Source organism: Sturnira hondurensis, unplaced genomic scaffold (assembly GCF_014824575.4).
Source record: "Sturnira hondurensis isolate 20B ecotype Veracruz unplaced genomic scaffold, ASM1482457v3 Scaffold0005329, whole genome shotgun sequence".
NCBI classification, from domain to species: domain Eukaryota; kingdom Metazoa; phylum Chordata; class Mammalia; order Chiroptera; family Phyllostomidae; genus Sturnira; species Sturnira hondurensis.
In genome coordinates this window covers 11,296,520-11,525,921 of record NW_028077960.1, presented here as the reverse complement: position 1 = coordinate 11,525,921, position 229,402 = coordinate 11,296,520, and the positions used below count along the sequence as shown (strand labels likewise).

Genomic DNA, 229,402 nt, shown 5'->3' with positions numbered 1-229,402 from the left:
CCCTACAAAGGTAATTTATTCCCAGCAGCAAATGAAGATGAAAGATGAGCAGAAACCCTATAGAAATCTTCAGTACTGGGATAAGCTAAGCCTTCTTATGCCATTGCTCATTAGCTCGCTGAATATGTCAAGCTAAGACAAAATCAGTTAAGCGCTGTAGTATTATCATTAATGATTTATAGTCTGATGATGCATACTGTAAAAGGGAACAAACAATTCATACTATGGGCAGAACAACGGGATAAGCTGAGATTTAAAGTCAATAAAGTAAATTGCAGAGTTAGCAAAATATTCTTTAAAAAACTAGTAGAGCATGGAAGGTATGAAACAATATTATGCACGATGATGTTAGAATGATCTGGTAATAGCAAACTGTGACCAATTTTTAATGAGGTTTTTTTTTTTCACTACTGTCTCTGGAATAGTACCTTGGCCTGTACTGGGTACTAAATAAACAGTACTTGAATAAAATGGTGAATGATACATAAGCTTGAAATGTATTCTGGAGATAGGAAGCATGTTTTCAAGACTCGAAAGGGTGTATTTAAAATAATTTAACCTGTAGCAGAGAGATAGTTGGGCGGAGCAAGGAAAGGTTATATAGACAAGAAAATCAATTTGGAAGCACTGGTGAAAAGCCACACCTGTGATAAATGGATTTCATCAAATGTTCCATCCTGAAGGGTTGATAGTGTATGCCTGTGCAATGTTTTGAAAAAGTGTGGGGTGATTTCCTAGCTAGAGCTCAGAGCTAAACTCTATATAGTTAAGGTCTAAACTGTAGCAGAAGCAGTGAGAATTAAAAGAAAGGACCTGGAAGGTATTGTGGGGCAGGACTGAACTGAATTGATGACACACTTTGATTAGTAGGATAAAGGAGTCAACAGTTAAAGTTCATTACACTAGTCAGTTTCTCTAGTGAGGGTTTGCTTTTTTATTTAGGAAAGAAGGCCCTTCCTATCTACTTCTGTCTACATCTCTTTAGACATGCTTAGGTTCAAGGGAGGCTAGGAAATTGAGTACTTAATTCCTAGTCTCAATAGTAGAGGACGGTAATAGGAACATTGTGGGGACGGATGTGAGTGATCTAATCTATAATCTATCATAATCTAAAACCCCCACTCTGTCTGATGGCATTCTATGACTCTAAGACTTGGTATTAGTTTAGAACCAGTGTCCAGTACATTCTCAAAACTAAGCACGATTTTGCCCTGACTGGTGTGTCGGGCATCATCCTGCAAAGCAAAAGATTTGATTTGATTTGATTTGATTTGATTTGATCTGGTTTGATTCCCGGTCAGGGCACATGCCTAGGTTGTGGGTTTGGTCCCTGGTCAGGGCACCTGGGAGAAGCAACTGATCAATATTTTTTCTCTCACATTGATGTTTCTTTTCCTCTCTCTCTCCCTTCCTCTTTCTCTAAAATAAAATCTAAAAAAAGTAAGCACATTTTTTCCAGTGTGAAGCTTCTTTGATAAGTATCCAAAGGTTTCTTTGTAGGAATAGGAGGAATAGTCATAGTGATATTACCACAGAATTTTTTCTCTAGGGTTATTTGCCCTCATCTTATTTCAAGGGGTCCTAGGAAGGTAGGTGAGAGATTGTGGCTCTGTTTGCTAGTTTGGAGGGGGTTTTAAAATATAAAACAACTAAGACTTGAGTATTTCACTCATCTATTTTGATCTATGATCTATTAGATATTACTAAATATCCCTGCTGGTCAGATCATTCAGTTACCACAAGGTCCTGCTCTTTATTCCTAATCATGCCCATTTGTCTCTGATAATTGAGTTTTCTGCCATCTAGGAATCTGTATCACCTTTGAAATCATGGCACCTGTACCGATTGTAGCATCCCCAGCCAAAGAGAACCACCACTAGTACTTTTCAAAGATCCTGACTCATCCTTTATTATCATTGATATTTAACTAATCATTAATTAAAAGATGGGGGAGCAAAGGGACTAGACATTCAGCTTAATATAATGGGGAGCATGACAGAGCCATGCTCTGCATGGGGAGCCACACAGTGTTCCTTGTTCCCTTTGCCAGGAAGCTGTAGCTCTTCACACTCCAGGTGGTTATAACGTTGCTCTGCCAAAGGAATTAGTACTCCTCCTTTCATCCCTCCAGCACCTAACTGTTGGGGGCAGGGGAAGGGGATGGAGGGGCCACAGAGGGAACTGCTGAACTACAAAGGCCTGTCTAGTCTAACTACGGAGTATAAATCCATTCAAAGCCCACAAAAACTTGGGAAATTTATTGACCAATTTAGAAAAACTTCTAGTCTTTCCCAAGCCCAAACTAGGGAACAAAAAGGAGCTCCCTGCTTTCTCGCCCAATAACCCTCATGTGCCTGTTCTGTCCATGGCCATATGGCCCTAGCAGCAGCATAGCCATTGCTGTATGGGCTCCGCACACAGTGTCCAGGAGAGTGTCTGAATACTTCAGCACAGTGATGGACTACAGCTGGAAATACATGCTAAGTTAGCCAGATGCTGGACCGGACTGTACTTTAATATGGAGCAGAAACTCTGGGCAATAGCCTTTATTCTGGCCCTACTGTAGACAAGATTGGACATTTTCCCTGGTGAGACAGAGATGGGACATTGGGAAGTCAGGAGGGGAACCCTTTAATTTTACATCATCAATAAAGTTCACCACATAAACCTATTCTACCACATGGGTATTAGGAAATTCTTTTCCTCCAGGCACTGCAAAAACTCTTTAACCATTAACACCTTCACCTGTGTATTTCTTAAATTCTTGGTGAAGGGAATGTACTTAGCACTCTAACGACACATGGTTACAGGTGAATTACACTGAATTTAGTGGTAAATTCATAATATAAATGGACAAATTCCATATTCTGCAAATTAAGTGAGCCATGCAGTGTTTTATGCACATTTTCATTGTATGTTACATTTTGGAGAAATAAGCAGGAACCTTATACTGAATAGCCCAGAAGTTGTGATTAACATTGGGTATCACAAGAAGCGTTTTATTCTTTTATGAGTCAGGATCCCAGAGGGAAATAGAGGGCATATCAACATCAGGGTAATTTGAGAAGTGGTTAATAAGGCACTATTTGCAAAGGCAGGGTTTAGGGAAATTTGAAACCTAGAAGAACTTGGTAAGAGCTGAGATCCTCATGTAGAGAGAGCTTGAGAAACAAACATTCTCATCTCACTCCTCCCTTCCACTCTTCCAGGACTCTGTGTTGGCTAGACCCAAATAGAAACCAGGGAGAAAGGGATATAATTCATAAGGATCAATCTGTGGAGAATGGAGCATGGAGAAGGGTGGGCTATTGATCTGGAGAGGCAAATAGAAGAAACTAATTATATTAATAAATAATATCTTTCCTCATCTGTCCAATTTATTTGTTCTGTCTGTTTCTGAGAATAACTGACTTTACAATATTTTAGAACTTACCACCCTCTAACCTATAGTATTTGTTATATCATTTCCCCCCCAGAGCTTATATTTTGGCGTACAATTTATTTTAAAGTCAACAAAGGCTAAATGAAAAGTTTTAAATTGTTTTCAACAGTGGTAAAAACATTCTAGGCAGAGGGAAATGCAGACTGAAAGGTTTAGACATATAAAAAGAACAAAAAAAACCCCCACATAAATGGAAACATTGGATTTTGTGGAACTATGGGAAGTCAGAAACCAGTAAAAAGGCTAGCACGTTTATGAAAGACCTTTCAATGCCAAAAATTTGAGGTTGTTCCTATAAGCAGTAGGGAAAACCAGAGAGTAAAAGCAGTATCACTGGTTTGAAAGGTAAGCTGTAGGAAAATAGATAAAGGCAAACAATAAATTTACAGTAAATAAAGTTGAAGCAGAATGAGTTTTGCAAAATGACTATTAGAGGGGGATGGGGTCTCAGAGCTAGCTAATCTTATTTACTGATGAAGAATTTTAGATGACTTTAGAAAAGGTTGAAAGGACCAGAAAAGGAGTGAAGAAGGCAGTGGCACTTACAACCCGCTGCAAACTCCGCATGCCTTTCCAGGTTATCAGCCCTTCACAGCCCCTTCCCATAGGAAACATCGAAAAATGACTTTAAACGAGTAAAGCATGGTTGCATTGCTGGAGAATTAGAAAAAAAAAAAAGTGCGCTCGAAGAATAAGGGAAAGCTGCAATTGGATGCAGTTTGATGAAAGTGAAATGCAAACGGTAAGAAGATTGATTATAATATTTGGAAGCAAATACGCTCTTTTGGAGATTTCTGATGAATGAAACCGAGGGTACTTATGACTTTGGTTAAATTTAACTTTAAATCCTAGATCTAGAAATCATATTTTGTATGTGCCCTGACTGGTCGACGCACTGATGAACTGAGCTATCCACCCAGGGATCTTTGCAAGGGTATTAGGGTTTAGTTTGTCCATTTTTCAGGTCGAGGGATAAAACCTGGGCAATTGTTGGGAAACCTGAGATTTGTCCAAAAAGAATAACAATATTTTTCTCTGGGGGTAGAGGAAGAACGCGACGCTGGCTGTGATTAAGATAGGGGCGTCAAAGAACCAAAACAACCTGTCAGCACGGGAAGTCCTCACAGATGGAAAACAGCGCAGAAGCAGCCGCCCCGCCTTTAGTGCCCCGGGACGGGGCGTAGTCTTCTCCCTCCCTCGTAGTGTGCGGCAGGCGCGCGGCGCAGCCACGTGACTACGTGGCCGCCTGGAATACCGACGCATGCGCGCCGCGCGTTCTCTTCCGAGGAGGCGGCTGAGGCGCTGGTGGCGGTGTTGCGAGGGCTGTGAGGACTGAGACCGTAGAAGTGCTATCTTCGGCTCTGTTAGCCCCGACTGCGGCTTATGGCATACCGTCGCATCCACCGTCAGGTCAGTTGGGGTGAGCGCGTTGGAAATGGCTGGAGGGGGTGCCTCGCTGGGCACGGAAGACTTGCCTGGTTTCAGGCCGCACTGGGGCCGGGTCCTCAATCTCCCGCCGGGGTTGCGGCCTGGCCGGCCCTGCCCTCCGCGCCCAGCTGCCCGTTCCTTTCCCCTTCCCACCTGTTGGTGGAGCAGTGCGAGGTTTCTTTCCTTGGGCAAACGTTTCTCTGAGAGGCGGGGGAATGTGGGCCTCCACCTTGGTTTAGGAAGCGATTTGGGGGTAAGTCTGAAGCCCTTGCTCCCTCAGTAGCTGGAAACAGTGTGGCTGGGACGACTGGAAGTGGAAGGAGCTGACTACTAGCCGACAGAACCTTGTGAAATATAATACAAATTCTTGTTAATAAAGCTTAATTTGGGCGTCTTGTAAGACGCATTCCGCATTCTGACCACATAAGCCGGATTTTTGGGACCCTGAGGCAGAGCCCTCCAGAGGTAAGCCAAAGCTTTTGCCAGGGTAGGATAGAAGCAGGGAAATCTAGACATTGAAGACCTTTTGAAGAAATCTGTTAAAGAATTATGTCTACTTTAAGTTAATAAGTGGTACTGCTCTTAATGTATGATTGATGATGATACTAGAATACTGCATTATTTTATGCCATTGGATTGTTACTTTAAGGTGTTTTGGCGACTGATCCAGTTTGTTCAGAAATACGTTAAACTTTTTTACAGCTGGAAAGGCTGAAGCTTAAAGCAAGTTTCGTACATGGAGATGTGAAGCTTAGGTTGGAACTTAAGTGTTTTGGGTTCTGTAGGAGACTAAGTGGCTTGAAAAAAAACAAACAGCTACTGTTAGGTATTCCCCCACCCCCACCCCCCACGTACACACACTTAGAACCTCATTCTAGGGTTGCAAAAGTTGGAACTTTCCACTCTACAGCCTTTGGTAGGGAAAAGGTGAATGAAAGGAATTTTACTGAAGAGGACTAGTTCTTAGATTGTGAACTCTAGAATAATTAGGGTTGGCCAAAGTTGGCTAATTATTAGTAGATGGCATGAGATATTTGAACATTGAAAGGCGTAAATTTTTAGTGTCACAGTATTTGGTAGTATTTTTACTTATTTGAAGAAGAAAAATAATTTTGTAAATCAAATGATAAAATTTGTGTTTGTGTGTTTCAAGCGAAAGAACAGAACCATGGTGTTAGCAATCATAAAGCATAGGATTTTTGTTTTAAATACCCAAAGGAGCGGGCCTGCGAACCAGACGATCGCGGTTCGATTCCCAGTCAGGGCACATGCCTGGGTTGCAGGCAGGTTCCTTGCAGGCTAAGTACCAGCAGGGGATGCACAAAAGGCAACCATACATTGATGTTTCTCTCCCTCTCTCTTTCCCCTCTAAAAATAAATAAATAAATAAAATCTTTAATAAATAAATAAATAAATAAATACCCAAAGGAAAAAGTAGTAGTTGCAACCAAATGTTTTTTTTTCTAAAAAAATTCTGATGAATCCAAGTTTTTGTAAGTGTGTATGTATATTTTATTCTTGTTTCTTGAACATAATAAGTGTTTAATAGGTAGAAACTTTTAAAAGGTCAATCTGTGACCATTCTACTTAGTTTCTGAATACGGTTGCTAAAACTGTTTTTTATGAGAGTCTTTTTTTTTTTTAACAGCCTGAGTCTTATCTGTGGAGAAGGCACAGAGTAACTTGTAGGTTGCAAAGTTTGTTGATTTGTATTGCTCAAACTCCTGACTTTCAGTCCTTAGTGATGTCTTCAGATTTTTATGTGTTGCTCTGATAATGAGGATGATCACTTAACTCTATGGGCGTAGAGTTAATATAGTGTTAAAAAAGAAAGTATGAGACCCATTTTTAATTATGTATGGGTGTATTCATCCTCCAAATTTTACTATGGCAGGTTGAATTGTTAGTCACAAGTTTAAGTATGTCGCCTAGGCCAGGTGGCTCGATTGGAGTGTCATTCCTGTACACCAAAATGGTCTCTGGCCGGTGTGGCTCAGTGGATTGAGTGCTGCCCTGTGAACCAAAGGGTTGCTGGTTTAATTCCCTGTCAGGCCAGGTACCCAGTCAGGGGCATGAGAGGCAACCACACATTGATGTTTCTCTCGCTTTCTCCCCTCCTCTCTCTCTAAAAATAAATAAAGAATTTTTTAAAGGTCTCTTTAAAAAAATCAATAAACATGTCCTCTGGTGAGGATTAAAAAAAAGTTTAATTTATAGCATAACTAAACTAAAAGTTAAAGGCATGCTATAGAACTGCATTTTTTCCTGTACTGCATATTTATTTTATTACAGTCCCTTTTGTGCTTGTAGATTTTATGCCTCTCATGATTTTATAAGAAAGTACAATATAGTAAAAAGGCATTGGTGGTTTTGGTGAGTTGGGTAAAGTAGGAAACTTTCATTAGTCTCAGAGTAGAGCATGAGTCAAGGCTCAGGCTGAAGAATGTTTTGGGTTCTGTAAATGCCAGTGAGGAGGAATACTGCAGGATTAATACATTTGAAGAGTTAAGTTGGGACCAATTATAGCACTCACTTTTTCAACAAATTCTTTCATATACTGTTATACACTAGACACCACTTTAGGTTCTGGGGACACCGTAGTGAACAAAACCAAGGCCCCTGTTCTCACTAAGTGTAATATTCTATTAATATAAATTTATTGTAGTAATAGTATAGCAGTGAGTTTCAATTTTTTTTTTACTGCAACTCATAATGCAGGATGGGGCAAAAGTAAGTTTCAGTTCATATGGAAAATAATACCATGATTAATAAATAATATAATCATAGACTCTGTTTTGTGTACTTACAAATGTAAACCTAATTTTTTCCCCACCCTGTGTTATATGCATGTAACATTGCAACCCAATAACAGTAGTTGAATTCTCTGTATATTTCAACAATATGCCCATAAATGTGTATGCACTATGGTGTATTTTTTTCTATTCTGTGTGTTTTCATTTAAAAAAGGTGGGCAGGGGAAGTTGGTTTGAAGCAGTCTGAAGTTTGAAAAAGATTCAGGAGGAGGAGAGATGATAATTTCTCAAATTGTAACAAGAGCAGTGTGAATGAAGAGAAGAGGATAATCTTTATAGCAAGGTGTGTGTGATTATTTCGCAGATGAAGCATAGAGAGGTTATGTAACTTGCCCAAAGTTCCCTAATGAGTAACTGGGCCAGATCCTTAATTCAGTTCTATAGGACTCTAAAACCCAAGCACTTTATTATGTCACTTCTCTCTCTTTTTTTTTTAAGATTTTATTTATTTATCTTTAAAGGGGAAGAGGAGGAGAGAAATATCAATGTATGGTTGCTTCTCGTGAGTCCCCTGCTGGGAACTGGCCTGCAACCCAGGCATGTGCCCTGACTGGGAATCAAACCTCGATTGTGTGGTTCCCACGCCCGTGCTCAATCCACTGAGCTACACCAGCCAGGGTGTCACTTCTCTCTTGGTTGTGAAGTATTATGCTAGGTTTTAGTCTGATAGTGGTGGGGTGGTGACTAAGGACTCTGATGCTATTTGTTTGTTATTTAATGAATTGAATGGGTTCTAGGTCTCCAGGTATACTATATTCCTGGTATTGACAGGTCTGGTCCTTACTGTCAAGAAACTTGCATTCTAGCAGGGAAGAGAGACATGGAACAGATATCACAAATGTGATGTGTGCTATGGGGAAAAAGACTGATTGTTGTGGCAGCATCCTTGGGAGAACCTAACTAATTAGAGGGGTATGGGAAGACTTTTCAGAAAGTGATGTTTTAACTTTGTCCAGAAGAATGAGTAGGCTTCAATTATGTTGGAGGTTCTGAGTGGGTATCTTGGTGGGATAGAGGTGGATACACAAAACTGCATACACAAAGACTGTGAAGCTGAAGGGAGCTGAATTGGAAAACAAAACAAAACCTCAACAGAAATAGAATATCTGGGTTGTAGAATTTATTAGAATAGGCAAGAGTTTTTGTGTTAGAGAAGATAGGGTTGGATCCTTACTCTGTCTCTTACTACTCATGTAACCTTGGACAAGTTACTTAATCAATTTTGTTTTCTCCATTCTTAAGAATGGGAAAGTGGACGTTAACAAAATACTTGTTCACCAAACAGTGTCTCTTACTATTGTCACTAATAGCTAATTGAAGTCATAGTAGTACATGAAGACATGCTTTCTTTCATTCATTCTTTTAAAAATAATGAGTGTCTTCAGTGCACCAGGCAGTTCACTACAGTTTACATACAGTAGTTGAATTGCATGTGTATGTTAGACGATTTATCATTTCTAACAGGGAGAAGAGGATCAGGGATGTCCAACCTGTATCCCATGGGCCACATGCAGCCCAGGATGTCTATGAATATGGCCCAACACTAAATTGTAAATTTACTTAAAATATTATGAGTTTTTTATGTGATTACATGTTGCAGTATATTTAATGTGTGGCCCGAGACAACTCTTATTGCAGTGTGCCCTAGAGATGCCAAAAGGTTGGACACCCTTGAAGCAGTCTGTCATTTGAAAAATACTGGTCTAGTGGGGAGATATGATTACTTATAGGAAGAGTAGTGTGAATAAAAAGAACAAGCTCGTTAGTTCTTATGTCAGGGTATACTAAGTAAGTAAATTGTTTACTATGTAAGACTAGTAAGCTCTATGGGTAAAAGCAAAAAGTAGAGGAAGGTAAAGGGGATCAGGCATACTGGGGATGGGAGCAAGTTATAACTTTAAATAGTATAGTCTAAGTAGATCTTACCAAGAGGGTGACATTTCAGCAAAGGAGGAGGTATGGAACGTAGTCACCTGGATATTTGGAAGATCACTCTGGGTGGAGGAAACAGCCAGTACCAAGGCTCTAAAGCTGGATAGTGTGTTCTGTCTAGAGACAGCAAGATGTCAGTGTGGCTGGGGCTGAGTGAGAAAGGGTAAGAGTAGTAGAAGATGAAGTCAAAGAAGTAAATAGTGGAGGGGGGAGCAATGGGCCATTGTTAGGACATTGACTTTTTCTCTGAGAAGGAGCAGTGGAATTACATTGTCTGATTTATGTTTGAAGAAGAACACTATCTTATGTGTTGAGAACAGCCTGGAGACAGGTAAGAAGGGGTGGAGTAGATCAAAAGAGAATAATCAGGAAGCCTATGATAGGTTACAGAGGACTGTATTAGCATTCTAGGTGAGAGATCAGTAGCTTGAACAAGGGTTGTAGGTGGGATTCTGAGTATATTTGAAAGATTCCATAACAGATTGGTTGGTTGCGTATGAGAGGAAGAGAAGAGTCAAGAATGACTCCAAATTTTTTATTTGAGTGACTGGAAGGGGAGTGCATTTCTATCAGCAGAAATGTGAAAGGCTGTGGATAGAGCAGGTTTTGGTGGGGAGGTCAATGCACGTAAGGACATTATATAATTTGAGTGATTGTATATGTGCAGATGAGGTGAAGTAGCAGTTGGGTATAAGAATCTGGGGTTTGGAAAAGAGGTCTAGGCAGGAGATGGAGATTAGGGAGTTATTATTAATTAGTATTTAAAATCATGTGAGATTGGGAGTTAATGGAGATACGATACATAATGACCAAGGTCTAAGTCCTGGGGCACTCGTAACATTAAAGATCATGCAGGAGAAGAGTACCCAGAGTCTCAGGAGACTATCACTTAAGAGGAGTGATAGTGAGTTAGGAAGGAGTAGCACTAAAAGATGCTATGATCCAATAGCTAAGTGAAGAAAATATATCAGCTCTGGCAGTGTGGCTCAGTGGATTGAATGCTGGCCTGTGAACCAAGAGGTCACTTGTTCATTTCCCAGTCAGGGCACATGCCTGGGTTGTGGGCCAAGTCCTCTCCCTGGTTCAGGGCATGTGACAGGCAGCTGATAGATAACACCTCTCACATGTCAATGTTTCCCTCCCTCCCATTCTCCCTCTTTTCCCCTCTCTCTAGAAATAAATAATTAATGAAAATCTTAAAATATATATATCAAAGAAGAAGACATTTTCTGCCCAAGGAGTGTGTTGTTGAGAAAATGAGATAGCTGAGGACAAAAATCTTTGGTGCTACCAAAAATTTCAGGACTGGTTGAAAATCTGGTATAGTTTAGACCCTAGACTTTCCTTCTCCATTTAGTATAACCAGCAAAAACCTGGGTGTTCCTTATTTGAAGAGGGTGGCGCCATGAAAGTTTGGCACATCTGATGGGAGATTGAACGTTGGTGAAGAGTCTTAATGAAAATGGGAAATTGAGTGAAAAGTTTATTTATCGAATGGTGAGATCTCTAACTCCCTTTTTTGCTCCCAGAATGCTTGTTGCCTTCCTTAATGTATTTTTAAATTGATATATTCTCTTTGGGAAAACAACCCAAGGGGAATGATGTAAAGCACTAACATTTACTGAGTTCTCCCCACCTTCCAACAGAATGTCATCCTGCACTGACCCCCACAGTTGCCAAACTTTATCTAGTTTCTGATTTGTTTTATGATGCCTAATACTTCCTCAATACAAGTTTGAAAATCACTGTACTTGAGAGACCCAAACAAATAGTCAAAAGGCGCTCAGAAGAGACAGTGCTGAGAACAGAAGAAAATTTAAAGTAAATTATAGAGACATAACGGGAGATATTGTACCAGTGAAGCAGGAATAAGAGAATATAAAATGGATTATTCAGAGAAATTAAAAATAAAATTTTGAGCCCTGACTGGTATGGTTCAACAGGTTGAGCATTGTTCTGCAAAGCAGAAGGTGCCAGTTCAATTCCTTGTCAGGGCGCAACATGCCTGGGTTGCAGTGCTCCGTCCTTGGTTTGGGGTGCATATGAGAGGCAGCCAATTGATGTTTCTTTCATATGGATGTTTCTGCCCCTCTCTTTCTCCCTTCCCCTCTTTCCAAAAAAAAGGAATAAATAAACTTTTAAAACAAATTGTAAATTGGTTTCATATATTAAAAATCCAGTAAGAGGGATATGTCAGAATAGAATGAATCAAAAATGTGGGAAAATATAAGAAAAGTATATGATCAATATAGGAGATCTAACACTTGACTGTTGTGAATTTGATCGACAGAGAACAGACAACCACGGAGAGAAAATTAGCAAATAAATATAAAACCTAAGAATTGAATGATGTAGATGTCTAGATTAAAATAGGCCCATAAAATGAACGATAGAGACTCATCTTAAGGCACATCATTGTAGAATTTCAGAACATAATGAAGAAAGAAACAAAGCTGCTATGGGAAAAAAATACAGGTCAAATGTAGAAGTGAGAAATAAAAATGGCATCAGCTTTTCTCAACAGCAACACTAGATACTAGAAAACAGTAAATAGATTCTTTCAAAACTCTTAAGAAAGATTATCTTTCATTCTAGAATTTTATACTCAATCTATCATTCAATTATGAGTATTTTGGAATTGGAAAATTTTAATTTTTCATCCCCACATACTCTTTTTTCAGAAAGCTTTAGAAATGATTCTGTAAAATAGTAAATTCAGGAAGTAAATATTTTGGCTGTTATAAATAACGTTTATCCCAGGAGATAAGTGAAGGAAATTTTTTGGATCAAAACGAACAGACAAATCTAGACAAATCAGTCTGAATCCTGGAGAACGTTTGATGGTTTTAGAAAGGATGTCTCCAGAAGAGAACATGGAATTGATGAGTATGAGAGCCAGTTGTTTTTGAGGGCATTCTATAAGAGCTCTCCAGGGCTGTGGGGTCAATTTTCAGACACAGCCAAACATGAAAATTAATGAGGAAAGACTTAAAGAGGTAGTAGTAAGGAAATGTAATTATAGTATGAGTTAATGAGAAAAGTTATCTAGGCATATAAAAGTTTATATAGGCATACTAATGTAAGTCAGAATATTGATTTAACTCCAAAGTGGTAGAATTATATTGGGAGCACAGGAAGGGAAATTGTGCACATATATTTGGTATAACAGTTAAATCCAAATCTCTGATAGAATTATATTAGGAGCACAGAAAGGGAAATTGTGCACATATATTTGGTATAACAGTTAAATCCAAATCTCTGATAGAAGGGCAGCAAAAAATGTCTAAAATTGGAAGGAAAAAAAACCAACAACCAAGAAATAATATACCTCCAGATCAACTCTGTGTTGACTACCAGGTTTTTTGAAGTCTTTTTTTCCCTTCCTTTTAAAACTTTTCTAATAGATATAAAATGCATTGTGAAGTTCATCTTGTTTTCCTCGCTAATTTTAAAGTGTATCATCATAAGTTTGGATAGCACTTTCTAAAAAATTCATTGTTTGCAGTGATACTTCCATTTCTGTGAATTTAGAGTATTTAAGACTTTCACATGCTTTTACCTCGCCTGATGTTCTAATAGCCCTATGAAGCAGATAATTCAATTCTCATTAGTCCCATTTAATATGAAAAATAAGACTGGCTTAGGATCAGGACTTACTCCCCACCAACGCCATTTGTTCGTTGTACTATTTACCATACTGTACCACTTGTGATGGAAGAAGGATATGGAAATTCCTAGTGTTTTGTACTTTATTTTTTGTAATTTACTTTACAATTTAGCTATTTCCCTTTTTGTTTTATTGTGGTAAAACCACGTAACTGCACTGGCTGGTGTGGCTTAGTAGATTGAGTGCTGGCCTGTGAACCGAAGAGTCCTGGGTTCAGTTTCCAGTCAGTACATGCCTGGGTTATGGACCAGGTCTCTGGTTGGGGGCGTGTGAGAGGCAACTCGTCGATGTATCTCTCTTGCATCAATGATTCCTTCTTTTTCTCTCTCTGCCTCTCTAAAAATAAATAAAACCTTTATTTTAAAAGAACATGTAACATGAAATTTACCTGAACTATTTTTATGTGTACATTTCAGTAGTGTTAGGTATATTCACATGGTTGCAAAACAGATCTCCAGGATTTTTTCATCTTGTAAATCTGAAACTATATCCGTTGAACACAACTTACCATTAAATCATGACCCCCTTTCTTCTGTTTCTAGTACCTAGTAACCATCATTATACTTTCTGTTTCTGTGAGTTTAACTGTTCTAAGTACTTCACATAAGTACTAGTATACAGTATTTGTCTTTTTGTGAATGGCTTATCTTACTTAGCATAAGGTTCATCCAATCCACATAGCAAATGACAGGACTTCCTTCATTTTAAAGACTGGATAATATTCCATTGTATGTACTTGTATATGCCAAATTTTGTTAATGGACATTGGAGTTGCTTCCTCTTGGCCTTTGTGGATAGCACGTCTCTGAAATGGGTTTGCTTTTTGAGATCCTGTTTTCAGTTAATTTGGATATATACCTGAAGTTGGATTTTTGGATCTCATGGTAGTTCTGTTTTGAAATTTTTAAAAAAGATTTTATTTATTTTTAGGTAGAGAGCAAGGGAGGGAGAAAGACAGGGAAAGAAACATTAATGTGTGGTTGCCTCTTGTGTGGCCCACATTTGGGGACCTGGCCTACAACTCAGGCATGTGCCCTGACTGGAAATCAAATCAGTGACCCTTTGGTCCTTAGGCTAGTGCTCAGTCCACTGAGCCACACCAGCCAGGGCTATTTTGAATTTTTTGAGGAACCTCAGTACTGTTTTCTGTGGTGATTTGACAGTCCCACCAGTAGTTCCCAAGAATTCCAATTTCTCTTCATCCTCACCAAAACTTGTTATTTTCTCTTATTTTGTTGCTATTAGTCATTTTACTGTGTGTGAGGGGATATCTCATGCTTTTGATTTGCTTTTTCTGATGATTAGTGATGTTGAGCATTTTTTCATATGCTTATTGGCCATTTGTGTATCATCTTTGGAGAAAGTGCTTTGTCTGTTTTCTAATTGATTTTTTTTTCAGTTGTTGAGTTTTAGTAGTTCTTTATATATCCAGGATATTAAAAGATTTGCAAGTACCTCCTATTTGTGGATTGCCTTTTCACTTTTGATTGTGTCCTTTGATGCGCAAAAGTTTTAAGGTGTGCTGTAGGCCCGTTTGTCTACTTTCACTTTTTTTGCCTGTGCTTTTGGTGTCATATCCAAGAAACCATGGCCAAGCTTAGTATCAGTGAAGCTGTTCTCCTATGTTTTCTAAGAGTTTGGGGTTTTTTTTGTTTTGTTTTTTAATTTATTTTATTTATTTACTTATTTTTAGAGAGAGGAGAAGAGAAAGAGAGGGAAAGAAACTTCAGTGTGTGGTTGCCTCTCACATGCCTTGTACTGGGGACCTGGCCTGCACAACTCAGGCATGTTCCCTGACCTGGAATTGAACTGGCAACCCTTTGGTTCACAGACCCACGCTCAATCCACTGAGCTACACCAGCCAGAGCAAGAATTTTTGGTTTTACATTTAGGTTTTTAATGCATTTTGAGTTAATTTTTCTATATGGTGTTAAGATAAGTGTCCAACTTCATTCTTTTGCATTTGACACCTTTGTAAGAGAGCATTTGCCTATGTATGAGAAAGTGTCTTTCTGGTAACTGTTCTGTTGGTTTTGTTTCATTTTACTATCATATGTTGGCTTTCTCCTTTTGATAGATTATTTCTATTTTACCCATTTGTCATTTAATGTTAGTTGAAAGTTAATGGTTGTTAAGAAAAACTGGTTCTAGTAATTGCCACATAATGAAGAATATGTTGGAATAACATTAAAAAATAACTATTCTTTTGGCTAGTGATTTTTTTATGGGTAAGGCTGATGTTCTTAATTCTTTTTACAGTGCTGTAATTGCAGTGGAGTAATTGATAATCTGAAGATGCAGGGATGTGGTAAATTTGCTGATTCTAGAAGAAACCCTTACATCCCATTTAAATATGCAATTAGAATAGGGTAGGTAGTAAATGACTCAGAATATATCAACCAGCAATCTTCTTTTGCTTTTTGATGAAAGACACAAAAACAATGACCAATTTGCATTTGGAAATTACAGACGCATTTGCAAATGCACAATCTTCAACTGTGTCTTTAAAGAAGAATGAAGAAAGGGAAATAAATGGAGAAGCTTTTTTGATGTTTTGTTGCTAGGGCCTCAGATGGTTTAAACCTGGAAAAGAAGTGTATGACAGTCAAGAAGGGAACCTGTTTTTTTCTGGTAGTCTAATGCTTTGTATTCTCCTTTATTATGTTCCAACTAGATTTGCTTCTTGTATTTTTTCTTTTCAAATTCCTTTGTAGAATTTCTTCTGTCATTTCTTCCCAAACCTCTCAAAACCCTCTGTAAACTTTCCTCTTTTAACATTTCTTCTCAAATGCCTTTGGCTTTACCCTGCTTATTCCACTACTTACCCTTCCACTTCTGGAATGGAGACCCTCTTCGTTCTGTTCAGTCTGTCTGGTCTTTGAACTGATCCTAATTTCTGACTTCTTGGGAACTGTCAAGAAGATTTGAACTCATAAGTTAAATGGGCGGTTCCCTATTCTGTGGTAATTTGTTGTTTTTTCTATTATTTCAAAACCTATAGTTTTTCAAAATTAACAGTTATATATTTCATGAAGCCTTTCTAGATGGTTATAATTTTCAGTTGATTGCTCTAATCTTTTTTGTTTCATTTGAAATTCTTTCTTTCTCTCTCATTGTTTTCCATGTTTCTCTCTTTCCAATGAATCCCATGGCCCAGGATGACTATGAATGCAGCCCAACACAAAAACAAATTGACTTAATTTTATAACTAAGGTTTATTACTTAGGTATGTACATTTTCTATATTAGTGGTCACAAACTTGGGACCTGTTTGATGATTTTAAAAGATTATCAGAAGGGCCACTGAATAATAAAGATTATTATGTGAGGACTTTTTTGCTTATCTGTGGTGGTAGATATCACAAAAATTATGCATGGACTTTTTTTCTCATCAGTTTTTGTTGGTGTTTGTGTCTTTAATGTGTAGCCCAAGAGAGATCTTCTTCTAGTGTGGCCTAGAGACACCGAAAGGTCAGACACCCCTGCCTTTGAGTGTGAACTTATATTTAGTTGTTTTCTACAAAGAATGTGGGAGGGTGCTAGATAACATCAGGCATTGAAAACTTTTTTGTCCTTGCTTGGCTTCCTTTATTTTTCTTATTTTTTTTTATTCCCTGGATTTACCTGTTTACAACTAATTTTTCCTGGGGCATTCAGTCTCAAAAGGGCTCTTGATTGATTTATATTTTAAATTTATCCTATGCAACAGTTTGCTTCATACTACATTTTGAAGTAATAAACGTTTAAAGTCTGGATTTCACATGTACTTGACAATTTAAAAGATGCCCTTTATATACACAAAATAACCTAAAACTAGTAAGAAGAAAAACTAACAAAAATGTTTTACAATGTAAATCATAAGAACCTGATTTCCTTAGATTACAAAGAGCATGTACAAACCAGTGAGAAGAAAAATTAGTAATGCAATAGAAAATATGGACAAAGGATGTGGAAAGGCTTTGAAGAAAAAAAAGAACTAGATATTCTCCTCATAGGTGGAGAAATGCAAATTAAAATGAAGTGCTGCTCTTATTTACTCATTTTTTAAAGATTATTTATTTATTTATAGATAGAGGAGAAGGGAGGGATAATGAGAGAGAGAGAGAGAGAGAGACATGTCAGTGTGTGGTTGCCTCTCATATACCCCCTACTGGGGACCTGGCCCACAACCCAGGCATGCGCCCTTACCGGAAATTGAACTGGTGACCCTTTGGTTTGCAGGTGGCACTCAGTCCACTGAGCCACACCAGTCAGGACTACTTATTTATTTTTAAGACAAATGAGCAAAAACTAAGTTTCATGGTACCTAGTGCTGACAAGGGGAGATGGAGAAATGGATGGACGTTCTCATGCACTGGTTAATCAGTTAGGAATGCATTTGTCTTTAAGTAATGGAAAACCTGTCAATTGATAGTATTTTAAACAACTAGGGGTTTATTTTTCTCACAGAGTATGAATCTTGCACTATGTTATTAATATGTTGATGATGTCAGGGCTGACATTCTTAATTTTTCTGGCCAGTCCCTATTGACTGCTTCATGTACATAGGTTATTTCAGTTATGCTCACATTCAAGGTAAGAAAGAGTGGTAGAACATACCTGTATGTTATTTGTGGCTCTCTGTTTGTCTCTCTTTTTATCCTCACCTGAGGACTTTTTTTTTTTAAATGATATGTAAGAGACCAAGTGTCCCTGGCTGCTACTGAAGTATAGCAGACAAGTATAGTTAAGACACAACTTTATTTTGAGCAGGGGGAACGATAACACAGCACTTCACAGCTACATTGTTTGAATCCTGCTAAATGAGGACTTTTTTCCATTGCTTTTAGAGAGAGAAACATCATGTGTGAGAGAGAAACATCTATTGGCTGCCTTCTCATATGTGCTCTGACCAGAGATTGAACTCACAGCCTTTCATTGTACTGGACAGTGCTCCAGCCAGCTGAGCCACACTGGCTAGGGGCATGACTCACTCACTCTCTCTTTTAATTTTTTAATCAGGAAAGCAAAATCTTTTCTCCAGAGCTCTGCAGCAGATGTCCTTTTCCGCCTCCTGATCACTCCTTACATAGGTTAGCTGTCTTGCTTCTCTGAACAAACGCAATGTTCATATTAGGAAGATGGTGAGAAGGAATAGTAGATAGGCAACTAAAAGTCTTGTCAAATGGCTACTGCAACTTTTCCAGAGATAAATTTTCAGCATCCTCCCAAATTTAATATACATGTATTTTTTGATGCAATTGTTCTATTGTTCACAGTTCACTCATGAATAAATTTTGTTCCCTGAATTATTTAGAGAACTCGATAGAAGTATAATACAGCCTTCTGAATGTAAGCCTAGACCTCAGAATCATTGGATTTGGGGCCAAGGAATCTGTATTTTTAACTTACTAGGTAACTGTTGTGGAGCTGGGTTTGAGAATTTCTGTGTAGACTATAATGAAACCCAGGGTTTTAAAGTAGGCATAAAATTGCAAAAAGGAAAGAAAAAATAGCCAGCCAACCATTGGTGTACTTTAGCTGGCTTTTCTTAAGGCAAAACAAAACCCTCCTTTTTCCCCCTTCACTTCTGTTAAATAATTGCAGATAAGCCAAAAGAAGAAAGCATCAGCCCAGAAATTTGAGGAAAACAATTGTTAACAACAATCAACATTTTTCTTGTCTATAAAATACTTTATTTGGTATAAATCCTTACAGATACATGTGTTGCATATATATATAGCATAATATATAGTGGACATCTTGTATAGACACGGATATACATATTTCCTTTTTAATTATTAATCTGTACCATAAATATGCCATTTACTAAAGCATTCCTCTTTTTATTTTTTAAAATAATTTTATTGTTGTTTAATTACACTTATCTGCATTTTCCTCTCACACCCAGCCAAATCCACCTCCCTCCCTTGCTTCCACCTTCCCCCTTGATTTTGTCTGTGTGTCCATGTGTTCCTGAAAACCCTTCCCCACATTGTACCCTGTCTCCTCCTCTCTGGTTATTGTTAGATAGTTCTTAATTTCAATGTCTCTGGTTATATTTTGTTTGCTTTTTTCTTTTATTGATTGTGTTCATATAGTATTTGTCCCTCACCTTGGCTTATTTGTCCCTCACTGCCTGGCTTATTTCATTTGGCATAATGCTCTCCAGTTCCATCCACACTGTCGCAAAGGGTAGGAGCGCCTTCCTTCTGCTGTATAGTATTCCATTGTGTAAATGTACCATAGATGTTTTGTCTGTGTTTTTTTTTAAAATTTTATTTATTTTAGAGAGAAGGGAAGGGAGGGAGAGAGGGGGAGAAATCTCAATGTGTGGTTGCCTCTCACATGGCCCCTACTGGGGATCTGGCCCACAGCCAAGGCACATGCCCGGACTGGGAATCAAACCAGCAACCCTTTGGTTCACAGCCTGCACTCAATCCACTGCGCTATGCCGGGTGAGGCTTGTACCATAGTTTTTTGATCCATTTGTTTACTGATGGGCACTTAGGTTGTTTCTAGCACTTGGCTATTGTAAATTATGCTGCTGTGAACATTGGGGTACATAGGTTATTTTGAATTGGTGTTTCAGGGTTCTTAATCCCAGGGATATAATCCCAGCAGTGGAATTGCTGAGTCAAAAGGCAGTTCCATTTTTAGTTTTCTGAGGAAACGCCATACTGTTTCCCACACTGGCTGCACCAGCCTGCATTCCCACCAGCAGTGCACTAGGGTTCCCTTTTCTCTGCATCCTCTCCAAAGCTTGTTTGTTGATTTGTTTATGATGGCCATTCTGACCTGTGTGAAGCGGTATCTCATTATGGTTTTAATTTGCATCTCTCTGATGACTCATGATGCTGAGCATCTTTCCATATGTTTGTATATACTCCTTGGAGAAGTATCTGTTCAAGTCTTTTGCCGATTTTTTTATTGGGTTTTGTGTCTTCCTGGAGTGGAGTTGTGTGTGTGAGTTCTTTCTATATTTTGGAGATCAAACCCTTGTCTGAGGTATCATTGGCAAATACGTTTTCCCATATAGTTGGTTCTCTCTCTCTTTTTTAAAAGATTTTATTTATCTTTAGAAGGGAAGGGAAGGAGACAAGGAGAGAAATACCAATGTATGGTTGCTTCTCATGTGTCCACTGCTGGGAACTGGCCTGCAACCCAGGCATGTGTCTTGACTGGGAATCGAACCGCGATCGTGTGGTTCACAGGCCCACGCTCAATCCACTGAGCTATCCTGGACAGGGCTAGTTGGTCCTCTTTTCATTTTAATGATGTCTTCTCTAGCCATGCAGAAGTTTTTTAATTCGATGAGGTCCCATTTGTTTATTCTTTACTTTATGTCCCTTGCTTTAGGGGACATATCAGTGAAGATGTTGCTGTGTGGAATGTCTGAGATTTTCCTGCTGATGTTTTCCTCTAGGACTTTTTTTTTTTAATTTTTATTTATTTATCTTTAGAAGGGAAGGGAAGGAGAGGAGAGAAATATCAATGTATGGTTGCTTTTGGTGCATCCCCTGCTGGGAATTGGCCCCTGCTGGGAACTGGCCTGCAACCCAGGCATGTGCCCTGACTGGAAATCGAACCGCAGTCTTCTGGTCCGCAGCCCCATGCTCAATCCACTGACCTACACCAGCCAGGGCTCCTCTAGGACTTTTTTGGTGTCAGGATTTATATTTAAGTCTTTTATCCACCATGAATTTATTTTTGTGTACAGTGTTAGTTGGTGATCAAGTTTCATTTTTTGCATTTCATTTGTAGCTATCAAGCTCTCCCAACACCATTTGTTGAAGAGGCTATTTTCACTCCATTTTATGCTTCTTTTCCCTTTGTCAAATATTAATTGAACATAGAAACTTGGGTTTATGTCTGGACTCTCTGTTCTGATGTGTCTGTTCTTATGCCAGTACCAGGCAGTTTTGATTATAGTGTCCTTGTAATACAATTTGATATCAGGTATTGTGATTCTTCCTACTGTGTTCTTTCTCAAAATTGCTGCAGCTATTCAGGGTTGTATATGGTTCCATATAAATTTCTAAAATGCTTGTTCTATATCTGAAATGTGTCATTGGTACTTTAATAGGGATTGCATTGAATCTGTAAAATGCTTTGGGTAATATGGATATTTTGATGGTGTTAATTCTTCCAATCCATGAGCATGGTATATGTTTCTGTTTGTTTGTGTCTTCCTTGATTTCTGTCTTCGGTGTTGTGTAGTTTTCTGAGTATAGGTCTTTTACCTCCTTGGTTAGGTTTACTCCTAGGTACTTTATTTTTCTTGTTGCTATATAAAATGGGATTTTTTCCCCTGGTTTCTGTTTCTGATATTTTATTTTTGGTGTATAAAAATGCCTTTGATTTCTGAATATTGATCTTGTATCCATCTGTTTTGCCACATTCACTTATTAGGTCGAGTATTTCTTTGGTGGAGTTTATAAGATTTTCTGTGTACAACATTATCATGTCATCTACAAACAATGATAGTTTTGCTTCCTCCTTTCCAATTTGTATGCCTTGTATTTCTTTTTCTTGTCTGATTGCTGTGGCTAGGACTTCCAATACTATGTTAAATAGGAGTGGTGAAAGCTGGCATCCTTGTCTTGTTCCTGATCTTAGCAGGAAAAATTTTAGTTTTTTCCCATTGAATATGATGTTGGCTGTAGGTCTCTCATATATGGCTTTTATTATGTTGAGGAATGCTCCCTCTATTCCCAGTTTGCTAAGTGTTTTTATCATAAATGGGTGCTGTACCTTAGCAAATCCTTTTCCCACATCTATTGATATGATCATGTGATTTTTGTCTTTGCTTTTGTTTATGTGATTATTACATTTATTGATTTGCAAATATTGTACCGTCCTTGCATCCCTGGGATGAATCCCACTTGGTCATGGTGTTTGATGTCTTTAATGTATTGCTGGACCTGGTTTGCCAATATTTTGTGGAGGATTTTAGCGTCTATGTTCATCAAGAATATTGGTCTGAAGTTTTCTTTTGTTGTGTGTACCTGGTTTTGGGATTAGGATGATACTGGCTTCATAAAAAGAGTTTGGGAGTCTTCCATCTTCTGAATTTTTTGAAATAATCAATCTGTAAAGGATAGGGGTTAGCTCTTCCTTAAATGCTTTGTAAAATTCTCATGTGAAACCAGCTGGTCCAGGGCTTTTGTGTGATGGGAGTTTTCTGATTACTGCTTCAATTTCATCAGCTATTATTGGTCTGTTCCAGTTTTCTGCTCTTCTTCATTGAATTTTGGAAGATTACATTTTTCTAGAAATTTGTCCATTTCACCTAGGTTTTCAAGTTTCTTGGCATATAGTTCTTTATAGTAATTTCTTAAAGTCCTTTGTATTTCTGTGGGATCAGTTGCAATCTGTCCTCTTTTATTTCTGATTTTATTTGGGTCCTCTCTGTTTCTTGATGAGTCTACTTAAAGGCTTGTTGATTTTGTTTATCTTTTCAAAGAACCAGCTCCTGGATTCATTGATCCTTAAAATTGTGCTTTTAGTCTCTGTGTCGTTTAATTCTGCTCTGATCTTGGTTACTTCCTTCCTTCTACTTCCTCTGGGCTGTCTTTGTTGTTATTCCTCAAGTTCTTGTAGGTGTAGGGCTAGGTTGTTTGTTTCTATCTTTTTTAGGTAGGCCTGTATCCCTATGAACTTCCCTCTCAGGACTGCCTTTGCTGTGTCCCATTAGTTTTGGATAAATATGCCACTTACTAAAGCAGTCTTCTTTTTAATACTCCCCTCTTTTTTTGCTGTAATATGGTGTTGTAATGAATGTTCTTAAACTAGTAAGTATTTTTGTTTGATTATTTTCGTAACATAAAATATGCAGAATTAGTAAACCAGTCTTACAGTCTGTTTAGTTTGGAGAATAATCTCTCACTTGAAAGACATGCTTATAATTTAGTGATTCACTTTCTATTTAAGCTGATAGTAGAATAGATGAAGTCAATTATCAAAAAATGTTGTGGTACTACCTGATAGCATAAAAGTATAATCCCTTATTGTTTTATGGCCTTAAGAACAAGATGACTTAATTTAAATGACTTTATACAGTTACTATCAAGATAGTAAAACTTTCATTTATTCACTTTAGAAACCACTACTGTGATTTTTTAAAACTTTCCTTTGTATCTTCTATAGTAAAATCAAATTTAGCTACTAGGATTTAAATTTTATTATACGTGTGTAGCTGTATTTTAACAGTACAACCTTTTATTTTGTAAAACTTTATCCTGAACTAAATGAACTTCCCTCTAAAACATTTATATCCATGACCAAAATTTGTTTTATTATTTTACCTTTAGCCTTTGGAACAGATATTAAAGATCTGCTGTTTTCTAGGATTAATAGCAAGATAGCATTCAGATACTGAATTTTATACTTTTAACTAGCTAAGAATCATTGAATTCAGATAGGATTGCTTCTTTAGGGAGCAGGCACAATCCTAACTTGTTTTATGGATGAAGGACATAAGCCCTTAGTTATTTTATTTAGTTCTTATTCAGACACCCAACAATAAAGTTGTAGATTTTTAGAAAATTTATGTTATAGAATTTCATTTATAATATAGAAATTAATTAACATAATTATGAATTATAAGAGAGATCAATAATCAAATTAATGTTTCTTTTATAGCTAATAAAAACTTTTTTTAAATGGTTTTGATGATGCCAGATAAGCTTTTGGAATGTGTTTCTCTTTATTTGTGTTTCTACAGATTATTAACTGAAGACAAAATAAACAGCTATGCAAAATTCTCATATGGACGAGTACAGAAATTCTAGTAATGGAAATGGCAGCACAGACAATAGTTCAGAGGTAGTGGTAGAACAGTCTGCTGATTTCACTACTGAAATTATGAATGTTACGGAAATGGAACAGTCACCTGATGGATCTCCTAATGTGAATGCAACTACAGAAGAAAATGAAATAGCAAGTGCTGTGGACCTTCCAGTGACAGAAACAGAAGCAAATTTCCCTCCAGATTATGAAAAATTTTGGAAAACTGTAGAAAATAATCCTCAGGATTTTACGGGCTGGGTATATTTGCTTCAGTATGTAGAACAGGAGGTTAGTAATTTTTTTAAATGGGGCTAAAGGGGTAGATTAATCAATTATTAGACTGGGCCTTATTGTTTTATAATTAAAGTTGCCTTTTAAAAATAGTTTTCAGATTAAATTGAATAACATTGGATATATACATTTTTTAGCTTCAAAAATTATGGCGCTGTGGGGGCAGGGTAAAAGGAAAAAATCTTATGGCATAGTACAAAGTCTAATATTTGTAATAATTGGTTTGTGTGTGTCTGTGTATCAAATCTTTGAATGAAAAGTTACCTTGTAGTTTGACAGAATTAGTTCCTTTTGTTTCAAAGGATAAGATTGTATTTGCAGATAAAAGGACTGCTTTGTGCATGGTTTTTATACCTGTCATCTATTTTATTTGAGATATTGTAATTGAAAGGAATAATAAATATACATGTGACAAAAACTTCCAGGATGTTTAAACACCTTATTTTATTTTCATCAGAATCACTTGATGGCTGCCAGGAAAGCATTTGACAAATTTTTCATACACTATCCCTATTGCTATGGTTACTGGAAAAAATATGCAGACCTTGAAAAGCGGCATGACAACATTAAACAATCAGATGAGGTGCGTACATCACTGAACAAAGTTATTTCCATTAGGTACTGTAAGCCAAATAACAAAACAAAAACTTTTTTTGGCTGGCAGTACCTACGATTTGTGGTCAAACAATTTTATAGGGTATTTTATTTGCATTTGTCACTCTTGTGGCATTTGTAGCTAATATTTTCTCTCTTTGTTGGCAGGTGCGTTAAACCTCTACAGTTTGTCAAGCTTTGCAGTGCAAGCCTCTGTATTACACTGCAGCTTAACAAGTAGGGCAGGGCTTTTCTCTCACTTACATTTATTTCTCATTTTCCAAACAATATAGTTGGTTTGCTAGTCACATTTGCTACGTCTTATTGCATTTTTGGTCAGACGCTGTCATTGGTGCTCTAATGGGTCTGTGCCCTATGGTCTGTAACCCAAAGCCTGCCCACACAACCCGGTCAGAATGCAGGGACTGCTGCGCTTTGAAGATCAAGACTCTGCACGTGGGGATCAGAACATTGCCATGTTCTATCCAACCTCCACCCAAATGGTAATGGTAGATTATTTAAACAAAATTCCAGTAATTAGTATTTCTAAGGTTCACCGGATAACACAGTGTTGCCTCTCTGTTAATAAGTAATTAAATATTTGAAGTACAGTTTTGTTGTTTTCTTCTTAGGTGTACCGCCGGGGGCTTCAGGCAATACCTCTTAGTGTTGACCTTTGGATACATTATGTAAACTTCTTAAAAGAAACATTGGACCCTGGGGATTCTGAGACAAACAGTACAATAAGAGGGTATGTGAAACTCTGATACTCAGATGTGTTCAAAGATATAAATTATAAGTCAAGTATTTTTATGTTGATAATAGAAGTATTCATAAATGTTAAACTAAAAGTTTGACTTCCATATATTTTTCACTATTCAAAAAGAATGATACATTTAATAAATGTATGTATGATTGTTAAAAAAGCAGATAATAAAGTTCCCCTCCATTTCATACCCCCCTGTCTTTATGTCCCCAATAATACTCTCCTGGTTAACAGCTTGATGTATGTTCTTTCAGATAAACACAGATGCACATGTATTTGTACACAATATCCTTTTTTTTTTAACAGAATGTTTTGGAATCTTTACCATAATTTTTTAACCATTGCAAAGTATTTTACAGTATCAAGAATTTGGTACTATATTAAGGTACCAAATTCTTATTTGCAGGAAATAATCAGTGCTTCACTGAACATCTCTATAAGAGTATTTGTGTAGAGATGCTCCAAAAGGAACTCTGTCAAAGGGAATACATAGCTATATTTTATCGAATTTTTCTTCAAAAATGGTATTTTAAACCCTGCAGTGTGTGAGGGTAGTCATTTCCCATAGCCAGAACACATTTATCTTTAACCTTTCAATGGTATCACATTTTTTTTTACATGTTCATCATACCTCTAGATCATTTATCCTGGTTTTTTTTATATACCTCTAGATCATTTATCCTGGTTTGCCTTCTTATCATATGCTTGTAAAAGCTATTTCACATTGCCTATTCATATGATTTGCTCCTTTTACCTTTCAGTTATCTTTTTCTTACTGATTTTAGGGATTTTTAGTTTTTTGGTTTTTATTTCTATCCAAGCATGTGTTTGTAATTTGAAAAGTGAGCATTGAACTGTTTGTAACAAAAAGTAATCCTTCCACTCCTCTTCAAGTATTTTAGCTGTTTCTTCTGGTATTTTTCTAACATGCTTGTAATAGTACCTCTCTACTGCTTTTTCTCTGTCTTCATTAGCTGAGGACATTATGAGTCTGTTGTAGTAGCTAAGAAATTTAGTTCATTTCTGTCCTGTCATTCCATTCCTCATCTTTCCAAATGGGTAGGCTTCATAGCCTTTTGTTTTTCCTGGAGTTAATTACTACTCTGCCCCACCCCCTTTTTTCATTTACCTAGATTTTTTTTGAACATTTAGAAATTTTTCGCCCTCTCCAGCAGCTACTTAAGTAGTCAGTACTAAAACTACTTTACATAATGTACAAATGCTTTGTAAGTTATTTTGGGGAGTTAAAAATTCAACCTAATATGAAAATTTTAAAAGAATTGAATTACACTCTGAAATCTTTAAATTCCATTTTTCCCCTTCCCTGTTGGAGCTGTCTCTCCTAGAACCGTCTCTTCTGTAATCTGGACTGGTGGTGGTTCTGTTCTTTTTCTGCTTTACAGCAGCTGTTTGGGATTTTTAAAAAAATTTAAATTATTGTTCAATTAAGTGGGGATTTTTTTTAATCATCATGATTCTAGGATGTGTCTTTACCTCATTTTTGGTTTCTGGTTCTATTAAGAGTTATTAGATTCTACTCTTTTTCGGTTCATGCCTACCTTTTAGAGAAGTACATCATGTTATTTGATAAAGGGTGCTTGGGGTAAAAAGTAGAAATCAAGGCCTGTGTGACTCAGACACCCAAATTGATAATCCATTGGGATGTACAGTTGAAGGTAATTTTTTCTGTAGGGCTTTGAAGGTAACTCTTCATTCACTTATAGCTTTTGGTGTTGCTGCTCAGAAGTATGATATCACTCTTCTGGATTCCCTTAATATGATTTCTTCTTTCCTCATGGAAGCTTTTAAAATGTTCTTACCTTTGATTTAATGTAGTTTTCTAATGATGTGCTTTGGTACGGATTTTCTTTTTTTCCTAAATTGGTTTGTGTTTTCTTAGCGGGCCTTTTCAATCTGGAATGCTTATGTCCTTCAATTCTTAGGAATGTTATTGTGTATATTCATATTTTGATAATTTTTTCCTTGGATTTTGCTATTGTTTTTAATACCCGAGACTCTTTTGTGTTCTTTGTTCCTTTTCTTATATTTTCCTATTATATGGCTGCATATCTTTTTATTATTTTTAAGATTTTATTTATTTATTTTTAGATAGAGGGGCAGGGAGAGAGAAAAAAAGAGAGAAACATCAGTGTGTGGTTGCTTCTTGTGTGTCCCCCACTGAGGGCCTGGCCCGCAACCCAGGCATGTGCCCTAACTGAGAATGGAAGTGGTGACCCTTTGGTTCACAGGCCCGTGCTCAATCCACTCAGCTACACCAGCCAGGGCGCTTTTTATTATTTCTTTGAGGGTATTAAGGATACTGGAAGTTTTACTCTTCTCCTAGCATTGTTTCTCTGAAGTTTTGGGGGGGGTTTTGTTTGGTTTCATCTCTGACATGTCTGATTTCAGGATTAGATATTAGTAAACTGAATGGAAGCTCTGTATGTTTTGTATTGGGATCCATTTTTAGCTGGCCTGGAGGATCCTCATGGTAAAGTGATCAGATGGCTGCTCATCACTGGGACTGAGCAGTCCCAGTGATGGCATCATCATATCTTACTCCCATGCCAGCTGTTTCTTCATTGAAGGAACATCTGAATTTCTTGGGAATGTGTACCTAGTTTCTGAATTTCCGGAGTTGGGCAGGAAACAAGGTTTCAGATCTCTGACCCTTCATTAATCAGATCTTCTTTTTTTAACATTCTGTGTTTTTCTTATCTTTCCTCTCTCAACTTCCTCCACTTTCTTAGTGTCTGGTGCATTAATTTCCTGAATTATTTTGGATTTCTGCAGGGGCTGTGACATGTATTTTACTCTCTTAAAAACCTTACACACAGATATATACATGTATGTATGTATATATACACACTCTTAATCCTTTATCTGTATATATTAAACATATTTCCTGCAGTGTTGGCATATCTTTTGATTTGTTTAGGGTATGCTTTTATCATATAGAGGTTTTGTTTTTGTTGCTATTGTATGGTGTTCAGTCTTTTATTGGTTTGTGAGTTTTGTGCCTATCTTGCCAAGAGTATATGTATCTGTATTTTCTTCTATTTTTTAAATAGCTTTTAATAAATCATTCATCTGGCATTTTGTATGTGTCCTTGTGAAATAGAGATTAACCTTTTTAAAATTTATTAAATAGTCCAGCTTTTCTGCGTTGGTTTAATTACCTTCGTTGTCATATGCTGATAACTCAGTATACATTGATATGTTCTTTTGAAACATTTTTCTGTTCCCAGGCCAGTGCCATACCTTTAATTACTATAGCTTCCTAATTTCTTTTGATTATCTTTCAGGAAAACTCCTACATTGTCCTTACACAAAATATTTTACATTTTTGTAATCTAAATGTATGTTAGAAATTTCTTTTTTGCTATTCACCTAAAATTTCTTAGAGCTTTGATTGGGATTCTGTTCGAGTTATAGATTAATTTAGGTAGTATAATTGGAGACTGTTAAAAATCCCTCTTGATTCTAAAATACTTTGAAAATATGTATCTAAAGGTTTTATCCCATTTGGGTTTCAAATCTAATGATTAAAATTGTTTACAGGAAAGTCTTGATATGAGTTAGGTATTAAAATATATATATTTTTATAATAAACTATAGTTGGGGAAATAAATTTATTTAACCCTTACCCTAGGAGATGCTTATTGATTTTAGAGAGAGGGGAAGGGAGGGAGAGAAAGAGGGAGAGAGAAATGATCCATTGCCTCTCCAATGTGCCCCAACCAGGGACTGAATCTGTAATCCAGGCCTGTGCCCTGACCAGAAATCGAACCCACAACCTTTCAGTTTGTGGGGTGATACCTGGCCATGGAACGGAGCTATACTGGCCAGGGCTGGGATTTTATTTGTATTTCTTTATTTATTTGTTTATGTATTTTAGAGAGTTGGAGAGAGAAGAAAAATTGATTTGTTGTTTCACTTATTTATGCATTCATTGATTGACTCTTGTATGTGTCCTGACTAGAGGTTGAACCGACAACCTTGGTGCATAGGGATGATGCTTTAACCAACTAAGCTACCTGGCCAGGACTAATTGTGGAGTTTTGAGAATTAGGAAAGATTTTTGAGAGTTTTAAGATATATGTGTACTTTTCATTATTTTACAAGGCAGCTGGATCCCTTTTTGGAGAGTTGTTTTGCCTGAAAATTATTTCTTAAATTGATAATAATTGTCTGTATCTTCTGCCATAAATGAATCCATTCAGCAAACATTTCAAGTTTAACAAATACACGTTTGCAGTGTGTATGTTTTGAATTTTAATTTTATGGTAAAACTACATATAAGTATATTTATGTTTTCTCACATTTTTAAGCAGCTCTTGCACACTTCTTGATTATTCCTTCTACTTTTTAATCTTGTATAGGAAGCAGTTAAATACCATTTTTAATTTATCATTACCTATTTTATTTTTAAAGTTTTGTAAATTGAATTTAATTGATTATTATTGTAGTAGTGGCCCTCTAATCCACAATTTTGCTTTTCACAGTCTCAGTTCCCTGTAGTCAACCATGGTTTAAATATATTAGTTGGAAATTTTCAGAAATAAACAATTCATAAGTTTTTTTTTAAGATTTTATTTATTTTTAGGGAGAAGGGAAGGGAGGGAGGAAGAGAGAGAGAGAGAAACATCAATGTGTGGTTGCCTCTTGCACAGCCCCTACTAGGGATCTGGCCTGCAACCCAGGCATGTGCCATTTATTGGGAATTGAACCACTGACCCTTTGGTTTGCAGTCTGGCACTCAATCCACTGAGCCACACCAGCCATGGCACAATTCATAAATTTTAAAGTCTGTGCTGTTCCGAATAACATGATGAAATCTTGTGACATCCTGCTCTGTCATGCCTGGGATGGGAATCATTCCTTTGTTCAATCATACTCAACACTGTATATGCTATCTGCTTGTTAGTCCCTTTAGTAGCTGTGTAGTTTATCAGATTGACTATTGTAGTATTGCAGTGCTTGTGTTCAAGTAACCCTGATTTTACTTAATATTGGCCCCAAAGCGCAAGAGTAGTGATTCTCGTGATTCAGATATGCCAAGGAGAAGCCATAAAGTGCTTCCTTTAAGTGAAAAGGTGAAAGTTCTCGACTTAATAAGGGAAGAAAAAATGTCGTATGCTGAGGTCGCTAAGATCTACGGTAAGAGCAAATCTTCTATCCATGAAATTATCAAGAAGGAAAGATAAGTTTGTTCTAGTTGGCTGAGAGACCACATTCACGTAACCTTATCATAGTATATTATGATTGTTCTACTTTATTGTTAGTTAATCATTGTGCCTAATGTATAAATTCAACTTCATCAGAGGTATGTATGCATAGAAAAAAAATAGATAAGACTCAGTTCTGTCTGTGGTTTTAGTTATCTACTGGGAGTCTTGGAACTAATTCCCTGTGGATAAGGGGTAGCTACTGTGTATCAGTTTGAGGTATACAACTTAATGATTTAACATTTGTATATATTGCAAAATATAGAAATAATATTTTAAAGTGCATTTATCTTGGAAAGATAATTTAAAGGTAATTTAATTTTTCAGAACTTTTGAGCATGCTGTTCTAGCTGCAGGAACAGATTTCCGATCTGACAGACTGTGGGAAATGTATATAAACTGGGAGAATGAACAGGGAAACCTGAGAGAAGTTACAGCCATATATGATCGTATTCTTGGTATTCCAACACAGCTGTATAGTCATCATTTTCAGAGGTAGGTGGAAAAATTAGATCATTAAAATATGTGATTAACCAGGCTATTAATTCATAATATTAGTGTTTATAATTCTCTCAAAATGTTAAGTCTGTTAGATGCAAGCAGGAATATTATATTTTTTTCCAGAATCACAATTTATATATTTTTAAATCAGACATTTTCCCATGTATCTTATGAATTGGTTAGGAATTGTACTGTTTTTAGACACCAGTTGCTCCTTACATTTTATAGATGAGGAAACAACAGGAATCTTGTCTTTTGACTAAGGTATTTCAGAGTAGTGAAGGATTCAGTAAATAGAATCTTAGTTTAATTATTCTTTGTAGTACTAAATTAACCCTGTACATGGCACATAATAGATGCTTGTTTAAAACTTACTGATTTACTAAATGTATATGCTTGTGATTCATGTAATACCTATGTCCAAAATGGTGAAGTATGTATTTTATGTAGTAAGCCCTATCTATAGTCAAAGCATCAGAATAATTTCATTTCAGTTTTCTACTATGATTTTCTTTTAAAACTGGTATTTCATTTTAATTAGAACTGTTGAAACAACTATTTCTGTGTACAAATTCTGATGTACTCAAAATATCCAATTGAGATAGACTCACGTCTTTCTGATCAAGACAGTATAACTGTGTTGATAAATATGTTTCTTTAAACTAAGATTTTCTCCATTTTTGTCTTATTTTTATAAATATTTTTGTATTAGAGCCTGTAAACTGATATACTTTATAAATAAATGTTTTTCAGATTTTTTCTTTACAAAAAGTAGACTTTATGAAGCATATGAAAAGTACTATGGGTCAATTTGCTAAGACAGAAGTTAGCAGACTCAGGTTAGAGTCAGGATGCATGTAGATCTGAATATACTGACCCTGTATTTTATGGAATAGATGAGGTGGGAAGGTTTCTAGTGTATAATGACCAAGGAAGACACTTGCCATATTGCAATATAAACACAAGGCTTGGCATATGGAATGCTAGGAGACTATTTCTTGAATGAATAAATATGAAAGTTTTGGGTTTTTACTTTTAATTATTTTTACTTATTAAAGTTATTTTTATATATTTTTTAAACTTAGTTTTTTCAGTTACAGATTACATTCAGTATTATTTTGTATTTGTTCTAGGTGTACAACATAGTGGTTAGACAGCCATATTTTACACACTCTTTGCCCCAATATTTTCTGATACTTATCAGATATATCGGTGAATATGTTCTCCCATTCTATGAGTTATCTTTTTATTTTGTTGACATATCCTTTTGTTGTGCAAAAATATTTTAGGTTGCTATAGTCCCATTTGTTTATTTTTTCTTTTGCTCCCCTTGCCTGGGGAGATATACTTGATAAAATATTGCTATGAGCTATGCCCAAGATTTTGCTTCCTGTGTTTTCTTTTAGGCTTTTATGGTTTCAGCTCCAACATTAAGTCTTTAATCCATTTTGAGTTTATTCTTGTGTGTAGTGTAGGAAAGTGGTCTAGTTTCATTTTTCTGTTATTTATTTGTCAGCTTTTCCCAACATCACTTATTGAATAAACTGTCTTTCTCTCATTGTATATGTTTGTTTCCTTTGTTGAATATTAATTGACTATGAAGGTATGGGTTTATGTCTGGGATCTCTGTTCTATTTCATTGATCTGTGTCTCTGTTTTTATTCTAGTGCTATTCTGTTTTGATTACTATAGCATTATAGTATAGTTTCATATTAGGTAGTGTGATTCCTCCAACTTTTCTCTTTTCCAGATTGCTGTTGCCATGCAGGGCCTTTTTTGTGTGTCCATTAAATTTTTGAAATATTTGTTCTAGTTCTGTGAAATATGTCATTGGGATCATATAGGAATTGCACTGAATCTATAGATTGCTCTAGGTAGTATGGATATTTTAATGATGTTAATTGTTCCTATCAGTGAACATGTTATGTACTTTTACTTATTTGCATCTTCTATTTTTTTCTTCAGGATCTTGATAATTTTCCTAGTACAGGTCTTTTATATCCTTCATTAGATTTATTGCTAGGTATTTTATTTTTTTTGAAGTAATTGTGAATAGGATTGTTTTCTAAATGTCCCTTTCTGCTGGTTTATTATTGGCATATAAAAGTGCAACTGATACCTGGATTTTAATTTTGTATCCTGCTACTTTGCTGAATTCATTTATTATTTCTAGTAGTTTCTTGTTGGAGTCTTTGGAGTTGTTTGTACACAGTATCATGTCATGTCATCTGCAGCTAAAGACATTTTTACTTCCTTTCCAATTTGAATGCCTTTTATTATGGTCTGATTGCTGTGGCTAGGATTTCCAGTACTATATTGAATAAAAGAGGTGAAAGTGGACATCCCTATCTTCTCCAGTCTTAAGGGGAATGCTTCTAGTTTTTACCTATGGAGTATGATGGCAATGGTTTGTCATGTAAGACCTTTATTATGTTTAGATGTGTTCCCTCTGTTCTCACTTTGCTGTGAGTTTTGGTCATAAAGGGGTGCCGGGTTTTATTAAAAGCTTTTTCAGCATCTATTTATACGATCGTGTGGTTTTTATCCTTCACTTTGTTTATGTGGTAAATCACATTTATTGATTTGTGAATGTTGTACCAACCTTGCATTCCTGGAATAGGTCCCACTTGGTCATGGTTAATCTTTATGCTACATTTCTATATTTGGTTTGCTAATATTTTGTTGATGATTTTAGCATCTATGTTCATCAGGGATATGTCTATACTTTTCTGTTTTTACATTGTCTTTATTTATCTGGTTTTGGAAATAACATTATGCTGGCATATAAAATGAGCTTGGGAGCCTACCCTTCTCTTGAAATTTTTTCAAATAGTTTGAGAAGAGGTGTTCTACCTGGAATAATTTGTAAAAATTCATCTTTGAAGCCTTCCTGTACAGGGCTTTTGTTTTGGGGGAGGGGTTGTTTTACTACTGCTTCAAATTAATGAGGTGTAATCTGTCTATTCAGATGATCTGATTCTTTCTGATTTAGTAATGGAAATGGTATGTTTCTATGATTTATTCCATTCGTCTAGGTTGTCCAGTTTGTTCAGTTTGTTGTCATATAGTTCATATTATTTTCTTATAATTCTTTGTATTTCTTTGGTGTCAGTTATTTCTCCTCTTTTATTCCTGATTTTATTTGGGTCTTCTCTCTTTTTTTCTTGATGAGTCTAGTTAAAGGTTTATCATCTTAGCTTTCAAGGAACCGCTCTTGGATTCACTGATCTTTTTTGTAGATTCCATTTCATTTATTTCTGTTCTGATTGTCATTATTTCCTTCAATTTACTCAGTTTGGGCTTTGTGCGGTTTTTTGTATTTTTTTAATACATTTTATTGATTATGTTATTATAGTTGTCCCATTCTCTGCCCTGCACACCCTCTCCCACCCACATTGCCCCCTTTAGTTCATGTCCATGTGTCATAAGTTCTTCAGCTTCTACATTTCTCATACTATTCTTGCCCTCCCCCCTGTCTGTTTTCTGCCTACCATCTCTGCTACTTATTCTCAGTACCTTCTCCCCCCTCTCTTCCTTTCCCACTCCCCCACTGAAAACCCTCCATGTGATCTCCATTTCTGTGGTTCTGTTCCTGTTCTGGTTGTTTGCTTTTGTTTTTGTTTTAGGTGTGGTTATTCATTGTGACTTTGCTGTCATTTTACTGTACATATTTTTTATCTTCTTTTTCTTAGATAAGTCCCTTTAACTTTTCATATAATAAGGGCTTGGTGATGATCAGCTCCTTTAATGTGACCTTATCTGAAAAGCACTTTATCTGCCCTTCCATTCTAAATGAAAGTTTTGCTTTATAGAGCAATCTTGGATGTAAGTCCTTGCCTTTCATGACTTGGAATACTTCTTTCCAGACCCTTTTTGCCTGCAAAGTTTTTTTTAGAAATCAGCTGATAGTCCTATGAGAACTCTTTTGTAGGTAACTGTCTCCTTTTCTCTTGCTGCTTTTAAGGTTCTCTCCTTTTCTTTAATCTTGGCTAATGTAATTATGATGTGCCTTGGTGTGTTCTTCTTTGAGCCCACCTTCTTTGGCACTCTCTGAGCTTCCTGGACTTCCTGGAAGTTTATCTCCTTTGCCAGATTGGAAAACTTCTCCTTTATTGTTTGTTCAAATAAGTTTTCAGTTTCTTGCTCTTCCTCTTCCCCTTCTGGTACCCTTATAATTCAGATGTTGGAATGTTTAAAGATGTCCTGGAGATTCCTAAGCCTCTCCTCATTTTTTTGAATTCTTGTTTCTTCATTCTGTTCTGGTTGGATGTTTCTTCCTTCTAGTCCATACCATTGATTTGAGTCCCAGTTTTCTTCCCATCATTCTTGGTTCCATGTACATTTTCCTGTATTTTACTTAGTGTAGCCTTCATTTTTTTTTTCATCTAATTTGCGACCAGATTCAATCAGTTCTGTGAGCATCCTGATTACCAATGTTTAGAACTGTGCATCTGATATGTTGGCTATCTCTTCATCACTTAGTTGTATTTTTTTTCCTGGAGCTTTGATCTGTTCTTTTGTTTGGGCCATTTTTTTTTTTGTCTTGATGTGCCTGTTACATAGTGAGGGGTGGAGCCTTAGGTGTTCACCAGGGTGGGGTAATTGCATTGTGGTGCTGTATGTGGGGGATGGGTCTGAGAGGGAACAGTGCCACCTGTTCAACTATACCAGTTTTCAGTCATTTACCCCACTACCCACAAACGAAGTGGACCTTTCTTGTGCTGATTCCCCCTGGGTGGGTAGGGTTGTGTACATTCTAGGACCCTGTGAGTCTCTCCAACAAACTCTCCTCTGAGACTGGGAGTTTCTTTTGCTGCCTCCATCCCCAGAGGTTTTTTTGGTGGGTGGTTTGAGGCTTTATTTCCCTGTGCTGGGACCCTGGGTTTCGAAGTCTGTATGGTTCCCCATTTGTTTCCCAGGGTTATCTGCGTGTGAATGTGGTCCTACCCAGTCCATAATCTGCACCTCTCTGGGTCCGCCCGCTGCTGTCTTGCTAGCCAGCTGCAGTCTTGTGCGCCCCGCTCCACAATCTGCTGCCTCACTGAGTTGCCAGCCACCCCCTTTGCCCTGAGTCCTCTTTGCCCCACTGCCTGTCTCCACCCTTTCTACCTGTCTTTTTTTTTTTGTAATATTGTATCACTGCACCTTAGATCTGGCACAGACTTCTCTTTTTTTAACATTTTTAAAAATATTTATTTATTTATTTAACTTTAAAGGGGAAGGGAAGGAGAGAAGGAGAGAAATATCAATGTATGGTTGCCTCTCGTGAGTCCCCTGCTGGGAACTGGCCTGCAACTCAGGCATGTGCCCTGACTGGGAATCGAACTGGGAATCGAACCACGATCATGTGGTTCGCAGGCTTGCGCTCAATCCACTGAGCTACACCAGCCAGGGCTCTGCCTGTCTTGATGAATGTGTCTTCTTTAACTCCGTGGTTGTCAGACTTCCATACAGTTTGATTTTTCTGTCACTTCTGGTTATTTTTTGTTTTTAAATTGTTGTCCTTTTGGTTGTTTGAGGAGGCACAGTGTGTCTACTTATGCCTCCATCTTGCCCAGAAATCCTCACTTTGGGCTTTGTTTGGTGTTTTTTTCAAGTTCCTTGAAGTGTAAAGTTAGATTGTTTATTTGGGCTTTTGCTGCTTTTTGAGATAGGAATGTTAATGCTATGAATTTTCCTTTTAGGAGTGCTTTCTTTGTCTCCCACAAATTTTGAATGGGTGTGTCCTCATTTTCATTTATTTTAAGGAATCTTTTGGTTTCCTCTGTGATCTCTTTGTTGACCCATTCATTGTTTAATAACATATTGGCTTCCATGTCTGTGTTTTTTTCCCCAGTGTTTTTATTGTAATTGATCCCTAGTTTTATAGCAGTTTGGTCAGAGAAGATCCTTGGTATGATTTCAGTCTTCTTAAATTTATTGAGACTTTTTTGTGTCCTAACATGTATATCCTAAAAAATGTCCATGTGTACTTAAGAAGTATTATATTCTGCTACTTTGGTGTGAAATGCTCTGAAGATACCAATTAAATCCATTTGATCTAGTGTGCTATTTTAAGGTCACTGTCTCCTTGTTGATTTCTGCCTGGAAGACCTATCTTTTGAAGTCAAATGGATGTTAAAATTCCTGACTATGATTGTATTTCTGTTGATATCTCCCTTTATGTTTATCAGAATTTGAGAGTTATGTTTACTGGGGTTTTTCTTCTTGTTGGATTGTTCCCTTTATCATTATGTGTAGTGTCTTTCTTTGTCTTTTACTATAGCCTTGGTTTTAAAGTATATTTTGTCAGATACAAGTATTGCATCTTTTTTTAAATTTCCATTTTCATGAAATATCTTTTTCCATTACTTTTAGTCTGTGTGTATTTTTCAATCTGAGATGGGTCTCTTGGAAACAGCATATATATGGGTCTTGTTTTCTTATTTGTTCAGCTACCCTATTTCTTTGAGTTGGAGCATTTAACCCATTTACATTTAAGGTGATTATTGATAGGTATGTATTTAGTGCCATTTTATTGTTAGACTATTTTCCTTTGCTTTTTTTCCCCTCTTTTCCTTTTTCTTCTTAAAGTAAGCTCTTTAACATTTGTTGCAACACTAGTTTGGTGTTAACAAACTCATTTAGCTTTTTCTTGTCTGGTGAGCTCCTTATTTCTCCTGTGATTTTAAATGATAGCCTTGCTGGGGTAAAGTAGCTTCAGTTGTAGGTCCTTTTCTTTTCATCACCTTGAATATGATACAAAACTCCCTCTGGGCTAAAATATTTCTGTTGAAAAATGCGATGACTGTCAAATGGTGCTTCATTTTAGGTAAACCTGCTTTTCTCTTTGCCTTTTAGGATTCTCTCCTTATCTTTAGGCCTTGTTGTTTCAATTATAATGTGTCTTGGTGTATGCCTGTTTGGATACAACTTTTGGGGGACTCTTTGAGCTTCCTGGACTTGTGTGTCTTTTTCCTTCACCAGATTAGGGAAGTTTTCAGTCATTATTTCTTCAGTTAGATTCTTAATATCTGGCTCAGTCTCTTCTTTTTGTGGTATTCCCATGATGTGGATGTTGTTATACTTGATGTTGTATTTTAAGCTGTCCCCATTTTAAAAATTTGTTTCTTTTTCTGCTGCTCTTCCTGGGTCTTTTTTTCTGTTTTGTCTTTTAAAACAATGATTTGATTCTCTGCTTGATCTAACCTATTATTTATTCTTCCAGTGTGTTACTTATTACAGATACTGTGTTTTTTTATTTCTGTCTGATCCTTTTTTAGGGTTTCCATTCTTTCTTCATGCTGTTGAGTATCCTTATAATCATTATTTTAAACACTGTTCGATACATTGCTTGCCTCATTTTCATTGGTTCTTCTAGAGAATTCTCTAGTTCTTTCATTTGGGGTCTGTTTCTTTGTCTTCTCATTTTTGCTTCCTCTTTATGTTCGTTTCTATTTAATAGGTAGATCCTTAAGACTCTGGTGCAGGCCTAACTCATACCCTGTTTTTGACTGGCCCTGGGCCACCTGTTTGGAGGTATCAGTGTGGGGGTGACTTTCCTCTCAAGTCCCCCCATGTGCCACCAATGAGAGTAAACATGACAGATGTGATGTGATCTGCTTGGGGACGAGAGATGGCCAGTTTCCCAGAGGAAAACGGTCTTGAGCAGTGGCCAGTTTGTCAGGGGTAAAAGGTGTTGAGCCCCTTCCTTCAGGGGCTTTTATTGGGTTGTAATACACAGGAACACAGGGCGGCAAGGATCAACAGTAGATAACATTTCAGAGAAATCTGAGGGCTTAGTCCGAGTCAGCGTCTGTCAGGAAGAGTTTTAGGGTTTCTTGCTTGAACCCTTAACATATGAATGAAAGCACTCTTTAGCAGAGCAGATTTCACAAGTTTATCAGGAAGTCTTTGTGATGCCAGATTTTCCCCCAGTACACGCTCTAGCAAGGCAAGGAGCTGCACTTCTCCCCATCAGGTATTCAGGCTTAAGGGGATTAGAGCCTGGAAGCGCTTCTCCCAGAGTACATGGGGACTTGGGCTTTGTTAAAGCCCCAGGGGTGGAGGTGGGGGCAAGAGTCCATTGCTCCCTCTTTGTCGCAGTCGTCCCATTATGGCCTCCCAGGTGGTTGTGTCTGACCCTACTCTGAAGGGTCTTACTTGTCAAGGACTTCCGAACAAACTTTGAGGGCAGGGAGGAAACTGAGGCAGCATTTGCTACCAGAGACAAGCTTTGTCTCTTGTGGCTTGCATTCCAGAGGTCACTTACTCCTCCTTAGCCACAGGGGTTAGAGTTACAATTCCTAGAACCAGGCAGAGCATTCCACAACATATCAGTGGTCCACAAAGTGTGGCCTCCTCTCCTGGGCTTTTGTGTGTATGGAAAGAACCTGGCTGCACACTAAGGCTGGCTTTTATCATCACCAGGCCTGGGGAAGATTTTACTGAAGTCTTAGAGCTCCCAGCAATCTGCCTCTGCCTGCAGGCTTTCTGTAGCATTAGTCAGTTTTGCTGTCTTACAGCTCTACTCATCAGCTGCAGGACTTAAGCACCTCAAGGTGGGCAGAGTAATTCCTGTGGGCAGGGCTAGTGTTGTCCTTCAGGCTGATGCATCTTGGAGGGGAGTACTCTTCCTGAGATGGCTCTGGTAATATAGGGAATGACTCAGCACAGGGATCCTGATGGCTCACTGTTCACTTCTCTTCCTAGAATCACCAGTCTCAGACTCTACTCTCTACTCTCTAGTCCACTCTGACCTCTCTTTGCTAGAGCCCAGGGTAAATAGTCTCAAATGGCATTTTGTTTGTTGGCCCTTTAAGACACTCTGCATCTCCAGCCATCTCTTCCTGGTGGACAGAAACCCTGCCAATTTTTACAACAGTATCTTATTTGGGTTCCTTTCCTGATTCTCTTGCTGTAGGCTGGGTAGCCCAGTTTGGGGTTTAGATCCCACACCTCAGGGGGAATCCCCTAGCTGCTGGAGTATTCCTCTTGAACTCTTGCTGCCATTGGTGGCAGCCCAGCCAGTCCTTTCACCCCTACTCTGCACTCCTTACCAATCTCATTGTGGTGAAGTGGCTTCCTCCGTCTGTCTCTGTTTATAATGCTTATCTCCAGCTGGTGTTCAGTTGGTTGTTCAGGATGATTTTTCTATAACTTAGTTGTAATTCCAGTTTTACCCTGGTGTAGGTTAGTGTAGCTTCTACATGCTCTGCTGCCATCTTGGGTCCTCTCATATGGTGGTGTCTTTCTCTGACTGACTTAACTAAGCATATTAATTTCTAGGTCCCTCCATGCTGTCTCAGATGATAAGATTTCATTCTTTTTATGGCCAAGTAATGTTCCATTTTTCATATTTACCCCACATCTTTTTTATCCTCTTACCTGTTGACTGGTAGTTTGGCTGCTTCTGAATCTTGGCTACTGTAGATAATGCTGTAGTAAGCCCTGGCTGGTGTGGCTCAGTAGATTGAATGCTGCCCTTCGAGCGAAAGGGTTGTAAGTTTGATTCCTAGTCAGGACACATGCCTAAGTTGTAGGCTGAGTCTCCAGTTGGGGTATGTGAGAGGCAACCACATGTCGATGTTTCTCTCCCTCTTTTTCTCTCTTCCTTCCCCTCTCTCTAAAAGTAAATAAGTAATAATCTTGGGGGGGGGAGGGAAAATACTGTAGCGAACATAGTGGTGCACATATTCTTTAAAATCAGTATTTTGGTTCTCTTTGGTATATACTGAGAAGTTGAATTCAAAGTTGAATTTCAATTTTGAAAAAGATTTATTTACAGTATTTATTTTTAGAGAGAGGAAGGGAGGAAGAGAGGGAGAAAAACATCGATGTGCAGGACAAACATCAATTGGTTGCCTCTTGCATGCTGCGAATTGAGGACTTGGCTCACCACCCAGGCATGTGTCCTGACTGGGAACTGAACTGACCACCTTTTGTTTTGTGGGAACAACTCCCAACCCACAGTCAAGCTCATTTTTAATTTTTTGAGGTAACTCCAAACTGCTTTCCATAGTGGCTGCTCCAGTATACATTCCTACCCATGGTGTTGGAGGGTTCCATTTTCTCCACTTCTTTGTCAACTTGTTTGTTGATTTTTTTTGTTGTTTCAAACAAAGACATATCGAAAGATTATTTTACAAGAGTGGGTTACACATATGCAAGTGGTAAATTATAGGGCAATTTTAAATAACTTGATCAAAACATGAAAGATAGAAAAACGAATGGCTAGCTGTATTTCACTTTTCCTGCTGGCCTGTGGATATTGATTTATTGATGATAGCCATTTTGACAGGTATGAGGGATATATCATTGTGGTTTTAATTCACATTTGTCTGATGGGCAATGATGTCAAGCATCTTTTCATATGTGTAGTTTGGCCATCTTTGTGTCACTTTTGGAGAAGTGTTTCTTCAGGTTCTATGCCCATTTTTTAAATGGATTGTTTTTTGGTGTTGAGTTGTATGAAATCATTGTAAAATTTGCATGGTAAACTTTTATATGTATTATTGGGGAATGTGTTCTCCCATTCAGTTTTTTTTTTTAATTTAAAAATGTTTTTTAATTTTTATCTTTTTTTCCTTTTAATTTTGTTGATGGTTTTCTTTGCTGTGCAGTAACTTTCAGCAAGAGCGAAGACCTGGCTGGTGTAGCTCAGTGGATTGAGCCCGGGCCTGCGAACCAGACGATCGCGGTTCGATTCCCAGTCAGGGCACATGCGTGGGTTGCAGGCCAGTTTCCGGCAGGGGCCAGTTCTCTGCAGGGGCCAGTTCTCTGCAGGGGAGGCACAAGAAACAACCATACATTGATGTTTCCTTCCTCTCTCCTTCCCGTCCCCTCTAAAGATAAATAAATAAAATATTTTTAAAAAAATTATCTTAAAAAAAAAAAACACCCTGGCTCGTGTAGCTTAGTGGATTGAGCGCGGGCCTGCGAACCAGACGATTACGGTTCGATTCCCAGTCAGGGCACATGCGTGGGTTGCAGGCCAGTTCCCTGCAGGCCAGTTCCCAGCAGGGGATGCATGAGAAGCAACCATACATTGATGTTTCTCTTCCTCTCTCCTTCCCTTCCCCTCTAAAGATAAATAAATAAAATATTTAAAAAAAAAAAAAAAACAAGAGCGAATCTTTTTCTTTTAATTTATTGACTTATTTTATTTTTTAGACAAAGATGGTGGGGCATACTGACAGACAGACATCTGTTTGTTGTTCTACTTAACCTGTGTATTCATTGGTTGCCCTGACTAGAGATTGAACCTGCAACCATGGCTTATCAGGATAATGCTCTAGGCAACTGAGTTATCCAGTGAGGGATGTGTAATAATAACTTTTTTGTCCAGTGTAGTCTCACTTATTTTTTAAAATATATTTTATTTGTTATACTATTACAGTTCTATTTCCTCCTCCCTTCATTCCCCTCCACCCTGCACACCCCCTCCCCCACCATTCTCCCCGCTTTAGTTTATGACCACGTGTCTCAAGTTCTTTAGATTCTATATTTCCCCTACTATTCTTGCCCTCCCACCTATCTATTTTTTTGTAAGATTTTTTATTTATTTATCTTTTAGAAAGGGGAGGAGAGAAGGAGAGAAATATCAATGTACGATTGCCTCTCGTGAGTCCCCTGCTGGGAACTGGGCTGCAACCCAGGCATGTGCCCTGACTGGGAATCGAACCACGATCCTGTGGTTCGCAGGCCCGCGCTCAATCCACTAAGCTACACCAACCAGGGCGCCCCTATCTATTTTTTACCTACCATTTATGCTACTTATTTTCTGTATCTTCTCCCCCCTTCTCCTCTTTCCACTCCGCTATTGCTAACCCTCCATGTGTTCTTCATTTCTATGGTTCCACTCCTGATCTAGCTGTCCTCTTGGTTTGCTTTTGTTTTAGGTGTGGTTGTTAGTGATTGTGAGTTTGCTGTCCTTTCACTGTTCATATTTTTTATCTTCTTTTTCTTAGATAAGTCCCTTTAACATTTCATATAATAAGGGCTTGGTGATGATGAACTCCTTGAATTTGATCTTATCTGAGAAGCACTTTATCTGTCTTTCCATTTTAAATGAAGGTTTTGCTGGATAGAGCAATCTTGGATGTAGATCTTTGGGTTTCATGACTTGAAATTCTTCTTTCCAGCCCCTTCTTGCCTGTAAGGTCTCTTTTGAGAAATCTGCTGACAGTCTGATGGGCACTCCTTTGTAGGTGACTGTCCCCTTATCTCTTGCTGCTTCTAGGATTCTCTCCTTCATTTTAATCTTGGCTAATGTAATTATGATGTGCCTTGGTGTGTCCTTGGGTCCAACTTCTTTGGCACTCTCTGAGCTTCCTGGATTTCCTGGAAGTCTATTTCCTTTGCCAGACTGGGGAAGTTCTCCTTTATTATTTGTTCAAATAACTTTTCCACTTCTGGCTGTTCTCTTCCCCTTCTGGCACCCCTGTAATTCAGATGTTGGAACGTTTAAAGATGTCCTGGAGGTTCCTAAGCCTCTCCTTGTTTTTTTTGAATTCTTGTAAGTTCACATTTTTCTGTTTGGTCATTTCTTCCTTCCTTCTGGTCCACCCCCTTGATTTGAGTCCCAGTTTCCTTGCCGTCACTGTTGGTTTCCTGTGCATTTCCCTTCATTTCAATTAGTTTAGCCTTCATATGTCCCTCTAATTTGTGACTATAATCAACCAGTTCTGTGAGCATCCTGATCACTAGTGTTTTGAACTGTGCATCTGAGAGGTTTGCTATTTCTTTTTCGCTTAGAGTTATCGGCTCTGGGGCTTTGAGTTCTTCTTGAGCCATATTTTTGACTCTTTGTGCCTGTTATGTATGAGGAGCGGAGCCCTAGGTGTTCACCAGGGCAGGGCAACTCAGTTGCTGGGGTGTGGCAGTGTATGTGGGGATGGGGTCAAAGGATAGCAATGGCGGTTCCCTGTGCTGCCTCCTGCCGCCTGGGCCGCGTGGTCCATCCCACTGCGTGTGAATGTGCGATCTTGGTCAGCCTGCCTTACCACCTTATGCCCTCACTGGGTTCGCCCCTGGGGCCTGCGAGATCTGTCTCACTGCTCCCCCTGCCCCCGCTGGCTTATTTGCACACGAATGTGTGACCGCAGTCAGCCCCCCACCCCACCTCCTCACTGGGTCTGCCCAGTGCTACCCCGGCTGCCTGGGGTCGGGGGAATCTTTCCTGCCCGAACCTGCTCTGCTGCTGGTGCCGCCCCTCTTAGCCACCCCTCTTACCCTCCCAGTTGAACGGTTCATTGTTGTCAGACTTCTCTATAGTTCTATTTTCTGTTCTTGGGCTGCGTCTTTGTTTACTAAACCTTTGTTGTATTCAGACTTGGTTGTGCTAGAAGGCACAGTGTTTCCACCTACGCCTCCATCTTGGCGGAAGTCTTATTTTTTCTTTTGTTTTCCTTGCCTAGGAGATATTAGGAAAAATAAGAGAAATGTTTGAGATTTTGCTGCTTATGTTTTCTTGTGATTTTCATGCTTTTGAGTCTTAAATTTAAGTGTTTAATCTGTTTTGAGTTCACTCTTTTACAAGGTCTTTCCAGGAAAAGTCCATCCATTGTTAACATGACAAGAATGCTTTGCACAATTTCTATATAATCTAGCAGCCAAGATGGTATGTGCATGCATTCAGATGATTCAGAAGGCCACACCTATGGGGAACTGGTGATTAGCAACTTCATCATGACAACATGCCTGCTCATTCATCACATATCATACAGTGTTTTTGCAAAACATCCAATCACCCAAGTGACCCAGCTACCCTACAACCTAGGTTTGGCACCCTGTGACTTCTGGCTTTTCCTCAAAACCAAAATCACCTTTGTAAGGGAAGAGATTTCAGACCATAGATAAGATCAGGAACATAACACAGAACAGCTGATGGTAATTGGCACAACTGTGTGAGGTCCGAAGGTACTTACTTTAAAGGGGACTGAGGCATAATTGTCCCATGTACATATAGAGTTTTTTGTACCTTGTGCCTTCTTCAGTAAATGTCTCAATTTTTCATATCACATGGCTTGATACCTTTTGGACAAACTTCTTATGTGGTATAAGAAGATGGTCTAGTTTCATTTTTTGCGCCTGTCTGTCCAATTTTCCTAACACCTTTTATTGAGCAGTCTGTCTTTACTCACCGTATGTTCTTGCCTCTGTTGTCAAATATTAATTTACCATATAGGTGTGGGTTGTTTCTAGACTTCTATTCTACTGATCTATATGTCTGCTTTTACACCATTACTATGCTATTTTGATTCCTATATCCTTTTAGTATAGTTTGATATCAGGTACTGTGGTACTTCCAGCTTTGTTCTTTCTCAAGATTGCTGTGGCTATTTGGGGGCTTTTGTGGTTCTATATAAATTTTTGGATTGTTCTAGTTCAGTGAAATATTCCATTGGTATTTTAATAGAAATTGCATTGAATCTATAGATCACTACAAAGATTTTAAATGTGACAAAAAGGGATGCTTTTTCATAAACCAATTTTTCTACAATCTAAAATAAAGCTAAAATCTATGATTATAAAACCCTACTTTGGGCAAGAAAAATAAAATATGACTAGGAGACATTGTTCTGAGTGCCCTGTAACTTATTTAATCCTCACAGTAAGTCAGCAAGGTATAGGTACTGTTAAAGATTAAAGTATTAACATAAGGTCATAGCATTAGTAAGTGGTTGGAAGCTGACTAGAAATTAGATTGTGTTGCCCTGAAGTTCTTGTACAGTCTCCTCTAAATCTGTTTTTTTTTAATGAATCACTCCACTAAGCTTTTTTCTTTAACTTTAAATTTTAAAAATTATATATATGTATGTATTTATAAATTTTAAAATTATATAAAGTATATATTTGTAAATATATATTTTTAGAGAGAGAGAAACAAAATTCTGGTTTGTTGTTCCACTTCTTTATTCATTCATTGACTGACTCTTATATCTGCCCTGACCGGAATCAAACCTGCAGCCTTTGCGTATTGGGACAGTGTACCAACTAAGTGAGTTACCAGGTCAGGGCTCCCACTAGACTTTTAAAAGTGCATATATGTTTATAATAGAAGTTTGTTGATTACATTATACATAGTGCTGTTTGATGTGCCTTTTTTTCACTTAGTATATTGAGAACCACTGCTGTTTTTAATGTGCTTTTTCACTAATATATTGAGAACCACTTTTTTTATCAGTATGTAGCACACTCATAAGTAGTGTTTATGTAGGTAATCTTGTAGTTGTATAAATAAATTAGATACTCATGACTATCTGCCTTGAGAATCACTGCAATATTTTCTTTTGCATAATATACTCATTCTATTTGTTAGCACTTGCTGTGTAACACATAAGCTTTTTATGTTACAGGAACAAAGTCTCAAATTCCTCAGCTATGTGTGACTGGGCTTGGCCTCATGGAAATGAAATATGTTAAGAAAAGTACTTTAAGTGCTACAGTAGAAATATTTGTTACACAGATGTACATATTAGATATACAGTGTTGGTCCAGAAGGTGTCCAGCCACGTAATATGAAAAGTATAGACATTTACTGAAGATAAACCAAGAAATATTATACATAGGACAATGATGCCTCAGTCCCTTTTAAAGTAGGCACCATGGGACCTCACACAGTTCTCCCCGTTGCCATCAGCTGCCCCATCATATTTTCCTGAGTCTCTTCAAGAGATTGAAATCTCTTCCCTTTCAAAAGTGATTTTAGTTTTAGGAAAAGCCAGAAGTTGCGGGACACCAAATCTGGGTTTTACGGGATCTGAGTCACCTGGATGGTTTCAAGTTTTGCCAAAAAACTGCATGAGATGTGATGCATGAGCTGCATGAGTGGATGTGTTTCTGATAAAGCTGCCAATCACCAGTTGCCCATAATTGCCACCTTCTGAATCATCCAAATAGTTTCTGCAGAGGAATGTTCAAGCTTAACACAAAACTTGAGGCAGATTTGTTGCTGTACTTGCTCATTTCAAATGCGGCAACCACACAGTATACATGCTCACTCAACAGCGTGTGCCATCCCCAGAGGCTGATACAGTTAGGTCGTTGTTTACAAATGCTCATTTCAGTCCACTGTCCTTGGGTGTTAGGTTACACTGATGTCACACAGACTGTTCTTGTTATATTAACAGCGACTAGTCCTTTTGCACACAGGCCTTGTACACTGAATATTTAAGAAAATATCTAATAAAATCTTTCTTAGCATGAGGATTTTGTAATGTTATCTTTCCCAGATCTGGTTTTTGGAAGTTCCTAAGCTCTAGGAATACCTTTGTACTGATAATTTCCTAAAGGGTGGTGTTTTGTACTTTTGTGGCTAATTCCTTTTTCACTTCCATTTTTATGGTGAACTCCTATTTCCCAAGAACATATAGCTTATTGTCTTCTCTGGGAATCTTTCCCAGTTCACCCAGGTAATAGAAAATATCTTCTGTTATTTGTGACACCACTTTACCTATTTATCTTAGCACTAATAACACTGCTGTGTCTCCTGTATCTTTTACATGTCCATTTTTGAAGCTTATTAAATCTTTTTATTCTTAACACCTAGAAATAGAGAACAACATATACTAGACACTCATCCATTCTTTATTGAAGGAAAAGCTGATCGAAAATTACTGCTTAGTATTATGCATATTTTATCACTATTTGAAAGATTTTTCTGTATAATGTAGCACTTATTTTAAATTCATACTCTATAATCTTTGATTTTATCTTATTTGAGTTTCTTGCCTGCATTTTGTCCTCAATTTTGAGTTTTAACATCTGAATATTAAGTTTGTTTATTTGGTTACTACATATTTGAGAGTTACCTCTTTATTTCTGATGTTTTTAAAATAGGGCACTCTACATTTTTTCCTCCCAGTAGTGAAATGGTCCAAGTTAAGCTTTTTATCCGTAGATTTTGCATAATTTAAATTATTTTCTTATGTCATTTACACACATTTGTGAAAGTCTAAAAATCCAGGTGTGTCAATAGCCTAAATCAATTTTAAGAGACTTGGGAAATTCATAATGTTGGAATATGTGGTATATGTACAACCATGTCCATTACTTACATTGAAGACGTGGGTTGATTCAAAGGCTTGGTCACAATATCAAAGATTTATCTGAGAAGATTGGATTTTAGCTTGACTGCTAGATAAATGTAGTGAAATTATTTTGACAGGAGGGGCTTATGATTGTGTTTACTCTTTTGTTTTTCAGTTTTAATTTTTGATAACATTTTTGGTGGTAGTATTGGGGTGGGCATAAGAGTTCTGAGACTAGAGGCAGGAAGACCAGTTTATCCAGGTGAAAAGTGAGCAAGGCATGAATTTATTAGTAGAACTAGGTATTCAGTGGAATATACGTGTTAATTTAAGTGGAAGAGATTGGGAAACTGATTTACTAACTACCATTAATCAAGATCAGAAACGTGGAGGGTGTTGATTTGTGGATGAAGAAGGTTTACATTTTGTATATAAGTTTCCAAATTGAGATAGTATAAATATTTAGCTTTTAAAATTAGTGTATTGGGTTAAAATTTGTGTATATATACAAATTAATTTGTGTGAATGATATGAAATATTTTTTCAAAACGATCTTTGCTTAAAATTATTCTGTATTTTGCCATGTATAATGCACACCCACATTTCTGGCCCTTGTTTTCAGGAAAAAAATGTTCTAATTTTTTAATTCAATTTTTATTTATATTTAGATACTTGTCTTATAAAGAAAGTTTAGTGTTTATTTTTTAATATAATATGGTAGAAGAAATTTTATGTAACAAATAATTACAAAACCCAAGGACAGATAGACACAAGCTATTTCAGGTACCCATGTACAATGCTCATCTTTATTTTTCCCTTAAGAATTTGGGCAAAAAATTATGCATTATACATGGTGAAATATTGTGTATTTTTTGTGCAGAGTGTTGACAGTTGGATATACTAATGTGAAATTTAGGTGAAAAGTTTGGGCTTGATTTATAGTTCTGAGTCATAATGAGCTTATTATTTAACTATTAATAATAAGATTGGTCAGAGAAATATGTAAAAATAGGTGATAACAAAATGCAGAGTTGAATCCTCAGGAATACTTAGCCTTTAGGGACAGATAGTAAGGGGCAACCCTCAAAGGAGATCAAGAAGCAGTCAGAGACTTGGAGGAAAACCAAAGAAGTGGTAACTCAGGAGTCATGGATGCAGAATGTTCTTTCTAAAAGGAAGTTGTGCTTATCAGCTTTAAGTACTGAAGACATCATTAGAGTAGAGGCTGTATGTATTATGAAACAAGTGGCCATTTAATTTTGCACGTAGAAGATTCTTCATTACTTTAGGCTAATTCTGTTTGATACGGACACATGGATTCATGAGTAATTGGGAGGTGGGGAAGGAAATGCAAACATTGATCATTTATAAGTGATCATTTATAGTTTAAATATGGATAACTATATTTAGTTTTACAGTAACTTTGCAAGATAGGGAATGTGCAATTTTATAGAAGAAGAAACCAGAATTTAAAGAAGGGGGAAACGTTCCTTAAGTCAAACAACTAATAATGGACAGAACTGGGATTGACTTTATGCCTGTCCATGCCTTCTCCATACTATTGCAAAGGCAGAAAAGAAATGAAGATGTCTGTAGACGGTTTTGTCAAGTAGTAGGGTGTAGTTTTGGTTTCTTTCTTTAAATCAGAGGTCATTTGAAAGAGAAATGTGTGGTAGGAGTTAACAGCATGTATTTTTGTTGTCTTTTAGATTTAAAGAGCATGTACAGAATAATTTGCCTAGAGATCTTCTGACTGGTGAACAGTTTATTCAGCTTCGAAGGGAATTAGCTTCTGTAAATGGACATAGTGGTGATGATGGTCCACCTGGTGATGATCTGCCATCAGGAATTGAAGACATCACTGATCCTGCGAAGGTAATTAGACTGATTTAAAAATCCATTGAGAAACTAGACTTTATATCATTTGATTGTGTATGAGATATGATTTGTAGTTCATGTAAAGTTAATTTCTGATTAAGGCAAATGGGAATTCCTTAGCTGGTATAGTTTAAATAGAGACTTAAGTAGAGAATATATTTTACTATGAGACATCTGGAAATAGCTTAGAAAGAATATTTCGCCTAATTATGCTGTACAAGCCCTATTAAAAAAAACAAATTAGAAAGTAGTTTATAAGGAAACTCTTAATAAGTTTTAGTACTATTAATTGTACTTACACACAACTGATAACACTTTAAAACCTACCAGTATTCCAAAACTAAACTATGTATAGATAATGGTAAAATGCAGTGACATTTAAACATTTCAGTATATAACTTGTGTGACTTTAAATTTTTTTCATTTTCTTCCCAAGCTAATTACTGAAATAGAAAACATGAGGCATCGAATTATTGAAATTCATCAAGAAATGTTTAATTATAATGAGCATGAAGTTAGTAAAAGGTGGACATTTGAAGAAGGTGTAAGTGCTTTTATTTTGTAATTTTCAGTTTCAAATAATGCCTATACTCCTTTTTTTTTTTTACCTTTTTCTACTACTTTCTATACTACTTTTTCATTTTTTATTTTTGCTAATTTAAGTCATGGTGTTTGTCCCATTTGTTGCTACCATTACCAGGTTTATCATTTTCCATGATCAATTTCAGAATCTTACTAGATTTAGACTTCCTTGAATTGCAAGGTATCTCTTTAATGAATACAATGTTTTTTATAGTTTTTCAATTTTAGAAATCAACTTTATTGAATTGTACTTTACATAAAACAAAATGCACCCATTTTAGGTATACAGTAAAATGAGGGTTTTTTATAATTCTAATTTTTTATTTTTATTTTTAAAAGCTTTAGATATAATTCACATATATAGTTCACCTCTTTATATAATTCACTAGTTCATTAAATATTCACAAATAACTGTAATTCAGTAGAGTAAATTTTAGGGTATTTTTTTCACCTCAAAAAGAAACTTTACCATTTAGATCTCACCCCTCTATTCCCTTACTCACTTAACACTCCTCCCATCCCAGTCCTAGCCCTAAGATACCAATGATCGACTTTGTGTTTTTATAGATTTTCCTATTATGGCCTTTTATATTAATGAAATCATACAGTACAGTTTTGGTAACCCTAGAGGATTGGTTCGAAGGCCCCCATGGATACCAAAATCCTTGGCTGCTCAAGTATCTTATGTAAAATGGCACAGTATATATATAATCTATATTTGCATGTAGGGTAGAGCAGGGTATGCCTATGCATCATTTCATTCATGGGGATTCAGCCTAGTGCTTGGAGTGTGGTAAATTGAAGTTTTGCTTTTTGGGAGTTTCTGGGGGGGTTTGGTTTTGTTTTTAAGTATTTTCAATTTGTGGTTGGTTAAATCCATGGATGCAAACCCATGGATGTGGAGGGCCAGCTGTGTGTAGTTTTTTTGTGGCTGGCTAGTAAAATGCTTTTTGACAAATATGTGTGCACTACAGTCACCATAAAAATCAGGATGTAGAACTGTTCATTCGTCCCCTTGGCCCCTTTTTAGTCAGTAGCCCCTTCCTACTCCTAGTCCTGGAGGTAACCATCTGCTTTCTGCTGCTAAGGTGTAAGTGCTTAATTTTAAAATATTCAATAAAGAATGAGATTTCTTGAATGTAAAAAAAAATTGTGTAGTTCTGTTAAAATAACTGAGTAAATGGAAAATACATTAATTCTTCCATTTGTAAAGCCTAAGGAGTTTTAATGTTAAATGTTTTTTTATCATGAAATATAGTGATTAAAGTTTTTGGTTTATGAACATTTATAATTTAAATAATACTATTACTGTACTCATGCACATTGTGATGTTGGTGTTGGTTTACTTTCATTGCCATGTCACTTTCATTACAGATTAAAAGACCTTATTTTCATGTGAAACCATTGGAAAAGGCACAACTAAAAAACTGGAAAGAATATTTAGAATTTGAAATTGAAAATGGGACTCATGAACGAGTTGTGGTTCTCTTCGAAAGATGTGTCATATCATGTGCCCTCTATGAGGAGTTTTGGATTAAGGTAAGAAAATTATATGCTCTAAAACTTGAATATATTATAAACATTGATCTAGTGACTAACCTTTATTGTACTTCTGTTGAATGTTGTTCATATAACTATATCTGTTGCATTAGGAGATGGTCTGCTTGCAACCAGATTTGACTGCTGCATATGCCAACCTCGTTGCCTCTCTTCGTCCTTCCTTACAGAAACTAGTCTAGTGGTTCAATAAAGGTGCTGAATGGGTTTAAAAATAGAATTTTATCGTTCTGTCACATATTTAATGGCTTGCTCAACTGTAAATTATTCAGTATTTCCTCTGTTTCTGTACGTAGTATGCCAAGTACATGGAAAACCATAGCATTGAAGGAGTGAGGCATGTCTTCAGCAGAGCTTGCACTATTCATCTCCCAAAGAAACCCATGGTGCATATGCTTTGGGCAGCTTTTGAGGAACAGCAGGGTAAGAATGAGGAAATTCAGTTGATATTTGGGGAATTTTAAGTTACCTCTGGATAAAGATAAAAGGAATTGAACCTTAAGGGATAGTGTAAAGTAGAGGTTGGTAAAAATTTTATATAAAGAGCCAGATAGTAAATATTTTAGGCTTTGTGGGCCATATGGTCTCTTTCCTCACAACTATGCCATTGTAGCCCAAAAGCTGCCATAGACAATACATAAACGAATGAGCATGTTACATTTGGGCATAGGGCTGATTTTAGCCTGTGGGCTGTTGCTTGGCAATAGCTGGCATAAAGGATATTTCAGAAGTTTAAACAAAAGCATAAACATTTAATTACTATTTCTAGGTAATATTAATGAAGCCAGGAATATCTTGAGAACATTTGAAGAATGTGTTCTAGGACTGGCAATGGTTCGTTTGAGAAGAGTAAGTTTAGAACGACGACATGGAAATATGGAAGAAGCTGAACATTTACTTCAGGATGCCATTAAGAGTGCCAAATCAAATAACGAGTCATCATTTTATGCTATCAAACTAGCCCGACATCTTTTCAAAATACAAAAAAACTCTGCAAAATCAAGAAAGGTGCTTTTGGAAGCAATTGAGAGAGACAAAGTATGTATATATATTTTTTGGAGTGTCTTCCTTAAAATACCAGTGGTCTTTTTTTTTCCTTTTTGGCAACTATGATGAAAGATTTGGTCTGTATGTAATATATTTACTAAATGAGGACAACAGTCCCTCTAAACTGATGTTGCCATTTTTTAAGCTTGCAGACATCGTGGCACTTTTTCTCCATTTTTAGAAACTTTATAGCAAATATACTGATTTTTAAGTAGAGGGCCTGGGAGAACAGAAGTATGGCACTCTCCTACACTATAGCAAATGTAGCAGTGACACTAATTTTCCTTTTCCAGAGTATTTCCTTTTATATATCAATTGATAAGAGGTAGTGTATAGGAACTATCTCATTTTTTTTCCCTATTTTTACCTGATCCCAGGTCTAAGAGGCAGGCTTATAACAGTTTGCTTCCAGCTGCCGTTTAAGATGATTATCTACATTGTAAACTTGAATTTATTGGGAAGTATAGAGATAATTTTTTAATGTTTTACTTAATATTTCTTATGGTCGGTCAAGTCACATTAAAATCAAGGTAGGCTATAAGGTTTTAATTTATTGACATTAAACAATTTGCACATTGTTGTGGAAATACTAGTACGATGTGCTCTCAATTTGCTGATTACTTTTTTTCCCATTTCAGCGTATGCTGAAAATGTTTAACACAATTTAATATGGCATAATTTTCCATATTGAAATTTTCAAATTGAGACATAAAAATTAGGGCATTTTAAATATCTGTGGTCTAAACAAAATGTTTTAGAAATATTATTAATTGATACTATTTTTTACACAGGAGAACACAAAGTTATACCTCAATTTACTTGAAATGGAATATAGTGGTGACCTCAAACAAAATGAAGAAAATATCCTAAATTGTTTCGACAAAGCTATACATGGTTCATTACCTATTAAAATGAGAATTACATTTTCTCAGAGAAAAGTGGAATTTCTTGAAGATTTTGGTTCAGATGTTAATAAGTAAGATTTTAATTCTATATTATCTATTTGAATAGTAAGTGAGCATTGATAATTCTGGTTTGGAATTTGATGATTAGTACAAATTAATATATTGTTAAATTTAAAATGTTTGCCTAAGTTACTTTTTCCTCATGTATATGTAGGGTAGATTCAGTTTGCACATGTGTGTGTGCTTAATGGTGGGACATACGGTTTTTATTTCATTCCAGATTGTTTTTAAAATGTTAGCATGGCAATAAAAAAATGGGTGGTTAAGAGAAGGCAGGAAGCAGCAATCCCATTGAAAAGGAAATGGGTCAAGGATTGAACCCTGAAACACAGAAAATTTTAGTATGTAGGCCACTAAAGGTGCATTGATGGGCTAATATGGGATAGGAATGTCATCATATTTCAAATTGGAAAAGAGGATGGACATGGTTCTACAGATGATGCCTAATGGCTTCATCCTTGTGTATTGTAAAAAAAGATGCAAGTTGAGGGTGGTAGAAGGGTTTACTCTCAGGGATTTGGGAAAGGGCAAATTTAAGATTTAAATTTGCAAATAGAAGACTAGAAATTTATTAGAGCATTGCTGTGATTAACTGATTTTTGTAAGGAAATATCCCAGTTGCTGTTAGGCATGTGTCTTCTCTGATTTAGAGATAACTACTGAAACAACTGTTGATAACGTAAGAATTACTTTTCTGTCTGTGTATATATATGTGGGTGTATACATTTGTGATGGCTGAGTAAAAATCTATTTTTTATTATGCCACTGCATTTTTCCCCACATTTTCCCCTCTTTACCCACTTCCACCCAGTCTCTGCCAGCCCTGAAATCTCCGTACTGTTGTTCATGTCCCCCAGGACGCCATCATCATACTGTTGCTCAGGTCTATGGGTCATGCAGCTTGGCACTCAGGTTACTTAGATAATCCCTTTCCTTCATTCTTCCAGCCTGTGTAATATTTTAATTAAACTAAAAAAAATTAATGAGTTACTTTGTAATACAATGACATATATATGTGTGTGCTTGGTTTCAGTTAAATGTTTTGTAAGAATTATCTAATGTAAAATACATAAAAGTCTAGTGAGGGGTATGGGTACTGTTATTCTTTGAATGGATGAAGAGGGTTAAAGAAAGACTGGACATTTTTTCCGAGGTTACTTAGCTATTATATTGTGCAGTTGGGTTTAGAATTTACTTCATAATCTGCTCTTAACCATCTCATGTCCTATATATTTAGTGTCTACTGTTTATTTTGAACTGAAGAAAGTATATAAAAATGGGATATGTAATTCCAGCTTTAATTCTCGTTCGATGTTATGGTGATTACAGAAATATGTGTGTGAAGTAACATATAATTTAAGATTCAGGATCAGAATGGATTTGTTGTTGTTCATAGGGGAGGTGGGGCTTCATTTACTTAGGTACTAGATACTGGTAAGCTAAGGAGAGGATAAAATGTAGAAGCAAGTTAAAGTTTATATAACAGCAACATCTGCTTGATTTGAAGGGTTTTCTGAAGTTTGGAAGTGATGTTGATTGCTGTGCTTTTGAAAGCTAATCTCAGTTCAGAGAACAGGCAGTGCACAGTTGACAGTAGGAAGCTATCAGAGTTTTGATTGAGGTTAATGACATTTAAATTTGGCAATAATATGCAGAGTAGAGGCTCAGTACAAAAATGCCAGTTAGGCCCTTGCAAATACAATTAAGGAAGGTCTCTAATATTAGACAGTATTTTGTGTTAATTTACAAAAAGGAGTAATATGAAAAGTGAGCCACTTAAAAATTTAGGTAGTGGTATAATGAACTGATAAGAATGTTGAAGTCAAACAAATATAGGCTTAAACCCTAGCTCTGTCACTTAATGAATTGTGTATTCCAGTTTTCAAAATTTTTCATGTGGAAATTGAGTCTCTCTTATCTGTACAGGTTGTTACAGGACTTAAGGAAATTAGCCCATTTAAAGTGCTTGATAATGAGTAAACATTCAACCTGAAATTACTGGTATGAGCAGTTTTATAGCATGTTGAACATTTAGGGAACAATATTATTTGTAAATATTATTAAATATGGTTATATGCAAGAGGCTCAGGGAAGTAGTGTAAGCATGTAAAATATCAAGGTCATTTCTACAGAGATGTTAATTATCTGTGTTCAGGCTTATGGTTACTATAAAAAAATAAGGTCATCTTATAATAAGTAAAAACAATAAAGAAACTGCAATAGGCCATCTTTGTCTTTATTAAAAATATTTCAGGAAGTTGCAAAAGCAAAATGAAGTCATACGATTTTAGAGGCAGTTTGGCTTCAAGTGACATTGTTTATAAAGTTCTATGTGTCACATCAGAGCTTTGTTAAAACTTATCTTTTTTAATCAATAACCAATTGTACTGCAGTTTTATTTTATCCTATGTCCAAATTTTAAATACTTTATCCTACCTGGTAGCAGGTGTCTTCAACATTGTTAAATTAGATTCAAAAGTACACATATTGTAAAATTGTCAGGTCTCATGTTGCACTGGACAAAAATATGAAGGTTCTTGTCTTAGTTGTGTCATAGATTCTAAGACAGGTTCTCCCCATGTATTAGAAATGATAAACAAAGGTAGCTCTTGGCCATCATTCCATCAGCTTTAGCTAACTGTACTACAGAAAAGTAGTTCCTCAAAAATTATGGGACTCCTGGTGTGGGTCATATTCTCACCTCTAAACCAGCCATTCATCAAGGGTATAATGTAATTAGCCAGGCCTGTATCTTTGAACCACACAGAGTGAAGAAGGAAAGTACATGGCAGTGTGGTTTCCCAAAGGAAATAAATCAAAAAATGTATCTGGGGATAGGTTTGCCTGCTGGCTTATTTAAAAAAAAAAAAATCAAAGGATGTTCTTTTGTTTTCCTAAGTAGTAAGTAATTAAAAAACTTGAAAGATTTAACATTCTAGTTCTTGTATATTCCAACGGTATGTTATTTTAATTTTATCAGGCTTTTGAATGCTTATGATGAACATCAGACACTCCTAAAAGAACAGGATTCTTTAAAAAGGAAAGCAGAAAATGGGTATGTACATTTTGTTGAATCAGGGAGGGATGCTTAAAAGACATTTCATTGTGGAGATGCCTTTAAAGACAAATATTTATTGTTTTTTTTTAAATATTTTATTTATTTATGTTTAGAGGGGAAGGGAAGGAGAGAGGGAGAGAAACATCAATTACGGTTGCCTCTCATGAGTCCCCTGCTGGGAACTGGCCTGCAACCCAGGCATGTGCCCTAACTGGGAATCAAACCGCGATCCTCTGGTTCGCAGGCCCGCGCCCAATCCACTGAGCTACACCAGCCAGGGCTTAAAGATAAATATTTTAAAATGTTACCTTATGTTGTGGTAATTCAGATACTTTCATGATTTGAAAAATTTACATACAACTGAGTGGCTAAGAACATGAGTAAATACATACAACTGAGTGGCTAAGAACATGAGTAAAACAAATGTACACAAGTGACATTTATTTATTTGTTAAAGTGCCTATCTATAGTTTTTAAATTTCCTTTTTACCTTTTATTTAGATCAGAAGAACCAGAGGAAAAGAAAGCACATGCAGAAGATACAACTTCATCATCTACACAGATGATCGATGGTGATTTACAGGCAAACCAAGCTGCATATAATTACAGTGCCTGGTATCAAGTGAGTTTTATTTAGCCATAAATGAGTTTTTTGTTCATAGTTGTTATTTAAAAGGCATAAATTAGGATAGTATTTTTTAAGTAGAAAAACAACTTTTTTTCAGATTGTATTATATATCATTATTTTGTGGTTAAGTCTTGAAATTTCAGCAGTCAACACATATACCTGTGTTATTTTTTACAAACTTAGCCATAGTTCTAGTATGCTAACATGTTTGCCTTTTTCTTTCAGTACAATTACCAGAATCCTTGGAATTATGGACAGTATTATCCTCCCCCTCCAACTTGATGGGAAAACACAAATATCAGATGGAGTGTGCAAAAAGTATGAGACTATTTTTTTTTTAATGAGGGATGTAAACATAGCATAAAGCTTGTCGTATTTGATAACTTGTCTTCCCTGTTTCTGTGTAATATGATTGGTTTAGTAATAGGGGAAAATGTCACTTAGTAGCAAACCACAGATACTATTTCCTACCATTTATAAAGTTTACTTTTTATTGGAGAACTATTTTTTGATTTTTGCATTAAGTGGTCTAGAATTCTTTTGCAATGCATTTGCAACAGAGTTTTGTAGCCTTAACGGTAGGAAAAACACTGACTGCAAATAACGTCAGTGTTTGCAGTCAAATAACGTGGTAGTACAAAATTCTGAAACTACGTAAGGGCTGATTATTAAGGATTTACGTCCTGTAAAAACAAAACAAAACAAAAAAAAACCCACCAAAAATGGATTTTTAAATCTTTCCTGACCAGGTTTTGTCTGTGTTTCAGTTATCCTTGTGAATTTTGATCTAATTGCAGAAAAGATATACTATTAAAATATCCTGTCTTGGAGTAGAGACAAATTAGAAATCAGAAAATGGAATGTTTGCATCCCTTTAAGAAAAATGAAAATCATATCAAAAATGTTGTTTCAGGAGACTTTGTATGTACAATATTCATGTAAACTTGTGAGCAAGCTTTCATTTTGATCAAACTGATCATCTTCATTTTTGTAATAAAATTGAAGACTCATCCACTAATTGTTATGAATTTATTTGTGGGATCACCTAGGTAATATTAACCACGGTTGGTAGTTTACTGGTTTTGAACTATGCTTTTCTTGAATTCAACTATTATCTTCTTGCCAGAATTTCTTAGACCCTTTATCTTTTTGATTCCTCTTAATCTCTGTGCTTTTGCCTTCTCACTGTATAGGAATATTTAAGGATTTTAAGATGAGTATCCTTGGAAAAGCCATCTAGACAGTGACCATTACTCCGTGTTTCTTAGTGATCCTAATCAGAACATTTATGTTCACAGCAAACAAATCAAGGTATGGGTAAATTTTTATTGAGCCTTTTACCTACAAGATAAGGTAAAAGAAAAATGAGTTCTCCTTAATCAGTATTTTACACAAGCTGTAGTAAAATATTTTAAACTTCAGGGATTTATAGTGGATTACATTTCTTAAAAGTTTGGGGAGAAAGTAAATGAGTTCTAACACAACTCCTTGAATTTTCCAGTTGACTCTATCCTTACAATAGTAACCGACTGTAATTACGTAAGTTTCTTCAAGGCCATTGCTGACATCTTTAGATCTGAAGCATTGCTATTTCAATCAATATCCACTAATTCCACTTCAAAAATGAGTTTTGCATTTGGTGGAATCCTGTTGAAGTTGTCAAGGTAAATTTGATAAAAAATTGCTTCTCTCCTCACTTCCAATAACTTTACTCTAAAATTAAAATTATTTAGGCTGTATCTTGGCAATGAACTTCAAATAATAGGGCATTGTGGCTGATTCAGAGGTGAATACATGTCAATTTAGTGGTTCCAAACAAGAGGTATGTTTGTGAATGGAAATTATAGGCTGACTAGATAAGTTTAGCTTGGACTAGGATCTTACATGGATGCTTAACTACTACTCCCAATTAGCCACCACTTAATGAAGACTGTTATGTTAGTATGTGAAAAAAGGTATCAATCTAGCTGGGTATATATTAAATCAAAGTTCCCATCAGGTGGTACCTGATACTTGCTGTGAATTTTAAGATGCTGACTTTATAGACGAGTGTGAATTTTGTCAGATTGATCTTAAGGTGCTTCCCATGAGAGAGGGAACTACAGTTGGCCATCTTATTTTGACAGGTTTAAAAGAGATTATATTTCCAAATACTTTTAATTGGTAAGAGTACAGAGGACTCCCCCCCAGATTTTTTTAAAACTTACTAACTGGTTCAACTAATCCAATGGGAATGGAACCAACAACAGAAAAGACTACTTTGCTACACAGCTCTTGGATTTTTCTGGTTGGAATGGTGTGAATCCTGGCTTAAAAAAAAGTTCACAAACTGGGCCTATCAGAAAAAAAGTTATTGTCATTAGTACTAATCACAAATGTTTAACTATGTTGGACCCTGATCACCTTCATTTCACAACTGATAATTCCCAACTGGTAATGCCATTTTTAATTTCCTAAAAGTATACTGTAACAAAAAATTACCACGAGCCATATCTGCATCCTGTGGTTAATTTGCTGTAGTTGTCTGTATTGGGCATCTCTTTAACTCCTTCAAATACACCCATCAAACATTAACAAGTGCCTTTCAGAGGAAAACTTAAACCTCAAAGTTTAAGTCTTGAAAATTAAGAGCATGAATGACAGCAGATTCCAGCTCAAGCTTGAATCACAGAAAATATTAACTGTTGTCTATATTGGAGGTGCTGACACAAAAACATCTAAATATCAGGAATACTGATTTGAACAGGATTCCTGACACAGAGGTTAACCTAAACACCATCTTTTATATCTTCAGGTGATCTTTCTTATTACTGTTTTATTTATTTTTTTCCTTTAGTTACAAAGTAAAAAAGGATACTTGGCATCAGGCTGTCCTTTCTTTCCATAAGCCCATTCTGGTTCAATCTCCAGTCGAGCCTTTTCTCCTTTACTCATAGTCAAGAGTGCTTCATCCCACTAAAAGCAACAATATTAAGTTAGAACTTATGATTCTCATAAATACATGCAAAACCAGAAGGCAGGCAAGTGTATATACCAAAAAAAAATGTATATATATATATGTTGGATTTCATTATGTCCTATGGTAATACCCTTGGGTGAATCCTCAAGTCATTGTCCTTTATTTCCTCAATGAGAAAAGGATATCTCACACAGTAATTTTTCAGTGTAACACCTCAATGATATAATATGAAAGCACCTGTGTAAACTGTAATGTGGAAACATTATGGAAACTAGTTTATTGGCATTATCATAAAATTTTTTGCTCCACTTTTGTATCCTGGGGGAAACTTGTGAATTTATTTTTATAGGGAAAAACTAACAAGTGCTCACTGTAAAAACTATCTTAAGATCACCAAATTTTAATAGTTGAGTCATGTTGGTGCCTACAACAAACTATATGCTAGAGCATTAATATTGCAGAAGATAAAACTACTCAAAGAAATGATGGAGGTTTCTGGGTTGTCCCTACATTTTGTCCAAGCTTGGATCTTAAAGCCATTGACCAAAAATAGGTAAATAAACACAATGAAAGGATATAAAATATATGACTAATACATACTCTCTTGGAATTTAAGTCACATAAAGTTCAAAGGATAATTTGGCACATACTGGAAATGAGGATATGGTTAACTAGAAGAAGTACACATGTAAGCAAATTTAGTTATAATAGAAAAATAGCTCAACTTGACAAGTATTTGCTATCAACTTAGTATAATCAGGTAGCAGTAAGATTAGTTTCAATTAAACCTTAAGTTTCAAGTTGTATTTTGAGTTCTGGATATGACTAAACCATATTTTAGGCCTTAGTACAAAGAATAACCTATCAAGGATTCTCATAAGTAACATTTAAAAATGTGTTTCGGTTATTAATGTTTGATGTCCTAAGTGAAGACAATTCAAAACAGACAGTAAGTGGGCCCTAGCATAATAAACCAATTCAGTGAAGCTGATAATCAGTTCTATTATTTTACCTCTTGTACACTGCAGTGGTCTGGTATATCTGAAGCCTAACTTCCCTTTTTCACCTAAAGTTTTCTTCTGTTATCTCTCATAGGTAAAAAGGCATACTTATATTTGAAAGGTTTTCTGGTGTTTGGGCCTAGGTATTGAGTGGTGAGGGCTACAGAACACTCTTGCTTTTATTAGTACTTGGGTGGAACAGATATCTTACCCTTCTTCATGTTATAAGTGGTACAACAGTCAAGTAACATCTAACAAGAATCTTTTTTTTTAAGGGAGAGAAACATTGATTGGTTGCCTCCCATGTGCCCTGACCAGGTATCAAACCCACAACCTTTTATTATACAGGCCTCCAACCAACTGAACCACCTGGCCAAGGCACATCTTACAAGAACCTTAAAAGACAAATTTAAAAAGTCAAATATTCTAAGAACTACCTTACAAAGAAAAAAGTAATAAAGGGGTAGGCTAGAAGGAAATATTTGAGTGTCTGCTATATTACATGGTTTAACTGATGTTTATATAGTCTTTGAACTACCCTGAGTAGTTCAAATACTGTATTTTACATATAAGGAAACCGAGACCCAGAAGATCTTACTAACTTGTATCAGAACAGTCAGTGGTGATAATACCAACTTGTCAGACTTCAAAGACTGTTCCATGATATCCCCAATCTTAATGCTTTTTGGCACCATGCCACAAGTAGCATGTGCCAAAATCTCTAATGATACATTACCACTTTTTACTTACACCTCTGATAACTTTGCCTATTCCAACCTTAAAGCTTAAAGGCTTGGCATTTTTCTTCTTCTTTGAACCTGTAAAGCAGATTTTCCTTATAATTAATGATGAAGTTCCAACGAAAAAACATGGATTTAAGTCTTTTAACTTGATTTCAGAAGTATACTATGCATTTGAAAAAATTTCAGGAAGCTAGGTAATTAAGAGCATTCTTAATGCAAAAAGGGAGAGGGTAATAAGGACCTATATTTACACCAACCACTAAAATACACAGTGTCCTGCCTTTTACATTAACAAACTAAAGTCTCACTTTGGGGCATTAACCAAGTTTAGACTTTTTTTTTTGCCCTTTGTAAAAATATTTTTTAAATTTATTTTTAGAGAGAAGGGAAGAGAAGGAGAAAGAGAGGGAGAGAAACACGTATATGTAGTTGCCTCTGGCACACCCCCTACAGGGGTCTGGCCCATAACCCAGGCATGTGCCCTGACTGGGAATAGAACTGACAACCCTTTGGTTCACAGCCTGTGCTCAATCCACTGAGCTACACCAACCAGAGCTATTTTTTGCTTTTCAATAGCAAAGAGGTCTTTATTTACACAGCCAATAAGCAGTGAATTGAAGACCTCTTTCAAGTAAATCACAGATGCAAAAGACTTCTGGAAAAAGGTGACAGCTGAGAAAAAGGTACTGTGAACCATTCATCTACAAATACACGGTCCAGCCAAAGTGATGCCCACTTGAGTGTGGTTGGTGGGGCGATGATATGGGTATAATAATTTACAGTTTTAATTTGAATATTTCACCTAAAATGTCATGGTATGCTTGAGCTATATTACAGAATTACATTCTTATGATTTTAAAATTAAAAGGGGGCATTATTTGTGCTGGACCTCGTGTTTTGTAATGCCCTGAATCCAGACAGAGACGATTACATTCAGACTTACTTGTTTGAATATTGGTATCAAAAACAGTTCCATCCTGTAGTGTTCCTGTATACCAGCAGTGAACAACATCTCCCTTTTTGGGGAAGTTAGTTTTGTCCCCCTTTTTAAGAACAGATTTTGTATATTTTGGTGGACCCTAAAAACAAAGACAGAAAACACAGAGTTCTGAACTCATGTCCTCCTTTTAGAAGGACAACAAAGAGCATACTTAATACAGCCACGTGATCTAAGTCTGGTCACAGTTTCACAGATGTGGTAATAAACTATTTTGCCTTTATTTAGCTCACTTTAGGGTTAAAAAAAGTCACTATCTCATTTCAAGTCTGTAGTGAGAATACTAGTAACTACAATATATATATATATATATATATATATATATATATACACACACACACACACATATATTTATGAGCAGGAATGGCTTTATTGGAAGGAAATGGGAGCTTAGGGGACAGATTGGGGCTAGAGGAGCAGGAAGCATCATAGATGCATTTTTTATTGTATTTTTTCCATTAACATTTATGCCCCTTACACTACCTGCCACCTCTACCCCTCCCCTCCCCTTCCATGATCACCACAGTATTGTTCATGTCTGAGTCCTTTGCTTCATTCCGCCACCCCCACCCTTTGCAGAGCTGACAGCCTGCTCTATGAGTAATGATATTTATAATTTAATTTACAAAAACTTCTAGCTTCTTTGAAAACCAATTTCCTTCTGACAAGATTCTGTTAAATTATTCAACAAACTATAAAATGAATTCAGTTATTTCCCAAGGTTAAAATACTACTATCCCTAAAAAATCATAAGGCATTAAATAAAGCATTGTGACATTTTCTCAAAGATTTGAATGGTTTTAGCACCAATAATTGACATTACCAAATGTTTTTACTATATCTAATTAGAATGAATACAGTAAATATGCATTTGTTTCTGAACTTGAAGTTCACACAATAAATGGAATGATCTATAGACAGCACCATAATAAGCATATTTCCTAGAACAAAGCAGGATAATATGTAGACATTTAACAGTGTAAAACATTTAGTAATGGGAAAGGAAATAGAGAGATTAAACATCTATTGTTTACCAGTCACTTAAAACATTCCATCTAATCCCAACAATCCTCTGAACAAGGTATCCCTTGCAGTTCTGCAAATGAGGACTTAGGTTCAGGGAATTTATACAACAGAGCTGGTGAGTAGTAGAGAATGAATAGACTTGGATTTGTCTGAATCCAAAGGCCCTGTTCTTTCCCCTATACCAAAACAGCTTAAGAAACAGTAACAATGAAAATTTACCTCTACTGATGTTAATAGTTAATATCTACTGAATACCCTTATGTGCCAGGCACTATTCCAAATACCTTATATAAACTAACTTCTTTTGTGATCACTTTATTTTTTTCCTCCTTTTAAAAAATACTTAGTTTTTAATTACAGTATACATTCAGTATTATATCAGTTTCAGGTGTAAACGAAAGTATATAGACAATCACATCATTTACAAAGTGATCTTCCACCTGACCCCACACAGTTACTACAATATCACTGGCTGTATTTCCTATGCTGTATTTTACAACCCTGTGAGTAGTTTGTAATAAATTGACTTTTTTTAAAGGTTTTATTTATTTATTTTTAGAGGGGAAGGAGAGAGGGAGAGAAACATCAATGTATGGTTGCCTTTTGTGCATCCCCTGCTGGTAGTTGGCCTGCAAGGAACCGGTTTGCAACCCAGGCATGTGCCCTGACTGGGAATCGAACCGCAATCGTCTGGTTCGCAGGCCCGCTCTCAATCCACTGAGCTACGCCAGCCAGGGCTTATAAATTGACTTTTAATTTTCACTTCTGCTTGAGACAGGTACTGTTATACCTACTTTGTGGATAAGGAAACAAGGACAGAATTGTTAATTAACAGCAATCTGACAGTCTGTCTCCTATCTTTTATATAAAAAGTAAGGCCTGGATAGGGTAAAAAGCCCTGTCCACTTTAGAGTAAGAATTAGCGCTGTGCCTGGCTGGTGTAGCTCAGTGGACTGAGCATGGGCCTACAAACCAAAATATCACAGTTTGATTCCCAGTCAGGGCACATGCCAGGGTTGCAGGCCAGTTCCCAGCAGGGGACGCACGAGAGGCAGCCATACATTGATATTTCTCTGCCTCTCTTCTTCCCATCCCCTCTAAAGATAAATTAATTAAATTAAAAAAGAAAAGAATCAGCACTGGGAAGTACAGCAGGGCTGCCATCCCAAATCAAAAGTAAATCATATCTATGGCTTGAATACAATGTACATTGTAAAAGCAGGCATTAAATTCCTCCCTGACAATCCCACTGCAGTCTTGCTTTATGGTACTATACATGGTCAGGTATCTAGCGGTAGCAGTGTGACAATGACAGGGTGCAATTCTTCTGGAATGCAATTTGAAGATGTTCAAAGTGCTATAATTATGCTCAAGAAGTAATATGAAAGTTAGGGAAAATATTTATGTAGCTACCCAGTACACTATTCTCTGTAATGGCAAAAAACTACACATTTTATGGTAACATAGTATTGTTTTTAATAATATGGGGAAATCCATACATAATACGAAAAATCAACAAAGTTCTAACTACAGTAAAATTGTAACTTTAAAAATATATGCATATAAAAGAACATTCTGGATGTTAAATATGTTCATTTTTAGGTGTTAAGTTATATCATTCTGTTTTGTATTTAAAGATAGCATGTTATTTTTGTATCAAAAAATGAATACTGTAAAAATATATAGTAATGTGACAAAAATCTAGTAACATTAGGGTCCCAAATTTGAAAATAATTTTAATTTAAAAATTCAGAAGCTACAAAAGAATGACTACATATATTTATGTGAGAATATCTTCAAGAAATTACATATAATTTTATGAAGGGACAATATATGATTAGTGAACAGTAACCACATTTAAATATTGTCATTCCATTGTTTCCCTATTTGTTGTCTCAGGTGGCATGGGCATGTTGTACTATCTACATTAAAGGAGGTCCTTGAATAACAACTCAAACACACATTAAATTGGTGGTTATGGCTCAGTCTTAATGGTGAATGTGCCAGTCTGCCCACTGATAGCCTCCATTTCAGTGTTTCACAAAGTATCTTTTATGGATCACTCATTCCTTGGCATTAACATTGTTAGAAAAAAAGGAGTCTAATGTAATTAAGTTTGGAAAACACAATGTCAAAGTTAATTGCAAGGATCTGGTTGGTTCATAGTAAGAAGTCACAGCAGTTCCGAGGCTGTCCTTCCTGGAGAGTTACATGCTTGAACCTAGCTTTTAGATAACTTGCTGGCTTTGCGGCAATTTCTTAGTCCGAAGTGGTGGAAAGAACTATATTCCCAGGATGGGGTCTGACCTAGGTACTTCCAGACCCAGAGATAGAGACTTCGAGAATAATCATTCAATTGCAATGAAATGGATTACATCATAGCCAATGAAAATGAGACTATAGTACATAACTATTAACTCAATAAATATTTGAGCATGTTCTCTGTGTTAGATACTAGAGATATGTGGGTAAGTTAGCAGACTTGGTCTTGGCCCTCCCTCTATTGCACAATGTAGATAGACATGTATAATTACATACGTTATGAGACCTGTAGGGGAAGCAGAGGGTGCTGTGATAGGAATGACAGTGACAACCTAGTAGAGGCTAGAGGTGGTAGAAGTTACTTGGAAAGAGTATCTGAACTGTATCCTGAAAAAAAAGAGGTTATTCAGGCGATAGAGGGAAGGTTTACAACAGAGAACAGCATTTTCAGAGCAAGAAAATAGTACAGTGTACAAGGAAGGAATGGAGAAAATGGTATGAGATGAGGCTGGAAAGACAAGTAGCACATGTTAAGAACCTGGGATTTCATCCTCAGGTCACTAAGCAGCCAATTAAGAACTTCCAGGATGCCCTGGCTGGGTGCCTGGGTTGGTTGGAGTGTAGTCCTGTACACCAACAGGTTGCAGGTTTGATTCCCAGTCAGGATACATACCTAGTCTGCCTAGTTGAGGGCCTGATCCCCAATCAGGGTTTGTAAAGGAAGCAACAGATCTATGGTTCCCCCCCCCCCCCGCCTTCCTCTAGAATCTAATAAACATATTCTCTGGCAAGGATTTTTTTTTTTTTAACAGCTTCTAAGAAGTTAAAGAATTGGATTTGCATTTTAAACAGATCACTGTGATCCAGTGTGAGGAATAGATAGGGAATCAACAGTGGAAGTGAGGAAAAGGCAGTTAGTAGTCTAGGTCTACACTGGGATGCTAAAAGTGAGGATAACAAAAAAATGTGTGGTTTTGAGATACATGTATACAGAATCAGCAGAATTTGGTGATAATTAAATGTGAAAAGAGTTCTAAAGGATGAATCTTACAGTTTTCTGCTTGAATACTGTCACAGTCATTTCCAACTGTTGAGTGTGAGTTCCTCCCCCAACTTTTACAGGGGTGGGCAAAAGTAGCTTTACAATTTTGAGTACACAAAACAAAGTTCTTGTGTTATTTTATTAGAGTTGTAAACCTACTTTTGCCCACCCTTGTACTTTCTCTCTCATCCAATATTCATTCATACTTACAAACTTTCCTCAACAATTCCTAGTATTTGTGATGAGGAATTGAGTGAAGGATACTGTAAAAGTTGCCAAGTAGCACTGAAACTAGAAAACATGCTTGGCTGATATTAAGCATAACTTTATACCAACCCCATTACACCTATCATGATTATTTTTCTTCATAGTGCCTGCTCTGTACTCCCAAGGCATGAACAGAGGGAGCAGATAGCAAGAATCAGCAAAGTGTTAGCCAAGAGGCTATGGAATCCAGGTGTTAGGAAGCCAATAAGAGCACATAATTGGGCTCAGGCTGGCCAGTTAAATGAAATAAAAGGATCTAGTTTAGGACCCTCACAAGATCTCTCTAGGTTGTCTCCAGCCCTTACAGCCTTTTACTTTTATTTGTAACTCTCTTTTTCTTAACTTCTTAATGATATGCATACTATCTGCTGCCTCATACCTCCCTTATTCTAATTTTCTGGAAGGTAGACTCTGTTGCCTGTTGCTTTTGCAACCCTTTTAAGCCTCTACTTTCCTTACTAGCTGCTCAGTATTTGCCTACTATAACATTTATCAAATAGTATAGTTGTGGTAAACCTCAAAATTGCATACTTTTTGTGTGTGCATACCCATAAACATTAATATGTGCTTTTCAGTCAACAGGAAGAGATCATGCAAATTATCTAGCTGTAGTCATAAAACATTTATATTTCTTTCCACTAATACCCAAATGTTACCTCTTATCAATAGGTTACATCTTTTTACAACTACTACTATTATTATTAGATTATTATCACTGATACTAAGATTGCTGGGAATGAATGAGCTTAGTTAAGTCATCTTCAGAAGTGTCAAGATTTTAATCAGCTAAGCCCTATGGAGGCAGTTCTAAGAGCTGTCTTTGGTTGCACAAAGGCTGTCCATTTGCAGAAATAATTTTTATCTGGTTCTTCAAACCTTTGGGAAAGATGAGAAGATGAACCCACACCCTGCAGTCAGACTTGGACTACTTCTATTGCCAAGGACACCATGCACATTTGAAAAAGCTAAAAATAATCAAAATGAAGTGTCTTTCACTCAGTCCAACTTGGCTATAGAATCAGGACCTTAAAATAGCTTTGACGGCTTGTAAGTTCTGACAAGACACAGAGGCAATATAAAATACAAAGCTAGAGTTATCTCCCAAAAGGCTTCATAATGGTAAAGCACTGGTTCTTAGGTTTCCCCAACCCCCTTTAGGCCTTTCTTCTGATTCAGTTACACCTAAGGGAGATATATTCCAAGCCAGCATTTAGCTCACTGTTAGGTCACCACACTCACCTATCAACTATGAGAAATCAGCGCTATAAATCAAATACTTTTCTCAAACTCCCATGAGAGCCAAATAAGAAAATATATACAAACCTCATCCAGAGTCTCTTCAGACTTGGTTTCCTTGGGTTTATCTTCATTAAGCTTCACATTTTTCACCTGCTCAGACACTTTACTTATACTTTCAGTACCCTTGAAACGCTGTAAGGGAAATATTCTAATGTTTTTCATATTCGGGCTAAAAGCTAGGAGAGACCTATAGATATTTAGGCTTTCAAATAAATGAACATTTATCTGCACCAATAGAAACTTCGTAAGAACAAAGGAAGCATCTCATGTTAAGCATTTTAACCACCAAATTATGACTCTCAGATCATCTCACAAGATAAATTCTGAAACAAGAACCTGAATATGAATCCTGTTCAAATAACTCTTTAATAAAAATCCTTTTCTGTGGAAGATGGTCATTTCATAGTGAACACATACTGGGGAATTTCTTAAAATTTGTTTATCTAAAGGCTCAGCATAAGTGTAACAAAGACTTCAAGCTCATTAATGAAATGGAACTGCCCTAACCCATGTGGCTCAGTTGGTTGGGCATCGTCCTGCAAGGTGAAAGGTCACCAGTTAGATTCCCGGTCAGGGCACATACCCAGGTTGTGGGTTCAGTCCCTGGGTGGAGCACGTATGAGTCAATCAATGTTTATAGCATTAACGTTTCTCTCCTCCCTCCCTCCCCTTCTAAAAAAATAAGATGGAACTTCAGATTTATAATTTCTCTGTGCCCTTAAGAATTTGTTGTCTTAAACTACTAGGGAATTATTTTAAAAATCTGGTCCCTTTCAAAATATCAAAACATCCTGCTAAACTGTAGACAAAACTCACTAGATTTGACTACCAGCAATTATGGCTACAGTTAAGAAAAACTGCAGGTGTAAAAACCTTGAGACATATTCTGCAAATAAATGCATTCAAACTTATTTTTGGGAATATGCAAAATGTGATATTCTGGCAATAATATATAACAATACTCACCTTACTTTCAAAAAGGTGGTTATAGGCTGTAACCAAATGGTCCTTGTTAGCTGTCTTGGCCACATTTTTAATATTTCCTAATAACTTATGTTCTGCAAGAAACTACCAAGAAAAAAAGCTGGTCAAAATAATTTCTCACATGAGAGTATAAAATTACAAAATGATCTTTTCTGTAATTGTTTTCAACAATACTATTGTTGACAGAAAAAATGAAATACTCTATTTTATATCCTACTTCATAACAACAACAAAAAATGGTTTAAGGCCCTGGCTGGACTGGGTCAGTGGATTGAGGATTGCTGGTTCGATTCCCAGTCAGGGCACATGCCTGGGTTGTGGTCCAGGTCCCCACTAGGGAACACATGAGAGGCAGCCAGGCATTGATGTTTCTCTCACTCCTTCCCTCCTCCTCTAAAAATAAATAAACTTTTTAAAAAGCTTTAAGGAAGACTGAAAAAACCGATTGGGTACATACAAGAATTATGAGACTGGAATTGTATTTTGTAAGGGTCACACTGGTGTGTACTATTTTTCTGTTACGGAACTCACAGAAAAGCACATTTATACAGCAAGCACACTTTGGTAACTGCGCGAAGCTGCTCCTGGCATAATGGAAGCCTCCAGCAATGGACACAGCTATATTGAAATATCTGTAACCCATTCTTGGTAGACTAAGAAGCATTGTTACACAATGCTGGATATAGAGTGGTTAAGTTTAAGGGCTGTGGAGTTACCTGTATTTTTTGGACTGTAAGACATACCCAGGTTTTAGAGGAAAATAGGAAAGAAAACTTTGAAGCAAAACATGTAAAATATTTAATAACATAAATAACATTTTACCAATGTAAATATAAACAACTCAACAGCATTAACAATCATCATTTCTCCCAAATGGTTGGGGGGGTTACATCTTATAGTCCGAAAAATACAATAGATTAGACCATCTGGGTTAAAATCCTAGCTGATTTCAGACAAGGGACTAAGTTTTCCTAAAGACTCAGTTTCTTTATCATAGTGGGAGATTAGTAACACCATGTATATCAGGTGGTTATAGGGATAATCCACACCAGAATTACCTCTCTCTCAAATTAAGACTAAATTGGCAGATAGAAACCAAAATACTATTGAAATATCAAGTTATCAAAATAACTTCAAGTCAAAATCATGTAACTTGGAAATTTTAATCATTTTATTATTCTTTTTTTTTTTGCCTATGGTCATTGCTTGATTCCTCATTTTCATACTTTCTCAGTTATTTTTTTTTTTAAGGAAACAGGAGAAAGAGAAGTATCAATGTGTGGTTGCTTCTTACATGCACCCCACTGGGGATCTGGCCCACAACCCAGGCATGTGCCCTGACTGGGAATCAAACTGGCAACCCTTTGGTTCACAGCCCACACTAACTTAACCTTTTGATAAAACAATTAGAAATTTTAACACTATTGTATTTTTTCCTGCTTTTTCTTTACCACTTCTAAATGATAAAGGCTGATACAGAAAGGCTATTTTGATTTTTAAAAAAAGTAATGTTACTTTAGCACTCTTGTGATTTCTTTAGCAAGATTCCAGATAAATATCCAAAATATAAGCATCTTTTTGATATGTCAGCAATAAACTGGTGACTGTCAAATATATTAGGTTTAAGTATGTGAATGAACACTGGAGAATATGCACTTAAAAATGTTATAAAAATATTTTGGGCCCTAGCTGGCTTGGCTCAGTGAATCGAGTGCTGGCCTGCAAACCACAGGGTCGCTTGTTCCATTCCCAGTCAGGGCATATGCCTGGGTTGTGGGGCAGGTCTCCGGTTGGAGGTGTCCAAGAGGCAAACAATCTGTGCCTCTCACAAATCGGCGTTTCTCTCCCTCTTTCTCCTTTCCTTCCCCTGTCTCTAAAAATAAATAAATAAAATCTTAAAAAAAAAAAAGAATGGTGACAAAGTATTTTGATACTCTACGTCTCTTTAAATTGGATTTTACATTAGATTCCACATTGGGATGATTTGTTTCATAAGAATTCGATGGAGTATTAAACGTTAATAAATAATGACTCTATTCTAACGTTTAATTAAAGTATGACTTGGCTTAAAACAATTCCACTAAAATGGTATCCCTGAAGCATGGTCTTTCCAGTTCCATCCTTGTGTTCCCATACACTAAGCATAGTTCTTGCTATAGATACATGTTCGCCGATGTCAACATGGTTATTCAAGAGCATGGAGATGCAAGTCGGAGAATAACTACTATCTCCCCTTCAAGACCCCTCAAAGTGAAAAACTACAATCTTCTTAAAGGAACCCAGAAACACTCTTTCTAAATGCTAGTCTAGAACTTAAATTTTAAAAACTGCAGAGAATAAGATGCAGACTGCTGCTTCTATTTCTGATAGTGGGCAATGCCTCGGGCATAACAAATTGCACAATCGCTCAACAATTTAAGAGGTATGAATGATCTTAATTTCAGAAGGAAAAACATCTCACAAAAATAACTTGTGACAACAGACTGATAGTTAAGATGGAGACTGCTGAAAAATACACGGCGTACTACAAAGAATGCCTAATAGATTTCTTAGTTTGTAACAATGGGAGACAGCTGTACATGAAGCACTCATGTAACTCCCCAATATAAAAGTGAAAAGGTCATTTAAACGGTTTATATTTTTAAAACGTTAAGTCGAAATCTACGGATTTAAACAAATCACACGCATTACTGTTCAGTATTAGAATGGATGAGAAAGGGCGCGCACACATCTCTCCCACAGAAATCATATCCTTTCCCATTTCCCTAACAGCCCGCACTCCCCTGTCCTGGTGGTGTTATCCAAGCCCCCGGGCCTCCCCCCTCTCCCCTCCAACGCCCCCACCCTTCGCCTCAGCCGCCAGTATCTCCAGGGTTCCTTTATTTCATGGCCTCCGTCCTCATTCAAGGATCCCAAAGTGGTTCTAATTCTGCGATTGCTGCCTGCGAGCCGCAAGCGGTACAGCTCCACTCGCCCAAGTAGGGCCGGCCCGAGGGGCGGGAGCGTGGCTCCGAGACCACGCGAGGCCTCTCCGGCCTTCCAGGCCACCGGCTGCGGGACAACGAGGGCGGGGGATCCGAGGAATCCAGAATGTACGGACAGCTAAGGGGGGGATGAGGCGTCCCTCGGCAGCACCAGCCCGGCCGCCCCGCCGCCTCTGGTACCGAATCTGAACCGTGGTCCTGTAGAAACTTGATAATGTCCTTCTTGGGTAGCTGCTCGCTACGCAGCTGCTCCACGGTCCAGGCCCGCTGTGGAACGGCTGCCGCCATCTTCCCCCGCTGCCTCTGCTTTACTGAGCCAGCCCGCCTCGGTTTGGCATCGCCCCGCCCCCGGGGCGTGGGTGACCCCGGTGCGGAGCTGTAGGGGGTGGAGTCATAGTGCTACCGCTCCGGATTGGGGCCTGTTTTTTGAGTGACGGGAAGGCTGTGCTTGGAGAGCTGCTTTGTTAAGTCTGGGTGAAAGCTTACAGTGGCTCTTGCCTGACTGCAAGATGTCATCAACTCTTAATTGGAACCCTTGTAATGGTAGTTATATTTACCACTGATTACACGCATTTGTTTTTTACCTACAGCTGTTATGCCTTTAAAGTCTATATCCTGAGATACAGAGTTCAGTCATCTAATCTCATTTTATCAAGTTGTAGCCCAATATTCACACCTAAATGGACTCAGTCCTTGTCCATTGGAATAACCCATATCCAACCATCTCCCTTTTGAGACTACACGAATGAAAATAAAATGCAACCTGTCCCTCCCCCCTAAAAATACAAACAAAAGAGGAACAGTGTGTCTAAAAGCAAATTTAGAACTTCATCAAATAAAACAACTTGGTAATGAGGGTGACGTTATTAATGTTCAAAACGCCTCATAATATATTTGTACTTTCCCTCAAAATACAAGAAAACAGATTTACAGAGGTTAAGGCCTAGGTTTGGAGTGGAGTAGTCTGATGTAGAAAGCTATGCTAGAGCACTCCCACTCTGGGGAGGTGCCCTTGCCTTTTCTGTTCCCCTGCTCTTTCCGTCAGGGGACATTATCTTTACCTTTCTCTCTTCTGAGTTCCAGGGGCTCCTTCTTTTGCCTCTGCTTGTTTCCTGAGCCCATTTCTCCCCTGGTTGCAAGTGTCATGGGATCCTTTAGAGTTTAGGAAATGGGATCATGCGGAGGATTAAGAGAAGGGAGAAGAGAGAAAAGGAATTGGCTTGCTGCTCCCCAGAGAGAGAGCTCACTAGGTCCTTTGTCTTGAAGCTTTTATCTCTCTCTTGCAAGTTGGAATATTAGGGGGGGTCACAGGGGAGGATTTCAGCAGAGTATTCATCAGTTTTCCAGGTGTGCCCTTTCAGAGTTATGGTCTCCACTGATTGGCCTATGACAGGGCAAGGTGTCTTTAGTCATTGCAGCTTGTCCTGGCATTGCCCACCTGGTTTTTCTGCTTTTCTGTGCCTGGAGCTGAGATACAACTGAGTCCTACATGTTATCTCTACGGAGGTGACCTTCCATTTGTGGCTATAAACTACTTAGCCATTTTGTTCTGTTATCTGTCTCAGTTTCCCTATTCTACTTGCCACAGAATGCCTAGCCTCTTTACCATCCTGACTCAATTCTACCTGTCTAACATGCTGGTGCTGTTTTTACAGCCTCCAGCAAAGGGAACATATAATCTAGTTAATCTGCACCTTGCTTTCTCTCATCTTCATGTAATCTTTCTTGTGTTCCCTCCATGACTCCAAATATGTACAAAGAAACCACAAAACTGTCATTTTCTGCAGAATTTGAGATCTTGCTTTCTGGCATGGCATCAGTTTGGCTCACATAAACTTAAACTTTCATTTAAAAAAAAATGAAAGAAAGAAAGCTATTTCTAGAGTAGACATACTGAACCTGGAAAAGCTGGTGTTTGCGCTGCCTGTTGCTTACCAGACCCAGAGACAGAGATTGAATCTTTATGGGCGCCTTATTCACACGGTTGGTGATCTGAGATGGCGGTTTTATACCATAACACACCATCTTGAATTCCATATTAAAATGGTCCTTTTCATAAGGAAAACAAAGTGTAGGTAAGGGGTTTGGAATTCAGGGGAAAGTTAATTTTTTATAAGATTTTATTTATTTATCTTAGAGGGGAAGGGAAGGAGAGAGAGAGAGAGAGAAATAACAATGTATGGTTGCCTCTCATTTGTCCCCTGCCGGGAACCGGGAACTGGCAACCAGGAACTGGCCTGCAACCCAGGCATGTGCCCTGACTGGGAATCGAACCTCGATCCCGTGGTTTGCAGGCCCGGGCTCAATCCACTGAGCTACACCATCCAGGGCTGGGAAAAGTTAATTTGATTAAAAATAAACTGCAGCATTCTCAGTGTGGTCGGTAGTCTTTAGCTGTGTCCGGGGTAGTGGTCATCTCACCCTGGAATGAAATGGCTCAGATACCATCTTGATTGCCTGTAGTCTTCCTGAGGCATAAAGGTGGGACTACTTAGGGTCTCCTGCAGTCCCGGTGGGTCTTACCTTCAGTTTCTGGAACAACAGCTTTTACAGGCATCGATTCCTAACCTTATCAGTTATTACTTAAGGTAAAAATTTCCAACTTTTGAGCCCCTCGTCAATATCATACGAATTCTGAGCATCAGAATGCCTTTTTCTTTAGATATGTTCAGTGAATATCAAGACCAAACTGTTTACTTCCCTTTTAACAATGAAAATATTAAGATAACGAGTTCCCCTCTAATGATGTGAAAAAAAGAACTGACATTTTGTTTTCTCAACCTGGACAAAGAAATAAGATATTTAATTCAATTTAAACAATTTCGTGTTTCACCTCATCTTCCCATTTAAAAACAACCAACAAGTAATAAAGCCCATTAGATGATCAATAACGTTAAGTTTACAAAAATATGGGTATCTATTGCTCTGGGGACCTCAAGGTTACTTTTATTATTTTAAGCGTTTTGACTTTACCAATGACGCAATGACATGTAGTCATTGGAAAAGGAACTAAAATTTAGAGTCTACAAAATTCTGAATAGGGGACCAAATTTAGAGTAACTCCAAAACAATGCGCATGCCTCTTCTGGAGGGCTGCTGAGGGTTTCCGGGGAGCCAGCCAATCATATTCCCAACGTAAACTCAGTGGCGGCATTTTCAAGTGGATAAATTGGCCTCAGTCCCGCCCTCTGGTTCCACGGTTTTGTGCGGAGGTAACAGATGGAGATCGAATGGGTGGTAGTTCAGCTGCAGCAGCTGCTGGCGTCTGGGAGAAGCCCTTGGTGATCGAAGGCTTAATGAGCGGACGGCAAAGAACGCTTTTCCAGACATGGGGCGCAAGCCTCTCCCGATCCTCTGGGGCTCCCGGTTGCAGCTCTAGAACTGAGCGGCCTCACAGCCCTGGCAGCTCTTGGGCGTGTTTTCCTGCCGCCGCGGAGGCTGCAGAGGCTGCAGACGCACAGCCGGAGTCGGATGACAATGTGTTGCTGGTTGCTGTGTACGAGGCAGAGCGGCAGCTGAATGTAGGGAATGGCGGGTTCTGCACCTCAGCGGGCGCCCTGTGGATTTATCCTACTAATTGCCCAGTGCGGGACTACCAGCTGCACATTGCCCGGTCCGCTCTATTCTGCAATACCCTGGTGTGTCTGCCCACCGGGTTGGGAAAGACCTTTATTGCCGCTGTGGTCATGTACAATTTCTACCGCTGGTTCCCGTCTGGCAAGGTAGTCTTCATGGCCCCCACGAAACCTTTGGTGACACAGCAGATTGAGGCTTGCTACCGAGTGATGGGTATCCCGCAGTCCCACATGGCCGAAATGACAGGTATTTCAGAAAGAGTGGGCTAATTTGAAATTAAAGAGCTGGGTAGGACAAAGTACACGCTCTGTTGGAAATTGAGCTAAAGAAATTCCTAACCCATGTGGAATAGTCCAGATCATATCTTCATCTTGCATCCTTTCCTCTAAAACATCACCTGCAGGCACACGTCGTTTCATTGCCTTTGGATTTGTGCTTCACAGATGTTGCACTTTTTACAAATTGAAAGGAAGAGATTTCAATCCAGCTAAAAGATTACCATCCGCTTTATTGCCGTGGTCTGGAGCCGAACATGCTGTGTCTCTGAGGTCCTCCTGTACTTGTGGCAAGTCCAGCCCGAATAAATAGGATCGCTTTCCTCAGTCTTCAGAGAATCCTTGTAGCTTGTCAGAGCATTTTGAAGCTATTAAGTGTGTATATATACCCCATCAGTGACCCAGTGTCACTTTTATTTGCAGGATCTACTCAAGCTTCCACCAGGAAGGAAATATGGCGCAGTAAGAGAGTCATTTTTCTTACACCTCAAGTCATGGTAAATGATCTTTCTAGAGGAGCTTGTCCTGCTGCTGAAATAAAGTGTCTAGTTATTGATGAAGCTCATAAAGCTCTTGGGAACTATGCTTATTGCCAGGTAATATTTCATTTAAAAATAATTTTTAGTGTAAAATTGTTAATATTTTGGAGAATAATTGTTAATCATGGAAGTTAGGATAAAGTTATTATGAAAGGCCTTATCTACTACTATCTTAGAACAGATAGTGATCTGCTGTCTTTTTTTTAAAATAATGGTTAATGAGGCTATTAGTGTCAGATGTAGATGATGAAAGCTTAGTCATTATTGAGGTAGTGATTCACAGCAGGGTATGAGTGGAGTTTTGGAACTAAGATAATCCCAAAATTGATAGTGGATACCCAGTGCCACTTGTTGGCAGGTAGGTAAAGTTATGCTTAACTGTTATGGTTGTTTTAAGGATTAAGTCACATAATGTATGCAACACACCTAACACAGTGCCTTCCAGTTAAGTACTACAGGAATACAAAGGACAAAGGTGAAGAGGTGGGCTATGGCCTGGTGAGATGCTTTAGGACCAGGTCATGAAGGCATTTGTATTTTATGCCAACCAATTTTATGCCAACCAATTTGCTCTCTCTTTGTAGAGCATAAGGGATCTAGGTGGTGGAGACTCAAAAAATGTTTAGCTGGAAGATGCACAAGATTTAAAAGGGATTAGAGGAGAGAAAGCTAAAGGCAGGGTGTGAAATGAGGGATCGGATGAATTTATGATGACTCCCAGTTATTTGACTTGGGAGATTGTGAGGATGTTTGTGTTACTAGTCAAGATGAAGAGTTCTGGGAGCAGAGAAGATTTGGGGCATTATGGAAAGATAGGAATGATAGTGTCATTTTTGATTGTTGAGTTTGAGGTGTCTATGAGAATTTAGCTGTAAATGTGTACTAGGCAGTAGGTGATGGAAGTGTGGATCTCACCGGACAGTTCTGAGCTGGAGATAATAGATTTGGAAATTGCCAGCATGTAGGAGGTAGGTACTTAAAACTGTAATGCTGGTGATACTAGGGAGAGTATCAAATAGGATAGAAAGGAACACTCACTAAAAGAGTTTAGTGCAAACGGATGAATTTCACTGTCAGTTTGTGAATTTATAATAAAGTAGTTTCTTTGGGGAACTTTTAAGTATCATTGTGTTATATCTCTGTATTACCTTCTGGAGAATGTCATTTTTCTTAGAGTTGGTCTTAGCCAGGAAATGGATATATTTTTCCATTCATTTGTATTTTTCCACATTAAATTTTTTTGATGAAAGCCATGATCATTTATTGATTATTGGTATTTATCAAACTTTAATCTTTAGGTTGATAAACTATTCTTTCAGGACCTTACTTTCATAAGTTTCCAATAATTTATATCATAAGAAGAATCAAAGGTATAGAAATACAGATTCAGTAACTACAAATTGATTCACTAGTTTTTAGAGGAGAAAGAAATAGCAGGAGAATAAGATGAAAATTGTCTTGTTTCATTCTTGTACACTTCTTTCTCCTAATGGTGCTATACATTATTGGACTTTGATTCTAGGTTTTCTGTTTCTCAGCATAGAAAAGAAAATAATGCAACATATGGACCGCTTCACGAATTTGTGTGTCATTCTTGCGCAGGGACCATGCTAACCTCTGTGTCGTTTCAATTTTAGTATATGTGCTGCAGAAGTGAGCACTACATTAAATTAATACCCAACTGTGTTAAGGTTTCTGCTTCAGGGGCATTTACAAATTTTTATTCTAGCTGTGGAATTCATTTTGTAGTATTTAGCTTGTATTTAGCAACTTTAACTCACTTATTTTTTTCCTTTTATTTTAAAATATTTTATTTATTTATTTTTAGAAAGAGAGGAAGGGAAGGGAGAAAGAGAGGGAGAGAAATAGTGATGTGCAAAGAAACATTGATCGGTTGCCTCTTGCATGCCCCCACATAAGGACCTGGCCCACAACCCACGCTATCCCTGACCAGGAATTGAACTGGCGACTCTTCGGCTTGCAGCCCGTGCTCAGTCCACTTAGCCACACCAGTCAGGCAACTCATTTATTTTCAAGAAATTTCTAGGCATTAGGTGATTTCTTGTTTAAACTACACGGCTTATGCTTGTATTTAGTACAATGAGACATGCATTTACTCCATTAATACCAAATAGCCTTGAGAGTTTATATTACATTGAATGTTCCAGGTGTAGGTTCCAATAGCTCCATGAGGAATGTAGCTTCCAGGATTTCAAACAGAACACTATTTCCTCTTCTATAAAATGCTTGAGAATCCCCTTGGAAAAAGTCATGTATTAGGGACATTTTGTCTTACATCAGTTTTTAATTAGAACAATTCAATTTAAATCTCCGTTAAGTATAATGTATCTTCATATTCATTAGATATAATGTTAAAAAACATAACTCCAGAATTAACATACAGCCCTGGCTGGTGTAGCTCTGTGGGCTGAGTGCCAGCCTGTGAACTAAAGGGTCAATGGTTCGATTCCCACTCAGGGCACATGCCTGGGTTGCAGGCCAGGTCCCCAGCAGGGAACGTGTGAGAGGCAACCACATATTGATGTCTTTCCTTCTCTTTCTCCCTTCCTTTCCCTCTCTCTAAAAATAAATAAAAGCTTTTAAAAACTCCAGAATTAATTTTTTGAATATTAATCAAGATTTACTGTGAGTCTCATTGAATTCATCCTTGACATGGGTTGAAATTAGAGCAGTTTTAAATAATCTAATTAGATTATTTAAATTATTATTTACTGTTTCCATAGCTAATGGAAAACGGGTCCTAAGAGCTGTTTCTGCAGCACATTTACTTAGCAGTTGTTTTGTCTTGTGTTGAGGACTTGTGGGAAGGGGCATGTGAGAATCTGGCAAATTATCCAGTATTAATTGTACTGGAAGTGGTGTTGAACTTAAAGTGGAGAGCTTAGACTGGTGCTTTGGTGCCACTGAGAAAATGTTTTAGGATTTAAAAGGAAAGTTAAAATTTTAAAATAACTCCAAATTAAGCCCTGGCTGGTGTAACTCAGTGGATTGAGCATGGGCCTGCCAAAAACAGGGGATCACGGTTCGATTCCCAGTCAGGGCACATGCCTGGGTTGCAGGCCAGTTCCCAGCAGGGGACACACGAATGGCAACAATACATTGATATTTCTCTCCCTCTCCTCTTCCCTTCCCCTCTAAAAATAAATAAATAAAATCTTTAAAATATATATAAAATAAAATAACTCCCAATTAACCTTATTCTTTTATGAATAAACTTAATTGACAAATTGTGAGCCTTCCATATACAGTCTAACTTCTTAAAATCCGGAAACATTTTTTTTCATTTCAAATCTACTTTTACATTAGTATTTAATTTTTTCCTATTTTTATGTTGCTGTGTATCTGAATCTGATAAGTGTTCGTATGGATATGCTGTGAGGCTGGATTGTGGTCTGAGCAATGGAGAGTGTACTTTCTCTTCTTCCATTTGCCACTGTGTCAGGCCTGATGTCATAGCTTTATATATAGAAGAAACCCTAAAGTGTTTTTTAATGGTGTAGACTATAAACCTAAATTATTTGTTCTTTGGATGTAACTAATGATCGTTCCATCCACTAGACCATCAGTACTCTAAATAAAGGAATAATGATAATGTACCAGATATATTGGTTTATTTAACAGAATCATTGTTATTTTTGTACTGGATGTATGAAATTAAAGAACTTCTTTTCTTTTTTTAAGGTTGTAAGAGAACTAGTCAAATATACAAATCACTTTAGGATATTGGCTCTTAGTGCCACACCAGGCAGTGATATAAAGGTAAGTAAAATGTTTTTCCATTTATTAACAGTTACAAAATTAAGAGCTTTTGTAAGTGGCTGGATCAGTTTTCTTTTTTTCTCTCTTTTTAAAGATTTTATTTATTTATTTTTAGAAAGGGGAAGGGAGGGAGAAAGAGAGGAAGAGAAACATCCATGTGTGGTTGCCTCTCAAACAAAACCCCTACTGGGGACCTGGCCTGCAACCCAGGCATGTGCCCTGACTGGGAATCAGACTGGTGACTCTTTGCCTTGCAGACTGGCACTCAATCCACCAAGCCACACCAGCTAGGGCAGTTTTCTGTTGTAGTATTTACTTTCAGTTTAGGACTCCAACATTTTTTATAATATGCCTCCCTTCTGTTTGCAGGGTTTTTTCTACATTAGTTGTTTTCAGACTTAAAGTGTGCATGAGAGTTGCCTAAAGCTGTTTGTTAAATTGTACTGTTTGCTTTAAAAGTTTTCTTTAAGCCCTGGCTGATGTGGTTTAGTGGATTGAGTGCCGCCCACCTGGGGGCCAAAAGATCCCCGGTTCAATTCCCAGTCCAGGGCACATGCCTGGGTTGCAGGCCAGGTTGCGTAGGGACCATACAACAGGTTGGGGCCACACAACAAGCATCCACACATTGATATTTCTCTCACTCTCTTTCTCCCTCCCTTCTACTTTCTCTGAAGATAATAAGTAAAGTCTTTTTAAAAAAAGGTTTTTTAAGTTTTATTTTGAAATAAATTCAAACTTCAGAATATTTGTAGAAATTGAAGTCTTTGTGTGTCCTTTGCTTAACTTTCTCTAATGTTAATGTATTATATAACCATGGTAAAATTACTGAAAGGAAATTAACATGTGTGCAATACCAGTAACTAATCTGGAGACCTCATTAGGCTTCCTGCCAGTGTCCTTTTCTGTTCCAGGTTCCAGTTCAGGATCCCATGTTGCATTTAGTTGTCATGTCTCCTGGGCCCTTCTATCTGTGACAGTTCCTCTGTCTTTTTCGGTCTTCCATTACCTTATCTCATTTTTCATGCTGTTTTTGCAGGGTGGACACCAATTATTTTGCAGAATATCCCTCAGTTTAGGTTTGGCTGACATTTTCTCATAATTAGAGTGAAGTCATGCATTTTTGGCAAGGATACCCCAGAAGAGATATCTTTTTCAGCACATTTTATCAGAGAATACATGGTATTGATATACCTTATTGCTAGTGCTGTTAATTATTATTTTTTAAGATGCCATTTTCTCCATTGTAAAATTACAGTCATTCCTTGTATCCTCAAGAGATTTGTTCCAGGACCCCATGGATACCACAATCCACAGAGGGTCAAGTGCTTTACATAAAATATCATGGTACTTGCTTATAACCTATGCACGTCCTCCTACAGACCTTACCTCATCCCTGGATTACTTATAATACCCAATACAATGTAAATGCTATGGAAATGGTTGTTTTACTGTATAATTAGGGAATAATGACAGGAAGAATAAGTCTGTACATGGTTTAGTACAAATGCAGTCATCTTAGGCCTAAATACATAGTACCTTTTAGCAGCAAGGTAACTTTTTAAAAAATTATATATTACTGATTATGCTATTACAGTTGTCCCAGTTTTTACCCCTATGTACCCCTCCACCCAGCACCCCCCACTCCCTCAGGCAATCCCCACACCATTGTTCATGTCCATGGGTCATGTGTGTAAGTTCTTTGGCTACATTTCCTATGCTGTACCTTACAGCCCTGTGGCTACTCTGTAACTACCTATTTGTGCCTCTCAGTCCCTTCACCTCTTCATCCTTTGCCCCACACCCTCCTCCCGTATGACAACCACCAAAACCCTCTCCATATCCATGATTCTGTCTCTGTTCTTATTTGCTTAGTTTGTTTTTTAGATTCAATTGTGGATAGATTTGTATTTATTGCCATTTTATTGTTCATAGTTTTGATCTTTAAGATTCTTTATCTTTAACCTTTGGCATTTTAATTATGATGTGTCTTGGAGTGGGCCTCTTTGCATGCATCTTGTTTGAGATTCTCTGTGCTTCCTGGACTTGCATGTCTATTTTCTTCACCAAGTTAAGGAAGTTTTCTTTCCTTATTTTTTCAAATAGATCCTCAATTTCTTGCTCTTCCTCTTTTCCTTCTGGCACCCCTATAATGCGAATGTTGGGGTGCTTGGAGTTGTCCTAGAGGCTGCTTACACTATCCTCATTATTTTAGATTCTTTTTTCTTCTTGTTGTGATTGATCATTTTTTGGTTTCTTATGTTCCAGATAATTGAGTTGATTCTTGGCTTCACTCGCTCTACTGTTGTTTCCTTATAAATTATTCTTTTTTTAATTTAAAATTTTTATTTATTTTTAGACAGAGGGGAAGGGAGGGAGACAAAGAGTCAGAGAAACATCAATCTGTGGTTGCCTCTCATGCACGCCCTACTGGAGACCTGGCCCACAACCCAGGCATGTGCCCTGCCTAGGAATTAAACCAGTGACCCTTTGATTCTTATGCACTCAATCTACTGAGCCACACAAGCCAGGACTCCCTGTAAATGATCCATTTCAATCAGCGAGGCCTTTGTTTCTGACTAGATTTTTTTTATGATTTTGATGTCTTCACTGAGTTCCCCGAGCATCCTTATACGCAGTGTTTTGAACTCTGCACCTGATAGATTGTTTATCTCCCTTTGTTTAGTCCTGTTTCTGGAGTTTTGATCCTTTCTTTCATTTGGACCATGTTTCTTTGTCTCCTCATTGTGGCAGCCCCCTTGTGTTTGTTTCTATGTATTAGGTAGAGTTTCTGTGACTCCCTGTCTTGGTAGTATGGCCTAATGTAGTAGGTGTCCTCTAGGGCCCCCTGGCACAGCCTCCTTTGTTACCCAAGGTGGGTATTCGAGGTATGCCCTTCAAGTGGCTGAGTACACCCTCCTCTTGTAGTTGAGTCTTGGTTGCTGGTAGCAGGTCAGTGGTAGGGATTTAACCAGGCTAGTCAGGTGCAAGGACTGGCTGTGTCCACCAACCGTCACCCTCCAGTCTCCATGGAAGATCAGCTGTGCAAGAGTGGCATGGTGGTGCTCCATCTGTAGCTGTCCACTGGGTGAACAGGCTATATGGTTTCCTGGGTGGTGTAGGCCAAGGTCATCTCCCATCTGTTTTTTCTCCTAGGCCACCCTGCCTGAGCTATAAAACAATCTAAAGTGGTTGATACTTATGTTGGGCTTGGAGACTCCCAGGGGAAACCAAGCTGTGAATCTAGGCTGACTGCTGCTAATACTGGGCTTGGGGCCATTTAATAAGAAATGAATGCTGAGGGCTTACTGAGGCTGGACTTACTGGGTCTGCTGTTGCTTGTTTAATAGGATTTAGCAAGTTGTGATACAGGAGCCAAAATGAGCCGTCCATATGAAAGAGACTCTGTTACAGCTTCATGTGTGTCTGTAAGCTAGGTGGGACAGAGTCCTAAGGACCTCTAGGGCAGGACAAACAGCCTTAGCCAGGTTGATGGAGTCTCAAATATGGTACCTATCGGCTGGCTCTGTGGCTCTGTGAGGGGTGGGATCAATGGCCTCTGCCCACCTTTCTGTCTGGGAGAAAGCTCTCCCCCAGCTCTTGCCTTGATGCCGGAAACTTCAGTTCCCCCCCTGTATGCCACTGATGCCTTTCAAGCTGCCGCCTTGGTGCTGAAGCTCAGAGGCAGTGAGTCTGAGTAAGTCTGTTCGTGAGTTCTTTAACAGGAACTGCTTGGGACTCCAGAACTTTCTTCTACCAACTCAGTCCCTGCTGTTTATTGCAGCCAGAAGTTATGGGGATTTATTTTCCTGGGCTGGGGGCCCTTGTGTGGGACTGGGACTCCTCACTTCCAGGGTATCCCTTCTGAATTTTTATCCACCATGTGGATGTGGGACCAGCCCATTCTGCATCTGCAACAGTCCCACACCTTCTACCAGTCTGGACGGATTTAGTTTCTTTAATTTCATAGTTGTCAGACTTCCATTCAACTTGATTTCTTACAGTTCTGAGTAGTTATATAATAGTTATAATATACATAATAGTTATAATAGTTATAATAGTTATATATTTCAGCTGTAATTTTGATGTGGTTGTGCAAGGAGGTAAGCAATATTTACCTATGCTGCCTTCTTGACCCTAGTTCAGCTCTTTATGTTAATGTAGACTAATAGATTTTTTTATGGACTATAATCCAATACCACCATTAATTTTGTTGCTCAAATTGATCCAGTTTTGATTGTTGGAATATCCTTGAGATGACTTTTGTGTCCATTAGAAAACATTTTTTTCCTACAATTTTTTAGTTTTGTTAAAATTTTTTTTATTTATTGATTTTTAGACAGAGGAAGAGGAGAGAGAGGGTGAAACATTGATTAGTCATTATTTGACTTATTTATGCATTCATTGGTTGATTCTTATATATGTTCTGATGGGGGAATGAACACACAGCCTTGATAAATTGGAATGATGCTGCAATCAACTGAGGTACCCTGCCAGGGTCTAGAAATCACTTAAAACACACACACACACACACACACACAGACACACACACCCTTCCTAACTTACTGGCATCAAGATATTTTATGTTCATTTGGTATGTTCCTTGTTTTAGCCATGGAAACAACCATTTGTCCAGGGAGTGCTGGCATCTTTTATTGGAGGCTGGTAAAAATGCACATTTTGGGTGCTATCCATTGACATTCTGAGTGTAGTAGCTCTGAGAGAGCTTCTGTATTGGCTTTGGATACTTTCTAAGATGACTCTGCCAATCTGCAAGACTTTCTTTTTTGGGGGGCATAGCCTTGATGATTTTTTGAAATTTCTATTTTATTTCTGGTCTTTCTCCTAACTTTGTTTATTGTCAGGTGAATTAGTCTCTAGTAGAGACTTGAACTTTTTAAGTCTGCTTAATTGTCATCTCTTCAGAGAAATCCACCCTAAGCTATGACAAGTCAACTCCCGTCTTGTGATTTTCTTAATATTTATCATAATCTGTGATTCCTTTGCTTGTTCACTTATTTGTTGACACTTTGATCCACTAAAATAGTAGCTACATGAATGCAGGAATTCTGTCTGTCTCGGTTACAGCTCTGTTATCAACTCAATACCTGGCAGGTGGCATGTGGGAGCTACTCAGATGTTTGTGGAATGGATGAAAAATGTTGAAGTATTACTCATGTTTATAGAATGGTTACAAATTTACTCTAGATTTTAAATTTATGTGGGTTAAATTTATTAACTCCATAACTATAGTAAAGTATCTATTAGGCCCAGGTATTGGGAATACAAAGGTGATTAAAGATGTGATTTTGTCCTTGGGAATTTTTTGTTAGAAACTAAGACCATTAAGCTTTTCTAGTTTTTTTTAAAGCTCTTAATTTTTAAAAACGTTTATGATTGACTCTTTCTTTCTCCCTCTTCCCCATCTCCTACCTCCTGCCTCCAAACTCCAACCTCCTACCACTCCCTCCTCTTCAGTTCTTAATTACACTGTCAATACTATAGTCTAATGTTATAGTCATTATTCATGCTAACAGGTTTTATATTTTTGCTTCTATGCTATATTTTTATAATTAAGTTCCTTTAGGAACTTTGGGTGAATGAAATTCATCCCTGGAAATAGATTCACATCATATATATTGTTTTAAATGAAAAATATTCTGCTAATTTATCAATACTTGATTTAGTATAGGTCTTGTACTCTCAAATTTGTAACAGGTTGATTTTATGGTATTCCTTACAAATGTAAGATACATTTTTATTCTCTCTCTTTTTTTTTTTTTAAAGATTTTATTTATTTATCTTAGAGGGGAGGGGAAGGAGAGAGAGAGAGAAATATCAATGTATGGTTGCCTCTCGTGTGTCCCCTGCCAGAAACTGGGAACTGGCCTGCAACCCAGGCATGTGCCCTGACTGGGAATCGAACCGCGATCGTGTGGTTCGTAGGCCCGCACTCAATCCACTGAGCTACACCAGCCAGGGCATTCTCTCTCTTTTTTAAATTTTTATTTAACTCTTGTTCAAGTACGGTTTTCTTTCTTGTATTCCCAGCCCTGCCCCCCCATGCTCCCATTTTTATTCTCTAATAATAACAAGACTTCTCTGTTTTTCCTACCAATATCAGTGGAAAGTATTTGCCAGGAATCAGGAAATCTGGATTCTAGTTTTGGCTCTAAAATTGGCTGTTCTAATGTTTTAGGGATTTAGTTTGCTGATATGAAACTTTTGTTGTCTGTGTCTTTGTAAAAGGTTGATGGAATGCATCACGGCTATTGGAAAGTGCAAATACCTTTGATTAACTTGTTGGGCGTCTATTAGTTGTGTCACTTCTGATGGTTTTTATAGTTTTTTAAATAAACACTTAATAGTGTGAATTTTTAATGTTCCTTTCAAAATTTTGCTACCTTATTTCTGTTAGTGACAAAGTAAAATATTTAGTAGTAATATATTTATAATAATATTTCATTGGTTTTGTGTAGGCTGTGCAACAGGTTATTACTAACCTACTCATTGGGCAGATAGAACTTCGTTCTGAAGATTCTCGGGATATTTTGCCATACTCTCATGAGAGACGAGTTGAAAAGCTTGTTGTTCCCCTCGGTGAAGAACTTGCAGCCATCCAAAAGGCATATATACAGGTAAACCATTCTTACCTCAATTCAGTGTTTCAAATAAATGAACTGACAATGTAATTATTTTACTTAACAGAATCTGGCTGTGAGAATATGTGGCAGTCATTTTATAATTAACGTGTTGACAACTTATTTGAAACTAAAAATTTTGGATATAGCACCATTCTTTACATGTACTGACAAAGAAGAAATACAAAATGATATACCATTTCTAAAGCCAATAGTAGCTTTATATCATTTTGTGTTTTTTTAAGTAACCCTTTTCATTATAGTATGACCCTCCCATGTACACATACAGCAGAGTTCTCAAAACGTGAGTGTGCAGCTCAGTGACTTTTCACGTAATGATCACACCCATAACACTTATCTAGATTCAACCAGACGTTTCTTTGTAAGGAAATATATTTTCAGTATTTTCCTCCTTGATCAACTGGAGGCAGTCTTGCCCATCTGGTAACATTTGCCAATGTCTGGACACATTTTTGGTTGTCCTATCTGGAGTGGATGGGGAGTGGACTTGCTACTGGCATTCGGTGTATAGAGGGCCAGGAATGCTGTGTATCATTCTGCAGTCGACAGGAGAGCCTGCCCTTCCCCCCCAACAACAAAGAATCATCTAGTCCAAATGTGAATATTATAGTTATTGAGAAACTCCTTACACTGTTATCACTTTCAGTGGGAGAAATTTGAGGTAACACAATGTTTTTCCTATAGTTAATAATTAATATTATCCTAGGAGAAAACTTTGTTTTTGTATCCTCATTGTTGTAGATTAAAGTGGCTTCTTTGCCATGTCTCTCATTGAGAGACATGATACATTTTCCCTTTCCTAGAAACTATGCTGGCCCTGTGACTGACTTTGACCAATAGTTGTGATGAACCTCAAGCTAGCCATGTTGAAGAGAAGGGGGAGAAACCAGCAGTAAGTAGCTAGAATTGAAGGTGCAGACATATGGCCCCAGATGGGTATTTTCAGCTATGCCCCAGCCATCTGAAGCTCTATCAGGAGCAGAGAAAAGCTATCAGCACAGTGCCCTGATGGCTTTTTTTTATTTCTTATTTTTAACAGTTGCAGTAATTGTGGATGTCAGGAAATTTGCAAAAATAGCATAGAGAGTTCCTGGCGGAGACACTTTAAGAATATGCAAATATTCTGTTCTCAACATGTTTTGCCCACTGATTTTAGCATAATAATGGTGGTTCTGGCATTACAACAATTTCTGTAGTGTTTACCTAATCATTGTTCCCTTTTTCCCTTATTTCTTTTACATTTGTTAATTTGAATTCTTCTATAATGAAGTTGTTTCTTCTCTTATTAATTCAGTTCTTTGTATCAGTATAGACTAATAGACATTTATTTTTCTTTGTGGGTTAAACCCAGTACTGTTGTTACTAATTTTGTTGCTCAGATTATGCCAGCTTTGGCCGTTGGGACCTCCTTTAAGATGGCTCCTGTGTTCTTTAAGATGTACTTTTTTGGGAGTGTGGTTGGAGGGGGGAGAACTTCCTATCTCTCTGGCATCACAAGATATTTTATGCTCATTTGGTATTTCTCTTTTCCCAGCCATAGAATCAACCATTTTTCCAAGGAATCTTTGTTCCTTTTAGGGAAAAATGTTGTGTAGAAACCAAGATCTAGGCACTAGATGTTCTCATTGTTGTGGTGGTGTCATAGTTCCTAGGCTGTCTCAGTGAACTGCTTGAATTCTTACCCACAGAATCAGAATCATGAGCAAATAAAATTATTGTTTTAACCTATGATGTTTTGAAGTAATTCTTGATGCAGGAATGTATAACCAAAACATTCACTATCATTTAACCTTCAATAAATCTTTCTTAAAGTGAAGTTTTAAAGGAATATGGTTTATTTTTTGTGTTTAAATTATTTGTAACAAAGTTCTCAGCATAATTAATAATGCAAGACCAAGTCTTTTCAATAATCATCTCCTAAATACTAATACATTTGCTTATGACCAAAATTATTTTACTTACATCCTGCCTTGTGTGGCTCAATGGATTGAGTATCAGCTTGCAAACCAAAGGGTACCTGGTTCGATTCCCAGTCAGGGCACATGCCTGGGGTTGTGGAGCAGATCCACAGTGGGGGCACATGAGAGGCAACCGTACATGGATGTTTCTCTTCTCTTTCTCTCTCTCTAAAAATAAATAAATAAAATCTTTTAAAAAATGAAATTATTTTACTTATAAGAATTTAAAAATGGTAATTTGTGTGATCACTATAACAGGAATTTAATTTTATCAGTATTTTTTAGAGTGCTTTTTTAAAAAAAAATTGATTTTGAGAGAGGGAGAAGAAGGGAAAGAGAGAGAAAGAAACATCATTTTGTTGTTCCACTTAATTATGCATTCACTGGTTGATTCTTGTGTGTGCCCTGAGCATGGATCAAATCCTCAACCTTGGCATATTGGGCTGATGCTCTACCCAGCCGAGCTACCAAGTCAGGGCTGAGAATGCTTCTTTAGGCAGTGTGATCAGCGAAGTAGGAAGGGAAGAAAAATAAAAAATATACTAAAATGGCCCTGGCTGCATGGCTTAGTTGGTCAGAGTGCTGTGCCATGCGCCAAAGGGTTGCAGGTTTGATTCTTGGGCAGGGTACATACCTAGGTTGTATGTTTGATCCCCAGTGCGGGCACCTACCGGGGCAACTGATCAGTGTTTCTGTGTGTCTCTGTCTCTCTCCTTCTCTTTCCCTCGCTTTCTCCCTTCCTCTCCAAAAGTCAAACATATCGTTGGGTGAGGATTAAAAATAAAAAACGAAATAGGTCTATTTTAGGAAGTAAACATTAGGCAAAAATTTGAATACTTTATTATATGTTACTGTAGTACACCTTCATCTGAAGGTCTCTTTTCTCCTACACTATGGTATTAAGCTCATTCCTTCATCAGGGCCTTTTGTCTTCTGTTTCCTCTCTCTGGAATGCTCTGTCCTCAGATCCTCTCATGAGAGACACACCTCATCATTCAGATGTCAGATATTATCGTTTCAAAGAGACTGTTGTTGTCCATCTTATTTGATAGTGACTTCTTTCCCCTCAAAGACTCTGACATTACTGTATTTTAGGTTCTTAAATGCATTTACCATAATTGAAATTCTCTACTTCCTTTTTTCACTTTTTATTCTTTACCTACTTCCACTGTATATAAACTTTATGAAAGTACAGGTTTCATTTGTTTTAGCCACAATATGTCCAGCATTGAGAGCAATGCTTGATGTATAATAGATGCTTCATAAGTATTTCTTAAAATAATGAATCAACAAATGAAATTAAATATACTCAAATCATTTGACTTAGTCACCAGTCTACAAATATTTGCCTATGTGTCAGACCTCATTTGAGGCACTGAAGATGCAACAGTGAAGAAACCAAGGCCATCCTTTCATGGTGCTTAGGCTGGGGAAAGAGAGAGTTAAGAAATAAACAGGTAAACATATATGTCCTTCAGTTATAGTTGGGTCTAAAAAACGGTTGTTAACTGGGGGTAATTGTCAATCACTTTAAAATTTTTACTTTAACATTTTATCATCTTTTCAGTGTTTATTTAAAAATTCACTTTAGGATAAACTTTAATATATAGTTTATAACTCTTGTTTTAGTATGTGATAAAATGATTTGAAAAGGACTTTAAGAAAAGATTAAACTAAATTTCTTTGAAATTTACAGATTTTGGAATCATTTGCCAGTTCTTTGATTCAGAGGAATCTTTTGATGAAAAGGGATATCCCCAATCTAACAAAATACCAGCTAATTCTGGCAAGGGATCAATTTAGAAAAAACCCACCTGCAAATTTTGTGGTAGGTATTTTAAAATAAATTTTGATGATAGCTATAAGTTTTTAGTCAGCCTCAGGATAAAATGGAAATAATGATTTTGGGGGGGATACATATATTGTGAGTTTGTCAAGAATTGAGATATGACTTATATACTTCATAAAAACGGAAAAATTGAACAGCAAATGAATTTTATGATTTCAGTTAAGATAAATGTATCCTGACACTTTTAATTGAGCATTAGTCTTTTAGTTCATTTCTGTTTTGCAAAGGCAAAGGGCCATGCTAGAGGGTAGGTCCTAACTTTTAGTCCCATAGTATTTTGTCTTAACTGTCAATACTGAGGCTGGATGAAGCATCACAGTAAGCTTCTTATTACTAATTGCCATAGAAAAAAATAGGCTGGTAGGAACGTAATCATCAAGGTAGGTCCAAAGTCAGATGTTTGCAAGCACAAAAAGGCACAGTCTTTCATGGAACTGAAAAGAAATTCGTGTGCAAGAGAACAGAGGTGAATGAACGAAAGAAAGTAAGAAGACAACAGTGAGTGAGCCAGTTTGCCTCAGGAGAAGGATGGAGGAAGTCAGAGATGAGAGTTCATCTAGGTGTGACCACTTGGGAGTAGCTGTAAGTGCAACACAAGAAACGCGGACTTTATAGTGTCTGGGGAACCAGGAAAGGAGCCCTTTCTGAGCAACTACAGGGTAATATACTGAACTTTAATAAATGCTTTAAAATTTCTGCTAAAAGTTGATGATTCATTGAAATTTTAAATAGTAAATCTAAAACTGTTTAACTGGATTTTACTAACAACATTTTATATTTTATAGAAAGCTGATTTCACCCCTTCAAGTAATTAGGCTGCCATTTTAGGGCATTTATTGCTATCATACAAACATTTAAAATAATTATCACTGATGTTAAATGTGACTAAAAACATAAGCCAGAGTGAGAATAATAATCTTTATCTCTAGTAAAGGAAAAATAATTAAAATATATTTTCAATGGTCTTTTTTAAAAACTATCTCATTATATAGATACACCTACTCTGTGGTCCCATAAACAGAATGTGTACTTCACTTTTCCTTGAGGTTAAAAGCCCAAGAACATGGCCTAATTCTCTGGGTTCAAATACTAGCTCTCTTACTTACCACTTCTGTGAGCTTCTTGATCTGTTAAATGGGCATAGCAGTAGTACCTACTTCCTAGGAATTAAGAGTGAGTGAATTTGTATAAGTAATATGCTTGTAACAGTGTCTCCTTGGTGTCAGTTACTATTGTGGTGTGTATAGGTGGTGTAAAATGTTAGTGCTAAGCATCCTGATGAATTATTTATCCTGCTGACATAATATATGTGAGGATAGGCCCATATTTCACTTACTTTTCATTCTGTACCAAGTGTTTGGTTTGATGCTTGACACATGGAAGATGCTTATTAAATATTTTTGAAAGACGAGCCCTGGCGGGTGTAGCTCAGTGGATTGAGCGCAGGCCTGCGAACCACATGATCGTGGTTCGATTCCCAGTCAGGGCACATGCCTGGGTTGCAGGCCAGTTCCCAGCAGGGGACTCACGAAAGGCAACCATACATTGATATTTCTCTCCCTCTCTCCTTCCCTTCCCCTCTAAAGATAAATGAATAAAATCTTTAAATATATATATATATTTTTTTTAAAAAAATATTTTTGAAAGATGAATGAAACTATATACGAGGTCTGTCCAGAAAAAGTCCAGCCATTGTCAATATAATGAGAATGGTTTGTGTGACATTGATGTAACCTGGCAGCCAAGGAGAGTGGGCTGGAATGCGCATGTGTGAGCAATGACAAGGTCACTGCATCATTGGGGGTGGTAGATGCTTTTGAGTGAGCATGTGCACTGTGTGGCCATCAAAGTCAAAATGACTGATCAGAATAACAAATCTGCATCAAATTTTGCATTAAGCTTGAATATTCCTCTGTGGAAACTACTCAGATGATTCAGAAGGTCACAGCTATGGGCATCTGGTGGTTGGTACTTCCTCACAGCAACACTCCCCCTCATGCATCACATCTTGTGCAGTTTTTTGATGAAACATCAAATCACCCAGGTGACTCAGCCCCCTATAGCCCAGGTTTGGTGCCCTGTGACTTCTGGCATTTCCCAAAACTAAAATCACTTTTGAAAAGGAAGATTTCAGACCCTCAGTGAGATGCAGGAAAATACAGTGGGACAGCTGATGGCAATTGGGAGAACTGTGTGAAATCCCAAGGTGTCTAGTTTGAAGGGAACTCAGGCATCATTGTCCTGTGTACAGTGTTTCTTGTATCTTGTGTTTTCTTCAGTAAATGTCTCTATTTTTCATATTACATGGCTGGATACCTTCTAGAAAGACCTCATGCTGCTAATAATTCACCTATAAAAAAGCAGTATGTGATAAATAGTTCCCTCCTTTACCTGTTCTTTTTAAAATGTAAGTTTTCTGTTTAGTTAAACAAAAAAATATGAAATGATGTGTTATATGGAGAATACATTGACACCTTTCCATAATAATGTCCTAGACATTCAGTAGAACCAGTAAGTTTTACATGAAACATACATCTTTATTTCTCTGGTTAAATTTGATATATGTTTGTTTTTCTAGGGAATGCAACAAGGTATAATTGAAGGAGAGTTTGCTCTTTGTATTAGTTTGTATCATGGTTATGAATTATTGCAACAAATGGGAATGAGATCGTTATATTTCTTCCTTTGTGGAATTATGGATGGAACTAAAGGTAAATTAAGGAAATACTTACATGTATAAGTTTTGCTGAAGTTAAACACTTTGGGTTACTTAAAAATGCTTTAAAAAGCAAAGAAATAGTTTTATAAAAAATGACCATATTTCTTTGTTTGTTTGTTTTTCTTAAGATTTTATTTATTTTTTGTGAGAGGGGGAGGGAGGGAGAAAGAGAGGGATAGAAACTTTGACGTATGAGAAAAACATCAATCAGCTGCCTCTTGCACACCTCCAACTGAGACTTGGCCTGCAACCCAGGCATGTGCCCTGACTGGGAATTGAACCAATGACCTTTGCATTTGTGGGTTGGTGCCCAACCCATTGAGCACACAGTCAGGGTCATATTTCTTTGTTTTTCATAAATTGCTGGAAAAAAGGCAAGCCATTCATATATGAATGTGTAACTGGAAAAAAGTTGCTGGTTTTCATGTTTACATTTGAAAAACTTGGCATTCATTAATAAAGATTAATTTTTTAAGCGACATTATAAATTTAATTAATTTTGCTATTAAGTTTATGTGTTGGTAAAACCTTTTCTTAAATTCTGAAGGAATGACTCGAACAAAAAATGAACTTAACCGCAACAAGGACTTCATGAAGCTGTACAGTCATCTGGAGTGCATGTTTGCATGCACACGCATTCCTTCAGCAAGTGGCACTTCTTCTATCAAAAATGGTCTGTTTTTCTTCAAAAGTTTATATTGTATTCTCTTCATCAAGATTGATTGTGAAATTTTACCTTATTGATCCACATGTCTATACTTACATTTCTTTAGCAGTAGACCTGTTAAATAATTAAAGGGATAAATAGAATAGAATAAATAAATAGAATACAATAAATGGAATAACATAGGACGAAGATATAAGCAGTATGTAATATTATAGAAATTAGTAGTTGTCACTGGTGGTGAAAAAATTCTTAGAAGTACCAAAAACTGATTTAGAGTTTGAATGAGTATGTTTTTTCTTCTATGTTGCTGCTGATTTCTGTGTTGATTCTCCTTCAGAATGAAATTTTCATGAAAATTGAAAGTTTGTTTTACAATAAGGCTTTTATGCTATCCAGATGCTACTGGGTATTTAAAGTTTTAACAAATCTATTTTGAAAGTACATTTATATAATTGAATATGGAAAAATGCTGAAATGCTATTTTATTTTTAATTTTTTGCAGGAGAAAAAGAATTTTTCTATAGTCATCCTAAATTAAAGAAATTAGAAGAAATTGTAGTTGAACACTTCAAGTCATGGAATGGTGGGTCATATTTAATAGCCTCACAGCAAGGCAAAGTTATTGTAAAAGTTAAAACTGACTCATTCATTTGTGTTAAAATTTCTTATAGAGAACATGAGCTTTTAATTACTCTGAATAATGAATATAAAGAAACTCAGACATTTTGGGTGGATAGGTGGGAATTTAAGAGTACTGTAAGGTATTTGAAAAAGAAAAGTCAGTCTGGGGCACTCTCAGTGAAGCAGATACTAAAACAATAGATAATATGATGGTAAGGAAAAGTGGACTAGGTAAGGAGACAGTCAGTCATGAAGGAGGTTTATATAGAGTATTAGAGAAAGCCATCTGTAGGGTGATGTTTGAGCTGTTACTTGATGGGACTGAGGGAGCGAGCCCTGTGAATTTCTGTGGGAGGTTTACTCTAGGCAGAGACAATAGCTGAATCGAAGTCCCTGCAGCAGCATCGTATGTGGTATGATTAAGGATCAATAAACAAACCAGTTGGCTGGAGTAGTGTAACGAGGGTACCAGTGATAGAGCAGGAGGCTGGAGAAGTAGCCAGGGGCAGATGTGGGGCTTGGAGTCAAGTCAGGACTTCAGATTTTATTCTATTAATTTGCATGTTTTGTGAAACCATCATAAAGGCTTATAGAGTAGCAGAATGATATGATCTTTCTTACATTTTTTAAAGTTCTGGTTCTTTTGTGGAAAGTAGGTATTGACCAATTCAGGGCTATTGCAATAGTCAAAGATGACAGCAGATGACAGTGGCTTGTACCAAGGCAGTAGTGGTGGAAGTGCTCCGAAGTGGTCATAGATTCTACATATATTTTGAAGTTGGAACCAACAGTATTGTTGATGGATTGGGTGTAGGATATGACAAAAGAAAGGGATTGTGGGGAGTGTTTATGGAAGATTATATGAGCAAAGAAAATTAAGAACAACATAGAGAAGAAAAAGCAAACATGTTAGGATGCTTCTGAGACATCAAAATGGAGGTGTGGGCATTGGATAAGTGGATCTAGAATAGTCTTGGCTATTTTTATCTATTTTCACATACTTGAATAAATTTTGGAGTCATCAGCATAAAGGAAGTATTTAAAATTTCAGGAATGGATGTGATGACATTACCAGGAATACAATTTTGGAACAGAAGAGGGGCCAGAATGTAGTCCTAAAGAATACCAATATCTAAAGTTAAGATGAAAAAAAGGCACAAAGAAGACTGAGAAAGAAACCAGACAAACAGAGTGTCAGACAAGCTGAGGGAAGAGACTATTTCCATAGGAAGGAGTGGTGGACTGTGTTAAATACTGCTGAGGCCTCCTTGCTGGCATAGCTCAGTGGATTAAGTGCAGGCCTGCGAACCACATGATCGTGGTTCGATTCCCAGTCAGGGCACATGCCTGGGTTGCAGGCCAGTTCCCAGCAGGGGACTCATGAGAGGCAACCATACATTGATATTTCTCTCCTTCTCTCCTTCTCTTCCCCTCTAAAGATAAATAAATAAAATCTTTAAAAAAAATACTGCTGAGGCCTGTGGTCAAGTAAACTAGAAAGTGTCCATGGGACTGGGCAACAGGCAAGTTGTCGATGACTTTGGTAGTGGGATGAAGACGGAGGGTGGCACAACCATTTGAGGGAAATAGGCATTGCCCTGAAAGTAGCTCTAAGTGATTGGTGCATTTCCCCCTCAACAACATCGTTAAGACTATTGGCAGCACTTGAATAAAGGCTATAAATTAGATAGTAATAATGAATCAAAGTTAATGTTCCGATTTTCATGGTTTATTGTTTTTACATAGAATAATACTCTTGTTTGTAAGTTTATACACTGAAGCATTAAGGTGTGGTGAGCTAACATGCCAGCAACTTACTTTCAAATGTCTTGGCAGGGGAAAGCTACTTGTATGAATTTTGCAACTCTTTTGTAATTTGAAATTATTTCAAAATAGAAATTATCTTTGATTAAAAAAAAAGAAGCTCTTGATCAGATGTAGAGGCTTGATGCTGTGGTAACTCAAAGTATGTGTAGAATAATTTTCCTGTAACAGCTGCTTTTTCTTTTTCATGAATTAACTTTATCTATATTAGGTAATTTAATCCGTAAGACTGTTATAAAGACTAAATGAGTTGATCTATAAAAAGCTTAGTGCAGTCCCTGGTACACACATGATGATTAATATAATATAACTCATATGGAAGAAACAAGGATTATCAAGGCCCCAAGCAAGTGCAAAAACAAAGGAAACATAATAACAACTAGAGTAACCCCTATATTACTTGCAAATATTAACCAATTGCTGTGTTCAAGTCTACATACTTCATATTTACTAGTTCATTTAGTTATCACCTCAGTCCATTGTGGATGTGAGGAAACTAAAACTTAAAGACAGAAAATCACCACCACAGCCACACATCACAGGGAGAGGAAGTGGCCCAGCCTCAGAGACCGTGTTCTCATTTATGCATTTTACTGCCTCCCAAGCACAGAGACGTTGGGAAGAGCTTTATGTTGACCTGTGGGGTATATTCTGCAGTTGCTGGAGAATTTGAAAGAATCGTAGATTTGGAAATAGAATGCCATGGCCTGGTTTAGGACAGTGCCTTTAGTGATCAGAAAGGAAAGGGAAGATTTAAAAAATCAGTGGGAACTCCGTAGTTCTGCCCTTCTGATGTTGACGGCAAAGTGTAATAATAGGCATCATGCGTGATGAAATGAAGGACTGGTCAGAGTGATTCAGGTCATTTTTATTTGATTTGTTTAGGATGGTATTTAGGATCATATTTAGGATCTCATGACAACCAATGAGAGATTAGAAGGTTATTAAAATTATTAGGAAAGGTAGAAAAATCCACAGAGGTTTAGGATGTCTTAAGAATTATCATTCATTAGAGTAATAGTTTCAGGCTTGTCTTTTGAACTAGTTCTCATCTATATGCCTTTTTAAAAAGTTGTAATTAAATATTTTTTGTTGTATAGCTCAAAACACGTCTGAAAAGAAATGTGACAAGACCAGAGTTATGATCTTCTCTTCCTTTCGAGATAGTGTTCAAGAAATTGCAGAAATGCTCTTAAAGCATCAGCCAGTTATCAGAGCAATGACTTTTGTTGGCCATGCCTCAACAAGAGGGAAGAACCTGAAAGGTTTTACTCAGAAGGAGCAACTGGAGGTAATTATGTTTGGAGGAGGTGAAAATAAAAATAAAATTGATTAGCTTTGCACTTTGCACTTAAGCTTTTTTAACTCACAGGTCAATTATCTACTTTTTTTTTCCCAGAAAAAAGTGTTACTGTATTTTTTTAATTACCATTTAGTCACCTTATATGGACCCCTGACAATCACCACACTGCTGTCCATGTCCATGAGTCCTTTTTCCTTCTTGCTCTACCCCCTCACCTCTGCCCTCCCCTCTACCTTAGCTGTCAGCCTGCTCTCTGTCACTACTTTGCTTGTTAGTTCAGTGTGTTTTTAGATTCCAGTATGAGTGAAACAAATAGTATTTATCTTTCTCTGACTAGCTTATTTTAGTACTTCTTAAGATAATTTTATAGTAAAACTTAAATAAAGGTAGGCATATTTTGAAAGAAAAAAAGTGTTTTTTGTGGTTTTGAAACTTCTTTTTAAAGTAAGTACAAAGTATAATAGTTAAATAGAAAGGCTGTGGGATCACACTGCTTGGGCTGGAACCCTGGCTCTTGCACTTACATTTTCTTCCTGTGTCTTAGCTTTCTCTATATGTAAATATACTTCATAGAGTTGTCATAGGCATTAAGTAAAATTGTACTGTAGAGCCTTTGATAAATGTAGTTATTATTACAAACAATCTTTTTTCCCTGTTATTTAAAAATCCTACTCTATGCTCTAAATAAGAGGTCATAGGTTTTCTAAGTACTGTAATGTGTGTTTTGGGGGGAAATTATAGACTATTAATTTTCATAAGCTGTATACAGGTTTTTGCAGATTAGCTATAGGTCTACTCACTGACAATTGGGTATATCTTTATTGTGTAGTTTATTGTGATAGACACTTTCTCAATTCTGTCAACATTAGTAGATGAGGAATCCAATTATTTTTTTTAGACTTTATATTTAAAGAGAGAGGAAGGGAGGTGGAAAGAGAGGGAGAGAAACATTGGTGTGAGAGAGAAATGCTGATTGTTGATCGGTTGCCTCTCCTGTGCGTTCTGACCAGACCAAACCTGCAACCCAGGCTTGTGCCCTGACTGGGAATTGGGCCTGTGACCTTTCAGTCTGTCGGACAATGCCGAACCAGCTGAGCCACACCAGTCAATATTTTTGTGTGTGCCACAGAAACAACTCTTTTTATTACAACTGTACATAATTGCTGTCATAATAGCACTTTTATTCTGAAATAAGCTTTCATGCAAAGAGTTGTAATTAAATTATTTATTTAGAGACAGGAAATGAAGTCAGAGAGGAAGTGGAGAGTGAGCTTAGGATTCTGTAGGGAATTTCCGTGTTAATGATACTGGGTTTTACCCTGAGATGGGAAGAAGCCCTTGGAGATTTTGGAGCTGGGAAAGATCGTGGCCTGATATATATTTGGAAATAATCACATTGATTGCTGTCTTAAAGATAAGCTGCAGGGTAAAAAGTGGAAACAGGTAGATAGATAGTAAGAGTGGAAGACTTACTACAATAATTCAAGCTAAAGATGATGGTGGTTTGTGCAACAATGTTAGCAGGGAAGGTTTTGAGAAATGATTGGATCCTGGATATATTTTGAAGGTCAAGCTGACAGGATTCATTGACAAATTAGAGTGGGATGTAAGATAAAGGTGTGTGAAGGTTGATTCCAAGGTTTGGGGGCTGAGCAACTAAAAAGAGCTGCTGTAAACTAAAATAGGTATGACTGCAGGGAAAGTACATTTTGGAGAGAATATCAGGTAGTGGTTTTGGACAAGTTAACCTTGGCAGGACCAGAGATTAGTGATTTTCAAACTGTCAAATCTGATGGAGGACCAGTTTATTTCCCCTAATACATCACAGACAGATACTTTTGAACATTGCAGTAGACATAAATTACTTGAAGAATAAAGTTACTGGGAAAGTTTATGTTCAAATTTTTAATTATTTGAGTTAATAAACAGAATTACGCTGTCAAACTTCTAAACTCTTACTCTTAGTATTTGTACTTCTTGTTGACCAGTAATAAACAGTTTGTGAACTGGCACCAGTAATAGACAGTTCATGGACTCTTGAGTAATGGTATTGAATAAACAAGTAGAGATGTTGAATAAACAATTGAATATAGCCCTGGCTGGTGTGGCTCAGTGGACTGAGCACTGGCCTGTGAATCAAAAGGTCGGTCAGTTTGATTCCCAGTCAGGGAACATGCCTGGGTTGTGGGTTAAGTCACCAGTTGGAAGCGCTTGAGAGGCAACCTCGCATTGATGTTTCTCTTCCTCCTTCCCTTCCCTTCTATCTAAAAATAGATAAATAAAATCTTTAAAAAACAATTGAATATATACATCTTTTTTCATGGGTTTAAGGATTAGAAATAATCATATAAATGAGACTGGATAACTGAATGGAGATAGAGAAGATATCCAAAAACTGAGCTGGGGGAACTTCCTTGTTATGAGCAATAGCAATGATTATGATTCCACAGGGAACCACAATTAGTGGCTAGTGAAACAGCAGAAAGTCCAGGAGAATGTGGTGTCCTGGGGCCAAATGAGGAGGCAGAGTATATGTGTAAAAATGCTACTGGTAGGTCATGTTAAATGATAACTGGGAATTAACCACTGGATTGAGAGATGAGAAGGAAATTAAACTTGAAAAGATCAATTTTAGTGGAATGGTGGAGAAGAGCTGGAGATAAGTACACAAGGCTTTCAAGGATTTTTGCTGTAAAGAAGAGCAAAAATGGAGTGGTTTTTTGTTTGTTTTATGTTGGGATGTGTAACAGTATGTTTATGCTGATAGGAATGATCAGTTGATAAAGGAAATTGATGATAGAGCAGAGAGTAGTATTGCTCTTTGAGTAGAGGAGGGAAAGGGCTGTGGTAAAGAACAGAACCATGGAGGTGGATCTCAGCTAAGAACGTGGATGGTTTATCCAAAACAATAGGTGGAGAGGTAGACTATATAGGCACGGATATAGGTGGGTGGTAGATATGGCTGATATGGTAGATACCTTGTGGAAGATCTTTTTTGTTTGCCCAGTTTTTGCCATGTCATCAGCTGAGGGTGAGGATGGGGAAGAAAGGTGACAGAGGCTTGGTGACAGAGGAGAGAGTAGGGCACAGTTATCCAAGAGACTGGGGACAGTGAATGGGTTAGGGAAATAGGAAATGATTTTCAGAGAATACCAGAGGCCCATTCAAGGTGAGAGATTGAGTTAGTGTGAAATCGGCGTGGGTACATGCTGCCAGCCACATTCTGCATGGGTACAGGCTCAGACTCTGGAAAGTGGGAGCTGTCCAGTGCTGGAGTTTAGTGAGAGGAATGTGGAGTGAGAGAGGAGTAAGGGGGTTTAAGCTTAGGGTAAAGGGTAAGCAGTGAAAAAATGACAGGATCAGTAGGTTACAAATCCTGGTAGAAGTTAAGTAATCATGATTTCTTTCTCTGATTAAGTAAATAACATCTGATTTGTATTTATTTTTCAAACTTCAGGCAATTTTGAAGTTACTTATATGCCTTATATTAGGCATATAAGTAACTATTAGTTTGTAAGTGTTAACTAAAAGGGAAGTTGTTTGACATTCTTTATTAATCTATTACTAGTTATATTAAAGAATAATAAAGAGATGTAAAAAGTAGTTAGACAACCTATACAGTCATATTTTGGGGTGGCATATTCTGCTATCGCTCACAGGAATGATAGTATAAAAGGTAGAGTATGAATTTGTCAGAGTAAGAATGGCCAAACCTGTAGAGAATTCTTGTAAGAGTTTATCTGAGCCAAACTGACAACAATGCTGACATTGCTGGCAAGTAAGACTTGAAATACTTTGGAAAAAGACAATTGCTGTTTCTTTTCTACATTGGACTGAAGGAGGGGACAGTTAGGATTATATGAAGGTGGGAGAGAGCAAAGGTAGGGATTGGATTATAGGACAGTTAAGATTAGTGCTCTCTGGAGGGGTTTGAACAAGGGCATTTCAAAGGTGTGTCAACCTAATGCACAAAAACAATGGACAGGGCTGGCTTAAGGCAAAGATAAACCTGTTACTAAAGTTGTTACAGGTCTGGGGTGAAACTACCTACCTTGACCTGCCCAGTTAGGAATGTATGATCACTTTGTGAGGTTCCCTTTGGTTAGATTTCTTACTCCTTTTTCATCTACAACTTCTAGCAGTAATTAAGCATTCTTACTTTAGATGCACTTAACAATAATTTAGGTCTAGGGTATGACATATAGATAGTAGTAGTTGCTCTGGACCACTAACTTGTCCTATGCCTATGTTAGTGATGCTAAAATAATATTTGGAGTTTCCTATTCATGTATAAATTGTTTAGAAACCTTTTTGGAATCACAGCCGTTATTAAAGCAAAGAAATTAGGATTGCCCTTTGTAGTTTGCCACAACTTCTTCTGGCTTATGTTGCCATTTTGCCACCTCTCTTTTCCTATTCAGTAGTATCCTAGATGCTAATTTTTAATCTGATTTCACCATTTTGAGGGGAGTGGGGTTTGCTTTGATCTACAGTTCTTTTACATTTGCATCTAATTATTTTAAAATCATTTTTATTTTAGGTAGTGAAACAGTTTCGGAGTGGTGGTTACAATACTTTGGTTTCTACTTGTGTTGGCGAAGAAGGTTTAGATATAGGAGAAGTCGATCTCATAATATGTTTTGATGCGCAGAAGAGCCCAATTCGTCTTATACAGCGAATGGGGAGGACGGGCCGCAAACGTCAAGGCAGGATTGTCGTTATCCTTGCTGAAGGACGAGAAGAACGTGTAAGTGGACTTTCAGAAACATACTTTGTAACTGACATTTGAAATACAGCCAAAAACCGAATATTAATTTGTTAAGGTTGAAAGTCCAAACAACCTCTTAGGAATTGTTTGTTTTTTGTCCCATACTTACAAGATTCTGAGGGTTCTTATTTTTCTGATTAGGAGAATTTTCAACTGAATTGTTTTTCAAGTTCTTATCCATACAAAGAAATATTTGTACTTTAGTATTAATTTAGATGCCTACATGCAAAAATTAATACGTATTACTTTGTTTTATTATATCTCTGTGCTTTTAGTCCGGTTTTTTATGTTTAGTCTCGCAATTATAATGAGTTGAGAATGGTTTTACATTTTAAAGAGTTCCCTAAATCAATCAGTCAACCAACCAACCAACCAACCAACAAGAATATGCAAATGTCCTTAATATTTACTGTCTGGCTCCTTAGGGAAAACTTTGCTGGTGCCAGTTCTAAGTGATAAGGCACCACTAACTTGAGTTTACATTTATACTTTGCTACAGTCTTGGATGACAGGCCTTCCTAAATACAATGTTGTGCCTAATATTATTTTGTGTTTATTACACTAAGAAGTATTAACTAACTTTTGTAACTCAGTGGGACTACTTCTGTGGCCAAATACATAGTTTCCCATTAAAAACTTTCATTAATTATGTTAGTTTTTAAAAAATTGATTTTAAGCATTTATATACCCTTTACAAATTAACCTGACGCCTTTTAGCTGAGTGTGCTACATGGTGGTTGGAAAGAACAAGTGCATTAAGAAAGGTGGCAAAAAGGGACTCAAGAAAAAAATGGTTGATCCATTTTCCAAGAAAACCAGTGTGATGTGAAAGTACCACCTATGTTCAATATAAGAGATATGGAAACGCACTAGTCACAAGAACTCAAGGAACCAAAATCACATCTCATGGTCTCAAGGGTTTTGTTTCTGAAATAAGCCTAGTATGCTGCATGTGGAGATGGGACCAGGTTGTTGGTGGGCGCAAAAAATGAATTGAATGAACTACACAAACAGAGTTAAGTGAAGCAAGCAAGATTTGTTAAGAAAAGTATACTTCCCAAGGTATGGGAGTGGGCCACTTCTAACCAGAGAGTGGACACCTTCCACAGAAGGGGCATGGATTTCAGAGGGTTTTTACCCATTTGTTTCTACTGGTAGGCTCTTACAGTGCATGTATGAGTGGTTATATAGCTTTATGATTCTGTGTACATGTTTTCCCATCATTCTTGATTGCCCACCCAGAGGGTCAAACTACCATGTTAATCTATTATAATGATATTGTAATAGGGAAAAAAGGGTAAAACATTGGTCACTTGGGGTCCGTAGGTGCAGGCACAGCTTTCTGCCAGGCATTTTCAGAAGGCCAGCGATGTCAAAGGCTATCGGGGCACAACATTCTCGATAAATGTGATGAGCTGCTCCATTGGTGTCAGCAGCCAGGTCCCAGAGACTTCCTCTTTTCTATCTCCTGCCTCAGCTGGACCTGCAGAATGATGAAATTACATTTAGAAAATTCAAGCTCATTGCTGCAGATGTTCAGGTCAAAACTTATTTCCATGGCACGCATCTTACTTGTGACAAAATGTGCTCCATGGTCAAAAATGGCAGACCAGGATTGAAGGTCATGCTGATGTCAAGATGACGGTTGGTTATGTGCTTCATCTATTTTGTGTTGGTTTTGCTAAAAAAAAAAAAAAAATGCAACAATCACATTTGGAAGATCTCTAGTGCTTGGCATTAACAGGTTCTCCAGATCCAGAGGAAGATAATCATGACCTGAGAGGTACAGAGAAATGACTTGAAAGAAGTGCTCAATAAATTGATTCCAGATAGCATTGGAAAAGACATAGAAAAGGCTTATCAATCTATTTATCTGCTCCATGAAGTCTCTGTTAGAAAAGCCGAAATGCAGGAGAAGCCCAGGTTTGAACTGGAAAATCTCATGGAGCTTCCCGGTGGAGGTAGCAGTTCTGGAAAAGCTCCTGGGGATGAGACAGGTGCTCAAGTTGAATGAGCTGACAGATATGAGACTCAGCCCAAGAGTCTGTTTAACATTCAAACTTTCAGTGGTGACCAAAAAAAATCCTATTTGGATTTAAAAAAATTATCCTGAATAGTGGATTTTTTGCAATATTTTTCATGTGATCACAGCATATTCCAGTGTAGTATTTAGTTTATCTATGAAATGATCCCAAAACATGTGTTATGTCTGGTAGCTTGTACAGTCTTTGCATTATCAATGAATCAGTCTTATTCAAAAATAACAAGATATAAAAAAAAGAGATTTCTTTTGTGTAATGCTACCTGTGGTTACTACGGTAGCACTTTTTTTAAAATTAAGATTTTATTTATTTATTTTGAGCGGGGAAAGGAAGGAGAGAGAGAGAAATATCAATGTATGGTTGCCTCTGGTGTGTCCCCTGCCAGGAACTGACCTGCAACTCAGGCATGTGCCCTGACCGGGAATCGAACCGCGATCGTGTGGTTCAAAGGCCCGAGCTCAATCCACTGAGCTACACCAGCCAGGGCACTACGGTAGCACCTATAATAATAGATTTTGATCAAGAGTTAATTGACCAGGCTTCACATTCAAGGCAACAGATATTCTATCTGAAAGTTAGTGGATCAGAGTTTAATGAACTGTTTAGAGTAAACCCAAACTAATATAAATAACTGTTTGTTATGGGTGATTATTAAAGAAATAATGTAATTTGATATTTATTTGTTTTTGCAGACTTATAATCAAAGTCAGTCCAACAAAAGAAGTATTTATAAAGCTATTTCAGGCAACAGGCAGGTCCTTCATTTTTACCAAGCAAGTCCACGAATGGTTCCTGATGGAATTGATCCAAAATTACATAAAATGTTCATCACACCTGGTGTCTATGAACCAGAGAAGACTTCTCGGAAATTACAGCGTAAGTCACCTATTTTTTTCTGTAGGAAAGGTAAATAAACAATTTGACATCTTAAACATTCATACTTTTTCTGTTGTTAGTTAGCATATATTGATATATGTATCAATATATATGTATCATGTATTGATATATTGTATTTCTTCTTCAGTGAATTTAATGTCTATTCTAGGATGTTATGGGTGTTTTCTTTGGAAAGGACACATCCACAGTAAAGGGAGACAGGCATGGGCAGTACAGCGTGGTTGCAACTCAGTGCTGGGAAGATTCAAATATCCTACCAACAAAGAGAATCCTTTTTACAAAATGTAGAAAAGAAAGAAGTTTTATTTTGAATAAGCAATAAAATAGATTAAAATATGCACTGTAGGCCATTTACTAAGATTAATACAAAGAGAGAAAGAAATTCTATCCTATTCATCCCCCTAAATTTTTACGATTCTTTCCATACACGTTCTCAAGATAACAGTAACACGCCCTCACATAAAACGACAGTACCATTTGCTACATGTTTTTTCATACTTCATCCCAAATTCACCTGATAATTGAGGTAGCCATTTGTGTTAGCTATTTGACTTTATCCAAAGAAATAATAAAATTTCTCTTATCTCTATGACAGGCTGATAGTGACAGCTCAGAGAACAGGTGCCTAAGCTAAACTCTTCTGAGGACTGGGAAGTAGATACACTATCGTTCTTGATGTTTACACTTCATAGAGACAGGTCCTAGACCCTTAAGAAGCATTTTTCTGGTTGAAAAGCTGGCTAGAGACTTGCTTGGCCTTTACAAAGATTTGCATGCACACCAAAGGGTTAAAGAAAGGATTTACAAATATTAGGTGTTCTGGAATTGCTCTAAAAAATGAAGGGAGAAGTTTCGCCTTTCTGCAAAGGTGAAAATTCATTTTTTTTGCTTTTTGAAATTGTGAAGTTAGACCAAGTTATTGGTGATACTGAGTCGATGAAGAACACTTTGGTGTCAGGGAGCAATAGCTGGTAGTGTTGCTGGCTTAAAAACTGCAGAGATTTTGGTGATATCAAGAAACTATGTTGAAATATTAACACTATGAAAAAATGAGCAACTAAAAAGTTTTTCTTTTGAATTTTAGTCTTTAAGGAGGGCTTTTAAAGAATTATAAAATCATGTAATTGTATTAAAAGATTTGGAAGGGATCTTGGGGACCCTCTGGTCCAATTACCTGTCAAGGTAGGAGTGCTCTCTGCAGCATTTTTGTTAAATGAATATCCGGCCTCAACTTGAATATCTCTCTCAAAAGAAATTGTACTTTTTTATATGAGGGTTCATTCCATTTTTGAACAGCCCTATATAGAAGAAAGTTCTTCCTTATGTTGAAAAATCTGTCTTTGTACCTTTTTCTCATTGATTAATTTTTTCTTCCAGATACAAAGAAAGTTGTAAGTTTAGCTATGTAGCGGTTGTTGATGTATTTGAGGAGAGTACCTCTCAAGGTTTTCAAATCATACTGTTTCCAGGTCCTTTTCCTTCTAGTCATCTGCTTTGAACCCACTTTAATTTGTAGTGTTCTTGCCCTTGATTAATGCTTTTTGGATGTGCCTATTAAAGCTAATACGAATTCATTCATTAAGAGTATACTTGTCATTTTACAAGACTTTGCCAAATTTTTGGTTAAAATGAAAAGATGGTATATGTTTTGAATTCTCTTGAGTTTATTAAACTAATTAGAGCATCAAAACTTGAATTGTTTGGCATAAATTATTCTTGTATTTTTATAAATGTTAATTAGCCATAGTTTAATAATTGTTTTTAAAATGCTAGTAAGAATGGATGGCAAATTTTTTAGTAAAATTTTTTAATAGTAAACTCGGTTTATTTTCATTAATTTTTAAATTTCTTAAAATTGTGTGTTGGTCTTGAATGTACAGCTTAGGAGTTAGACAAGCACATATGTTAGTAATATTATAACACCGATCCCTTTTTTAAAAAACTGAGATATTAGCTTGTGTTTATTTTTCTGTACTATTTTTTGTTTTCCCTGATTTTTCAACTGTGCTAGTGATTCATCTTGCCAAGATTGCGTGTATAAATGTAATCTATATATTAGTATGTAATTCATCTGAGTTCAGAGGACTGAATTTATTTAAAAGTGATTACAAGAGTTGAACACTTTACTCTTTCAAAAATCTTAGAGCACAGTGGCAAACACAAGGCCCGTGGGCCAAATCTGGCCCTCCACCTCGTTTCACTCGGCCAGGCACCTTGTTTCTATCTGGTGGCAGTGCTGAGCTCTCACTTAACTGTTAAGTATTTACACTTACACAGTTCTAAAATTACATTCGGCCCTTTGAAGGTAACCATGAGGCTGATGTGGCCCCTGGTGAAAATGAGTTTGACACCCCTGTGTTAGATCTTCAAGATTGTTAGATCTAAAAGGGACCACCTTGGCTGGTGTAGCTCAGTGAACTGAGCATGGGTCTGCAAATCAAAGGGTCGCTGGTTTAATTCCCAGTCAGGCATGTGCTTGGGTTGCAGGCCAGGTCCCTAGCGGGCGGTATGTGAGAGGCAACCACACGTTGATGTTTCTCTCCCTCTCTTGCTCCATCCCTTTTCCTCTCTCTAAAAATAAACAAATAAAATCTTTAAAAATAAAAAATAAAAGGGACCTGAGAGATCACTTAGTTCAAACCCCCTATTTTATAAAAGTTTGTTATAATGTTTGGGAATAGCTAAGACTGAAGTTTCCTGTTTTCTAGGTCAGCTGTCTTTCTTTTGAAAAAAATTTTTTAAGCTTCACAAGAGGATATGTTTATTGACTTTTAGAGAGAGGGGAAGGGAAGGGAGGGAGAGAGAAAAATATCAGTGTGAGAAAGAAATATCGATCAGTTGCCTCTTGCACACACGCCAACCAGGAATTGAACCCACAAGCCTTTGGTGTAAAGGATAACACTCAACCAATTGACCCACCCCGACAGGGCCTAATTCAATAGTCTTTCCGATTTTTTTCCTGCCCTCATCTGTCTTAGGCCAGAGTTCTGCTTTCTACTATCCTTTCCAGCTTGGCAATTATTTTTCTCTATAGAGATTATGGAAGTGAAAGGGGTTAATTTACTGTTTTTTCCCCACTTTTTCAGCATATATTATTTATGTCATTTTTCCACTGATCTTTCCATAGATCTTTTCCACTCCTCCCTGTATTCCCTCCCCCGACCTCCCAATTTAAGAAAATTTTACCCCCACAAGCTTCAGATAACTTTTCTAATAAAATGATAGAATCATGATACTAGTTTTTATTTGTAATTTATATGACTGTTTCATGCCACATTAGACAACAAAATGAAGAGTCCAAAAGAAGCCAGGGCCTAGAGCCTGCCTCTCTGGCTCTGTTCTGTTAATGATGTCATTACTAAAGGTTAGCTCTTAGACAGGAGGGTGTGCTTTCAAAGAGGTAAGAGAAGTTTGGTAGATATGTAGAAGCAGGAAGTGAAAACTAGGGTGATTATGAGTACTGGCTTTAAGGAATAGAATTAGCGGTTTAGCAGAAATGAATACAGAGTAGATGTATATTTTGTGTTTGCCTAGAACATGTTTTTAACTTCTTTTTTTTAACCTTTTTTCAATTTTCAATTTACAGGAATGAGACAAAGTAATTCAAAGAAAGATTGGTTTTTATCGGAAGAAGAATTTAAATTATGGAACAGGCTTTATAGACTAAGAGACAGCGATGAAATTAGAGAAATAACATTGCCTCCAGTTCAGTTTCTGTCCTTACAAAATGAGGAAAATGGACTGGTAAGTGGAACATGTTTTCAGATATTCTTTGCGGTGATTATTCAGTAGCTTTGGGTACAGAGATGTTTATGATCAGAATGTCAACCTAAAAAATTAAGAATGTAAACAGTTTTAAAAAGAATATTAAAATGTAAGTGTGTAAAACTTCTAATTTTCTTATATTCTTTATTGCATATACACACATATTTTACATGACCATAATATATTTACATAACTTCTGCCTTTTCTTTGTTACTTTCTACCATATGAACATGTTTATATAGGCATAATTTACATGGTGGTTATGTTACCCTGCAGTATACCATAGTTTGACTTATTTCCCTCTTGTGTTTTAGTATTCTTTTAAATATATTACATAAAATTATGCTGTAATGAGCATCTATGTTCAGACTTGTTTCTATTTCTTTGTTTTGAAATTATAGTAAAACTATTTGTATTTTTTTATTGTTGTTCAAGTACAGTTATCTGCATTTCCCCCCACCAATCCCCTCATCCCTGCCATCCCCACCTTCCTCCCCTGATCCCACCCCTGTTGATTTTGTCCTTGTGTCCTTTATAGTTTTTCCTGAACCCTCCTTCCTTTTCCCCATTATACCCTCCCACCTCCCCTCTGGTTACTGTCAATTTGTTCTTAATTTCAGTGTCTCTGGTTATATTTTGCTTGCTTGTTTGTTTTGTTGATTAGGTTCCACTTAAGGGTGAGACCATATGGTATTTCCCTTTCACTGCCTGGCTTATTTCACTTAGTATTAAAATTTAATTTAGTGAAATTAAATGAAAACCAAGACAATTTGTCTAAGGTTACTTTTGTACCCCAAAAGCTAAAAAAAAAACAACCTTAGGAAAGATTTCTTTTAGAGTTATGGTGCTTGAAATATATGGCTCTTCAGAATTTATATTTTTTATTCACTAACAGGGAAAGTGAAAAATGGCAGCAGGCATGAAAATTGAGATTAGTATCACTGAGAGATTATGTATGACTCCTTATTAGATTATAGGATGTAAATAGTTTTGAAACCAAACATTTTCTTTTTTTTAAGTATACTTTATTGATTATGCGATTACAGTTGTCCCATTCTTTTTTCTTCTCTTTATCCCCCTCTGTCCCATACCCCCATTCCCTCCAGCATTCACCCTCTTATGGGAAGTGGGTTGTACTTGTAAGTTCTTTGGCTTCTCCATTTCCTATACTATTCTTAACCACCCCCTATTTTAATACCTACCATTTATGTTTCTTATTCCCTGTACCTTATCCCCTGTACCTTATCCCCTTTTATCCCCCTTGCCCCTCCCCTCTTAAAACCTTCCATGTGACCTTCATTTCTTTGATTCTGTTCCTGTTCTAGTTGTTTGCTTAGTTTATTTTTGTTTTTTTAGGTTCAGTTGTTGATAGTTGTGAGTGTTGTCATTTTACTGTTCATAGTTTTGATCTTCTTTTTCTTAGATAATTCCCGTTAGCATTTCATATAATAAGGACTTGGTGATGATGTACTCCTTTAACTTGACCTTATCTGGGAAGCACTTTATCTGACCTTTCATTCTAAATGATAGCTTTGCTGGATAGGGTAATCTAGGTTGTAGGTCCTTGTTCTTCATGAATTTGAATACTTTCCATTCCCTTCTTGCCTGCAAGATTTTTTATTTTTATTTTTTTGAGAAATCAGCTAATAGTCTTATGGGAATGCTTTTGTAGGAACTCTTTTTTTCTCTTGCCACTTTTAAGATTCTCTCCTTATCTATAATTCTTGTCAGTTTAATTATGTTGTCTTGATGTGTTCCTCTTTGGCTTTAACTTGTTTGGGACTCTCTCAGCTTCCTGGACTTGTATGTCTACTTCCTTTACCAGATTGGAGAAGTTGTCCTTCATTATTTGTTCAAATAAGTTTTCAATTTCTTACTCTTCCTCTTCTCTTTCTGGTGCTGCTATGATTCAGATGTTGGAACGTTTAAAGTTGTCCCAGAGGTTCCTAAGCCTCTCCTCATTTTTTTTTTTTAATTCTTGTTCTTCATTCTGTTCTGGTTAAGTGTTTATTTTTTCTTTTTGTTCCAAATGGTTGATTTGAGTCTTGGTTTCCTTCCCTTCACTCTTGGTTCCTTGTGTATTTTGCTTTATTTCACTTTGTATAGCCTTTCATCCTCATTTTGTGGCTGTACTCAATCATTTCTGTAAGCATCCTGATGACCAGTGTTTTGAACTCTACATCTGATAGGTTGGCCATCTCCTTGTTGCTTAGTTCATTTTCTAGAGTTTTGATCTGTTCTTTCATTTGGGCAATATTTTTTTGTCTGGGAGCACCTGTTAGGTTGTAAGGGGTGGAGCCTTAACAACATAGGTATTTGCCAGGGTGGGCAACCCACTTCACTGCACTGCCCTGTGGTCCTATATGTGGTGGAGGCATCACAGAACAAAGCTGGTTACTCAGCTCTTCCCCTACTTTCAAGAGATTAGCAGTTTCCCCCGCCACCACAACCCCCACAGGATTTTACAGCCAAAGTTCTGAGCCTTTATTTTCCCCATGCTAAAACCCTGGTTGTGTGGTCTCACCTTGCTTCCCAGTTGTACCTTCCGGTTTATCTGTACCACCTGATCCTCCAGCCCCAGGCTCACCTTGCCACACCTCCTCTCTGCCCTGGCTGCCTGTCTCCGCCCCTCCTTCCATTCTGGATGAATGTTTCTTTTTTTAACTCCTTGGCTGTTGGACTTTCATACAGTTTGTTTTTCTGGGAGTTCTGGTTGTTCTTTGTTTTTAAGTTGGTTGTTTCCTTCTTTTGGTTGTGCGAGGAAGTGAAGTTTATCCACCTACACCTCCATCTGGGCCAGAACTACATTTTCTTCATTATTATTCTTAACACAGAACTGTCTAAATAGGACTATGATCAAGCAGTAACTCATATAACATTTATTTTTAAAATACATTTAAAGGGGAACTTTGTTTTATGAAATTCTTTTTTGTTGAGGTTTTAATTGATGGTATCTAAATGAGTTCAAATTATTTATGTTGGGCAGATTTTCGTTGTATAATGTGGTTTTTTTAAAAATCAGTTTGTGAAATCTGAGTGTTTTTTATCATTTTGGTTACTTTTAAAATAATCAAGACCCAAGAACCAAGCAGTGGAACTCATCAGCTCTCTCTCTCTGAATGGCGACTATGGCAAGATCATCCTTTTCCTACATATCAAGTTGACCATTCAGATCGATGCCATCATTTTATAAGTATTATGCAAATGACAGAAGGAATGCGACATGAAGAGGTAGGGTTTTATTGTAACTTTCTCTTGCTGGTGTCATGGTGAAAGTAGAACGCTTAATCGTTAGTCTTCTTAATTTAAAGTCGTTATTATAAGAAATAAGTATTTATTATAAATGATGGTAGCTGGAATATTATTTTATATAGCTCCTTTTGCCTCAATAAGGAGCCAGTTTTCTGTTGTAGGAGAAGGAGACTTAATTAGAAGAATATCATCTGTAAATTATTGCTAGATCAGAGTAAAATTTTAATATGTTTAATAATTTATATATACTTTGTAAAGCTAATTTAGGAGTTTTGTTAGATGGGATTTATTGAAATGTTGTCTGTCACGTGAGTCATTTGGTTTATCTCTCATATTCTGGTAGTTTGGAGAACTGTTGGTTTTTTGAGAGAGTCGGAATGATGAACTTATTATGAGGGTGAAATCCAAAATGCCTGGGTTAGAATCCTAACACTACCTCTTACTAGTTGTGCATCTGTTGACCTTTTTGTATCTCAGTTTCATGTATAAAATGGGGGTGATGATAATATCTTTTTCATAGGACTGTTGTGAGGATTAAATAATTTTTATATGTGTCAAGCACGTAGAACAGTACCTGGCACATAGTAAGTAAGTACTCAGTAGATTGTAGCTGCCTTTTTTATTATTAGTTATTGTTCATGAATACATGTAAATAAAGGAGTAAGTTGTGAACCCAAGTAAAACCTGTGCCATCAAGTTATTTTTTAAAGGTTTTATTTATTTATTTTTAGAGATAGGGGAAGAAAGGGAGAAAGAGAGGGAGAGAAATATCAATTGGCTATGTCTTGCACGCTTTCAGCTGGGGACCTGGCCCACAATGTGCCCTGGCATGCACTCTGTTGGGGGAATCAAACCAGAGATTTTTCTGTTCACAGGCTGGTGCTCAATCAACTGAGCCACACCAGCCAGGGATATACTATCAAATTAAAATGTACTTATTTAGTGTCCTGTAGCTTAATCCACTGAGCTACACCAGCCAGGGGGGTTACTATAGTAATTTTTAAGATATAAAAGAAAATCATTTGGCCCTGGCTGGTGTAGCTCAGTGGATTGAGTGCAGGCCTGCAAACCACAAGAAAATCACTTGAATAATGTAATATCGTTTGGAAAATATTTTAACATAGAGTAAAACTCATCTCTTAGAATAGGATTTTTTTGGCCCTGGCTGGTGTAGCTCAGTGGATTGAGTGCAGGCCTGCGAACCAAAGGGTTGCCAGTTTGATTCCCAGTTGGGGCACATGCCTGGGTTGTGGGCCAAGTTGCCAGTAGGGGGCATGGGAGAGGCAACCTCACATTAATGTTTCTCTCAGTCTCTTCCCCTCTCTCTGAAAATAAATAAGTAAATAAAATATTTTAAAAAGAGAGAGAATTGTTTTTTTTTGTTTTGTTTTCTTGTGACTTTTTAATTTTCTTTCTTTATAGGGAGAATGCAGCTACGAATTGAAAATTAAATCTTATTTACAAATGGAAGATGTTAGCTCTACATTTAGTGCTCACAGGAACAAATATAATCTTCTTGCCAATGACAACTCTACTAGTAACAAATCTTCATTTACAAAGAATATAAATAAAGGCAGTTCACTCTCAATGACAGAATCTGATGAAGAATGTGCTGAAATTTTTAAACAAACTCGTGTCAAACCTATTAAAATTGTTTCTCTAAAGAGAAAAGCTTCTAAAAAACTGAAAAAAGATCAGCATAAAAAAAATAACGATGATGTTATGGGTTCTTTAGCTCCTGATGGCAATTCTACTGGTGAAAATATTTTTCAGATAGACCTCAATGGTAAAAGCACGTCAGGTACAGATGAAGTTGCTGCCCCATGCACCATCACTGCAGGTGTCGTAAATCACCCCTGTGGGTCATTAACCGAATGTCAGATTACAAATAAATGTGTTAGTCCACTTGCTGGACAGTTTTTAGATTCTGGTTATAACAGTTTCAGTGATGAGAAATCTGTTTTATCTAGCTTATTTCTTTCATTTGAGGAAGAGCTTGCTATAGCTAGAGCAGATGACCAATTTTATAATTGTTATTCACCAACAAAAGAGGTGCTAGTTAGGGTCGAGGAATTTTTATCTCATTCTCCTCCATCTCTCAGTGCACTGTCAAATTTGGAACATGAAATTACTAAGGGTTCTGCACTTGAAAATTTGCTCTACCTACCCCACACAGAGTATTTACAAAAAAACAAATCTACCTGCTTGATGTCACATTCAGCTATAAGTTCTAGACCAAATTCAGAATTGAATTCACTTAAATTTAGTAATCATCTTTCTGAAAAAAGTTGCATTTATAGTACAGCTAATGCTAAGATTTTTAACGAGCCAAGCTTCTGTGACTATGATGATAAAGTGCATAAAGATGTTAAAAACGAAAACTTAGTATCCAGCAATCACACTCAGATAAACATAGGTTCTTCACAGTATTTCATTGAAGAAAACAATCATGGTGTTGGTAGCAACAGGCTGTCCATATTGCTCACTGATCAGAATGAGAGTTTACAACTATTTGAAGATACAGAGTTTAATGATGTGAACCTTTCCCCCCCGAATAATGAATGTAAATCACCATGTGTGTCAGACAAAACTTGTATAAAGGAAATGGCAACAGTGTCTCAGTTCTTAATTTCTGATGAACTCTTGTTAGACAGTGATTCTGAACCACAAGATCAAATTATCTATGATCCTAAGAGCTGGAAATCTCATGAAGATGTGACAGGTGTACATGAGGAAAAACTAAAGAGTGATGAATATGTTTATGACTGCTCTAAGGACTTATTTTCTATTACCTTTGATTTAGGATTTTGTGTTCCAGATTCTGATGATGAAATGTTAGAACATGCATCACACACAAATAAGAATAAAATTTTAGATGACCTATCTGGAAGGTGTTTGGATATCAAGGAGATAAGTGATGTAAATTATGTTTCGAATGAAGCCGTAATACCAAGAGGTCATGTTGATAGTTGTAAGAGTAGATCCATTGCTGCCTCATCAAGTGAAGATAAGCAGAGTCCAGCTTCTGTGCATTTTCCGCCGAGTACGGCCAGAAATGGAGAATTTATGTCTCCTGGTTATTCTCAATTTACTTTGCCAGTAGGGGAAAAGGTTATGAGTACACCACTTTTTGAGTTAAACACATTGAACTCTAAAAAGAGAAAGGAAATGCCTAGGATGCTGGATTCTAATAAGGGAAAGGAAAATCTGCAAATTGTCAAAGAAACACTGAATTCAACTTTTGAGGATTCAGGATTTTCTACAGAAAAGGCTAAAGATGGGGGACAAATCAGTCTACATCAAACCTGTAATTCTGTTGGAGGTAAGAGTTCATTTTATAAACCATACATTTTTCTAGAGTAATTACTCTGAATAAGCTTCTGTAATTTTTCAAAATGTCATTTATCAGTATATGGTATATTAAATTAGGTAACTGATATATGATATATTTCTTTAGTTGATTCTTACTGATATGAGATTATTTTATCTACATATATATGGCATGCATGCTGTGGGGAAGGTATTACACTGTGAAATATCGAAGTGTAAGATTTGGCCTTAGCCCTTTACAATCAATTGTTTTATAATTGATTGTAAAACAAACAATTGTGTAATATATACATTTGAAGATACCAGTAAAAATGTATAAATATCTACTAAAGGAATAATAAGATAGTGGATGTTTTTTATTGTTCAACTAGTTGTCTCCATTTCTTCCCCACCACTCCCCACTGCCCCACTCATCCCTACCTCCCACTCTCGACCCTGCCCTCCTTTGGCTTTGTCCATGTGTCCTTTATCCATGTCCCTTGATGACCCTTCCCCTTTTTTCCTCGTTATTCCTTACCCCCTCCCCTCTGGTTACTGTTGGTGTGTTCTTTATTTCACTGTCTCTGATTCTATTCTGCTTGTGCTAAGTGAAATAAACTAGGTAGTGAAAGATAGTAAATAGTTAGGAGATACAGAAAATGTCAAAATTTTGAACTGGATTAGATTTAAAAAATTATTAGATTGTTAAAATTTTGGCTTCTTGGGAATATGGGATATGTTGAACATAATAAAGAGAATTTAGATGTTATAAAATGGTAGAGAAAAGTGTAAGAAGCAAAGTGTAAGATTTTTGGGGAATAGGATAAAGTAGAGGGTTTAATATATCAAAGTCGTTGAGAGATAAGACCGTATGTGGAGGATTGAGACAAGACCACAGAAGATCTAATTTTACATAGTTACAGAAAAACTGGAAAATAAGGTAATAGATGCTTAATATTAAAATTATTAAGGTATCCTTTAAGTCCTGTTATAAAACTGAACTCTAGTTTATGTGTAGATTATTACAGAGGCCATTTATGGATTTTACTCCTTATGGTTATGGAAAAAGTACTTGGGGAATAAAATGAGAATTTCCTCTGTAAATCTTTTTCTTATGCTATTCTCAGTAACATTGAGGGCATGATTTATGAATGTTTTAAGATGAAAGCTCGTTAAAAGTAAGTTGTGGAAATATGTTTAATTTTCAAAAATTGACTAATTGGATATACTCTGACACATGCATTTTTACTAAGTGTGTATTGCCTATGAGCTTTCCATATTTGCTTTAATACCTTTATATGCAGTCTTTTATTGGATGAAAGTTTTTTGTCTGTATCATATTTGCATTAAAACTTTTTCTAGTATTTCACTTACCTACTAACCAAGGGCAATATAATTATGAATACTTATATATTAAGGAATTATGTATTAGAGTATTTAATATGTTTCTATTCCACCTAACTGAAATAGAGGATTTAAGGTCATTTGTCATGTTATGTGTATACAAAAACAGTTCATTAAAACTACTAAAGTAGGCCCTGGCATAGCTCAGTGGATTGAGCGTGGACTACACAATCCCAGTTCGATTCCCAGTCAGGGCACATGCCTGGGTTGCAGGCCAGTTCCCAGCACGGGACTCACGAGAGGCAACCATACATTTATATTTATTTCTCTCCTTCTCTCCTTCCCTCTAAAAAGATTAAAAAAAAAAACTAAAGTAGTTAAAGGGACAGCCTCCTGGAATTGGTTATTTCAGCCGAGCCCTGCATTTATAGAGTGCTTATTTGCAAAAAAAAAAGATAAGAAAAAAAGAATTTATGCAAGTTTATTTATCTGGGTGGATGTTTTATTGTCATAGTATGAGGAGAATAGTACTGTGTTAATTTGTATTAGTTTTTTAATTGCTGTGTAACTAATTATTCTCACAAAGAGTGGCTTAAAATAAACATTTATCTCACAGTTTCTGTTGTTTAGGAATTCAGGTGTTTCTGAATTGGGTGGTTCTAGCTTAGGATTTCTCATGAGGTTATAATCAAGATTTCACATGGGGTTGCAGTCATATGAATACTTGGCTGGACTTGGACAACCTGCTTTCAAGATGGCTTGTTTAAAGTTGGGGGTGGGGTGATGGGAGGCACACAGTACTCTCTGGTCCGTAGGATTCTAAAATCCAGCAGAGTTGAGTTTGGAAATTCCTTGGTTAGGATTCACAGCTTGGGAATAATTCTCTATGGTTCTTGACTTTGTCCTCTGGATGCTTGGTAGCATCTTTTTTCCTAACAGATAGCACCTGTGGAGTTTTCTCTGCATGCTTTCTTTCAGCAAAAATTTGGGAATCCAAAGCCCTGTTTTCATTTTATCCCTTTAAGTCTTTGTCCCTTTTAGTCATAGCTGGCGGTATTTCTTCCCATGAATTCTCAGAAATCTTTGGATTTCTTGTGAATGTTATTAGGGTTCATTCCATTAGACACTAGGTTGCCCACAATTATTTTGGAGCTTAGTTCTTCTCTGCCTTGGGAGAGAGGAAGGTTCTCTGCTGAGATGTCTAGAGATAGTTCTTGAATCTTCTTAAAAGGCCTGAGAGGATCTGAGGGAAACATCCTTAAAATATGACAGTGGTAGGTACTCTGGGGCACCACCTTTGATCTTTCTTAGGTCTTAAAAGCATCTACTTATACCCTCAGCTTCATCTGAGCGATATTTTCCTGGTAGTGCTCTAGATTAGATCTTTGCCCTGAAGATTTCTTAATCTAACATTGCCAGCCTGAGAAGCTGGGAATTTTCAAAGCCAGCAACTGTTACATGCTCAATAGTCCTTTCTTTAGCTTATTTCTCTCCTCTTGCAACTTACTTTAACAGCAAGACGCGCAGATGATACCTTAAACATTTTGTCTAGACATCTCCTCAGCTACATCCCCTCATTCATTAGGCACATATTCTACTTTCTGTGTTACATAAAGTTGCTAAAGTTTCTGGTACTACATAAAGGATTCTCTTTCCTCCAATGTCTAATAAGATTTTCCTTACTTTAACCTCTCACCTATGGCCTCCTCAATAGCCATTAATCTTGGAAATTGTCCCTACAAACAGTTCCTTTCAGTTTCTTCAAGATTTCACTAAACTCTCCTCAAAAGTCCTTTCAGCTTCTGCCCCCAGACGAGTTCTAAAGCTCCTCTCAGAGGTTAGTTTTTTGGCATGGCAAATCCCTATTTCCAGGTACCACAATAGGTATTATCTACTGTTGTATAACAAATCATCCACTCCCCAAAAGAAAATTTAATGGCTAAAAACAATAATCATGTTTCTGTGGAACAGAAATTTTAAATTTTATTATTTTAATTGTTGTCCAAGGACAGTTGTCTGCCCTTTACCCCCATCCCAGCCCACCTCCCAGCCCTACCCTCCTTTCTCCCATCTTCACCCACCTTTGTTATTGTCCATGTGTCCTTTATACTAGTTCCTGCAAAGCCTTCCCCTTTTTGCCCTTTTTTAAAAAAATTTTTAAAGATTTTTAAATTTCTTTATTTTAGAGAGGGAAAGGGAGGGAGAAAGTGAGGGAGAGAAACATCAATGTGTGGCTGCCTTTTGTGTGCCTCCTACTGGGGACCTGGCCTGCAACCCAGGCATGTGCCCTGACTGGGAATCAAAGCCATGACTCTTTGATTTGCAGACCCACCCTCAGTCCACTGAGTTACACCATCTAGGGCTCATTATAGTCTTTGTTTTTAGAAGCAAGAGACTAAATTTGCCCCATACATGAGCGGAGAGGAGTTCTGACTCATCTCTTAAAGGGGAGATATATGAAAGAATTCAAGGGTTCATAAAGACACAAAGAAGTGTCTTCAATCAAAATTTTATGAAACGGCAGGCTTAAAGCTTTGTTTATATACCTAAATATTTGAAGCATCTCATTTCATACATGGGAGTTTTGTTTTTTAGTAATCTTTTCATTCCCCCAGATGTGTTCTAGTTGCAACATTTTGGTATTTACCTTACCAGTGTTTGATTTCTTGTGTGTGCACAAATATACGTATATGCACATATATACTGCATACATACATGCATGCATGCATTAAACTTTCTTTATATACATTTGTTTTATAGCCTGCATTCTCATGCTTTAACTCCTCTATCTAGAAAGAGAGTAGACACAAAGATCAGGAAGACTATCATAGGTTTTTAGAGATGAATTCTAGAACCTTTGACTAATAGAATTGTGTTTTATACTCTTCTGGCTTCTTTTCAGTTAATTTGTAAAATTGAACCTGAGTCAAATTTATGTTTATTAGCAAAAGTTATCATCTCTTAATTTTCTTACTGTCAATATTTTATTTTCTGTCTCTTGTCATGCTGAGTTTTTGGCCAAAATTCTGAAAAGCTGTCTTTTTTAGAGTAAGTGTTGAGATTAAAGAATTCTTATTGTACCTGTCAATAAAATAGATAGTTGTGGTATGATAAACTTGAAGCTATTAACCAGATTCATTATTTTTAAATAAATTATAGATGAACAATTAACAAGCAGTGAAAGTGAAGGTGGTGAGACTTTCCGAAGAAAGAGTAAAAAAACAAAAGGAAATATTTTAGAATCTCCTGAGGTGAGTTATGCAGTAATCACAATAATATGATCATATAAAGGCTTTTTCTTTCTCCTTATGTCTTTTTATTTTTTTACCTTTTTCTGTTTATCTAGGATCAGAAACATAGTGAAATTGATTCGCCACTTCATGCTGTCAAAAAGCGCAGGGTTCCTCCAAAGAAGGTAAGTAAACAGATAATGTGTAGTTATCGGTATATAGTAATTCAAATCCTTTTGGAATAAATATTACAAAAATAATATGTGTATAGGTGAGTGTAGGTAAATTTGATCTTACAGATATATAGCAACAGAAAGATAGTAAATCCCATGTGACTGGAATTTCTACTTTAATTTTATACTTGTTTTAAAAACTATCCCTACTTTTGTTAGTACATGTCAGCAGTTCAGCAAATGTTCATTAAATACCTACCTACTGCGTACAATATCTACTGTATAAGATGCTGGCGGTATTATAAAGTTTATATGCTGGAACTATCTTAGGTCACTTATAATGTATTAGGAGAGAAAGATGAGTAAATGGATAATTTCAGTATAATCTTTTAAGTGATAAGAAAAGATGACCCCTTAGCCTTGACCTTGGGAGTTCTGGCAAGCTTCTTAAAGATAAAACCTTATTAAATCTTAAAGCGTGTTTGTGGCCTTAGGCAAGAGAAGGGAGAGGGGAAGGCACTATCTGACAGAGTAGACAGCTTAAAGAATGACACACAGCCAGCACAGAGCATCTCTTTATTAATTGGATGTAACTACAAAGAGTTCCAGGAAGTAAAATTAGAGAAAAATCTGGGTCTGTTTGGAGGCTTTATTCTGTCATTTGCTTACTGCATGAGTTTGAAAGGAAGAAAGGAGAGTCCAATATGATTCTGGTTTTTGGCTCGGGCTGCTTGGCACATGTTTTGCAAATCTACAGGAGACAAGAAAGAAAAGCTCAGTGTTGAACATGTTTGCATTTGAGGTTTTTGTGTGATAGTGAAATGTCAGTGTCTGGCAGGCATTGGTGACTATGCAAATGCAAAGTTTGGGTAGGAGGCAGGTCTTAAGGCTGATAATGCTCATTTCTCATCAGTTTATAGCTGGTAACTACATTTTGAGATTAGGATATCTTGTGTGCTTTAATTCTCTGATAAAATATAGATCGTTTGTGCAAAATTAATTAAAATTGCACCAGTCTGAAACTGGACAAGTTGGCGTTTGCCCTGCTGAGACTGGAAATGCAGGTATTCATGCTGCCTGTCTCCTACCAAACCCAATGAGCAAAGACAGGGATTGAATCTTACGGGCGCTTTATTCAGATGGCCTGGGATCTGAGAAGACAGTGGGTTTGTACCCTAACAGACCATCTTGTCTTTCTTTCCAGGCCAAGGTTTTTATATCAGGGAATAAGCAAGGTGCTGTGAGGGGTTTTGAAATTCAGGGAATATTAGATTTAAAAAACTGCAGCATTCTCACCCCGGGCATTTAACTGTGCCCTAGGTGGTCATTTGTCTCTCCCTGGAACACAATGGCTTGTTTCTCTCTAGCTGTGCCCCAGGAGCCAGGGGTACCTGTAGTTCCTGAAACAATAGCTTTTCACATGCATTAACTACTAAAATTTTCCACTCTTGAGTTCCCCATCACTGCCTGTCATTACCAGAATCAATAAGTAGAGACAAGGATTGAATTTTTATGGCATTTTATTCAGATCTGAGAAGATGGCAGTTTGTGTACCCTAAAAACCATCTCATCCCAAACTGACCTTTTTATGAGGAGAAGAAAAGGGTAGCTAAGGGGTTTGGGAAAAAAGCTAATCAAATAAGAGTTGCAGTCAAGGTTGAATTGTTTGTTAACCTCCTGGAGTCAAGTATTACAGTTCCTGGAACAAGGACTTTCCACATGCCTTAATCACTTAAGCCTGTCACCTGTAACTAAAGCTAAATCTTTAACTCTTGGGTTCCCCTATTAAGTCCATAATAACTTTGTATACTTATATAAAATGAGAAAAGTCACTTGAACTTGCTACTGTAAGTAGAATGTCTGATTGACTTATCAGAAGTGTATTAAAATATTGATAATATCAATCTATTTTAAACAAATTTTTATTCCTCTTCATTGAAATTATTTTGATAAACTTACTTTGATTCTTTTGCTCTGTTTTATATTCTTCTGTAAAAGATATAGTGATAGGGCTCCTAGCCAAAATTTTTCTTTCTTATATTAGTTTCTTGGCTTGAAAGGACTCCTATATGTTTGGCCTGATCCTGATACCTGCATTTACACACTTAATTATATTTGCTGAAGCCCTTTAGGATCTTCTAAAGAAAACAGCTAAAAAATATAAGTTTTCATCAAGTACATTTTATGTAATACTAAATTGAATGAATACTATTCTAGAATTACATATATTACCTAATTTAGTATTTTATTAATTTTTGTGGGGGCAACTTCTCTCCCAAGTCCCCCCAAGTGCCACAGACGAAAGTGAATAATGGCCGAGACATGATGTGATCTGCTTGGGGAGGAGGAGTGGGCTGTGGCCAGTTTCTCCAGGGAGACAAAGGCCAGCAGCGGCCAGTCTCTCCGAGGAGAAAAAGGCCCCGAGCTCCTTTCTCCATAGCCTTTTATTGGGTTGTAATATACAGGAATACAGGGTGGCAAGGATCAAACAGTAGATAACATTTCAAAGATATCTGAGGGCTTACTATCAGTCAGTGTCTGTCAGGAAGAGAGTTGCAGAAACTTTGGGAGACATACTCATTTCCCCTTGGACCCTTATCATATGAATGAAAGCACTCTTAGTAGAGCAGATTTCACAGGTTTATCAGGAAGTCTTTGTGGTGCCAGACTTTTCCCCAGGACACGCTCTAGCAAGGCAAGGAGCTGCACCTCTCCCCATCAGGTATTCAGGCTTAAGGGGATTAGAGCCAGGAAGCGCTTCTCCCAGAGAACATGGGGACTCAGGCTTTGTAAAAGCTGGGGGCGAGAGTCCATTGCTCTTTGTTGCAGCCCCCCAAGTCCTTCTATGGAGGCCTCCCAAGTGATCAAGTCTGGCTTAGGTTGTCCCCCCGCCCCCCACACTGTGAGGGGTCTTACTGGTCATTGACTTCAGACCAAGCACTGGGGACAGGGAGATGAAACTGAGGTAGCATTTGCTACCAGAGACAAGCTTTGTCCCCTGCGTCTCACATTCCAGAGGTCGTCCCTCTCCTTTAGCCACAAGGGGTACAGATACAATTCCTAAAACCAGGCAGAGCGGTCTACAACATATTTTAATTTAATTTTTAATTATTTAAAAGTATTTTTTATTGATTATGCTATAATAGTTTTCCCAATTCTTCCTCCTTTATCCCCCCTCAGCTGTGTACCCCCCAACTCTCCAGAATCCCCCACCTTGGTTCATGCCCATGGGTTATACGTATAAGTTCTTTGAATTCTCTGTTTTCTATGCCATACTTAACCTCTCCCTGTCTATGTTATGCCTACTAATTGTGCTTCTTCCCTCTACCTTTCCGCTTCCCCGTCCCCACCAAAATCCCTCCCATGTGATGTCCATTTCTCTGGTTCTGTTCCTCTTCTAGTTATTTGCTTAATTTTTGTTTTCATTGTTTTTCTTTTCTTTTGGGTTCATTTACTGATAATTGTGAGTTTGTTGTCATTTTACTGTTCATATTTTTTAACCTTCTTTTTCTTAGATATGTCCCAAAACATTTCACGTAATAAGGGCTTGGTAATGATGAACTCCTTTAACTTGACCTTATCTGGGAAGCACTTTATCTGCCCTTCCATTCTAAATGAAAGTTTTGTTGGATAGAGCAATCTTGGATGTAGGTACTCACCTTTCATAACTTCCAATACTTCTTTCCAGCCCCTTCTTGCCTGTAAAGTCTCTTGACAAATCATCTGATAGCCTTATGGGAACTCCCTTGTAGGTGACTGTCTCCTTTTCTCTTGCTTCTTCTAGGATTCTCTATCTTTAATCTTGGGTAACTTAATGATGATGTGCCTTGGTGTGTTCCTCTTTGGATCCAACTTCTTTGGGACTCTCTGGGCTTCCTGGAAGTCTATTTCCTTTGCCAGATTGGGGAGGTTTTCCTTCGTTATTTGTTCAAATAAGTTTTCAATTTCTTGCCATTGTTCTTCTCTTTCTGGCACCCCTATAATTCGGATATTGGAATGTTTCACGTGGTCCCAGAGGTTTGTAAGTCTCTCTTCACTTTTTTGAATTCTTGTTTCTTCATTTTGTTCTGGTTGGATGTTTATGTTTATTTCTTCCTTTTGTTCCAAATTGTTGCTTTTAGTCCTTGTTTCCTTCCTGTCACTGTTGGTTCCCTAAATATTTTGCTTTATTTCATTTTGGATATCTTTCTTTTTTTTTCATTTTTTGACCAAACTTAATCAGATCTGTGAGCATTTTGATTACCAGGACTTTAAATTTTCTGTAAGATAGGTTGGCACTCTCCTCATCGCTTAGTTCTCTTTCTGAAGTTTTTCTCTGTTCTTTCATTTGGGCCATATTTCTTTGTCTTGGTGCAGATGATATGTTGTTGGGGGCGGAGCCTTAGGTATTCACTGAGGCAGAGCAACCCTCCTTGCTGTGCTGGGGGACTGCCTGTGGGGAAGGGGCCAGAGTGGGAACACTGCAGCTCTCCTGTTTGTCTCTAGCACACTTTCCAATGGACTCTTGTGTGAGACTGGGCGCTTCTCCCACCACGCAACTGCTGTAGACCACAGTCAGGTCTGAGTCTGTTTCCTCTTCAGTCAGCCCTGCCTGCCCAGTCCTCTGCCTTACCTTGGTTTTTCTGAGCTGGCTCCGCCTGTGTGGTTCGCCCCCTCACTGTGGTTCTTCCCAGCCAGCCTCTCTATGGGTTCTTGCCAGTCTGGTTGTTCTGGTTGATTTTTTTCTTTAATTCCTTGGTTTTTGGAATTCCATGCAGTTTGATTTGCTGGCACGTCTGGTTATTTATTGATTTTAGATTGATTGTTTTCCTCCTTTTGGTTATGGGAAGAAGCGAAGAGTTTCTACCTACACCTCTATCTTGGTCAGAGGTACCTAATTTAGTATTTTAGTACTTATCATCAATCCTTACGTGTTTGTAACAGGGCTCTTGAGTGGTGAGAGCATTTTGTTTTTCTAATCAAGAAAACTTTATAAAATGAAAATAAAGGCAAAAACCTTTTAGAAATACATTAAGATACAATAATCCAATTGTATTTTCTTATGCAAGAATTTTTGAATTATTATAGTTAGAATTATCATCTAGTGACGAGAGCGAGGATTTTCCTGAACAACATCCACAACTGGGCGACTTCAAGGGTCATGATAGGAAGACCAAAGTCCAAAAGAGACAGAGTCACCTGAAGGTAAACTTTTTTAAGTTTTTAAATTTATAGATAATGTATATATACTATATATGTATTTAAGGAACATTAGATTTTATATAGATATAGATTTCTCTCTGTAGTTTCTTTATAGAAAAAAATCCCAAAGTTCAAAAATATTTTTACCCTAATTTTCCTTTTAAAATGGAATTAATATCTCAAGGTGTTGTACTTTTGTTTCTTTTTATGTTTTGAAACTATCTTGCAGTGTTGTGTGTTTTTTAATAACTAAGTGAAGAAACTGGTGTCTTGAATTGAAGATTCAAATTGAAGAAAATATACAGACAGAAATCTAAATTTTAGAATATTTGCTTTTATAATCATTGTATTGTTTTTCTTGTCTGTATCCAATATTCAAATCCCTGGAAAGAATTCTCAATACCTTTTTTTTTCTGATAAGTCCTTTTGTGGTGCAGTATTTCCCTGGCAAAAAGTTAAAATAGCCAGAATACTTGGGAAACTTTATTTTTATTTAAAAAAAATAAGAAAAACATTCAGCAAGCTGACATGTTAACTTGAACTTATTTTACTTGTAAGAATTATCAGAAGAAATTTAAATAGCTACCTTATTTTATCAAGTCTTCCTGCAGTTTTCTATTTTTACTTTTTGCCTTAAAAAGCATTGGCAAAAAATTCATTTTCCAGACCTATTTTCAATTATTTAAGGAAAAGAAATTATTTTTCTCATCAGTATCATCTTATTTTCTATAATTTGTTTTAGTTTGTAGCTAGGAATTTTTTAGATGATCAAGCAGAACTTTCCCAAGAAGATGCAGAATGTGTTTCATCAGATGAAAGTGATGAGTCCGAAAATGAAAAAGATTCCTCATTACTTGACTTCTTAAATGACGAGACTCAACTTTCACAGGCCATAAATGGTAAATGATGTAATGATGCCTTTTCTCTTAATTTTTATGATTTTAATGTGGTTGTAGTTAAATATTTTAGTCACTTTTCAGAGAATCTTGACTTCAAAGGGAATTAAATTTGGTATGTGTGAAATATTTGGTCAATTTCATTCAAATTCTGTAATATTTACTTTAGGCTCGGTTATTTATAGGCTTTTGCTAATTTGGTTATTTCTCTCCAGAACAACCTGGCTGACTCAGTGACAAATGTTTATTTAACAATTATTTAGTGCCTACTGTGTGCTTGGTACTTGGTAAGGTTCTTGAGAAAGCCATATCAGTAAACAAAATGGACAAAAATCTCTGCCCTTAACATTTGAATGGAAGGAGACAAACAATGAACATAATAACTAAATCATTTAGTGTATTTTAAAGATTTGTATTTATTTATTTTTAGAGAGAGGGGAAGAAAGAAGAAAGAGAAGGAAACATTGATTGGTTGCCTCTCCTATATCCCCCACTGGAGACCTGGCCCGAAACCCAGGCGTGTGCCCAGACTAGGAATCGAACCAGTAACCTTTTGGTTTGCAGGCCAGCGTTCAATCCACTGAGCCATAACAGCCTGGGCTATTTAGTATATTTTAAGATGAAAAATATAGAGAGAAATGAAAACATTGAGTAAGGTGAGGATTTGGAGTGACAGGGGCTAAGGGTATTAATAATGGACAAACTGTAATTGTATATAAGGTATTGAGGGGTAGAACTCATTGAGAAGATGACATTTATCAGACTCTAAGAGGAGATAATGAGCTCAGCAATGTGGATCGTGAAAACCAGCTGAGACACAAAGCTAAATTGATAAATTTGCTGAGGAGGGGATATGTACTTTTGGTAAACAGTCTCTCCAAACATTGCTTGAGCAGATCTTATACACAGTAATGAAGAGAAGATGATTCAGGTTGGCTGTAATAGAAATAGGAAAGATTCTGTTGGGCTTTTCAGTGTTTTGATCTTTTACAGATCTTGCCATTTATTCTGCTTGTGTAGTTCCTGATACTTTAAGACAGCAAAGTCTCCCAAGATCTGTGCCTTTAAAGAAAAAAGGTGTTAAGGAGAGGTTTCAGTGCTAAGTTGTTGCCACTGATACGGTTTGCAGAATAAGGTTTCTTAATATGATGCCCCTGATACTCATTAACAGAAGTGGCTGTTGCAACTTTATGGTATAATCTGGTTGGAGAATGTTGATGCACAGAAGACAGCCAGTACAAAGGTCCTGGGCAGGAGTGTGCCTGGCATGTGCAAGGAAGGCATTGTTCCCAGAATTGAGCAAGGGAGAAGGGGTGGTCAGAGGGAGATCAGACAGGTGACCAGCAGCCGGCTCACAGTCTGACTCACTGTAGTAGTGTCACCTTGCCTTCGGTGTTGAGAATGGCTGGCTACAGGGGAGCAAAGGTGGACAGACCATTCTGGAGGCTGTTGCAGTGATCTGATCAGGAATGACAGTGGTTTCTGCCAAGGCGGTAGTGACAAGAATTGGATTCTGGGTATGTACAGCACACAGGATTTTCAGGTGGATGAGAGAGAAAAAGGAGTGAGTGGGCTTGAGCGACAGGAAGACAGAGTCGTTGCTGTCTGGCATCTGGGGGTGCCTGTGGAGCGGTTCAGATGAGGAGTGGGGAGATCCGAAACTCCATTTTAGACACAGTATGTCTGAAATATGTAGGATCTCAAAGTTTTTTTTAAAAACCTCAATATTCACATCTTTTTTCATGTTTCATTTCTTAAGTACTCTTTGCTATAACATTAAAAAATGTTTAATTGTTGTTCAAGTACAGTTTTCTGTCTTTTACTCTCATCCCAGCCCCACCCACCTCCCTGCCACTGCCCAGCCCTCTCCCCTCCTTCCCATTTCCACCCCCCCTTAGTTGTTGTCCATGTGTCCTTTATACTTGTTCCTGTAAACTCTTCCCCTTTCCCCCTGAAATTTCCTCCCCTCTCTCCTCTGGTCACTGTCCGCCTGTTCTCTATTTCAGTGTCTTTGGTTATATTTTCCTTGTTTGTTTGTTTTGTTGTTTAGGTTCCTGTTAAAGGTGAGATAATATGGTATTTGTCTTTCACCACCTGGCTTATTTTACTTAGCATAATGCTTTTCCAGTTTCATCCGTGCTGTCGCAAAGGGTAGGAGCTTCTCCTTTCTTTCTGCTGCATAGAATTCCATTGTGTAAATGTACCATAGTTTTTTGATCCATTCATTTACTGATGCGCAGCTAGGTTGCTTCCAACACTTGGCTATTGTAAATTGTGCTGCTGTGAACATTGGGGTGCATAGATTCTTTTAGATTGGTGTTTCAGGGTTCCTAGGATATAATCCTAGCAGGGGAATTGCTGTCTTTGTTATAACTTTGAAAAATGAGAGGCATATGAATCTTACATGAATTATGCTTAGTGAAGAAAGAGATTCGAAAGGTTACATACTGTGTCTTTTGATTTACACAACATTCTAGAAAAGGTAAAAAAAACTATAGGTACAACAGTTAGATTAGTGGTTGCCATAAGAATGGATTTGTCAAGACTTGGAACTGTACCCCACAAAGGCTGAATTTTACCACATATACATTATACCTAAAAAACAAATGTATGAAACAAATGAAAAATCTATGAAAGCTCCTTGATTTTTAGTCCTTCTAAACAGTAAACTGGAAATAAGGGTCCACTAAACTTGTAGGGATTTATATAAGTGAGGAGGTTATTGAACAGTTGAAGCTAGCTATGGAATGAAGATAAGGGAAATACAAATCAAAGGAAAATTTATCTATTTTGTACCAAGCACTATAATCATTAAATTAGCAGTTATCCCTCAAAATAAGGGATGTCAATAAATTTAATCACCTCAAAAAGCATGGTAAAATGGGAAAAATAAAGTTGCTGATTGTAACCTTAAAATATAAGCATAAATAAAAACCATGTTTTTTCAACTTTTTGCTTGATTGGAAATTATGAAACATATACTGTTGTCTATAGCTTTTGACATTTTTGAAATTTTTTTTAGCCTGGATTTCTTACATTTCATTGAATACTTTTTATAAATCAGGTACAGTCCTAAGGAATTTGTATGCATTTATTTTTTATGAAAAGGCACTATCCTAATCTTCATTTCCACATTGGGAAATAGGAATTCAGATTAGAGATAGCTAAAGTGGAGAGCTTCAATAAATTGTTCGTGATCACCCAGCTAGATGGTCTGATTTCAAAGGCAAAACTTGTAACTTTGCATTTTGAATTATGGTTTTTAGACATCTCCTAGGTATTAAATAACCTTTTGTGCAAAATAATTCTACAGAATTTGAATTGTATGAATTTGGAATAAGTCAAAGTTAAAAACTTCTAGTTTTCATTTTAATAATTTTGCTGTATAAAATTCTTATTGTCTTTACACAGATTCTGAAATGAGAGCTATTTATGCGAAATCTTTGCGTAGTCCATTGATGAGCCATCGGTACAAAATGGTCCACGAGAAACATAACAACATGAGCATTTTCTCACAGGTATGGACCCTAGAGATATTATAGAGAATTTCCTGATGGTAACGTTGAAATATGTTCTTGTTAATGAAATCTCCATTGTGTTTCTAAAACTAGACTACCAGAGCTAATGGGGATAATTCCTGTTGAGTCAGGACGGTGGACTAAATGAATTCTCAAAATCCCTTTTAGTCCTAATTTCATCAACTTGTCTTTTTTTCTTTTCAATTAAGTAGAATATACCATTAAATTATTTTCTCATTAGGAGAATGTTTAAAGGCTATGAATAAAACTTAAGCATCTACTAGTTAAATTTTTCTTATATGTTGTCATTTCTCCTGAAAATTTGTTTTTTCATAAAAATGTTCTAAAAATCATAGAGGCTAAATTATTAAATAGTTTTATCCATAAAGTCCTCACTTTTCCCATAGAGAATATTATCGGTATTAGTTGAGCAAATGACGGAAAATTAAGTGAAATAAATATTCATAAAAATCTCATGTACATTAAAGAATATGTTAATTACATGCTGATTTTATGAAAGAAATTTATAATATATATTTTAAAGATTTTATTTATTTATTTGTAGAGAGAAGGGGGGGAGGGAGGGAGAAAGATGAGGAGAGAAACATCGATCAGCCGCCTCTGGAGCGCCCCCACCCAGGGACCTGGCCCGATGCCCAGGCACGTTCCCTGCCTGGGAGCTGAGCTGGTGACCCTTGGGTTTGCAGGATGACACCCATCCCACTGAACCATACCACTCAGGTCCTGTACTATTCTTATTTGTATTTTTATCATAGATTCCTGAGCAAGATGAAACCTACTTAGAGGACAGTTTTTGTGTTCATGAAGAGGAGTCTTGCAAAAGCCAATCAAGTGAAGAAGAAGTGCGTGTTGATTTTAATTTAATAAATGAAGATTGCTTTGCAAGTGGTAGTAAAAAATATAAAACCCGGCGTGCAGTAAAGCTAAAACAAATGAAGATGAGACAGAGTGCACATTCAAAGAAGAAATTATCCAGAATTATTTTACTGGATGATTCAAGTGAGGAGGAAAACAGCATAAATGATGAAAGAGAATCCATTAGTGCGGCTACCCCGAGCACTGTTACAGATAGAAAACAGCAGGGCCGTTGTTGGAATTCAGTGCATTCGGGATCTTCCTTACAGCCCAAGGACCATTCTAATCCAATTGTCACTCAAGTGCCAAAGCAGAGACAGCAGGCACTACTTAATTCAAAGGATACAGTTTCTAACATCTCAGACTCCAAACCTCAGAGCCATAATCAAATCCAATCTACGTCACCATCATTCACTGCTGTTGATTCACAGGACTGTGACAAATTTCCAATTCACTTGAAGGTATGGATCAAAGTAGAGGAAAAAGCCTTCATGTTTACCAATAGGTGTTCTTGTTTTGTTTTGCTTTTTTGTGTGTTTTGTGTTAAATAATTAGGTCAAAGAAAAGTTAGCTATTGATGGAAGTCTTCAAATAAGAAAACAGCACACTAAATTTTGTGGATAATTCATATATGAATGCTTAGGTTGTAATTTGTTCAATGTGTTCATAGTTTTCTTAATAATACTGTAAGGAAACTTGCTAATATTATAAAAAGGCTGTAGGAAAATGGGCTTTCTGCAAGGCAAAAATAACAGAAATTACATGCTTAGAACTAGTACTCGCCACCCCTGGCCCCCCACCCAGACTAACTTGTCTTTCCCCCAGCTGGAGGCTTCAGGTGTGTACCTCTCATCTGGTTGTCGGGGACAGGGGGTCAGAGGCATCACCTCATTTCCTTCCTTCCAGAAGAGCTGAGGAGTCCATTTTCTAGCTTCTCCATATCTTGCTATTGCTAAATAATCCCTAAAACTATTTTTAGTTCTTAAGAATTTATAGTTACTGTAAGTAGTTTTACTAAAACAGGGACTAAAGTCCTAGCAATAGGAATCCTTAATTGTAGATATTCACATCCTTGACGGTCATTTTGGGGAGAAACCCAGACCTAGCTTCTTGTTCTCTTTGATTCCAGGTGTTTCTGTCCATTCTGCCCTGGCAGCTGCTCCTAGCAGCAGAACACACAGTGGGCTCTCAGATTGGCCAATTTAAAATTGTTCCCTGGCTTTTTTTGCACAAAGTTACTTCAAGTTATGATGAGGATAGAGTTAACTAGATTAAGTCTTAAAATAGATTGGAGATCAAGAAAGTACTTAATTTCTCTGAGCCTCAGTTTTCTCAGCTGCAGTATAAGGATAGCAATCCTAAAGGTCAAGGTATGGAATATATGCACAGAATGTTGAGACCCAGGGAGCAATATCTACATGTCTACTTCGGCATGCTTGAATTCAAAAATAGATATAGGCTAATAATACTGTGAGGATTGTGGGAAAAGGATACACAGATTTTACCAGAAGTGTGTTTCTTTTACATCTAATACTATGATTCCATATATAGTATAATTTATTTCACTTGAAATTAGAAGGGGAAAGAATTTGAGGTAAATTTGAGGAGGAGAACATCTTATTGAAAACCATTAGATACTAAAAATGTTAACTTTTACTTTGTCATGTATATTGCAAACAGCATTCCTTGTCTGGCTTTCCTTGTTATTTACCAAAAAGGTAAATAACATATTTACCTTTTTGTTTTGTTTGTAGTGGTTTTTGCCATAGGAAGAGTTAACTTATCCATACAGTCTTGATTTTTTTCCTTTAGTTTCTGACTTAAGTGTCATATTTAGGAAGCCATTTTCTGCTCCAAGAAAAGTACATATTTCTAGGGTTCTTTTAAATATTTTTTAGTGGCCATTTCTTCCTTCATTATTTTATTTTATTTTGGTGTTTTAAAATTGAATATTGAATATATTTTAAAGATTTCTGAGTGATTAGGACTTTATCTTTAGCCTAGGATGTAGGAAGCTGGAAAGAGCATTGTTCCCATCCATATAACAACCACCACAAAAATCCAGATAATCTACAAAATCATGTTTATTTGATTTTTACGGGGCTGTGGTTGCAGGGCAAACGAGTCTGGTGTCTGAGGAGACAGGTGCCTTCAGTGAGAGACTTGCTGATTTGGTAGAGTCACTGGGCATTGCACAATCTGCTAAGAAGAATTCAGCTAACACTTTAATGAATTGGAAAAGGCAATGGGCTAGCATGAAAGTTTAGAACCCTTGGGAGTTGCAGATGGGGAACTGGCCATTCATGGACTCTTCTCCACAGTCTCACCAGGTGTTCACAGGAAAGAATGAGAATCAGACAAAGGCTTTTTCCTGCTGTAGGCCTTGGGGAAGTGAGCAGCAGTTACTGTGGGAAAGGCACCAGACCTCACCTGCTTCCATCTCCCCTCTTTTCCCTGTGGAACAGAAAGCATTAGACCACTAGGGGTAGAGCAGAAAACCATAAAGCCGTTAGGGCCTAGGTGAAGCACCTTTGCTGAGGGGGGAAGGGAACGACATCAAAAATATTCTTTGCACCTGAAGAAGGGGTTAGGCCAACACCTTGAGCCTAGAACATGAGAGACCTATAGTCACTGGGAGGCAGGGCAGGATCACAGAGAAGGCTGCACCTCTGAGACCCAGACAAGTCCACACAAGTCTTGTGGAGGACGGGCTGAATCAGGACGAGAGAAAATACCCTCCCCACAACGAGATGCTCCCAGTGGCTTTCTCCCACCAGGCTAGCAAACACTAAGTAACAAGTAAAAGCTGTCTATTGATTGGAGCAACAGGATGGGGAGGGAAGCTTCCTGAGGTTCAGGCTCACAGAGAGGACCTAAAGCTGAGAGAACATTTTGAAAAGTCATCTCAGTAAGAAAACAAACCCAACTCAATTTTTACTCAATGCCACACACCAAGGCCTAGCAAAAGAAAGGCATACCTGTTTTCAGGCATAAATAATGTATTGACCCCAATTACTGCTGTCTCACACGAGATGTTTGGCTTTCAAATAGAAGTTACAGAGTACATAGAGAGGGAAGGAAGAAACACATTCTTAAGGACCAGACCCAATATGACCCAGATATTGGACCTATCAGGGAATTTGAAATAGGATTAATATGTTAAAGGCTCCAGTGGAAAAGTAAAACAAAAATGCATGACTAGATAAGGAAATACCATCTGAGAAATGAAAAATATAGAGAACAACAAAGTAAAAATGTTAGAAATGGAAAACATAATAAATGAGATGAAGAATGACTTCAGTGGGCCCATCAGTAGACTCAACACTGCCATGGAAAGGACCTAATAAATTTAAAGCAAGATCAGTAGATCTACCCAACCTGAAATACAAAGAGTGAAGGAACAAACAGAGCATCCAAAAGCGGCGGGACTGTATCAGTAGTCTACAACATGTGATTGGAGTTAAGGAAAAGAGGAAACAGGGCAAGACATACATTTGAACAGGCAGTGGCTGAGCGTTTTCCAAAGTTAATGAACATTGGTATTCAAGTATCTGAATCTCTGTTTTCACTACATTTGGGAAGGCATTCCACCTAGGGGTGGAACTCCTGGCTTATGTGGTAATTATGTGTTTAACTTTTTGAGGAATTGACAAATTGTTTCCCACAGTGGCTGCACCATTTTACATTCCCACCAGCACTGTATGCTCCAGTTTTTCATGTTCTCATCAACACTCTTTCTCCCCCACATTTTTGGTTTTTAAATTGTAGCCATCCTAATAGGTGTGCAGTGGTGGCTTGGTCCTTCATATACATCAGGGGTGTCAAACTCATTTTCACCGGGGGCCACATCAGCCTCACGGTTGCCTTCAATGGGCTAAATACAATTTTAGGACTGTATAAATGTAACTACTCCTGAATAGTTAAGCGAAAGCTCAGTGCTGCCGCCAGATAGAAACAAGGTGGAGGGCCAGATTTGGCCCTCGGGCCTTGTGTTTGCCACCTGTGATCTACATCGTCACTTTGGTCATGTTGAAGGAAGAAAAAAGAGTACCAGTAAAGAAAATCAACTTCAGGCTTACGGTACTAATATATATTGAAATTATTGTGATAGATGTTTTCCACTTTTTCAGGTTGGTTGTGCTCTGGAAGATTCTAGCACTTCAGTGGCTTCCTGTTCTGATCCAAGACCACGTTTGGCTGGCACACATGCTTCCCTTAGACTCCCACAGCAAGGCCAGAGAACATGTATTCTTGTAGATAGTCGAGAAATCACTTCTGGTGCAGAAGTAATTTCTTCCCTCAGAGCAATTCATGGCTTTCAGGTAGAGGTTTGTCCTCTGAATGGTTGTGATTACATTGTGAGTAACCGCATGGTGGTGGAAAGGAGGTCTCACTCTGAGATGTCAAACAGTAGTAATAAGAACAAGTTCATTGACCAGATCCAGTACCTGCAGAGCATGTTTGAAAGAATATGTGTGATTGTGGAAAAGGACAGAGAAAAAACAGGTTTGTATTTTAATATGTTTTTGTTTATAAGTTTGTAAAAGAAGTTGACTGTTAATTAGTTCATTCTTCTATTGTCAGGGTATGTGACAGTACCTGACTCATGAATGTCATTTTGTATTTACATAATGTTTTTAAGTAGTCATTATGTTTTTAATGTAGCTTATGAGAACTGAAGAGTAATAAATTGCAGGCAGATGAGCCAATCATAAGTCTTTTTCAGAAAGGATGAAGACCCTAAAAAAGGCAGTGGTGGGGAAAAGGGATTCAGGTGGTTTAGAAAGCAGGATTAGCAGGAATTGATGGAGTTAATCTTAGGCTGACCAATTTCTTGGTTACTGGACAGTTCGGTAGTGGTGCTGTTTGATATTATAAATATAAGAGAAGTGGTAGATTTGAGGGACAAGGGTGTTTGGTTTTGGACTCATTAAGACTGAGTTCCACTGGGTCACTGAAATGGATGCCTGGGATGCACTTGGCAATGCAGGATTGGAGCTTCATTTGGACGATTTCTACAGGGAGCGCCTGGGAAGAGTGAATAGATCGTGGGGTGTGAAATCAGAAGATGCAGAGTTCTGGTGCCTGTGGCTATATGATGTTGCACTGAAAAATCACTCCGAGTTCATATACTCATTCTATGCATCTTGTAATATTAATGAGGTTTAAGTGAAATCATGTAGGTGAAAGCCACTAGGGAAGAATCCAAGAACTATACAGTCATTAAGTGAAAAGAAATATTGTGGTTGGTTTGGTGACCCAGCAATGCGCCTTTCATTCCCATGCTGTCACCAGTGGTCTTGGATAAGTCATTCTGTCTTTCAGTAATCCTGTTTGGGCTTTTCTTTTTAATTTGACAAGTGAGGGCTTTAGGTGATCTTTTGAGTCCTCTTAGTGCTAAAATTCTATAATTTTATCTCTACCAACATAATTTCACCTTATTTCCTTTATAAAGAAAATAGATTTGGAATAAAGAGGAAAGTAACATGGCAAGTTATGGAAAAATATCTTTTCTTTTGGAATATGAAGCATGCCCAAAAAGAATATGGGTAAAATATGGGAAGAAAATTAATGGGAAATTGAGGGAAGTAAATTAATAGGCGAGAGTTAAAGATGACATTAAAATGGGTCTGCAGAGTATTGACTTACTGTTGAAATAAATGCCTAAGATAATTTTATACCAGTTAAACCAGTACTTACCTCTTCATCACTGCTAGCATTATGAAGAATTTTATTAGACGTAAGTAGTGTGCTCTTGGCCTTTAGGAATGAATTATCTAGGAATAGAAGTATTTTCCTGCCTACTCACTTTCCTGTTGATAACAATTCAAGACACTCATAGAGATAGGTTTCTGTGTTTTATCTCAGATATTGGACAATTTAAATCTTTAGCTGTAGGGTTTTCATTAGCATAATAATGTGGCACTACTTTCCTTAATGGTGAAGATCTTGGGACTTTTAATATTATATGGTGTTCATGGTTCTAGTTAATGTAAGTTACTAAGATTTGCATTTTCCTAAATATGAAATACTTAGGAGACACCTCCAGGATGTTTAAGAGAACAAAGAGCTATGACAACCTGCTGACTACCTTAGTTGGTGCTGGAATTCGAATTCTTTTCAGTTCCTGCCAGGAAGAAACGGCAGTTTTGCTAAAGGAACTGTCTTTATTGGAACAAAGAAAGAATGTTGGTATTCAGGTTCCAGCAGTGAACAGCAATAAATGGGAAGCACTTCAATTTTATCTAAGTATTCCCAATGTAAGTTATATAACTGCATTAAATATGTGTCACCAGTTTTCATCTGTGAAAAAGATGACTAACAGGTATGTATGTCTGTTTTAATGTTTTTAGATGGCTACTTAAAAGCATTTCATACACATTTTAATGTTTTTTTGAAAAAGGTATACGAGTAGACTGTTAGAGCTTTTCATTCAGAGAGACTTTTCTGCTTGCCAGCATGTAATGGTCACTGCATGAAGGAGAGGACACCATTGGAGGGAAAAAGGACAGGCACTGCCTTGGAGGAGCTTGGAGCTCTATATGGAACTAGACAGAGAGCATTTACATCAGATACTAAAATTCTATAATTTTATCTTTACCAACATAATTTCATCTTATTTCCTTTATAAAGAAAATAGACTTGGAATAAAGAGGAAAGTAACATGGCAAGTTATGGAAAAATATCTTTTCTTTTGGAATACGAAGCATTCTAACAATTCTGTGGATGTTTAGTTCTGTAACTAGAGAAATATTCAAGTTTTGAACATTTGATATTTTTTGATTATTACATTGCTTGAAAAGGAAGAATTTAGAAAATAGTTTAGAGGTTGAAATTGTTATATATGACTTTAAATATACAGAATACGACTAATGCTAAGAACATTAACTGGATGTAGAATTCTTAGGAAGAGATTATTATCCTAAAGGCTTTTACATTTGGTGGTCTTTAAGCAAGATATTAAATTTTATAAGTCAAAAAGTTCTAGTGTAATGTTTCTCTTGGTCTGATTTATTTTCCAGCTCACCTCAAGAAATCTCCATGTATGCACAAGTAACTCATCAAAAGGCCGAGGAGATCTGTAGATATATTCGCCATGTTGTTGACATGGAGAAGTTACCAAATGGTCTTAACCAAGGTAGACGGAAATCCGATGTACAATCAGACTGCTCAGGTGCGGTTATCAAAGAACTGTTACATCACTGAATGCACTGAAATAATCATTGCCGTGGTTTGTGGCTATCAGTTTAAAATATGTAAACAAGAGAAATTTCCATGTTACTTTATATTGTATTTTTTATTTACATAGGTTATATATTTTTTAAAACCTGGTGTTCAATAATCATTTGATTAACTGAACTATGAAACTATTTTTATTGAGGTTATTAAAAGTGCTATTAGGAAAGTAAAAGCTAGAGTACATTGATTTTGGAATTTTTCCAGATTTTTGTATTATTGACATTTTTTAGCTTAATAGGCTGATGCATCTGACTTCTTAATGGTCATAAACAATTTTTCCTCTAGGATCTAGAATATTTTACATGTCCTGAATCGACATAGACATAGGATAAGGTTTGGGTGTATTGTGAGATGAATGGCTCAGTAACTAGGAAAGTTGAAAGTGTAACTGAGTGTATTAATCTTACAAAAGGTAGCCCCATCAAGAGGTCAAATCCTGTTAGTGTAGCCCTGACTGGTGTAGCTCAGTGGCTCGAGGCCAGCCTGTGAACCAAAAAGTCGCTGGTTTGATTCCTGGTCAGCACATGCCAGGCCCCTGACTTGGGGCATGTGACCACCGATCAATGTTTCTCTCTTGCACATCAATGCTTCTCTCCCCCTCTCTCTAAAAAAATAAAATCTTTAAAATATCATATTCAAAGAACTGATATGGGTTTGGACTTGGAAAATTTTTTTTGTAGATGAGCTACTGAATGTGGACTTTCACTGTGACCCACCACTGTTTGTGAGGCTGTTCCTGTTTGAAGATGGCACCATGTTCTTATCTGCAACAGTGCAGGTCCTTCCAGTCGTTCTAGTGCTGAAGCAGCCTTTCATGGACATTTCCCCCATTTATGTTCCTTTATTCTCTGGTTGCCTTTTTTTGTTACACTGTTGGGTTTTCAAGCCATTGTCACAGCAGAGCACTTTCTTACCTTAAACTTGGCAGCACTTCAGAGCTTAACTAATTCAAATTGTTTTTCTTTTCCTTTTTTATCAAATGATAAAAGTGAGGCCCAGAAACATGTGATTTATGGAAATCTAGAACCAGAACATAGGAACTAGATACTAGATGTTAAAATGTTACTATAATTGTATATTTAGCTCCTTTGGGACAGTGTAAATTGTCAATTCTTTGAAAAACAAATGATCTCTTTTTGTTCACTAATTGTCAAAGCCAGGGAGAACAGAGGCTGTGTAAGTTACTGGCTGATGGCAGTTAGCAATATATTCTCTCAGGTTCAGTTCACCCTTCAGTACCCTCTACCATAATGGACTGGACTTCTGGAGCATTTCTCCCTATAGTGAGAATGATTTAAGTTTTGTCAGGAGGAAGCAGGGTCTCTTTCTGGTCCGTTTGCTGTTTCGCTTTCCTGCTCCCGATGCAGTGTCAGCAGTGCGTGTGGGTGGGGGTGGGGATATCTGGTGGTGTTCTGCCCAGCTGTGTGCAGCAAGCAAGTTAGTTCCTCAAAAACCTCACACTGAGCTGGGCTGATGATTAACATGGTGTGAGGAATATAAACTAGAGGATTTATTTATGCTTTATGTGTAAAGAGCTTTATTCATATTTAAGCTGTAGTAGGTCTCATTGGTGGCACTTAATTATCAACCTATTGGTTATTACTCCATCTTACTATTTTTCTTTGAGCCCTGAAAGTCTTTCTTTTCTACTTTTAAGTCTTCTTTGGAGGTTACCTTAAACCCTGCCAGCTTACCTTATGGCCTCATGGAAAGAAATGGGACTAACCTGGAACTTGGCAGGTGGGATACAGTCAAATTCGACTAGGAAGGACTTACAAGTAGTTCTGATAGGACACAGGGACTATGGTGAGTGTGGGCACAGGAGGTGGTCACACTTTGGTTTGTATCAAGTCTATGCTGTTTCAAAATTATGTTTTTGTTTCTCATAAGCAATTTAACTACCTTCCAACTCCTAAAACACTATCTATTAACATCAAGCAGCATGGTATAGTAAATATTGGCAACTTAACTTCTACAACTCTTTATTTTTTACAGCCACTCTAAAATAACCTTCATTTGTTCCACACTACATCTATGCATCAAAGTTCTGGCAAAAACAAGCATGGGAATTTAAAGGAGAATGATCTCAGTCTGACTGCTCCGTTCTTTTTAAATATCATCTTTCTCTGAACCCTATTATGTAACTGCTGATTATTAGACTAAATTCTTAAGAAACAAGAAAATTTGTAATTTTGTTCAAATACAGTTGTCTCCGTTTCCCCCACCCCACTCATCCCTGCCTCCCACCCTTAATCCCTCAATCCTCCCCGCTTTGGCTTTGTCCATGTGTCCTTTGTACATGGTCCTCGATGGCCCTTCCCCTATTTTCCCCCGTTTCCGCCTTCTCTCCTCCCCTCTGGTTACTGTCAGTTCTTTATTAATAAGTTCTGAGGAAAAAACCACCGAAACGCAAATATTATAAAAGCAAACTAATTTTATTTGAACAACCTAACTGGAGAGAGAAGGGTAGGTGAACATGTACTGTAACCACAGAGGAACATTCTATGTTAAATTTGAAAACACAATGGCAGAATAAGCTAAAATAAGATTCTTTCTCCCCCTAAAAGGGCTATCTGAGAAGAAAACAATGTTTACTGTGACATGTTGACTCCTTACAACAGCAGACCTACCACTTGAACATTTGTCTCATCTAGTCTTTTCAATACTGGGACCAATATTAAGCTGTTTGCATATGTAAATAAGGCTTAAGAATGCAACAAAATCTATTCTCTGATCCTATCTAATGCAATAAGTTAAAATTTACATAGGTTCAATAGATACACCAATCGCAAGTTTTAAGGGGGAAAAAAACGGGAGAAAAGAAAACATATCAAATAGTTTCAACAACATGTAAACATCATTTCAACTCTGGCCTATATACGAAATACTGAAAAATGTTAGTTTTAGTCAGTAGCTACCAGTACAATCTATCTCTTATTCTTCCCCACCTCCTCCCTTAAAAATAACAACATGTTCTTGAAAGCTTTTAAACAATTCAGTTTGGAACATGATTTTCTTGAACAGACTTAGATGCTTACGAGACACCATTTACATATACATATATTTTAACATAGCGAAAACAAATTTAAAAATACCTATACAGCAATTTTCCTTATAGTTTTATGAGTAAGCTTCAGCAACGGCAAATATTCTGTAGAAGGATCTTTAGCTTTGAATACAAACATGTACAACCTTTGAAAAGGAGCCCACAATTTCAAAAGAAGCTATATTATAAAGAAAATATATGTACTCCAAGTGAAGGTACAAAGAACTGTCTGCTTCTTGATGAAAAATACTGGAAATGTTTCCTCATTTTTACTATGCAGAATCAGAGTTTGAAAAATAATAATCTTTCTCTTCTTCATCCAAAGACTCCATGGCATTAGTGAAAAGTTTTCCAATATTAGAATTTTCTCCTAAGTTTAATAAAAAAGAATAATACGTTTCTAAAAGTAATTTCAACAAAAATAACTAAAATAAACCAAATGGTAGGCCTGCCCACTTGAGCTGTTAATTTTAGTACCATGTTAATAAAGAAACTACCCTATAATAGAACTGAAATACAAAAAGAAAGATATAAGTGTATTACCTTTGTTAAATGGGTTTTTTCTTCTTGATGTTGGAGGTGAAAAGTCACTTTTAACCTGTAAGACATTTCAGATTAACAGCAAAATGGCACGTCCTATGAAGCCTGTCTCAAACCTAGACAAAATTAAGCATGCTTTATCCCCAGAGTACTTACAACAACATCTAGTCCCATTATGATTATCTGTGAAATGTCTAATTTTCTTTCAGGTTGAATTTATCTGGGGCAAGAACCATGACTTAACTCCGTGTGTTTCCCACATTACAAACTAATGTAGCAGCAGTTAAAAGATGTCTATGGGCCCCTAAAGTTGCCAAAATCTACTGAGTACTTATTCCATGACATTACTCTAGGAATATTGTAAAGTTCTCTATACTTTATTCTTTTTTAATGTAATTTTATTTGTCTAAATCCTCACTTGAGGGTATGTTTATTGATGAGACAGAGACAGAGACATCAATTGGTTGCCTCCCATACATCCTTCAACTGGGGGTTGAACCTGCAACCTACGTATGAGCTTTACCAAGTTTCAACCTGTTACCCTTTGGTGCACGGGATGATGCTCCAACCAACTGAGCCACCAGCCAGGGCAAATTCTCTGTACTTTACAAAATCTTGGCTACAGTGGGTAGGTGAACAGGTACTGCAACTACTGGGGAATATTCTATGTCAATTTTTAAACCATAATGGTAGAATAAGCTAAAAGTTTTTTGTAAAAAATTTTATAAGCTTTAAGATGTTTATAATACATGCTTACATACATGAGTGCTTTCGAAACTATTGGCCATAGCTGATTATCTTTAATGAATTAAAAGAAAGAATACAAAAGGAAACATGACAGTATAGCCACTATTCTAAGGGAAGTTTTTTTTTTGAAAGAAAACTTGAGATACAAACTCATGTTCAGAAAATGGGATGTAAATATATTTTTTTCCTGTGAAATGAGTCAGAACAGGGTTATATTTTTTAGCTCTCAAAGTCATTTGGAGAAAGAAACCAATTATTACCATGACCCCCAGAGGTCATAAAATGAAAAATGAGATAAGAAAGCCCCAGTAACCTCCTTTATCATAAAGCTGGTATGGGGAAGTCAGACCTCAACACCAGAAATTTCAACATTAAATCCTTTGCTCTTTTCCTTACACACTGTCTACAAATATTAGTCTATGAAAAAATGGGGCTAAATCACAAAGATACTATAGTTTGGTGGCTCAAATTATAACTCATTAAGAAAAACAAAAGTAAACAAGTGGTTAAAATGATGCCAGAAATACAGAGGTAAGTATTTAATAGGAAGGGCTTGTCTATACACTTTTTCTCATTTAAATTTTTTAAAAATTTTTTTAGAGAGACAAGATGAGAGAGGGAGTAGTAGAGGGAGAGAAACATCAATCATTTGCACCTTGTATATGCCCCAACTGGGAATTGAACCAGTGACCTTTGCTTTGCAGAATGACACCCAACCAACTGAGCCACACAGGCCAGGGCAGAACTTATCATTTTTAAGAGAACAGTGGACAAGGGTCTTGCTACTACTTAGTATGGTCTGTGGGTGGAGGTTGTTAGAAATGCAGAATCAAATCTACTGGATCAGATCCTAGGGTTTAACAAGATCCCCAGGCGACTTTCATGCACATTAAAGTTTGAGAAACACTTGTCAAGGCAAACCAATTTCTACTGGCAAAACAGGGACTAGAAAGCACGTCTTTCTCCCTGTGTTATAGTGATTCCTGGTCCTTTGCAACAAACCAAGATTCCATTTCCATAAAGAATGGGGGGGCAGAAAAGGGGAACCTAAACACCAAGAGAAGAGTCTGCCTATACCTTCAATTATGCAGTAGAGATTTCCTTTGAAGAATTTAGTCTCCAGGCTGATTTTAACCCAGGGTTCCTATAGGTATCATTCCCTGGGGACAAGTGATACCCATAAAGACTGGGTATAATTTAAGTAATCCCAGTGTTTAGTTTAGAGACTGATGGAATTTTACTCTGGCAAGTGTGCAATATGTTTCAACATGGGCGAAGGAGGAAGAGATGGCCATAACCTGGTCAGAAGAAATATACCTTCAGGGGATAAGGCATCATTCCCCATTCTACTACCTCTATAAACTCATTCTCTAAGATTAGCTATTTACTTTGAAGAAATTTGAGGTGAATTACTTTTTTCAGAATACTTGCACATTTATCTGGATGTCCAAAATAAAAGCAAAGTAAATATTTAAAAATTAATTCAAGAGGATAAAGGACTCGCCCAATATTTTTATCAAAGGGATAAGGAAACTCTGAGTTAAAATTTTTCTGTGATTACATTTTAAATCTTGATCTATAGATATAAATAATGTAGCCAAATCTGAAAACCATGAAACCATCTTGAAGCTGAATGGGATTTGGTGGTTTCTTACTCTATGACGATCACAACAATTAGTCTGGATCATCCCCTTATCATTGGACAGATGTTATGCTTTTGTGTCTTGCCTGAAATATCCTTCCCTGGTCCCCACTGGGTATCTCTGAATGAAATATTTTACCATTCTCATTTTCCTCAAATGCTTTAGTCTATCAAATGCCATTTGTAACCCTGTGGCATTTATGTACCGTACTTACCTCATCCACAGCCTTGTATTCTCATTTACTTGTATTAGTCTGTAAGCACCTTGAGGGAAAGGTCTGTTACATAACTTATGACTGCCCCAATTTGCCATGTATTATAGCTGTTCACTAGATATGCATTGAATAAATCTGGTGTGAAGAATAAAAATACTTACTGTTTTTTTCTTGATATTGCCCCAGATAATGCCACCTTTACTTTTATGTTTTTTTTGCATGTGAAAAACATATTTATCACAATCATTCCTGTTTGAATAAAATAATTACAAGTCCATATTAACTACCATACTTTTATCCACAAATTAAACAGCAATTGACAAAATTAATTTGTTTAAATCTTTAAAAAGTGTTTTCTTTTCCATTTGTAAAAAGACAATGGTGGATACCCAGAGAGATGGACAAAAACATTCAAACATTTGAAGGAAACATATCAAATAAAAATATTCTACGAAATTATGGTTTTGCTTATGCTCATTGTTCTATTTATGCTCTTTCCCATCTCTATCTTGCTGCTGCCTCTTTTCCAAAACTCACTGAGACTTCTTATCCCTGGACTCCCATTTGTTACACCTTTTACTCCTCCTTCCTAGTCACTTCCTTTGCTGTCCAGATGGAATCGTTAAGTTGGTAACTTTAAGGATACAACTGCTGATGAAAACCCTTAATTTATAGCTTTCAACAAGCTATCTATAGCCTTTTATTTACAGTTTTACATCTTTCCTACATTCCCCATACCAGCTATGAAGTTTTTTCATTTCTTTTTACCTTATTCTTTTCCCTCTCATTTTTAGCAAATAGGCTTGACTCATAATTTACAGATGAGAATTGAAGGCAAACAATTATTGTTCTCATTTCCCCTACAAGTGCTATAGTCCTTTTTTGTTTTAAGATTTTATTTTATTTTAGAGAAAAGGGAGAAAGGTTGAGAAATAACAATGTGTAGTTGCCTTTTGCATGCCCCCAACTGGAGACCTGGCCTACAATACAGTCATGTGCCCTGACTGGGAATTGAACCAGTGACCCTTTGGTTCACAGGCTGGTGCTCAATCCACTGAGCCACATGAGCCAGTGCTTGCCTTTTTTTTTTTTTTTAAGATTTTATTTATTTATCTTTAGAGAAGGGAAGGAGAGAAATACCAATGTATGGTTGCTTCTTGTGAGTCCCCTGCTGGGAACTGGTCTGCAACCCAGGCATGTGCCCTGACTGGGAATTGAACCGTGATCCTGTGGTTCGCAGGCCTGTGCTCAATCCACTGAGCTACACCAGCCAGGTCTACCAATCTGACTCTGTTGGCTCCAAAGTCTTAACGCTTTGCTTTATGACTATTATGGGACAATCTTAAAAGTTTGACATGTAGAAATTTGTAAATGTGTGACTGTATCAAGGTATAATGTATACCACAAACACTTGCATAATTACTCAAAGCAATATACAGATTTTATGCAATCTTCATTAAAAGCTCAGTGACATTATTTGTGTGGAATGACAAAAGATTCTGAATAGTCAAAGCAATCCTGAGAAAAAAAGAGCCAATCTGGAGGTATCACATTCCCTGACTTTAATGAAAATCAAAACAACATGGTACTGGCAGAAAAACAGACACACACACCAGTGGAACAGAATTGAGAGCAGCCCAGAAATAAAACCACACGTATATGGGCAAATCATTTTTGACAAAGGAGCCAAAAACACGATGGGCAAAAGAAAGCCTTTTCAATAAATGGTGCTGGGAAAACTGGAAAGCTACATGCAAAACAAGGAAACTGGACTACAGTTTGTCCCATGTACAAAAATTAAATGGATCAAAGACTCAAATATAAGCTCTGAAACAATATATTACATGAAAGAAAACATAGGTACTAAACTATGGACTTTGGCCATGGAGAACATTTTAATGAATTTGGTCCCAAAGGCAAGGGAAGTAAATGCAAAAACAAATGAATGGGACTATATCAAACTAAAAAGCTTCTGCACTGCAAACTGCTAACAAAATAAAAAGGTATTAATCAAAGAACATATATGAATGACCCACTGACATGGACAACAGTGTGGGAAATGACTATGGGAGTTTGGGGTGGGCTGGGTGTAGGGGAGCAAAGGGGAAGAAGTGGGACAACTATAACAGCATCAATAGAATACTTAATAAAAAAATAAAGGTTCAATCAAAATAAACAAGATGGCAACCAAGTGAATGGGATATGATCCCTGCAAGCAAACAACATCTCCAGTAAGGTGTTAACATCCAGCATTTAGATAAAAAACTCATACAACTCAGCAAGCAAACAATCCAATTTAAAAAATGGGCAGAGGACTTAAACACCTCTCCCAAGAAGACATACAAATTGCCAACAGATATATGAAAAGATGTTCAACTTCACTAGGTATAGGGAAATGCAAATCAAAAACTACAATGAGATACCACCTCACGCCTGTTAGAATGGCTGTTATCAACAGCACGGGTAATAACAAGTGTTGGAGAGACTGTTGAGAAAAAGGAGCCCCTGTTCAGTTTGGTGGGAATGTAAATTGGCACAGCCACTATGGGAAACAGTATGGAGGTTCCCCGCAAAATCTAAGAATAGAGCTACCATATGACCCAGCAATCCTCCTGGGGGAACAAATGAAAACATTTATTTGCAAATATGTATGTGCCCCTATGTACAATGCAGCATTATTTATGGTGGCCAAGAGATGGAAAGAACTTAAGAAGTGTCTTTGAACAGATGATTGGATATAGAAGATGTGGTACTTATATTTACTATGGAATAATGCTCAGCTATAAGAAATGATGAAATACTGCCACTTGCAACAACATGGGTGGACCTTGAGAATATTATGCTAAGCAAAGTCAGAAAGAGCTAAGAACCATGATTTTACTCGTACGTGGGGTATAAAGCAAACTCAGACCAGACAATACGGTGGTTACCAGAGGGAAGGGGGTGAAGAGTGGTTGTATAAAGGGAGCCAAAAATGGTGACAGAAGATGATCTGACAGTACAATGTACAGATCATGTACCATGGAAATGTACACTTGAAACCTATATAATCTTATTAACCAATGTCTCCATGATAAATTTAATTAAGAGTCTGTTGTCAGGTATAAAGATATCACTTCTAAAATGATAGAAACTACTTCATTATTTATTTATTTGTTTATTTAAAATTTTTAAAAAGATTTTATTTATTTATTTTTAGAGGGGAAAGGAAGGAGAGATAGAGAAATATCAATGTATGGTTGCCTCTGGTGTGTCCCCTGCCGGGAACTGGCCTGCAACCCAGGCATGTGCCCTGAGTAGGAATCAAACCGTGATCATGTGGTTCGCAGGCCTTCACTCAATCCATGGAGCTACACCAGCCAGGACCTATTTCATTATTTAAAACTGTTATAAAAAGGAAGTCAACTAGAGCTGGTATGAGTGGAGAGACAGTGAAGGAGGCCTAGGAAACTTATTTTTTAAAATAAAAGTTTTAGAAAATATATTCATTATGTAGGTCGATCATATGCTCCTTAGGAAAGTCTCATTTCCTTAACTGTAAAATAATAAAAAGAACCACCATCCCCGAAAAGCCATGACAGTGTAATTCTAGAACTTAGAGATAATTGCTGGTAATGTTTTTGGTCAAGAAACTTTCTCTTATGAATATGTATCATGTAAATTGGGATCATACTGTACATAGTTTTATTTCTTAGCTTTAAAACTCCATCCACTGAACATTATTCTGTCATTAAAAATCCTTGAAGTCATGATTTTTATTCCTACATATTCTATTTATAGACAAATCCTAATTCTTTTTTGAGTTTAAATGCATTTAATTTTTAAAAAATTAAATGACTTATTTTTGTTTCTACTGTAATTTTTATTTGTCAATTACAGCGGACATACAATATTTTACTTGTTTCAGGTATACAAATTATGAGTTCTAAAGATAAATTCCTAGTTCTATAGATATATTTATAGTGCCAAAGAATGAATTCTTAGATCTAAAAGTAAATTTCTATTGTACTTATAAAAATAAATTCTTAGATCTAAAGATGAATGTCTAGTACTAAAGATACATTCTTAGTTCTACAGATAAATTCCTAGTCCCAAAAACCGAATTGCTATGTTTAAGGATAAATTCCTTGTTTTAAAGATAAACTCCTAGACATGAAGTTAAATTTTAACATTTTTAACTTTATTTTTTCTTTTTAATTATAGCTGACATGCAATATTATATTGTTTCAGGTGTAAAAAAATCTTAATTCTACGATGAATTCATAGTTCTATAATACATTCTTTGTCCTTAAAACTGAATTTCTAGATCTAAAAATAAATAGAAAATTACATGACTTAAAAAAACAAACAAACAAAACAATGCTTCCACTCCAAATCAAGGTCAAATAAATGGAGAGCTCAAGAGAATGTTAAGTGCCATTAGTTCTAGTCCTGGTATGGAGATGAAAAAGCAGCAGCCAGTTATGATGATAAATGATAGATCCAAACTGCCAAATTTGTTAACACTTTTCCATTTCGAAACCATCCTGAAAGAAATCCTATGTGGATTGCAGCCTTCTCCATAGTCCAGCAGAACAATCATATGTCTAGATTCATTGTGTTCACCAATCACGACCTGGTAGTTTTTCATATTAGCAAGGATGTGCTTGATTGTTCTGCAACCCCTGTCATAAAAGCTCACTCTTTCAGGTCTCTACTCCTCAAAGTTTCCCTGTGACTGGTTTCATGTCATCTTTTGATGTATTTTCTGTGGGCTTCTTTTGTGAAGCTGATTTCCTATAAGTGATGGCTTAGGACAATACCAACTCCAGTGATGACTCTGCTGTGCCCTTGGGGCATTCAGGAGAGGCATTTCCAACAACGAGCAAGTCATCCTTGTTCCTGTTGTCCTACTGACCATCTTACCCTCCACCTCTAGGCACAGCTCATCTGCCTCTCTTGGATCTCACAGATATTGGAGGATGTGTCATCACGTCTGATGAGGTCCCGGTAGATACTCATGATGGTGGCTGGAAGGAGATGCAGAGGCGCTGGCTTAGCTGGGGCCTGGAGCCCAGAGAAAGTGGGGAGGGAGTGCGGAGGCTCCAAAGCCTAATTTCTTAACTCTTCCTGTTACTGGACATTTGGGTCAGTTCCAGATGTTCAGTGTTACGCTTTATGATGAACATCTTTGCTCTTACAAATGTATATACGTACCTGCCCAAACCTATCATTTGAGAACTAATTAAAAAATAAACAAAAATTAATTTGTGAATGGCTAGGGAAAAATGTTTTTGCCAAATAATTGCAAATTAAAATTCTATCAAGATTCATGAGAGTACTGAATACTGTTTTTTGAGTCATTATTGTCTGGCTTCTGCCTCTCGCACCCATGGAAATTATTACTAGGTGAGCACTGTCCTGCTTAAATGCAAGTAGGAATATCCTATTTTTAGGCCTCCTTATTACTCTCTGTCTCTTCTCTGTGACATTTTACTGTTGGCCACTCTTATTTTTCTTGATTTTATTTACATTTGAAATAGTTCCTCTATTTGCATAGCTCAAAATTCAAAGTCTCCCAAGATATGTTAGTTCCTCTCCCTAGGGATCAACAGTGTTTTCAATTTCTCATGTATCTTTTCAGAGGTCTTTAATTAAATAAAGCAATTATGTACATATACTATAATACATGTTATATTATACATATACTATACACACACACACATACACACACTCACATATATTACCCCTATATACATAAATGGCAAAAAATTAATTCAATGTATATAACTTTTTCCAATTACTACACTGTGGACATTTTATCATAATAGTACATAAAAAACTTCATTAGTTTCTATAGCTACGTAATGTACCAGAAGTTATTTGATGAGCCTCTTTGATAGATTTTGAGTTGTTTTCAGTATTCTGCCATTATAAACAATACTACAAGGAATCAATTGAACATTCACAATTTTTAAAGTAGGATTGCTAGGTCAAAGAGCATGTACATTTATAATTGTGATATATATTGACAAACTGCTGCCTTTAGAGACTGAACTAATTTATCTTCTTGCTGCCAATTCATGAGACTAGCTTTCCTAATTTGTAGGAGTGCTGTATCAGGAAAATAGCTTTATTCCTGCGATGAATTCAACAGTCTTTCCTCAAATTGTCATTTGTCTTTTATTGGGATAGTACTGATTAATAAAATTCTATACCAGTATGTTTCAAGTGAACATTGTAAAACATCATCTGTATATTGCATTGTGTGTTCATCACCCAAAGTTTAGTCTCCTCCCATTACCATATATTTGAACTCCCTACTCCTCTGATAACCACCAAGTGTTCTGTGTCTGAGTTGTTTTTCATTCGTTGGTTTGTTTTATATCCCACCTATGCGTGAAGTCATGATTCTTGTGCTTTTCTATTTGACATATTTTGTTGAGCATGATACTCATCCATGCATGCTGTTGCAAATGGCAGCATTTCACCTTCTCTTGTGGCTGAGTAGTGTTCTGTTGTATGTGTGCACCACATCTTTGTTCAATCACCTACCAAAGGACACTCAGGTTCTTTCCATGTTCTGGCTACCATGAATAATGCTGCAGTAAATATGTAGGCACCTATGTGCTTATGAATACATATTTTCAAATTTTGGGAGTAGATACCCCAAAGAGGGATTGCTGGGTCAAATGATAACTTGATTCTTAATTTTTTGAGGAACTTCTATATTGTTTTCTATAATGGTTGTACTAACGTTGTGTCACACTAGCAGTGTATGAGGGTTCCTTTTCTTCTACATCCTCTCCAACCATTGTTATTTTTTTCTTTTGATTATTTATATTCCTTTGTACCAGATGAGATTTTTTTAAATATAGATGACTACATTCTTTTTGTTTGTTATAATGACCTTCACTAATCTAGATTATAAAATAATTCTCCAAGGTTACTTTAGGTATATTTTATAGAATAATTTTTTACATATACAACTTTGATTCGCTTGGAATTTATCCTGATAAAGTGTGTCCCAACTTTATTGAATAACGCCTCTGCTTGCTGAAATCGTATATCCTTGACTTCTAGGAACTACTCTTAATTTTTTTAAACTAGCGATGACTTTTCTCATTCCTGACATCTACTCTCTTCAACTCATAAAGTGATAATTGCTGATGCAGAGAATTATAGTATATGCATAAATATTTACCTATTTATAGGAGCTAGCATTCCAGGACTGACATGCTGACACTGAGGAGTTTTTGCCAATGGAAAGATAACTGATGATGGAGTTGTTGGATTTCTGTCCATATTTGGCAGAATATCCTCCTCTTCTTGACTGTACTGGAAATTTGGCAACTAGAAAGCAAATATTCATTATTAGCAGGAAGCCCTAAAAATAAAATTGCTCATTGTCACAAAATGTTTTTGGTGGGCTGGTAAATTTTTTGTGTCTTAATAATTTTCTGAGATAATGAAAAAATATTAGCAGGCAAAAATATACCACCGAGGGACTTCCGGTCAAGATGATGGCATAGATAAACATGACTCGCCTCCTCACACAACCATATCAAAATTACAACTAAATTATACAACAGCCATCATCAGAACATCAGAAATTGAAGTTAATGGAAGTCTGTCAACTACGGAATGAAAGAAACCACATCCATCCAGACTGGTGGAACGGGTGCAGACATGGAACAGGCTGGTCCCACCTCCAGGAGCAGTGGATAAAAACTCAGGAGGGATAACTCAGGAGTAAGGAGTTCCAGCCCCACACCAGGCCCTCTAGCCATGTGTTCTAGTGACAGGAAGATAAGTCCCCATAACTTCTGGCTGCAGGGACTGAGTTGGTGGAAGAAACTTCAGGAGTCCCAAGCAGTTCCTCTTAAAGAACCCACACACAGACTTACTCGGACTCATTCCTTCTGAGCTCCAACACCAGGGTAGCAACGTGAAAGGCACCAGTGGCACACAGGAGGGAACTGAAGTGTCTGGCTTCAGGCAGGAACTAGGGGACAGCTTTCTCCCAGGCAGAAAGGCAGGTAGAGGTCATTGTTCCTTTCTGAACCTGACCCCACAGAGCTACAGAGCTGACAGACAGGTGCCATATCTGAGACTCCATCAACCTAACACTGTCTGCCCTGCTCTGGAGATCCTGAGACTCTGTCCTACCCAGCTTACAGAGACACCAAGTTGTTACCAGAGACTTTTCCAGAGACTGGTCTTGGCTCATACTTCACAACTGCCTAAATCCTATCAAACAAGGAACAGCAGGTCTCAGTAAACCCAGCCTCAGTACGCCCGCCGGCAGTCCCCGTATCTCTTGTTGTGGCCCCAGACCTAGTACTAGCAACAGTGAGCCTAGATTCATTCACAGCTTGGTTTCCCCTGGGAATCCCCAAGTCCAGCGCAAGTATCAGCCATCTCAGATTGCTTTATTTTTTAAAAATATTTTATTTATTTACTTTTAGAGAGAGGGGAAGGGAAGGAGAAACATCAATGTGTGGTTGCCTCTCTGGCCTGCAACACAGGCATGTGCCCCGCCTGGGAATCGAACCAGCAACCCTTTGCTTCACAGGCCCATGCTCAATCCACTGAGCCACACCAGCCAGGGCTCAGATTGCTTTATAGCTCAGGCAGGGTGTCCCTGGGGAAAACAAAAATGGTGCTGACCTTGTTGGCCTGCACACTGAGTGGTCAGCTGCAAACCACATCAGAGCACTACCACCCTGCCCCTGCACAGCTGACCCTCCACAGAAGAAGGTTACTATTCAGTGATCACAGCTAGTCCTTGCAGCTGACTGGCTTGGGTAAATCCCTCCCATTGGCCAACAGCAATCAAGTCTCAACTACAAGAGGAGGGTGTACTCAGCCCACAGGAAGGACATACCTTGAGTACCCAGCTTGGGTGATAAGGGAAGCTGTGCCACTGGACTCTACATAACACCTACTACATTAGGCCACATTACCAAGACATGGAGTCATAGCAGCTCTACCTAATATACAGAAACAAACAGGGAGGCTGCCAAAACTAGGAGACAAAAAAAATGTGTCCCAAATGAGAGAACAGATCAAAACTCCAGAAAAATAGCTAAATGAAATGAAGATGAGCAACCTATCAGATGCAGAGTTTAAAACACCGGTTGTAAGGATTTTCAAAGAACTTAGTGAGGACCTCAGCAGCATTAAAAAAGTCCAATCAGAAATGAAGGATACAATAATTGAAATGAAGAATTTACAGGGAAACAACAGTAGAGTGAATGAAGTCAAAAATGAAATCAGTGATTTGGAACAAAATCAAAACCAATCAGCACAACAAGAAGAAAAAAGAATATAAAACAAGGAGGACAGTAAAAGCAGCTTCTGGGAAAACTCCAACCATTCCAACATTCGAATCATATGATGCTAGAAGGAGAATAGAGATAACAAGAAATTGGAAATATATTAAAAAATAATGAAAGAAAACTTCTCTAATTTGGTGAAGGAAATAGATATGCAAGTCCAGGAAGCACAGAGAGCCCCACACAAGATGGATGCAAAGAGGCCCACTCTAAGATGCATGGTAATTAAAATGCCAAAGGTGAAAGGTAGAGAATCTTAAAAGCATTTTGAGAGAAATGCAACAGAAAAGCAGTTGGTTACTTACTGGGGACTTCCCATAAAACAAGAAGAAACAGAATCCTGGATATGAAGAATGTTGTGATGGTTGCCAGATGGGAAGGGCATGTAGGGCAATGGGTGAAGAGGTGAGGGGATTAGGAAGTAAAAATAAGTAGTTACAGAACAGCAATGGGAATGTAAAGTACAGTATAGGAAATGAAGCAGCCAAAGAACTTACACGCATGACCAATGGACATGAACAATGGTGGGGAAATTGCCTGTGGGAGGAGGGGTGCTGGGTGGATGGGGGCCAAGGGGGAAAAATTGGGACAACTGTAATAGCATAATCAATAAAATATAGTTTAAAAATAAAATAGAATAAAATTTTAAAATTCTCTAAAAAAAAATTAGCAGGCCTGTTCTCTAGAAAAACTTAGTTTCTGTTGTGCAAAGATGTAAACAGTAACATCTGTTTCTAAAAGCTTGTAGACCAGGAATCAGCAAATGTTTTCTTTGAAGATTCCAATAGTAAGTATCAATATTTTGGTTTTGTGGTCCATACACTGTCTCAACTACACTGTCCCAACAATGCAACTCTGCTGTTGTAGTTTGAAAGCAGCCACAGCCAGCATGTAAACACTGGGCTCATCTGTGTTTCAACAAAATTTTGCTTACAAAAAAAGGTGGTATGCTGAATTTGGCCCATAGGCCATAGTTTGCTGACCTATTGTGTAAACCGTACAAAATAAAACTGTATTTACTATATTATGCTTGGTACTTAATATGAACTCAAGCAGTATTAAACTTTTGTGTGTATAAATGTGCAATAAATAATTAAATCCTTAATTAATATTTCACATTTCTTTATATTAAAACCTTAGGGAAAGTAGACTTAAGTATGTCAGAGAAAATGAACTAATTGCTGCTTTCCCTATTTATTACTTTTGCTTTTAAAATGTTGAGACTATTGCATTTAGTCCAAAACATATACAGAACCTGAAATCCTGGTGGACTAATACAACGGCGTATAACTCCCAAAGGTTGTTGTGCAGAGAACATAGCAAGAGCCTCAATGGTTCCCTTAAAATGCCTTAAAATACCTGGGTAGGCAAAGGGGCCCAAGATAATGTTACTAAATTATTGAAGCATTGTGTATCCTTTTAAAATTTAATATTTAACAATATTTTTAAAAGGGGTAAATGAAACAAGTATCCCTAAGTCTAGCTCACTAAAAAAATGCTTTCAGTGTTTATACTTCAGTCCAGCTGTCTAGATCCATCTTATCTTTGTATTACTTTGACCTTAATATTCTTAACATTTGTATTTAGATTCAAGAAACAGTCTCAAATCTGCCCCTAATATTTGTACTGTATTTCACCATGTTTATGGAGAACATGCTTAGTGCATATATGCACTGATTCCAGTTTTTTCTTGCTGTAAAGATAAACCTGCAGTATCTCTGTGAAGATTTTTGTCTTTTCAACTTTTTAGCAAAAATTCCCATAGTAGAATAAATTTTTTTTAAAGATTTTATTTATTTATCTTTTAGAGAGGAAAGAAAGGAGAGAAGGAGAGAAACATCAATGTATGGTTGCCTCTCGTGAGTCCCCTGCTGGGAACTGGCCCGCAACCCAGGCATGTGCCCTGACTGGGAATCGAACCGCGATCATGTGGTTCGCAGGCCCACGCTCAATCCACTGAGCTACACCAGCCAGAGCTAGAATAAATGTTTATGGTTGTCATACATTGCCTTAATGCTTTCAAATTGTGCTTTCAACATCTCTATAGTTTTTTGTTAGTGGATATTTTAATTTACTTTTTAAAAATGGTTCTGTAATTTAGAAGGTACACTTACATTTAATTTACTTTGTTTTCCTTTGATCACAAGTAGAATGACCAGTTCATTCAGACTTTTTCTGATTTATATAGATTTTATTATTATTGAGCCTAAAATGGTTGACATTACAAGCAAGGGTGAAATTATGAATTCATTAGCCTGTGAAGATCACTCTTTTTTTTTCTTTTTTACTTTTTCTGTGATCTTGACATTTTTTTACATGCCAGTAACATCTGAATGAGTTCTTCATACTACAAATACTATTGGCTTTATTTATTTTTTTAAAGATTTTATTTATTTATCTTTAGAGGGGAAGGGAAGGAGAGAGGGAGAGAGATATCAATGTATGGTTGCCTCTCATGTGTCCCCCACTGGGAACTGGCCTGCAAGTTCTGGCCCCCAGGCATGTGCCCCGACTGGGACTCGAACCGAGATTGTCTGGCCCGCAGGCTCGCGCCCAATCCACTGAGCTATACCAGCCAGGGCCTATTGGCTTTATTTTTTGCAAATATTTTATCCTAATCATGAAGTTTTTAGTTATATGGTTTTTCATACTACAAAATTGCTTTAGACATTCAAACTGGTCAACTTGTGCTATCACTTAATCCTTTCCCTGAATATACTATATAATAGGTACCATCTTTTCTTTTTTTTTTCGTTTTCTCAGTTTTATTATTTGATATTAAACCAATAATATCTTTTGGTACCATCTTTTCTTGTCGCCTTTTTCTTCAAAAATTTTGCCTCGTTGCATTTGAATTTTAAATATATATGCTTGGCCTATTTTGGGGTTTTCTATTTGATTCTATAACTACCTGTGAACCCCACTGAAGGGGGTACTCTGGACACTGACGAGAATGGCAGGTACTGACAGACTGCTTTCTGTACTACACTTAGCCATGTCTGTGGAGACTTATCAATCCTTGGCCTAAATGTTAGGGATGAATACCAACCATGTATAATAATAAAAGATAGAAGAGTCAATATAAAGAAAACAATGATTTCTGCATTCAAAATTCTTACCAGTACTCTTTGATTCTTCAAAGGTGTTGTACTGAAAAAATCATCATGGTCATCTTTTGGCAGCTGTTCCAGAAAATCCCTCATCTGCTGCTTCCTTTTGAGAGTCCCCACTTTGGCTGTTATCTTCACAGTTTGCTCCTGATCCACATCATCTCTCTTTCTCTTGCCTTAAGAGTCAGCAAAACATTTTGTTAAGAATTTGGTCATTTAGAGTAACTGTTCTAAAGTTAACCAACTTGGTAAAATCTAAATTGTGTGTTCAGGTTAAGTAAACTCATCCCCTCTTATTGTGTGTTCAGGTTAAGTAAACTCATCCCCTCTTATCCCCTCCCCATTTATAAGTATCCTATATACCAAATGATCCTTTCTATACTGGGCTTGGTGTAATGTGATTGGCCTGTAAGTACCCATGAAGACAATACATGTAAGATTAAGCAGGTACAGTTGAAAAGGTCTTTATCTCATGAGAAAGGTTACCTCCCACACTCTTCTTACTGGTGACTAATTTACTGATTTTCCTAAAATAGAAACCTCACTGAATTAGGACAGGGATACGGAATACTTCCTAAAGGAATATAGGACTCCCTAAAGGAGTATAGGAGTTCTCTGGCATAAACCTTGGGTAGATGTATGTACTCCTCCATTAAAACTAAGTTTATTCTGAGTTTTCTTATGAATTATTAGGGGACCCTACCCAACCACGCCTAAATTAGACCCTGAGAACAGTTAATTCAGATACTATAATCTCTGGATCCAACTGCGTATTTCCTAGAACAAACTCAAAGCACAAGGTTGCTGAAGCTAATTGATAGAATTAACTAGATAAGATTTCAAAAGTAGACAGATGACCTTTGGAGTTCTTTCTAGCTTTAAAACTGTAAAAAAAAAAAGTGTATAATTAGACACATGGGTAAATATAAAACACATCTAGTGAGTGATTACAAATTGACACTGAGAATTAGGAAAAATTATTTACTACAAAGATTACCATATGTTTTGCTTTTGGTATTGACTGGCTTTTTCTTAGTCACATGTGTCTGGGATCCATTTCCTTGGGAATCTTCCAGGTATTTCCTCTGGCATTCTTCAGCAGACCAAGAACCTACAGCCATAGCTACATCTGACCAGAATCCAGGTTTTTGTTTAGGAAGAGATGCATAAGCACTATGGAAGACCAAAACCAGTTGAAGAATAAGAAATTCAAATAAATAAAAATAACTCTCTGAATGTATACCACTAAATCAATGAGATTTACTGAATTAAAGGAATCTTACCAAAATCATTCTATAGGCAACTATTTGGAAAGAAGGTATTACTCCCTATACTCAGTAACTTATACTAGTGCTTAAAATATGAAGATGTTAATTTAACATATCTAGTAGATGCATTCTAATTTGTTGCATTCTAACCTGAAAAATCACCCCTAGTCTTTTTTTTAAAAATATTCTATTTATTTATTTTTAGAGAGAGAGAAGGGAAGGAGAAAGAGTGGGAGAAAAATCAATGTGTGGTTGCCTCTCATGTGTCCCCTGCTGGGGACCTGGCCTGCAACCCAGGCATGTGCCCTGACTGGGAATCAAACCAGCGACCCTTTGCTTCACAGGCCTGTGCTCAATCCACTGAGCTACACAAGCCAGGGCTCACCCCCAGTCTTAAGACATTTTCCTAAGTCCAACTAATCAATGATTTGATCTTTTGGGGTGCTCTAGCATGACTAAGTTTTCTACATTATTGCTCAAATATTACTGGTGCTAAAATATACTGGAAGATGAGCTGTTAGGTTATATATATTCCAGGTTATAAACTCAATGAAAAGTAATATGCTTGCTTTCACTATACTATTATATTTTACAGAACAGAGTATTTTAGACAAAAATACTTGAGGGAAATGAAAATTGCAATAGGAGAAAGATAAGTCAATATCAGGTATTTCTTCATTTAAAGAAATGAGTTACATTCTGAAGTTCATTTCTAAATGATTATTTAAAATTTGGTACACATATTATTGTACTATGCCACCACTCCCCCAAAACATATTTTATACATTGTGATTAGTCTGACAGTTCAGCCTGTAAAGATCTATTTAACTCACCAATTAATTAATAGTGTTATACTGATAAATTTTTAACAAATAGCTCTCTGGGTCTAAAAAGTCCTTCTTTGCAGTGTTCCAAAATTTCCATATTGTAGATACCAGTAAGGTGGCTGATTTCAAGCTATCAATGTAATATCACTGAATGAGGAGTGAAAAATGTCCATGGTGGACTTCTGGTCCAGATAGCAGCATAGGCAGACAGGGCTCGCCTATTCACTCAACCACATCAAAATTACAACTAACATATTAAAAAAACACCACTCAGGAACATCAGAAATCGAGATGAATGGAAGTCTGTAAACTGTGGAATTAAAGAAACCACATCTATTCAGACTGGTAGGAGGGGCACATATGCAGAATGGGTTGGTCCAGGAAGCTGGGGCGAAAGGATGTGTGGCACGGTGGCGGCTGGAGGACTAGGTGGACGAGGCAGAGGCTGGCAATCCCACATTTGTGTGTGGATAAACTGGGACAACTGTGGAGCGAGACAGACTGTACAACCCTGGGTTCTAGCGCAGGAAAAGAAAATCCCAAAACCTCTAACTGTAAAAATCTGTGGGGGTTGAGGCAGCAGGAGAAACTCCCAGCTCACAGGAGAGTTCTTTGGAAAGGACCACAGGGTCCTAGAATGTACACAAACCTACCCACCTGGGAATCAGCACCACAAGGGCCCAATTTGGTTGTGGGTACCAGGGGAAGTCAATGGAAGCCAGCTGATTTCCAAGCAAGCAGCATTTTTCTCTCTCTGACCACCCCCCAGACCACATACAGCCATAACACAGTGATGTGGGTTGCTCCACGCCAGCATTGTAAGGCTCTGCCTTTTACAACATAACAGGTATGCCAAGACAAAAAATATATGGTCCAAATGAAAGAACAGATCCAAGCAATGAAGAAATAGCCAACCTAAACACTGGTAATGAGGATACTCACAAAAACGGTTAAATATAGTTGCAAAAAACCACTGGTAATGAGAATGCAGAGTTCAAAACACTGGTAATGAGGATAAACACTGGTAATGAGAATACTCACAGAAATGGTTAAATATAGTTGCAATAAAAGAGAAAAAAGTGAAGTATATGAAAAGTGAAATAAAGGAAAATGTACAGGGAACCAACAGTGATGGGAAGAACACTGGGACTCAAATCAATGGTTTGGAACAGAAGGAAGAAATAAATATTCAACCAGAAGAGAATGAAGAAACAAGAATTCAAAAATAAATAAAGAAACAAAGAAAAGAAAAGAAAAAGAGGCTTAGGAACCTCTGGGACAAGTTTAAACATTCCAACATCCATATCAAAGAAATTTAAAACTTATCTGGAAACTTGATGAAGGAGAACTTCTCCACTCTGGCAAACGAAATAGACTTCCAGGAAGTCCAGGAAGCCCAGAGAATTCCATATAAGTTGCACCCAAGTAAGAACATGCCAAGGCACATCATAATTCCATTACCCAAGATTAAAGAGGAGAGAATCTTAAAAGCAGCAAAAGAAAAGGAGACACTTACAAAGGAGTTCCCATAAGACAATCAGCTGATTTATCAAAAGAAACCTTGCAGAGGACTTCCGCCAAGATGGAGGTATAGGTGGAAACACGGTGCCTTCTCCCACAACCAAGTTTGAATACAACGAAAGTTTAGTAAACAAAGACACAGCCAAAGAACAGAAAACTGAACTATATGGAAGTCTGACAACAATGAACCGTTCAACCTGGACCAGTAAGAGGGGCGGAGCCAGCAGCAGAGCAGGGTCGGGCAGGAAGCATCCCTCCACCCAGGCGACCCAGGCGAGCAGGCAGCCAGGGTAGCATTGTGAACCCAGTGAGGGTGCGGGGCAGGCTGAGCGCAGTCACACATTCGAGTGCAGATAAACCAGCACAAGTGTGAGCAGTGAGACGGACCCCCGAAGGCCTCAGCGGCGAACTCAGTGAGGAAGCGGGACAGGCTGACTGAGGTTGCACATTCACACATGCAGATAAGCCAGCAAAGGAGTGAGACGACCCTGCGGCCCCGGGCCCTGGCCCCCAGAGGCGGGAGGAGGCAGAGGGGACCACCACTGATTTCCTTTGACCCCGGCCCCATGTACAGTGTCACAACCCAGGAACTGAGTTGCCCCACCCTGGTGAACACCTAGGGCTCTGCTCCTCATACATAACAGGCACAAAGAGTCAAAAATATGGCTCAAGAAGAACTCAAAGCCCCAGAGCCGATAACTCTAAGCGAAAAATAGCGAACCTCTCAGATGCACAGTTCAAAACATGGGTGATCAAGATGCTCACAGAACTGGTTGATTATAGTCACAAATTAGAGGAACATATGAAGGCTAAACTAATTGAAATGAAGGGAAATGCACAGGAAACCAATAGTGATGGAAAGGAAACTGGGGCTCAAATCAATGGAGTGGACCAGAAGGAAGAAAGAAACATCCAATCAGAAAAGAATAAAGAAACAAGAATTCAAAAAAATGAGGAGAGGCTTAGGAACCTGCAGGACATCTTTAAACGTTCCAATATCCGAATTATAGGGGTACCAGAAGGGGAAAAGAAACTGCCACGAGTGGAACACTTATTTGAACAAATAATAAAGGAGAACTTCCCCAGTCTGACAAAGGAAATAGACTTCCAGGAAGTCCAGGAAGCTCAGAGAGTCCCAAAGAAGTTGGACCCGAGAAGGAACACACCAAGGCACATCATAATTACATTAGCCAAGACTAAAAAGAAGGAGAGAATCCTAGAAGTAGCAAGGGATAAGGGGACAGTCACCTACAAAGGAGTGCCCATCAGATTGTCAGTGGATTTCTCAAGAGACCTTACAGGCAAGAAGGAGCTGGAAGGAAGTATTTCAAGTCATGAAATCCAAAGACCTACATCCAAGATTGCTCTATCCAGCAAAGCTTTCATTTAGAATGGAAGGACAGATAGAGTGCTTCTCAGATAAGGTCAAGTTCAAGGAGTTCATCATCACCAAGCCCTTATTATATGAAATGTTAAAGGGACTTATAGAAGAAAAAGAAGATGAGAAATAAGAACAGTGAAAGGACTGATAACTGAGATAAACTCACAGTTATCAACAACCACACCTAGAACATAAGCAAACCAAGAGGACAGCTAGATCAGGAGCGGAACCATAGAAATGAAGAACACATGGAGGGTTAGCAACAAGGGAGTGGGAGAAGGAGAAGGGGGGAGAAGGTACAGAAAATAGCACAGACAGTAGGTAGAAAATAGATAGGGGGGAAGGCAAGAACAGCATGGCAAATATAGAATCTAATGAACCTGAGACATGTGGTCATAAACTAAAGGGGGGGGGGATGGTGGGGGAGGGGGTATGCAGCGTGGAGGAGAATTGAAGGGGGGGAATAGAACTGTAATGTTCTGTAATGGTATAATCAATAAAATATATTTTAAAAAAAGAAGAAAAGAAACCTTGCAGGCAAGAAAGAGCTGGAAAGAAATATTCAAAGTCATGAAAGGCAAGGACCTCCACCCAAGATTACTCTATCCAGCAAACTTATCATGTAGAATGGAAGGGAAGATAAAGTGCTTCCCAGATAAGGTCAAGTCAAAGGAGTTCATCATCACCAAGCCTTTGTATGAAATAAGAAAAGGGACTTATATAAGATAAAGATAAAAAATATGACCAGTAAAATGACAACAAACACACAACTATCAGCAACTGAACCTAAAATACAAAAACTAAGCAAACAACTAAAACAGGAACAGAATCACAGAAATGGAGATCACATGGAGGGTTATCAGCTGGGAGAGAAAAGGGGAAGAATGAGGAAAAGGTAAAGGAAATAAGAAACATAAATGGTAGGTACAAAATAGGGGGAGGCTAAGAATAGTATAGAAAATGGAGAAGCCAAAGAACTTACATGAATGACCCATGGACATAACCAAGAGGAAGAATGCTGGTTGAAGAGAGTGTGCAAGGTGGAAGGAAATAAAGGGGAGAAAAAAATGGGACAACTCTAATAGTATAATCAATAAAATGTACTTAAAAAAAAAGAAATGTGCCATGGTACACCATTATGTAGAATTTTTACCACACAGGTACAATAGATGTCAAAAACCTTAAGGATATACGTAATAATAAAATGTACTAAAGTAATTAGGGAGTGATGAGTTTAGAGTATAATCATTTTTAGTAAAACTTGTAATATCTAATGACTATTACACAATAAATTTATAGGATTCCTGAAAATTTAAGAAACCAGCTCTTGTGAATAGGTATCAGCTAACTACATAATACCATTCACTCCAAGCAGAAAAGGAGAAAAAGTACTTACAGTTATTATATACTGTTAATGACCTACTCTTCTGCATAAACTAATCACTCTGCATGTGATGTAAAGCGGAACAACAGAGATCTGGAGGCTCAAGCTCACCCATATGTGTATATAGCTAGCTAATTTTCAAGTCCAGAACAGCCTAAAAGATCTGTTTTGTCATAATAAAAACAATCAACATATTTAATAAGAACCTAGTCTGTAGCTAACAAGTTTCCTCCCTGATAATTTTAAAAGACAAATTTAATCTAATCATATCACTCCCTTCCTACTTAGAACTCATTTCATTATTTTTAACATAAAAACCAAAACATTTAATATAACCTACACTGTTCCTTGCCTGGTTGTCCAGTCTCTTCCTATACTGTTCTATCCTCACTTTCTATACTCAAGTTATTTTGGCCTGCTTTCAATATTTCTATATATGCTCTTCCTTTGTACTTTTACATACTATTCTTATCAAAATGTACTCATGGACTTCCAGCCAAGATGGAGGTATAGGTAGACACACTGTGCCTCCTCGCACAACCAAAATAAGGACAGCAAAAATTTAGAAACAAGAAAACAACCAGTGCTGACAGAAAACTGAACTGTATGGAAGTCCAACAATCAAGGAATTAAAATAGACACATTTATCCAGACCAATAGGAGGGGTGCAGTGGGGCAGACAGGCAGAGGGCTCTCAGCAAAAGAAAAAGAAAAAAAGCAGACCTTGGGCACGGGGTGGCAGTGGGCGGACCAAACGAGGCCCCGGATTGTGGACAGTTGTGGCGCGCAAGGCCGCTGGCAGACCGGGCGGCGGGGGGGCGGTCCCACATTTGCGCACAGACAAACCAGGCGAAACTGGGGAGTGAGACACACCTCACTGCCCAGGGTCCCAGTGTGGGGAAATAAAGCCTCAGGACACCAAATGAAAACACCTGTGGGGGTTCAGGTGCCAGTAGAGACTCCCAGCCCCATAGGAGAGTTTGTTGGAGAGACCCACAGGGTCCTAGAACGTACACAAGCCCACCCACCCCGGAACCAGCACCAGAGGGGCCAAATTTGCTTGTGGGAAGTGGCAGAGGGGACTGAAATCCGTGAGAGAGTGGAACAAATGCCATTGTTCACCCTCTGACCCCTGCCCCACAAACAGAGTCACAACTCAGACACTGGGATACCCCACTCCTCACTATGTAACAGGCGTGTCAAGACCAAAAAAAAAAAAAGGCCCAAATGAAAGAACAGATCAAACCTCCAGAAAAAAATACAACTAAGCGACAAAGAGATAGGCAACCTATCAGATGCACAGTTCAAAGCACTGGTGATCAGGATGCTCAGAGAATTAGTTAAATTTGGTCACAAATTAGATTAAAAAATGAAGGCTCTGCTAAGTGAAATGAAGGAAAATGCACAGGGAACCAATAGTGATGAGAAGAAAACTGGGACTCAAATCAATGGAGTGGACCAGAAAGAAGAAAGAAACATTCAACCAGAACAGAATGAAGAAACAAGAATTCAAAAAAATGAGGAGGCTTAGTAACCTCCAAGACATCTTTAAATGTTTCAATATCTGAATTATAGGGGTATCAGAAAGAGAAGAGGGAGAGCAACAATTGAAAACTTATTTGAACAAATAATAAAGGAGAACTTTCCCAGTCTGGCAAAGGAAATAGACTTCCAGGAAATCCAGGAAGCTCAGAGAGTCCCAAAGAAGTTGGACCCAAGAAGGAACACACCAAGGCACATCATCATTACATTACCCAAGACTAAAATGAAGGAGAGAATCCTAGAAGCAGCAAGAGATAAGAGGACAGTCAACTACAAAGGAGTTCCCATCAGACTGTCAGTGGATTTCTCAAGAGACCTTACAGGCAAGAAGGGGCTGGAAAGAAGTATTCCAAGTCAGGAAAGGCAAGGAAGGACCTACATCCAAGATTGCTCTATCCAGCAAAGCTATCATTCAGAATGAAAGGGCAGATAAAGTGCTCCTCAGATAAAGCCAAGTTAAAGGAGTTCATCATCACCAAGCCCTTATTATATGAAATGTTGAAGGGACTTATCTAAGAAAAAGAAGATAAAAAATATGAACAGTAAAATGACAGCAAACTCACAGTTGTTAACAACCACACCTAAAACAAAAACAAACTAAGCAAATAACTAGAACAGGAAGAGAACCACAGAAATGGAGATCACATGGAGAGTTATCAACAGGGGAATGGAAAGGGGACAGAGGGGGAAAAGGTACAGCGAAAAAGTAGCATAGATGGTAGGTAGAAAATACATGGGGGGAGAATAAGAATAGTATGGAAAATGTAGAAGCCAAAGAACTTATATGTATGACCCATGGACATGAACTAAAAGGGTAGGGGGAATACTAGAGAGTTAGGGGTTGCAGGGCGGAGGGGGATAAACGGGAGAAAAAAAACTGGGAAGACTCTAATAGCATAATCAATAAAACATACTTAAAAAATAAGAATGAAGATTACCTCTCTGCCTGAAGAAAGAGAAGGAACATTTAGGCAACTGAAAAAGGAAAAGTGTGTACAGTGGCACAGGGATTCATCGAGAGAATTTCAGGAAGGCAGATTTGAAAATGAATTCCAAATGTTACAAGGTTTGGGGGTACACAAGGGAGTGGCATGTTTGGGGGCACAAAAAAACGTGTCATGTTTCTATGTTATCATCTCTTTTTAAAAGATTTTATTTATTCAATTTTAGAGAGAGGGACAGGGAGGGAAAAATAGGGAGAGAAACATCAATGTGAGAGAATCATTGATTAGCTGCTTCTCGCACACACTCTGACTGACTGTGGACCAAACCCACAATCCAGGCATATGCCCAGTTCAGGAATTGAACTGGTGACCTTTTGCTTTGTGAGATGACCAATTGAGCCATACCTGTCAGGGCTATCCTTATCTCTTCTATCAATCATATCTTCCTTTCTTTCTACTAGATCATTTCTATCAGCAAACCATCATACTATTGCATGAGCCATCTTACAAATTAAGCAAGCAACCAAACATATGTCTTCCCTTATCTTCACACTGTCTTCTATTACCTATGTATTTTTCTGTTCCCTATCAATACCAAATTTCTTGTGTTGTTCACCTAAGTTGTCTTTATTCTTCTCCTCACTCTTTACTGCTCAACTATGACCTGGCTTCTAATACTACTAGAGTGCTGATATTGCTTGTCAGGTCTATGGAGCCAAATCCAGTTCTTATCAGCAGCACTATGAAACCCTGGAAACCTCTGAGACTATTTTCTTCTCTATAAACGGGGTTGGGGGGGATGGTGGGGTGGGCAGGGCAAAGAACTACTAAAAAATCTCTAAGTTTGAAGGTTTTATAATGGTGAATTTAATTCTAAAATAGTTCTTAAAATGTACAGCTGTGTTGAAATATTTTCCCCAGCTTCACTGAGGTATAATCAACAAGTGAAATTATATACAAAAGTCTACACATGATCATTTGAGATCCACACACATACACACACACTGTGAAATCACCATAATCAAGTTAATGAACACATCCATCCCCTGATATAGTTTCCTTCTTTTGGTGGATAGGTGGGTGGAGGGAGGGGCATATTTGAAATACTAAATGGGAACAAAAAGAAGTTCACTTACATGTGAGGAAGTTTCCTCATATGTAGGCTATGTAGATGGCCACAAAGTATCATCTAGTTGGCAGTTATCTATATTTTTCCTCCACCCTCTGTAAAAATTGAAATTTCTCTTTATGTGTTTTAGATTACACAGATGCTCATTGGAGTTCCTTATGTCTTCAACTATATTATGGTCACTCTAGATAGTTTAGAATCAAATCTAATTACTTACCAATGAAGCTTCTGTATTTCTTTTTCATTCCATTCCTCATTCTGAACTAAACCAGGTAAGCATTCTAAGGAGGAACTCTTCATCTCAGAGCTCATTGTGTCCATAGTTGGCAACTCACTCCTAATACCAGATTTCTGATGATTTTTTTTAGTAGAACATCTAGCTTGCTTTGTTTTGATATGAAATTCATTTTCACTTCCTTCAGTTGCAGAAATCACTGGAATTTTCCCTGTGGTGTTCCTTCTGCTTTTTCTCTGGTGAAATACTGTTTCTTTGGTATCTCTTGCTTTGATTTCCTTAACACCTCCAGCTTTTGTTCCAACTTTCTTTTCTGTTTCGCTCTTGAAAGCAGACAAATCTGAGGATTGATGCTTGTTGAATGGCATAGTTACTTGCTTTTCAATCTTCTTCAATTTTGGTAACAATGTTGTATTTTTCTTAGAGTCAAAAGTGACCATTTCTTTCTTGTTAGAACTAGGTATTACTTTCTGGTTGACTGTAAGTATATCTCGCTCAATGCTATCTTCATTGTTTCCAATTTCATGACCAGCACCACAGTCAAATGCTTTTTTGGAAGTCTTTCTGGGCCTACTGATAGGACGTGTAGTTTCACTTAAGTCTGACTCACTTTCTTTTTGAAGCTTCGGCACGATAAAATCTGTTACTGCTTTAATGGTAGCAGGGGTCACATTATACTTCATGCATTTTTGCTCTATCACATTTTTAGATTTCAGAGGTGTTATTATAACATAAGCTTTCTTCTGGTTAGCAGTCATATATTTTCTTTCTTTATCTGAGAAAGGTGATTCTCTTGAGGTGATAATATCAATGGGTACATTTGATTCTTCGGTTTGCTCTTTAATTTCATAAGACAAAACCAAAGATTAAAATCTTAAATTAGCTACAAACAAAATACAGAAAAACTATTTTCACAAATAAAACATACTGTTTTCCCCCCACAAACCCCACTGTCCACACTACTGTCACATTAATCTCTCTGAAGCACAAATCTGTGTAGATCACTGCCCCTTCAGTCGTAAACATACTATTTTTTAATACCATCTTGTCTATGACTTCCCACAGTCTACTTGGTGTTCATATGAACTCCTCCACCTGCCCTTCAATGTAGTTCTAATCTCTTACTGTACTACCATCTGAACGATAGTCTGTATCTATGAGAACATTGTCAAATTTTTTTAATGCTCAACCTTCACTATACTTGGAAAGTTTCCTTCATAGTTTCAAAACAAATCACTATGTGCTTCAATTCTATTCTCTAACTCACCTAGTCCACAGACTGCCCTGATTATCTCTGAAGGAAGACTCCCTCAAATTTCCAGAATACTTCTAAATAAGGCCATCGCTGACAATGTGCCCTGTATATAATTACACTTATCTTTCAACTGGACTGAAAAAAAAAATACTTAGCCTTGGCTGGTATGGCTCAGTGGATTGAGTGTCAGCCTGTGAACTAAAGGGTCATGATTTGATTCCCATTCAGGGCACATGCCTGGGTTGTGGGCCAGGTGCCCAGTAGGGGGTGTGTGAGAGGCAACCACACAATGATGTTTCTCTCCCTCTCTTTCTACTTCCACTCCCCTCTCTCTAAAAATAAATAAATAAAATATTTTAAAAATACTTAATATATTTTGTCTTCATTTTTGGATTTTTTTTTTTTGGCTGGAGCTAGTTCAGAGTCTTTTAACATACACAGTAGAGGCTAAATAAATATTTGTTATATCAACTCTTTGGAGCTAAAGTATTTAAAAAGACAAAGAAAGCCAATAGGGTTGCTAAAACCTTACTGGGTGTGTAATATATGAAATAGAAGCTATATTAATTACGGAGGGAATGAGAACACAGGACTCTCTCTGCATGGCCTTGTTCTCATCCCTGATGGTAGATATAAAAGACACTTTTGCTGAATCCCTAAAATCTTTATGAATCATCATGGCATAATAACCAAAATAGAGACTGCAAGTTTCTTTATTATACCATGTCACTGGTTAAAGCAAATTAAAATGAGAGAAACTCTCAAATCTAAAATTTAAGAAACCAGAGGCCAAACTATTTAGTTTCTGACTTTAAATGATCTGACTATAATTATAAAATAGATATAAATTATAAATCATCACACCAATCATCATAGTGACATACTGCCAACAACCTACACATATTATGTGTCGTGTTAAAGATGAGTAACAAGAAGAAAAGAACCTTCTAAATTATAATTCATGAAGTGGTTGGTACTAATCAAAATCAAGAATGTTTCTTCAAGACTTCTTAATGGAATCATATTATCTTCACATTATGCACAGAGTGTTTTCTTACAATTATTCATAAAAATATTATTCAAATGCTCAATTGCATTTGAATCTAACTTTCTAATTTTGACCAAACTTTCTAACTTTGACCAAAACATTTTCATTAATTTCATTATAAAATAGAAAAAATGCTATTAAGCTGACAGATTTAACTCGACATGAATTAAACTAACTTCTGGTTTATTACTAATTTTATAAAAGGACTCAGTCTTTAAATATATTAGACACATATTTAAAATTAATATATATTTTGTGTTTTATATAAAATTATTTCAAGATACCCAAATCAAAGAAGCCAAACCTATAATGAAATCTAATATTTAATGGAATAAGCTATTTCCATGTACATCATTCTTCTGTGAAAAAAACAACATCAAACATTATTAACCACTGAAAGTGCATTGAAATAGTTGGTCTACCATTTTAGATTTCGACATTTATGAGATTACTTTTATTATATTAAAAAATTTCAAATAGCTTTCTATTTATTACAAAATCAATAAAGATATATTACCTTGCTTCTGATTCTTAGTTATCTCTTCCTTTGTTCTTTCACAATTTTTGATTTTCTTAGAAGACAACTTTTTACATTCTTTTTTTTCAATCAATTCCTTCAAAATCAAAAGGTAACTTTTTACTATAACAGGTACTGCCTATAAACATGACCTCAAGCATTTTCGCAGTACTGAATCAAACATACAAATTTCCTTCGTGGAGGCATTCAGAGCTCAAGCTTTGGAAGCACCATGTGGGTACTGACATTCTAACACTTTTCCTTTACTAATTTAATAATGCTATTTGAAAAGTGCTTATATATGTATATACATATATACTTTACTTAAGCCTTACTCTAAGAGCTAAAACTTTTGTTATTGTTGCTTACATTTTTCTAATGAGACATTGGGAAAGCAAATATGAAGACATTTACTTACAGTGTCAAAACTATTGAAAGTGATACTTAACAAACAGAACTCATAATTTCTGACTTGGTCCCAAACCTTCTCAGTATCACACCACCCCTGTACAGTGTACAGTAAAAACTTACCTGATTAGATAAGTTATATTCTTCTCCATTTTGAACAGTATTATCTATTTGATGCCTTGGGAACATCAGTGCTGATTTATTTTGGTGATAATTCTGGCAAACGTTTAATTCTGTAGTTACTGGCGACTTACTGTGCTTATTATTCTTCAGTTCTATGAGTATAAAGATGGAGATTTCAATAAATGATTACATAAAAGATAAGTCTGTGTAATCCAATGTCATAAATATTTGTTAAATTTGAATATAAAGCAATTTTCTTTCAACAGAATCACTCTGCACAGAACGATGTTTTGTTCAAATTACTTTTATTCTCTTAAAAAATAGACAACTATATTATTCATTATTATCTACTTTGGATCTCCTTTGTCACATCTACAGGCAAAATAGAAATGTTAAACTGTTTTGCAGATAAATTCCTGTTCATCCTAACTCCATATCAACTAAACAGTAAGCTAGTAACCCTGTTTTCCTGATATTTCCTCATGTATATGGAATTCTTGTTTCAATTAGTTTATAAACACCAATGTATAACTAAATCCATGCTAATTAAAATTTTAAGTAAAATCGAATTATACAGTATACAATATAAGCTTAACAGTTATTGAGCTGAAATTCCAGAAAAATTAAAAAGTACTCATAAAACCATGAAAACATTTTAGCATTTGAGAAGTGATACTTGAAGATACATAATGGATGGTCTGCTCTTGAGATTATTACAGTACAGTGAAGGAGGCTTATCTTTTAATAGATCATTTATAATATATTCTGGTTAAATATAATAACAGAGAAAAAATAATAGCAGTGCTATGACATACAGACTATAGCACTAAATATGCAAAACCACATTTTAGGTGAATCACTAAAATACACACAATCACATCATTTTAAGTTATCATTGGTTGGTGCCTTTGCATAACTTTAGTTGTTTAATGTTAGAAGTGGTTTTGTTTTATTTCAGTGATTTTCTCATGGAAAGTGTAATGACAATAATATAGTAACAGCACTACCACCACCATTCAAAGTAACTTATATATAAGATGAGGACACACTATGTCTTAACAGTTTTATAAAACAAAGATCTAACAAATCACACTAGAAAAATGATATATCCAAAACAAAAGGCAGTAATACCAACCCCTTCAGCTTGAGCTTCCCAAAGTGGGAGGCATCTCACCTTATTCATCTCTAAGCAGCTAGCAGCTAAATGGATCAAGGCTCATGTAACATGCTTTAAAACTATTTGTTGACTGATTTTCCTATGGACACAGTTGGCATATAAAATAGTTTACTAAACTTTAGTATTTTATATTTATAGCCTTAAACACTTTACCTTCACAATTTAGCAAACCCCTTAAAAACAGGGCTCTAAGAAAAAGGACGGATAGGGTAGAGAGATGTTAAAAATCTAAGACTAAAATGTACACAGCAGTGGCTGTAGCCCCAGAACTCCAAAACACCTAAGAGAGTCTAGCAATGACAATAAGCAATATGTCTCATTTACAGGCAATAGGATGACTTATGATAAAATGAGGAAGGTATGAGAAGGAACTGGGGCAACAATAAAGAGTAAATTTTAGCTATTTCTGAGCAAGTAGTCATCTGCATATTTATATTTAGTCCATTCCTTTGTAGCAGAAAGGATAAGCAAAGTTTCAAAGGGGGTGGGGCACTACAGACACAGGGAAGTGGGGTACGCTGGGGTGGAGGACTGACATATCCAGTATGGTATCATGTTTCTGGTAGAATCAATCCCGAGCTTTTAAAGTTCTGGAAAGCTCTTTATTACAAGGTCTTACAAGGTCACAGTAGAATCAGCAGAAATTTATACAATAGATGCTACTAACTTTTACTCATCTATTATAATCTAGAAAAAGCTGTAAGTTAATTTATGTTCACGCTTTTTTCTCACAGGGCGCTGGGGAAGGGTTGGGAAGTGAGGAAAACTAGAATGTTGGCAAAGAGATGACACAGAACAGTTTTGCCAGCTACCTTTATAGCAATGGTCATTCAAAACCACATGCCATTTCCTCCATAAAAGCAAACTGGTTTTGTCCATAAACAAGAATGAAATTTAATACAAATATATAGGCATCTTTAATATAGATGTGAGGCAGGCTAGCAGCCTAAATATCTTGTGTCTAGGAAACTGAAAGAACAATTATCTTCCACAGATATGTTTACCAGCATTCTTGGTAGTGTGGTTAATTAAAAGATATTTAATGATGCAAGCTGAATGATGCCAGTGAGTTACCTGCTTTGCAGTTTCTTCTCCAGTAGTGGGAAAGCAGAAAATTTTAGGACATTATGTGAACTCAATACTATATGCACTGTAAACAATTAAACAATGTGGGGCTTATGTAAGAATGTATCATATACCAATGGAGAAGAAAAGAGCAAACATACCCAAATGTTTACAATCAAGGTCATAAATTCTGCTGGTTCTTTGGAGGACACATGTTCGGTTTTCTTCTGCATCATTTTTCACTGATTTTCCTAAATCAGGGACAAATCTTCCATTTTTCTGTTTTTGTGTGGCCTCTCTCCTTTTCTTTTCACAAGCCCTAAAAACATACAGTATTTTTCCTCTCAAGGTCTCAAAAAAAAAAAAAAAAGCTCCCCTCACAAACAAATGAAATTCTCCTATACTTAACCTCAACCCTAAACATAACACTAACCCTAACTATAACATACCAACCCTAACCATAACTCTAACCTTAACATTGTTCCTAATTTTTAATTTAATTCTAACCTTTACCCCAACCCTACCCATATACTTACTCTAATTCTAAATCTAACCCTAACACTATTTCCAAATACCACACCTAACCTTAATTAAAACTAATCCTATCCCTAGTTTTAAACCAAACCCTATACCAAAGACCCTAGTCCTATTCCTTAACTTTAACCCTAATTTTAAATCCAACCCAAACCCTAGCCTAACCTTTGACACTAACCCTAACTATAACCCTACACCTATAAGAGAAAGAGAAATAAATAAATAAATAAAAAGAAAAGAAAGAAGAAATTCCCTTAGGTGAAGCTTTCTTCACCACAGTAAAGACTACTTTAATCCTACATTATTTAAGGCTTTATGGCTTCCATACCTTTCCCCACAAAAACTCAAGTACAGTATCTTAAGTCAAAAGATTCCAGTATAACCTTGAGTGCTTCCTAATCCATGCTTTTGTATTTCTTACTTAAGCTGATACTATAAGAAAATTGCAAGACAAATCCCATCAGTTGCTTATTGTTATTTATTTTTAGAGAGAGACAAACAGACAGATATACACTGATTTGTTCACCCACATAATTATGCATTCACTGGTTGATTTTTTTATGTCTCTCAACTGGGAATCAAACCTGCAACCTCTGCATAATGGGACGATGCTGTAACCAACTGAGCTATGTGGCCAGGGCCTCAGCTGCTTATTTTTGTAAATATAGTTTACTGAAACACAGCCACATTCATCCATCCATCCGTCCATCTATCCACCCATCCATTCATTCAGGTACTGTCTATGGTTGCTTTTCCTCTAAAAAGAGTTGAATAGTTGAGATACAGGAAGCATGCCCACAGAAACACTGTCTGGCCTTTTACAGAAAAATGCTAACCTGTTATAACTTATTACATTGCATTGTGATTAATAAACTTACATCAGTCTATCCCCTATGAGGTTTCTTTTTAAACTTACTTTATTGTTGTTCAATCCCTATGAGTTTCTTAAGGGCAAGAATTAATCAAATTCTTCTTTTCCTGCACCCATACAACAACTACAAAGGAAATGAATGAAAGAAAAAAAGACCAAGAACTTCATTTGGACTCGTGTTGAACAGCTAGTTAGTTGACTCTTAAAGGGTAGATTAAGGACAACTCCTTGAAATGTCCAAGATTTTATTTACCTTTTAGATTTATTCCATGTGACAGAAATCCTAGAAAAGTATTACTGCCTTCTGAGAGTCTACGATCAAAGAGAGCTTCAAAACTGGCATTTCCATAAAAAGAAATTAAAACCACTTTACACTGGTTATATGAGTATATACATTTTTAAAAGCTCATTAAACTGTATACCTAAAATGGGGACACTTTATCAAATGTAAATTATGCCTCAATAAAACTGTCTTTTTTAAAAGTTAAAAAGTACTTTACCTTAGTTGTTCCAGAAAATTATCAATGTGCTCTTTCCAATTTTCTGGAAAGCCAAACATAAACTTCCTTATGAGATAATTTGGATATCCTATTCAATGATAAACAAACAAAATTAGCTAAAAACCTAGAAATTTAAAGAGATGTCAATCATTATATCATTCAAAAATATAGATGCTTAATGTTTACTATGTGCCAGGCAGTGTCACAGATACTGAGGATTCAGCAATTAACAAAACAACCCAAACCCCCTGCCTTCATGAAACTTGCCTTCTAGTGTGAAACAGAAAACAAACCAATAAATAAAATATCTTGTTAGATGATCATTGATGCTATGGAGAAAAATTGTGCAGTTAAGGGGGAATATGGGTACCAGTGTATTCACGCCAACAGCATTTTTAAAAAGGTAGTCACAGATGTTCTTACTGAAATGGCATCATCTGAGTAAAGCTCAGAAGGACCTGGAGTAACCCATGTGGCAATAAGAAGTTAAAACACTGGAAGCAGAGAGAACAAAACAAAAGGCTATGAGGCAAGAATGTGACCGGTCCACTTACAGAACAAAGAGCCTAGTTAAAGTGGAGTGAGTAGAGAGGCTAATACTACAAGGCTACTCGGACGTGCAATAGAGGCAATGGAGGAGCATAGGGTACAAGGCCTTCGAGTCATTTTACAGACCCAGTCTTTTACTCTGGGTGAGAGGGAAAGCTACTGAAATATTATGACCAGAGGGGCCCCAGGAGTTGACATTAACAGGACTGTAATAGCTGCTATTTTGAAAAGTCTGTGGAAGTGGCGAAACAATGAGACCAGTAAGGAGGTTACTGCAATGATTCAGACAAAATAAGAGGGAAGTATGGACTACAGTGGTCAGCAGAAGCCTAGGTTCCAGATACATTATGGCGATAATACCAATAGGACGTACTGACACACTAGAGGTGTGGGTATGAGAGAAATTCAGGATTTAAGGCTATCTCCGAGGATTCTGTCTAGCCACCAGAAGCATGGAAAGAGGGTGAAGACTGTATTATGCTAAGCAGATTTAGGGGAGAAGATCAGGTTTTAAATATATAGTCATGCACTGCATAAGGGTATTTCAGTCGACAATGGACTGACTGTATATATGACGGTGTTCCCATTAGGTCATAATGGAGTTGAAAAATTTGTAGTACCTAGTGACTTTGTAGTTGTCATGATGTCAAAAATTTTTATCATGTATTGATGTTGCAGCATCACGATGTCACAGTGAATGCATTACTTACAGCTATTAATATAGAATAAGGATATAAAGAAAAATCTTTGTACAGCTACACAATATTTATGTTTTAAGTTATTGCAAAAACAGTTGAAAAGTTAAAAAATTAACAAGTTTAGAGTTGAAAAGTTACAAAAGCTATGGTTAATTTATTATTAAAGAAAAATATTTTTATAAACTTAATGTAGCCTGTGTACTGTATTTATAAAATCTATAGCAGTGTATAATAATATCCTAGACCTTCACATTCACTCACCACTCACTCACTCAGAGCAACTTCCAGTACTGCAAGCTCCATTCATGGTTAAGTGACCTACACAGGTTATAATTTTTATCTTTTATACCATATTTTTACTGTACCTTTTCTGTATGTTTGATACACAAATATTTACCATTGTGTTGCACCTGCCTACAATATTCAGTAGAATAATAAGCTGTGCAGGTGTGTAGCTTAGGAGCAATACACTATACTATACAGCCTAGGTGTGTAGTAGGCGCTACTATCTAGGTTTGTGTAAGTGCACTCTATGATGTCCACACAATGATGGAACTACCTAACAATGCATTTCTCAGAACAAACCTCTGTCATCAAGCAATGCATGATTGTATTAAGTTTGAGATGGATGCAGACATCTTAATGGAGATGTCAAAGAAAAAGACGGAAAAGGAGTTGAATGGCTAGGGGAGTATTCTTGGTTAGAGATACAAATTTGGCACTTGTCACCATATAGATAAGATAGAAAGCCTAAAAGAAATCAGTACAGCACTGAATATAGAAAGAGCCCCAATCTACCCTATTATTAAAATGCAAAGAAGAAAATGAAAAATGAACAAAGAAACAATAGGGGGTAAGACAGCATGAAAATTGGAATATGATACTCCAGAAGCCAAGTTAAGAAAGTGTTTCTAGGAGTTAAGTATGATTAACTGTGTCAAGTTCATAATGGATTTAGCAGTGTGGGGGCCACTGGTGACTTTGATAAGGGCTGTTTTGGCAAAGAATTGGAGATTAAAGCATGATTAAAGAGAATTAAAGAAAAAAATGAGGAACCTCAAGAGTAATTAGATATAATAAATCTTCTGAGTTGTTTTGCTGTCACTGAGAGCAATAGTAGTTGAAAGAAGTGGGTGGTTAAAAGATGGACTGTTCTCTCTCTCTCAAAAAAAAGAGGGATTGTTTTTGACAGGAGAAGGGAAGATCACTGCAGTGATATTTTGAGTAAAAGGGAAAGTGGGAGTTAGAGTACAAATGGAGAAGCTGACACAGACCGAAACAGGGACCATTCATCCGTATAAAAGGAGGTCCAGATGTAAGCAGGTCAGTAGATATGAGAAAACATTCTCTTCTGATTGCTCCTATTGCTCAGGTGATACCCTCTCCTGCCCAGCCCATCTCCCAACCTGAGAGATGGAGGGAGGACGTATTGGAGACTTGTAAAAATATGAAGTAGTCATCGAGGAGAATGGGAAAGCGTATGGATGAGAGAAATGTGGTAGGAGACCAGTGGCACTAAGGGACCACAACTGGTTCCTAATAATTATAAACTTAAAGTAGACTGTTCAGATGTGTTTTTCTTCAGTCACATTCAGACAGAAAATTTGATTATGCCAAGACTAGGGTTGTGCTGAGCAGGTTTAATAAATAGAGGGCCTAGGGAGTTAAACTACATTCTCATAAAGCAATTCTTACCAAATAAGAAACACTTAGGTTGAACTAAAAAAAAATCACTAGACTTATTTAAACTGTCAAATAGTTGTACATGGTGTGATCAGTCGTTTTAATTTTTAATTATGGTTGATTCACAACTTTAAAACACCCAATTGAAAGTAAAAAAATGTGTATTAGTATTAGAAATATGGTCAATTGCTTCACTTATTAAAATAACATATTAATTAATAACGAGTCATTACCTGCTTCTTTCATGGAAATCTGATCTATCATTCCTTTTAATATGTAAATATTCCCTGATAATGTCCTAAGTTTGTTTTGTTCAATCCGTTCTATGATTGCATTACTGTGCCAGTATATGTTAGTGATGTCTCTAGGAGGAAAAAAGAGCTTAGTTAAGGCCAAAAAATTCATATTTTACCAGTAGTCAGCCACAATGTACATAGATAAGCATATACATTTATAATATAAAATAATAAATTTGCATTCCAGCTATATTAACAATATTATTAATCTAATTATAAGACATTTGAGGGCCAAGCGTTGCAGAACTCAAGTGCTTGGCTAATGTGGTCCTCAGAGTAAGTGCCAAGAAACTGTGACATGACCAAACCATACCCCTAATATAAAATATATCATTAGCAAAGAAGCAGGTAACATATCTAAATATATGGTGTTGATAATGCTTGCAATTCCATCTTAACTGATGCTAAGCTTCCAAATACTGATTTCCCTGTCCCTTTCCTCATGGCCTGTACTATATTAGATTTCATACAGTAATATAGTTTGGATCCATCTAATCTTGTGGGGTTTTTAAAAAGATTTTATTTATTTATTTTTAGAGAGAGGAGAAGGGAGGGACAAAGACAAGGAGAGAAACATAGATCGGTTGCCTCTTGCACATGTCCCAACCAGGGACTGAACCTACAACCCAGGCATGTGCCCTCACTGGAAATCATACCAGTGACCTTTTGCTTTGAACCAACTGAGACACTTTGGTCTGGGTTAATCTTGTGGGTTTTTTACCCTCCCTATACAGCCCAGTATTTTTACCTTTCTCTTTGAAAAGTACAAAAAAGAAGTTCCAGGGAAAACAAACTGCAATGTCAATCATTTACCCATAAATCTACTCTTAATATTTCCTTAAATGAAGCTAAGAATAAATATAAAACAGGATGAAATATGAAGATCTATTAGTTGAACATTCTTCAGTTCACTAGATTATAATAAACATGCTATATCTAAGCATAATAAGAAAGTTAAGTTCCTTTCATTTGGTCAAATGGAACTAAATTTATACATTGTACCTTGATACAGTATTACTTCTCATCCTGGTTTTTTTGCTTTATTAATTTTACTTCACAAACATTTAAATAGCATTTCAAAGTACTGTCCTCAAGTCTAAATATATAGCTAACTTAAAACTCAAAATAACCCAAAGGGCAGTAACATTATTACCATTGTAGAAATGAAAAAACTGAGAATGAAGGAGAATACAGAATTTGCACAAATCATACAGTCAGTAAGCAGAAGCAATGGTATTCCAACCAAGACAATCTATGCTGCATTTTGGATATTCAGAAAATGCGCACAAACAGGCAGAAATGGAGCGAGCAAGACAGATTTTATACACTCACCTTACAAACTCCCATGTAAGAACTTTAACAGTGATATACTGTATTGTTTTCATTACTTGATTTTTTTCTTTTTTTTACTACTAAGAAATTAATTTTGAATAGAAAACGGTGCTAATAGATTAGCAGAATTAAGCAAAGTCCACTTATCTGATGATGCTTTCACTTTAGGGAGAACCAGAAAGTGCCAATCGTTACTTATTACATAGCTGTATGGCAAAGTTTTTAATTAATTTTGATAACCTTGGCTTGATTACTAATTTATATGTGGTTGAGAAATGAGAATCTGAACTGAACTGCATGTAGTAAATATTAACTAACCATATATAACTAAGCAGCAAATACAAGTCAACTTATTAAACCTCTGGGAAAAAATAAAGCACTGCGCCTAAAAATTTGAGCTGTCATTATTTTAAAAATAACCTGAAAGGCAAAAACAGGAAAACTGGTTACAATCAACATGTATAGTCATTTTACTTTTTGCCTTCAGTTTGCAGCCTAGTTAGACAGTCATTTTGTAGGAAGATAATACTTCTCATGCTTCTCCTTTTAACCTCTGGTATAACGTCTAATTTTATTAAAAGAATATTCAAATGATATACTCACATCAGTTTCCCTTCTACACATATAGCAGTGTTATTGTTGATGATTTTAATCATCCATTCCTGTAGTTGGATTACCTAATTAAGCATAAAATAAAGTATATTCTCTGCATTACTTGTAGCATAAGCATTGCAAAATCAATTTACATTATAAAACTCATTAGTAATCCAAATGATTCCTTAGTGCACATCTATATAAAAATCACATTCTATTTGAAATAGCAGTAAGATTAAAAGCTCTTATAAACAATAAACAGAAAAGGTGAATGGCAAGGAGACTGAACTGGAGTAGTACCACAGTTAGTTCTACAATACAGAACCAATTATACCTTAACTATTCTTAATATCTAATATCTCACTACTGGCAAAAAAAAAATCACCTAAAATCCTAAGAAAGCCATTAAAACATCAAGTCCCACAAAAGACCCAATAACATGGAGAAAATAAGTTAGCTGTGTAGTATGTATGTCACCATTGCTATTATCACTGAAAAATTACATCATACTTTTTTGCAAAGTTGAAGTTGCATTCAATTTTCTATAAGCTTTAAAGGTAATTGCTAGTAATCTATATTTAACAACATTTCTATTCCAAAGCAAATATCTGAACAGCTCAGAGAATTCCTTACTTTAGGGCAAGTAAAATCCTATTATGAAGGAAAACTACTGTGAACACCTGTGCTAAGAAATAATTTTTTCTATCATGTAACAATTTAACATCAAACTATTTCTGACGAGATATATAGCCCAAAGGCATAAAAGAACTAATCTGACAAGTCATGTACTTTATATATAAAATCATAAATTTATATATAAAGATAAATTCTCCAATGGTAGTTTTATGTTGAGTCAAGAAAAGATGTAAAAATGGAATAATGCTCTTAGTTACTGCCCTTCTGAAATTATGTTCTTTTAAAAAAATATAAGTAGGACTTGGGGAAGGAGCAACAAAATCTCTTTCTTCTACTTCCACATTTGGAACTACCTGGTACATCAAAGAGTAAGTCAAACGGCACCAAAAATAAAAGTTAACACTAGGTAGTGTTCCAAGCACCTTGGATGCACTGACTCATGTTATCCTCACACCACTATGGAGGCAGGTCAAACAATTACCAACACAAAGAGAATTACTGTGTATCTCCAAAGGGAGTAAGTAACTTGTTGAAGGCTGTGCAACTAGTAACAGAGCATGGTAAGATTTAACACCTGTGTCTACTTACGTTCAAGCCACTGCTCCTTACACGAGGCCACACTGCCTCTATGTTAAATAATAAAAAAACAAACACAAAGGTACTGCTAATAATGAGAGAGCATAAGAACTCAAGCTCCTGAAGAATGGGGATAAAAAAAAAACAAATACACATTTGCCTTAAGGGTTTCCTACCTTCCTATTTTCAACTCCATCTGTAGTAGTTTGACATACATTTGGAAGAGGAAGCCTTGAAGCGTATCTTTTTGATCTCCGAGGTATTGTTACATTGACTCCTGGAGTTGCAAGCACAATTTCACATGTGTTGTTTATGGAACCTGGAAGAGCACTTTCCCTGGGCACTGTCTTCTCATTTCCTTTCTTAATTTCTGGTTGTGAAGTTCCTTTTGTTGTTACGTTACTATCAGAAACCATTAATTGACAGCCATTTCTGATAGAAACACAATTAGTATTGAGAGTCTCAACAGTAGTATTTTGGGATTTTTCAAAGGCAGAATCCATGCCTTCTACAACAAATGTGTTCTTTTTGTACTTGGTGGTTGCAACTGTATTCTCCTTTGAAAGAATTGCTTTCCCCAGCTGAGATCTAGTTAACACTCTGTTTGAGACTTGTGCAGCTGAAATATTTTCATGTTCTTGGTTTAGAATGGGAAGCTCTACAAAACACAAAGTTAAACCAAATTTGTAGAAAACACATATGAAATTTGAAAGAGAAATGGGACAATTTATAACTGTTTATATTAAAAAGGAGTCTTTGGGTTAGGAAACTCCACCCTCCTGCCCAGTCTTTCTCTAAGTGCCTCTGGCTTTTATGATTTAATCTTTCATCCACAGTCAAAGCTTGTTGCCTACACATGGGAAATGATTATATAGAACATTTAACAATACATTCAATCAACAAACTAAGGAACAAAACCAAAAGCCCTTTACCGTAAGTTAAGTTGTGCAGAGGTGCTTTCTTTGCCTGTTGACATTGAATCACTGGCTTTACTGGGAGTAAAATATTATTTGATGGTTCTAGAGGAACTTCTTGGGCTGAGTCTGAGATTTTTTTTGAAGAAAGAAGTTGAGTTGTATTGCTATTAGTCACTGAGAAGAAAAACAAATGCCTTTTAAAAATCTTGAAATAAAGACTTAGGTTCAGTAATAATCAGACCACACAGTATATATATTTTTACATAAGTTTTACCCTTTATAATCTTATGCTTTCACTTGATTCCTGTGCTGTGGAAGTTTTGAAAAGCTTCTCCATGTCACAACTTGCAAGCTCTAAACAAAAACATAGCACTGGACTTAGAAGCCTAGAGAACTGGAGTAAAATTCTGGTGCTGCCACAAATCACGCACATATATGCTAAAATTACATACGAAGTGCCAGCCAGTTTTGAAAATCCTGATTCTGCTTCAGGCTGCTATAAAAGCCTAAAATGTGAAAGAACAGTGGAAGAGGTATAATTTATACTTTAAAAATCAAAATGTTGAGACACAATAGCAATCTGAATCATAACTTATAACCCTTTAAAAGCTCTGTAACTGGTCTTCAAAGCACAAAGCTGATATACTTATCAACTAGACAACATAAGCTACAAGTATTGCTTATATTTTATTCTGCTATACCTTCTAGATCAATATAGAAATAAGTTTACTTCACACACACAAAAAGAAAGGTAATAGACTAAAAATTTGTACCAGAGAAGGAAAACTAAATTATTTTGTATGTTTAATTTCAGGTGTTGGTCAGAGGAATGGGTGGCATGAGAGATCCTCTTAGACCCCCCTCCGTGAAGTTTCAACAATCTGAACAGCCATATTTCAAGAAAAGATTCCCTGCTCAACACACAAACATGCCTGAGAGACCCACCCACTGAAACATCTAACGATGGGCGAATGGAGCAAACAGAGCAAAAGGAGGATGACAGAATGACACAGCAGCAAAAGCAGTAACAAGAGGAAAGTTTAAAGATTTTTATTTACTTATTTTCAGAGAGAAGGGAAGGGAGGGTGAAAGAGGAAGAGAAACATCGCTGTGAAAGAGATGTATCGATTGGTTGCTTCTCACACACCCACAACTAGGGACCTGGCCCACAACCCAGGCATGTGCCCTAACCAGGAATCGAAGCAGCAGCCTCATGATATGCAGGCAGGCACTCAATCCACTGAGCCACATCAACCAGGGAGAGGGAAGTTTATATTATTGCAGGCCTATCTCAAGAAACAGGAGAAACACCAAGTTAACCTAACATTACAACTTAACAAAATAACCTGGAGCCAGCAGAAGAAAGGAAATAATAGAAATGAGAGCGGAATTGAATATAGGAAAAGACTACATGAAAAACTAAGAAAACAAAGAGCTTGTTCTCTGAAAAGATTAATAAAATTTGCAATCTCCCAGCTAGACCAAGGATAAAAGAGAAAAGACTCATATAAACAAAATCAGCAATGAAAGAAGTTGCCACAGATACCACAGATATACAAAGGATCGTACTGAAGTACTATGAATGATTATGTGCCACAAAATTCAGTAACCCAGAAAAAATGGATATGTTCCTAGAAATATATAACCTTCCTAGACTAAATCATGAAAAAAATGGGAAAATCTAAACAGACCAATCAGCAGTGGGGAAATTGACACAACCACTGAAAACTTTCCACAAAATAAAAGTCCAGGACCAGATGGCTTCACCACTGAATTCTACCAAATGTTCAAAGAATATCTGATACCTATCCTCAAACTCTTCCAAACAAACCAAAAAGGCAATACTTCCTTACACTTTTGATGAGGCCAACATATCCATGGTACCAGAACTTGGTATGGATAACACTAAAAAAAAAAAAAAAAACTACAAGCCCTGGCTGGTGTAGCTCAGTGAATTGAGTGCGGGCCTGCGAACACACAATCGTGGTTCGATTCCCAGTCAGGGCACATGCCTGGGTTGCAGGCCAGTTCCCAGTAGGGAACTCACAAGAAGTAACCATACACTGATCCTTCTCTCCTTCCCTTCCCCTCTAAAGAGAAATAAATAAAATCTTAAAAAAAAAACTACAGACCAATATCACTGATGAATATATGGATATAAAAATCCTAAACAAAATATGAGCCAATCAAACACAACAATACATTAAAAAACACTCAACAAAATGGATATAAAAGGAAGGTACCACAACATAATAAAGGCCATATATGACAAACCCTCAGTTAATGTCATAATCAATGGTGAAAAACTGAAACCTTTTCCAATAAAATCAGGAAAAGACAAAGATACCCACCCTTACTATTTGTATTCAATACAGTTTTGGAAATCCTAGCCAGAACAATTAGGCAAGAAAAAGGAATACAAGTATCCAAATTGGGAAGAAAGAAGTAAAAGTATCACTTTTTGCAGATGACATGATTCTGTATGTAGAAAACCCTCAAGACTCAAAACTATCTGAAACAATAAACAAATACAGTAAAGTTGCAGTATACAAAGTGAATGTATAAAAATCCACTGCTTTCCTATATACTATCAGTAAAATTTCAGAAAAAAATAAACAATTCCTTTTGCAATTTCAACCAAAGTAAGATATAAAAATAAAACAGACTTCCAGTCAAGATGCAGGCATAGGTAGACACACTTTGCCTCCTCGCACAACCACAAAGAGGCCTGCATGGTTCTAGAACATACAGAACATAGAGAAATTATTGAGTATGGCAAAAACATAAGGAAGAAATAAAGGCTACAATAAGTGAAATAAAGAAATATCCACATGGAAACAACAGTGAAGGGAAGAAAGGGAATCACAACTAACCCCTAAACAAAGAACACCCAGAACTGCCAGAAAACTGAACTATATGGAAGTCCAACAACCAGGGATTTAAAGAAGTCACATTCATCTAGACCAATAGGAGGGGCGGAGACGGGGAGCTGGGGTGGAGAGGATATGGTGCAATATGGAGAGCCAGGCAGTCCCACATTCATATGTAGTGTATAAAAATCAAGAGGGATACATTGGGAGAGAGCAATCCCAGCCCCAAGGCAGACTGTGCAGCCTGGGGTTCCAGCATTGGGAAGATAAAAAGCTTCACGACTTCTGGCTATAAAAAGTGTGGGGGTTGGGGCAGAAGAAACTGCTGATTTCTCAGGAGGGTCCATTTAAAGGGCCTGCATGGTTCTAGAACACAGACAAACCCACCCACTCTGGGAATCATCCCCAAGGAAGCAGCTAGAAGAAGACCAGTAGCATATGGGAAATGGCTGAAGCAAATGGGAATGGGGCAAATGCGGGGTAAGTCTCCAGAGGTCAGGCAGTGGCATTGTCTCCTCTCCAACCGCTTGTCCACACACAACACCATGAAACAGTGAGCAGGATGTCCCACACTGGTGAATACTTAAGGCTCCAACCCTTACAACTTAATTGGTGTGTTAAGACAGGGAGTCAAAGCAGCTCTACCTAATACACAGACATAAATACAGGGAGGCTGCCAACTTGGGGAGACAAAGAAATATGGCCCAGGTGAAAAAACAGAATAAACCCTCAGAAAAAGAACTAAGCAAAATGGAGATAGTCAACCTATCAGATGCAGAGTTCAAAATATGTGTGATAAGGATGCTGAGAGAAATTACTGACTACAGCAAAAACATAAGGAAAGAAATTAAGGCTACAACAAATGAAATAAAGAAAAATCCACAGGGAACCAACAGTGAAAGGAAGAAAGCCAGGATTTAAATCAACAATTTGGAATATATGGAATAAATAAAAATTCAACCAGAACAGAATGAAGAAACAAGAATTAAAAAAAACAAAACGAAAACAAACAAAAAAACCAAGGAGAGTATAAGAAGACTCTGGGACATCTCCAAAAGTGCCAACATCTGAATCATAGGAACGTCAAAAGGAAAAGAGGAAGAGCAAGAAACTGAAAGTTTATTTTAAAAAATGAAAGAAAACTTGCCTAATTTGGCAAAGGAAATAAAAATGCAAGTCCAGGTAGCACACAGAGTTCCAAACAAGTCGGACCCAAAGAGGAACACACCAAGACACATCATAATTAAAATGCCAAAAGTTAAAGATAAAGAGAGAATCTTAAATCAGCAAGAGAAAAGTAGAGTTACCTACAAAGGAGTTTCCATATGATTGTCAGCTTATTTCTCAAAAGAAACTGTGCAAGCAGGGGCTGGAAAGAAGTAATCAAAGTAATGAAAAGCAAGGACCTACAACCTAGATTATTCTATCCAGCAACGCTATCATTTAGAATGGAAGGGCAGGTAACATACTTCCTAGACAAAGTAAAGTTAGAGTTCATCATCACCAAGTCATTATTACATGAAATGTTAAAGGGACTTATTTAAGAAAAAGAAGATCAAAACTACAAACATTTAAATGACGACAAATTCACAACTATCAACAACTGAATGGAAAAAAACAAAAACAAACTAAGCAATCGACTAGAACAGTAACAGAATCATAGACATGGAGATCATGAGGGTTATCAGCTGGGAGAGGTAAGGGGGGGCATGGAGAAAAAGGTACAGGGATTAAAAAGCATGACTGGTAGGTACAAAACACAAAAGGGGATGTTAAGCACAGTATAGGGAATGGAGAAGCCAAGGAACTTATATGCATGAGGGATAGCTAGAGGGAAGTTGGGTACTAGGTGGAATGGGACAAAGGGGGGGCAAAGGGGGAACAAATGAGGGTAAGTTTAACAACATAATCAATAAAATATACTTAAAAATAAAATACCTAGGAGTAAACTTGCCAAAGGATGTGAAGGACCTATATACAGGAAACTACGACACATTATTAAAAGAGATTGAAAGGGACACAATGAAATAGAATGATATTCCATGTTCATGGACAGAAGAATCAACATAGTTAAAATGGGCATATTACTTAAAGTGACATGTAGATTTAATGCAATCTCCACCAAAATTCCAATGTCCTTTTTTAAAGAAATAGAACAAAAAATCACCAGATTTGTATGGAATCACAAGAAACTCCAAATAGCCAAAGAAATCCTGATAAAAAAGAATAAAGGCATCACACTACCTGACTTCAAATTATACTACAAAGCTATGAAAATCAAAAGAGCATGGTATTGGCAGAATAAACACACTAACCAGTGGAACAGAATTGAAAGCCCAGACTGCAGGTATACATGCAAATCATTTTTGACAAAGGAGCCAAAACACACAGTGTAAAAAAGAAAGCCTGTTCAATAAATGGTGCTGGGAAAATTGGAAAGCTGCATGCAAAATAAGGGAACTAGACTACAGTTTGTACCATGTACAAAAATTAATTCAAAGTGGATCAAAGACCTAAAATATAAGACCTGAGACAATGAAATATATAGAAGAAGACACAGGTTCTAAACTTATGGACCTTGGTAGTATAGAACATGGTATGAATTTGACCCCAAAGGCAAGGAAAGTAAAGACAAAAATAAATGAATGAGACTATATCAAACTAAAAAGTTTCTACACAGCAAAAGAAACTGACAACAAAACAAAAAGGCCACCAGCCTAATGGGAGATGTTATTTGCAAACAGCTCCAACAAGTGGCTAATATCCAAAATATATAAATAACTCTTACTACTCAACACCAAACAAACAATCCAATTAAAATATGGGCAGAGGATCTGAACAGCCACCTCTCCCAAGACATACAAATGGCCATCAGACATATGAGAAAGTGTTGAACTTCACTAGCTATTAGGAAAATGCAAATCAAAACTCCAATGACATACAACCTCACACCTGTTAGAATGGCTATTATCAACAAGACAGGTAATAACAAATGTTGACGAGGTTATGGAGAAAAGGAACCCTCATTCACTGCTGGCGAGAATGTAAACTGGTATAGCCACTATGGAATGGTGATTCTTCAAAAAACTAAAAATATAGTTACCACATGATTCAGCAATCCCTTTTCTGGGTACCTACCTGAAATACTCAAAATCATGTATTTGCAAAGATATATGCACCATTATGTTTGTTGTATTCACAGTGGCCAAGACATGGAGACAATGAAGGGGTCCTTCGACAGGGGACTGGGTAAAGAAGATATGGTACATATATACTATAAAGTACTACTCAGCCATAAGAAAAGATGAAATACTGCCATTTCTAACAACAAGGATGGGCTTTGAGAATATTATGTTAAGTGAAATAAATCAGTCAGAAAAAGTTAAACAGTGTATGACTTCCCTCATATGTGGGATATAAAACTGAAACCCAGAGATACAGAGAAACAACAGTATGGTGGTTACCAGAGGGAGGGAGGGAGGTGGGAGGGTGGTAGAGGGTAAATGGGGCCAAATATAGGGTAAATGGGGCCAAAGATGATTTGACTATGGGTGGTGCATACACAATGCAATATATAGATCATGTGTTATGGAAACGTATACTTGAAACCTACATGACCCTATTAACCAGTGTTATAACAATAAATTTAATTAAAAAATTAAGTATTATACTTAATTATACTTAAGTATTATAAGTATTATAATTATTATAAGTATTATACTTAATTATACGTAAGTATAATTAAGTATTATACTTAAGGATAAATTTGTATTTCTTTAACTCGCTCCATAGAAATGGCAGGGCAAGGCAGTAAAACAGGTAATTTAATCAAATATAATGTGCTGAATAACCCAGGTCATTTATTTGAGAGTCCAACATTCATGAAGAGGCTCTCTAACAGATTTTTGCAAGTACAGACACTATTTGTATTTGTATATATGTGTCTTTTCTGGGGAAAGAGTCATCAGATTCTCTAAGCAGTGTTATTTCTTCCTCTAATGCCGCTTTACATATAAAATGAGCTTTAATGTTCATTATTTCATTCACTTCTCCCATTTGTCCCAAGCTACAGGAGAATCGGATCCTTTTATGTGCTCCCCCAACTCCAGCCTAAACTCGAGAAAACTCTGTGTTTTTTATGTCAAAATATATCACTCTTTGAAATGTAATAGTGCACCCACAATATGGTGTAGTAATTAAAGTCATGGGCTTTCTGATACCTGTATTTAATTCATAGCCCATCACTTAATCTGTGAGACACAGGGCAGATAAAACCTCTTTGTAAATCCCATTTCCTAGACAATTCAATGAGCATCTACCATAGCATTTCTAAAAGGATTAAATGAGGTAATACATGTAAAATATCTTTATTAATTACTGCAACTCACTAAAATCTCTCAGGTTCTACTTCTGACCACTTTCTATCTTTCCAGATCGTTCTCTCAAATACACTTAGTATCCCCATAAGACCTACACTTCTCATTTCTTTATCTCCTTTAAGTCCTCTTTTCCTTGTCTAAACAACTTAAATTTCCTGGCCAATTGTGGTTACCACCTTGCACACACAACCTCAACTACTGTGTTTTTTCTCTTACTTCATCCTACTTGGCAAAATTACAATCCTGATAAAATCCAACTCCCTGCCTATTTCCCACCAGCACCTAAGTAGCTAACAGGGTGAGAGGAAACCTCACAATCATACTGATTGGTCTCATTTAAATTTTTGCCCACAAATCTCAAGTAGCTTCTTAGTGTTGCCCAGGAGATCAAATTTAAGCCTTGATCATTCACTCTTCCACTCTCCTACACTATTCAAACCTCCACCTCCTCCAATTTCAATACCTGCTTCCTATATTCACTCTCAGCTGATGACTTTACTTCCCACTTCAGATTATATCTGAAGTCATACAACACTGCCTATCTTCTTGTTTGATTTATGATCTGTTTATGTTCTTAGCTAAGACCAAATCTCCACTTTCAGATTTTATTCCCTCTCAGCTACTCAAGGGTATTATGCCTCCAATCTGTTTTTTCCTTCCCTTTCCTACTGGATTATTCCCAAGAGCATACAAAAATGTTATCTCACCAATCATTAAAAACAATAAAATCTGTTAAAAACATACTTCTCATATTTCTTAGCTCTCCTCAAAAGAGTTGTCTATATTCACTACTGTTAATTTGTCTCCGCACATTCCCTCTTGAACCCTCTTCTATCACGTTTTTGCTCCTTATTACTCAACCAAAACTGCTCTGATCAAAGTCACCAATAACATCTACGCTTTTTTTTTTTTAAGATTTATTTATTTTTAGAGACCGGAAAGGAGGGAGAGAAACAGCAACGTGTGGTTGCCTCTCGCGTGTCCTCTCCTAGGGATCTGGCCCACAACCCAAGCATGTCCCCTGACTGAGAATCAAACCCGTGACCCTCTGCTTCGCAGACTCACACTCAGTCCATTGAGCCACAATAGCCAGGGCCAACATCCACATTTTTAAATCCAGTGGTCAAATTTCAGCCTTCATCTTACCTGACTGATTAGCAGTATTAGACACAGCTAATGACTCTTTAAAGCAATTTTGTTATTTTGGCTCCTAAAGTATCACTCCTCATCTTCTTCTAAGTGGCCTTCACTACTTTACATCTTGTATTCTAACTTCCAAATTTGGGGGTTCCCCAGGACTCATTCTTCAGTGTTTTCTTTCTACACTTACTCCTTAATGATTCCATCTTACCTCATAGCTTTAAAGACGATTTAGGTGCTAATAATTCCCAATTTTTCTCACCTGGTCTACCGTATATTGCTGTGTATAATGCACACTTTTCCCCCCAAGCTTTTGAGGGAAGAATAAGGATGCTCACTATACATGGGTAGTACAGATTCAATATCTACATAAATGTTTCTTAATTCTTTTATTCATGCTTATGCGTTAAAAGTGTAACTCTAGAAAGCAATAACAATATCCATGTCAAAAAATAATGCTAAAATTCATTTATAAAACAAAAACAAGCACCTAAATATAAATAAATAAATATATATATATAATTTAATTTTAAAATTAAAGTGAAAGATTTTTTTCCTGAAAATTTGGGCCAAAAACACTGGTATGTGTTATACATGGGAGCACCTTATACATGGGAATACATTATAAATGGAAAAATATGGTACTTCCCTGAATTCCAACAAATATTTTCCAATAGCCTAATTCACACCTACACTTCAATTTTTAACAGACATATTAAAATTCATGTGACAAAAATAACCAATCTTGATCTCACTCTTTCAGTCTGCACCATTTCAGTTCGATCACCCCATCTTTCTAGTTGCTTAGGTAATAACAACAAAACCAAACAAATAAAAAAATCCACCCTCTGGAGTCATCCTTTATAACTCTCTAACATTCCATATCCCATATATGGACTAATGTGACTGGCTTTTCTTTTATAATATATCCAGAATTCAACCACTTCTACTTACCTTCACTGACACCACCTGGACCAAGCCAACACCATCTTTCACCTGTATTACTGCAGTAACCATTTCAAATTAACAGCCAGAGTGATATTACATTAAAAAATGTAAGTCAGGTCTTGTCACTTCTCTACTCAAACCTTCCAATGGCTCCTTATTTTGCTCATAGTAAAAGCACAAATTCTTATGTTGACCTAAAGGCCTTACATTATCCAACTTGCTTATTTACCTCCACTTCCCCAGCTCTGCAAACTCACTCTACAATACATTAATCTCACAGCTAGTCCATGAATTTGTGAGGCATGCTCCTGAAACAATACAAAAATTTCTGGGCATCTGTAACAGCTGATACCTACCTAGATCATTCTCCCCCATTCCCCAAGATACCTCTTCAATTTTTCAGCACAAAAGCCAACTTCTCTTTGGAGCATACCCTGAATGCCACATTGAGAATTATAACCTGCTGTAACTATCCCCATCATCCTTCTTTTTCTTTCCATAGCACTTCTCTTCTACTGTACCATAAAAGTACTTACTGTATCTGTCCCCCACCACCTGAATGTGAATTAGCTACGCGGAGGCAGGGATTCTTATTCATTTTGTTCACTGCTGTATACTGAGTACCTAAAATAGTGCTGTATACAATGAATAACACATTATAGCTTTTTAACCAACACATAATATAACTAACCTTTTAATGGGCTGTTTTCTAAATGAAGCGATTTGTTGGTTTCCTTTTGTTCACAAAGGTAGGTATGCTGTAACACTCTTTTCTCAGCTCCATTAAGTGTGAAAATTTTGTTACTTTCACTTTTTGGTGGTTCCAACGAATTACTGTTTCTTGATGCTTGTTCTTGCTTGTTACGCAGTACTTTTTCTTTCATTCTTTGAAATACTTTTACTGGCGATTCATAGTTTGCTTTATTTTTCAGTACATCCTTGTTAGGCTTTATAATACTGATGTCAAGAAAACTATTAGAGGTGCTAGGCCCTGCTATCATGGTAGACTGAAATACATTTTTATCTTTAGAAATTGGCATGTCTAAGAATTGGTTCTCTTTATGGTCATTCAATTTTAAAAAGGAGTTCTGATATTTCAGCAAGTCTTTTATAGGAGTAAGTGTGCCTGGAGGAATGCTGTCAAAAAAGACTGCATGAATGGGCATATTTTCCCTTTGAGAAGATGTCTCTGAGGGCAAGTGAATTCCTGGACGTTTCAAAGGTGTTGTAATCATCTTGATAAACAGGACTTCCTCTAGTAGAAAATTTATCCAGACAGAATTTTACAGACAGATCTTCAGCAGGGGCCCAGAAGAACCTGTAATTCAATGTGAAATCAACCTTTATCATGCTTTGGTACAAAAAAAGTTGTTTATTTGCTTTCCATAACAACATTATACTAATGAAAAGGGTTAACTGGTTCATAATAACACTGGATAGTCTACAGCTCACAAGTCAGATTAAGATTTTATATTTTTGTTAAATCTCATTTTATTATTTTCCAGTAGATAAGCAGTTTATCTATTGAATAATCTTTTACCAAAAGATAATCTTTGACAAAAAGGTAGCATTCTCCAAAACATCTACTTAATAGCTCTAAAAATTGAATTTTGAATGTCATTTTTGAAATTTACTTAAACCTCAAGTCTGGGAGGTTCCAAGCTAGTATTAGCATCAAAAAGCATTAAAGGACACCTGCATATGGCAGTATATTAGCTTATAAAAGACTAAGTTTCACAAACATGGTTTTTCCCTTTAGGTACTTAAATTTTAAGACAGCAGATACAATCATATATCCTAATAAAATATGAAAAATCAACTCAAATGTTTAGGTAAATAATCCCCAGTCCTGATTTTGTTACGTCACAGAACATTTCAATTTGAGATTTTAGTTGAAAAACCCTCAAATCATTCTAATTTAAAAAATTTCTTCATGCTATTTAGGATTTTTCAAGGAAATCATGTACTTGGGCATACATGGTCTTACACTTGTTTTAGCTGGTTTCTTATGTACAAATTTTATGTCTGACACCTAGAAATTAAGATTCTAGATGATTTGCTATACAATTGTATTTATTTGTTATGTAATTGTATTCTGTAAAACTTGGTAAATAAATAAAATATTTCATCCCAAAGAGCTTACTAGTCTAGATTTAAAGCATCTCTTATTGCTGAATTTATAACTATTCCATTAAGTCTTTGATGTTATATAAACATAAAAAGCCTATCACAGAAAATACTAATGCAGCCAGACCAAAGACATCAAAAATCTTTATTTACAGTTAACTTCTGATAGAAATGAATATGCAAGTTAAAAACTCACATACAAACTATTTTTTCCAATAGTTTATAAGAGAAAAAGAGAAGGAAATATTTCTCATTAACAAGAGCTGATAAAGAAAGGTATCTTGGGAGTCTAGCCACATGACACAAAACCAATGAATTCTTCCACAGAATATGCACTAACCCATAATTATATGGCAATGCGATAGTGCTATTATGGAAATTCTGTGCTAGCAGTTACAATACTCGCTAGCTGTTTATTTTCAATTCTCAAAACCAAAAATTAATAAAATGGGAAACTGCACCTGGCTGGTATAGCTCAGTGGATTGAGCACAGGGACTATGAACCAAACAACTGCGGTTCGATTCCCAGTTAGGGCACATGCCTGTGTTGCAGGGGATGCATGAGAGGCAGCCATACATTGATATTTCTCTCCCTCTCTCCTTCCCTTCCCCTGCAAAGATAATAAAACCTTTAAAAAAATAAAATGGGAAATTGGGTGAAAAAATGCAAAAGTATGTGCAAGTTTACACAATCTCAATTCCCCAGAACGAATGAAATGCTCAACACAAAGTATAAACTATAAATTAACTAGAAGAACTAAAAATAAGCCCAATGTGTAGTAGGCATACATAACTGCACCTAAAGGCAGATAGATAATTATGGTCACATTGAAAGGCTCCAAGATCAGCTCATATTGCCTCTTTCATGTTTCCCAATCTCTTCCCTCTCAATTCAACCATGTAGTAGGATGGACAGACGGGTAGTCTGTCCAACTATTAAACGTCTTCAAGGAGCCCCTCTTTCCTACCATGTGGCAAATAGCAACTCAACAGAGGCCAAAAGAGTTAGCATTAGTTGACAGTAGTTTCACTGTGGTTGATCTAGAACAAAGAGGAGTATAGAGGGGGAACAAATCACCTAGGATTTTCTCTGATCATAGAGGCTTTGCAGAACAGACCAAAAAAATAAAAAATAAAAAATAAAATAAAATAAAAACACCACTGGGTAGAGGCCATCAAGAAACACCTGAAGCCCCTATTGCCTTCCTATTAAAGAACACAAATTATACTGCTCAGACTCCAATGAAACAGAGAAACATTAGACAATGGGATTCAGTAACTGGCACTCTTCAAGTTAAGGAAAGAACAGTGTCTTGTAACCTACTATACTTAACTCAACAGAAGTCACTAACAAAAAAATGGTTAGCTTCTTTTTGGACTGGGGAAAAGCAGGTGAATTCTAAAATGGTATGCTTGTGCTTTTATTAACTGCTTAAAGCTATTTGGAAAAATCTAATCCTTATCATTTATTTAAAAAACTGACAAACACTGATATACTAGGAAAAAACTGTTATTTATTTAAAATAAAAACTCAGGCATGGGGAAATCATTACATTAACAGGCTACCTATGAGCATTTATAGTAAATGTAAATGAACAATAAGGTTAAATAACTGTTATCATGCACAGGTTACTGAACATAACTATTACTTTTCCTCCCAAAAAGACATGAAGTTTTTTTCTAGGAATTCACTGTAGTGGTAGCAGTACTACCTTTAATTATGTCGATGGAATGGGTGAAAAATTACAAAGCACCCTAACCAAAACTGGGAGGTTGAGCTGGGAAAAATGAGAGAGGACTTGTTAATTAACCAGTAAATGGTAAATTTGAACCTCCTTAAAAAAGCAGTACCTGATATACAAAGAACTAAATTATATAACATTCAGAGAGACCAAATTACTTAATTTTAAAAAATGATCAATACAGAAAATGGACAAAGGACAGTGATGAAGGCAATTAACAGAAAGATTACAAAGGCCAATAAATGAGTGAAATGACATTCCATTTTACTAATAAATGAAGACATGCAAATCAAAACAGTAAGACTTCTTATGCTTATCCGATTGGTTAAAGCTTAATTTCAGAATACAGGTGTGCATGCCATTGATCTAGAAACTCCCCAAATATGAGGTAACTAAGGCACAGGGTGGTTAAATAACCTGCCCCAAAGTCCCACCGACAATGATTAAGAGCTGGATCCAAAAAACTATCTGATTTCAAAGCCCAAGTATTTAAACAGGCACTGTAATACGGACGTTCACCAGAATACGAAAGAAAGTAGAAACAATCTAAATGTCCAATACCGGACAAAATTCTGCTACATCCATACAACTGAATTTTATGTACTCAATAAAAACACATTATATAATGACATAAAAATAGTTAGGATATATTAAATAAAAAAGCAGCAGCTGAACAGAACAAATATGTTAAAGTAACTAACACAGACACAGACAAACAGACACACACAAACACATAGGAGCATAAGAACAGGAGGAAAATCTGAAACTGTACCAAACTGAAAACAGTGTTTATATGTGAAGAGTAGGATGAAGGGGCCTTCCATCTTCGAATCAGTTTTAACATCTAAAAATGTTTGCAACCAATATACAATTTAATCAGAACAAAACAAAAGATGGATGGATCAATTGTTTCTATAGCCCTGTGGATCTTGGGTTTCAAGGTGAAAAACCGGGCAGCGATGCACACAACTTTCCTCCTTGGTAATCTTTCTAAAGTCAAGTCCTCCGTCCCCTCCAGAAGTGATTTTAGAACAAGGGCCTAGACCACACATCATCAAAACAAATCTGAAAAAAACAAAAAAAACGAATCTGAACGAAAGCAGGCTACTTTCTTGATTATGCAGTAGACACGCGACAAATGCACACACCGAATAAGTGAGTAGTTGTGAAACTACTGCCAAGGCCAGAAATGTTACAAAGCCCTCGAAGACCTAGAACGACTAAGGGCTGGGACTCGCAGCGCCAGAGGTGCTCGGCGGCAGGAGGCGAGCGGAGGGAGAGGGGACCATACCCGGAGAGGAAGCCGTACCTGGTGTGAAGGGCCTGGCAGGGGCAGACCACAGCAGTCCCGACCAGGCTTACTGTGGATGCGGGCCCAGGGGTCTCAGGGTAGCGCCTCCGGCCCACTCCGGTCCCAATCTGCCCCAACCAGCAGCCCGGAGTTCCTTAACACCCACAACTATGGAAGATTCAAATTTGAAGAGCCCGCCCTCCAGCCAACCCGGCGCGCTGAGGAATTGCGTCACTGTGCGTCTCAGGCGGACTCAGGGAAACTGGGGGCGGCGCGTAGGCAATACAATCTCCACAAAAGGTCGGCTACCCAAGTTACCATGGGTACGGATAGCGTCCTTCCAGTCCGCCTCAGGATTCGTTTCCTATTCAAGCGGCGCGCGCCATCTTGCGCTCCGCCGCTCCACCCACTAGGCTCCGCGGCACGGAGGCCTACGCCAGACTGGAGTACGTCTTACGTCGCCTGCGCGTTGTGGATGTTAAACTTTGGTCCTTCGCGGCTGTGCGTATTCGTAGTCCGTTTGCTCGCTCACTGCGCTTAGTTCAGCGGCCCGCTGCATACGTACGACAAAGCTTGTAGTTTTCTCAAGCTATCAGGCATTTAAGACCCAGAGAGAACGTCTTGTTTTTGAGGAGGTAATGGACTGAATGCAAATTTATATTCGGCGTTGGGATATTTAGTTTGAGCTATTATCTCAGAAAGTATGACTTTGAGTTGCAATGTAGATTGTGACAGTGGCCCCTCGAATGAGCCCTATACTCAGTGATGCTGTCCCTTGAATTAACCACCGGGAAGTTTTGTGTATTTTTGTTCCAGCGCCCCTGCAACACGGAGTCGCTGGCTGGAGGCATTGTACAGAGCGCCTTGTTTCAGTCTCACTCGCTGACAAGCAAGAGCCGCACGAGTAATAAGGCTTTTCAGCCCTAAACCCTTTCCAGTTCCAGCCCTGCGTCGTCTTTCCACGAATTCTGTCCTGCTCCCTCCATCCCCCCGGCATTTGGGACAGAAGTTAATCACTGTCTCATTTGTGAAAATTCCTCACCATTCTAGAGGCATATGTCGCATTTCTCCTTTAAGACTGACTGAAGGGTTGCAATGGGTTTTATTAAAGTGCCTTGCAATCTCCTTTTCTAAATCCTGTGTCCACTAGGTCGTGCACACCGAATATTCAGAATCCAAAATATACCAAGTATGATGATATGAACCCACCATCTTCTCAGATCACTGGCCATCTGAATAAAGCACCCCTAAAGATGCAATCACTGTTACTGCTTATTGGGTTTGGTAGTGATAGGCAGCCGGAACGCTGGTGTCTTTTCCAGTTACAAAGGCAGTGAGATGCCATATTGAAAATGCCAGAAAAAAAAAAAAAAGACTGCCTAAAAAGAATTCTGTATCTGGCAAAAAATATCCTCCAAAAATGAAGGAGAAAATAAGACAAGCCAGATAAATGAGCTGAGGGAGTTTTCATTAGTAGGCCTTTTCTATAAGGAATGCTAAAGGGATTCCTTCAGGCAGAAATGAAGGAATGCTACATAGCAACTTAAAGCAATAAGAAGAAATAAAAAACTCAGATAAATCAAACAACACAGGTAAATATAAAAGCCAGTATTTTTGTAGTATTTTGATTATAGCTCTTGTTGTTTCCTATATGACTTAAAAGACAAATGCATAAAACAATAATTATAAATCCTTTGGGTTGGCTGTTGGAAATCATCCTGCCTGGTTTCAGAAGCTGCAACCCGCCAGGCTAAGGCTGCGTAAAAGACCTTGGGGCCATAAGCCACTAAGGAGACAATACTTATCCTCCCAGCAGGGCACAGCCTCTGCCCCTTTTATTTCACCCTGCTTGACCCCTGGAGGATGGCTGGTTAACCAATGACAAGTAAGATTCCTCAAGGAATGAATGACCTAGGATAGGCACAATCACAAAGGGCCATCAGGGAAGGATTTAGGGGACTATAGAAAAGGGGTGATGGACCTTCACCCCTCAGCTTTGTTATAGCCTGAGTCCTTACTCTGTCTTTAAGAAGTCTCCTAATCTCTTGGCTGCCTCACTTCCCCCACCTGCTTTAAGCCTAAAACAATGCTGGATGTTGGTGCATCCATTTGCATTAACGGGTGGCTCCCAGTTCCAGCAGGTGGAAGAAAGAATGCATAAAATCCTGTGAAAACTGGTTTGCTAAGAATGCCCTCAATTTAAATGTTAAGGGTCCAAGCATAAAATGAGTTTGTTTCCCAGAGTTTTATGGCACTTTGGTGTGGTTCTATCTCACCCTGACTCAGAATAAGCCCTTATAGTTTTTTGAATGTTGCCTGTTCCATGATCATTACTGCCTGCCTGACAATGATTGATGATCTTTACATATGTAAATATGTCCTGTATTCTTATACAAACTAAACTCAATAAAAGCCCATTGAGAAAGAGGCTCAAGGCCCTTCTCCTCTGAGAGATTGGCTACTTTTCCTCTCCAAACAGATCACGTGTTGGTAAACTTACTCTCATCCTCAGAGGCCATGCTCTGTGGGCAGAGCCCCTTCCCTCCACAGCTGGCCAAAAAGTCCATTTAGTTTCTCCGTAAAATAAAAGACACATTTTTCATTTCCACCAATAATTTAATTGACTTGGATATTTTGAGTATGTCGGCTATATCCTGTGTGATATAACGTTGATTGTTCTCAGATAATGTCTTGATTTGATTGCTATCAACTTGAACTGGTCTACCCAACCCTCGAGCATCATCCAGCAAAAAATCTTTAGCACAAAACTTCACAAACCACTTTTGAGATGTTCAATAACTCACAGCACCTTTTCTACACACTGCACAAATCTTTCTTTGCATTTCAGTTGCAATTTTATCTTTCTTGAAATAATAAAGAATAATATGGTGAGAATTTATCTTCAATATTAACATGGCTACAGAAAAATTCATCAATTTTGACAAGCTTTTTTTAATGCATGCTGCAATGACAACTGTCACAATATACTCTAACAAAATTGTTTTGAATGAAGTCAAAGATAAATTAGTATGTTGAGGGCAAGGGGAACTAGCCAGAACATAGCTGTAAGGAAGCAAAAGGTGTTTTACTAACTAACGCAAAGAGGCTCCGGGACACGCCCGAAGAGCAGGATGTGTTCCAGGATGTGGTTTAAGAGCAAAGGTTAGTCAGGCAGATAGCCATCTGGACAGTCACTAGGGAGGGAATTTTTGCCCCTGTGCACGAGCTCAACTGACCAATCAAGTAAAGGAGCACGAGCCAGTGCACGAGTTAACTCACCAATAATCAGTAACCCTATTGTGCCCCTGAGCCAACCGCTAACCGCCACATCTGCTTCTGTATCCAGCTTGCTTGCGCGCCTCCATAAAACCCTAAGCCTGTAAGTGTTTGGCCAATAAAGTAACATCTTTGGAACCCCGAAAGTCTCCGACATTTGTTCTCGCGGTTGGTGAATGCAACATAGTACAAGAGCCTTCTTGTGGAAAAAAAAAACTGGGCCGACCCAATATGATAATGGACATATTATTTGATTTATAAAGATATAATTAACAACAGTAACAACGTAAAAGCAGGGGCAGAAATTTAAAAGAACAGAGTTTTGTATGCTATTGAAGCTAAATTGGCAACAATTAAAATTAGATTATTATACATTTAGGTAAAAACAACCCAAGAACAATGGAGGAAGGGACAAATGCAAAGGGATAGATGCAGATGATGGAATATTACTCAGCCATAAAAATAAATGAAGTACTAATACATGCTACAAGTATATGAACCTCAAAAAAATTATGCTAAGTGAAGGAAGCCAGACACAGCAGACCACATATTATATGATTCCATTTACATGAAATAACTAGATTGGTAAACTAATGGAGACAGAAAGTAGACTGGTGATTGCCAAGAAAAATAGGGAATGACTATTTAATGGGTATGAGATTTTTGAAGTGATAAAAATATACGTGCTGGTTGCACAGCATTGTAAATGTACCAAATGCCACTGCACTCTATACCTTAAAATTGTTCATGTCATTTTATGTTAATTTCATCTTGATTAAAAAAAAATAAAGCCTTAATCATGCAAAGACATGAAAATATTCAGTGACCTACAGTTATACACAGCATTAAAAAAACAGTAAATATAGGAAGAAAATATCAGTGTGGATTTCGCACAGTAAAGGTAAGCAATGTTTTATATAAAACTTGTTTTAGTTATATGCAGTTTTTGTATGTATTAGTTTATTAGGTTACAATGTAAAACATATTTCTTACTGTGTTTTACAACAAAAACATTAAAAGTCCCTTACAATGATCTCTATTATAAGTGTTAAATCAACTTTCTGTGACAGCCATGAAAGTCTGCAATGCTAATCTCCTTTCACGAACAAGTGCAGCTCCTCCATGAGGAGTGCAGTTAGCTGACAGCCTTCAACTGCATTGCTTTCAGGATCTGTTAAAGTCTCCACTGCGTTAAATCTTATCGAGAAAAGTGGACAGCCACATGCAAAAGAATGCAACTGGCCCACTATCTTAGACCATACACAAAAATGAACTCAAGATGGACTGAACACTTGAAGATAAGACCTGAAACCATAAAACTACTAGATAAAAACATACAGTAAGCTCCTTGATATCAGTCTTGGCAAAAATACTTAAGATTTGGCACTAATAGGAAAGGCAACAAAAGTAAAAATAAGCAGTGGGGTTACATCAAACTGAAGCACTTCTCTGCACATCAAAGAAAACCATCAACAGAATGTAAAGGTAACCCACAGAATGGGAGAAAATATTTCTTTACCTTTAACTCTGATAAAGAGTTAATGTTAAACACATAAAGAATTCACACATCCCAACAGCAAAAAAAAAAAAAAAATCCGATTTTAAAGTGGGCAGAGAAACAGAACAGACATATTTTCAAAGACGACACACAAATGGTCAACACATATGTGAAGGGTTCTCAACATCACTAATCCTCAGGGAAATGTAAGTTAAAACCATAATGAGATGTCATCTCACACCTCCTAGGCTGGCTGTCATCAAAAACACAAGAGGTAAATGTTGACAAGGATGCGAAGAAAGGGGAACTCCACTCCACTGGTCCTGGAATTTAGTTTGGCCTAGTCACTGTGGAAAAGAGTATGGAGAGTTCTCAAGAAACTAATAGAACTACTATACGATCCAGTAAGTCTGCTGAGTGTAAATCTGAAAGACATGAAATCTCTTTCTGAAGGAGATAATAGCACCCCCATGTTCACTGTAGCCTCATTTATAATCACCAAGACATGAGAACAAGTTAAGTGTTCACTGATGGGTGAAAAAAAAAAGTGGTGTATATTCACAATGGAATATTACTCAGCCATAAAAGAGAAGGAAACCCTTCCATCTGTGACAATGGGGATGGTCCTTGAGGCACTTATAATAAGTGAAATATAACAACAGATTGGTCATTTGACAAAGGAGGAGCACAGGGAGGAGGGGAAATGGGTGAAGGTAATCAAAAGGTACAAACTTCCAGTTATAAAAAATAAGTCCTGGGGATGTAATGTACAACATGGTGACTATACAATTATTATATTTAATAATTACAGTTAATGATACTGTATTATATATTTAAAAGTTGTTAAGAGAGTAGATCGTATAAGCTCCCATCACAATAAAAAGAATTTTAACTGGGTGGTGTTGGATGTTAACTAGACATATTGTAGTGATCATTTCACAATGTATAAATAGATCATTATTTACATCTGAAACTAATATGTTATATGTCAACTATATCTCCATTTAAAAATCTTTTAAATAGCCCTGGCTGATGTAGCTCAGTGGATTGAGCATGGGCCTGCGAACCAAAGGATTGTGGTTCGATTCCCAGTCAGGGCACATGCCTGGGTTGCAGGCCAGTTCCCAGCAGGGGACTCACGAGAAGCAACCATACCTTAATATTTTTCTCCCTCTCTCCTTCCCTTCCCCGCTAAAGATAAATAAATAAGGCTTTGAGTCAAAGTCACATTTTTTCCAGGCAGGCCCCACATAATGAATTCCAGGAAGTGCCCATTTCTGCCCAGTAAAGGGTTCCCCTGATAAGCTACCTCAAATTTCCCTTTTGGTTAGCCAATACTTCATCAATTCTATATCACAATTTTAGCCTCCCTCTACCCAATTTTGTTCCCTTTTCCACTGTTCCTTAAAAAAAATGTCAGATCTGCATCAGGGTCGGAAGATTTACCAGACCCAATACTTCCTCATCCCTCTTAAATTTTTACAGGCCTTATCTCCCAGTAAATATCTTACACTCCTAAATCCATTTTACCCTAACCTTCCTGCAGGATCTGAACTGATAAATCTTCATAGCACTTACTACAGTTTGCAATGTTATGTTTATGTTTGTGTGTTTGTATATTATCTCTATCACATTGCAATCTCCTTCAGTGGCAGTCTTTTCCACTGAAGGGTTCTGCTCTCATAAAGCCTGGATAACCTCTCTGTTGACTCCATCCTCATCCTTCCTCTAGGCCCAGACAAGGCGGTAGTGGTTGTATAGCTTTATCTTGCATAAGGGATCACAACAGAGAGGACTAAAACCCCATTTCAGAGCTACATCCTCCAAGGGTAGAAATTCTCATTCTGGGCAGTACTGCCATTTTAGATTGGCTAATTCTTTGTAGTGGTCGTTCTGCACACTATGGGATGTTTAGTAGCATTCCTAAACATCTAGTCCTCTACTAGATGTCAATGGCCTGTCTCAGTTATGACATTTATGTTTACATGTCCCCAGGGGTGGAGGGGTAGGGGCAAGTCCGTTCTGGTTGAGAAACATTGGCCTTGAAAAAAAGAACATCTTTTTTCTAATTCTCCCCAAAATGCCATATGGTGAATTAGTACTGCTGCTAGAATTTACCATGGTCCAGTCTAGGCAGATGCAGGCTAAGCAGACCCCAATGATTTAGCAGCAACTTCCACACAGTGCGAGGTTTTCAGTCCCTTGGTTGTATGTCTGTCCTTTGGACTCTAGGTGAGATGGCATGTGCTCCTATGAGTTATAGACTTAGGACTGAACAGAAAATCTCAGGTGCCTGGCTCTGAGACTAAGAGAAGCTTTCCGCTCCTGGCAGACAAAAAAACTTAAAGGAGGGCCCATCCAGGGAGTCACCATTGGTGTTCCAATGGACAGATGAACATTCCTTTGGCCTCCTTGTCTTCTCATCACAAACTGTTCTATCAAGTTTTGCTTGGAAAATCATTAGTCATCTTTATGTAAATTCTTGTTGCTGGTCACCCTGAGACATGCTACATACTGGTTACTTGTTACAAGAGAAGTGCCTAATTTTTAAAAAAAGTCTATAATTCTGAGTGACTGACCTTAATATTTCAAGGTACCTATTTTGGCTTAATGTGTGAGCCTTCGCTATCTCCATCATCCAGCACAGAACCTCTAATACCTCTATTTCAGATGATTTGCAGTATGAATGCTGTCTCTTCAAATTTTTTCTATTCCACAAAGTGTATTTCATTCATGCCACTTAACATACATTTTAAGTTTGGCTTTTCCCACAAATTCGGTGTAAAGCCATTTCCTGCCATTTCCTCATTATGTTGCACAGGCAGAAACTTCATTTTATCTCTGGATTTGCTTCCCCCTAACCCCACCCCAAATGGTTTTATTTCCTCACTTGCATTCATTTGCATACTTCAAGTATGAAAACTTTGATGGTAAAAAAACTAAAACCTTTGATGGTAAAAGCTAAAACTTTCCAAGTCTTGAGTCCCCTATCACCTTCTTGCCTCCATGGTTTCTCATGAGAAATCAGAGTTTAATGATATTGAGGTTCTGTTGTATATGATAATCTATTACAGCTGTCAAGATTCTCTTTTTCTCTTTGTCTTTTTTTTTATACTTATTCAAGGATGTGCTTATTGTTTTAGAGAAGGGAAGGGAAGAAAGGGAGAGAAACTACTACATTGCCTCCCATATGTGCCCTGACCAGGGACTGAAAACACAATCTAGACAGATGCCCTGATAGAAACTGAACCCACAAGCTTCCGGTTTACTGGACAATGCTCCAACCAACTGGCCGCCCGGGCCAGGACTGTCTTTGTCTTTTGATAACTTGTTTATAACATGTCTTGCTGTGGATTTCTTTGTGTTTATCCTTTTTGGAATTCTTGAACTTCTTTTATTTGTATATTTTTGTCTTTTATCGAATTTGGGGAGTTTTGGGCCATTTTTTAAAATATTCTTTCTGCTCCTTTCTCTATTCTCTTTCTGGGACTCCCAGAATGCATATGTTGATATACTTGATGGCTTCCGTATGTATCTTGAGCTTTGTTCATTTTCTTCATTCTTTTTTCTTTATGTTTCTCAAACTGGGTACTCTCAACTGACCTATCTTTAACTTCACTCATTTTTTTTCTTCTGCTTGTTCAAATATCCATTGTAACCCTTTAGTGAATTTTCATTTCAGACTTCCGGTGAGGATGATAGTGCTGGTAAACATGGCTCACTTCCTGGCACAACCACATCAAAATGACAACTAAGCTACAGAACAACCATTATTCAGAACCACTAAGAAATTGAGTTGAATGAAGTCCTACAGGTATTGAATGAAAGAAACCACACTGAGACTAGTTGGAGGGGTGGAGATGCAAAATGGGCCAATCCTATACTCACATGTGGCAGACAAAAATTGAGAAGGATATCAGGACCAAGGGATCCTAGCCCCACACCATGTCCCAACCCAGGGTTTTAGTGCTGGGAAGATAAGTACCCATAATCTGGCTGTCAAAACCAGGGGGTATTGAAACTGTGGAAAACAGAAACTTCTGGAAGAAATTTTGTAGTTTTCTACAGTGGGGGTACCAGTCTGTATTCCCACCAACAAGGTACTAGGGTTCCCTTTTCCTCCACAGCCTGGGTGGCACTTGTTTGTTGATTGATTTATGATGGCCATTCTCATCGGTGTGAAGTGGTATCTCATTGTGGGTTTTTTAAAAAATTTTTTTTCCCTAGATTTTATTTATTTACCTTTAGAGGGGAAAGGAAGGAAAGAGAGAGATAGAAATATCAAGGTATGTTATTTTCGCCTCTGGTGTGTCCCCTGCCAGGAACTGGCCCGCAACCCAGGCATGTGCCCTGACTGGGAATCAAACCGCGATTGTGTGGTTCGCAGGCCCATGCTCAATCCACTGAGCTACACCAGCCAGGGCTCATTGTGGTTTTAATTTGCATTTCCCTGATGGCTAGTGATTCTGAGAATCCTTTCATATGTCTCTGGGCCCTCTGTAAGTCCTCCTTGGAGTAGTGTCTGTTCAGGTCCTTTGCCCATTTTTTAATTGGATTATTTATCTTCCTGGAGTAGAGTTATGTGAGTTCTTTGTCACTTTCTTTTTCTAAAAGATTTGTTTATTTATATTTTTAAAATATATTTTATTGATTATGTTATTACAGTTGTCCCATTTCCCCTCTTCACTACCCTCTACCCTGCACACCCTCTCCTTCCCACATCTCCCCCTTTCGTTCATGTCCATGTGTCTTAAGTTCTTTAGCTTTTACATTTCCCATACTATTCTTGCCACCCCCTGCCTATTTTCTGCCTGCCATCTATGCTACTTATTCTCTGTACCTTTCCTCCCCTCTCCTCCTCCCACTCCCCTGTTGCTAACCCTCCATGTGATCTCCATTTCTGTGGTTTTGTTCCTGTTCTAGTTGTTTCCTTAGTTTGTTTTTATTTTAGGTGTGGTTGTTAATAATTGTGAGTTTGCTGTCATTTTAGTATACATGTTTTTTATCTTCCTTTTCTTAGATAAGTCCCTTTAACGTTTCATATAATAAGGGCTTGGTGATGATGAACTTCTTCAACTTGACCTTTTCTGAGAAGCACTTTAGCTGTCCTTCCATTCTAAATGAAAGCTTTGCTGGATAGAGCAATCTTGGATGTAGGTCCTTGTCTTTCATGACTTGGAATACTTCTTTCCAGCCCCTTCTTGCCTGTAAGGTCTCTTTTGAGAAATCAGCTTACAGTCTTATGGGAACTCCTTTGTAGGTAACTGTCCCCTTGTCTCTTGCTGCTTCTAGAATTCTCTCCTTCATTTTAATCTTGGGTAATGTAATTATGATGTGCCTTGGTGTGTTCTTCCCTGGGTCCAACATCTTTGGGACTCTCTGAGCTTCCTGGACTTCCTGGAAATCTATTTCCTTGGCCAGGTTGGGAAAGTTCTCCTTTATTATTTGTTCAAATAAGTTTTCCACGTGTTGCTCTTCCTCTTCCCCTTCTGATACCTCTACAATTTGGATGTTGGAACGTTTAAAGATGTCCTGGAGGTTTCTAAGCCTCTCCTCATTTTTTTGAATTCTTGTTTCTTCATTCTTTTCTGTTTGGTTGTTTCTTTCTTCTTTCTGGTCCACTCCATGGATTTGAGTCCCAATTTCCTTTCCATCACTATTGGTTTCCTGTGCATTTCCCTTCATTTCACTTAGTTTAGCCTTCATTTTTTCATCTAGTTTGTGGCTAAAATCAACCAGTTTTGTGAGCATCCTGATCACCAGTATTTTGAACTGTGCATCTGATAGGTTGGCTATCTTTTTGTCATTTAGAAGTATTGGCTCTGGGGCTTTGAGCTGTTTTTCTGCTTGAGCCATATGTTTTGGTCTGTTTGCACCCATTACGTGTGAGGGGCAGAGCCTTAGGTGTTCACCAGGGCAGGGCAACCCAAGTCACTGGGTTGTGATGCTATATACGGGGGCAGGGTCCAAAGAGAAAAAATGGTGCTTTGCTCCACTCTCTGTTGCACCTCAGTCCCTTCTGCTGCTTTCTCCAAGCAAACTGGGCCCTTCTGGTGCTGATTTCCATGTGGGTGGGCTTGTGTGCATTCTAGGACCCTGTTGGTTTCTCCAACAAACTTTCCTGTGAGGGTGGGAGTCTCTCCCTGCACCTTAACCCCCACAAGTGTTTTCAATCGGTGTTTTGAGGCTTTATTTCCTGGCGCTAGGACCCTGGGTTGTCAGATCTGTCCCGCTCCCCAGTTATCTGTGCGGGAATGTGGGACTGCTGCCTGGTCAGCCAGCCACCTTGCCCACGGTGCCCTGCTTCTCAATCGCCGCCTCACTGGGTCTGCCTGTTGCCACCCCACACCTGGGGTCTGCCCAGTGCCGCCTTGCACACCCGGTGTCACTGCTTCCTGTGCTGCAACCCCTCTCACTCAGCCACCTGATTCTGCCCCACCTAACCGGTCTGGATGAATGTATCTATTGTAACTCCTTGGTTGTCGGACTTCCATACAGTTCAATTTTCTTTCAGTTTTGGGCTGTTACCTTGTTTTCTGAATTGTTGTTGTCCTTATTTTGGTTGTTCGAGGAGGCACAGTGTGTCTACCTATGCTTCCATCTTGGCCCTACTTATTTATTTTTAGACAGAGGGGAAGTAATGGAGAAAGTGAGTGAGAGAAACACTGATGTGCAATTCGTTTCCACTTGTGCACCCCCACCCGGCGACCTGGCCTTGTAACCCAGGTATATACCCTAACTGGGAATCAAACCTGCAATCTTTTGGTTTGCCAGATGATGCCCGATACTTTGAGCTACACCACTCAGGGCCAGTGATTGTACTTTCCAGCTTCACTATTTCTGTTTGGTTTATTTTTATAATTTATATCTCTTTATTGATATTTCTGTTTGTTGAGAGATTATTTTGCTTTTTTTCATTCAAATCTTTGCCTGTTGTTTAGTTTAGCAATTTGAGTAGTGGACTTAAAGTTTTTGTCTACTAAGTCCAATGTCTATGCTTCCTGAGGGATTTAGGGATTAATTTCTGTAAGTTTTTTTTGTGAATGGGCAATAGTTCCTTGTTTATTTGCATGCTTTGTAATTTGTGCTAGAAATTAAATATTTGAATATTAAAATGTGCTAACTCTGGAAATGGATTCTTTTTGCTTATGAGGATTTGTTTTTGATGTTTGCTGTGGGCTGTAGCTGTTTGCTTATTTAGTGATATTTCTAAATTTTTATTTTATTTATTTATCTTTAGAGGGGAAGGGAGGGAGAGAGGAGAGAAATATCAATGTATGGTTACCTCTCAATGTATGTGAGTCCCCTGTTGGGAACTGGCCTGCAACCCAGGCATGTGCCCTGACTGGGAATCGAACCGTGGTTGTTTGGTTCACAGGCCCATGCTCAAACCACTGAGCTACACCAGCCAGGGCTTATTTAGTGATTTTTTAATACATAATTTTTATAAAGTATGTGTTCTGTGACATGTGTAGTCTCTAAAGTCTCTGTTCCTTTAGCTTATGTTCAATTAGAGTTCAACATATATTTCCCTGAATTCTAAAATAGAATAGAAAATAAAGTAAGATAAGATAGAATAATAATGCATTAAAATAAAATTTCACCAGAGATGAAAGCTTAGGGTCTTCTTAGGTTATTTCTAAGGATATATTCTGTGCTAGGCAGGTCCATGGCTTTCAAATTCCCCAGTATATTCAGGCATTTCTAAGTACCCTAATTTCCCAGAGAACTCTTTCTAGCTTTTCCTTCCATGTTTTCAGTGCATGTATTGTTTGCCTCAACAGTAATCTTTTGCCTCAGGCAGCAGCATGTTGTTCATTTGTTCACAAATGAACAACATGCTGCTAATTTTTTTGAGCATTGTCTTCCCTCTCTGCAGCCATTTTTCTGTTCTGAGTTGGTTCCAAGTAATCCAAACAAAGGCTAGCACCTTGTAGCATTCTTCCAGGTAGGCCCCCAAAAGGTGAGAACAGAGAAGCACAATCTTTGAGAATAAAGTCAGGTCTGCTTCCTCTGGAACCAGGGCCCAGGTTCCCACACTAGGAATGTGGTATGCCGTCTTCAAAACTATCACCAAATCAGGGAGGGAAATGAAGTAAGGGTAATTAGAAATGCTTCTCATAAAGTTTTACTAGTACCTTTAAGTTACTTCTTTCTTGATTCAGCCTTTTCTTGGTTGCTGTATACCTTTGACTGTGTCCCAGAGTTCTGTTTCGTCTGATATTTTGATGTTAAAAATAGACTCTTTGAATTACTTATTTTGCCATATTTACTTGGTCAGGCTTTCTGAGTAAAGAAAGTTGAGTTGCACTGAAGATAAAGTATGTCTCCTTTTACCAGGTCCATTCCAAAGGGGTGAGACCCAGAGCCCTCTGTTTCTATTCCACTTGGCTTGTTTACCTTAGGGAGAAAAGTTATTTGTCCTCTCTCAGGAGATGAGAGGGCAGCTCTACAGCAGTTGCTATGTAAGTTCTCAGATTCATAATTTCAGGGTCCTCTTCTGCAGAACAACAACCCTTGTTTTATTAATGCAAATATAACCAAATGGCTTTTATCGCATCATCCTGTAGAGAGAGAATGGGGTTTGGGAGCCAATGTGGTTATTGCTGCAAGTAATAATGGTCTGTTCTAATCAATTATTAAGCAGCATATATGTTTGCTATCAAGGCAAGGGAAATAAATATAAAATCCAAAGCTTATCAACTGATAAAGCGATTAGTAATAACTTACAAGTTTTTATGTGACTTTAAGTTGCATTTCTCTTAGGCAAAATGCCCAGGAATATAATTTTTAGGTCATATGGTAAGTGTATGTTTGGTTTTTTTTGAAACTGCCAAATTATTTTCCAGAGTGGCTGTACCATTTTACTATACCACCAATAGTGTATGAGTGAGTCAGTTTCTACAGATTCTCACCAACAGTTGAATTTTGGAATGACCACTGTAGTCGAGTGTGGAGAACTAACTAGGGTGGGATGACACTGTAGATGGGGAGTCCATTGCAGAAGCTTTTGCAGCAGTCAAGGCAGGAGTAGAGGAAAGCCTAACCAAAGCTTTGGAAGTAAGGATGGGCGGGTTGGGGACTACTTACAGGAGTATGCTTGACAGAGTTAAATGGCCAGCTTGCTGGGAGACCTGAGAGATGGAAGATTTTAAAACAAAACCTTCCTGTTTCTGGTTTGGGAAATTTGATGGAGGATGGTATTGCCATAGAAATAGGGCATGCCAGAAAAAGTATTGGTCTGGGCTTAAGAAGATCTATTCAGTTTTGTTATGAAGAGTAAAAATAATTCAAATGTGTGATATAACTTAAATGGCAATAACTTGACTTTTTGTGCCCTTTTTGCGTATGAAAAGAAAAATTTCATTATTTTGTGTAATATATATGTCTTAAAGTTTATTTTACTCATTTTAAAAAAACCAAATAGCTCTTCTTCTCTTCTTTTGTTTGCTCTTTTGTTTCAAACGATAGGAGATATTTATATTTGGTTAAAGTGATTTTAAGAACTGATTATATTTTTAGTTCATGCTATTGAACAAACTCAAAATGATTCTGGAGGTTTTGCTAGAAATGTGAGAAAGATTTATTTAAGGGTCTTAGATTTTGCAAATTAGAAACAAAGCTAGGAAAAAAAAACCCAGAAGTGTTCCAAACAACAGAAAAAAGTTAGAAGTCCTTATAGCAAAAAGTACATTTTTTAGAATTATCATTCCTGCAATCTTAGCCCTAGGATTGGTTGCAGACAGTTATTAGATGACAGGCAGTCAGGCTGATGGATGCCAGGTGGCCCAGACGATTGGCACCAGGTGGTTTGGTCACCTCTGGCTGTCTGGATAATGGATCTCAGGTAGGTATATATATGGGTTCTTTGGGGGGGGGGTAATCAGGTGGCCTGGATACATGAATCCTTCTGAGGGTAATTATAGGATTATTTGGGGGTCTAGTTGCATATTCAAGCATTGACATAAGATTGGAAAGTTTTTAAAAAGTTAAATTCCCAGGCTAGTTTGAATAAGAATGAAATCTTTCTTCATGCCTCAACCTTCATAATGTTAACAATTTTAGCGACTTGGTTTAAGTGACCCCATATTATGTATTTTATACCTTTGCAATTTCTTTAATGCTAAAATTTTTCTAGTATCCATATATATATTTATGTTTGTTTAATTTATTGTCATATGTGAGTTGAATTTATTTTACATCTTAAAGTAGTTTTTTTAAAAGATTTTATTGATTTTATTTTTAGAGAGAGGGGAAGGGAGGGAGAAAGAGAGGGAGTGAAATATCAGTGTGTGGTTGCCTTTCCCACGCCCTCAAGTGGGAACTTGGCCCATAACCTAGGCATGTGCCCTGACTGGGAATTGAACTGGTGACCCTTTGGTTCACAGGCCAGCACTCCCACTGAGCCACACCAACCAGGGCAACATCCTAAAATACTTAATTGGTCTTTTCAAAAGCTAATATATCTACTTCGTCATAAAATATATGTCTTGCAGCAAAATATCTAGTTAAAACCTAATATTCAAAGCAATGGAGAAATTAAGAGAAAAGTTGTTTGTGGCTTGTTCCTTGAGTGAAGCAGAGTAGGTATGGAGATGCTGGTAGTTGTCTAAAATAATACAGGAATCTCAGAATGCTCTTTAAGAGACTTAGCTTGTGTCTGCTCTGGTGAGAGAGGTGGCCTCTCAGTGTTGAGACATGTGCATCATCGACCCTTGGAGATGGACCTCCCCAGGGACACCTCTTAAGAGGCTCTTAGAGGAACATGGGTTGTTTCACACTTGCTACTATTTGTCATTAATAGGTAAGGTACCTGAGTGCTGGGCTAGTTTTTCTGTTTTCCTTACTCCCCTTCCCCAGGTTTATTTTCCACCATTCTCTGCTGTACTCTTTGCCCTGGAGGTGAATCCTGAAAAACTGGGCTGTGTAGACTTTCTTGTCCTCTGGCTTCCAGTTGGTTCAGGCAGTGGAGACATCAGCAAGGGGTTGAAGCATGTAAGGACAGAGAAGGGAGAGATCAAGATATTCCTTCCTTTTCTTTGACCCTGCCTTGCAGCCATGTTCAGGCTGTGACTGCGCTGTACAACTACTGGCCTTCATTCTCCCAGCTCCTCCATCCCCTCAGCTCCAGCGTGTCGAGAAGTGGTAATGGTCCCAGAGTACTCAGAATCCTTGTTGAATCCTTAACTCTTTTCACACATCTGTAGATAATCTATTAAAATATCTTCAAACCTTAACTGAGTGTCCCCTCTGTTTCCTGCTGAGGCTTGCACTTTGGGAATGGACTAAGGCAGGTGAGTGTATACCCATTACTAGTGGCAGAAGGAGCCAAGAGCCTTATTTTAAAAAGAAGCTTCCTGAGAGATGACATGAAACATACAGGTTCCCCCCACCCTTTTGGAAGTCTTTAGAAAACATGAGAAATCTCTCTCTCTTTTTTTTAAGATTTTTATTTATTTATCTTTAGAGGGGAAGGGAAAGAGAGAGGGAGACAAATATCAATGTACAGTTGCCTCTCCTGTGTTCCCTGCTGGGAGCTGGCTTTCAACCCAGCCATGTGCGCTGACTGGGAAGTGAACTGCGATCCTCTAATTCACAGGCCTGCGCTCAATCCACTGAGCTACACCAACCAGTGCAGAAATCTCTTTTTAAAAAATGGTTTATATCTGTTTAATGTATGAGATCAAGGGCTGATAAAAAAGAAAGAAATCTTACCCTTTGCAACAGCATGGATAGACCTAGAGGGTATTATGCTAAGTAAAATAAGTTGGACTGAGAAAGACAAATACCATACCATTTAGATTTCACTTACATGTGGAATCTACATAACAAAATAAATGAACAAACAATAGAAAAAGATTCATAGATTCAGGAAAAAAAAACTAATGGTTGCCAGAGGAAGGGAGGTTGGGGGGCTAGGTGAAAAAGTGAAGAGATTAAGAAGTACAAATGGGTGATTACAAAACAGTCATGGAGTGGATAGCATAGGGAATATAGTGAATAATACTGTAACAACTAGGCATGGTGTCAGGTGGATACTGGAAATTTTGGGGGGAACACTTTGTGAAGTATGTGATTGTCTAACCACTATGCTATATACCTGAAATGAATACAAAATAATTTTTAATGTAAACTGCAATTGAAAACAAAAATTAGAAAAATATATTAAGGGCTGTCATATCCATGCAATTCAGCTCAGTCACACTCAGCCATTTAAGGGCTCTGTGCAGTTTAACAAATACAGGGGTGGCAAAGTAGGTTTATAGTTGTGAGTGAAACACATACAACTCCTGTGTCCACAGGAGTTTTGTCCACTCCTGTATTTAAATACATCTTATTATTCGCTGTTTTACTTTTTAAAACTTCTCCCTCACCTCTCTCTCTCTCTTTTTTAACCTGAGTCATTTTAAAGAAAAGGCTTTGTAAATCATTTCCCTAGGTTGTGTTTATGATTATCTAGACCTGGGAGTTAAGAATATAACAGATATAAAGTTTATTCCAGCTGGAATTTGGGGGTTTTCTTTTGCAGGTTTTTTTCCTCTTGGAAAATAAAAGCTAAGCCCAACTAATGTCTAAGGTCAAACAGTGTGGTCCAAAGCACACTATAAAGACTATAATACAATCCAAAGGTGAATTAAACAGGCCATTGAGCCAATACTAGTTTTATCTCATATTTCTGCCTCTGTCTTAGAAGAATATATAACATGAAATAATCCCTCTGCCCTGACGATATAATCTTGAAAAATGTGCCCATCCCCCACAGCCGCAAGGGCCGTAATGAGCAATAAAAAGTTCAAAATTCAATTTAAAGTCTGAATTTAGTATAATTAGCCTTATAACTATTTTTTAGGATGGCTTCCCCAGAGGTAAACCTACCTTTCTGATTCACCTGAGGATGGGAAAGACAGACATAAGCTGTGGTCTTCCATATACTCCATCTTTTTGGAAGAAACAGTTGCCAAGAACATAAGCATTTGCTACCTTGGGAGCAGGAGTATTTTGGCTGCCTTCTGGTTTTACTTTTGCCTGCTCTTACCAACTGCGCCTGGTGGGGATGTGGGAAAAGGAGGAGACATGGAGTGTTACCAGAGGACAAGGAATCAGAAAGGGTCTGAAGGGGTGTGTAGAGGAGGGAGGGAAAGAAAGAGTTTTGTCCAGAATTAAGCATTATGCACTAGTCCATCTCAACCAACCAGTTTCATTAAACATAGTTACCAACTTCCAATACCTGTGAATCTTGATTAAGTTTTACCTTTTGGATCAGTATGCCCTAAGTATTGATATTGCCTGGTAGAATAGGAACTTCCAGAAATTCCACTGATGAACTTAGACCAGTGCGGTCTTGGACAATATGCCATTCCCATGTTTATAGAAGTCTTTGGCAGTCATTTGCTGGTTTGTTGTTCCATGAAGCATAAGACAAAAGACATTCAGATTATCTCATCAATAGGTGATATTTCTGGGTATCAACTGGTCTTTGTATTTAAGAANACCTTTTGGATCAGTATGCCCTAAGTATTGATATTGCCTGGTAGAATAGGAACTTCCAGAAATTCCACTGATGAACTTAGACCAGTGCGGTCTTGGACAATATGCCATTCCCATGTTTATAGAAGTCTTTGGCAGTCATTTGCTGGTTTGTTGTTCCATGAAGCATAAGACAAAAGACATTCAGATTATCTCATCAATAGGTGATTTTAAGAATCTAGTGGGTAAGCTGGTCTCATTTGGAGCTCCTGACATTTATTTTATTTATTTATTTATTTTATATTTATGTTTTTAATTTAATTCTTATTCAAGTACAGTTTTGTTTTATATTCCCTACCCTGCCCTCCCCCCCTGCAGTGCTCCCCACCTCCCTCCCATTTCCGCCCCCCACCTTAATTATTGTCCATGGAGCTCCTGACATTTAAGTCTGTCTGCTACTATCACAACCAACATTGACTTTTATCTCTAGAATGATCACTGGTGCACCCTACCCACAAATGGAAGACTATGACTGATCTATCACGATTTACAGAATGTCTTTAGTCTCATGGAATCATATTTTCTGTCTGCTGCCTTTTCATTGTTCCAGTACACTGTTTTCTGGGGCACAGTTATAGTGGAGCTTTTGTATCTCCTTGAATTCTCAAAGACTAAGGCTTCATTGCTTTACCATAGGGTGGTGGACAGGGGCATGCACCAACCAGATTTTTAGCTTTATTAGTTTCCCATGGCTGCTGAAACAAGTTACCACAAGCTTAGTGGTTTAATGTTACACATATTTGTCTTTTTATAAACATTTGGTTCTGGAGGACAGAAGTCCAAAATTAGGTTCACTGGGCTAAGGACATAGGCAAGGCTGGTTCCTTCTGGAGGCTCTGAAGGGAAAGACTGTATTTTTGCCTTAGGCTTATAGTGATCACCTGTATTCCTTGACTTGTGCCCCTTCTCTCCATCTTCAAAGCATATTACTCTAATCTTTTATTTCATTATGACATGCCCTTCTCTTTTGAAGGACTCCCGCACCCCTCTTCTAATAACCTCAGTGACTATACCAGCTCCCCACCTCCCCCTCCCAATAACCCAAAATATACTCTCCCTTCTCAAAATTCTTAACTTAATTACATATGCAAAGTCCTTCTTACCATATAGGTTAACATTCACAGGTTCCATTAGGGCATGGACATATTTGGGGGCAATTATCCAACCTATCACACCTGTCTCTTCAGTGTCTGCCTTGGCTACAGAGAACAACTTTATCTGAAGTCATATCCTCTCCAGGCAGCTTGCGTCTGGTGACTGAGTGAGGTATAAAGGCCTGGACACTTTGGCACATCCCAGAATACTTGATGGGAATAACTTGCTCCAGGGCTTGCTGCCAAATTGGCTGAGGCTCTGCTGGATCAATGTCATATTTTAATTTCTTTCTCTCCCCAATCCTCATTTCTCCCCATTCATTTCATAAGTGTTGATCTTTAATAAACATCTTCTACCTCCAACTCTGGTCCATCTACTTCTAGAAAATGTAAGTTGCTGGAAGCTAGTACTGAGAGGAGGCTGAAAAAATAGTCAATAAGTCCATGAGTTTTTATACTTGGGTTATTCAGTGCCTGGCACAAATTGGGAAGGTAAACTGGTAAAAGGTAATGTACTAGTGGATTAAATGTATTAGGTATATGAGATTTACAGAGAAAAGACCTAATATACCTATGTACAGAAAACAAGATAGGGTGGCTATTACCAAGTTCTTGGCTTGATACCTCTTTTTGTAAGTAAAATTTTATTGAGATACAACAATCCTCATTCACTTATATGTTGTTTTTGTGTACTTTGACACTGCAATGGCAGAGTTGAGTAGTTGCCACAGAGACTGTGTGATGTGGACACTGGCCTGCACTGTCTGCGGCATTATGAATGAGATGAGACAAATTCACAAGGACTATAGAAATTCTTTGGAGAAAAAAGGATGACAAGGCCACTCTCTCAGTGAAAGAGAGGGCCCTACCCTTGCCTGGACAGGCTTTTATTGGGTTCAATTTGCACAGGAATGTGGGGTCTATACATAAAGCTCGTCAATCATTGTCAGGCAGTAATGATCAAACCATAGATAACATTCAAAGAACTCTGAGGGCTAATTTTGAGTCAGGGTCAGATAGCTAAAGGGCCATAAAACTTTGGGGAACAAATTCACTTCATGCTTGGACCCTTATTGTTTAAATTGAGGGTATTAGCAAGGTAGGTTTCACAGGATTTTATGCATTTTTTCTTAGGCCTGATCACCCTAGGGAACCCACCCTTTCCTGCACAGGGCTGCACCCACCTCTGGCATTGTTTCAGGCTTAAGGCTCAAGGTCTTTTTACTCAGCCTTAGCCACAAGGGGTTACAGTTTCTGAAACCAGGCAGGGCGGTTCCCGACAGGCATGATCCACAAAGTCATACACAAAAATGTTTATAATCTTGTCTTTACAGAAAAAGTTTGCCAACTCCTAGTTGGGTGTTGGAGTGGTAGTCCCCATCATATGTCTATTTAATTTGCCTGCCCCCTGAAAAATTCAATGGTTCTTGAAGAAGAATGGTAATAGACTACCACAAGCTTAGTTAAATGATTGCACTCAGTGTGCTTAATAAGGAACTTTTGCTAGAGTAGGTTAATTTGGCTACAGGTATGAGTTGAGCAGCCACAATATTGGAAAATGCATTATTTTTTAACACAATTAAAAAAGAATAAAACCAATTCAAATGATGTGGGTAATAATATTCATTTATACGTTTGTCCTAGAACTGTTTTGGTCTACTGTCTTCTGTCATAATATTGCGTGGGCCAAAAAGTTTATTTGTTATTTTTCTGTAAGATGTCTCTAGTAGTGCTTAGTTGTCTTCGACTTCATTCACAACAATTTTGTTAGATTGTATTGTAACAGCTGTCATATCAGTGTGCATTTAGAAAGACCTTATAGCCCTGGCTGGTGTAGGTCAGTGGATTGAGCGTGGACCTGCAAACCAAAGGATTGTGGTTCGATTCCCAGTCAGGGCACATGCCTGGGTTGCAGGCCAGTTCCCAGCAGAGGATGCACGAGAGGCAACTATACATTGATATTTCTCTCCCTCTCTCCTCCTCTTCCTCTCTAAAAATAAATAAATAAAAATCTTTAAGCAGGACGGTGGCCATGGAAGTCGGAATCCGCTAAGGAGTGTGTAACAACTCACCTGCCGAATCAACTAGCCCTGAAAATGGATGGCGCTGGAGCTTCGGGCCCATACCCGGCCGTCGCCGGCAGTCGGTGGCACGCGAGAAGCCGTGAAACCATTAAAACCCTAGAGGAGAGCCTTGGCAAGAAAATCTCAGATATTCCACGCAGCAATATTTTTACTGATACGTCCCCTAGAGCAAGGAACATAAAGGAAAGAATAAACAAATGGGATCTCATCAAAATTAAAAGCTTCTGCATGGCTAAGGAAAACAGTATCAAGATACAAAGAGAAGCAACAGCTTGGGAAAACATATTTGCCAATGATACCTCAGATAAGGGTTTAATCTCCAAAATATACAAAGAACTCATTCGGCTCCACTCAAAGAAGACAAGCAACCCAATCAAAAAATGGGCAGAGGACTTGAACAGACATTTCTCCAAGGAGGACATACAGAGAATCCAGAGACACATGAAAAGATGCTCGATATCACTAGCTATCAGAGAGATGCAAATTAAAACCGCAATGAGATACCACTTAACACCAGTCAGATTGGCTATCATAAACAAAGAAACAAACAACAAGTGCTGGAGAGGTTGTGGGGAAAAGGGGACTCTAGTTCACTGTTGGTGGGATTGCAGACTGGTACAACCACTATGGAAAACAGTATGGAATTTTCTAAGAAAACTAAAAATGAACGTACCTTTTGACCCAGCAATTCCACTCTTGGGAGTATATCCTAAGAACCCTGAAACACCAATCCAAAAGAACCTATGCACCCCGATGTTCATAGCAGCACAATTTACGATAGCCAAGAGTTGGAAGCAGCCTAGATGCCCATCGGTAAATGACTGGATCAAAAAACTATGGTACATTTACACAATGGAATTCTATGCTGCAGAAAGGAAGAAGGAACTACTACCCTTTGCAACATCATGGATGGAACTGGAAAGCATTATGCTGAGCGAAATAAGCCAGGCGGTGAAAGACAAATATCATATGATCTCACCATTAACAGGAATCTAAACAAACCAAACAAGCAAGCAAAATACAACCAATGACACTCAAATATGGAACAGGCTGTCAGGGCCCAGAGGGGAGAGGGGAGAGAATCATAGGGGAAAAGGGAATGGACTCACATGAACAAGTATAAAAGACACATGGACAATAACTAAGGGTGGGGGTGGAAAGGGGAGGGAGGCGGGGAGCATGGGGTGGGGGGCGGGCAGGGTTGGGATTATAAGACAGAAACCTGTACTTGAACAAGAATTAAATAAAAATTATATTAAAAAAAATCTTTAAAAAAAAGAGCTTATAAAAATTGGCAATTTTTGGTAGCCATTTATTTATTGAAGATGAAAAAAATACACAACATTTTTGGCATATTATGCTTTATTACTTTAAGAAAGGTAAAAAATGCAACTAAAATGCAAAAGATTTATGCAGTATATGGAGAAGGTGCTGTGATTGACTGAACATGCCAAAAGTGGTTCATGAAGTTTTGTGCTAGAGATTTCTCTGGATGATGCTCCAATATCATGTAGACCAGTTGAAGTTGATAGCGATCAAATCAAGACATTAATTGAGAACACTCAATGTTATTTCATGTGAGAGACAGCCAACATACTCAAAATATCTAAATCAAGAAACTTATTGGTGAAAGTGAAAAATGTGTCTTTTATTTTTTGGAAAAAAAGACTTTTGGCCAACCCAATATATTCTAAGGAGAAATGGATGATCTTGACACCTGCACTGTATATTATTTTAACCAATTACTTTGATGACATTATGTTGATAGGGTTGGATTTACGAAAGAGTGATCACAGTGGTGGTACTGGTAAGGCATGGGATCTAGAGTACGGTAGACAGTCTAGTGAAGATTCAAGTGCCTGCCACATCTATAAATATTTTAGGCATATATTCATCAGTGTTGTGACTGGATAGCTCCTCCAAAGTAAAGACAATTTATTTTATCTTGTATCTCCTACATTAAAAAAGAAGCACAATACCAGTGGGCCCCTGAGTTTTAGAGGCAGCACAATTCTGTACCTAAAGATACTTCTCTGGCCCATATCTAAAAGGATGACTACTTTAAATGGGATCTTGATTAGGAAAGAGTCCAGCAACCAGTCCAGGATGTGGTGCAAGTACCACTGCCCCTTGGGCCCTATGCTTTGTCAAAGTCTATGATGTAAAAGTGTTGGTGAGCAGAGATGTTGCATGGAGTTTGTGGCAAACTCCAGTGGAAAAATCATAATATAAGCCCCTTGAGTTGTGGAGCAAGGCCTTGCCATTTTCAGTGGAGAAAAAAATATGTAGACACACACACATATATGTGTGTGTGTGTGTGTGTTTATATATATTAAATATATATAAAATTTATTTATAAAAATTGATATTTATTCTTACATGTTTAAACTTCAGTCACCTTCAAAGTACTCTCCATTTGATGTAATACATCTATCAAGACTTATTTCTACTGCTCAAAACAATTTTTGAACTCATCAAATTTGATGCCTTTTAGTGCTTATACTGCTTCTTTTGTTTGTTTCACCGCTTCCACATTGGCAAAACATTTCCCTTTGAGGGCTTTTTTTTCATCCAGGAAAATAAAAAAAGACACTTGAGATTGGGTGAGATTGGGTAAATAGGGAGGGTAGAGCATGGGGGTCATGCCATTTTTGGTTAAATATTTCTGAGCACTCAACATAGAGTAGCCAGGTGTGTTCACAAATCACCCATCATGAAATGGGCAAATGCATTGAGTCTTCAAAGAAAATTTACTGAAGCTGAATGCAGCCTCTCACAATAACACCTGGTACAATGGCATAGATGGGTTCCTAGAACACTCGACTAGGAGGGGAAGCCTGTACTATAAGGGGCCCGTCCTCCAGAAGATAATTCTCTTTCTTTCGGTGGTCTCCCCTCATATATATATATATAATCTCCTCACCTGTGGATATGTTTTATTGATTTGAGAAAGAGTGGGAAACATTGATGTGTGGAGAAACATCAATCATTTGCCTTTCATTTCTGCCTCGACCAGGGATCAAACCCACAACCTAGATATGTGCCCCATCTAGAATCAAACACGCAAGAATTGTGTATTTTTTAATGTATTCCTGGTCCTGCCTAGCAGTGGAACATCGAGGGACTATCATATCTAGAAATTCCCATAATGAACTGATCCCTGTCAAACTCTTCCCCTCCCACCCCAGAATAAGGTCACACAGTCTCAGTAACAGTACATTGCAAGATGGAAGTGGTACATTTGGGAGCAAGTATGAGCATGACCAGATGGCACAAACAAGCTTCATGAGCTGTTATCACAGACAACTGTGGCATAATTGTATCAGTGCCCTTCCCTCAGCTCATACCTGTGATTCCATGGGGAATTCTCTATGACTACCTGAAGGATAAGTAAAAAAAACATCAATCTTGGTTTATGAATGGGTCAGCTCAGTATGGAAATGAAAGTCAGAAATGGCCTTACTGAAATGTGACCTTGAAAGACAGGAGAGGAAATCCTGGGAACCACTGTCTATCCTATTCTATGCACAAATGCATTTCTTTCTGTCTCACTGGTGCATTTTTCTCCTAACCATGCTCCTGTCTAATTATATTTTATAACCATTAACCTTTTAAATAATTTAATGGAATCCACGTACTTTCCTTTTTGAAGAATTATTACTCATACCTTTGTCAAGTTTCCTTATTTTTAGAAAGAAGGAACCTTATTCAACATGTAGATTAGTTACTTTTTCATCCAAGAACTGCTCATGACCCTACCAGTGTAACTTGTGTCTTGAAATATGAGTTAGTTTCATAAGACTTGACAACTTTAAGATTGTACCTCTATGGTAATTAAAGGGATAATACTAAATTCAAACCAAGAAGTCTTGTTAAACAGAATAACATATTAAGAAAAAAGGAGCTCTGGCCAAGTGCCTCTGTTAGTTGAGTATCATCCTGTACACCAAATGGTTGTGGGTTTTGTTTCAGGTTAGGGCACACACCTAGGCTGCAGGTTTGGTACCTGGTCAGGGTGTGTACAGGAAGCCACAGATCGATGTTTCTCTCTCACATTGAAGTTTCTCTCTCTCTCTTTCCCTCCCTCTCTAAAATTAATTAAAAGAAAACATCTTCAAGTGAAGATTTTTTTACAAAGAAATTGTTTAGGTTGTATTTTGATGGTAAAAGGAAATGATTTTTTGAAAGACAAAAGAGGTTGGAACCTTATGATTAGACTTTAATCAACAAAAAGATAAGTTCGAAGAGGAAGAAAGGAGGCTACCTCCAGAGAAGAAACTGGACCTTACAATCAGATAGAAACCTGGGAACATGAAACTACTCAGATTCTCGGCCCTTCTCCATGGGCACTGTGAAATCCTGGCATCTCCTTAAACAAGTATTTGTCTTTTCTATTGTTACTTTCTGACATTTTCTTTCGAACCTGACCAGAAAATACTTTGATGTAAGTGTTATCTTGTAGAGCATATTTTGTTCAATCAGAGCATTAGCATAGGTAGCTAGTTAGTTAAGGAAAAGAGTGTATGGAATTGGATATTAAGCCTGATTCACTAGGAGGCCACAGTATTCACGGTCTCCCCAGGGACAGCTGCATCCTCTGTGGAGGAGACTTAATCCCCGAAACTGGTGGGAAGAATTGGATACCAGTCAGCTGGGATTATGGAGGGAGGAATAAAAACATCAGGGGAAATTCCTTTACTAGGTGCATGTGTGGTAAAAACAAGATGGCAAGGTAAAACTTTAAAGCACATGTAGTAGAGTAGTAAAAGCCAAAAATAGAAAAAAGGGGTGGAGTCTAGCCTGGGGAATCTCAGAGGAAGACTGGATTGGATAGGGAGAAGACCCAGCACAAGCCTGCAAAGGACTGGGAAAGAGATTGGTTAGTTTGAAAGAAAGCCTGCCCTTTCCCAAGCTCAAGGTCATATAATTAAAGCTTAAGAATGACCCCGTTAGTAGCACATGTTTGTTAGTGCATTTGTTTGCACACTCTCTCTCTGTGGCCACCGTGCAGGCCCAAGAGCCATACTGGCCCAAGTGCAGCCTTGGCCGTGGACATGCAGATGGAGAAATGAAACATAGAGAAGTCCTGCATCTCTGGGTCTTGGCCCTGCTGGGCCTGATTGTTGCAGGTGCTGACTTAAGCCTCCAGAGGCTGGACTTTTTCCACAGCAGGATGGAGCTGAGCTATCTGGTCAACTGTTGGGAACTGTTCTGCCTGGTTTCACGGATTTTAACTACCCCCCATGGCTAAGGATGAGCAAGCAACCTCCAGAATTCGAGCCACAGGAGACAAAGCTTGTCTCTGGTAGCAAATGCTGCCTCAGTTTCCTCTCCATGCCCCCAAAGCATGGTCAGAAGTCAGAGATGGGTAAGACTCCTCACAGAGAGAGGGGCAACCTAAGCCAGACTTGATCACTTGGAAGGCCATCATAGAAGGACTCGGGGGGCTGTAACAAAGAGGGAACAATGGACCCTCACCCCCCGGCTATGTGACATAGCCTGAGTCCCCATGTTCTCAGGAGAAGCGCTCCCTGGCTCTAATCCACTTAAACCTGAAAACCTGATGGGGAGAGGTACAGCTCCTTGTTTTGCTAGAATGGTATCCAGGGAGAAATCTGGCATAAGAACGAATTCTTAAAAATCCCGTGAAACCTGCTTTGCTAAGAGTGCTTTCATTCATATGTTAAGGGTCCGAGCAGGAAACCCTAATGTTTCTGCAAACCCCCTTTCCTGACACACTGACTCAGACCAAGCCCTCAGATTTTTTGAATTGTTATCTACTGTTTGATCCTTGCCACCCTGTATTCCTGTGTATTACAACCCAATAAAAGCCCCTGGAGGAAGGAGGTCCTGGCCTTTTTCCTCTGAGAAACTGGCCACCTCTCCTCCCCAAGCAGATCGTGATTTGGTAGTGTTTACTTTCATCCATGGTGGGTGGGGGGACTTGAGGGCAAAGTCGTCCCCACAGTCAATGATGAGACAATGGGCACCTGGTGTCAATCCTTAATTTTTACTCTAATAAATCTTGCCACTATACCTCAATCTCCCATGCATAGGTCCCTAAAATGCTTTTCTCATAACTTTGTGTAAGAACCCTATTTCCACCAACAACATCAGGATAATTTGAGCTGGATTATTATTATTATTATTATTATTATTATTATTATCATTATTATTTTGCTCTATCACAGAGCCTTTTCCCCCATAAATATATGCAAAAAAACTACATGAAGAAAGTTTCTCACAAAAGATATAAGATCATCAATTAACTTGAATTCAAGAATTTGCCAGAACTCAGAAAAAACACTGGAATTTAAAAGGTTTCCACTAGATGGCAAGCCTCCCCTTTCAATTTTTCAGAGGCATCAAGCTAAAAAATTGTTGCTATTTCAAACCTACATTTTTTCATGAGACAGCTGCACTTGTATCAGAAAAAAATGATAAAAGCACTGTTCACAAATTTAGTCGAATTTCAAATCAAGTTATTCAAACTTCAGTTATAATTTTTATTTGGAGAATATATATTCATTCATTCATTTGACAAACACTAAGAGCCTCATGGGTGTTTTTAATGCTTTGTTTCATTTACTCCCATCCCCAACAATGATTTAAGTATTTTTATTAGTCTCATTTTAGAGATTGGGAAACTCGGGTTTAGAAAGATTAAATAATTTATTAGCCCAAGATAAACTGTGTAGGTTTAAGCCTAGACAATCCAGAGCCTATTTTCTTAACCTCTACTTTTTAATGTCTGCCTTAAATAAATTATAATAATCAAGTTAAAGTACTTGGTATAGTGTTTGACCCAGAGAAGTGTTTAAAAATAATAGTTTAAAAGTATTATTTTTAATTGTACCTCTATCTGAGTAGAAGTACAATTGAGTTCCAGTCAAGATGGAGGCATAGGTAGAAATGCTTCGCTTCCTCACACAACCAAAAGAAGGGTAACAACCAATTTAAAAACAATAAACAACCACAACTGTCAGAAAATCAAACTGCATGGAGCTCCAACAACTAAGGAGTTAAAGAAATACTCATCCAGACTGGTAGGAGGGGTGGAGATGGGCAGCTGGGTGGAGATGGGCAAAAGGGTGGAGAAGACCCATGGCAAGGTGTGAGAAGGGAGGTTGGGGGTGGAGGGAGTTGGGGGGTTAGTGCTGGCTGACGAGAAACTGAATATTCAAAACCTCTAGCTGTAAAATTCTGTGGGGGTTGCGAAGGCAGGATAAACTCCCAGCCTCACAGGAGAGTTCATTAGAGAGGCCCACAGGATCCTAGAACCAACCCATCTGCTTGTGGGAAGTGAGGGAAGTGACACAAAGTGGTGCTAGAGCAGAGCAATCGAGCAGCATTGTTCCCTCTCTGGCCCCTCCTCCACACGCACTGCCACAGCACAGCAAAGGGGGCTGCCCTGCCCTGGTGAGTGCCCAAGGCCTTGTCCCTTACAATGTAACAGGAACATCGAGGAAAAGAAATATGGCCCAAATGAAAGAATGGATCAAGACTCCAGAAAAAGAACTAAGCAATAAGGAGACAGACAACCTGTCAGATGCAGAGTTTGAAACACTGGTAATCAGGATGCTTACAGAAATTGTTGAGTTCAGGTGCAAAATGAAGGAAGAAATGAAGACTACAAAGTGAAATAAAGGAAAATATACAGGGAACCAACAGTGAAGGGAAGAAAACCTGGACTCAAATCAACAATTTGGAACATAAGGAAGAAATAAACATTTCCAACTGGTACAGAATGAAGAAACAAGAATTTAAAAAAGTAAGGAGGTTAGGAATTTCTGGGACAACTTTAAACCTTCCAACATCTGGATAATAGGGGTACCAGAAGGAGAAGAGGAAGAGTAAGAAATTAAAAATTTATTCGAGCAAATAAAGAAGGAAAACTTCCCCAATCTGGTGAAGAAAATAGACTCCCAGGAAGTCCAGGAAGGCCAAATAGTCACAAAGAAATTGGACCCAAGGAGGAACTCACCAAGGCACATCATAATCAAGTCATCCAAGATTAAAGATAAAGAGAGAATCTTAAAAGTAGCAAGAGAAAAGGAGACAGTTATCTACAAAGGAGTTCCCATAAGAGTATCAGCTGATTTCTCAGAAAAAAATCCTTAAGGGCAAGAAGGGGCTGGAAAGAAGTATTCAAAGTCATGAATGGCAAGGACCTACATCCAATATTACTCTATCCAAAAAAAGCTATCATGTAAAATGGAAGGGCAGATAAAGCGCTTCTCAGATAAGGTCAAGTTAAAGGAGTTTATCATCACCAAGCTCTTATTATATAAAATGTTAAAGGGACTTAACTATGAAAAAGAAGATAAAAAATGTAAACAGTAAAATGACAACAAACTCACAACTATCAACAACTGAACCTAAAAAACAAAACCCCAAACTAGGCAAACAACTTGAACAGGAACAGAATCGTAGAAATAGAGATCAAATGGAGGGTTAGCAGCAGGGAGGGGGAGATGGTAGAATAGGGGAAAAGGTACAGGAAATAAGAAGCATAAATGGTACACACAAAATAGACAGGGGGCTGGGGGGAGGTTAAAAATAGTATAGGAAAGAGAAGCGAAAGCACTTTTGTGTACTACCCATGGACATGAACTAAGGGGGAGGATTGCTGGAGGGAAGGGGATACTGGGCAGAGGAGGGATAAAGAGGGAAACTTTGGGACAACTGTGTAGGAAACTGTTCTGTGTGGCATGGGCTCAGCTCCCACTTGGAGATGCACAGGACCCACGTCCATGGATAGGTTCTCCTGTGGGGAATCAAGTCTGCAATATGCCTAGGCCACTTTGAGTCTTGCTTTTTTCTAACAACTCCCTCACCCAGATTTGTGGCAAATATTTACTGCAAAGTAACTTCCTAAAATTTATGCTAAACCTTCCAAGGATGAGTGTAACTGGTTCAACCACTTTCGCCCTTTTCATTTGCAAATATCTTGCCCTCCTCTGTGATGTGATTAGTGGCATTGGCTCCTTTGTTTTCTGTAAAAGGTAACCACCTAAAGCAACCTGTACATAGTAAATGAGGACCATCACATAATGTGCTGAGAAACACAATAAAGGCTGGTCACCACAAGGGCCTCAGCTTTTGCTCCCCTTGAGAGAAAAGTCAAGCTGTCCCTTTTCCTCCACAGGACTCAGTAGTCCACGTGAATTTCTCATTTCAACCATAATGATGCGGACACTGTGGGCTGGTGCTGCATCACAACTGTAACATGATCAATAAAATATTCTTAAACTACATTATTATTTTCTTCCCTTTTGTAGACATTATCAGGATGTGGGGGCTAAGAAAAATATAATGCTTTTTCTGCTTTCATAATTCTAGCTGGAGAAAAATCAAATTTTAATACACGCATATAGGAAATTCACATATGCATGAGAATGCCGCAGACAGTGAGGCAACATTGGGTATATATAACATTTGGATAAAGGAGAGAGGTGGGGCATGGGGTCTTAGATTTCAGTAGTGAAAATGGAATATTTACAGGTAGTTGAGGAAGAGCAGAACACCCATGGCAGGTAAATTCCTGTCAGGCAGCTCAGAAACAATGGGATACAGGGGATAGCTAACCAATAGGCCCCTGCCTGAAGGCCTCCTTACCGTACTTACCATGCTTAATTCAAATTAATCTGAGCAACATCCTAAGAGTCCCTTCCTGAAGTAAGCCTTTCGTTTGCTGGTGGAAGTGAGGCTCTTTCAAGGGTTCCTGAGAAAAGCACTTCATGGGCCTATGCATGGGAGATTGTGGGGTGGCAAGGTTTATTTGGATGAAAGTAGAAGAAATAGAAGGCTGTCCCTG

General features: G+C 37.5%; 4 protein-coding genes, 3 non-coding genes and 2 pseudogenes across 11 annotated transcripts; 4 read left to right on the top strand and 5 right to left on the bottom strand.

The window, feature by feature from the left end:
- Positions 1-4,715: 4,715 nt before the first annotated feature.
- PRPF39 (pre-mRNA processing factor 39) lies at positions 4,716-59,048 on the top strand. Of its 5 annotated transcripts, XM_037047207.1 has the most exons (15): positions 24,048-24,339; positions 24,800-24,925; positions 25,105-25,173; positions 25,277-25,439; positions 25,569-25,687; positions 31,258-31,425; positions 50,153-50,318; positions 50,758-50,865; positions 52,278-52,442; positions 52,757-52,883; positions 53,230-53,498; positions 54,299-54,483; positions 57,453-57,527; positions 58,032-58,152; positions 58,384-59,048. In XM_037047207.1, exons 4-15 carry the CDS (start codon positions 25,353-25,355, stop codon positions 58,438-58,440), a joined length of 1,647 nt encoding a protein of 548 aa, XP_036903102.1. In that variant the 5' UTR covers positions 24,048-24,339; positions 24,800-24,925; positions 25,105-25,173; positions 25,277-25,352; the 3' UTR covers positions 58,441-59,048. The 5 variants fall into 5 exon arrangements, with proteins under 5 accessions (XP_036903099.1, XP_036903100.1, XP_036903102.1 ...); XM_037047204.1 differs by lacking the exons at positions 25,105-25,173; positions 25,277-25,439 and adding an exon at positions 4,716-4,852 and having other exon boundaries at positions 23,987-24,339; XM_037047206.1 differs by having other exon boundaries at positions 25,105-25,439.
- On the bottom strand, positions 17,954-18,082 carry LOC118987863 (small nucleolar RNA SNORA63). The gene has a single exon (XR_005066664.1). It is a non-coding gene; the product is annotated as a small nucleolar RNA SNORA63 (small nucleolar RNA).
- LOC118987877 (small nucleolar RNA SNORD127) lies at positions 53,562-53,643 on the top strand. Its single transcript, XR_005066677.1, has one exon. It is a non-coding gene; the product is annotated as a small nucleolar RNA SNORD127 (small nucleolar RNA).
- A 416-nt stretch (positions 59,049-59,464) lies between the features above and the next one.
- On the bottom strand, positions 59,465-74,052 carry FKBP3 (FKBP prolyl isomerase 3). Its single transcript, XM_037047209.1, has 7 exons — positions 73,903-74,052; positions 70,721-70,822; positions 69,779-69,886; positions 63,805-63,940; positions 62,869-62,936; positions 61,016-61,113; positions 59,465-59,805 (listed from the first exon to the last, which is right to left on the bottom strand). The coding sequence occupies exons 1-7, from the start codon at positions 74,008-74,010 to the stop codon at positions 59,751-59,753; spliced, it is 675 nt and encodes a 224-aa protein (XP_036903104.1). The 5' UTR covers positions 74,011-74,052; the 3' UTR covers positions 59,465-59,750.
- Positions 74,053-76,923: 2,871 nt separating this feature from the next.
- FANCM (FA complementation group M) lies at positions 76,924-140,478 on the top strand. The gene is made up of 23 exons (XM_037047202.1): positions 76,924-77,544; positions 77,997-78,169; positions 81,815-81,892; positions 88,369-88,527; positions 92,206-92,337; positions 94,937-95,069; positions 95,625-95,750; positions 96,247-96,327; positions 99,290-99,480; positions 104,033-104,239; positions 106,995-107,178; positions 110,786-110,943; positions 114,040-114,195; positions 115,639-117,538; positions 122,029-122,120; positions 122,216-122,284; positions 127,340-127,456; positions 128,196-128,352; positions 131,761-131,867; positions 132,644-133,204; positions 136,874-137,249; positions 138,780-139,068; positions 139,766-140,478. Exons 1-23 carry the CDS (start codon positions 76,953-76,955, stop codon positions 139,947-139,949), a joined length of 6,222 nt encoding a protein of 2,073 aa, XP_036903097.1. The 5' UTR covers positions 76,924-76,952; the 3' UTR covers positions 139,950-140,478.
- Positions 79,670-79,773, bottom strand: LOC118987853 (U6 spliceosomal RNA). Its single transcript, XR_005066656.1, has one exon. It is a non-coding gene; the product is annotated as a U6 spliceosomal RNA (small nuclear RNA).
- LOC118987664 (40S ribosomal protein S3a-like) lies at positions 104,991-106,274 on the top strand (annotated as a pseudogene).
- Positions 140,479-142,398: 1,920 nt separating the features above from the next.
- MIS18BP1 (MIS18 binding protein 1) lies at positions 142,399-198,520 on the bottom strand. Its single transcript, XM_037047203.1, has 17 exons — positions 198,125-198,520; positions 193,638-194,264; positions 183,625-183,783; positions 182,869-183,350; positions 181,490-181,563; positions 179,492-179,622; positions 176,329-176,416; positions 174,585-174,742; positions 172,182-172,333; positions 171,651-171,747; positions 168,813-169,668; positions 159,597-159,772; positions 158,609-158,775; positions 153,356-153,504; positions 146,334-146,421; positions 143,572-143,626; positions 142,399-143,398 (listed from the first exon to the last, which is right to left on the bottom strand). Exons 2-17 carry the CDS (start codon positions 194,179-194,181, stop codon positions 143,301-143,303), a joined length of 3,474 nt encoding a protein of 1,157 aa, XP_036903098.1. The 5' UTR covers positions 194,182-194,264; positions 198,125-198,520; the 3' UTR covers positions 142,399-143,300.
- On the bottom strand, positions 150,542-151,173 carry LOC118987815 (translationally-controlled tumor protein-like; annotated as a pseudogene).
- Positions 198,521-229,402: the final 30,882 nt, after the last annotated feature.

Coding starts and splice junctions, on each gene's coding strand:
- PRPF39 (XM_037047204.1), top strand. CDS start 24,016: ATGCAAAATTCTCATATGGACGAGTACAGAAATTCTAGTAATGGAAAT. Junction 31,426..50,152: donor TATAGTCATCATTTTCAGAG/GTAGGTGGAAAA, acceptor GTTGTCTTTTAG/ATTTAAAGAGCATGTACAGA. Junction 50,866..52,277: donor GGTGGACATTTGAAGAAGGT/GTAAGTGCTTTT, acceptor CTTTCATTACAG/ATTAAAAGACCTTATTTTCA.
- FKBP3 (XM_037047209.1), bottom strand. CDS start 74,010: ATGGCGGCAGCCGTTCCACAGCGGGCCTGGACCGTGGAGCAGCTGCGT. Junction 69,887..70,720: donor ACCACCTTTTTGAAAGTAAG/GTGAGTATTGTT, acceptor TTTCCCTTACAG/CGTTTCAAGGGTACTGAAAG. Junction 59,806..61,015: donor AAAGGACAGCCTGATGCCAA/GTATCCTTTTTT, acceptor CAACTTCAACAG/GATTCCACCAAATGCAAAAC.
- FANCM (XM_037047202.1), top strand. CDS start 76,953: ATGGGTGGTAGTTCAGCTGCAGCAGCTGCTGGCGTCTGGGAGAAGCCC. Junction 104,240..106,994: donor CTGAAGGACGAGAAGAACGT/GTAAGTGGACTT, acceptor TTGTTTTTGCAG/ACTTATAATCAAAGTCAGTC. Junction 127,457..128,195: donor AGAGACAGAGTCACCTGAAG/GTAAACTTTTTT, acceptor AATTTGTTTTAG/TTTGTAGCTAGGAATTTTTT.
- MIS18BP1 (XM_037047203.1), bottom strand. CDS start 194,181: ATGATTACAACACCTTTGAAACGTCCAGGAATTCACTTGCCCTCAGAG. Junction 176,417..179,491: donor GATTTCCATGAAAGAAGCAG/GTAATGACTCGT, acceptor ATCATTGAATAG/GATATCCAAATTATCTCATA. Junction 172,334..174,584: donor CCTTGATTGTAAACATTTGG/GTATGTTTGCTC, acceptor TTATACTCATAG/AACTGAAGAATAATAAGCAC.